Source organism: Pongo abelii, chromosome 1 (assembly GCF_028885655.2).
Source record: "Pongo abelii isolate AG06213 chromosome 1, NHGRI_mPonAbe1-v2.0_pri, whole genome shotgun sequence".
Taxonomy (NCBI): Eukaryota; Metazoa; Chordata; class Mammalia; order Primates; family Hominidae; genus Pongo; species Pongo abelii.
The window spans coordinates 37,275,202-37,518,994 of NC_071985.2; the positions used below are offsets into that span (position 1 = coordinate 37,275,202).

A 243,793-nucleotide genomic window follows, 5' to 3' on the forward strand; every position below is an offset into this window, starting at 1 on the left:
GATCACTTTGTGTAGCCACCATAGCAGCCCTGGATGCCTACATACAAGAATAAACTCTAAAGTGATTAAGCCTGTGTTGAGTCACTATCATGGGGAGCCAAATGCAACATATAATTATATGAGCATGAAGAAAAGGTATGAAGGTTCACATATGAAGTTATTAGCACTGGTTACCTGGGGTGCAGGTGAAGCTGCAAGGAGCAGAAAAAGAGAAAGGAGGGAAGGTAAACAAAAAAGATTACTTAACTAGAATGTTCTTGTAGCAGATTTTGCACAGTAAAAAATATATTTAAAAAAATGTGCCCCTCTTTAAAAACAAAACAGCATTATGATTATACTAGTGCATTTTCTGTTGCTTATAACAGAATACCTGAAACTGGGTAATTTATAAAGAAAAACAGTTTATATCTTACAGTTATGGAGGCTGAGATAGTCAAGGAGCCACATCTGGTGAGGGCCTTCTTGCTTGTGGAGACTGCACAGTCCTAAGGTGGCACAGGGTATCACATTGCAAGGGAGCTTAGCATGCTAAGATGCTAGCTCAGGCCTCTTTTCCTCTTCTTATAAAGCCACCAGTTTCCCTTCCATGATAACACTTTAATCCACTAACCCATTAATCCATTCATCCATGAATAATGGCTCTGCCCTCATGATCCATTCTTCTCTTAAGGCCCAAACCTCTCAGTACTGCCACATTGGGGATAAAGTTTCCAACACATGAAATCTGGGGGACACATTCAAATCATAGCAATTAGATTATGACACTTGTTTATGATTATATATACCCTCTTTCTAGGCCTTCTTTGTCCCTAATTAAAATTGTTCCTCCTTCAGTGCCACTCTCTGACATCTGAATCCCAATGAAGATCAAAGTTCAGACCCTTTTCTCATATGACTGATCAACATAAAAGGGTGCATGAAAGGATAATCACCAAAAAGTGGAAGAATGAGGGTATCTCAGGGTGGTGGGATTTCAGGTGATCATTTCTTTCTCCCTCTTATTTTTATGATTCTTTTCGTTTTTATATTGACCTTATAGTATTTACATAATCAGAAAAAAAAAAAACAAGAAAGCTGTTTTCAATGTGAAATAACAACAACCTAAGGATTGGAGTGAGGCAAGACTGGAGGCAGGGTCAACTACAAGGGCATTTTACTAATCCAGGTAAGAACTGATGATGGGCTGAATGCAGGTAATGACAATGGAGATAGAGAGATGTAAAAACATTTAAAAATAATAAGGTGGTAGAATCAACAGGACACAGTGATTGATTGGGAGAGAGGAAGAAGGCAAGCTTTCTAGCTTAAGTAAGTGGGTGGAGATGTATGCTATTCTCTGACATAGGGAACACAGGAGGAAAAGCAAAGACTGAGTGGAAGACATGAAGCATCTTCAAAATATTGAAGCTCGCTCCCCACTCTGAATACTTTAGGCAGTTATTTCCAGGGATTCCTAGCCACAGCCAGGGCTGAAAAATGCTGGTGAAAACCCCAACATGGGGCTCTCAGGGGAACCCATACTTCAAGTGTGGACTGAGGACCAGGAACTTAAAGGCTAAGAAAACATGGGCAGGGAAAGAAAGGGAAACCAAAGAAAAGCATGTCTTGGAAATGGACAGGGTGGAAGTTTCTGCTGGTGCTCAATAGATATTGACTAGATGACAGAAAGAAGGAAAGTACAAGGGTGTCAAATATTCCTGAGGAGTCGAGAAAGAGAAAGGTTATAACGGGTCCAATGGAGTTAGCCTCGAAGAGGTCACCTATGATCTTTCTGGGATCTGTTTCTGTTGTTGAGTGGTGAGAATTGAGGGCAAAAATCAATGGTTTGACAACTGAATGGAAGAGGACAAGCTATCCTATTGAAAAGTGTGATACTAACTTAGAAATTATATTTACAAAACATAATTTGTGATATTGAAAAATACTTAAAATATAACACTAAGTGAAAAGCAGGATATAAAACATTACCTATACTATATGATTCCAATTCTGGTATAAATTAGAGGCATAAGGAGCAAGGTTAAGATCTCACCCTCTGAAGCCAGAATCTCTGGGATCAAATCCTGACTAGGCCACTGACTGGATGTGCAGCCACGGTAAAGTCCCTCACTGGGTGGTGGTTAGCCTGGCACACAGAAAGCGCTCAGTAAAATGTTAGCTATTAAATGCTGAATGTAGGTATATACACATAGAAACAAAATATCCTCAGGTGGGGCTTGGCGCTCTGGCTCATGCCTGTAATCCCAGCACTTTGGGAGGCTGAGGTGGGTGGATCACAAGGTCAGGAGATTGAGACCATCCTGGCTAATACGGTGAAACCCTGTCTCTACTAAAAATACAAAAAAATTAGCTGGGCATGGTGGCACGCACCTGTAGTCCCAGTTACTCGGGAGACTGAGGCAGGAGAATGGCATGAACCCAGGAGGCAGAGCTTGCAATGAGCCGAGATCACGCCACTGCACTCCAGCCTGGGGGACAGAGCGAGACTCCATCTCAAAAATAAATAAATAAATAAATAGATTATATATATATATATATATATATATATATATATATATATATATATATCTCCTCAGGTGGAGAGATTCCAAAATGAGTGACAGGGTTACAAAGTTGGGGTTGTTTTTTTTTTCTGTACAGTTTTCTTTGTTTTCTAAATATTCTGTAATGAATGTGTACTACTTTTATAAGTAGAGAAAAATGTGAAACAGTATTTAACAAAAAATAAGCTTTTCTGTTAAAGGAAAGAGAAAGAAAAGGCATTTTAGTCTGTTTTGTGCTACTATAACAGGATACCACAGACTGGGTAATTTATAAAGAAAGGAAATTTATTTCTCACAGTTCTAGAGGCTGGGAAGTCCAAAATCAAGATTCTGGCTCCTTTTGGGGGCCTTCTTGCTGCATCCTCACATGGAAAGCAGAAGGGCAAGAGAGAACCAATTTCCTCTCCTAATCCCATTCAAGAGGAGGAGCCCTCACAGCATAATAATCTCTTAAAGGCCATGCCTCTTAATTCTATCACGTTGACAACACCTGATTTTTGGAGGGGACCCATTTAAACCATAGAATTAGGCAATAGCTACAGGGTATAGGATTAATGTTTCAAGTGCTCATGATGAGACTTCCTATTCACAGTTTTTGGGAAAGATCCTGAAAGGAGTCGAGGGTGACAACTGATGTAATGATTTTTTTTTTTTTTTTTTTTTTTTGAGACAGTGTCTCGCTCTGTCGCCCAGGCTGGAGTGCAGTGGTGCGATCTCGTCTCACTGCAAGCTCCACCTCCTGGGTTCACGCCATTCTCCTGCCTCAGCCTCCCGAGTAGCTGGGACTACAGGTGCCCACCACCACGCCCGACTAATTTTTTGTATTTTTAGTAGAGACGAGGTTTCACCGTGTTAGCCAGGGTTGTCTTGATCTCCTGACCTCGTGATCTGTCCGTGTCGCCCTTCCAAAGTGCTGGCATTACAGGCGTGAGCCACTGCACCCGGCCATAATGATGTTTTTGTGAGGAAAAAGGAAAGCATGAATGTGGTGTGGGGAATTAGTCTTTAATAAGACATCTCTTTCTGTGATTGGGGAAGAAAGAATTTGTGAGTAGGTATAAATACAATAATTTGTAGGTGCAGAAACAGGAGGTTGAGGAAGTTCATGACTGATAGTCTTGATGTTCATCACTGAAGCCAGCAAGGCTGTCCGCTGAGAGTGGGGCGTCTGAATATCCACAGAGGGAATAAAGGAGGAAACTGACACACAGCTGCATTGCCAAACAGCACTGAGAGCCTGGTGCTGCCTGGAGACGTGACTCTGCTACGGCCCTGACCTAGGTCACCCCCAGTGCAGCAGATGCAGCCATGGTTCTGTCACACCATTCTCGCGTGCTTGTGGCTTGCTCTAGATCCTTAATTGGGTTGCTTCCCATGGGAATTCCACTCCTTCTCCCTCTCACATACAGAAATCCTACTCAGTCTGCAAGGCTAGCTCAGGTTTGTTTATTCAACTATTCGGATATTAATTCATCCAGTTTCCAGCTGGTATCTCAGAACCCCATGGCTTCTGGGTTCAGGAACTTGCAAAAGCTCCATCTCTGTCTTTTCTCTTTGATACCTGTGCTATCTGATCATGAAAGAGTCATTTCAGGACAGAGGGCTTGCCTTGAAGTCTCATTTCCTGATGATTTTTGATTGGGGGCCAGTATTATATTCAGTCTGTGTGTGAGTGTACATGTGCTTCCTTTACTTCTGCTATTAGGGGTTTAATTTACTGGAGGGGAAGCACCTGTAATCCCTGTTTGGAAAAATGTCTGCTTAATGGCAATTCTCCCGGATGTGACCCACTTGAAAATAAAAGTTCCAGTGGAATCGGGTCTCTCTGTAGCACAGTTCATGTGAAGATATAATCAGGCATTTGGCCAGCTATTTGAAAGTGGCTGTGTCCTCCAGATAGCTTAATCCTAACCATACCTATTCTTCGATTTTATCAAGATCTCCAGCACTTCCACTCCTCCATTTTCTACCAACTCAGTGCCTCTCCTGGCACATTTTTCTTGTACAACCCGCCGGAAACCCATGGCATATTTTCTGGCATTCTCGGTATCCAAGCTCCCTCATCTTCCTGTCACATCTAGTTTACAGATTATCAGCTGTGATTAATCCTGACATTCCTCCTGCTTCTTCACCAAGGCTGCTGGGCCCTTCATCAGGGTCTAGGCTTTGGCTCCAGCATGGCCAGCAGCAATTAGTGAGGGAAGAATTTAGTCCTGATGTCACTGGTGGGAATCAGTGGGGCAGCAGAACCAAGGACTGGCTCCAGAGTGGCCAGAATACTGGTTACATCCAGGAAGATTGAGCAAATACATAAATGTACAGAGGATAACGAAAGCTGATTCTCTCACTGTGAAGGAAGGGAGTTACAAATATGGAAAGGGTCCTGCTGAGGAGCACCAAAGGAAATAAAAGTTAAAATTAAAAAGACAAAAATGGAAAGGGGAAGGCTAAAATAAACCCTGTGATGTTGGATTGGAATTGGAGGCATTGGTGAGGGCTCGTGGTTTTTAATAGATAGTTACAGAAACAGATACAGATGTGCATGTGTACATATATGTGAGTATATACATATGTACATTTCCTAGCTCTGTCCACTGAGAGGACAGGGGCCTAGAAGTAATGAATGATACTGTAGTAGCAATGAGCACACTAGTACCTAGATCCTGCTTTGTGAATATCACTTTAAACAAAAAGAATCAAGTCTCCTTTGAGAAATGGCTGATTTCAGGGGAAGGGCAGAGGAGTATAAAATGAGCCTGGAACCTGCTACCAGAAGTAACAAAGTCCTCAAAGAATGATGGGGGACATATCAAAAAGACACAGGAAGTAACTTAAAGGGATTCTCATTGGCCAAATCTGGGATGATTTGAAGACTAAAAAAATAACAGTAATAGATCATATCATTGAATAAAATAGGAATCCGTGAGTCTATACAATTGAATTTTAACCAAAAGTTAACAATAATTTGTGGAGTTTATAATATATGTAGAAATAATAAAAGGCATTATAGCAATAGAAAAAAGACCAGAAGGGGAATAAATATAAGTATGTTGTTTTGTGTTTCTTAACTTATACATGAAGTGGTATAATCTTACTTCAAGATATGCCTGTGATAAGTGTTGGATGCATATTATAACTTCCAGAGCGACCACTGAAACAAACAAAAACCACATGAACTAGCTCAAGAGTCAATAGAGGAGATAAAATGAAACCCTGAACATTTTCTTCTTGCTTTATACAAAAGAAAGCAGGAAAAGAGGCAAGAGGAACAGAGAACAGATAGGCTAAATTGAAAATAAATAGCATGATAGTGGACATCAACTGCATCAATAATTACATTAAATATAAATGGTCTTAATGCTATAATTAAAAGGCAGAGTGGATAAATAGGATGGTCTAGGAAAGCCTCGCTATGAAGGTGACAATTTAAAAAATACTGTAAGAAGAAGGATCAAGCATGCAGATAATAACTAGAATAAGAGTGTTCTAGACAGGTAAACACATACAAGATCCTGAGGTGGGTGCATTCCTGGTATGACAGAAGAACAATGAGTAGGCCAGTGTGGTAGAGCTAAGTGAGTGAAAAGGAGGTGAGGTCAGCCAGCTAATGGGGTAATAGATTAAACAGGACCTTGAAGGCCATTGTAAGAACTCTGGATTATACTCTGAATGAAATGGGAATCCATTTTTTTATGGTTTTGATCCAATAAATGACATAATCTAATTTGCATTTTTAATCTTTATTGCAATACAAGTTTTTTGAGACGGGGACTTGCTCTGTTGCCCAGGCTGGAGTGCAGTGGCACAATCATATCTCAGTGCAGCCTTGATCTCCTAGGCTCAAGCAATTCTCCCACCTCAGCCCCCTAAGTAGCTGGGACTATAGGCACACACCACCACATCTGGCTAATTTTTTATTTTTTTACTTTTTGTAGAGACAGGGTCTCACTATATTGCCCAGGCTGGCCTCAGACTCCTGGGCTCAAGCGATCCTTCCACCTTGGCTTTCCAAAGTGCTGGGATTATAGGCATGAGCGACCACGCCTGGCCTTGCAATATAATTTGTATATAATAAAATTTGCCAATTTTAAGAGTACCATTTGATGAGTTTTGACAAATGTATGGAGTCATGTAACCACCACCACAATAGCCTTATAGTACATTTCCGTCACCTTACTCTGGATCTTGTGCTGAGAAAGACTGAAAGATGGAAGCAGAGAGATGAGTTGAAAACATTACTGTGGTAAACTCGGTGAGAGATAACCATGGCATTAGACCAGGTGGCAGCAGTGCAGGTGGTAAGAAGTGGTCATAATCTGAATATATTTTGAAAGTAGGAACAACAGGTTTTTCTGAAAGACTGGCTATAAGGTGTAAAATAAGTTGCAAATGACTCCAAGGTTTTTGTCCCAGCATATTGAAAGGGTAGAGTTGCCATTAATTGAAATGGGCAAGACTGTGGGAGGAGCAAGTTTGGTGGGAGGAGCAAGTTTGGTGGCAGAAGACAAGTTTGGGGTATTTTCAGTTTAAAATGTCTAATAGATATTCAAGTGTAGGTAGTTTGAAATACAAATAAAATGTCCAGCTGATTGGAACAATCTAAGCAGGGGAGAGGTGTGAGTTAGAGAGAGATTTGAGAGATAAACTATTTCGGAAATAAACTATAATGTTATCCATCAGGAAAGGATAGCACTGTCAGGGTGTTTGGTGGTGGATACAGACTATTTCAACAAGGGAGCTGATTAGCAGACACTGTCCAGAAGAGAGGCTTCCTGGACTCTCAGTGACTGAAACATTCAGAAATATTCCTAGACTATATATTGGTAAGTTATTATGTCCTCGGAGATTTGTAGGAATATCCCTTAGAACACAAGAAGTTCTGATTCTTGAATAGGCCTTTTCCGCGTTGATTGTTCCACATTTTACACAAGCCCCTTGTGGAAAAGGTGCCCAGTTTATGGTGATAATGATTACAGAGTCATAGAGTTAGAGCTTGGAAGATATCTTAAAGTTTCTCTTGGTCCAACCTCACACCTATGGCATGGCCGATAGATAATTAGAGTCACATCCAATGGAAATGATCTCATATCTCCCAGGCAGACTCTTCTTCTGATGGTCAACTCCTTTAGAAAGTTCTTTCATGTCGGGTGTAGTGGCTCATGTCTGTAATCCCAGCACTTTGGGAGGCTGAGGCGGGTGAATCAACCAAGGCTAGGAGTTCAAGACCAGCCTGGCCAACATGGTGAATCCCTATTGCTACTAAAAAATACAAAAATTAGCTGGGTGTTGTGGAGCATGCCTGTAATCCCAGCTACTTGGGAGGCTGAGGCAGGAGAATTGCTTGAACCTGAAAGGAGGAGGTTGCAGTGAGCTGAGATTGTGCCACTGCACTCCAGCCTGAGTAAAAGAGGACAACTCTGTCTCAAAAGAGAAAAAAAAAAAGTCCTTTCTTGCGTGAAGCACACATATGCCTCACTGTCATTACATTTTTTTCTGCATCTAAGAGACCCCGATGAATGCCTTACTACATTTAGCAAATGAGACTCGAAGTGTAAGAGCTTCAATATGACCATAAGTTTCACCTTCACACGGCCTGTCAAATGGTTTAGGTTTCAAAACTTAAGCCCTTGGCCTTCACTAAACCTTCCCAGTATCTTCTGTCAAGAGGCTTCCTGGACTTTTGAAGAGAAAGTAAACCAAATGGGTGTTTGTTTCTCATCAGTGAAAGCAACGTGCTTGCAGAGGCCAGCTGGTCTATTTTTGTCTGTGGGTGGTGGATGGTTGCCAGGATTGAGCAGAGGTGTTTTCCTGTGGTAAAGACCAGAGATGGGGGTTGGTGGAGATGGTTCTTGACGCAGGAGAAGGAAGATTCGTGAACAGGATTCAGAACCTGGGAGCCTGCTGAGATGGTCCTAGGTCTACCTTCAAGCTCAGACCCCTCATTCGCCACCTCACTTGCATCCTTTTTCAATGTGTGCTCAGGGACTGCTAAGAGACTCATTCCTCCCCTAACAGGCAATAGCTATGAGGCTTTTAGTTGGGCCAGGTCTTGCAGGACACTCATCCTTCTGTATGATGGTCTCATTGCTGGTATCCTGGGTCCAGGTGTCCCCTACTCATCCTCACTAACAGGGCTCTGGCACTGCTTGTTTAGATGCAAATGTCTGGGGTGGGAGGACGTAACCACCTATAGTGGCACAAAATGCCCAGGAGTCAAGTTAATCCTAAGGATTTGGGGACTAACTCAGATGCAAAGCCTGAGAAACACCTTGTCCACAGGCCCAAAGAATGTCTAAGGTTTTAGAGCCATGGATTTGAGACCCAGTAGAGCTGGGACTAAATGAAAGCAGTTTGGGAATAAGCCAATGTAGGGTCCTGGGTTATTTTAGCATCTGCACTTTCTTTAAGGGCCCACGTGTATGTGGGATATTCACAAGTGTGAATTCAGGGTGGTTTTTTTTTAAATCGGGATTTTTAAATATAGATTTTAAAAATATAGACAAAAATATGGATTTCTGGGCCTTGTCCTTAGAAATTCTGATTCAGTGAGTCTGAGGGAGACTCAGACAGCTGTCTTTTGAAAACTTTCCCAGTTTACTCTGATGTGTGTTTGGGAATCATCAGCTTAACGAATTAGAGGTGGGGCAGACACTTGTCTGTCAACATCCAAATTTCCTGTCCTCAGCCTTGGTGTTGCGCTTGCCTTCACGTTTCTTTTGCCTACCTGGATGACTCCCGCGACTTGATTACCTCCCTGCCCAGTCTTAGCAAAAGTGAGCTAATGTGTAAAGAGTGCTTAGCATAGGGCCGGTACTTAGTAATCACTCAATAAAAGAGGGTTGTTATTCTTATTATCTGTGGTTAAAATGATATGACATGCCTGAGCTGTATGACTCATTGGACCAGGCAATAATATCCCCTGAACACAGTGGAATTAGGTCAACCTCCTACCACCACTAATCCTGGCATCTCTCCTCCCCCAGTGAGCTTCCTATTTGGCCCTGTTGGGTTCTCACTTGGTGCCAGTCTGACTTTCTTGGGTGTGCTTTCTATTCTTTTGGCAGGACCCAGAGCAGGTGCAATCCCCTTTGTGTTTGTTTAGAAACTGCTCTTCAGTGGTTAAGAGGAGTTGGGCCTCCCAGTCACAGTGTTTGGTGGTTTGTTTCCATTCCTCCTTTGTGGTTGTGTTTATGACTGTGGTACAACTACTTGGAACTGAAATGTAGTTTCTTTGGAGACAAGGGTATTCTGTAGACACAGTGAAATTTCTTGGACTTGGAGGGTCTCTAGAATGCAATACAGTTATCTCTAACTGGCTCTAGAACTACCCAGAGTGAATAGGATTCTATTGTTACAGCTAGAACTAGGGTGAATGAATGCAGGATTCTTCATTTATTCAGCCAATGTGTGTGAGCACTTCTAATGTGCCAGGCACTACTAATACTGGGAAGAATAAAATAGCCCTGACCATTGCAGCCAAGATTTTCTTTGTTCCCTTTCTAGGCCATCAAGCACAATGCTGCCAGGTTAACCTTCACACACTCACACTCACAGGTGTTAACACTTACTGTATGTTAGGGTAAAAAGTTGGTAGGGGGCCGGGCGCGGTGGCTCACGCCTGTAATCCCAGCACTTTGGGAGGTCGAGGCGGGTGTATCACCTGAGGTTGGGAGTTCGAGACAAGCCTGGCCAACATGGCGAAACCCTGTCTCTACTAAAAATACAAAAAAACAACAAACAAACAAACAAACAAACAACCAAAAACAAGAGGGCACGGTGGCCGGCGCCTGTAATCCCAGCTACTCGGGGGGCTGAGGCAGGAGAATCGCTTGAGCCTGGAAGGCAAAGGTTGCAGTGAGCCAAGATCGCGCCATTGCACTCCAGCCTGGGCAACAAGAATGAAACTCGCCTCAAAAAAAAAAAAAAAGTTGGTAGGGTATAGTCCCTGTCACTCAGAAACACAAAATTATCCTATTTTAAGGCCTGTTTGGAATGAATGAAATATATTTATTCTACCAAGTGCTTGGGAATAGAATAGAGTTATAATAGAAGTGCATGGAGAGTACAGGAGCATGAGAACTAAATCTATTTCAAAGGAGTCATTTGCTGAATACCTACTACACGCCCAGCGATAGAGAAAAACAGCTTCAGCTTCAGAGCTGAGATGTGTGGACTTTTGAGTAAAAGAAACTTGAGTTTGTAAACTGGATCTACACACAGCTGTGTGACCTTGGGCAAGCTATTTATCCTCTCTGAGCCTCACATTTCTTGTCTATGAAGTGGAAGAAATAATATCTACCACAAAGCATTATTGGAAAGGATAAGAGAGACTCTTTTTTAATTAATTAATTCATTTTTTTGAGACGGAGTCTGGCTCTGTCGCCCAGGCTGGAGTGCAGTGGCGCAATCTCGGCTCACTGCAAGCTCCGCCTCCCGGGTTCACGCCATTCTCCTGCCTCAGCCTCCTGTGTAGCTGGGACTACAGGCGCCTGCTGCCCCACCCCGCTAATTTTTTGTATTTTTTAGTAGAGACGGGGTTTCACCGTGTTAGCCAGGATGGTCTCGATCTCCTGACCTCATGATCCGCCCGCCTTGGCCTCCCAAAGTGCTGGGATTACAGGCATGAGCCACCGTGCCCAGCCTTTTTTTTTTTTTTTTTTTAAAGCTTTCAGTCTGGTAGCCTTTTGTTCTCATTTACCACCGTATGTGAGATCGTTTTTTGGTGCCTGACTGTTGCCCTAGATCATGAGCTTCCCAAGAGTGGCGACTGTCCTATTCAGTTTCGTATCTACTGTGACTGTTGCTTGTTGAAGTGACTGTTCCCAGCTCACCTCTGGTTTCAGAGTCTGCCTACCAGAGACCCTCACAGCTGTTGCTCATGCTTGCATGCTGTGGCCCATGAGCCTGTGGCTAAGCTGAGCTGATTCTCACTGCAGAGGACAATATCGGTACTGGGTCATGGTGCAGGAAGCTGCCTCTGGTTAAGTTGCTCCTCTTCTCCTGCAGGTTTCTGATGTCCCCCTTCCATCTCAGCTTCCACTCACACCAGGTTCTTGAACCCACTTGGCCCCAACCCTTCTCTTGGTGCCTATGTGGGCACTGCCTTGTCTGCCTGCTGCTGACTTCCTGCCTGGCCTGATTCACCAAATCCAAGGTCACCTGGCTCCCTGGTAGTCTGATTGACAGCACTGTATGCTCCAGAAGTTTGTGGTCACACAGGAGCCATCCCAACTGGGCTCTAGATCTCTGACCCAATGACCTACTAGTCACCTTGTTATCAGCTTGGCCACCCCAGTTGGACTCTGGTTCCACCTTTACCCACTCAACATACATGCATTGAGTTCTGAAAGTGTACCAGGCCCTGTGATAGGCAACACACAGATGAATGACATGGTTCTTGTCCTGAAAGACACCTGTAACTGTCCCTGTCTTCAGCATTCTCAGGCTAAAAATGATGTTGTTAGAAAAAGAGTCTGCAGTTGGGGAGAGGACTGGTTGCGGGAAAACACCCTTTTCACAGCCACAATGAGGTTTCTTTGCCTGCTTTGATAAGTAGATAGCAGTGTGCCGTCTGGCAGAGAACTAGGGTGGGATTCTTTACCTGACCTGAAAGAAACGCACATACATGAAGCAGGTATAACAGAAGTGAGATATAGGCCAGACGCAGTGGCTCACGCCTATAATGCCGGCACTTTGGGAGGCCAAGGCAGGTGGATCACTTGAGGTCAGGAGTTCGAGACAAGTCTGGCCAACATGGTGAAACCCCGCCTCTACTAAAAATACAAAAGTTAGCCAGGCATGGTGGTGCACACCTGTAATCCCAGCTACTTGGGAGGCTGAGGCAGGAGAATTGCTTGAACCTGGGAGGTGGAGGTCGTAGTGAGCTGAGATCGCTCCACTGCACTTCACCCTGGGCAACAGAGTGAGACTCCATCTTAAAAAAAAGTGAGATATAATTTCTGTCCTCACAGAGCTTGGAGTCTGTGGTAAGCAGAATAATGGCTCCTGGAGACGTACACGTTCTTATCCTCAGATGCTATGACTTTGCTATGCTACATGGCAAGGGAGAATTTAGATTATAAACAGAACTAAGGTTGCTAATTAACTGACTTTGAAATAGGGAGATTGGCTGGGTGTGGTGGCTCATACTTGTAATCACAGCACTTTGGGAGGCTGAGGCGGGAGGATCCCTCGAGGTCAGGAGTTCCATGACCAGCTAGGCAACATAGTGAGACCTTGTTTCTGCAAAATTTTTTTAAAAAATTAACCAGGCATGGTGGCACGTGCCTGTAGTCCCACTTACTTGAGAGGCTGAGATGGGAGGATTGCTTGAGCTCAGGAGGTCAAGGCTTCAGTGAGCCGTAATTGTGCCACAAGCACTCCAGCCTGGGCAATAGAGTGAGACCTTGCCTCAAAAAAAAAAAAAAAAAAAAAAAAATCAGGAGATTATCCTGGATTATCCAGGTGGGCCCAGTGGGATCGAAGGATCCTTAAACATGGAAGTTCAGTGTTAAAATGATGTGATATGAGAAAGACTTGATCAGCCACTGATGGCTTTGAAGATGGCCGGGGAACCTAGGAACAAGGGCAGTCTCTAGAGGCCGGAAAAGGCAAGAAACAGTTTCTCCCCTAGAGCCTCCAGAAGGAATACCTGACACCATGATTTTAGCCCAGTGAGAATCATTTCAGACTTCTGACCTCTAGAACTATAGAACATTAAATGTATACTGTTCTAATCCACTGACTTTGTGGTAACTTCTCATAGCAGCAATAGGAAATAAATACAGTCCAACTGGAAATATGGGAATTAAAGAAGGGATTACAATTCCAAGTGATGTGTGCAGGGACATGAGAAGTAGGGAATGCTGTGGGGATCCCCAGAAGGTCCCTCCCGCAGTAGGCATGGTGGTGGAAGAGTCAGCCAATGCGTTCTGGAGGAAGAGGGCTTGGTACCCTCAGGAGAAGGAAAGGAGCCAGGCAGGAAATCTACTGGAACTGTGTTGAGGAGGGCAATGTCCTGATCCGTCCAAAGAGCTGTGGGAGGACCTGGGCTCTGAGTGAGGCAGGCGTGCAGAGCTATCTGGGTTGGTTCACCTGGGTTGGCTCCTCTGCCTGAAGTTCCTCCCACATGAAGAGGAATTTGGCTAGAGTTCAAAATGTCAACGGTGGATGAATAAATTGGCATAATCATACAATGAAATGCAGTAAATCTTTACAACTTCCCCAGTAGGTTCTTGGAAACCGAGACTTTAGGTGAAACCGATTTTACCATAGGCTAATGGGTATAAACAAGAGTTAAGTTCCTTCGGCATATTTCTGGTTGCAGAAACAGCTTCTAAATAAAGACAAAAACACTTCTAATATGAAATGTTTAAATAAATGTAAGCTACATATATGTACATTTAAGGAAGATTAATAAAATCAAGTAAGATCACTATTTACCTGCTTATTCCAGTTCAGGATCTCTGGTTGCCAGAGCCCATCCTGGCAGCTTGGGGTACAAGGCAGGAACCCACCCTGGCCAGGACACCATCCTATCGCAGGACACACTCACATACACACCCACTCTCACTCAGACCGGGACCAGTGAGGCACACCAATGAGCCTCACGGGTACAGCTTTGGGATGTAGGAGGAAAACCACGCAGACATGGGGGAAACATGCAAATTCCACACAGACAGCAGCCCTAGCAGGGAATCCATTTTATTCTCATCAATGTTATAACGAAACAACAACATTGTTTGAAGATCTGCCGTATTACACTTCAATTAGAAAGTAAATAAAAATATTATTTTGGCCTGGCGTGGTGGCTCATGACTGTAATCTCAGCACTTGGGAGGCCAAGGTGGACGGATCATTTGAGGTCGGGAGTTCGAGACCAGACTGGCCAACATGGGGAAACCCATCTCTACTAAAAATAAAAAAAAATTAGCAGGGCGTGGTGGCGCACGCCTGTGGTCCCAGCTACTTGAGGGGCTGAGGCAGGAGAATCGCCTGAACCCAGGAGGCAAAGGTTGTAGTGAGCCAAGATTTTGCCACTGCACTCCAGCCTGGGCAACAGAGTGAGACTCTATCTCAATAAATAAATAAATAAATAAATAAATAAATAAATAAATAAATAATATTATTTTACAGAAAAATGTAAAAGGCACAAACTCTTTGACCCAGAAATTTTCACTGTTATAATTTGCCTTCCACATGTGCTCTCACAGGGGTTCAAGGGAATGAGGAAGGAGGCTCCCCACTGAATTCTTTGTAATAGTTAAAAACTAAGGGCCGGGCATGGTGGCTCACGCCTGTAATCCCAGCACTTTGGGAGGCCGAGGTGGGTGGATCGCTTGAGCCCAAGAGTTTGAGACCAGCCTGGGCAACCTGGCAAAACCCCGTCTCTACTAAAAATACAAAAATTAGCCGGGCCTAGTGGCAGGCCCCTGTAATCCCAGCTACTCCGGAGGCTGAGGCACGAGAATCACTTGAAACTGGGAGGCAGAGGTTGCAGAGGTCATGCCACTGCACTTCAGCCTGGGAGAGAGCAAGCCTCCATCCAAAAAAAAAAAAAAAAAAAATTAGGAATAACTATTCATAAATAGATGATTTAGTTACAGTTGAGGTATCTGTGATATGCCATTCCATGAAACTTACTAAAAGCAAAAAGGCAGATTCATTTTGCCTGATAAATAGAGTGACTATGAGATTTATCCAAACCAAGATTCTTTTGACAGTGGGAAGGGATTCTACTGATAATTATACTGGGACAAAAACTGTAAACCAGGACTGGCCCAGGCAAACTGGGACATATGATCATACTACTGATAAAGAGTGATCGCCAAAGGAGATTTTTAGTTGAAGAAAGCAAGATGTATAACAGTATGTATAGCATGATTCTGTATGTGTTGTATTGTTTTGTTTTGTTTTTACAGAAAAGATACATTCTTATATATGCATACATACTTTTTATAAAAATGTACAAGGAGCTGCTTACCATGGTCTTATTTGAGGAGGAGAACAATTCTACACTAGGCATTTATATTTATTTTACACTGGGTACTTAAATTACTTTTATTACACTGGGTAATAAAATGTGTATTAGTCAGCTTGGGCTGCCATAACAAGATACAACAGACTGGGTGGCTTAAACAACAGAACAATTTTCTCAGAGTTCTAGAGTTTGGAAGTCTGAGGTTAGGGTGCCAGTATGGTTTTCTGGTGAGGGCTCTCTTCCTGGCTTACAGACAGCCACCTTCTTGCTGTGTCTTCACATGGCAGAGAGAGACAGAGAGAGAGAGAGAGAGAGAGAGACTTCACTCTCTCCCTTCTTCTTATAAGGCCACCAATCCTGTCCAATTAGAACCCCACCCTCTGACTTAATTTAATCTTAATCTCCTCCTAAGAGCCCTATCTCCAAGTGCAGTCACATTGGGAATTAGATCTTCAACGTATGAATTTTGGGGGGACACAATTCAGTCCATAACATTCCCTAGGAAAGCTGATGACATAATTCTAGTCCAAAAGCTGGCATGCTCAAGACTCAAGAAAAGCCAATATTTCAATTCAAGTCCAAAAGCAGGAAAAGACTGATGCTCCAGTTCAAGCAGCCAAACAAGAGGCATTCCCTCTGACTTGCAAGAGGGTCAGCCTTTTTGTTCTATTCAGGTCTTTCATTAATTAAACAAGGCCCACCTGCATGATGGAGGGTAGCCTACTCGACTCAGTGTACTGACTCAAATGTTAATCTCATCCAGAAACACCCTCACAAACAAACCCAGAATAATATTCAACCAAATATCTGGGCATCCCATGGTCCATTCAAGTTGACCCATAAAATTAATCATCACAAAATAGAAATTTGAATAGGTGCAAATATTATTTTCAGGTTTTCTTTTTTTTTTAGACTGAGTCTTGCTCTGTTGCCCAGGCTGGAATGCAGTGCCACAATCTCACCTCACTGCAACCTCCAACTCCTGGGTTCAAGCGATTCTCATGCCTCAGCCTCCTAAGTAGCTGGGATTACAGGTGTGTACCAACTCACCCAGCTAATTTTTGTATTTTTAGTAGAGATGAGCTTTCACCATGTTGCCCAGGCTGGTCTCGAACTCCTGACCTCAAGTGATCCACCCACCTTGGCCTCCCAAATTGCTGGGATTACATGTTTGAGGCACCCTTTCTGGCCACATATATTATTTTCATAATAAAAAAATGCAAATTTAAATAAAGTCATGGAAAGTCAAATACACTTTCATTTAGCAGTGTGCCCCAATCTTTCTCTGTTTCATAGCTTGGCTTCCTTGCCAATCTTTCCCCTCTTAATCCCAGCCTCATCTCCTCACACACCACCCAGTATGAATTGCAGCAGTTGCAACAGGAGGTGATGGGAAAAATATCGTAAATAAATAAACAGCTCAACCTCACAGATGATAAAAATCTCCCCAGGTTTCCAACTGGGACAATTAAAAAAGTAGAGGCTAAAACTTCCAGGGAAAGGTATCTTTAAAGCTACAAACTCTTCACTCAGTTTGTCCATTTTTAGAAAATATTTTTCCTCTATATTCTAAATACTACTGCAGGACAGTAAATTCTTTCTCCCACTCCTTCTTTCCTTCTGCACTGAAAAGAGAGCACATTTTAAAGCTTTTCTCCTTTAGATGAGAAGTTCCTTCCAAGAAGAGAAGGGTTGAATTTTAGGTCATATGTCCACCTACTTCCTGAAAGGAGGTCACTTCCTTAGTCCTTATTATGTCCCTGCCTGAGAGCAAGGGAGAGGGACTGTTTCTTGGCTTGGTGGTTTCATCAAACTGCCTTAGAGGGATCAAATTTGTCTGAAGACCTATTGATGTCCATGGATTTTTTTTTTTTAAACCTTGAAACCTCTCTCAAGGAAAAGGAGGGGATAGAAACACCCAGATCAAAGGACAGAGAGGGTGGAGGTAGTTTGACTATTTCTATTTCCCTGAATAGCTTTTTAATAGGAAGAATCCCTGTCAGACTCATTATGTTTCTGGCGTTTCCCTACTCCTCATGATCACTTAACTTTTCTGGCCTCAAAGAGCTTTCCCTCACAATGAGGGGCAGGAGGTGGAGGGTGGAGGTAATAGCACCAGTAAGTGGCTGAGCTAGGGTTTGACCAAGTCTGTCCTCCTCAAAAGCTTGAGAGATCTCCACACATCTGGCCCATACCAGTTCATTCTCTCTTCTCCTTTTTTTTAACCCCCCTTTTTTAGAGACAGAGTCTGTCCATTGCCCAGGCTGGAGTGCAGTGGTGCGATCATGGCTAACTGCAGCCTAGAGCTCCTGGGCTCAAGCAATCCTCTCATCTCAGCCTCCTGAGTAGCTAAGACTATAGGAGTGTGCTACCACACCCAGGTAATTTTTATTTTTTAGAGACAAGGTCTTGCTATGTTGGCCAGGCTGGTCTTAAACTCCAGCCTCCAGTGATCCTCCTGCCTCGGCCTCCCAAAGTGTTCAGATTACAGGCATGAGCCATTGCACCTTGCCCCCTCTTCTCCTCATGAGAATTCAGTATTCCACCCTTCATGCCTTTCCTCAGCTCCTGTGTGTCCCTGCACCTTCTGCCCTCCACACCCTATTCCCATCCTCCCATCCCAACTCCCTTCCAAATACCATTCATTTTTCAGGGTAAACCAGTTCTATCTCTTATTCTTTCATGAAGATTTTCCTGAGCATTGATGTTATCCTAAAAAGATAGTGGGTTTTAAAAACTACTTTAAAAAATGTGCAAAAGATGTTTATTGTTATCATTCATAATAGTAAAGTCATTGACTAGCTGTAGTTCACACGCAAGCTCCTGGTTGAGCCCAGTGGCAGGGAGCCTCTTGTAGAAGCATTGGATTCTCCAAGCTATTTTTCCAAACTGTGACCTGGAACAGCAGTAGGCAGGGAGCAAACAGCCCGATGGACCCAGTAGCTCTTCACTCGGGGTGAAAGCCAAGCCAGTCATGACTGGCCTGATAGCAGAAGGTACCGGGAGAGAACAGGCTGCAGAACAGGCTGCAGTTTGCACATCAAATCCCAAGCTGTTTTGCCAGAAATACAAAAGAGTCATTTTCTAAGAGGAAGTCAGCTCTTCCCGCCGCTTATCTGGGGCTACCAAAACAACGGTTGGTTGATATATCAGGGCACAGGAGATGGTGTGGTTTCAGAACAGAACCTGGACATTCATCCAGCCTGCTTCTCTAATTAGAGCATTCTGGCCTTTACCACCCAAACCCATGGGTTCCCATTTCCAGCTGTGTTAGTGGAAAGAGAATCAGAGCTTGAGTCAGATCATCATAAAATGTTAATAAATAGAAGAAAATCAACAGGAATATTTGTCAGTCTTCCAAAAAATGAAAATAAGGACAAAGTAGTCTCTTTTTATTTTTAGAATAAACTGAATAAAACAAATGGAATTTATTTAATTTAAAAGATGAGCTCTTAATTTTGATATCATGGTCTTCCTTGTTCTTAATATTAAAATGCCATTTCTTTTGTGCAGTGATGTTGATCATAGATGGTAGCTGATTTTTAAAGCTCTCTCTCTTTTTTTTTTTTTTGGAGATGGAGTCTCGCTCTTAGCTCCCAGGCTGGAGTGCAGTGGTGCGATATTGGCTCACTGCAACCTCCGCCTCCCGGGTCCAAGCGATTCTCCTGCCTCAGCCTTCCGAGTAGCTGGGATTACAGGCACCCGCCACCAGGCCCAGATAATTTTTGTATTTTTGGTAGAGACACGGTTTCACCATGTTGGCCTGGCTGGTGGCAAACTTCTGACCTCAGATGATCCACCCACCTTGGCCTTCCAAAGTGCTGGGATTACAGGCATGAGCCACTGTGCCTGGCCTAAAGCTCTTTGTAAAGAAAGTAATGACTAAACCCCCTCTCTACTAAAAATACAAAAATTAGCCAGGCGTGGTGGCCTGCACCTGTAGTCCCAGCTACTCGGGAGGCTGAGGCAGGAGAATCACTGGAGCCTGGAAGGCGGAGGTTGCAGTGAGCCCAGATGGCGCCACCATACTCCAGCCTGGATGACAGAGTGAGACTCTGTCTCAAAAAAAAAATAAAATAAAATAAAATAATAACTATACTTGAAATCACAAAGTTTGGATACTATAGGTTTAGGTAACTCACTAAAGACCATATACATCTAGTCAGGAACAAAGCTAGATTTGAATTTCTGTTACTAGTTGTGTTCTTCTAAGCCACAGAGATACTAAAGGTATGATTGGGGTAAGTGATTTTATATCCTGAGCTTCACATTTTGCTTCCGTAAAATGAGGGATCATGAAATCTGCCCTGCGTCACCAAGTAATCACGAGGCTAAAATGAGATAATGGAGATGAAAGTGTTACAGTAGGTAGCCAAGCAGACATGAGCAGGCAGGAGAACTGTCCCCCACCCCCACCAGGAAAGTCAGGTGATCATCAGGTGATGGTCAGGCAGGTGTTTAGCTGTCTCTCTCAGATGATAATTGGTCGCAGCCGGCACCAGGGAAGGGCAGTCTCCCAATAGATAGAAATACCTGAAACTGGTGATCAGCAGCTTCCCGATAAGATCTCAGGAGGTGGGTGAGTGGGCTCAAGCATGAGCACTAAGAGGCAAATTGATGGAGTTTTTTTTTTTTTTTCAGAGGGAGTCTTGCTCTGTCACCCAGGCTGGAGTGCAGTGGTGTGATCTGGGCTCACGGCAACCTCCGTCTCCCAGGTTCAAGCAATTCTCCTGCCTCAGCCTCCCAAGTGGCTGGGACTATAGGAACCTGCCACCATGTCCAGCTAATTATTATTATTATTATTATTTTTGAGACAGAGTCTTGCTCTGTTGCCAGGCTAGGGTGCAATGGCTCGATCTCTGCTCACTGCAACCTCCGACTCCCTGGTTCAAGCTATTCTCCTGTCTCAGCCTCCTGAGTAGCTGGGATTACAGGCACACACCACCGCGCCTGGCTAATTTTTGTATTTTTAGTAGAAACGGGTTTCACCATGTTGGCCAGGATGGTCGTGATCCCCTGACCTCATGATCCACCCGCCTCTGCCTCCCAAAGTGCTGGGATTACAGGAGTGAGCCACTGCACCTGGCCTAATTTATTTATTTATTTATTTATTTAAAAAAAATTTTTTTGAGACGGAGTCTCGCTCTGTTGCCCAGGCTGGAGTGCAGTAGTGTGATCTCAGCTCACTGCAAGCTCTGCCTCCCAGGTTTATGCCATTCTCCTGCCTCAGCCTCCCGAGTAGCTGGGACTACAGGCACCTGACACCATGCCTGGCTAATTTTTTGTATTTTTAGTAGAGATGGGGTTTCACCATGTTAGCCAGGAGGGTCTCGATCTCCTGGCCTCATGATCTGCCCGCCTTGGCCTCCCAAAGTGCTGGGATTACATGCGTGAGCCACCGTGCCTGGCCAATTTTTTTTTATTTTTAGTAGAGACGGGGTTTCACCATGTTGGCCAGGCTGGTCTTGAACTCCTGACCTCAGGTGATCCACCTGTCTTGGCCTCCCAAAGTGCTGGGATTACAGGTGTGAGCCACTGCGCCCGGCCTCTGCAACTAGGTGTGTGAGCCACTACACCTAGCCAAAATGGCAAAGTTCAACTGGCATATGACCTTTCTCTGAGAACACTTGATTGGTAAGGGAAGAATGCTCAAGTGAGCATGTGTACAGCTCCAGTAAACACACTACACATGTGGCCCTCCCAAGTGCTAGCAGGCCACTACACATGCAGACAGCCACCCCAAAGGAAGAATCAGGGGACAAGGCCCCCAGAAGCATGCCAAGGTATAAAATCCCAAGTCAAAGGTCAAACCATGCACTTGGATCTCTCAAGTCACCCGCTTGGCCCTCTTCCAAGTGTACTTCCTTTTGTTTCTGCTCTGAAACTTTTTTTTAATTATTTATTTATTTATTTATTTATTTTTGAGATGGAGTCTCACTCCGTCGCCCAGGCTGGAGTACAGTGGCACGATCTCGGCTCAGGGCAAGCACCACCTCCCGGGTTCACACCATTCTCCTGCATATGCCTCTGGAGTAGCTGGGACTACAGGTGCCCACCACCATGCCCAGCTAATTTTTTTGTCTTTTTAGTAGAGACGGGGTTTCACTGTGTTAGCCAGGATGGTCTCTAACTCCTGACCTCGTGATCCACCCGTCTCGGCCTCCCAAAGTGCTGGGATTACAGGCGTGAGCCACTGCGCCCGGCCTCTGCTCTGAAACTTAAACTTTCACTCCTATGCTAAAACTTGCCTCAGTTTCTCCCTCTGTCTTACGCCCGTTGGTGGAACTCTTTCTTCTGAGGAGGCAAGAATTGAGGTTGCTGCAACCTGTACAGATTAGCCATTGCTAACAAAAGGACTTTGAGAAGTAAAGTTTTTACATTGTACAAGAGCTTGGTGTGATTATTATAGGTCAGTCCATCCATTTTTGAGGCTCCCGCTGTGTGCAGATTATTTGTTTTGAAGGTTCTATTAGTTTCCTAGGGATCTCCAAACAAAGTTCCACAAACCAGATGACTTAAAGCACCAGAGACGTATTCTCTCAGAGTTCTGGAGGCTAGAAGGTGTTGGCAGGGCCACACTCCCTTAGAAGACTGTAGCGGATACTTCCCTGCCTTGTCCTAGCTTCTGGTGGCCGCAGGCATGTTATGGCTCTAATCTCTGCCTGTGTCTTCAGGGGTTGCCTTCTCCCTGTGTGTCTACCTGTTTTCTTTTTTTTTTTTGAGACAGAGTCTTGCTCTGTCGCCCAGGCTGGAGTGCAGTGGCACAATCTCGGCTCACTGCAAGCTCCGCCTCCCGGACTCAAGCAATTCTCCTGTCTCAGCCTCCCGAGTTGCTGGGACTACAGGCGCACGCCACCACACCCGGCTAATTTTTTTGTATTTTTAGTAGAGACAGGGTTTCACCATATTGGTCAGGCTGGTCTCGAACTCCTGACCTCAGGTGATCCACCCACCTCGGCCTCCCAAAGAACAGCCCTGCCTGTTCTTTTTATAAGGACACTGGTTGTACTGGATTATGGGGCCCACCCTACCCCAATATGACCTCATCTTAACTTGAATTCATCTGCAATGCCCCTATTCCCAGATAAGGTCACATTCTGAGGTACTAGAGGTTAGGACTTCAACATATCTTTTGTTGGGGGAACACATTTTAACCCATAACAAAGATGAGGTAAATTTTAAGTTGCATTTTAATTAATACCACATGCTCTGACTTTAAGGAAAACAAATTTCTCCCTACCCTTCTAAGAAGAAACACTGTAGGCTGGGTTCGGTGGCTCATGCCTGTAATCCCAGCACTTTGGGAGGCCGAGGTGGGCGGATCACAAGGTCAGGAAATCGAGACCATCCTGGCTAACATGGTGAAACCCCCGCGTCTACTAAAAATACAAAAAATTAGCCAGGCGTGGCAGCACACGCCTGTAGTCCCAGCTACTTGGGAGGCTGAAGCAGGAGAATCGCTTGAACCCAGGAGGTGGAGGTTGCAGTGAGCTGAGATCACACCACTGCACTTCAGCCCGGTGTCAGCGTGAGAACCCGTCTCAAAAAAAAAAAAAAAAACACTGTGAGGCAGAAACAAGGGGAACTGGGGTGGGGCGGGGGTGTGGTGGGGAGTTGAGTTTTAGAGGCAAATTGAAGCAGCTGGTTAATGAACAAACAAACTCCTTGGCTCCTGAGAGACGAAGCTTTTTAGAGCCCGAGTGGCAAATCAGTAGTGACCAAAGCTTGAAAGCAAACTCTAGCAGCACTTACTCCATGGAGAGCTCTCAGCTGGAGGCGGCTCCCCTAGATTAATCTGCACTGCCAGGGAAGGGGAAGGGTGAAGGAACCACAGTTTCTTAAGTCAACACACTTGGGCCTGAAGCAATATTTATTCAGGAGGATCTGAGTTAGGTTCTGCTCTGTCCAGAACTGGGCTGTGCAGTCCCTCCTCGCCAGGCCCTGGGGCCAGTTGAAATGACACCAGCACTCTTCTTTCCTACCTGCAGGCCTCCGCTTCCTTCCCGCAGAGCTGTTGTTTTTTATCCTGACTCAAAGGATAAAGGCAGCTGTGTTCACTTCTCCAAAGTACTGGGCCAAGGGAGGACATGGTCAAAGCAGGGATTCTGAGACCTTGGGGAAAAAAAAAATCCTGTCTCCGGGAAGTTTGTGGACCCTGAAACCTGTTACTTAAGGAAGTCAGGGCTGCATTGTAACTTCTGCTAGCCCTTGGCACTTATGCCTTTTATGAGTCCTTCCTCCATAAGAAAATATTAAATTATATTTTACATAACTGGTATAAAGATGAGTATGATCCAAGCTGGATTCATTATTATCTATCCATTCTTATTACATCTTTTGTATTTTCCTGATTTGAAATCAAAATTAAAACATTTTTATTGGCCCCTAAAATATTCTCCACGCTGTGCCCACTGAGCCTATGGATAGGTCAGCCCTGGAGAGAGGCTATGCTATTTTTAAGCCTGTGGGTGTGGGGTACAGTAGGAGGGGTGTGTGTGTGTGTGAGAGAGAGAGAGATCTGGGAGATGATTTGAAATCAGTCCAGTCTAGGCCAGGTGTAGTGGCTCACACCTACAATCCTAGCACTTTGGGAGGCCGAGGCAGGCGGATCACTTGAGATCAAGAGTTCGCGACCAGCCTGGCCAACATGGTGAAACCCCATCTCCACTAAAAATACAAAAATTAACCGGGTGTGGTGGCAGAAGCCTGTAATCCTGCTACTCAGGAGACTGAGGCAGAAGAATCGCTTGAACCTGGGAGGCGGAGGTTGCAGTGAGATGAGATTGTACCACTGTACTCCAGCCTGGGTGACAGAGTGAGACTCCATGTTAAAAAAAAATAGAATTAAGAAAAAAATAAAATCAGTTCAGTCTAGTTAGAGGGGAGTGATCAAGATGACCTTTTGAGACCCATGTAAGGTGAAGGGTTCAAGGTATCAAGCTGTTTCTCTTCATAGTTAGATGCTCCCATTTCCTCCTATGGACCCAGATGTATGTTCGAATGTAAAGTGCATCTGCCTTGTCAGTGGTTGCCTGTTATCCAACTGCAATATCTGGATACCTTGCTCCACATCAGAACAAAAATGTGGATGGGGTTGTGCAAACAGGGTAATGAATGGGGAGAAAGTTGAGAGGAATTACCTGGACCACTGATCTAAACAGGGGCCCAGGATCTGACATTATTGCATATCAACACAAATTTTTCGTTGCTGGGGTCCCAAAAAACATTTTTTCACTAGGACCAGAACTATTCACCATTTTGAGCACAAAGTATTTCATCTTCCATCTAACCTTGTACTCACCTCCCTTCTCCTCCATCAAGGAAAACTGTGTCAACTCTACTGAGTCTAGGAAGCACTGATCGAGTAATTTTAGACTAACCTAGAGGTTGGCAACTTTTTCTGTAAAGGGCCAGATAGTACATATTTTAGACTTTGCAGGCCTTATGGTCTTTGTTGTAACTACTTAACTCTGCTGTTAGAGTGGACAAGCAGCCATAGACAATATGCAAATAAATGGGCATGGCTATGCTTCAATAAAACTTTCTTTTAAAAAACAGATGGGGCCTGGTGCGGTGGCTCATGCCTGTAATCCCAGCACTTTGGGAGGCTGAGGCTGGCAGATCACGAGGTCAAGAGATTGAGACCATCCTGGCCAACATGGTGAAACCCCGTCTCTACTAAAAATACAAAAATCAGCTAGGCATGGTGGTGGGCACCTGTAGTCCCAGCTACTCAAGATACTGAGGCAGGAGAATCGCTTGAACCTGGGAGGCGGAGGTTGCAGTGAGCCGAGATTGCACCATTGTACTCCAGCCTGGTGACACAGCGAGACTCCGTCTCAAAAACAAAAAACAAACAAAAAAAACAGATGGAGGGGCCAGGCGCGGTGGCTCATGCCTCTAATCCCAGCACTTTGGGAGGCTGAGGAAGGTGGATCACTTGAGGTCAGGAGTTCGAGACCAGTCTGGCCAACATGGTGAAACCCTCTCTCTACTAAAAATACAAAAATTAGCCAGGCGTGGTGGGGGTGTGCACCTGTAATCCCAGCTACTCGGGAGGCTGAGACACAAGAATCACTTGAACCCAGGAGGCAGAGGTTAGAGTGAGCTGAGATCACGCCACTGCACTCCAGCCTGGGTGACAGAGTGTGACTCCATCTAAAAAACAAAAACAAAAACAGATGGAAAGCCAGATTTGGCCTGTGGTTTACTGTTTGCTGAACCCTGAAGTAACCTATCTTTTATTTCCTGACCACATCATTTTCCTTCTTTCCAGAATATTTTTTGAGTGTCTTTTATGTGCCATGCACTATGTTAAGTACATTATGAGGCCTTGTAATATACATTATATATATATACTTTTTTTTTTTTTGAGACAGAGTCTCACTCTGTAGCTTATGCTGGAGTGCAGTGGCACGATCTTGGTTCACTGCAATCTCTACCTCCCGGGTTCAAGTGATTATCCTGCCTCAGCCTCCCGAGTAGCTGGATTACAGGCATGCTCCACCACGCCTGGCTAATTTTTGTATTTTTAGTAGAGACGAGGTTTCACCAGCCAGGCTGGTCTCAAACTCCTGACCTCAGATGATCTACCCGCTTCAGCCTTCCAAAGTGCTGGGATTACAGGCGTGAGCCACTGCACCGGACCAAGACCTTGTAATATTTAAGTTTTCCTGTCCTTTTACTGGTTTCTTCAATAAACTCGATGGCCTTGTTTTCTTCCATATCCAGCCTGAGGCCTAATACAGTGCTGAGCTGAGCATACTCTGGTTTCTTAGGATATTTATTGCTTACATTCTTCTAGTCTCAAAATCAATGGGGAAGGCGTTAGTTAAATTCACTAAAACATACCTATTGGTTTTTGATGTTCAACCACCTTTCCTCTCAGGCCTCTGCTTTCCTCATGGAGCAACCTTCAGCTCTTGCCTGCAAGGCTCATCCTACAGAGCTTTTCTTTCTGTTAACTCTACTTGCCATTTATTTATTTATTTATTTATTTATTTTTTGAGGCAGAGTCTCACTCTGTCACCCAGGCTGGAGTGCAATGGCGTGATCTCGGCTCACTGCAAGCTCTGCCTCCTGGGTTCACGCCATTCTCCTGCCTCAGCCTCCCGAGTAGCTGGGACTACAGGCGCCCGCCACCACGCCCGGCTAATTTTTTGTATTTTTAGTAGAGACGGGGTTTCACCCTGTTAGCCAGGATGGTCTCAATCTCCTGACCTTCTGATCTGCCTGCCTTGGCCTCCCAAAGTGCTGGGATTACAGGCGTGAGCCACTGCATCTGGCCACCATTCATTTATTTAGTCAACAAATATTGATTGAGTGCCTACCAATATACTCTAGACAATGCTAGTAAATGTGAACGTTTCCAAAATAGAAGATGCAATCTCTACCCTAAGTGTTTATAAACTGTGGTCAACACTGATGGCCCCCAATAAAACACATCTTCTGCTAGTCATACCCTTTTGAAGAACTTTCCTACATTGACTTGGGGATTTTTTTTTTTTTTTTTTTTTTTTGAGATGGAGTTTTGCCCTTGTTGTCCAGGCTGGAGTGCAATGGCGCGATCTCAGCTCACTGCAACCTCCACCTTCCTGTTTCAAGCGATTCTCCTGCCTCAGCCTCCCAAGTAGCTGGGATTACAGAAGCCTGCCACCACACCCCGCTGATTTTTGTATTTTTAGTAGAGACTGGGTTTCACCATGTTGGCCAGGCTGGTCTCAAACTCCTGACCTTGTGATCCGTCTGCCTCAGCCTCCCAAAGTGTTGGGATTACAGGCGTGAGCCACCATGCCCGGCCATGACTTGGGGATTTGTTGTGTGACTTCTTTGGCTAATGAGATACTAACAAACATGAAACAAGTAGATAAGTTCTTGCATATGGAGGCTCAACTTCTTGAAATACTCTCTTTTGGAATTCGGCCACCATGTTGTAAAAAAGTCCAGGCTACCCTGCTGGAGACAGAGGCTCATGTAGAGAGGGCCTGGAAGATGAGACCCCACATGGAGAGATGGGACAATCAGCCCCTCCCTGTTCTAACCTCCTCAGCTGAGGTGTCAGACAGGTGAATGAAGCCCTCTGGGATCCTCCCACCACTGCGGAGACTCCAGATGACTGAAGCTGCATGAGAAACATCAAGCCAACCAGCAGAAGAACCACCCAACTGATCCCAGCCTAGTCAGGAGTAAATCAATAGTTGCTACTAAGTTTAGGGGTGGTTTTTCATACAACAGTAGATAATTGATAGACTAATCAGGAAGAGAGGGGACACACACACAGAGAATCCAGCCAAGAAGCCACACAGGCCATAGGTGCTAGATCAAATACATGTACCAGCAATACAGAGCTCAAAGAATAGGGCATCAGAGCAGCGTAGGCTGGAACAAAACCATTGAGGGAGTGCACTGGGCCCTGATTGACAGCTAGGATTTGAATATATGGAAAAGAGCAACCTAAGCAGAAGACAGCTAGGGCAAAGGCTCATTGTCCCTGGATTATGTGCCTTTCAATGGAGATTCTGGGGGCTAAATGAGTCCCTAAGGACTGACTCTAATAATAGATCTTCAGGAACAGTGATGTGAGGAGCCATTTTTGTATGTGGCTGAGGCACCTCCCCATGTCTCTCAGAACACACACGTAGGTAGCAACCTACTCCACTTACTCATAAAGTCAGCCCTGATAAAAATAATCTATTATCATTTTAGAAACCTCCTAGAGCTAAATCCCCAGGACCCTAATAGAGGCTTCTCTTAGGGGAAATAGCCAGGAACAGCTAGTTTTCTACCTTCTATTGTATAAAATTGCCAAAGGCCAGGTCTTAGGGTCCCATTTTTCTCTCTCCTGGTCCATCTTATATATACTTTGGTTTCTTGTTGTTAATCTCCTCTGTGAAGGCTAAATGCTTCTCTAACCCCTGACTTTTTGGTTTCCCAATGGCAACACCATCAACTGAGATGCAGAGCTGGACAATTACCACATTGTATTGTAGTTGACTATCCACTTCTCTTCATCCTTATCAGAGCACAAGATCCTCAAAGGCAAAGATGTCTTATTTCCAACTTTGTGTCTCTAATGCTTACATAGTGGCCAGCACATAGTAAGTGTTCAATAAATGTGCAATTAATGACTGAATTAATGAGGAACCCAGAATATAACCACCATAAAACCAGGCAAATTAGAGTGGAAACATCACCAGGCACAAATATCACTAACATTGATTGGCACAACTTTGTTCCAGATTCTGTGCTAAGCAGTTTATGAACCTTTTGTTTTCTCTCTCTCTCTCTTTTTGTTTGTTTAGCGGAGTTTTAGTTCAGTTTGGAGAGGTTAAATTATTTATCTGCAGAGCTGGAATTCAACTAAGCCCTTCTGTTCCCAAGTTCATGCTAGGTTTTCTTGCCTTCTTGGATATTGAATACTGCCCAATTGCTCCTATGTGAGGGTTTACCAAATAGGGGCGGGAGATAGAGGGGAGATTCACGAGGAAATCTGAGAGAATTTTTGCTTAGGCCTCAAGAAAGAAGTTAACCCTGAGTGCATGCTGAGGAGGATTAGGATGCAGACAGGAGAGGACCTGAGAGTCTTTGCATTGGCACAAAGAGAGAGGCCTTGGCACCCAGCTTCAATGGGAATAACAAGGACAAGTTCTTCCCAGGCTGCTCTTTTCTTTCTCAGGAACGAGTTCATGCTCTCAGCAAGGACTGACAGGCAGGAGAGGGCAGCCAGATCTGCCTATTCATAGGGTGGGGTGTTACCACTTTACCTTATTTCCCCAAAGTTTCATGATTAAGACCTGGAGCTAGGGGTGGGGCAGGGCCTTGGCACTGGGGATGGGGTAGACAAGGCACATTTGGGCTCATGAAGGGCAGGGCGGAGCTGGGCTGACTCAGTGGGGCTGCCTTTGGCAGGCAGAGGCAGATCTGAGGAAAATGTCTAACCGCACATTTGTGCCTGTAACTTTGCAGGCACCATTTGGCAGCTGCAGTGCGCTAAGATCATCTGTGGCTTGGTCTCTGACATCCTAGGCTCAAATTTTAGCATGGCCATTTACTATCTTTGGCTCTGGCAAAATCATTTAACTTTTCCAAGCTCCCATTTCCCCTTTTATAACATGGGACCAAAAAGCTGGGTTGGGGTGACAAATAAGTGGGAAAACACACTGAGTATCAGTTTCCCTCCATCTCCCTGTCCTAACCAGCTCTTACAGCCTTAAAGGGTAGCTTAGTCAGGGCCACATTGTCATTTTCATGGGTCCCTTTTGCCTTCCTGGTTGCTTTCTCCAAAAAAAAAAAAAAAAAAAAAAACCAAAAATAAAAGAAAAACTATATTTTATGACTGCATTAGTATAAAGATGATGATAATCCCAACTGGGTTTATTACCTCATATTAATTATTATGCTCATTTTTCTTCTGATTCCAAAAGAAATTGAAATATTTTCATGGGCCCCTAAAAGTGTCAGGAGCCCTTCGTGCTAAGTTTCCTCTGCCTAATGGACAAATCAGCTTTGGTGTCAGGCCACAAGTTACTCCTGCAGGCTCAGGTCTTTTCTTTCTTCCTACATCTTTGAGTCCCGTTGCAATCCAGGTGGTTCAGGAGAGTGAATTCACAACTGAGGGAGCCTTTTTCCCCTCAGGTCAGTGACTGTGTTGTTTCCCATGGCTGTCTGGCCGTGCTATGTTTCTTTTTCTATCTATGAGTGTTTCTATGGTTGTTTTGGTGCATCTGCATTTCAGGAGGTAGCTGTTTTGGAGTGGAGTAGGGTAGTGTGAATTCCTAGACTATGAAGTCCCTGAAACTTTACCTGTTCATTCAACAAATTCTTTTGCATATCTACGCCAAGCACTGTTACAGGAACTGCAGATATTTTGCAATAAATAAAAAGACAAAGTCCCTGTCCTCACGCACGTTACGTTCTAGTGGAGGCAGATAGATAGTACACGAAAATTGACAGCAGGTGGTAAGTGCTAAAGCAGGGCAAAGGGGAGTAGAGGGTGTGGGTGATAAGATGGGAGTAGAGGGCCAGGTGTGGTGGCTCACGCCTGTAATCCCAGCACTTTGGGAGGCCAAGGCGGGTGGATCACCTGAGGTCAGGAGTTCAAGACCAGCCTGGCCAACATGGTGAAAACCCGTCTCTACTAAAAATACAAAAATTAGCCGGGCCATGCTGGCGCACACCTGTAGTCCCAGCTACTTAGCAGGCTGAGGCACAATAATTGCTTGAACCCGGGAGGTGGAGGTTGCAGTGAGCCGAGATCGTGCCACTCTACTCCAGCCTGGGTGATAGAGCAAGACCCTGTTAAAAAAAAAAAAAAGATGGGAGTAGAATTTGTTATGACTTATGAGATGGTCTGGAAACATCTCTGTGTCAAGGTGATATTTGAGCAAAGTCCCAAAGTAAGTGAGGGATGGAGGCATGTGGCTATCTGGGAGAAAAGCTTTCCAGGCGGAAGGAAAGGCAAGTGCACAGGGTCTGTGGCAGGAGTGTCCTTGGTGCACCTGAGGAGCAGCATGGAGGCCAGAGGCTGGAACTGGGCCGGTGGAAGAGTGGCAGGGGAGGAGGTCAGACAGGTGGCCCAGCGCCAGGACATGGAGGGCTTTGGAGGCTCTTGTAAAGATTTTAGTTTGTAGTCTGAGTGTGATGAGAAGCCACTAAAGGAATTTGTTAGAGAAGTGACATGAACAGACTTAGCTCTTAACAGGATCACTTTGGCTGCTTGCTTGGAATAGATTGGGTGGGGCAAGTGCAGAAGCAAGGAGGCCAGTTGGGAGGCTATAGTGTGTTCCAGGTGAGAGTTCATAGGGATTTGGACCAGAGGGTTAGCAGTGGTGTGCTGAGAGACGGTCAAATTGTGGAGATGAAGTAGAGCCAACAGGATTTGCTGGCAAATTAGATGTGGGGAACCAGAGAAAGAGAAAAGTCAAGGAAGACTGCAAAGTTTCAGACTGGACAGGAAGAATGGAATTGGCATGTACTGAAATGGGTTTAGGTTTAGAGGGAGAGACTTGGCTGTGAATAAGTTAACTTTGAGATGCTTTTTAGACTGAATTGCCTCAATCTAAGGCACTGGGCAAGGCTTCGTAACCCCATATAGACCAGTCTTTGGATGTGGGCTGCCCCCAGTGAGGGGGTGTAGCATTGAGCCAAGGAAGCTCCCTTCAGCTGCCAGCAATTGCCCGGAGAGGGACACAGCTGTGAGCCATCAATAGTCAACACTCTTGGATGCTGAGGAGATGACTGTCTTAGTTCTGAAGCGGGAATTTGGATGTTCTATCACAGAGTCCACTACAAACCACAAACCACTCCTTTCACCGTTCAAATCCATTTGCTTCTTATAATAAATTCACTCCATCTGGGAATAACTTCTCTAGGATTCTGCTTGGTCTATTCATTTCCTTGGGGGACTTGAAGGTTAGCGGGATGAACTAGCCACCCCTCCCTCCGTCCCCTCTGCTGCAGCTAGTCTTAAGGCCACATCAACATTCATCATCTCCCTCTACTACCCATTCTAGAGTCCCCTCACCCTTCGCTAGCACTTCTGCTATTCCAAGTGGCTTACCTTGTGTGTGATATGACCCAGACCTTCATCCCTAAGAAGTCTTAGCTGTGGGTCACCTTGCCCTTCTCCGATCAAGGCTGCACTTCTCCACTTACCTCTATAATTAGGAAAGGAAGTGTCAGGAGATATCTCAGTGGATTACATGAATTTGAAATTCTTCTCTGCCCTCACAGCATAACACAGCCTTATCGCCTTATGATCAGGGTCAATTACGTCAGCCTGTGTGGTCACTCCCTTCCTTGTGTGCTGGTCTCTTGGCATGAGGAGCCTAGTGACCAGGCAGCGGCCATAGCTTAGTTTACTGAAACCACTATACCTCCTCCTGGTGGAAGCATTCTCCCTTTGGAAACTAGGACTTCCAGAGCCACAGAAGCCAAAGCTGCAGAGAAAGGACACACATATTCCTCCAGGAGGTCACTGGAGTGATGTTAAGTGGGTCTACACCATCGTTCCTGGACCTATGTATTCTGCCCACTGGGGACACAGTATCATATCATGGTTGTTGATTTAGGATGATACCCTGGAGGATGACACCTCAACTTTGTGGGATATCAACTCCAGTTTGGCACCTCAGCTGCAACTTTTTAAAATTGTTTTTTAATTTTTAATTTTGTGGATGCATAGTATATATTTATGGGGCACATGAGATATTTTGAAACAAGCATACAATGTGTAATATTCACATCAGGATAAATGGGGTATCTCAGCACCACAGGAAAGGTTTTAAAAAATGGAGTATCTATCACTTTAAGCATTCATCATTTCTTTGTGTTATGAACATTCCAATTGTACTCAGTTAATCTAAAATGTACAACAAATTATTGCTGACTGTAGTAACCTTGTGCTATCAAATACTAGATCTTATTCATTGTATCTAACCATATTTTTGTACCCATTAACAATCATTTCCCTCTCCCCCTCCTGCCACAGCTTTCCCCACTACCTTTCCCAGCTTCTGGTAATCACCCTTCTATTCTCTGTCTCCATGAGTTCAGTTGTTTTAATTTTTAGCTTCCACAAATCAGTGAGAACATGTGAAGTTTGTCTTTCTCTGCCTGGCTTATTTCACTTAACATAATGTCCTCCAGTTCCAACCATGTTGTTGCAAATGACAGGATCTCATTCTTTTTTATGGTCGAATAGTATTCCATTATGCATATGTACCACATTTACTTTAGCCATTCATCTGTTGATGGACACTTAGGTTGATTCCAAATCTTGGCTATTGTGCATAGTGCTGCAATAAACATGGGAGTGCAGATATCTCTTTGATATACTGATTTCCTTTCTATTGGGTGTATACTTAGCAGTGGGATTGCTGGATCATATGGTAGTTCTATTTTTAACTTTTTGAGGAACCTCCAAACTGTTCTCCATAGTGGTTGTACTAATTTACATTGCCACCAACAGTGTACGAGGGTTCCCTTTTCTCCACATCCTTGCCAAAAATTCCTATTGCATCTTTTGGATAAAAGCCATTTTAACCGGGATGAGATGATATCTCCTTGTAGTTTTTATTTGCACTTTTCTGATAATCAATCATGTTGAGCACCTTTTCATATACCTGTTTGCCATTTGTATGTTTCTTTTAAGAAATGTCTATTTAGATCTTTTGCTTATTTTTAATTAGATTATTAGATTTTTCCCTATTGAGTTGTTTGAGCTCCTTATATATTCTTGTTATTAATCCCTTCTCTGATGGGTAGTTTGCAAATATTTTCTCCATTCTGTGAGCTGTCTCTTCACTTTGTTGATTGTTTCCCTTGCCATGCAGAAGTGTTTTTTTTTTAATTTGTTTTTTGTTTTTTAGAGATGGGGGTCTCATTATGTTGACTAGGCTGGTCTTGAACTCCTGACCTCAAGTGATCCTTCCATCTTAGCCTCCCAAAGTGCTGAGATTACAGGCATGAGCCACTACACCAGCCCTGTGCAGAAGTTTTTAATTTGAGGTGATCCCATTTGTCCATTTTTGCTTTGGTTGCCTGTGCTTTTGGAGTATTAAGAAATCTTTGCTCTGACCACTGTCCTGGAGAGTTTCCCTAATGTAGTAGTTTCATAGTTTGAGGTATTAGATTTAAGTCTTTTTTTTTTTTTTTTTTTTTTTTTTTGAGACAGTCTTGCTCTGTCGCCCAGGCTAGAGTGCTGTGGCACAATCTCAGCTCACTGCAACTTCTGCCTTCTAGGTTCAAGCGATTCTACTGCCTCAGCCTCCACAGTAGCTGAGATTACAGGTGCACGCTGCAGCACCCGGCTAATTTTTTTTTTGTATTTTAGTAGAGACGGGGTTTCATCGTGTTGCCCAGGCTGGTCTTGAACTCCTGAGCTCAGGAATTCCGCCCACCTCAGCCTCCCAAAGTGCTGGGATTACAGGCGTGACCCACTGCACCTGGCCAGATTTAAGTCTTTAATCAATTTTGATTTGATTTTTGTATATGGTGAGAGATAGGGATATAGTTTCATCCTGAATATGGATATCCAATTTCCCCAGCACCATTTATTGAAGATATTATCCTTTGCCCCATGTATGTTCTTGGCACCTTTGTCAAAACTGAGTTCACTGTAGATGTATGGATTTATTTCTGGGTTCTTTACTCTGTTCCATTGGTCTGTGTGTCTGGTTTTATGCAAGTACCATGCTGTTTTGGTTATGATAGTTCTATAGTATAAGAAGTTGGGTAATGTGATTCCTCCCACTTTGTTCTTTTTGCTCAGGATGGCTTTGGCTATTCAGGGTCTTTTGTGGTTCCATATAAATTTTAGGATTGCTTTTCCTCTTTCTGTGAAGAATGTCATTGATATTTTGATACAGATATAGAGAGTTCATTAAATCTGTAGATTGCTTTGGGTAGAATGAACATTTTAACAACATTAATTCTTCCAATCCATGAACATGGAATTTCTTTCCTTTTCTTGTGGCCTCTTCAATCTCTTGCATCAATGTCTTATAGTTTGCATTTGTAGGGATCTTTCATTTCTTTGGTTAAGTTTATTCCTAGGTATTTTATTTTATTCATAGCTATTGCAAATTGGATTACTTTCTTGATTTCTTTTCCAGGTTGTTCACTGTTGGCATATAGAAATGCTACTGATTTTTGCAGATTCATTTTGTATCTTGCAACTTTACAGAATTTGTTTATCAGTTCTAATAGTTTTTTTTTTCAGCTGCATCTTTAAGCAACCACTCCATCACTCTATCAGGCCAGTAGCTTTGGGGTATGAGATAGAACTAGTGCATACCATGGTCATGTGCCCACTTCCACACACCTTTTACTGAAAAGTAAGGCCCTTGGTCCAAGCCAAGGTTATACTCAATCTCATGTCAGTGGAGCAAATGTTCTCTGGATACTGGTGTTCGCTGAGGCTCTACTGGTAAGAAAGGCAAATTCAAATTTGGAAGATCAATGTGGAATATGTTGTTTTAAAATTAAACTTTTATTTTTGAGATAATTGTAAATGCACATGTAGTTGTAAGAAATACTACACATACCCTTTATCCAGTTTCCCCCAAAGGTAACAGCTTGCAAAACTGTAGTACAATATCACAACCAGGATATGGGCATTGATACAACTACCCAAACTTATTCAGATTGCTCCAGTTTTACTTGCACTCGTGTGTGTATGTGCATGTGTTTAGTTCTATCAAATTTTATCACATGGTAGGCTTGTATATCCACCACCGCCGTCAAGGTACAGAACAGTTCCCTTCCCACAAGGATCCCTGTGTTTGCCTTTTATAATCACACTCATCTCTCCCTCCCTTTCCCTGTCCCTAACCCTTGACAACCACTAATCTGTTCTCCATTTCTACAATTTTGTCATTTCAAAAATGTTTTAGAAAAGACTTAAAAAATTTTAAGTTCAGGGGTACATATGCAGGCTTGTTATATAGGTAAACTCATGTCACAGAGGTTTATTGCACAGATTATTTTGTCACCCAGATATTAAGCCTAGAACCTGTTAGTTATTTTTCCTGATCCTCTCCTTCTTCTCAGCCTTCACCCTCAGGTAGGCCTCAGTGTCTTTTGTTCCCCTCTTTGTGTCCATGAGTTCTTATCATTTAGCTCTCACTTATCAGTGAGAACACGTGGTATTCGGTTTTCTGTTCCTGCATTCGTTTGCTAAGGATAATGGCTTCCAGCTTCATCCATGTTCCTGCAAATGAAATTATCTCATTCTTTTTTATGGCTACATAGTATTCCATGGTGTATATGTACCACATTTTCTTTATCCAGTCTAGCATTGATGGACATTTGGGTTGATTCCATGTCTTTGCTATTGTGAATAGTGCTGCAATGAACATATGTGTGCATGTGAGAATGCTTTATGTTCCTTTGGGTATATACCAAGTAACGGGATTCCTGGGTTGAATGGTAGTTCTGTTTCTAGCTCCTTGAGGAATCACCACATTGCTTTCCACAATGGTTGAACTAATTTACACTACCATGAACAGTGTATAAGCATTTGTTCCTTTTTCTCTGCTCTCTGCAATCCTGCCAGCATCTGTTATTTTTTTACTCTTTTTTTTTTTTTTGAGATGGAGTTCCACTCTGTTGCCCAGGCTAATGTGCAATGGCGCAATCTTGGCTCATTGCAACCTCCACCTCCTGGGTTCAAGCAATTCTCCTGCCTCAGCTGCTCGAGTAGCTGGGATTACAGGCATGCACCACCACACCTGGCTAATTTTGTATTTTTAGTAGAGACAGGGTTTCTCCATGTTGGTCAGGCTGGTCTCAAACTTCTGACCTCAGGTAATCTGCCCATCTCGGCCTCCCAAAGTGCTGGGATTACAGGTGTGAGCCACTGTGCCTGGCCTATTTTTTAACTTTTTAATAGCCATTCTGAATGGTGTGAGATGGTATTTCATTGTGGTTTTGATTTACATTTTTCTAATAACAAGTGATGTTGAGCTTTTTTTTTTTGTTTGAGACAGAGTCTCGCTCTGTCACCCAGGCTGGAGTGTAGTGGCATGATCTCTGCTCCCTGCAACCTCCGCCTTCTGGGTTCAAGCAATTCTCCTGCCTCAGCCTCCTGGGTAGCTGGGATTATAGGTGCATACCACCATGCCTGGCTAATTTTTGTATCTGTAGTAGAGACAGGGTTTCATCATGTTGGTCAGGCTGGTATTGAACCCCTGACTTTGTGAGCCACCTACCTCGGACTCCCATAATGCTGGGATTATAGGTGTGAGCCACTGCGCCTGGCCCAATGTTGAACTTTTTTAAAAAACATTTTTATGAAATGTTGGAGCCATACAGTACGGAATTGACTCTTTTTATTCAGCGTAATGCCTGAAGATTCATCCAAGTTGTTGCGCTCATCAATAGTTCATTCCTTTTTATTGCTGAGTATCCCATGGTATGAATGTACCAGTTTGTTTAACCAGTCGCCCACTGAAGGACATCTGGGCCGTCTCCAGTTTTTTGGCTGTTATGAATAAAGCTTCTATGAACATTTGTATACAGGTTTTTTTGTGAACATAAGTCTTCATGTCTCTGGGATAAATGCCCAAGAGTACACTTGCTGGGTCATATGGTAATTGCACATTTGGTTTTATTAAAAACTGCCAAACTGTTTTCCAGAGTTTCTGTACCATTTTACATTCGCACCAGCAATGTATGACTGATCCAGTTTCTCCAAATCCCTGCCAGCCTTTGATGTTGTCATTATTTTTTAATTTTGTGTGTAGTGATATGTCATTATTGCTTTAATTTGTATTTATTTAATGACTAGTGATACTGAAATATCTCTCTTCATGTGCTTATTTGCTGTCTACATATTCTCTTCAGCAAAATGTCTGTAGATATCTTTTGCCCATTTTCTAATTCAATTTTTTTTAACTGTTGAGTTTTAAGAGTTCTTTATGCATTTTAGATACCAGTCTTTTGTTGGATATGTGCTTTGCAAATATTTTCTTCCAGTTGTAGCTTGTCTTTTCATCCTTTCCACAGGGTCTTTCACAGAGCAAGTTTTCAGTTTTGATGAGGACAAATTTATCAAATTTTCCTTTTATGGATTATGCTTTTAGCATCAAGTCTAAGAACTCTTTCACTAACTCTTGGCAGAGCCCAAAGATATTCTCCTCTGTTTTTTCTTTTCTTTTTTTTTTTCAGATGGAGTCTTGCTCTGTTGCCCAGGGTGGAGTGCAGTGGCACGATCTCGGCTCACTACAATCTCCACCTCCCTGGTTCAAGTGATTCTCCTACCCCAGCCTCCTGAGTAGCTGGGATTACAGGCATGCACCAAGACACCCAGCTAATTTTTGCATTTTTAAAATAGAGATGGGGTTTCCCCATGTTGATCAGGCTGGTCTTGAACTCCCAACCTCAGGTGATCCACCCGCCTCGGACTCCCAAAGTACAGGGATTACAGGTGGGAGCCACCGTGCCTGGCAGTCTCCTCTGTTTTTTCTAAAAGTTATATAACTTCATATTTTACGTGTATATCTGTGATTCATTTTGAGTTCATGGAATAGGTTTTAATCCCCAGTCAAGGTAAACTGTTACCTCTTATAGAGTGAAGAAGTCCCAATGTAATCAACTTGCCACCAAATGATTGGATTGTCTCCTCAAAGGATGGTGCTGTATTGAGACTGAGTAACAGTTTCTGTTTCTGGCAGGTTGGGCATTTGCAGCAGCAATAGCTAGACCAGTCTTTGAGAGTGGCACTAATGGGGCCCATGACAGAGGCTATCTGACATCAGCTGGCTGAGTCATTCTGCCTGCTTGGCTGATGCTTTCTTGTGGGAATTAACTTGTGGTACAAAGATCTTCACACTTTGTAACTGTGTCTTCACACACACACACACACACACACACACACACACACCTCTCAGACCTCCTTGCCCCTAATCCAATCTTTTACCTTCCAGGACCCTGGCCAATACAGTCAAGCCATTCACCACAACCTATGAATCTTTGTACTTTTTACCTCATGCAACTTCTCTTTCCTCATCAATGAATGACAGATGCATAGGAGCACTGTCTACAGGGAAGACTTCCCCTCACCACTCTCTTTCAGAGCTGCCCTGAAGTGGGCTGAGAGGCAGCACCATTTGTGGCTGGACCCATCTGTGAACCAAGGCTGGTGCTTTTTCCTCCTCTATCAGCTAATCCTAAGGGACCACCCAGGTGGTCACAAGTGCGAGCTGCAGGAGAGGTGGTAGATGACATTGGTGTCTGGAAGCTACACTGCCTTTCCAACCTAGGCTCAAAGTCAACACAGCTTCATTACCATATTCAATTGGTAGAAACAATTATAAATTTTCCCAGATTAAAGGAGGATGGAATTAGACTCCACCTCTTGATGTGGGACTAGCAAGTTTGCAAGATTGGAACTATTGGTCCATCTTTGGGAAATACAATCTGTCACAAGGTCTCTCTACTCTGACTGGTCAGAACTTGAATGATCCAAGCCCTGCATGAGCTCTAAGGATGTTTGGCTTCCATCTCCTCAGTCATTGTTCTTTCCCCAGCAGTTGTTCTTTGGCCTGGCCTTGTGGAGTGTCACCCTATGCATGCATTACTGGTATTCAGCTAGAGATTCAATGTTTTATACGGAGCTCTTTCTCTGTGTAGCTCCCTCCTCGCTGGTATTTTATCTAGCAAATTCTAGCTGATTTGGCTTCCCCATACTCCAGTCTCTGACTCCTCAACTCAGGAAGACCATGAGGCTCTTTCTGAGTTCTCCTTTCCTGTATTGAAATCTGGAAATTACCTCCACAACTGTGGGTTCACCTCATTTGTTCCCTTCCCTGAGTGGTCACAGCCCTGTACTGCCTTTTGTCTATATCTGGAAATAGCTGTTTTGTGTGTTTGATCCAGCTTCTGAGTTGTCTAGCAGGAGAAAGTAACTCCTGTTTCAGTTATTTCTCCATAAGTGGAAGCAGAGTCTGAATATATTGTGAAAATAAAGCCAGTAGGGCTGGGCGCAGTGGCTCATGCCTGTAATCCTAGCACTTTGGGAGGCCAAGGCCTGTGGATCACTTAGGGTCAGGAGTTTGAGACCAGCCTGGTCAACATGGTGAAACCTCGTCTCTACAAAAAATACAAAAATTAGACAGGTGTGGTGGTGCACACCTATAGTCCCAGCAACTCGGGAGGCTGAGGTGGGAGAATTGCTTGAACCCAGGAGGCGGAGGTTGCAGTGAGCCAAGATGGCATCACTGCACTCCAACCTGGGTGACAGAGCGAGAGTCTGTCTGAAAAAATAAATAAATAAATAAATAAAGCCAACAGGATTTGACTATGAGTTGAATGTAGGTTGTAAGAAGAAGAAAGACACTAAGGATGACTTCAAGCTTTTGGCCTGAAACTGGGAGAGAGGCATGGCTATTACCTGAGGTTAGATCACATTTGGGGTTGTGAGGGTGGGTAAAATTAGGAACTCAGTTTTAAACATGTTAAATTTGAGATGCGTGTTAAACATCCCAGTGGAGATGTCAGCTTTGCAGTTGGATATACAGGCCAGGCATTCAGGCTGGAGGCCAGGCTAGAAACATAAAATCGGGAATTGTCTGTGTACAGCTGGTATTTGAGGCTGAGTCTGGATGAGCTCAATAAGAAAGTAAATGTAGAGAAAAAAGATAGAAAAGATAAAGCCAAGCACTGAGCCCTGGGCGCTCTAATATTAAGTTATTTGGAGAGATGAAGAGGAGCTCTTGAGCTGTTTGTGCCGACTCTCCCCACCCATTGTCTCTTACACCCATGATTCTACCCACCCTGTCTGCTCAGTCAGCCTTCTCTTGCCACCTTTCTGGCACTGACTTCTGCTGACCTGCTTTGTTCTGTGGCCATCCAGATCCAGGCCTGACCGATCAGTTCCAGGGCTGGTTCCGGGCCTTGGAAATGGACTCCATCAGGACTGGTTTTCCGCCAAAGTATAGCCTGGGAATAAGGCAAATGGCCTGTGACTTCCAGAGTGAGCAGAGACTTGGCTGGAAGCCCTTGCCAGTCCGTGGTGATGCCTCTCACGTTGACAGCTCCAAAGAACAGGAAAAGGCAGATATATCACTCTAGACAGAGCAAGTAGTTTTTTTTTTTTTTTTTGCCTCAGATTCCGTCCTGGACAATGTTCTGGTGTGGTTGCTTAGTAGTTGCACTCCATGTTATTGACCTCAAAAGATTAAGTGTACATTCCAAACATTCCCAGTTTCCCTATAGTAATTTATTACTGACTGGATAGTAGTAATTAATGTTGGCATTATTCATCCTGTCAAATCATATGTAAAAAGAACCAAATGAGGACGTTTGTTGCAATTCTATTTATAAAGGTAAAAATATTAGAAACTACCTAAATAACCAACAATGGAGGACTAAGTAAATAAGTTATGACAAATCCATAGTATGCACTTAGTAAAATAGTTTTGCAGATATGGGAGATGTTTGTAATATGTTGCAGATTTAAACTTTTTTTTTAAGAGATGGGGTCTTACTGTCACCCAGGCTAGAGTACAGTGGCACAATCATAGCTCACTGCAGCCTCAAACTGGGGCTCAAGTGATCCTACTACCTCAGCCTTCTGAGAAGCTGGGACTACAGGTGTGTGCCACCATGCCTGGCTAATTACAAATATTTCTTTTTGTAGAGACAGGAGGGTCTCACTACGTTGCCCAGTTTGGTCTCAAACATCCGGCCTCAAGTGATCCTCCCACCTAAGCCTCCCCAAGTGCTGGGGTTGGGATTACAGGCGTGAGCCACCACGCTTGGCAGATTTAAACATTTTAATGGAGCAGTACAGTGTGGTGTGCAAGAGCACTTTAGCATAAACAGACTTGAGAATGCCATAACTTGAACTCTAACAATTAATGACTAGGTAGAGAAAATGAACCTGCAAATGAGACTGAGCAAGAGTGGTCAAAGACATGGGAATTAAGCAGGAAGAGTGTTTCATCACAGAAGACAAGGAAAGTTTTTTTTTTCTTTAAATAAGAAAGACCAAATGATCAATCATTCAACAGTGTCAAATGATGAAGAGCCAAGATGAGGCCTGAAAGGTGACCACTGTATGAAACAACACGAATGTCACTGATGACTGTTGCAAGAGCTGTTCCAGTAGAATAATGAGAGCAAAAGTCAGATTGGAGCGGGTTGAGGGTTGAAGGGCGAATGGGAGGTGAGAAATGGAACTAGAGAGTGTAGAACTATTTTGAAGAATTAGAGTGTGTAGAGGCAGAGGATTTTTTTTTTTTTTTAACAGGGATATCAGCTTCTTTAAATAACCATGAGATGGATCCAACAGAGAGGGAATGATAAAATGCACGAGAGAGGAACTGGGTAATTTAGAGAGAAGGTTGATGAAAAGGTGGGAGAAAATGGGATGTAAAACACAAGTGGTGGAGCTGCTCTTGATTAGACAGTCAGAAGAGAAACTCTTCAATTGCAACAGGAGGCAAGATGGAGGGGTGCAGGTGTGGGTGGGTCTAAGCATTTGGTAACACAAGGAAGAACTCAAAGATTATGACATCTGTGGAGAGTGGGGGGTGGGGGAGTGTCAGAGGTATCGGGAGAGTGCAGAAAATTTGAAATAGTTGATTATAGTAGGAATAGTGAGCTATAGTACTACATTTTCAGAGCACAGTAGTCATACTTTCGAGCATCCTTTGGTCCCATGTGGAATTGGTGATTCTGGATTATAGAGAAACCCATCTACCTTATGGTGACTTTCTCTGGTAGTATTTGGTTGCCTTAGGCCAGGCATGGTGGCTCATGCCTGTAATCCCAGCACTTTGGGAGGCCGAGGCAGGTGGATCACTTGAGGTCAGGAGTTCAAGACCAGCCTGGCCAACACGGTGAAACCTCTGTCTCTACTAAAAATACAAAAATCAGCCAGGTGTGGTGGTGCACGCCTGTAATCACAGCTACTTAGCAGGCTGAGTCAAGAGACTTGCTTGAACCTGGGAGGTGGAGGGTGCCGTGAGTTGAGGTTGTGCCACTGCACTCCAGCCTGGATGACAGAGCGAGACTCTGTCTGAAAAAAAAAAAAAGTATTTGGAAGCTGGGTGCGGTGGCTCACGCCTGTAATCCCAGCACTTTGGGAGGCTGAGGCGGGTGGATCACCTGAGGTCGGGAGTTCGAGATCAGCCTGACCAACACGGGGAAACCCTGTCTCTACTAAAAATACAAAAAATTAGCCAGGCATGATGGTGCATGCTTGTAATCCCAGCTACTCGGGTGGCTGAGGCAGGAGAATCGCTTGAACCGGGAGGCAGAGGTTGTGGTGAGCCGAGATCGCGCCATTGCATTCCAGCCTGGGCAACAAGAGTAAAACTATATCTCAAAAAAAAAAAAAAAAAAAAAGTATTTGGTTGCAGGAAAGAAGGAAGAAAATAGTTTCCTTCATCTGAGGGTGGGATTTAGCCAGAGAGGAGAGAGAATTTCCCTGCACTGCTTCAAGGCCTGGGTAGATAGTTGGAGAGAGCCAGCCGCTCAGCTCTTCTGTGGAGGCACAGCCAGAGGAAAGTGGGAGAGGGCGGTTCTCCATCCCCATGAAAGGAGGTTCCCTGCAGTTCACCTTCTAACTTCCTGTCCCTGGGAGAGCCCGCCCTTTGTTAAGCCTGACAGATTCCCCATGTAGAGCTCAGTACCCCCATATGCTGTTTGCTGTTTTTGCAGGCCTGTCAGGAACAATCCTTTTCAGCCTTCAGAAAGGTCTTTTTTCTTGATCCATACTGTGCTTGGGAATGCACGGGAGGGCCAGGGGTGACCCCCTGAGGAAGGTCACTATTAATGTCTAGTGAGGACAAAACAGCCTTCTTTAATGCTCCCAGCTCACATGATACTCCAATACAGCCCATAAGAAGCAACAGGACTTCTCTTTCCTATGGCCCTTGGCTTCTGCGGGAAGCAAAATAGAATGGAGACACTTATTTTCCTCAGCTCTGTATTTTTTACCCAAAGAGACACAGGGCAGCCAATTTTGAATTTGTGAATGTGTGGCCCGGCGCAGTGGCTCATGCCTGTAATCCCAGCACTTTGGGAGGCCGAGGCAGGCGGATCATGAGGTCAGGAGATCGAGACCATCCTGGCTAACACGGTGAAACCCCGTCTCTACTAAAAATACAAAAAAATTAGCCGGGCGTGGTGGTGGGCGCCTGTAGTCCCAGCTACTCGGGAGGCTGAGGCAGGAGAATGGCGTGAACTCGGGAGGTGGAGGTTGCAGTGAGCCGAGATCGCGCCACTGCACTCCAGCCTGGGTGACAGAGCAAGACTCCGTCTCAAAAAAAAAAAAAAGAATCTGTGAATATGCGACATTCCTAACCTGGTCTCTGGGCCACAGCTGGTGCTTGGAAGGGAAAGTCTTGGGGAGGAGGATGGAAGGAGTGGTGGCATCAGGTTCCAGCTCAGCCACAGGCTCCAGCCATGCCTCTACTGCTCGGGAGACAGAGGAGTGAGGGCGAACATGGGAGGGTGGCTCTGCTGGAGGGTGGACACTGTTCTCCAAGCAGGCTGGCCTTGGGGAAGGAGCCAGTCACCCCCACTCCCACCTGGACATACACACCCCAACCAGGGAAAGGCTGCCCTATGCATCCTGCATGCCTCTGTTACCTCTGGCCAGGGGCAACCCCATTTAATAAGAAGTCACTGGCCAACTGACAAGGATGGGGAGGTGACTTGTCATCTCTGGGCCCGTTCCTCATTTACAACCTGAAAGTTGAACAGGGTAATTTTTTTTTTTTTTTTGAGACGGAGTCTCGCTCTGTCGCCCAGGCTTGAGTGCAGTGGCGCGATCTCGGCTCACTGCAAGTTCCACTTCCTGGGGTTCATGCCATTCTCCTGCCTCAGCCTCCCGAGTAGCTGGGACTACAGGCGCCCGCCACCACACCTGGCTGATTTTTTGTATTTTTTTCAATAGAGACGGGGTTTCACCGTGTTGGCCAGGATGATCTTGATCTCTTGACCTCGTGATCCGCACGCCTCGGCCTCCCAAAGTGCTGGGATTACAGGTGTGAGCCACCGCGCCCAGCTGAACAGGGCAATTTCTAAGGTTTCTTTACTTCTGGCTATTAGTTTCTGGTTGGTCTGAAATGACACTGGCTTTAAATTATTTTACAGTCTTTGGATATCAAGGTCTTCACATGATTCGGTTGATAAGCACAAAGTTCTGGCAATGGTCCCAGGGCTGTGGGGAAGAGAATGATTTGGGAGGGCTCTGTCTTGAAGAAAGGCCCTGATTCTATTTTATAGGCCTCAGTTTCCTCAACTGTAAAATGAGACTCTGAAGTCTAGAAGATCTTTGAGATCCAGTTGTGGTTCTCTATGCTGAATCTCTGTCTTCAGGCAATTTGGATTCCCAGTGAATACATATTTCCCGAGCTGTTTGCTTGGTATGTGTGCAGTACTATAGTGAAACACAGTCCCTGTCCTTAAGGAGCTCACAATATATATTTTAAAAAATAATAAGCCACATACATAGGAAAAACGAGTGTAATCCACATCCAAACGAATAATAGAGACACCAGAGGATGGCTGTCTCTGGGCATATTGCAGGCCGGAGGAAAGCAGGCAGAGGCTGTGACTAGAGCTTGCTCACCCCATGACTTCCTGCTAACTCAGCTCTCAGAGGGGCATGGTGGAGCCAGACTGTCTAGGTTCAGTCCTGTCTTCACCGCTTGCAAGCTTTAGGGAAGTTACTCAACCTCTCTAAGCCTCAGTTTCCTGATCTTTAGGATGGGGATAATAAAAGTATTGCCTTGCATCTTTGTTGTAAAGATAAAGTGAAATTATCCATGTAAAGTATTTAGCATAGTGCCTAACACATAGTTGGTGCTCTATAATGATCCCTTCCCACCCTGACCTTCCAGGAAACCCAGCTGTGGGAATGACTCCAGATTAGGGAGGGTTCAATACAGCTGGCCAAGTCCAGTATGACCCTGGCTTAGTGCCAGATCACTCAATTCAAAGTCTAAGTCCATGTCTAGGTAGGACTGGGCATCCTACCTAGAGCATACCATTGTCCTCCTGGCCTACAGGTAATCTCTGCTTTTCCAGGAGAAAAATCTAGGTGCAGATGGAGTCAGGGCAGGATGAGGACTACATGCAAATCAAGGAGTGTCAGGGGCTGGGTGCGGTGGCTCAGGCCTGTAATTGAAGCACTTTGGGAGGTGGATGTATTAGTCAGGGTTCTCTAAAGGGACAGAACTAATGGGATACAGAGATATATAAAGGGGAGTTTATTAACTAACACGATCACAAGGTCCCACAATAGGCTGTCTGCAAGCTAACGAGCAAGGAGAGCTAATCTGAGTCCCAAAGCTGAAGAACTTTGAGACCAATGTTCGAGGGCAGGAAGCATGCAGCATGGGATAAAGATGCAGGCTGGGAGGCTAGGGCAAGTCTAGTCTTCTCATGCTTTTCTTCCTGCTTTATATTCCAGCCATGCTGGCAGCTGATTAGATGGTTCCCACCCAGATTAAGGGTGGATCTGCCTTTCCCAGCCCACTGACCCCAATTTTTTTTTTTTTTTGAGATGGAGTCTCGCTTTGTTGCCCAGGCTGGAGTGCAGTGGCGCGATCTCAGCTCACTGCAAGCTCCGCCTCCCAGGTTCACGCCATTCTCCTGCCTCAGCCTCCCGAGTAGCGGGGACTACAGGCACCTGCCACTACGCCCGGCTAATTTTTTGTATTTTTAGTAGAGACAGGGTTTCACCACTTAAGCCAGGATGGCTTCAATCTTCTGACCTCGTGATCTGCCTGCCTCGGCCTCCCAAAGTGCTGGGATTACAGGCGTGAGCCACCGCACCCGGCCCTGACCCAAACGTTAATCTCCTTTGGCAACACCCTCACAGACACACCCAGGATCAATACTTTGCATCCTTCAATCCAATCAAGTTGACACTCAGTATTACAGTGAAAGTGAGAGGATCACTTGAGGCCAGGAGTTTGAGACTAACTTGGGCAACATAGAGAGCCCCTGAGACCTTGTCTCTGAAAAAAATAAAAAAAAATTAGCTGACCATGGTGCCCTGAGGAACATAGCAAGACCTCACGTCTACCAAAAAAAAAAAAAAAAAAAAAGCTGGGTGCATTGGCATGTGTCTGTAGTATTCTCTTCTCTCTCTCTCTTTTTTTTTTTCTTTGAGACAGAGTTTCACTGTTGCCCAGGCTGGAGTGGTGCAGTGGCACGATCTCGACTCACTGCAACCTACACCTCTCGGGCTCAAGCGATCCTCCTGCCTCGGCATCCCAAGTAGCTAGGATTACAGGTGTGCGTCACCACGCCTGGCTAATTTTTTTTTGTTTTTTTTTGAGACAGAGTCTTACTCTGCGAGTGCAGTGGCATGAACTCGGCTCACTGCAACCTCCACCTCCCAGGTGCAAGCAATTCTCCTGCCTCAGCTTCCTGAGTAGCTGGGATTACAGACATCTACCACTATGCCTGGCTAATTTTTTTATTTTTAATAGAGACAGGGTTTCACCATGTTGGCCAGGCTGGCCTCAAACTCCTGGCCTCAAGTGATCCTCCTACCTCAGCCTCCCAAAGTGCTGGGATTATAGGCATGAGGTGAGCCACTGCGATGGCCTTTTTTGTATTTTTAGTAGAGACGGGGTTTCACCATGTTGGCCAGGATGGTCTCAAACTCCTGATCTCAAGTGAACTTCCCACCTTGGCCTCCCAAAGTGCTGGGATTACAGGTGTGAGCCACTGTGCCTAGCCTGTAGAGCTCCTGTGTGCAAAGTTAGCTCAATTATTAGGGAGTCGCTTGAGCCCAGGAGTTTGAGGCTGCAGTGAGCTATGATTGCACCACCACACCACCATACTACAGCCCGGATGATAGAGCGAGACCCTGTCTCAAAAACAAACAAACAAACAAACAAAAGCAAAGAATGTCAGGGATTGAGGAAAAGAAGCAGCAAGATGATGGGGTACACAGGGTAGAGTCAGAACAGGGCCGGGAGCTTGCTTAGGTACCTAAAACAGTTTTGTCTGGATTTAGTGTGGAATCCTGGCTCCCTTGTTTAATTGTTTAGTTCTAGTATTTACTCAAACTTTTAGAGTTGCCCTATTCCAGAGTCACATGCCCACCAAAGATGAGTCTGAAATTGAAGTGGCCATAGATGGTAGAGGACCTTAAAATTGGCTCCCTCCAACTTGATTTATGACATGAAGAGATCTTGATGCTGTGGCCAATGGGATCCCTGAGTATAGAGAGCATCTGAATTTACATCCATGCAGAATGAGATAAATATATTGCCACAGGAGAAGATGCTGGCACCAAATTGTGTCTGTATGTGTTTGCTTTTGTTAGTAACTTCTTTTTTTTTTGACACAGAGTCTTGCTCTGTTGCCCAGGCTGGAGTGCAGTGGCATGATCTCAGTTCACCGCAATCTCTGCCTCCTGGCTTCAAGCGATTCTCCTGCCTCAGCCTCCCGAGTAGCTGGGGTTACAGGTGCAAGCCACTGCACCCGGCTAATTTTTGTATTTTTTTTTTTTTTTGGTAGAGACAAGGTTTCACCATGTTGGCCAGGCTGATCTTGAACTCCTGACCTCAGGTGATCCATCCGCCTCGGCCTCCCTAAGTGCTGGGATTATAGGCATGAGCCACTGTGCCTGGTCAGTTTTTGTTAGTAATTTCTTAAGGAAGATTTGAGCCTTATGATAAATAGTACCTAACACAGTGCTTGGTGCATAGTGGATGTTAAATGTTTTTTTGATAAATGAATAAATGAACAAGTGTATGATAGACAGTAAATACTGGCTGCCTATCTTGGTTCATATCTTTAAAAATGGAGATATTATAATCATGTGCTTTCTTCCATATATAAAGTTGATATTCCTGATTCACCATTAAAAGAACATTTACTTTGCATATGTGGTGTGACATAGGCTCTAGTCCTGACCCTGCCAGTAATTATCCATGTGACCTCAAGTAAATGACTAATATTCCCTTGCTTCTTTTTTTTTCCTGTTTAATCTGTAAAACGAGGTGGCTGAACTAAGCACATGCTAAACCTCCTTCTAGATCTGAACTTTTGAGATTACTCTGTGGTTCTAAGATAAGAGCTCCTGTGTACAAAGTTAGCTCAACCACATAGGGACCAAAACTACCAACCTTGTTCCATCAGCATTGTGCTTGAGCTTGAATTGGCTTAGAGTAGTTTAAGGCATCTTTAAACAGAGATCTACAAATCCCCCAGGCTCCATCAATGGGCTTTATAGGGTTTACAAACTTGCAGCCCCTCCTCACACTCTTATAAGCAACATTTTGTATATAAGCATCTTGTGAATTTTTCTGGGGTATGTGTCCTTAGATTTCAAAGAGTCTCAAAAATGTGGATAACCTTTAAAGGTTAAGAAATCCTGCTCTGTCACCCAGGCTGGAGTGCAGTGGTGTGATCCTGGCTCACTGCAACCTCTGCCTCCTGGGTTCAAGTGATTCTCCTGCCTCAACCTCCCAAGCAGCTGAGACTACAGGACGTGCCACCATGCTGACTAATTTTTGTATTTTTAGCAGAGATGGGGTTTTGCCATTGTTGGCTAGGCTGGTCTTGAACTCCTGACCTCAAGTGATCTGCCTATCTTGGCCTCCCAAAGTGCTGGGATTACAGGCGTGAACCACTGCACCCAGCCTGTTTCCAACACTATTGCATTTAATCTGATAAATGAGTAAGTCCCAGTTGTAGCCACAGAAAAACTAATGGAATTCAGAACACAGATCTCACCATTTTTATGCTTTAGACATTTTGCCTACAGGGAAGCCTGAAACCTTCTTGATTAATCAACGACAGAGAAAAACATAGAATGCTCTGACTGCAGGACAATTATCTCTGGGCACAATAGAATTCCACCCGGTTGGGCTTATCACAGAAAGGAATCTGTCAGAAAGTTCCCCCAGTGTAGTGATGACCATTACCCGACACAGTGATGTCCAGACTGTCACATAGAAGGGGTCCACACCTGTGGTCATAAGTGGTTTGGGTCTTAGTCTGGCACAAACCAGAGGTCAGCAGGTGGAGGATGGGCCAGCTGACAGAGGCAGAGACTGTGGGGCTCTAATCACTGCTGTGCTATAAAGTTCTTATGACCATTCAGTGCAAACCACTCAATCTCATTGGATTCCAATTCCTTTATTTATTTATTTATTTTGAGACGGAGTTTCGCTCTTGTTGCCCAGGCTGGAGGGCAATGGCGCAATCTTGGCTCACCGCAAACTCCTACTCCCGGTTTTAATCAATTCTCCTGCCTCAGCCACCCGAGTAGCTGGGATTACAGGCATGCGCCACCACGCCCGGCTAATTCTGTATTTTTGGTAGAGACGGGGTTTCTCCATGTTGGTCTCGAACTCCCGACTGCAGATGATCCACCTGCCTCAGCCTCCCAAAGTGTTGGGATTACAGGCGTGAGCCACTGCGTCCGGCCCCAATTCCTTTATTTCATAAGGGTATTTAATATGAGAGAAATTGAATTCCTAAGAAAAAATCCCAAGGAATCAATAGGATATACTTTTAAAGAAAAAAGTGGGTCAGTATATAGGAAATTAAAATATTAATGGTGACTCACCTAGAGCCCAGACTTGGGGGATCTGGATGGGTCTAAGGAAGACTGGAGATTTAAGGGAACCAGATCTACTATCCAAGAGCCATGAGTATCCCCAGGGCTGAGTCTGGTTCTATCTGTTTAGCAGAAATTAACCGAAAGCCTTGTCTCAAAGGTTCTCAGGGCCAGTTAGCTCAAGTTTCCAGAGCACTGTGCTCAAAGGATCACAAGTTTGACCTTTGTGTATATGCGACAACTAATGTCACTCTGTTTTCACATTAGACTGAGCCCTAGCTGTAGCCAGGAGCATCACTGGGGACACATGGAAGACTGGCTGGGAGAGTGTGAGTGGCATCCCTGCCTTTGGAAACCAGCTCAAAGTCCACTCTAGCTCAAACTGCTCACCTTAACATCTCAAGTTTGTATGTGTTCTGCATGTCATCATCATTTTAGGTAATTTTCAAAGAACAAGTGAGCAGCGAAAGAATACAAGGCTCACTCCTAAGGGACTTCAGGCTTAGGCACTAGCCCAGTTGGGATGACCAATGGGATTGACTCCTTCAAGAAGTAAGGACTCCTTTAAGAAGTAAAGACTCAATTCTCCCTGTCTTCGGTGAAGTCACATAACTCGTCTTTCTCACAGGGCCTGCCTCTCTGGGCACCTCAGCCAGTGCCTGCAGGGCTGGTTATCCAAGCTCGCACTGAGAGCTGTCGCTGAGTGTCAGGCACACAGAAACCAGAGGGCTGGGCCTTTGACAGCAGCTCCCAAAATAAGGTGCCAGGCCTTGCTTCTCACTTTCCCCTTGTGCCCTGTGAGCTGCTGGCATTGCCTTTGGAGCCATTACTCAGCAGGCTGAATGTAGCAGAAATAGGATGCTGCACTGACTCAGGAGCCCAGATTCTTTCTCGGGCTGAGTCCTGCAAGCCTGTCTCTTGCACTGCAGTAGAGGGCCCTGGCAGGGCTATGTGGGGACATAACCTGGCCTCTCACTCTCACTTCCTGGCAGGGCAGTAATCCAGGACAGTGTTTTGCTGCTAACTATCCCTGGGATTTTGCAGGTGTCTCTGTGCCCCTGGGCTGTACAGCACCAGCTATCTGGTGAACACCCTTTCCTTACCTCCTCCATTCTTTTCACACACACTCCTTCCCCCTTCTCATTCTAAATGAAAACCTGGCCTGCCACCAGGCCCCACCTCTCTTCCTCGGGGTCAGAACAGGCTGACATTCTCCAACCTCCTGACCCCAGCTTCTCCAGACCCCAGCTTCCCCACCCTTCTTGGGCACATCATCCTGTTTTACTGCAGGCTCAGTCCACTCAACTGTTCGCTGGTGTCCAGCACATTCTCTTGCCCTCCTCAGTGGCTTAACACCTGCCTTGTAGCTTTCATGGCAACTTCCTCTTCTGTCACCTGTTTTTTACTTTTCTGGTATCCTAGCTTCACTATTGTTTTCTAAAACCTACAAATGACATTAAATTCTGCCCGACCTGTCATTCACTGTAACAAATATACTTTGGACATGGGCATCAGAATGGCCCATATCATACCAAATTCTTACAACCTTACTCTGACCACAAACATCTTAGCTTCTTTCTACCTGTCTGCTTCAGGTAATTCTTCCTCACCTGCTCACCCTTCCCAGAATCACTTGCATCCTCCACATCCAGCCTGGATCCCTTGGCCTGCCGTTTCCAGGGTGCCCATGGGTCCCGCATACTTTCACTCTTCCCTGGGTCGCCCCTGCTGACTTCCCACCTTGGGTAATCCCTACCTCAGTTTTCTTTGGCTCTGCTCCCAGATTGCTGAGTGCAGCTGAAAACGTACAAGCTCTCTGTCGTGTTGGAGCCTTCAACAACCCATTCCATTAAGACCATGTGTGTCTGACTGTCTTCCCCACTATTTGCACTTCAAGGTAGGGACTTTAGCACCCCCAGGATAATCATAAAAAGTTAAAATGTAGTACATGACTGACACTTGTCTAGGCACCTTACATATAGTAATTCATTTAATCCTCTGATGACAACAGAGAAAGCACTGTTATCACATTTCCTGTTTTTCAGTGAGGACACTGGGGCTCAGAGAAATGAAGTAACTTGCATAAGGTCACAGGATCAGTAGATAGCAGAGTCAAGATTATGGTATCTGGGTGACACGTTTATACTGTTCTCTTCTTCAGAGCTCCATGGAAAGTTTGCTGACTTTCATCAGAGCTTCTGCTGCAGCTAGCAATCTTTTAAATCATCCCGTTCACTCTTAATTGGACGTATGTATATTTCTTTTTTTTTCTTTTTTGAGAAGTCTTGCTCTGTCGCCCAGGCTGGAGTGCAGTGGGGTGATCTTGGCTCACTGCAACCTCTGCCTCCCAGGTTCAAGTGATTCTCCTGCCTCAGCCTCCTGAGTAGATGGGATTACAGGTGCACGTCACCATGCCCGGCTAATTTTTGTATTTTTAGTAGAGACGGGGGTTTCACCATGTTGGCCAGGCTGGTCTCAAACTCCTGACCTCGTGATCCGCCCGCCTTGGCCTCCCAAAGTGCTGGGATTACAGGCATGAGCCACTGTACCCAGTGGACGTGTGTATATTTCAATTCTGACTCTTTAATACTTCTGGTAAATTTAGACCAGAGATCATTGCTCTCTGGTCCCAGTGGGCATCTAGACTCTCAGGGCATCCTTCTATGCTCTTCTTCCTTGTGTTTGACTGAATTCGCTCCCAGATGAGCTTCCCTCAGGGCCCCATGTGCCACAACCCCAGATACCTCCACTGTTCAGCTGGGCTGTGCTGTCCCAGGTCCCATTCTCTAGGGAAGAGAGAAGACATTATAATTGTCATGATGGTTATTTAAAGTCATTTCCATGTCAACAGGCTTTGGAGGCTGGGACTTAAATCCCCCCTCTGCCACTCACTACCTTCCATGGGCAAATCACTTAAATTCAAAGAGATTTAGTTTCTTTCTCTCTTCTCCTCTCTTTCTTTTTATTTATTTTTTTAAAGGAAGTCTTGCTCTGTTGCCCAGGCTAGAATACAGTGGCACGATCTTGGCTCACTTCAACCTCCGCCTCCCGGGTTCAAGCGATCCTCCTGCCTTAGCCTCCTGAGTACCTGGGATTATAGGCACGTGCCACCACACCTGGCGAATTTTTGTATTTTTAGTAGAGATGGGGTTTCACCATGTAGGCCAGGCTGGTCTCAAACTCCTGACCTCAAGTAATCCACCCCTCGGCCTCCCAAAGTGCTGGGATTACAGGTGTGAGCCACCGTGCCTGGCCTAGATTTAGTTTCTTTATCTGCAAAGTGAGAATAATAATGATACTCTTATTAGGGTTATATTTATTAAAGAGCCTTGCACAAAGCCTGGCTCATATTAGGCACTGTAAATATTAGTTCTTTTTCCTTCTCTTACCCCCACACCCCTCTCCTGTCAATTCATTCTCTGCAGATGACCTTTTAGGGTGAATTCTCTCAATTCCCTTGTATTTCTATCAAAAATTTCTCATTTATAGTACAAGTTTCTTAAAAATGAGTTGGCACTTTTAAGGCAATTGCCTTTATCAGACCCTTTGTCACAGTAATTCCACTTCTAGGACTCTATTATGAAGAAGTAGTTGGAAATGTGTGTATTCTATGTATAATATTCTATAACATAGTTATATCATCTTATATAATCTGTTATATTTAAATATTTACCATTATAAGACTCTATATTCTGTGGTTTGTTTTTTATTCTTTTGAGACAGACTCTCCCTCTGTTGCCCAAGTTGGAGTGCAGTGGTGTGATCTTGGCTCACTGCATCCTCCACCTCCCAGGTTCAAGCAATTCTTGTGGCTCAGCCTCCTGAGTAGCTGGGATTACAGGCATGCGCCACCACGCCTGGCTCATTTTTGTATATATATATATATATTTTTTTTTTAGTAGAGACGGGGTTTTGCCATGTTGGCCAGGCTGGTCTCTAACTCCTGGCCTTAAGTGATCTGCCCATTTTGGCCTCCCAAATTGCTGGGATTACAGGTGTGGGCCACCATGCCTGGCCTATATTCTGTTTTTTTTTTTTTTATTTTTTGAGGTGGAGTCTTGCTGTGTCGCCCAGGCTGGAGTGCAGTGGCACGATCTCAGCGCACTGCAAGCTCCGCCTCCCGGGTTCACGCCATTCTCCTGCCTCAGCCTCCTGAGTAGCTGGGACTACAGGCGCCTGCCACCACGTCCGGCTAATTTTTTTTTGTATTTTTAGTAGAGACGGGGTTTCACCGTGTTAGCCAGGATGGTTTCGATCTCCTGACCTCGTGATCCGCCCGCCTTGGCCTCCCAAAGTGCTGGGATTACAAGCGTGAGCCACCGTGCCCGGCCTAGTCTGTGTTTTTATACATACAAAGATGTTTGTTGTGAAATTCCTTATCCTGGAAAAAATGCAAAGCTTCTTTGTATCTCTGCTCATTATTTCTTCATTTTCTCCTGCTTCTGAGAAATAAGTAACCCCTTTCCTCTCTAGTTGCAACTAAACCTTATTTTGTAAAACAACTTTTAAATTTTATTTATTTATTGTTGAGACAGCATCTCGCTTTGTTACCCAGGCTGGAGTGCAGTGGTACAATCATGGCTCACTGCAGCCCCCAACCTCCTGGGCTCAAGTGATCTTCCCACCTCAGCCTCCCAAGTAGCTAGAACAGCAGGTGTGTACTACCACAGCCAGCTAATTTTTACAATTATTTTTGGTAGAGACGAGGTCTCAACTATGTTGCCCAGGCTGGCCTCAAACTCCTGGGGCCAAGTGATCCTCTTGCTTCGGCCTCCCAAAGTGCTAAGATTATAGGTGTGTGCCACTATGCCTGGCCTGGCTTAAAATCACTTTTTTTCTTTTTTTTTTTTGAGATGGAGTCTTGCTCTGTCGCCCAGGCTGGAGTGCAGTGGCGCAATCTCAGCTCACTGCAACTTCCACCTCCCAAATTTAAGCAATTCTCTGCCTCAGCCTCCCGAGTAGCTGGGATTACAGGCGCGTGCCACCACGCCCAGCTAACTTTTGTATTTTTAGTAGGGATGGGGTTTTATCATGTTGGTCAGGCTGGTCTTGAACTCCTGACCTCGTGATTTGCCTGCCTCAGCCTCCCAAAGTGCTGGGATTACAGGTGTGAGCCACTGCGCCCAGCCAAAATAACTTTTTTAAATTACAGTATTAACATACGCTTCTTGTGGAAAATTTGGAAAATACAGACAAGCAAAAGAAAAAAATCACTTGTAGTTTCTACTATGATTACAGTACATTTCAATGTATGTGTCTATACGTAATTTATACCAAGCTTGTCCAACCCATGACCCGTGGGCCACATGTGGCCCAGGATGGCTTTGAATGTAGACCAACACAAATTTGTAAACTTTCTTAAAACGTTATTATTATTATTTTTTTAAGCTCATCAGCTATTGTTAGTGTTAATGTATTTTATGTGTGGCCCAAGACAATCCTTCTTCCAATGTGGCCCAGGGAAGCCAAAAGATTGGACACCCCTGATTTATACCATTTATGTATTTATTTAGAGACGAAGTCTCGCTCTATTGCCCAGGCTGGAGTGCAGTAGTGCAATCTCTGCTCACTGCAACCTCCACCTCCTGGGTTTAAGTGATTCTCTTGCCTCAGCCTCCCAAGTAGCTGGGATTACAGGTGCCTGCCACCACGCCTGGCTAATTTTTGTATTTTTTTTTAGTAGAGACGAGGTTTCACCATGTTGGTCAGGCTGGTCTTGAACTCCTGACCTCAAGTGATCTGCCCGCCTTAGCCTCCCAAAGTGCTGAAATTACAGGCATGAGCCACCATGCCCAGCCGATTTATACATTTTATAACAAAATTATATATTATACCTATTTTATAACATGTCCTATTTTTTAAAAGTCATTACAGTAGTATAATTTCCAATAGCCATATTTTAATTTATTTAAACATTCCCTAAGAATGTTGGAACTGTGTTATCCAGTGTAGTACCCAATGTAATACCTACATGAAATAGGGGATTTTCTACCCCATCTTAACTCTGATGCCTAAGATCAAAATTCCTCCTCATGACCAAATTGGCTAAGACTGATGGGATCCAAGATGGTACTCACTTGACCTCTGAAGTACCTCTAACTTCATTATAATCTAATTCCCATACTAAATGACACTCCCACAGCACCATGACAGCTGACAATCACCATGACAATGACCAGAAGAAACCATAAAAGGACATAAAGGAAGGCAGCACTCCTTTTTTGAGGAGTTTTCCGCCTGTTCCCAGAAAAGACATGAATATTCCTCCCCTGGCTTTTAATGCCCAAACCTTTCATTAAATATACCCTGTATCGGCCGAGCGCGGTGGCTCACGCCTGTAATCCCAGCACTTTGGGAGGCCGAGGCGGGCGGATCATGAGGTCAGGAGATCGAGACCACCCTGGCTAACGCGGTGAAACCCTGTCTCTACTAAAAATATATATATATATAAAAAAATTAGCTGGGCGTGGTGGTGGGCACCTGTAGTCCCAGCTACTTGGGAGGTTGAGGCAAGAGAATGGCATGAACCTGGGAGGCAGAGCTTGCGGTGAGCTGAGATTGCACCACTGCACTCCAGCCTGGGAGACAGAGTGAGACTCTGTCTCAAAAAAAAAAAAAAAAAAAAAAAAAAAAATATATATATATATATATATATATATATGGCGCCTGTATCTGTGACTTTCCAGCTCTCACAAGCTGATAAATTGTTTTATGAGTCAAACTCCCACTTCTTAAATTCCATGGCCATTGAATAAAGCCTGCACTGCTAGACACTCGCTTTTGGTTTTGTGTATTGGCTTTGTAGCATCAAACAGGGAAAGATCCCATTTTTGGGGCACTGGCTTTGTTGGTAACAGAAACATTTAAGCTGTTGCTATTTTTCCAAGATTATACATAACACTGTGATAACTTCAACTGCATTTTTGGGCAGTTTCTAAATTATTTCTTTGCCCATCTCTGTTCCTGATGCCATCCCTCCCAAGCCTCCATTTCCAGGACCCTGAACTACTGCTTCACCTCTCCCATAGCATGGGCCCTGCCTCTGGCTGGCTCCTTCCCTTCTGCCTACAAACATTACAAACTTGGTGCAGGGTACCTATTCTACCAAACCCTCCTAGATTCTTCTGGCCTTTCCTGGCATCCTCAGCAGCCCCTCTGGCCTCACAGGTGGGGCTCCTCCTCCTGCTTAAGGCAAAGTCCCTTTCCTTCCTGCTTCCCTTGTTAACCCCTCATTGTTATCTGGGTCTTTAAAACCTTCCTTTCTTGCCTGCTTTCTCCTAGCCCATGAACTGATCTAATGTTTCCCATACCCAAGTCCTTTCTTGACCATGACCCCCTCCATACCCTCTCAGTGTCTGTTCTTCTCACTTCTCTTCTCAGCCAAACTCTCTGGAAATGTAAACTGCACTTGCTCTCTCCCATTCCCTGACACTGCCACTTGGCTCCAATCTTACCTTCCAGATTGTCAAATGCAATTGACATTATTTGTGCTTCATCCTGCTTGACTTTACTGTTTTACTCCTTGAAACTCTGTCCTGGACTCTCTCTCCCTAAAATAGCTTCTCAGTCACCTGTCAGCTCTCTCTCTAATCACCCCTAAATGCTGGCCTTTCTCCACACTAATGGTTCCGAAGTGTGGTCCCTAGACCAGCAGCATCAGCACGGCTTGGGAACTTGTTAGAAATGCACATTTTCAGGCCCCAGCACAGACCTCCAGATAAAAACAAAAAACAAAAAACTGGTGGGGTGTTTGCTCAAGTTTGAGAACTGCTGTGCTACAATCTCCCTGGACAATCTTCTCTATAAACTCCACTTTAACTATTCTTTTCACACCTAATACTCCTAAATTCTTCCCACCCCAGACCACTCTCCTGAGTTCTAGTCCTATACATACAACTACCTAAAGGGCATCTCCACTGGCTATCCCACAGGTGTCTACAAGGGAAATAATTTCCTCCCATAATCTAGTCATTTCTACTATTAATATGCCCCATTCCTCCAAAGGACACCATCTACCCACTAACTGGTGCCAGGATCCTGGGACTCATTCCAGGTTCCTCTGTCATATACCCACCTAAGAAGACTTTAGTTTGCCATTTCAGGAGCATCTCTCAAATCAGTAACATTCTCTCATGTGCACCATTATTTTGTTTCAGGCCCACCTTCCTTACTGCATGGATCACTACAATCACCTCCTGATATGGTTTGGCTGTGACCCCACCCAAATGGCATCTTGAATTGTAGCTCCCATAATTCCCACATGTCGTGGCAGAGACCCAGTGGGAAGTAAATGAATCATGGGGGCGGGTCTTTCCCGTGCTGTTCTCGTGATAATTAATAAGTCTCACGAGATCTGATGGTTTTATAAAGGGGAGTTCCCTTGCAATATGCTGTCTTGCCTGCCGCCATGTAAGGCGTGACCTTGCTCCCCGTTTGCCTTCTGCCATGACTGTGAGGCCTCCTCAGTCATGTGGAACTGTGAGTCAATTGAACCTCTTTCCTTTATAAATTACCCAGTCTCGGGTATGTCTTTATTACCAGTGTGAGAACAGACTAATACATCGAACCGGGTTGCCTGCCGAATGTCTGGTTCCTTTACAATCTACCCTTTACATGACTACAGAACCACTTTTCTAAAATAAAAATCCGATTGTGCTTGTCCCCTGCTTGGTCATTCAGTAGTTGTCTAGTGCCTCAAGATAAAGCCCAAACTTAGTATGGTGGCAATGCCAGGCCTTTGTGCCCTACCCCTGCTTGCCTCTACAGTCTCATCTCCTGCTGTTCTTTACATGTTCTCTCTGCTGCAGCCATCAGGGAAACTGGAATAACTTAAGAGTTCCCCAGACAGGACATTCTTTCTCACGTCCTCAAACCTCTGTTCATGCTGTTGTGCTATTTCCTTTGCTAGGATAATTCTTCACTTAAATATCTGGAAAATTTGTTTTTCTCCAGAGTTAAGCTCAGAGTTGGCTTCTGTATGCAAACTTTCTGGGATCCCCAGGCTCATTTTAATGTGCTCCAACAGCCCCCAGATCATGCCTTTAGAGCAGTTATCATTGTGTTCTTGTGTTTGTTTGCCCTGTGAGTCCAGGAGCAAAATGAGGATGGGCCCATGTATTGTCTTTGTTTAATGCAATGCCTGACACATAGCAGATGTTCAGCAAATAGCTGTTTAACAAGAGAAAGACTCCTTCTCTTGTCTTGAAAGGAATTTACATCTACTGCTCATTTCCTAGCCACCTGTATTTTTTTCATTCCCAGCCATCTTTCATATCTATCATCCTACTGAAGTAGCTCTTGAGAAGGACAAAGATGTGCTTAATTTAGCCTTATTTAAGTTATCTTCATCAACCTCTCTGCAGCAGTGAACACCCACTTCTCAGAAACTTCTCTTCCCTGGGCTCCTGAGCTGATGCTATTTGAATTCTCTTTCCTTTTGATCTGCACTTTCACTGGTTGCCTTCTTCATGCATCTTACAACTACTATGCCAAGTACTACAGCAAGCACAGGGGCAGGCAGGTGGTGGTAGGGTATGTGCAGTGATGTGCTGGTAAGCTAGCTCTCCAGAAAAAAATTAAAAAGACCCTGATTTGTACCTTCCATAGTGTAAATACTCTTGCCATGACTGAGTATTTACTACTGAGTATCAGGCTACTAACACTTTAACAGCTCACAAAATCCCTGAATATTTAATAATTGGCTGTCATGAGTATAAGCCAGTTCCAGCACAATACTGGGTATAGAGAGATGCATAAGACCAGTTGGATATCGAGGAGACTAGTCTAGTGGAGGAAATATAGAAATAATTCTAAGACAAATGTGCTAAGCACTGTCAGAGTGTTGAAACCAGACACTATGGGGCTGAGTGGAAGGAAGCTATATTAGGAAAATCTGTGAAGAATTCCTACAGGAAGTGGTGGGGGAATTGAACTGGATCTTTAAAAATGAGGGCTTAAAGGTAGTCATAAGGTGGGAAAACTATTCCAGGCAGAGGAAACATTTTGAATAGCAAAATAGTCAAGTATTCAAAATATTCAAAATACCAGAATAGCAAAGTATTGAGGATAATGGCTAATAGATCAAGAAGACTAGGTGCAAAAACTGTACGATACCAGCATGGATTCTGCCACTATCTAGCTTTGCGACCCTCTGTATCTTTAAAATTTAAATAATTTGATTTCTATGCCCCATTTCTGCACTGATTTGATGGTGGACCTTGAGGAGAGAAAGAAAATACAAGACTGGGGAAGAAGTAGAAAGGAGGAAATGCATATGATGTGGAGCTTTAACAGACCGCCAAATGCTGCAGTGCTGGCAACGCTGCAGGACCTCCCTCTGTTGGCCACCCCTTGCTGTCTTCTGGCTCAGTCCCACCTATGAAAATCCCAAACCCCATGCTTGAGCCACAGCACACTTTGCTGAAGGGACAATTCTTTTCTTTTAAACTGAATGAATATACTGAATCCTGACAGTACATGGAGAGGCAACTTAGTTTATCCTTCTGCTTTGAGGGAACAGAGGATTCTCCTGTTTTCCTTAGAAGTATCAACAAGACCCACAGTCTCACTCCAGTAGCTTATTCCCTTTGAAGAACTGTTAGCAAGTCTATCTAGGCCTTCCCAATGGCCACCTCTTGTCTATCTTCTCTAGAGAACTATCTGATCTTCATTCCTTTTAAAAGAACCCTTTAAAACATCATGAATCATAAAACATATATAGAAAAATGTATAAAACATAAGTGCAAGATATAATTATAGAGCAAACACCCATATAATCACTAACCAGGGCAAGAGACAGAACCTTGCCATAACCTAGGAAGTCCTTCATGTTACTTCCCAAGCACAACCCTCCAGAGGGAACTACTGTTTCATTATAATAATCAAATCATGATTTTGTTTTGCTGTTTACCACCCATGTATATATCTCTCAATACTAGTATTTCCTGTCTTCTGTTAACACTTGATCTGAATGCAATCATACTGTATACATTCCTTTCTTGCTTCTTTTGCTCAACATTCTAACCATTCATTGGCATTGTTGTGTAGCTAGTTCATTCTTTTGCATCTCATTGTTATATACTGTTGTTATGAGTATCTCATAGTTTATCCATTCTACTGTGGACAGACATTTGGATTATTTCCAGTCTTTCGCTAGCATAAACAATGCTGCCACAAACATCTTTATACGTGTCCCAGTGCATGTGAGCTTCTCTTGGGTAGAAGGGTGGAATCGTTGGGTCATAGGGCATGTGTATCTTTATCTTCATTCTCTGCCGTCATATTTGGGGGAAAGCCTTTCTTCACTTTTTCTAATTTTAACTTCTGTGCTTTTGTTCCTGTTTTCCTCTCACTGTGTTCATCAGTCTTCTTCCTGTGCTCCTATAACACTCTCAGTACTGATTCTAGCTTCTAGTCCTGCATATCCCCTTCCTTCTATAGTTAAGAATGGTTTCTTCTCCTAAGGAATAATATTTTTTTCATATATTACTCTAGTAGGAAATGTATTTTGAGAGTTCTTCTCTTTTGAATATACTGACAATGTAAAGCACATATTTGATTGATGGGGAGGGCCAGGGGACAGACACTCTAGGATAGGAATTAAGACTGTGGGCTTTGAGTCAGACCAAATCCACAAGCTGCCACTTGCTACATATCCTTGGGCAAGTTATTTAACTTGTGTTTTAGTTTCCTTATCTGAAAAAAAATGGGGATAATAATTATACCCATTTATAGGGTTACAAGTGGGTATAGGAGTATGCACTAAATGAAACAATCTACAACTTTGATTATAAGAGGTTTACACATTTGGTCTTCAGGCAGGAAGAGGAAAGACAGGCAGCATTGAGAATGCCTTCAGGTTGTGTAGTGAGGATGCCTACTATGAGTTTCTATCTAGTGTTTATACTAAGTCTAAACTCTGTCCACTCCTCCTTGTGGAGTGGCTGGCTAGCGCAGGCATGTGAGATGCTGCCTGTGGCCACAGAATACACAGAGTGAAATGAATTGGCCCATTTAGGAATGAAACCCACAATCCTGGCTTCATGCACTACTCAAATGAGTCCAGTGGCCAAAATCACATAAAAAGGGAGAATATAAATGGGCTTAGAAATGCTGTCAACGTAAACAGGAAGGCAAGAGGACACAACAGGATAACTCAAATTAACAAGCTGCTCTAAACAGCATCCTCTCTTTGTGCAATTTATTGTACAGGAGAGTTGGCTGGAACAGAAACTATTCCTAATCATTATAATTTTCCTTATCCTACAGGCTTTCCGTGTATAACTTCAGACTCTGTCACTTACACTTCTTGGTTTTAGGAGCGTTTTCCAAAGCCAGATACTTAATTACACGTGCAGCACTCCAAGGCCAATACCTCATTATCTAATTAGGGAGTTGGGAAGTGTTTATCATAATCACGCTCAAGATATTAACGTTCATTTTAACTTGTCTTCCTCTTTGTGAAGACATTGATTTTTGGACTCTGAGTCTCTTACTCCCATATAAAACTGTCTAAATCCAAAATGGCTTTTGAGGAAGCAGCATTTCCAACTTGACATTAACGGTTGGGCTGAATGTTGCCTCTTATATAGGCAACAATGTCCACTGGATTTTAATTTCTCAGTTCCTGAATCACTAGTAAGTTATTTCAGTTACATTTAATAAAACCTCCTTATGCTTCTTTTCAAATAATTCTTGGAAAATTGTGTTTGAATATATTGCAGGAGATGGGGGAAATGTGGAAGAGAAATTAACAGTCATCTTGAATGATTATCAAATGACGTGGTATAACAATATTTGCTAACTCCATGTCAACATAGCAAGGTCAGATGGTTTAGTTTTGTTTCAGTAACATATATCATATGGTAATATATTGATAAACAAAGGGTTGATTTGTATAATTACTTTTAGACCTTGACTTCAGAAGTAAGCAAGGTTATCAGGAAAAAAACAACCCAGCTCTTAACATCTTCATTTGAATTGATAACTGGCACAAACCCATGAAGGGGATACAAGGTGGCAGGACTATTTGCAGGAGCAGATAACCAGCTTCTAATAAAAGCATACCACATTCCTTAAGTTCCTGTAAATTGGAAACTAGGGTCCCTAATAGCATCAGTGGCAGCATAAATTCGATGCTTAGATGACAGCTGAAACCCCAATGTTGGATTTATACACCAAAATATCAAGCAAATTTTCAGGGCTGGTATTTTCACACTGATGTGAGAATGACAAGTTTTACTGGCATCAAAAACAGAGTAGCCTGGGGAAGAATCTCATCAAGTGAGAGCAAAGAATCTAGAGTCTTCATTATACTTCAACGAAATGTTTGAATATTCTTTTGTATTCCACTACTAACAGACAGCAACATGGCTTGTTTCGAGCTTTACCTATTTTATTTGTCTGCTCATGAGCAAGAGAGCACAATAGCCTAGCAAGTGAGCAAGAGTTGGCTCTTGGCTCTGAAGACTAGCAGCTGCAGCTTCCTCTCTAAAGGTGATCACATCTTAAACAATGTAGCAGAGCTGGGGGCAGCAGTCAGGAAATGGGAGGGTGGGCTTTGTGTGAGCAAAGGCTTTGGTTTGTTTAAGAGTTCAGGATACAGATTTGAAGATTATGGTCTCTTTGAACAGTGGCTACAGGCCACATATGAAATAATCTCCGTAATTTTCATGTGTACCTGGTAGGACAAAGTCATGAATTTCAAACTTGATTTTTCCCCACAGACCTACTTGCTCCTTTTGAAAAGTGCTGGGACTGGGAGGCCCAGGCAACATTTATGCTTTTGTTGTTGTTTTTTAATTACCAGTTGATTCTGATTTGCGAAGACCTTTGCAGACTGCAGCTGTTAGTGGAAAGGGAACAGGAATGAGCTAAACTTTTATGTCCATGTATCGAATATAGATAATAACCCTTGCCCTCCATACTTAACAGCTAACAGCAACTGTTCAATAAAACATTAGGTATTATGTGCCAGGCACTGTCCTAAGAGCTTTACATGTAATAACCACAAAAATCCTTTTTTTTTTTTAGATGGAGTCACGCTCTGTCATCAGGCTGGAGTGCAGTGGCACAATCTCGGCTCACTGCAACCACTTGACTCCCTGGTTCAAGGGATTCTCCTGCCTCAGCCTCCCGAGTGGCTGGGATTACAGGCATGCACCACCAAGCCCAGCTAATTTTTGTATTTTTAGTAGAGATGGGGTTTCACCATGTTGGCCAGGGTGATCTCAATCGCCTGACCTTGTGATCTGCCCACCTCGGCCTCCCAAAGTGCTGGGATTACAGGCATACACCACTGTGTCCGGGCCCCACATAATTCCATTTTAAGGTAGGAAACTCATTCACAGAAGGGTTAAGTAACTTGTCCACGGACACAGTTAGGGCTTGGATTCAAAGCTAGACAGTGTGGCACTAGGGATCATGTTTTCAACCATTATTTATAACCTTACAAGGAATATAATAAAAACATGTATCCAAAAAGTATTTTACTTTGAGAAGTTAAAAGTTCTAAGCAGCTGCTGAATTAAGTTCCTGGAGGAAAAGTAGGCTTCTAGACAGTACTTGCTACATAATAGTTGATTACAAACAACTTTACTCAAAGGACTTGAAATCTGATCTTTGCTGTTTCTCTCAAATGCTGACTCTGGCCTACTCAAGTATTAAAGCGACTCCTTTGGCAACTGAAAATAAAGAAAGGAACTCTTTGCAGACCAGGTGCCTCACACACAGGGCTTGGCACCCAGGTGATATGTAAATGTTGGCTGACTTAAACGCCTTCCAATCAAAGGCATTTTGAAATGTGCTATTCATATTTCACAAAATGGCTTGAATATAAATTATTCAGAATGTCAAAACAAAGGGGCATGTGGCAAGTTAAGGAAATTAAAGAGAAATGGAGTATAAATGGAATATTAAACCTTTTACATTCAAAATAAAGAACCTGGTTGCATACCCTAAAAATCCTCTTTCCTGGCTTAGCAAGGGATGAACTTTGGGGATCAAGTAAGCCTATTCTTTAATAACATAATATCTCTCATTTGTGATGTATATGCTTGCTGCAGGCATACCAATATAAACAAGCTGCTTAATATGCTCAGGTGATTTCTTTTTTAAAGGCTGAATTTATCTTATATCATTTCTTAACAACCCCTACACTTTTTAGCTTGCACTCAAACACAGCTCAGAAATAAAACAGATTTTGCTACCACTTTAGGGAACAAAATGGTTACCTTATAACAAGCTAGGGTCGTATTCCAGGCATCAAAGCATTAAACTTAACTCAAGTCCAACAGAATGTGTTCAGCCTGCCTATAACTTCCAACCAATATCTAAAGAACTGATGCATAATCCATTTTTTTACCATGATCCCTGAGAATTTTATGAGTAATGGGTTAATTGGTAATGTGGCATGATCCAAACCTAGGGCAGGCAAAGAATTCCCTGTGAAGACCTGTGTGAGAAGCAATGAGATCTACCAACAAGAGCTCAACTGGGCCTACATTTAGCCTTTATGGAATTATGAAGCAGAAACCACTTGTGTTGAATTGCCATAGGGAGGAAATTAACTCAGTTTTTCTAGTACAATGTTTTCACTCAGTCTGTCTTCTGACACACATTTGTAAAATGTTGCCCACACTATCTAGTTGTGGAATTTATTTTTCTCTGTGAGACTACTTGGCCTTTGGTTTAAGAGCAATGTAAAAGGAACTAGGGACTAGGAAAAGCAGAAAACAGACTTAAGAGCAGTAGTGTGTTGGCTACGACAGGTTCTCAAAAAGCATTTGTTGAACCCACACACTACCTATGTTATGAACATGGCCATAGGCTAATTTCAAGATGGGAGTTAAAGCCGTTTTAAGCTGTTAGGGCTGGGGATGGGGATAATGGGCTGACCCTCAACACAAGAGTAGCTACACATGGTCTTGATCCATCATCAGTTAAATATGCAGTCCAGATGAAGAGACATTTGAAGAGACTAATCAGTCATCCTCACAAAATTTAATTAAGGGCCCATGTTGAAACAGCCAAAAGCAAACTCTAATATGGGATCCTAGCAATAGTGCTTGGAATGTATTCGAATAGAAAAGTTTGTGCTGGAAATACTTGTTTAGAAAAAGAACTACATCACTCCACCCTGCTTTATCAAGTAATCCAAGCCATCTTAAATGCTCAAGGTCTGACCCAAGCAAGATGTTTTTTATTAAAAGATCTTTCAGCTTGAAATAGATTATAACTTTGGGAATAAACATTTTAATGAACAAGTAGAAAGGATTCTTGACTACTATAGTTCTTTTGTGTAGACTGCTTCTAGGTAATGCAAAAAGCTCAGAAAAGGACATCAGATAAGGTAAAAGGCTTTATTATTCAGGATCAGCTCAAAGTCTGACACGGACACAGGCAGGGATAATTATCTCATTACAGTTGACCTTTGGCACCCACTTAAAAGTACTAGCTTTCCAAGTGAGACATGTTATACCCAGTAGACTCTCGGTATAATTTCTGACAGCCAAATGTATCCCAATTTCACTCAGTAGTGCTGCCAGGAGATGTGTAGGGATACAAACAAAATCATCTACTTTATCAATCTTTTTCTTTTTCATGGATTTTTTTCCCCCATTGGCTTTCAAAGCAAGTGAGATAAACAGCATTACTGGCAGATATTGGTCGTAAATAATATCTTCCCAAAGCCCAACAGTCAAAAAACAAACACCAAATATAAGCAGATTAAGCAGATTTCCTAAATATTCAGTTAAGGCTATGGTGTGCTTGGTTTTGACCAAAGCAATTCTATGGCTTCCTTTTATTTTTCCCCCTGGATGAAACTATGCTTACTTGATCCATGCAATTTCAGTTGTTATAGCTTTAACTTATGAGATCAAAGGAATTAAAAAGTTGTCAGAATAGATTTTCAAATAATGACAAAAACTGACATAAAGTCTACATAGTCCTCAGGGATATGGATAAAACAAATGAAGTTTCATGACTGGAAGGAGGCTCCCTTCTAAGTACATAGTACATAGAAAGTATGTAAAGCCTCTTTCCATGAGGTTACAAAGGTGAAAAATATAAAACAATGGTTCAAGATCACTGATACATAATTTTTGATTAAGGGGAGGGATGTTTAAGATATTTTGCACATTATTAACTTAGAGTCAGTCTATACACTCTGTATTAAATATCTAGAGAAAATTCTATTACTTTTTGGCTCAGGGCTATCTGTACTAAAAGGCTATTGCTTTTTATGTACGTGAAAAGAAACTCAAGATTTATGTGTCTGGTTCTGGATTTTCAGTTAAGAGCTATATTCTGTTACAAAAATATCAATAAGAAATCATCACTTTTTTCTTAAAATCTGATGACTTATTTTTTTTAAAACATTGCAGCCCCTAAAGAACTGATGACTGCACCTGAATTCAAACCCCAAATTGATTTTATAAAACATCTTCCTCTAGTAAATGGCAAAAACCATAACCTCCTGTAGAAAGTGATGTTGGGTTGGCTGACATAGCAGATTGCTTGGTGAAAACATGGGGACCTGAAATCTCATACGGGAGATATATTTGAGAGAAAAAAGACAAACACAGCTTTCTGTTATTGTTCTCCTAGTTTCTCCAAAGAATTGACATTTATCACTGCATTTAAAATAAAGATGACTTTAACTCGAGATTGCATTTTAACACTGAACTGATATAAATGTACTTATCTGAACATCACATTTTTACACATACTTAAAAAAAACCCCACAAAAGCATAGTGAAAAGACTTATGTATTTCAAATAAAATTATACATGTTGGAGGCAGAACAGAACCAGGGGTCTTCAGCAGAGGATTTCTCAGTCAGCCTTCACAGGCCTCATGCTGCGGCTGGCAGATACTTTCCACTGAGCATAGAAAGTTTCAGGATAACAAGAAACTTGTTTTTTGCCTCCATGAACTGGGATGTCATTATTGTAGAGAAGATGAATAATTTAAAAAGTGAAGACTATTCATTCAAAATGCTAGAGTGACAAATTTACTTTATGAAATTTAAACACAGCATTCATCCTCGGGAAGCTGCATATACATTATGGTAGTAGAACCAGATTAGGTACATTTCAGCATTGAAAAGATTTTGTCTAAAAATGAAAAGGCAGCTTTCTTAAAGACCAGAGTTATAGAGTCACTCTTGTATTTTTCATCTTGTTTTAGAGGACCAAAGCTCAGCTTGTTTTAGTGGACCAAAGCTCAGTAACTCACTCAGATTAGAATCTATAATTCTGTTGAGTGTTCAGGACCACAGAAGTCCTCCTGGGACTTTCTATGGAAGTATGTGCAGATTTTCCTCATGGAGCTGGGAGTGATGGTGACCTAGAAGAAGAAAGTTTAGATTTCAGAGATTTCCTTGAAGTTCAACTGTTACCAAGTTATTACTAAGGCATACCTTAAATTAGGCTGCCAGAAATTTCATTGTTTAGTTAGCCTGCTTTCAGCTCCAAATACTTTCAATGGCAATGTCTCTTTTGGCTGATTTGTACTGACTATAGTAAAAACTTAACAGATGATATGTAGGGAAAGAAGGCATAGACTTCTTATGTGAATAGAAAACATTTACTAGCTAAGTCTCCTAATAAGAAACAAAGAAGTTACAATTACTATCCTTTTTGAAATAAAGTAATAAATCAGCCCCCCCCAATTTATAAACAAGATAGGTATTCAAATGGAAGATGTTACTCTCTTCTGAAGGTTGACATTATCATCATATAAAGGTAAAAAATTTGTAAGAAATGTTAGCTTCAAATAAATTATAAGACCAGCACACTATTTCTACTTTTTAAAGATTTTAAGATTTATGTATCAGTGAAAATAGTTTTTCATTGAAACTACTTTTCTGCTAACACGTAGCTGAGACCAGCTCCCTTGAAAAAAAAATAGAAATTTTGGCTAGGGATAAAGAGCAGTCATAATTTTGAGAGAAGGAAAGATTCCTTATAACTGTCTTTTTTCTCCACTTTCTACAGCAAGGTCTTGATTGCAGTTTGTGTACTAAGTTGTCTTTAAAATCTATCAGTTTATTTTTCTAAAATTATGGGATAGGTCTTCATGAGAGCAGATGGGGGTTATGAACACTTATTAAACTAAAACTGGCCTAAGGTTGGTTATCTAGCTTCTGCCCTTTAAAATGGCAGATGATGCTGATCATGATTCTGGATTCTATTTCAATCATCCCGCCACAAGAGCTACTGTGAAGTACGGTGGAAACTTCCTTAACCCATCTCCCCTTCACATGCAAACAATAGAAGCTTTTTATTCTCTCTGACTGGTGCCCATAGCTCACCCAATGCACTCAGCTACTTCTGCCTCCACCACTGTAATGAATCTTGTTTTTCAAGGTTCACAAACCTATTTCTGCCAGCAATCACTGATGACTGATATTATCTAATTTAAATATTAAGTCAGTCAATGAAATGAGTCCTAAAAAGGTAAGTGACACTACACTGAATGTTAAAAAGAATAGATATAGGTGTCAAAAGTATTACTGTGGTGTGGGAAAATGATTATAAAAGATTGGGGAGAAGTCATAAAAATCTAGAAAGATTCTGCACTCAAATTGTTTTCTAAGTATCTAAGTTTCACTGTATTTTAAATAATCACAAAATGTAATTACAAACTGGAAATCTACTTATGGATGTTGGCAACTTTCCCATGAACAACAGCTTTATCTATAAAAAGAGAACGGCATACTGTCTAACAGGAGAGGGGAGATATTTTTGAATTGATATCCTGGAGCATGATGAAGGCTTTAGTGGAATCAGGCAACAGGGCTGAGGAGTATGGACCCTGACAGGAGGGATTTTAATGGAAGTAGAGTTGCCAGATAAAATACAGCCCATTCAGTTACATTTGAATTTCAGACAAGCAAAAATAGTTTCTTAGCATAAAAAAATTTTAGTAAAAATATGGCCCATGCAAAATTTGTTTTGTATTTATGTGCTGAATTTGGCAGCACTAGGAATAAATAGATTTCTTTCTTAAAAAAAAAAAAAAAAAAAAAAGGCATCCTGACTTCAGACATCCGGGTGCCTGGCCCCTTTTAAGTTAGGAAATGTATCTTCCCACCACTGCTGACTTACCGGGCTTGGTGATGTCTTTCCGCTCTGTCTCCTGGAATTGGGTGTCTGAGATGATGGACTTCGTGGAGATGGATTCTCAGCCTTCCGTTTGGCTGCCATGGCCAACAACCAGTTTTTATTCTCTGGGGAACTATTCTCTTTGCCTACCATTTCAGACCCTTCTCCACAAGGTCTCAAAGGAAGAGGTAGCGTTCCACAGCTTTCTGAAGCATACGGACTGACAGGAGACGGAGGCTCTGAGATACTTGTACCAGCTCCTTCAATTTTGCTTGATTTGGTAGGACCTAGAGAGTCCTTACTAAGGTCTTCCTGGTTACCAGCAAGGCAGCACAGATCCAAATGAAGATTTTCAACTTGGCCATCAAGCTCAGTCACACAGTTACAACTCTTCACACACTTTTGTTTCACACTCTCCAGACAGCTTGAGTCTAGCCTCCTCTTTACTCTATTTCTAGACTCAGAGCAAGCCTCTGCTTGGGATGACTTCTGGCTCACGGGAATAAGGGCTTTTCTTGGAGACATGATCTTGGTCTCGGAAGCAGGTGGAGTGATGGGTGGTGATGAGGAAGGTGTTCGGGTCACCCAGTTTCTAATTGACATCTTGAAAGATGAAGGTGGCTTGGGAGAGACGGAGGAGACAGAGCCTCTTCTATTGATGGGAGACCGGGCCTTGGCAGGAGAGGTTTTAATAGAGAACGTAGGAGTATTTGAAGGAAGAGGGAGGTCTCCAGCACAGCTTGGGGCACAAGCTGCGGATGACGGGGAAGAATTGGATGGATTGCACTTTACCCTGGGGGCTTTGGCAGGAGTACTCTGGCTACTCGTTACTGTTACTGAAAAAGAGGAGAGGATCATGAAAATCAGAAGTGAAAGCCATACAAAGTCCCTAAATTCTCATCAAGTAAAATCATAGTTAACCTAATTATCTAAGGGTCAATTTGCCAGTAAGTAGGTTATATACATCACTTGATTCCAACCACACCCTTTTATCATTTTCCTTTCTCTTTTCCGAATCACCAACCTCCCAGCTATCCCATTATAAAATATATACTTGTAAAAATTGACAATACCAAAAAACATAAAGAGAAAAAATTTAAAGCACTTAGGTAAACCATATTTAGCATACTTTCTATATTTGTGCATGTGATACATACTATACATCTCAACTTTTTTCTTTACAAAAATGAGACCGATATAAGGGGAAAGTGGCAGACAGGAGGCAGGACTAATTTGCCACTCAGACAGACAGAAGAGCATGTGGAGACTCACATAGTGAACTTTGGCTCCAAGAACTATCGCAGGAACATACCAGAAAAAACAAAAGAATTAACAGATCCTTTGAAAGAAGTGGCTTGCTGCTGCAAAATCCACAAGACAGCAGAAAAATTGAGTGCCCAAAGTGTGAGAGGGCTTCTGAAGCTGTGCGCTTGGTCAAAGAGGACAACCATCCCTGATAGAGAAGAACCGGTGTTCAGTCAAGGGTATACGAGTAAATGTGCTCCCCTGCTAGAACCTCCAAACAAGCTCTCAAGGTCCAAAGTGTGAGAGGGTGGCCGGGCGTGGTGGCTCATGCCTGTAATCCCAGCACTATGGGAGGCCGAGGTGGGTGGATCACTTGAGGTCAGGAGTTCAAGACTAGCCTGGCCAACATGGTGAAACCCTGTCTCTACTAAAAATACAAAAATTAGCCAGGCATGGTGGTGTGCACCTGTAGTCCCAGCTACTCAGGAGGCTGAGGCAGAAGAATCGCTTGAACCTGGGAGGTGGAAGTTGCAGTGAGCCAAGATCGCATGCACTGCACTCCAGCCTGACAGCGAGACTCCATTTCAAAACAAACAAACAAACAAAAAACAGTGTGAGAGGGGTAAAGTCCATTTCTGCACACATCCTCACTAGGGAACCTGAAAATCCAGATCATGGGAGAAGGATAACTGAAATGAATTTAGAAGGCCAAACAAAATATAAAAGTAGAAGAAACAGCAGGAAGAGCCCTGTAGGCACTCCTGGTCCCCAGGGAAACCATTTCTGACTATCTCACAGGGATCTTTGGCGAGGGCAGCCAATGGAACTGGGGAAGGACCATAGGGAGAAGGAGACTTTCAGCTGAACTTTGTAATGATTTCAACTGAGCGTGAATTTTCCTGGGCAGAATCTGTAGGGGGTGGGACAAACAGTAAGTGCAGATATGAGCACAGAAGCTGTGGCAGGCAGATGGACAAGGCCTAAAAGCCCTGCTTGCTTTCTTGGCACGGAGGTTTGTAGTCTAGGGCAAGATCTCCACCCTGTGCACTGGAGGCACGGATATAAATTTGGTTTTGTTGGCTGTTGGGGAAGCACGGCAGGAGTGAGACTGGCCTTGCTGGCTGTGGCCTGTCACTGCCGGCTTTCCCCTATTTCCCTGGTGATGTGTATGAAGCAGCAGAGGCAGCCATAATCTCCCTTAGAACATAACTCCATTGGCCTGTTAACCACCACTCCCATCGCCCAGAGGCCACAGCAAGCCCTGCCCAAGGAGTCTGAGCTCAGACACACTATCCCTGCCCCCACCAGATGATCTTTCCCTAACCGCCCTGGTAGCCGTAAGCAAAAGACAAACAAAAGACATAAACTCGTGGGGCCCTGCCCATTGCCTGAGAAACCCGAAAACCTATCCAGGCAACCGCAGGGCAAGCTAATATCCCCCGCTATACTACTGCAGTTGATACTGTCTTGAAAGCGCCACCTCCTGGCTGGAGGCCAAACAATTCAAGCCATTACAGCAATTCAACAGAACAACCCTGCTCCAAGAAAGGAGAAAATAATAGCTAATTCTACTGCCTGTAACATCTTGGCCAACCAGAAGTCCTGAGTCTGTCCATGTAATAACTTCAGTGCTAGTATAACTAGCATTCAAGACAACCAGTACACCAAATAAAACTACAACCAAGTACTCTCACACAGTCCACTTCACTCCCTTCCTACCACCTCCATCAGAGCAGGTGCTGGTATCCGTGGCATACAGACCTGAAGACAGATCACATCACAGGACTCTTAGCAGACACTCTCCAGTACCAGCCTAGAACCCAGTAGCTCTGCTGGGTGGCTCGACCCAGAAGAGCGATAACAATCACTGCAATCCAGCTCTCAGAAAGCCCCACCCCTAGGGAAAGGGGAGAGCACCACACCAAGGGATCACTCTGTGGGACAAAAGAATTTAAACAGCACACATTGAGTCCCAGATCTTTCTTCTGACATAGTCCACCCAAACGAGAAGGAACCAGAAAAACAATTCTGGTAATATGACAAAACAAGGTTCTATAACCACCCCTAAAAGATTACACTAGCTCACCAGCAATGGATCCAAACCAATAATAAATCTTTGAATTGCCAGAAAAGAATTTAGAAGGTCAATTATTAAGCTACTCAAGGAGGCACCAGAGAAAGGTGAAAACCAACTTAAATTTAAAAACAAAACAAAACAGGATGTAGATGAAAAAAATCTCCAGAGAAATAGATATCATAAATAAAAAACGATCATGACTTCTGGAAATGAAAGACACATTTAGAGAAATGCAAAATGCACTGGAAAGTTTTAACAATAGAACCAAACAAGTAGAAGAAAGAATTTCGGAGCTCAAAGACAAGGCTCTTGAATTAACCCAATCCAACAAAGACAAAGGCAAAAGAATAAAAACTTCTCTGGCCTTGCTCGAGATCTAGACATTCAAATACAAGAAGCTCAAAGAACACCCAGGAAATTCATCACAAAAAGATCATCACCTAGGCACCCAGTCATCAAGTTATCTAAAGTCAAGATGAAGGAAAAAATCTTAAGAGCTGGGAGGCAAAAGCATCAGGTAACCTGTAAAGGAAAAACCTATCAGATTAACAGTAGATACCCTACAAGCTAGAAGGGATAAAGGTCTTATCTTTAGCCTTATTAAATAATTATTAGCTGACAAAATAATTATCAGCCAAGAATTTTGTATCCAGTGAAACTAAGCCTCATAAATGAAGAAAAGATGAAAGTCTTTTTCAAACGCTGAGAGAATTTGCCACTACCAAGCCAGCATAGTTTACAAAAACTGCTAAAAGGAGTTCTAAATCTTAGAGCAAAACCTTGAAATACACCAAAACAGAATCTCATCTCATAGTGGGGGACTTCAATACAGTAAGTCAACACAGAAACAATGGACTTATACCCTAGAACAAATGGACTTAACAGGTATTTACAGAACATTCTACTCAAGAACTACAGAATAGACATTCTATTCATCAGAACATTCATGGAACATTCTCCAAGATAGAGACCATATGATAGGCCACAAAACAAGTCTCAATAAATTTAAGAAAATCAAAATTATATCAAGTACTCTCTCAGACCACAGTGGAATAAAATTGGAAATCAACTCCAAAGGGAATTCTTAGAACCATGCAACATTAAATAATCTGCTCCTGAATGATCTTTGGGTCAATAATGAAATCAAAATCAAGCTGGAAATTAAAAACTTCTTTGAACTGAATTAAAAAAGTGACATAACCTAACAAAACCTCTAAGATACAGCAAAAGCAGTGCTAAGAGGAAAGTTCACAGAATTAAGTGCCTACATCAAAAAGTCTGAAAGAGCACAAATTGACAATCTAAGGTCACACCTCAAGAACTAGAGAAACAAGAACAAACCAACCCAAACCCAGGAGGAGGAAAGATATAACAAAGATCAGAGTAGAACTTAATAAAACTGAAACAACAACAACAAAATACAAAAGATAAATGAAACAAAAAGCTGGTTCTTTGAAAAGATAAACAAAATTGATAGCCCATTAGTGAGATTAACCAAGAAAAGAAGAGCGAAGATCCAAATAAGTTCAATTAGAAATGAAACAGGAAATATTAACAACGAATACCACAGAAATACAAAAGATCATTCAAGGATACTATGAACACATTTATGCTCACAAACTAGAAAACCTAGAGGAGATGGATAAATTCCTGGAAACATACAACCCTCCTAGATTAAACCAAGAGGAAACAGGAACTCTGAACAGAACAATAACAAGTACTGAGATTGAAATGGTAATAAAAAAGTTGCCAAGAAGAAAAAGTCCAGGACCAGATGGATTCACTGCTGAATTCTATCAGACATTCAAAGAACTGGTACCAATCTTACTGAAACCATTCCAAAAGAGAAAGAGGGAATCCTCCCTAAATCACCCTATGAAGCCAGTATCACTCTAATACCAAAACCAGGAAAGGACATGACAAAAAAGAAAACTACAGACCAATATCCCTGATGAACATAGATGCAAAAATCCTCAACAAAATAATAGCTAACCAAATCCAACAGTATATCAAAAAGATAATCTACCATGATCAAATGGATTTCAAACCAGGGATGCAGGGATAGTTTAATGTACACAAATCAATACATGTGATACACCATATAAACAGAATTAAAAGCAAAAATCAGGCTGGGTACGGTGGCTCATGCCTGTAATTCCAGCACTTTGGGAGGCCGAGGAGGGCAGATCACTTGAGGTCAGGAGTTTGAGACCAGCCTGGCCAACATGGTGAAACCCCATCTAAAAATACAAAAATTAGCCAGACGTGGTATCTCAGCCACTTGGGAGGCTGAGGCAGGAGAATCCCTTGAACCTGGGTGGTGGAGGTTGCAGTGAGCTGAGATCGTGCCACTGCACCCCAGCCTGGGCAACAAGAGCGAAACTCTGTCTAAGAGAAAAACAAAAACACATGATCACTTCAATAGAAGCAGAAAAAACATTTGACAAAATCCAGCATCCCTTTATGATGAAAACCCTCAGCAAAATCAGCATAGAAGGAACATACTTTAAGGTAATAAAAGCCATCCATGACAAACCCACAGCCAACGTTATACTGAAGGGGGAAAAGTTGAAAGCATTCCCCATGAGAACTGGAAAAAGACAAGGATGCCCACTTTTACCACTTCTATTCAACACAGTAGTGGAAGCCCTAGCCAGCCACAGCCAGTCAAAAAGGAGAAATAAAAGGCATCCAAATTGGTAAAGAGGAAGTCAAACTGTCACTGTTAGCAAATGATATGATTGTATACCTAGAAAACCCTAAAAACTCATCCAAAAAGCTCCTAGATCTGATAAATGAATTCTGTTAGGTTTCAGGATACAAAATCAATGTACATAAATCAGTAGTACTGCTATACTGCAACAGCAAACAAGCTGCGAATCAAATAAAAAACTCAACCCCTTTTACAATAGCTGCAAAACCTAGGAATACACCTAACTAAGGAAGTAAAAGACCTCTACAAGGAAAACTAGGAAACACTGCTGAAAGAAATCAGATGACACAAACAAATGGAAAAACACAACCTACACTCAAGGATGGGTAGAATCAATGCTGTGAAAATAACTATACTGCTAAAAGCAATCTACAAATTCAATGCAATTCCCATCAAAATACCATCATCGTTCTTCACAGAACTAGAAAAAACAATCTGAAAAGTCATATGGAACCAAAAAACAGCCCACATAGCCAAAGCAAGACTAAGCAAAAAGAACAAATCTGGAGGCATCACATTACCTGACTTCAAACTACACTACAAGGCTATAGTCACTCAAACAGCATGGTACTGGTATAAAAATAGGCACATAGACCAACAGAATAGAACAGAGAAACCAGAAATAAAACTAAATACTTACAGACAAATAATCTTCAACAAAGCAAACAAAAACATAAGGTGGGGAAAGGACACCCTATTCAACACACAGAGCTGGGATAACTGGCAAGCCACATGTAGGAGAATGAAACTGGATCCTCATCTCTCACCTTATACAAAAATCAACTCCAGATGGACCAAAGACTTAGTCTAAGACCTGAAACCATAAAAACTCTAGAAGATAACATGGGAAAAACTCTTCTAGACATGGCCTAGGCAAAGAGTTCTTGACCAAGAACCCAAAAGCAAATGCAAGAAAAACAAAGATAAATAGATGGGACTTAATTAAACTAAAAAGCTTCTGCACAGCAAAAGAAATAATCAGCAAAGTAAACAAAGAACCCACAGAGTGGGAGAAAGTCTTCACAATCTATGCAACCGACAAAGGACTATTATCCAGAATCTACGAGGAACTCAAACAAATTGATATGGGAGTGCTGGGAAGGGAAGAGCACGGTCTCCTTAAATGATACGGAATGGGGGAAGGGAAGTGTTGGGTAGAAGAAGGTGTGATCCCTGTCTAGGGCTCCATCCCCACAGACCTAGGTGAGGACAGGCATTTCCTGCCCAAATGTTGCATTTCCCAAGACCACCTTGGCCTGCCACGCCCCGATCCTGTGCCTATAAAATCCCCCAAGACCCTAGCAGGAACACATGGTGGCTGGATGTTGTGAAGAACACATCGGCAGAGAAAGACACAAGTGGCTGGTTGTCGAGCAGACGTTGAGGAGCACGCTGGCAGAAGAGCACACTGACAGGCATCGGCAGGCAGGCAGGCCACGAGGGCATCAACCAGTGGAATGATGCAGAGTTTGGTCGGGGCAGTCGGAGGAGAACTGGGGCCGCCAAGGGCCCAAATCCAGGGGAAAACCATTTCCCTTCTGGCTCCCCCATCTGCAGAGAGCTACTTCTGCTCAGTGGAATCTTGCACTCAAATTCTCAAAGCCCACATGTGATATGATTCTTCCGGTACACCAAAGCAAGAACCCCAGGATACAGAAAGCTCTCTGTCCTTGCAATAAGGCAGGGGTCTAATAGAGCTGGTTAACACAAGCCGCCTATAGACAGCAAAACTAAAAGAGCACAACTGTAACACACGCCCACTGGGGCTTCAGGAGCTGTAAACATTCACCCCCAGACACTGCTGTGGGGTCGGAGCCCCACAGCCTGCCCATCTGTATGCTCCTGTAGAGGTTTGAACAGCGGGGCACTGAAGAAGGGAGCCACACCCTCATCGCACGCCCTTCAAGGGGGACAAGGGAACTTTTCCGGTTTTAAAATCAGCAAGGAAAAAAACAAATAATCCCATCAAAAAGTGGGCTAAGGACATGAATAGACAATTCTCAAAAAAAAGATATACACAGGGCCATCAAACTTATGAAAAAATGCTCAACATCACTAATAATCAGGGAAATGTAAATCAAAACCGCAATGCAATACCACCTTACTCCTGCAAGAATGGCCATAATTGGGGGGGATGTGGTGGAAAGGGAACACTTTTACACTGCTGGTGGGAATGTAAACTAGTACAACCACTATGGAAAACAGTACAGAGAGTCTGTAAAGAACTAAAAGTAGATCTACTATTTGATCCAGCAATCCCACTACTGGGTATCTACCCAGAGGAAAAAAAAGTTATTATATGAAAAAGACACTTGCACATGCATGTTTATAGCAACATAATTTGCAACTGCAAAAATGTGGAACCAGCCCAAATGCCCTTCAATCAACAAGTGGATAAAGAAAACGTGGTGTATATATATATCATGGAATACTACTTAGCCATAAAATGGAATTGAAATAATGGCATTTGTAGGAACCAGGATGGAGGTGGAGACCATTATCTTTTTTTTTTTTTAGATGAAGTCTCGTTCTGTTACCCAGGCTGGAGTGCAGTGGCACGATCTTGGCTTGCTGCAATCTCAACCTCCATCTCCCAGGTTCAAGCAATTCTCCTGCCTCAGCCTCCCAAGTAGCTGGGACTACAGGCATGCATCACCACGCCTAAGTTTTGTATTTTTAGTAGAGAGGGGGCTTCACTATGTTGGCCAGGCTGGTCTTGAATTCCTGACCTCAGGTGATCCACCCGCCTTGGCCTCCCAAAGTGCTAGGATTACAGGCATGAGCCACTGCGCCTGGCCTGGAGACCATTATTCTAAGTGAAGTAGCTCAAGAATGGAACCAAACATCATATGTTCTCACTTATAAGTGGGAGCTAAGCTATGAGGACGCAAAGGCATAAGAATGATACAATGGACTTTGGGGACTCAAGGTGGGAGGGAGGTAAGGGATAAAAGACTACACATTGGTTATAGCGTACACCACTTGGGTGATGGGTGCACCAAAATTTCAGAAATCACCACTAAAGTACCTATCCATGTAATCAAACATCACCGGTTCCCCCAAAACTATTGAAATTTAAAAAAAAAAGGAGAGATCACTATATATATACTATTTCATAATCTTTTATCTCAAGTAAATTTATTTATTTATTTATTTTTTTTTTTTTTTAGAAATCTTTAATTATCTTTTTTTCTGGATACAAGGCCATGGTTGCTCAAGTGCTTCAAGGAATGGTGGATAGGAAAAGGTTCATAGTAAGTTCTTGAACACCTGGGAAATTCCAAGAGTATATGTTAGGAATGCATTTAGTGGCAAAGAGAAGGCAGACTACAGAGGGTTGAACTAGTGGGTATTATTTTCTCCCATATGAAGTCCAAAGGTAGAAGTCCAGACCCAGTGCTGTCAGAGACCTGGGATTTTTCTCCCTTTCTGCTCCATCATTTCCAGAATTTTGTTTTGTTATAACATTTGTCACCTCCTAATTGCAATGTGGCTGCTATACCTCCAAGCATAAATTTCATGTACCAGGTAGAAAGAAGAAAGATGAGTAAATGGGCTTTGGGTACTTCCAACTTAGTCTTTCTTTGTCAGAAAATCAAAAGGTTTTCTGGAAGTTGCCCTAGAAATGAAATGTTTGCTTACATTTCTTTCACTAGAATTGGGTTCCATGGTCATCTTCAGGCAAATCGGTGGGCAAAGGATACAAAATTATTGGCTATAATGTGATGTTTTGATACATGCATACATTGTAGAATGATTAAATCAAGCCAATTAACATCACTTCATATATTTTTGTGGTGAGAACATTTAAAATCTACTCAGCAATTTTCAAGTACATAGTACGTTATTCTACTCTCTGCTCCTATGAGTTCAACTTTTTAAGATTCCACAAGTAAGTGAGATCATGCAGTATTTGTCTTTCTCTGTCTGGCTTATTTCTCCTAGCATAATGTCTTTCAGGTTCATCCCTGTTGTTGTAAATGACATTAACTTTCTTCTTTTTCAAGGTTGAATAGTAGTCCATTGTGTATATACATCATATTGTCTTTATCTGTTGATGAATACTTAGGTGATTCCGTATCTTGGCTATCGCGAACAGTGCTGCAGTGAACATTGGAGTGCAGGTATCGCTTCCACATACTGCTATCATTTTTTTTTGATATATACCCAAAAGTGAAATTGCTGGATCATATGGTAGTTCTATTTTTAATTTTTTGAGAAGCTGCCATTCTGTTTTCCATAATGGCTATACTAATTTACATTCCCACCAGTGTACAAGGGTTCCCTTTTCTCCACATCCTTACCAATACTTGTTACCTTTTGTCATTTTGATAAAAGCTATCCTAACAGGTGTGAGGGGATATCTCATTGTGGTTTTGATTTACATTTCCCTGATGATTGGTGATGTTGAGCAGTTTTTCATATACCTGTTGGACATTTGTATGTCTTCTTTTGAGAAATGTCTATTCAGGCCCTTTGTCCATTTTAAAATTAGGAATAACCTGCTTCTTAATATATTGTGAACATTTCCCACATTAATACAGATTTATCTTATCATTTTTAATAGCTACAATGTATTCTAAGGTATAGGTATTCTACAACATATTTAACGCTGCCATTAGCATTCTTATATAAACTCTTGAGCAATGCTAGGGCAGAAAGGCACTGCACAGGGGCTCTCAAACAGGAACGCACAGATCTAAAACCTGGCACAATCACTTACTATGTGACTTGGGCATAACCCTTTATCTCCTTGGACTCAGATTCTATATCTGTTAAAGGAGATAGTTTTTCTTTTCACAAGAAGCCATTCAATCAATTACTTGTTAAGGTTATCAGGCCTCACATGGCTTCCCACTTTATTTTACAAATGACTACTATTTTCCACAAGGCAAAAAACATTCAGAATCTCAGTGCTTGCTCTCTGTAAATCAAATCAAACTTAATAAATAGGACTTCTCTATGTGTACCTGTCCCTTTGTTTACATACAATGGCAAGTACTTCAGGCAAATTTTTATGAACTTCATGCTTCTTCCCTCTCAGGCCCTACCACAGACAACACTTTCTCAATTTCCTTCTGAGCTTTCTAGATTGATGAAATAGCATTCCTGTCTTCAAATAACAAGGGCATTTATTTATTTCTCAGTCACAAAGCCTTTGAATTGTTAACTATAATTTTTAATTCAGTTTAATTACCTAATTGCATTTATATCCAGCTGAATTTAGGAGGGGCTGATATAAAAATGCAATCTCTCTTTTAGCATAAATAAAGATTGGCAAGTACTCACTTTAGTCAGTTAATTATCCTGTCCTTTTTTTACCCTGTGCTTTTCACTCCTAAAGCAATCTTGCCTTGAGAGAGAAATTCTACAAATTGACTTTTGCCTAAACTTTTCTCATCAACCATATGTTTAGAACCAGCCAAAATGATACTGCTCTTTTAATAAGGATCATTACTGAAAAACCCCATTTTGTCATAAGGTGCCATGAAAAGGACTTAGTAACAGGGACCTATTCATGAAGCCTCTGGTTATGGTTCTCACACTAATGCTCTAGAGCTTGATAACAGCTATTTTTTCAGCAGAAAAGGAAGTTTTCATTTGCTGCACTCTTCGGTGCAGGTCAAGTCACTGCACAGCTGCCACAGTCATCTGTTCCATTTAAGTGGGTCAAAGTGTACATTTAGGGCAGAAAGTCCTAAAATTTTATGAGTCCTATAATATGCCGATTAACAAGGCAGGATTGGGGAAGTAGGAAGAGCTGGGACAGGGACAAACCAGGTATCTAGGTTTCTGAAACTTACATGGCACACACTGGAAGTATTTACTGATAAGGCTGGTATGAAATTGATGTGTTGGAAAGTTGGGGCATTTCCTCTTCCTTCAGGATGTCATGGTGAAAGAGGAAGTGGTCCATGGGGGTCGAAGAAATTTTGTTAGCTTTGAAGGTTAGCAAACGCTGGGTCAAATTTAAGTGTGTGTGTATGTGTTTTTTAAACAGTAACTAGATTATAACAGTATGAAAGTTAATGGTAAAAAAATTCAACCAGTACAGAGGGGAAGAGGGTAGAAACAGGATCCTCTTTTCAACTTTTTCATTTCACTTTTACATTCTTGTGCATTCCACAATTTTCTCTGTGCCTACTTAGCACATACAAAGGTATATATGTATCATACCTTAAAAAACCCCAAAATACAAATGGATTATACTATATATATATATATGTACATGGTCTGCAATTTGCTTTTTTATTTTTACGTCTCTTCATGTAAGTACACATAGATGCACTGCATTATTTTTAACAGGTGCATAGCATGCCATTATATGGGCCTACACATTTAAATATGGCATGCCATTTTCTTTAGTACTTCATCTACTTAAGTGGACCAACTCCTTATTGACCTTAAGCAATATATAAGATTTGATGACATGGTAGCATAGACTGAGTTATTGCCCTAAATGCTTCCTGAAGTCAGTTCCTTCAAAGAATTATATGGAGTCTACTAACAGTTTGCAGCTTCTTTATTTTTTGAGACAGAGTCTTGCCTTGTCGCCCAGGCTGGAGTGCAGTGGCATGATCTTGGCTCACTGCAACCTTCGCCTCCTGGATTCAAACAATTCTCCTGCCTTAGCCTCCTGAGTAGGATTACAGGTGTGTGCCACCACGCCCAGCTAATTTTGTATTTTTAGTAGAGATGGGGTTTTGCTATGTTGGCAAGGCTAGTCCCGAACTCCTGACCTCAGGTGATGCGCCCACCTCGGCCTCCCAAAGTATTGGGATTACAGGCGTGAGCCACCAATGCCCAGCCAGCTTCTTTCTATATGAGAGTTTGCCATCTGGCCTCAGCCTGCCTTTCAGTCTTATCATGTACTGTGCTATTCCAGGATCACGTTACAGGACACTACTAGTTGCTTCCTGAACAAGCTGTGTACTGTCACATTTCTTTGTTCATGTGGTTTTCTTGCCAAGTCAGCTCCTCTTTTGCCAGGCAGAAATTCTTCTCATGTTTCAAGGCTCTGATGACAATGTTAACTCCGTTGTGAAGAATTCACAACTTCTTTCCTCTTCTCCCACAGAGCTCTCCTCTCACCAGGGAAGTAGGTTCTCAGAGCCCCTTGTTTACACAGCTAATGGCTGTATGCTATAGTTTTTGAATCTGCCTCCTAGACTAGACTGTGAGCCTAGAGGGTAGCTAATAATGGTTTACTCATCTTTAGGCTCAGTGCCCCTATAGTGCCTAGTAAGGAATTATTAAACAATGTTTGTTAAGTTTCATTACTGCTGACAAGGATACAGGTGAGGTTCTAGGGATCAGAAAATTGACTCTATAATTATCCTGCTGACTTGTGAGACTGCAGCAAGCAACTGAGACAGAATAGGTAAGGTTTCCTTCTCTTTAGGATAATCAACTTTATCACTCAATAATGCCTAAACCAGAGGTTCTCAATCCTGGCTACATAACAGACCTACTTGGAGCTTTGTAAAAATACAGGTACTTGGCCTCCACCCCAGTCCCATTGAATCAATCACTGGGGATACACGGACTTGAAAAGCTCCCCAAGTAGCTATGATGCATAGCCAAGACTGAGGACTATTGGTTTCAACAGTGCTATGAGATCTCTGGCTAAAACACAGGGAAAGAGCGGTAAGCAATGAAGCAGGTGCCAGCTGGGAAAAGTAGGGCAGGGGAAAAGAGGCTGTGTCTTAGCACTTAAACCCTTCCAATTAATGTATTAACTGGGGGGGTTTACAAACCAGGGCCAGAAGTGAAGATAAGCAGCCCAGGACAGCAATGAAAGGTTGGCGTGGCAATTAGAAGCTTGGGAAAGCAGGCGAACATGAATTTCAAGATGGCAATGTGATTAGAAGCAGCAAATCTGTGGCTGGAAGCTGGCTTAGAGAGTCGAATGGTCAGTGTGCCAGCCTTTGGCACCCATGTCAGGTTGTTGCTTCGTAGTGCTCTTCAGAGTAACCCTAGCATCACCCAGAAATGGAGTAATCTAGGCATAACTCTTACTCCGATCTTAACCTGAACTTTAGCCTTGCTCTGCTAGGTTCCTTTTTTTTTTTTTTTTGAGACAGTTTTGATCTGTCACTCAGGCTGGAGTGCAGTGGCGCGATCTCCACTCACTGCAAGCTCCGCCTTCCAGGTTCACGCCATTCTCCTGCCTCAGCCTCCCAAGTAGCTGGGACTACAGGCGTGTGCCACCACGCCTGGCTAATTTTTTTGTATTTTTAGTAGAGATGGGGTTTCACCATGTTAGCCAGGATGGTCTCGATCTCCCAACCTCGTGATCCACCCACTCGGCCTCCCAAAGTGCTGGGATTACAGGCGTGAGCCACCGCACCTAGCCTGCTCTGTTAGGTTCTAAAGAAGGCAGTGCTGCAGAGTGGTTCTGAGCATGTGTTCTAGAATCAGACTGCAAGGGTTCAGTTATAGACTCTGGTTCTACAACTTCATAGCTATGAGATTTTAAGCAAGTCTAACTTCCTTGACCTTCAGTTTCAGTTGTTTTCATAATTAAATGAGATAATCCAAGTAGGTCCTTAGAACAATTATGCTAGGAGTCAATAATGGCTAAACGTTGTTATTACAACTCACATTTGGTCAATATGTAACTTTTTTGGTGACTTGGCTTCTAATACTAAGAATAATTAATGGCACACTAAAAGTATATAGTTAAAAGCAAGATACTTTTCATCACAAATTTTAAAAAATGGTATAGTCATTAACACAAGAATTCCACCTTTAGCAATCTTATTTTAATGGGAAGGTGGACCCTAAATTCAGGGAGGAAAAAACCTCAAGTTTTAAAATATTGGAAACAAATGTTTAACTACAGTAGAATAGCTAGGTAAATTACGGAACACTTACTCAAGTGTAGTATTTGAAATAGTGTTGCAAAAAAGATAACATAGAAAGTACTTAAGGCTGGGTGCAGTGGCCCATGCCTGTAATCCCAGCACTTTGGGAGACTGAGGTGGGTGGATTGCTTGAGTTGAGCCCAGCCTGGGCAACATGGCGAAACCCCATTTCTACAAAAAATACAAAAATTATCCAGGTGTGGTGGAGCGTGCCTGTAGTCCCAGCTATTGGGAGGCTGAAGTGGTAGGATGGCTTGAGAGAAATCAAATGCGTATTCAGTACAACTATGGTTCTGTTAAAAAGAATCTCTATGTATAACGGAAAAACCTCAAAAAATAACTGGAAATGTTATTTAAAATTATGTCAAAGTGGAGGGAATACTGATGACTTTTCTTTTAAATCAGTATTCTCTAATGGCCTCATATGATTCTTTTATATTTTCTAAAATGAGAGAAAAGTACATATAACGACAGGCAATAGAAAGACATCCAAGTTCATGGACCAGAAGATTTAACATTATTACGACGTCAATACTCCCATAACTGATCTACACAGTCACTGCAATTCCTATCAAAATCCTAGCTGGGTATTTTGCAGACAATGACAAGCTGAACCTAAAATTTGTATAAAAGAGAACCAGAACAGTCAAGACAATCTTGAAATATAAGAAGAAAACAGAAGTAGGATTTCAAAACCTACCACAAAGCTACAGTAATGAAGACAATGCAGAACCATAATAAGGACAGACACATAGATCAATGGAATTGAGAAGTCAGAAATAAACACTCACATTTATGGTCAATTGATTTTTGGCAGATTTTTACCAAGGGTACCATGACAATTCAATGGGCTAAAGAACAGTCTCTTTAACAAGTGATGGTGAGAAAGTTAAATATCCATACGTAAAAAGTTTGAATGCCTAACTCACACCATAACACAAAAATAAACTCAAAACGAATCACAGGCCTAAACTAAAAAACTAGAAGAAAGCATTGGAGTAAATCCTTGTTACCTCAGAATAGGCAATAGTTTCTTTGATTTAACATCAAAAGCATAAGTGACAAAGGAAAAAACAGATAAACTGAACTTCATCAAAATTATAAAGTTACATGTGTCAAGAGACATCATCAAGAAAGTAAAAACACAACCCACAGAATAAATCATTGCAAATCATTACATAATAAGGGACTTATGTCCAGAATATATAAAGAATGCTTACAACTCAACAATAAAAAGACAAATAACCAAATTAAAATTTGGGCAGAAGATCTGCATAGACATTTCACCAAGGAAAATATATAAATGGCCAATAAGCACATGAAAAGATGTTCAGCATCACTGGCCATCAGGAAAATATAAATCAAAACACAATGGGATACTAATTCACACCTGCTAGGATGGGTATAATGAAAAAGATGGACAATAACAAATGTTGACAAGAACATAAAAGAAATTGGAACCCTCATTTTAAGTGTTGAAAATATTCTAGAATTAGATTGTATTAATGACTACATAACTCTAAATATAGTTGGCTCTCTGTATCTTGAGTTCTGTATACTAGGTTCCACAGCCATGCATTCAGTTAACTACAAATTGAAAATATTAAAACAAAAACACAAAAAAAGATGGTTGTGTCTGTACTAAACATGTATAGACTTTTCTTTCCTGTCATTATTCCCTAAATGATATAGCACAACAACTATTAATATAGCATTTATACTGTACCAGGTATTTTAAGTAATCTAGAGATGATAAAAGTATATGGGAAAATGTACATAGGTTATACGCGAATACTATACCATATATAACGAATCTGAGCTTCTGTAGACTTTGGTATCTGTTGGGGGTTCCTGGATCCAATCCCCCATGGACCCTGAGGGACAACTGCATACTAAAAGGAACTGAGCTGTATCTTGATTTACCCAAAATCATAACTCTGTATTAGGAGGATGAGGAGTATGAAGGTTTGATAGTGGTGGGACACAGGAAAGGGAGTTAAATCCTCATGTTACAAAGGAAAGAAGTTAATAAAGCTGAAAACTGTAAAAAATAAATAGAAATGCACAAAACTATTTAGAGGTCTAGACATACATATCAAAGAATCAGCAAAAAGACTTGAAAGAGGTTGCCTCTGGGAAAGGGAAACTATGAGGCAGAGGGTCTGTGGACTGCTATTTATCTTATTCACTCTTGTAGAACTAGCTGACTTATTAAACTGTAATACTAAATTAATGAAAAAAAATTTTTAGGGCCGGGCACGGTGGTGGCTTACACCTGTAATCCCAGCACTTTGGGAGGCCGAGGCAGGTGGATCACCTGAGGTCAGGAGTTTGATACCAGCCTGACCAACATGGTGAAACCCCATCTCTACTAAAAATACAAAAATTAGCTGGGCATGGTGGCGCACGCCTGTAATTCCAGCTACTCAGGAGGCTGAGGCAGGAGAATTGCTTGAATAAGTGAGCCGAGATCATGCCACTGCACTCCAGGCTCGGCAACAGAGTGAGACTTTGTCTCAAAAAAAAAAATTAAAGCAAAGAGCAAAAACAAATAAGGCAGCACCATCAAAGACTACAAAAACCAGACTTAGAGCAAAAGACTCCTCTGAAGTCTAGTTCTGCATCTTATAAGCAACTAAATAAGTCATTAGAAAAATGAACCTGTATATTTTCCCTTTCTCACCTTCAATTCCCCATTAACCTTAGGCCTTGATGGCTGAAGTAAAATGAATCTTTAAGCTTAAAACTCAAGCTTAAAGATAAGAAAGTCTGAAACAGTCACTGAGAGAATATAAGAGTAAATGGACAGGGAAATATGATTGTTGGCCAGTAAGAGTCAACTTGAGGCTAGCAGTAATTAATTGAAAGTGAGCATTCCACATGGTTGTGTGTTTACCATGTAAGTACAAGTATACAGCACATCTATTGATACCCTGAGGATCCACACTGTGGGTGGCTCACTGCTTGAAGATTTTTGCTCTTGGTTCACTGTTACTCTCTTCAACATTATCTGTCAATTTATGGTGATTAAAAAATCCATGTACATGATCTTTCCAATACCTTGGTTTCTCAGTTTCTCAACCTCCTTCTTCTATAATAATCTTGTCCTTTCACTCTCCTAAGCCACTTATTCTTTATCTTATTTTTACCAATACCTGGAAATCTTCCATTATCTTAATTTCAATCATCCCACTCGTCACCACTTATTTTCCCAGCTCCCTTTAGTATTTCAATTCCAACAATCTTTTATCCTCAATCCATTGATAGTACATTCACACTATCCCTTGGCCGCATTACGTCTTTACTTCCCTCCTGATATGGTTTGGCTGTGTCCCCACCTGAATCTCATCTTGAATTCCCATGTGTTGTGGGAGGCACCTGGTGGGAGGTAATTGAATAATGGGGGCAGGTCTTTCCCACACTGTTCTCATGATAGCAAATAAGTCTCATGAGATCTGACAATATTATAAGGGGGAGTTTCCCTGCCCAATCTCTCTCTCTGCCTGCCGCCATCCACGTAAAATGTGACTTTTACTTTTAAGGCAAGGCTCCTCCTTGCCTTCCGCCATAATTGTGAGGCCTCTCCAGTCATGTGGAACTGTAAGTCATTAAACCTCTTTCTTTTGTAAATTGCCAAGTCTTGTGTATGTCTTTATCAGCAGTGTGAAAATGGACTAATACGCCTCCTTACCAAGGTTATATCCTATAGTCACAATCATCCTCTTTGCATCCACCCTCAACTTCCTTCTTCACTTGCATTGCTAAACCACTCCCTGGTTAAATCCAGCTCTCTACCGATAGTATACTTGTACTTACATAGCAAACACACAACCATGTGGAGTGCTCACTTTCAATTAATTATTGCTAGCCTCAAGTTGACTCTTGAAGCCCAACAATCATATTTTCCTGTCCATTTATTCCTCTATTCTCTCAGTGACAATTTCAGACTTTCTTATCTCTTCTAAAATCTCTACTCTCTTTCTCCCTTATCCTCATTCGCAGTTAATAACCCAGATTCATGTTTTAACATCAGAACAGAAGGAAGCTTCTGTAAGTTATGGCCATCTCATCTCTCCACCTCTCTCCCCACCATCTCTCAGTAGCCTACCTGCACCATGCTTATATATTCCACCTTTTCACCAATTACTATGGATCAACTATCCACGTTCCTGGCAAAGGCCTACCCTCCTACTGTGTATCAGATAGTATCCCCTCATGCTTAACATTGCTCCAGCAAATTCCCCTGCATCAATTTCCCCCTCTCTATACGATCCTGCCAATCACTGTGAAATGTTATATTCCTATTTTAAAAAACCCCAGCAAACTTCAACCCTGCTTCTTTCTCCAGCTACCACTTCACTTCTCTTCTTTCCTTTATAACAAAACTCCTTGAAAGAACTGTCTATACTTGTAGTCCCCAAGTCATACACATGAATGACACCAATCAGACCACCATCATACCACCAAAATGACACTCATTAAGGTCACCAAATAACCCCTACAATTGCCTAATCCATTGGTCAGTTTTTAGGCCTCATCTTATTTGGTATGCCAGAAACATCAAATCAAATTCATCCCTCTCTCCTCTTATTTACTTGGCTTCCAGGATGTAACACTCTCCCAGTTTTTCTCTTACTTCTCTGGTTGTAGCTACTCAGTAGGCTTTAATGGTATTTGTCACCTCCTCAACCTCTAAACATCGGGGTACCCCAAGACCCCAGGCCTATTTTTTTCTATCTATAGCTATCTTCACCCTGTGTGATAATGAACCTCACATCTGTAACTTCAACCCTGAACTGCAGAATTAAACATCTAAATGCCTCCCTGATGTGTCCATTTGGGTGTTTAATAATCATATCAAACAACGTGTCCAAATGGAACTCCAGCTGTTCCCTCCCAAACTTGCTCTTCCTGCAGGGATATTTATCTAGGTTAATGACACTCCATCTTTTTAGCTTCTTAAGCAAAATCTCTGAAGTCATCCTTGATAACTCTCCCATACAGCCCCATATCTGATCCCTCAACATATTCTGTTGGCTCTGTCTTGTAAATATATCCAAAATTGAATGACTTGTCATCATAGCTTCTGCTACTACTCTAGTCTAAGTCACCATCATCACTTCCTGGATTATCTCAATGGCTTTTTAAAAGTAGCTTTTTGCTTTTAACCTGACCTCCTTACAATTTATCCTCAACACAGGAGCAAGAATGATCAAGTTAAAAGTCAAATTATGATACTCTTCTGCTCTAAACCTTCTGGTGGACTTTTGTCTATCAAAATAAAAGCCAAAGTCTCACAGAATTTCATTTTCTACTACTATTCCCTCCCTTTCCTTTGCCTGCTGCAGCCCTAGGGGCCAGCCATGATAGCCTCTCTGAGGAAGAGAAAATATGCCAAGCATGCTCCTGCTTTAGGGCCTGTGTACTTTTATCTGCCTGGAATATTCTTCTTTAAAATATCTATGTGGCTTACTACTTCACTTTCTTTACTCAAATGCCATCTTGTCATTGAGGCCCCCCTGGTCACCTAATATAAAATTTTGATAGCATCCTTCACCCTTGCCCTTCTCCCTTTCCTATTTCCTTTATTCCTAAGCCCTTATTGTTATTTGACACAGTATATATTTTACTTTTTTATCTTGCTTATTGCCTCTCACACTAATATGTTAGCTCTATTTACATCTTCAGGATTTTTTATTCTTTTGTTCATTGCTGAATCCCTAGCAACTAAGAACAGGGCCCAGCACATACTGGGTGTTCAAGAAATATTTGTTGAATAAATCCACCACTGTAGTACCTTGTGTAAATGATAAACATAGTAGTGCTTGGGAAATACTAGTCAAAAAGAATGAATGGCAAGAAGATAGTGCTTTTCTTTAAAAACATAGCAAAGCAAGATCAAATCTAGCTTATTACTCTGTACTGTCGGACTAAACTAGTGAAACCATAAAAAACTTGCAAAGTATATGATATCCTTACCTAGGCCAGGTCTTGACTCTTTTTTCTTCTGAGAGGCCCAACCCACCGTGGAAAGTTTATCACCTCCTGGTTTCTCCTCTAAGCCTCTATTCAAGCGCCAGATTTTTAGTGTATTGTCATCAGAACAGGTAGCAATCTAAGAGGGAGTACCAAGAAGGGAATTAAGAAATTTCAATCAAAGATTCAAAATACATTAAAAAATAGGTGTGTCTTAAGGCCTTGTGCCTGGAGAATTATTTTGTCTAATAAACAGGATATAGAAAATAATATCTTAAAGATCATGTACATCCATTTCTTGCTTTCAGGAATCATTCCAGATTTCCAACAAAGCTGACTCTTTAGTTTCTTCTTCATATACGTTCTACTAGTATGGCTTTTGTTACTGGTCATTTCTTATCTAAAGTTCTGGCTCTTTATCATCTTCTATATAAATACAAAATATGTAGTTAAGACACTCTTTTTACTCTTCTGTTAAATGATCAATCAGTATATGTTACCAACATTCAATTTCTACAACTTTCTTCTGAATTCTGCATGTTGTGCCACATTGCTAAAGTAATGGCACCATTTGCAAGATCAGACTTGGCCCATGACTCTAGTAGGCTGTGACAAGTAGAAGGAAACCATTCCTTTTGAGATTCTTTTTCAGATAGGTAAAGGAGCAATCTGGGAAAACAACAAGTTCACTAGGCTGAAAGAAGTTAAAAAATAACCTTTGCCCCTTTAAAAATATCTGACTATTCTCGATCTTGGTCCCAAGCCTTTTATGGCAGAGAAAGTCCAGCTTGAAGAGCTTGTGGCAAATGGCCACTGGTACCAGAGCTGTTCCCCAGGATTTGTTTATATAATTTCTCTATTTCAGTCACTAAAGAGAAAGAAAAAAAGAATACACGTTCTCTTAAGTCTTGGCCCCCAAGAGACTGGCAGCTTTTTCCTTTCCTTACTGGGAGGCCAAAAGAAGATGCACATATTTAACTGTTCAATATGAAATGTTTGGAATCTCACAGTTCCACTATAGTTTATTAACAACAGTTATTTGCAGAGCACCTACTATGTGTCTGGTAGTTTACATTCTTTATCTTATTTAATTCTCACACTCTAAAAGCTTTGTACTCAAATAATCTCATATGCAAAATGGGAATAAAGTTATTTGCCCAAAGTAACCACAATCAAATGGAAGCGCTAGAATTTAAACCCAGCTTTCTCCTATTCCAAATGCCAGACATTAAAAACACAAAAACAACACAAACCATATTTTACTTTCCTAATTCTAGGCTTGGGATGAAATTATTTTTAAGACTTAAAAAAGTAGCCAATAAATTAGTATAGGTAAACAGCCCTGCTATTTCCTTTGAGCACAGGAAATAAGGATAATTAATATATGATGTTTGAGATGCATAGGGGTAAGGATAATATATGACGATTGAAAAAAAGATAACATAATTAACGGAATAATTCGAAAATCATTCAACTTAGTAAGTTCCATGAAGATGCAACACTCCATGTTAAAAGAAGTTACATGGAATCTCAGAGGAAAAAATATCATTAATATGTAATTTTGGGTGATTAAAGTAATGACTTAAAAAAAAAGAAAAGGTCTGCCATGAAGTTGAGCACAGAAATGGTAACAAGAATAAGGAGAAATCCACAGCAATACTGGAAGCTAGCAGGGATGCCACAAATAGACCAGACCATGAGAAGTTTCTGGAAGATAAAAAACAGATGGGAACAATAGGCAACAAAACCTCAAAACGTCATATGTGAAAGGGGAGACCTCCACAGAAATAAGATTACCTGTAGAACCCAGGATAACTCAAAGACCAGAGGCAATGGGGTTTGGGAGAATGACTGGAACTTGAGCTACTATTATATGAAATTCCAATATATACATAGTTTTTAATGTTTCTGGCCTTTCTCCATTTTAGGCTTTTTTTATTTCTTAAAGTGTCACTATAAAAAAATTAAAAGGTGGGCATATTGTCTTCTTTCTGGAGTATCTAAAACATTTCAGACCTACTTACACAGTTTAGCAATAGATAACCTAACATGTTAAGACTTCACAGTAACCATTTTGTTAGCCATATGTGAAAACCCAAATTGGGCTGTCAAGATGCTACCTTTAATATACTACATTGATAATATCTAAAAAGTAAAAAAGACTAGTTCTTACCTTAGATTGTATTTTTATCTTAGATTTTAATAGAAAATTTTAATTAAGTTAACAACTTAATTCTACATTTAGGAAAGAAATAACTCTAGGGAACCAGAAATCTATCCTTATTTCACAGGGCATAATACCATTATGGTATGGGTACAGAAAAGCAGAATATGCCTGAGTAATGTGAATATAGATCCTGGATGGCCTTTAGGTCTTTAAAATCTCAACTTAAACATAAAAAATTTATATCATTCTCAAAACAAACCTTAGAAAAACCTATAAACCTGTGATCTACATTTTAAACCAACTATAGAGATTCATTTACAAACCTTTGTGAAGTCAGACGGACACCAGCACACAGACGTGACCTCTTGAGAATGACCCAGGAGCACAGTAGGAGGTTGCCAGGGTGTGGAGACCTAGTCCAATCAAAAAGAAACAAGTCAGCAAAGCAATATTAGATTTCCCAGATAGAGGCCTTTGAATTCAGAAGTGTGTCTTAGAGAGCTTTAGGATTGTTACCAAAGGCCACTAGACCTGCCTAGCTATAGTTTGGGGAAAAAAAAAAAAAGATTTCCAATGGGCAATGAAATATTTGTTACTGATCTGGGAAAACACAATGAAAACAGTCAAAATAAGTAAATAACATGAGCTTACACACAAGGATAGTTCTTATTTCATATCAGGACAACCTAGCCATATATATTACCTAGCCATATATATTTTGACTAAAATTCAAGACTGGCATTGTCCCTTATTCCTTAGGTGGTAAACTTTCTGGAAGGATGTTATCCATCCTTAAGTAGTCAACTTGACAACTCAGTCCTGTTTTTACACAGCGCAGACATCTTCAGATCCCTAGTCAGCTACTTCTAGGAACACTAAATTAACTGTGAAACGTGAAGATTTCTGAAACATGCTACCAGCTCTCTTGGGACAAGATGATGGTCTTCCTTCCAAAAGAAGACCATCATCTTGTCCCAACAGAGCTGGTCACTAACTTTTACAAAACTCAAAGTTATACTCCTTCATTTTGAGTTGGATAACCTTCATTCTGAAGGGGTATAGACTGTATTTTACATGGCATTTTGGTATCCTTTCTGGAAAAACTTTTTTTTCCTCTAAAACTATATTTCAGTTAATTTTCTGAGAGAAGGTTTGAATTTTCAAGTAAGTGTCACTCATATTTTATTTTAATATGGAAAGAAGGGTCACATTGTACTGTCCTGTACATGTGACTAAGAATCATATTTTTCCATCATCAGATGCCACCAGTTATGTACATTTGACAGCATCATACAGCTGACTCATTCAAGAGATGTCAGTCTCTTTCATAGGCCATGGGAATTAATCAGCACAATAAGGAGTACAAACTCACATAACTATTATTAGCATGTGTTTCAAAACAGCAAGGAGGTTGGGGCTGAGAGAAGTTATTCTCTTTTCATTTTCCTGAGGCTCTGAACCATGGCTCATTTGTATGAAGAAAGTGGAGGTGACTCTGGAATGATTATTTGTGAGAATGACTAAGTAAACTTAATAGATTCCCCAGATTATAGTTAAGAGATCTGACACACTGATTGATAAGGTTATTCAACTCAATCATTAATACTCCTCTCTTGGCTTAAATGGTACATATGCAACAATTCAAAAAGCAAAAGAAGACAAAGAGCAGAGTCTAACTTGTCTTGCTGAGTTAATTAAAATTTATCAGAAAGGAAGCTTTTTCCACATCTACAGGAATCTCACTTACTGTCTACTCCTACAATGGCACAGAGATAATTCATTCTTTCATAAGGTAACATATTTTAGAAAAGACTTTGAAGATCGTCTCTAACTATCCCAGTAGTCACAAAAATTTTCCTTTCCTCCTCCGTTTGGGATGGCCCCAGTCTATTAAGTTTCTCTTCACCCAAGGTCCAAACAGGTCTGGTGCAGCAAATTAGAAGGGAGAGGAAATCCTCAAGTCCTACTGAGCATCCCTGGTAGAAACACATTATTCTCTTCCATTTATTCACCCTGCTTATTGCCTTTAGCTTTTAATTTAATGATATTGGTCCTTTCTCAGTTTCTGTATTATAATACCTAGGAGAACCTAAATGTGTACACCAAGGATTAAAATAAGTTTCAAAAAACCCGCTAAATACCCACCAATAGAATATATGCATATTTTTGCATTTATCTATAGGGTTTCAGAGAAAAAAGAAACAGACCCATTAGAAAAACATTTTGGAATATGATAACAAGGTATCAATGATGACAGTAAAAGTCTAAGCCAGGCACTTTACATAGCATTAAAAGTGGGGGGAAGGTTCCTCAAAAAGTTAAACAATTATATGACCCAGCAATTCTATTCTTAGGAATAGAATTCTGTTCCTACACTCCCAGGAGAATTAAAAACCTATGTTAAACAAGAACTTATACACAAATGTTTATAGCAGCTTTATTCATGTCAAAAAATGGAAACAGCTCAAATGTCCATCAACTGATGAATGAATAAACAAACTGTGGTCTATCCGCACAATGGCATATTATTCAGTCATAAAAAGGAGTAAGTACTGACACATGCTATAACATGGATGAACCTTGATGATATTATGCTAAGTAAAAGACGTCAGACACAAAATGCTGATTTTGTATGATTCCATTTATATGAAATGTCTAGAATAGCAAATCCATAGAGACTGAATGTAGTTTAGCAGGTGTTGGGGAGGAAGAGGGAATTAGAGAGTGACTGTTAAAGGACAAGGGTTTTTTTCTGCTGTGATGATGTTTGGGAATTAGATAGTGGTGATGTTGGGACAACACTGTGATTACAATAGTAACTACTCTATTGTAAACTTTAAAATGACTAAAATGGTGAATTTTATGTTATATGAATTCTATCTGAATAAGGAAAAATGGGAGGAAGGGCGTGTTATGGGTTAAAATGAGAAACTAATGTCTAACATGTTTTTATGAACTTTTATGCTTTGATAGTTTAGGACTATCCTAGGGTATAGTATGACTACTTCAAGAAAGATTCATTTCTTCTAATGAGATTCAGGTGGCTTTTAAATCCTTCATTTTTATTCAAATAAATTTTTATTTATTGTCCCTACATTATTATAAGAACATTATCATAATTACGTAACTTCATTTTTTAAAGCTTCCTTTCCCTTTTAAGTAGGAAGGAGACTATTAAGTCTAAGAGACATTTATATCCATGCATTTTGGAGATGCTCAGACACAGAAGACTGTCCTCTCTTACATATTCTACTTTTTGTAAAATAAAGACTTTAATTCAAGGCACAAAGAATCCCAAAGTTAAATCTCCTAGAACTAAGAAGGTACCTCTAGAAGTAAGTGGCTCTAACCTACAGATGTCATAAAGTTATTTTGTGTACTGAAACATACAAAGAATATCAGCACTTTTCCTCACAAAATCTCTTCTCTGCCCAGTTGGAAACCAAGTCTAATCTTTATTTCTACCATGAGATCATTTACACTTCCTAAAGTGTCAGGCTCAACGTTTCACCAGTCAGTGGTAGAATGACTATGCCAAATCAGTTTATTTATAACCACTTCGATGCTATTCAGTGGCTATATCAGAAACAAACCAGAGAAAAGAGAATGGGGTGGGGGTGGGACAATAGTTAGGAAATTAAAAAGAAAAGGTATAATACTAAATCTTTTTAAGTCTTGGGCCTCAATATCAGTCCGAATATATTATATTTCCCCTTTGCTGGGCAGTAGTGAGGATTAAAAGGCCATTCTCTTCTGTCTTAAGATACAAAACTCCATTCTATTTTGTTTTCTTGTGCCCATGGGCTTTTGGCTTTTTAGCATAGAAAAAATTCCAATACTTAAGAGAATTCTGACTTTTTGAACACGTAGAAGAGCAATCTAACAGCCTGGATACTCAGCTTGAATGGAATTGCTCTTAAAATACCACTCCTTTTTTTAATCATGGAAAAGAGAAACTGAGCCACCTCACTAGGCAAATTCAAATTTAGGAGGTGCAAGCTTGCCAGGATCTCAAATATCAGAGCCTGTACAGCAAGTTATGTGTGGACAGGCAGAAGAACATCACGTCTGAACCACGTCATTCAACACTGACATGTGACCCAGCCTAGGAATTAAAAAACGGTAACCCATGTATGTGGTAGCCACTGATTCGTTGTCTGAAAATGGCTTAGAAACAACGGCCAACTATATTTAGTGTATATCTTTAAAGGCAGGAAGTATTCCCACAACCTTCATTCCCTGAAACAAAATTTTAAAAAGGCCTTTGCGCTAGAGAAGAGGAAGGAACTTAAAGAATTGTCAAGAAAACTTTACACACATACACATAATATATAATTGTATACATAATTATGTATATATAAAATTTAAAAATTTATTAAGAATTTAAAAACTATCAAAAAGCTATACAACACACATGTAATTGTATACATAATTATGTACATATAATTAAAACTTAATTAAGAATAATTTAAAAAGAATGATCAATACATAAGTATTTTTTGAATTATTCTTATATGCTTATTGTGATGTTTGAAAAAAATTTTTTTTTTTTTTAACAAGAAACAAACTTTAAAAGATACAGACCTGTGGTAGGAATAAAATCCTCTAGTTAAGTTGGGAGCCAAAGTGGAGAAGGAAACATAGGCAAGACAGTGAGCAAAGAAGAAAGGAAAAAGGTAGCAAAATAAGCATTAAGACCAAATTTGAAACTGAAAATTTTAAATATAAGACAGAGCATTAGTGCCAGCGACATAACATTTTAAAGTTAAAATCTCAAGTAAGAAGAATATTATAAAGAGGAAACTCCATCTTGTGATGGAGTCAAGTATATACTTTATAGGCATTTAAAAATATAATAAAACAAAGAAATATGCTTGTAGAAAAAGGCAGGCCCAACATAGAAGCATCTTGGATAGAGCAACATCTCCATCCTGTGACTATTTAGGATATTGTTAGTAAAATTTTAATAAAGTAGTGTTGCATTTTCGCAACTCCAGTTATATAGAAATCACTTTTCTTTTGTACTTCCCTCAGGATTGGAAGAAACTAAGCTGAAGAATTATGCTTCATACTAAACAGGTTTTACCCCTGTCCTAAAAAAAATTAGCAATATTACTTTCTAGAGCTTGGCAGGATAAAGAATGATATAACTTTCTAAAGAATGATATAACTTTCTCTTGAGAAGGGATTTGATACTATCAGAACTATGGGATCTATGAAGTTTTAGACGTTATGACTTTAAAACCCAAAATATGTGAACTCTAATCATCCAATTCACTGATGTCAAAGACATTTATGAAGTTACAGGGAAATCTAGAAGATAACTAATTCTTAGTCATGGGTAAACAATGCCTTAATGATCATTCTCTGAATTCCCAGAACATTTCCATAATTAATTATTCCTTCAAGAGACATTTTTCAGTAATAAGCAACTGCTACCTGTTGTGTAACATTTTTATTTTCTCCACTGGACTTCAAATGGACAGCTCTAAATTTCTTAGCTTACAGTAGACACTTTAGAATTACTGTTATTAAAAAAGTTACTTAAAAGATTATTGGCCAGGCATGGTGGCTCACGCCTGTAATCCCAGCACTTTGGGAGGCCGAGTTAGGCGGATCACGAGGTCAGGAGATCAAGACCATCCTGGCTAACATGGTGAAATCCTGTCTCTACTAAAAATACAAAAAAAATTAGCCGGGCATAGTGGCGGGCACCTGTAGTCCCAGTTACTCGGGAGGCTGAGGCAGGAGAATGGCGTGAACCCGGGAGGCAGAGCTTGCAGTGAGCTGAGATTGTGCCACTGCACTCCAGCCTGGGCGACAGAGTGAGACTCCATCTCAAAAAAAAAAAAAAAAAAAAAGATTAGTAAATAATGCTATTAAATATATAAAAATCTGATAAAGCAGCCATATCTACTTTAGTGGCCTGAAGATCAGCTACTTGTAAGGAGAGAATAAAGAATAAATTAATCATAAAAATATTTTTGAGTTTCTGTTTTGTGCAAGGCTCCATGGGTGATTCAAGAACAGGATCCTAGGGATCAAAATACTGTATTCTGAACGAGAGTTTGAAAACATAGGGCAGCAAGTCAGTATAGCATGTTTTCCAGGATGCAGGACAAAGTAGTTAAGTTTCTTACCACCCTCTGAATTCTCAATTTCCTAATAATTTGTGAAACAGAGGATACGAATTGTCAATTTCTGACAAGCTATGGCCCTGCAAGTGTCATACATTCTGTAGCAAAGTAAGGTTTCAGTTATACTAAGAGCCAAGAGCAACCTTTACTAAATATCTGATGCAGGAATAGTATAGCATGTGGTTACATTAAACTTACCTCATATTGGACAGAACAAATATTTGCAAGAATACTTTAGTCTAACACTTGTGGGTGAAGTTTAGCAACTTACCTTCCATATGTAGGCAGCTTCATCACTTGAGCCACTGACTAAAAACTGGTCATCTGGACTAAGGCTGGATTTTACATAAAAGGTAGAGTTCTGGTGTCCATTGAAAATAGCCACTGCCAGAGGAAAAAAACCAAATTACTTGGCTCTTGTTATTTCTAGTGGTCAAATGGATATAGACAGCATATATATTTTAACAAGTTTTATCACTGTATTGCCTATTGAAGCAGATGATCTAGCTTTATCCATCAAATACAAGGGAACTGGACATTGGCAGAAAAATGAAACCCTAGAAGGAAGCTTTATATTAGATCCAATCTCATGAACTCAGTCTGCGTACTTGGTATGAAAATGGTGATATCAAGAGAAAAAAATCTGATGGAAAACATTCCTTAAAAAAAGAATCCAGCCAATGTCCAACTTGCAATAAAATGCCTTTATAAGACCCTCTCTCTCTAGCCCAGGGTAGGATTTTTTCCACTGCATAATATATTCATCTAATTTCCCCTTAGACTTCAGGCCTCTTGAGGATAAATTTTATATCTTACTTTTTCCTCACTAGACTTTATAGTGCTTTGAACAGAGTAGATCCTCAAACATTTGTTCCATGAAAAGGAAAAAAAAAAATCAGTGAAAAGTATCATTTGAGTTCTGGTTAAAACTTACTAATAGCTTATCTGGGATGTGAGAATCATTTTAATCCAGCACTTTAAGTAGGCTGAATGGTGGAAGAGCTAGTGGGGTAAACTATGTTTATATGTACTAGATTAGGCACTAGACTAGGTTTAGCCTTCTCACTCTCAATGGCAAAAGGGCAGGTAACCCAATCTAGCATATGTTCTTGACAGGTTCTTCTATCTTAAGAAGGTCAAAACCTGAGGCCTCTGACATCAGAACACTACTAGGAAATACAAGAGAAAAATCTCAATTATTGGAGAATTTAAGGATACTTTTAGGCAGGAAAAAACAATCACACTCCAGAGAAAAAAGTATTAGTAGGGGACTTAACAGCTTTCCGTAAGTGCTCACAGGAATCTCTTCCATTTTCTAGAATAAAGCTGGAAAAGAACTTTGCATTTATAGCTTTAAAGGAAAAAGCTACGCAGGCATAGCAAATACTCCTCACATCAGACATTTTTACTGTGAAAGTGAGGCAGGATATGCATCAATTTGTATACACCTATTATCACTGCAAAATATACAAGCTCCTTTATTCTGAACATTGTTCTAAAATTGTAATTTTTAATCTTCCTCAACTCTCAACCATGAATGGAAAACTCTAGCCTGAATTTCCCACTACACCTGTAAGTATTTATTGCCCTCTGCTGGTCTAAGAAAGGCTGGTATGATATGCACTGTAAATGTTTAAACCTTGCTAAAAATCCTCCTAAAATGTATGTTGCCTTTAATGAGCTCAATTTAATCTTGCTTTGGTGATCTGGGCTCTTAAAGTACTTCAAAGTCATCCTTATGAACATATAAACACCATAATACAAAGCATGGTAGATCAAGTATCGAATCCAAGATTGATTCAGAAGTTTTGAAAAGGACAAGTAATTACAAGACGTTACACACACACACACACACACACACACACACACACACACGGCTGTCATTCAATTTTTTTTTTTTTTTTTTGAGACAGGATCTTACTCTGTCACTCAGGCTGGAGTGCAGTGGCAAGATCATGGCTCAATGAAGACTCAAACCTCCCAGGCTCAAACAATCCTCCTACCTCAGCCTTCCAAGTAGCAGGACTACAGGTGCGTGCCACCACATCCAGCTAATTTTTTGCATCTTTTTGTCAAGATGGGGTTTCACCATGTTGCCCAGGCTGGTCTCAAACTCCTGGGCTCAAGCGATCTGCCCAGGAGTTTGAGGTTTATAAACCCAGGGCTTGGGTTTATAGGTGTGAGCCACCATGGCCAGCTGTCATTCAATTTTTAAGGAACAAATCGATCTATTAATCTATCTACCTATCTATCCATCTGAGCAAATGAAATTAAATAGAAGCACAGAAAAGGTTTACTAAATTATTAGCGAAGTGTTGGACAGCAGGACACTAAACTCAAGGACCTTTTCAGTGCCACACTGTAGCAAAAATTTTACAGAAAGAGCTCTTGTACATCTGATAATATAATCAGGATTAGGCTTTATCTTTCAAGGAAAGATGTTGAAAAGTCTATTTTATTTGACTAACTAAATTAGCAGTTCTCCAAGCTCAGATTCCATTAAGGAAAATAGCAAAAGAAACACCTCTTCCCTTTTCTAAATACTATTGCTCCTGTTTAGAGAAAACCAGACCCAGTGCAAAGCATCACAAATGCGGACTATGATGCTGCCACCGATACTAAAGTCCTAATAAGATTGCTTGGGGTGATCTTTGGAAACTTCTGTAAGATCTCAGCTAAAATGACAAGTTCTGGGCCGGACATGGTGGCTCACACCTATAATCCCAGCACTTCGGGAGGCTGAGATGGGCGGATCATGAGGTCAGGAGTTTGAGACCAGCCTGACCAAGGTGAAACCCCGCCTTTACTAAAAATACAAAAATTAGCCAGGCCTGGTGGCGGGCGCCTGTAGTCCCAGCTACTTGGGAGGTTGAGGCAGGAGAATAGCGTGAACCCAGGAGGCGGAGGTTGCAGTGAGCTGAGATCGAACCACTGCACTCCAGCCTGGGCAACAGAGTGAAACTCCATCTCAAAAAAAAAAAAATTATATATGTATATATATATATATAAATAAAACAAGTTCTCTACTTGAGATTTCTTGTTTATCAGCACATTTCACTTTAGTGGAAACTGGGTAACTCTGAGGATTTGTTATGGAATTCAAAGTGTTTTTGAAAGATCTATAGATGAGGAATAACCAGGCTAAGATGTTGCTTAAGAAATTGATGTTCTTAAAAATAACGTAACCCAAATAACTCTCTTAAAGCATGCCTGAGGCTGGTGATTTGGAAGAGGGAGGGGAGAGGATTAAAAAAAAGAGGAAAGCATGCTTGAGAAACTTGGGTTTTCTTTTAAAAACTATCATTTATTTATTAGTTTTAGTTTTAAGTATCAGATTCTATTTTTAAAGTTTTGAGGGAAAAAAAAAGGTTAGGCTGGGGAAAACATCTAGAAATAAAAGGGCCTCTAACATTAAGGAGAAGGCTGAGGTAGGCTGAAACTATTTTGGGGGTCTGAAAAATTCAGCCCCCTAATTTTAACCAGCAGCCCCTAAAGAGGACAAAAGCTGAGCAGAAACACTTTATCTACTCCACAGCTTATTAAACCAAAAATTGAGAGAATTCTAAATATAGGCCAAAAGGCATAATTTCAGGAGATACTCTCTGTTAAAATAAAATTAAGTCACCATGTAAAGCACGATTCAGCTTACTTATGAAATCATCACAAGGAATGTACACTTATGAAATTATCACTGGATGTAATCAAAGATGCCAAAGTCCTCATATGGCTTAATAAGTTCAGTTTAGAAGAAAACCCATTAAATTATCATTACCAAAAAAAGCCCATAATGGTTTCCTGGTAAGAGAATTTGAATGACTAATATCTTACCTGGAGAAGTCTTCAACCCAGTCATATTAAACATGTAGATGTTATCATCTGTGCAATTAGCAAATAAAGTAGAGCCAGTGGAATCCAAAATCAGACTTGAATATCCTGGAAAAAGGAAACTTAAGTTAGCATGTCCTGATGATGGTGAGTAGATGTGAGGTTAAAATGTAGAGACAAAAATAGATCATTTCATAAGAATCATCATCAGAAGTCTTTGTCCCCAAAATATACACAAACCAAAAACATTCTTCTGAGTTTTTATCTTTTGAACTTCACATATTAGAATTTTTCATATCAATGTTACTGGAAACTAGCCTTTTTTTTTTTAAACAAAAATTCGTATCTCCCCAAAAGACCTATACAAAGGCTTACCAAGTTTTCGAGTGCTGCTACCTGGGTACAGGAAAGACTTGGATGCTATGGGTTCTTGTCGATAAGCAGTATAATTCTTACGTAAATCCCATACTTTGATTATCCTAAAAACCAAGGCAAATAAATATTTTGTAGACCTTCTTCCAACCCCAAACAACTTCAATTACACTAAATGTGAAATGACTTTTAATCTAACTCCTCTGGCACATTAATTAGGTACAGTAAGGATACTTCATTGGGAAACAAATTAAAGTATCTTATACTGTTGTCTCCAATATCAGGCTTATAATTCTGACAGAACGGAAACAGATGTGATTTGACCCAGTGATGGGTTACTGGAGTTTACTCTAAGGGAACGGAAAAGGAAGATGAAGGCTGAGTGCCAATAGTAATTGTTCCATTGTTTTTAGAAAAAACACTTCCTAAGCCTTTAATATTCTGCATATATCCTTTGATATCATAAGTAGCAAGTTCTGTCCCTGTGGTTATATCTCCATACATAACTCCTTAAATAATCTAAACAAATTGTTCTGTGAAATAAAGTATTTTTTCATTTCATCTATTGAGATAATTGTCTTAATCCTCTACTTCTAGCATGAAGACAACTTGAAAACACAGACCTGATATGAAATGACAGTATTCTTGGAAACAAACAGAGCAACCTTTAGATAATCCTTCATTCCTGCCTGAGAATTTGGTTCAGAGGGTTTTAGTGCCCAGAGGACACAATGGAAATCCTAGTTTGGTAAGCCATCATCTTTTAAATTAAAAATTTTAAGCGAAGGATGCCTTGAGAGATATAATAGGAAGGAAGCTTAAAAAGAAAGAGTCTCCATTTGCAAAGAATTAATATTCTACAATGCAACCAACCAACAAGCATCACAGAACAGACTTATTTGGAAGCCAAGAATTCAGACTAATCATGGATGACAGGTATGTGAAAGTCATTAGACCTTACTATCATCAATCTAGTTAGATTACTCTCAGAAATGTCAATTACATCCCCAGAATCAGATTTCTTCTTTTAGGATATTCTTAAACCTGAAAAAGACAAAACCCAAAGTAACAGAAATTTTACTCTTCAAAATGAGAATTAGTGACTAAATTATATTGCATAAGGCAAGCAAGCTACCCAGCCAGCTCCTTTTCTAAGATAGCAACAGCAGCTACCACTGCTCTTATGTGCTAGACAATGTGCTAAGCGTGACATATCTATTCTTTCATTTAATTATCCAGCAAGAGTCCTTCACCTAGGTATTTTCCAGTGTGATCTATACTTCCTTTTCTCAGTTGGGGTACTTGCTATGTTGACAGCTGAAAGCACACACATTCAATTATAATGAGACTATGTGACTGACTCATCACAGCTCATAAAAAAGATCTTGTCGGAAGAAAAAAGAAATAGACTCTTACCCATCCACAGCTCCTGCTGAGACTAAGGTATTCTCGTCTTGAAAGAGGACCACAGTAACACTTTGTTGGAAATCCTGATAGCACAAGAAAAGAAAAAGAAGAAGATTCTATCTTGGGCATCATAATCTTTACCATCAAGAGAACAAGGTGCTAAAAAACAACTTTTCTCCCCAGACTGGCTTAGATGATGTCTTCTCTAATAATCTCAATCAGGTATATATGCTAACCAAGAGGTAATTTTAGCAAGGATCATTAAGTTTTAGTATACAGTGTTAATATTTCCACTTATACTCAAAAAACAAACTGGTGACTAAAAGATTTTGCTTGTCTGAGCCTACTGCATCTACTTAGACTCAGCCCTACTAATAGGCTGTGTGTATCCTTAGGAAACTTATTTAACTTTCTTGTGCCAGTTTAATCTCTAAAATGTTGCTGTCTACCTAGATTATCATATAGGAGTATCAAAAGAATTATGAATAAAAGATTATTACATGCCCTGAAAAAGAGGCCCAGTGGAGTCGTACCTCCTAACTGCTATTACTTAACAAGTTATCTTGGCTCAGAATCGGATTAAATGTCTGAAATGTTACTCGTTTTAACTTCATATGGCCTCCACTATCTGCTTCCATTCATGCTTGTGTCCTGTTCACAGTGTATAGTTTTAAGTCTTAATGTCTTAGCAGTCATACTTCCCCCAAAATATTAACTTGTACCCTACACACCAGGAATATGAAAAAAAAATTACATTAAAGTGAGAAAAAGAGCAATTTTTTAAAGAAAAAGGATATATTATGGGCATTGTTTGAGCTCTGACTGTAAGTTATTAGAGTGGTACTATGTTCTACCCATGTGTTTCTCAATATATTTAACAGTATTTTGTCAAATGCTTAAAAATAAGCTGGCCGGGCGTGGTGGCTCACATCGGTAATCCCAGCACTTTGGGAGGCTCACGAGGTCAGGAGATCGAGACCATCCTGGCTAACACGGTGAGACACCGTCTCTACTAAAAATACAAAAAATTAGCTGGGCGTGGTGGCGGGCGCCTGTAGTCCCAGCTACTCGGGAGGCTGAGGCAGGAGAATGGCGTGAACCCGGGAGGCAGAGCTTGCAGTGAGCCAAGATCGCGCCACGGCACTCCAGCTTGGGTGACAGTGAGACTGTCTCAAAACAAAAAACATATTTTTCTGTAGTTTGTATTACGAAAACAACAGGTATTCTTTCCCCTTAGAAAACTGCATCACAGTACTTAATATGCTTCTTCAAACTACTCCTCCCCCACTTTTCCTTATGAATTCCACTATACTATAGGGGGGGGTGTGTGTGTGTGTGTGTGTGTGTGTGTGTGTGTGGAGAGAGATTTTTAGGGATGAGTAAGGTGAATTTTTAACATGTGCCTCAGGCAACTCTGATGCACACAGTATTTGAAGTGATGGCTATCTCAATTATGTATGATCATTATACATAGTGTACCCCCCAAAATATGTCCAATTATGTTATCAATTTTTAAAAATGTAGATATTGAAATTTTAAAAAAAATCATCATTTTCTGCTTAATGGCATGAGACATCTTATGTTTAATTCAATCTAATTCTTTAAAACCAAAATAAATTTAAAGATATTTATCAACGAGGCTACATATAATATTTTAATTCCATCAATAATATAGGTAAATGGCATTATAATTCAGAACTAAAAATTAGAATTTGAGAACCACAAATGTAGGTACTGAATAAGCAATAAACCACTGATATCAAATGAGAATCATGAAGATTCTCATTCACTTAATCAATAGCCTCCCATTTATTCTATCCTACAGATAAGATCTGCACGCATGTATACATCTGTAAAATCTTACCACAGAAGGAGCAAGTCCTTTTGAATTCTGTTTCTTCTTGGGTTTTGAAGGGGTTTGCTTGTCTGAAGTATTGTGAGCTCCACTGATTTGATTCACTTGCCTATAAAACCCATCTGAAAGATATTCCAAGGAAATTTAGGTTTCAGGATTCTTACATGCTGAATATAACATGTGTACATAAAACTTCAACATTAAGTAATTTTTCACCAAGTTGGTGAAATTAGAAGCCAGCAGAGCCAGCTGCACTACATCTCCTGTGGTGAGACTATAATGTATAAAAAGGGAGAGATGTTTATAACAGCTTTAATAATTGCCCAAACTTGGAAACAACCAAGATGTCCTTCAGTAGGTGAATGGATAAACTGTGGTTCATCCAGACAATGGAATATTATTCAGCACTGAAAAGAAATGAGCTTGATAGCCATAAAATGACATGGAGGAAATGTGACTGTGGGAAGTAATAAGACCAGTGGTTGCCAGGGCTTAGAGGGAGGTAGGGACGAATAACTGGAGCACAGAGGATTTCTAGAGTAGTGAAACTATTGTGTATGATGCTACAATGGTGGACGCATGCCATTACACATTTGTCAATATCCACAGAATGTGTAATACTAAGAATATATAACACTGATGTAAATTATAAACTCTGAGTGACAACATGTGTTGACATAGGTTAACTGATTATAACAAATGTATCACTCAGGCATAGGATGTTGTCAGTGGGGAAGCCTGTGTGTGGGCAGGGCAGGGGCTATATGGGAACTGTACTTTCTGCTCAGTTTTGCTGTGAACCTAAAACTGCTCTACAAAATAAGGTTTATTAAAATTTTTCTAAATAATTTTATTATTTATTTCAAAATAGCTAGAAGAATGGGAGGCCGAGGCAGGCAGATTGCCTGAGGTCAGGAGTTCCAGACCAGCCTGGCCAACATGGTGAAATCCTGTCTGTACTAAAAATACACAACTAGCCGGGCGTGGTGGCATGCACCTGTAATCCCAGCTACTTGAGAGGCTGAGGTAGGAGAATTACTTGAACTTGGGAGGTGGAGGTTGCAGCGAGATGAGATCACGCCACTGCACTCCAGCCTGGGTGACAGAGTGAGACTCCATCTCCAAAAAAAAAAAAAACAAAAAACAAAAAACAAGAAACAAAAAACTGGAAGAGAAGAATTGTAATATTCCCAACACAAAGAAAAGATAAATGTTTGAGGTGATGGATATCCCAATTACCCTGATTTTATCATTTAATGTTCTATATATGTATCAAGATATCACATATACCCCCCAAAATATGTAGAACTATGTTATCAATTTTTTAAAATGCAGACACAAAAAAAAATTTTAATAAATCAACTAAAAGTGAACAGTGAGATAATCATCATTGTCTGCTTAATGGCATCATGAGATAACCATGAGCTTATGTTTAATTCAATCTAATTCTTTAAAATCAGGCCAGGCCTGGTGACTCACGCCTGTAATTTCAGCACTTTGGGAGGCCAGGGTGGGCAGACCACTTGAGGTCAGGAGTTTGAGACCAGCCTGGCCAACACAGTGAAACTCCATCTCTATTAAAAAAATACAAAAATTAGCTAGGCGTGGTGGCGGGTGCCTGTAATCCCAGCTACTCAGGAGGCTGAGCTACAGGAACTGCTGGAACCCAGTGGGTGGAGAGTGCAGTGAGCCAAGTTCACGCCACTGCACTCCAGCCTGGGTGACAGAGACTCCATCTCAAAAATAATATTAATAATAATAAAAAAATTAAAAAAATTCTTAAAAACCAAAATAAATTTAAAGACATTTACCAGTGAGGCTGCGTATTAATATTTTTAAGTGCATCAATAATGTGGGTAAATGGCATTATAATTCAGAAGACAATATGAGATAAATACATGAGTGTAATACTTGTAACAATGACTAAGATCCTGAGATCTGGAACAGTGAGCAGAAATGGGGAATTATGAGTACATGCCCCCTGGTGGTAAGCAGATGAAATCACTAACTCTTTCACTCAAAATTAAGTACAGGGTAATCCCAAATCTCTTAAAATTAAAATAGATCTAGATAACCTTTTTTGTTGCACCTGGTATCCCAGACCATAATGTTGCCATCTCTTCCACCTGTACAGAATACAGCTGTGGGGAAATAAACAGATTATTAAGAGGTTAACAAAACCAGTCAATGACACATATATTTCAATTTAAATTTCCTAGACTATCTATTATGTGCTAGGTATTGTATCTGGCACTGGAGATCAAACATTTAAAAATATATGGCTCAATAACAAATAGGAAAAAAGATTACGAAGAGCTTGAGATGCTAATTTTGAACCAAAACTTTATAGAATCACCCGTTAATTTTTTAAAACCCATATAAAGTATATAGTACAGTTGTAGTAAGAATAACAATCAAGAGTCAAAATACAGAGTGCTTCTTATTCTAAATGTTAGCTACTATCCCACGTGTTTTATAAAAATTATCTCAACCCTTGCTATCAACCTTATTAAGTAGGTACCAAGAGAGGCACAGAGAGGATAAGTAACTTGTAAAGGTATTCCTGGCAGTATGAATCCAGAGCTTACACTCCAAACCTCTAAACTGTATTGGCTCAGTATAAAAATATGGACCAGATCCGTATGAAGTTTGTAAAACAGGTTGCCTCTGGGATGCAATGAGATTGGAGAAGGCACTATAGGAGAACTTCAATTTATCTGTAATGTTTTATTCTTTAAAATTAAGCCAGAAAAAAACCCTGCTTCCTTTGTGAAAGAGTGAGCACTTAAACTAATCCACTTCCATTAGTTGTAAATGGGATAAAACACAAAAACAGCTACCTGAGGGCTCTGTGGAAACTGAATGAAAACATGCAATTTTTCTTACTGATACATAATATTTTACATATTTATGGGGTATATGTGATATTTTGATGCCTGCATAGAATGTGTTATGATCAAGTCAGGGTATCTGGGGTATCCATCACCTTGAGTATTCATCATTTCTATGTGCTGGGAACATTTTAAGTTCTCTCTTCTAGCTGCTTGAAATATACAATCATTTGTAAGGTGACAATAGTCAGGTATCGAACAATGGAACTTATATCTTCTATCTAACTTTATGCTTGTATCCATCAAGCAACCTTTCTTCATTCCCCCCTCACACCCACTCACTTTCCAGCCTCTGGTTATTTATCATTCTACTCTCTACCTCCATGATACTGTTTTAGCACCCACATATAAGTGGGAACGTGAAATTTATCTTTCGTGCCTGGCTTATTTAACATAATGTTGATGTGAATGACATTTCCTTATGGCCAAATAGTATTCAATTGTGTATATACTACATTTTAAAAACTTCTATTTGTTCGTTAATAGGTTGATTCCATATCTTGGCTATTGTGAATAGTGTTGCAATAATGTGACTGCAGTTATTCCTTTGATACAGTTTTTCTTTGGATCGATACCCAATAGTGAGACTGCTAGATCAATGGTAATTCTATTTGTGTTTTTTTTTTTTTTTTTGAGAAATCTGTTTTCCATAGTGGCTGGACTAATTTACATTTCCACCAACAGTGTACAAGAGTTCTCTTTTCTCCACATCCTTGCCAGCATGTTTTGTTTAATAATAGCCATTCTAACTGGGTTAAGATGATATCTCACTGTGGTTATTAGTCATGTTGAGCAGTTTTTCACTTACTTGTTGGCCATTTGTATGTCTTCTTTCGCGAAATGTCTATTCATGGTCTTTGCCTACTTTTTTTTTTTTTGAGACAGGATCTCACTCTATCACTCAGGCTGGAGTACAGTGGTGTAATCACCGCTCAGGGCTTGGTGATCCTCTCATCTCAGCCCCACCAAGTAGCTGGGACTACAGTAGTACACCACCATGCCCAGTTAATTTTTTTGTATTTCTTTGTAGAGACAGTTTTATCACATTGCCCAGTCTGGGTTTGCCTACTTTTTAATATTTTGTCTTTTCTACTGTTGAGTTGTTCGAGTTCCTTGTATACATTCTACATATTATTCCCTTATCAGATAAATAGTTTGCAAATACTTCCCATTCAAAAGGTTTTGGCATGCAGAAGCTTTTTAGTTTATAGTCTAGTTTATCTATTTGTTCTTGTTGTCTATGCTTTTGAGTTCTTGGCCATAAAATCTTTGCCTAAACCAATATCCTGAAGTGTTTTCCCTATGTTTTCTTCTAGTAGTTTTATTGTTTCAGGTCTTACATTTAAGTCTTTATAATCCATCTTGATTTTTTTTTTTTTTGAGACTGAGTCTCACTGTGTCAACCAGGGTGGAGTGCAGTGGTGCTATCTTGGCTCATTGCAATCTCTGCCTCCTGTGCTCAAGCGATTCTCATGCCTCAGCCTTCCAAGGAACTGGGACTACAGGCACGCCTACCACGTCAAGCTAATTTTTTGTATTTTAGTAGAGGTGGCGTTTTGCCATGTTGCCCAGGCTGGTCTTGAACTCCTGGGCTCAGGCAATCCACCTGCCTTGGCCTCCCAAAGTGCTAGGATTACAGGCATGAGCCACCATGTCCGGCCTATCTTGATTTTCTTTAATATAGTGAGATAGAGGTACAGTTTCATTCTTCTGCATGTGGATACCCAGTTTTCCCAGCACCGTTTATTGTATGTTCTTGGCACCTTTATTGAAAATCAATTGGCTGTAAATATATGGATTTATTTCTGAATTCTCTGTTCTGTTCCATTGGTCTCTGTGTCTGTTTTTATGCCATGCTGTTTTAGTTATTATATTAGCTATATTCTTTTTGCTTAGGATTGCTTTGGCATTTGGGTTCTTTTTGGCTCCACATAAATTTTAAGATTGTTCTTTCTACTTCTGTGAAAAATGATGTTGGTATTTTGATGGGGATTGCACTGAATCTGTAGATTGCTTGGGGTAGTATGGCCATTTTAAAAATAATAATTTTTCCCATCCATGAGCATGAGGTCTCTTTCCATTTGTCTCCTCTTCAATTTCTTTGATCAGTGTTTCATACTTTTCCTTGTAGAGATCTTTCACTTCTGGCTAAATTTATTCCTAGGTGCTTTATTTTTTTGTAGCTATTGTAAATGGGATTGCCTTCCTGATTTCTCTCTCAACTAATTCATTATCGATGTATAGAAATGCTATTTTTTTTGTATGTTGATTTTTTATACTGCAACTTTTAATGAATTTATCAGATCTGAGGTTTGTTTTTTTTTTTATAGAGTCTTTAAGTTTTTCTAGATATAAGATCATAACATCAGCCAAGGAAAATACGACTTCTTTTCCAATTTGGATACTTTTTACTTCTTTCTCTCATCTGATTGCTCTGGGTAGAACTTCCAGTACCATGTTGAATAGGAGTGGTGAAAAGTGTGCGTTCTTGTCTTGTTCCAATTCTCAAGGGAAAGGCTTCCAGCTTTTTTCAATTCAGTGTGGAGTTAACTGTGAGTCTGTCATATATAGCCTTTTTGAGATATGTTCCTTCTATGCCTAGTTGGTTGAGTTTTTTAATTCGGAGGGGATGCTGAATTTTATCAAATTATTTTTCTGTATCTACTAAAATGATCATATGGTTTTTGTCCTTCATTCTGTTGATGTGATGTATGTATCATGTTTATTGATTTGTGTATGTTGAGCTATTCTTGCATTCCTGGGATAAATCCCACTTGATCATGGTGTATTTTTTTTTTTTTTTAATGTGCTGTTGAATTCAGTTTGCTAGTATTCTGTTGAGGATTTTTGCATCTACGTCCATATGTTCTGTAGTTTTTTTGTGTGTGTCCTTGTCCTTGTCTGGTTTTGGTATCAGAATAATGCTGGCCTTGTAGAATGAGTTAGGGAGAATTTCCATCTTTTTCAATTTTTGGAATAGTTTGAGGAGAACTGGTGTTAGTTCTTTAAAAGTTTGGTAGAATTCAGCAGTGAAGCCATCTGGTCCTGAAGTTTTCTTTGTTGGAAGACTTTTTATTATTGCTTTGATCTTGTTACTATTGATTTGATCAGGTTTCCTATTTCTTTCTGATTCAGTCTTGGTAGGTTGTATGTGCCCTGTAATCTATTCATTTCCTCTAGGTTTTCTAGTTAGTGTATAGTTGTACACAATAGTTTCTGATGATCTTTTGTATTTCTGTGTTATCAGTTGTAATGTTTCCTTTTTCATTTCTGATTTTATTTAAGACCATCTTTCTTTTTTTTCTTGGTTATTCTAGCAAGTACTTTATTGATTTTGTTTATCTTTTCCAAAAACCAACGTTTTGTTTTGTTGACCCTTTTTCTTGTTTTTTTAAGTCTCTATTTTATTTAGTTCTGCTCTATTTATTATTTTCCTCTATTAATTTGGGGTTTGGTTTGTTCTTGCTTTTCTAGTTCCTTGAGGTACATTGTTAGATTCTTTTAAAGTCTTTCTACTTTTTTGGTATAGGTGCGTATTGCTATAAATTTTTTCCTCTTAGTACTGCTTTTATTGTATCCCATGGGTTATGGTATGTTGGGTTTCAACTTTCATTTGTTTCAAGAATTGTAAAAATTTCCTTCTTAATTTCTTCCTTGACCCAAGTCATTCATAATCATACTGCCTAATTTCCATGTATTTGTAGTTTCCAAACTTCCTTTTGTTGTTGATTTCTAGTTTTATTCCATTGTGGTCTGAGAAGATTCCTGATATTATTTCAATTTTTAAAAATTTGTTGAGACTTGTTTTGTGTCTTAACATGTGGTCTGTCTTGGAGAATATTCTGTTTGCTGATGAGAAGAATGTGTGTTCTGTAGCCGTTGGATGAAATGTTCTGTAAATATCTGTTAGGTTCATTTGGTCTAATGTGCAGTTTAAATCCAATTTTCTTTCTAGATATCTGTCTAATGCTGAGTGGGGTGGCTGAAGTCCTCAACTGTTATTGCACTGGAGTCTCTCCCTTTAGATCTAATAGTATTGGCTTTATATATCTATGTGCTCCAGTGTTAGGTATATACATGTTTAGAATTGATATATCCTTTGGCTGAACTGATTTATCATCATAGAATAACCTTCGTTTCTTCTTACTGCTTTTGACATAAAGTCTGTTTTATCTGATGTAACTATAGCTATTCTTGCTTGCTTTTGGTTTCCATTTGCATGTAGTATCTTTTTACATTCCTTTATTTTCAGTTTATACGTGTCTTCACAGGTGAGATGCATTTCTTGTAGGCAGCATATAATTAGGTCACATTTGTCTATTTGCTCAGTCTGTACCTTTTAAATGGAAAGTTTAACATGTTTACATTCAATGTTATTGATATGTGAAGGCTTATTCCTAACTTTATTGATTGACTTTTGGTTGTTTTGTATATCCTTTGTTCCTTCCTTTCTTTGGTACTTTTTATCATTGTGGTTTCATGGTATTCTGTAGTGGTAACATTTCAGTCTTTCCTCTTTCTTGTTTGTGTGTTTGCTTACCAGTAGTTTTTATATTTTCTTGTGTTTTCATGACAGTAGATATTGCTCTTCACTTCCCGGTATAAGACTCCTTTTAGTATTTTTTGTATGGCCCATCTACTGGTGATTAATTTCCTCAGCTTTTGCTTGTTTGGGAAAGACTTTATTTCTCTTTTATTTATGAAGGATAATTTTACTGGGTGTAGTATTCTTGGGTGGCAGGTTTTTTTTTTTTTCTTTAAGCAGTTGAATATATCATCTAATTCTCTCCTGAACTATAAGATTTCTGCCGAGAAATCTGCTGTTAGGTCTGATGGGGTTTCTTTTATAGGTGACTAGATGTTTTTTCTCTGCTTTTAGAATTTGCACTTTGTCTTTGACTTTTGAGTTTGACTACAATGTGCCATGGAAAAAAAACCTTTTTGAATTATATCCATGTGGGGATCTTGGAGCCTCCTGTATGTGGATATATAAATCTCTTGCTAGACTTGGGAAGTTTTCACCTATTATTTTGTTAAATAGGCTTTCTAACCCTTTCATTTTATCTTTGCCTTCTGGGACACTGAAAATTCATATATTTGGCCACTTTATAGTGTCCCATATGCCATGAAAGCTTTAGTCATTCATCTTTATTATTTTTTCTCTATTTTTGTCTGACTAGGTTATTTTAAAAGATCTTCAAAACATCTTCAAGTTCTGGGATTCTTCTGCTTGATCTAGTCTATTGTTGAAGCTTTGAAAGGTATTTTATATTTCATTAAATGAATTCTGTAGTTCCAGAATTTATCTCTATTTTATGATACCTATCTCTTTGGTAGATTTCTCATTCATTTCCTTAATTATTTTTCTGTTTCTTTGTATTGTCTTTCAGAATTCTCTTGTCTCTCACTGAGCTTCCTTAGTATCAATATTTTGGATCATTTTTCCAGGATTTTGAGAATTCCTTTTTGATTGGGATTTGTTGCTGAAGAATTACTGTGTTCCTTTGGATGTGTCACATATCCTTGCTTTTTGATTTCTCTGTGTTTTTATGTTGACATTTGTGCACCTGGTGTAACAGTTGCTTTTTCTAATTTTTTGAATTTGGTTTGTAGTGGAGAACATTTTCCTGAAGATGTATCTATGGTGATGGCTGGAAAGGACACTTGGCTTTGGTTCTGGATGCATGCAGTAGCATAGTCTCCATCATTCCTTTTGGCCATAAATAGAGTCATTGGTATCTGGTTTCATTGGTAGATTAGAGTGTGGTTTTTAGTGCAGACTGGTTAAGTTTTGCCAGAAATTGAAATACCAGGTGGGCCAGTCTTCAGGCCCCAGTGGTGGCAGTAGTGGTCTGAGCCTGTGTGTCCTTTGGCCCCAAGGCAGCATACACTGGCACTGGTGTTAATGGATCCAGGCAGGTAGATTCTTGGGCCTTCAGATGGCTTACTCAAGTATTGGAAATGGCAGCAGTGGGCCAGGTGGGTGGGCAAGTTCTTGAGCCCCTGGGCAGGTGTGGAGTGGTGTGGATGATGACAGTAGCAGTGATGAAAAAATCCCCTGGAACCCAAGTGTTCCGTACTAGTGTTGGCGGTGGCTGTGACAGGTTGGGCAGGCCAGTCCCTAGACCTGCAGGTTGCATGTACAGGTTGGTGCCAGCTATGGTAGTAGCAGCAGATTGAGTAGGCCCAACTTTAGACTCTAGGAGGAGTGCTCAGGCACCACTGGTGATGAACTGAACTGGGCAATCCTCAGGCCTCCCACAGGGTGTGCTTGGGTAGTGGCGGGTATGAAGCCAGGCTGGGTGGAATTGCCCTCAGTGATCCTGGTGGTGCATGCAGGTGCTGGCTATGGAAGGCAGGGGTGGGGTGATCTCCAGGCTTCCGGTGGAATGCTCAGGTAAGGGGCAGCAGCAGCTATGCTGCAGTACTGACATGGAGAGTGGGGTTGCTTTCCCTGGGAGTACCCATAGGCAGGCAGTTAAGGGACTGAGTTTTGCTTACACCTCTGCCCTGCAGCAGCCCAGAGTGGTGGTGGTTGCAGGCAGTGGAATTTGTCCTTGGAGAGTATGAAAATGTGTAGCTGCCCCTCCACTCAGGGGAATGAGGTCGCTGTGTGTGGCTCCCAATTCAGCCTGGGTGGCAGGGCAGGACACAGTCTGGTGGGGGCTGGGCTCTGAAAGTCACAGTGTTACAGCTGCTTAGGACTTGAGGGTTTGTAGGACCCAGTATGATATCTCCCTGGAGCAATGCCTTCACGAAGTCTCCACGCAGCTCCCTATGTTAGTCTCAGGGTCCGTGAGCATCAAGGGGTCTCCCATGGCTATTATTAGGGTTCACGGTGGGTATTTGGGCTGCTGGGGGTCTCTCACTTACTCTTTCCCTGCATAGGAAGCCTCTCCAGATTCCTAGCTGATCCCAGCCAAACAGGCTGCTTTACTTTCTCTCCTTCCTCGCTTCTGGAGCTTCTTGTCACTTCTCTGTTGAATCCCAGTGTTCTTAGAGGATCTATTTGAAGTGTGATTATCTATGATCTCACTATCACTATAATATCTCACTATTTTGGTTCCACTCCGTGAAAGAGGTGTGTACCAGATGCATCTAGTCAGCCATGTTGAAACCATTAGTCTAATTCAGCACTTTTTAAGTGTCAGGCACTATTCATTCCTTTTAACAGCTTTGGTTGTACAGACTCTCACTCAGGTTCATTTTTCCCCTCTTTTGTTGGAATTTACTCCACCTAAAATAGAAACTGTTGTTTGGGGATAAAATTTACTCCTCCCTTTAAGTTACCACTTTCCCTTTTTTTTTTTTTTTTTTGAGATGGTGTCTCGCTGTCACCCAGGCTGGAGTGCAGTGGCACGATCTTGGCTCACTGCAACCTCGTCTCTCAGGTTCAAGTGCTTCTCCTGCCTCAGCCTCCCGAGTAGCTGGGATCACATGCATGTGTCACCACACCTGGCTAATTTTTTATATTTTTGGTAGAGACAGGGTTTTACCATCTTGGTCAGGCTGGTCTCGAACTCCTGACCTCAGGTGATTAGCCCACCTTAGCCTTGCAAAGTGCTGGGATTACAGGCATGAGCCACCACGCCTGGCCCACTTTCCTCTTAAACATGCAATTTTTGAAGGAGAGTCAACATCTTTAGCAAATGATTGGTCTGAGATTAAGTTACTGGGTTTTTTTTGTGGTTTTACCTTGAGGACAGCCAAAGTTGCAGCATTAATATAATACCAGGCAGCTAAAATGCAAATTTAAAAATCTGCCATCTTTCAAGCCAGAAGAACCAGGAAAAGGAGACTGGGAGCAACAAGAACAGTTAGAGAGTGAGGGGATGGGGAAAACCTAGAGACAGCTAGAGAAAGGGAACCCATAATTCCGTGTTTAAACTCAGTCCAAGTCTCTGGCTGACCCCTGTACCATATGAGCAAGAGAAACTGAAAGCAGTTTGCAGCTGAGGCTTAAACTAAAGAAAATAATTGAGATAAGATCCACTGCCCTCCTGTAGGTGTGACAGTCTTCAATTTGGATCTAAACAAGTGAATTGCCTGTTAAAAAAGGAACACCAACTCTTTTCTAAGCAATATAACAGAATCTAGAATTCAACATACCACTCGCAATGTCCCGAATATAATCTTAAATTACTTGACTTACAAAGAGCCAGGAAAACGAATTATTCACAAGGGAAAATAAATCAATGGAAGCCAATCCCAAGATAATCCAGATATTGATTTATCAGATAAGGTTGTAAAGGATACATAACCATGTTAAATGAGTTAAAGAAACGTACACTTAGCCTGGGCAACATGGCGAAACCGCATCTCTACAAAAAATACAAAAATTAGTCGGGTGTGGTGGCATGCACCTACAGCCTCAGCTACTTGGGAGGCTGAGGTGGGAGGATCACTTGAGCCTGGGAGGCAGAGGTTGCAGTGAGCAGATTTCGCCACTGCACTCCAAACTGGGTGACAGAGTGAGACCCTGTCTCAAACAACAACAACAACAACAAAAAACAAAAAAAGGAAGAAAAAAATATATACACTTGTATACAATAAAAAGATGATAAATCTCAGCAGGAAACAAACAAACAAATGAAAAGGTCAGGCACTGTGGCTCATGCCTGTAATCCCAGCATTTTGGGAGGCCGGGGTTGACAGATCCCTTGGGCCCAGAAGTTCAAGACCAACCATGGATGAAACCCCATCTCTACAAAAAATACAAAAAGAAATTAGCCAGGCATGGTGGCATGCGCCTATGATCATGGTACTGCCCTCTAACCTGGGCAACAGAGCAAGATCCTGTCTTAAAAAAAAAATAAGAAAATTTTAGAACTGAAAACCAGTATCTGAAATAAAAAAAAGTCACTGGATAGGCCTAAGAACAGACTGGAGAAAATAGAGAAAGTGAACTTCAGGACAAATTAATAGAAATCATTCAATTTGAAGAAGACAGAGAAAAACAGAACTGAACATTAGGCTAAATTAAAGAAGCCAGTCACAGAAGACCACACATTGTATCATTCCATTTGTATGCATGTGTATAATGGGCAAATCTATAGAGACCGAAATTACTATAGTGGTTGTATAGGTTTGGAAGGAATGGGTGAAAGTACTGCTAATGCGTACAAGTTTCTTTTTGGGCTGATGAAAAGATTCTAAATTTAGATTGTGGTGATAGCTGCACAACTTAGTGAATAAACTAAAAACCACTAAACCGTGCACTTTAAATGGATAAATTTTATGGCTTGTTCATTTTATCTTAAGTTTAGGATAATTGAAAAAAAAGAAAACCTCAACGATGCATGGGATAATTTAGAAAAGTCAAATACATGAGTAATTGGAAAAAAAAAACATATATATATATATATATGAGTAATTAAGGTAACAGAACAAGCAGGGAGGAGAGAGAATATGAATAAATTAGGCAGAAAAAAATATTTCTTTCTTTTTTTTTTTTGAGGCAGAGTCTCGCTCTGTTGCCCAGGCTGGAGTGTGGAGTGTGGAGTGCAGTGGTGCGATCTCAGCTAACTGCAACCTCTGCCTCCCAGGTTCAAGCGATTCTCCTGCCTCAACCTCCTGAGTAGCTGGGATTACAGGTACCCACCACAACGCCTGGCTAATTTTTGTATTTTTAGTAAAGATGGGGTTTCATCATGTTGGCCTGGCTGGTCTTGAACTCCTGACCTCAGGTGATCTGCCTGCCTCAGCCTCTCAAAGTGCTTGGATTACAGGCCTGAGCCACCATACCTGGCCCGGAAAAAGTATTTCAAGAAATGATAGAAAAATTCCTATTCAGTAAAAAGGAATTTACAAATACAAAAAGCTCAGCAAGCCTCAAACAGGAAAACTGTGAAGGGAACCATGACTAGACATACCACAGTCAAACTGCTAGAAACCAAAGACAGAAAATCCTGAAAGTAGTCAAGAAAAACAGCATATTATATACAGGGAAATGATTTTAACAACCACAGAGTTCTCAATGAAAGCAGAGATGATAGTGGAACCACTTTAGGCAATGAAAGGAAAAAAAAGCTGTTGACCCAGAATTTCATATCCAACAAAAATGTCCTTCGAGAATGATGATGAAATAAGGACATTTTCAGGTAAAGAAAAACGAAGGTAAATTATTACCATCAGACTCACACTGTAAGAAATGTTAAATGAAGTTGTTCAAGGAAATGATATCAAAGGAGAGGAAAAAGATGGCATTGCCAGGGAGAAATCATGAGTTCAGGGAGGAAATTGTGGGTTCAGTTTTTGATATGTTGAATCTGAAGTACTTGCAGAAAGGTTAAGGCTAGGAATATAGATCTGGGTCAACACAAGTAGGATGAAAAACAAAACAAAACTGGTACAGATGAAACTGTCCAAGAAGGTATAGGTTGAAAGCAAAAAAAGGCTAAACACCAAATCCTGGGCCTTGCTAACACTTCAAGCTAGGTAAAAGCAACTATGAAAGAATAAAGAGAAGGACAGAAGGAGTACCAGAGGGAGTGGGATATCAGAGATTCTAAGCAAAGACTTTTATTGCAATTTTATAAAAGACCAAAAGTGTAACATATTATACAAGCAGAAGAAAAGACCTGAAAAGTTTCATGCTTTCTGATAATTAGATAATTAATAACCTTAGCAAGAGTGATTTCAGGAAGAGGGCTAGATGTGGAAAATAGATTAAACCAAATTAAAGGAGATGGAAAATATGAAACAGTAACAACTAAAAGAGAACACAGGGTTAAGACATTTGGGAAAATAGGCTATAGACATTCTTGAGTCTTTCCTAAGGAGAAACAGCCAATAGAGAGGGAGAACTTGAAGATACAGGGTAGTGGGGATACATGTGTTGGTGGAAGATCTTGGGAAGGATCAAGAATGTTTCTCAATTTTAGCTACACATTGGAATCCCTTGAGGAACTTAAAAAAAAAAATGCCTGGCCCACTTGCAAGAGATTCTCATTTAATTAAAACTTGAGAATGAAGAATGAGAAAGAAGGTGTAAATATAGGTAAGTTTGTAGGAGAGGAAATAGAAATAAATTTATAATCAATTTTAATTATCCACTAAAAGTTCTAATACCTGCCCTTTTGCCACACAAAGCACTTATCTGAGTCCATTTTCTTTGCTTTTAGTTGGTAGATACTTAGGGAAGGCAAATTCCATTAGCATGACTATGTCCAGTTAGGATTATTTGTATCCTACCCACGTAGGGTGGAAGGAACTGGACCAAAGATGTTTTCTACCATACTACCTACAAAAACCCCCACAAAACACTAAGTATTTATATGTCCTCTGTTTGATTATAGATAGATCGATTGATTTAATTAATTTATTTTGAGACTGGGTCTCACTCTATTACCCAGGCTAGAGTACGATGGCACAATCAAAGCTCACTACAGCTGCAAACTCCTGGGCTCAAGCGATCCTCCCACCTCAGCCTCCCAAGTAGCTCGGACTATAGGTGCATACCACTGTACCAAGCTAATTTTTTATTTTCTTAGATATAGGGTCTCACTATGTTACCCAGGCTGGTCTTGAACTCCTGGCCTCAAGCAATCCTTCTCAGCCTCCCAAGTTGCTGGATTATAGGCATGAGCCACCATAATGAGCTCAGATTAAAAAAAAAAAAGTATTCATATTTCACCTCACTTTTATGTCTACAATATTTTTGTGACCTAAATAGACTAGGTATTTACCTCATAAAATTAGAAAATGAAGGCCCAAGGAGGTAAAAATCACTTTGCCCAGGAGGCCAGAATAAAACAAAGGGCTTCCATGTTTAGTTGCAAAGGTTTGCTCTGCAAGAGGGCTTACGGCTGATGGAGTGAGTGGAGCTATTATCTATTCTGTTTTACCAAAACAAACCACAGGGCTTGGGAGTAGTATCTGATCAGACTAATTTACACTACAGCACCTATGAACTACTGAAAATCATGAAAAAAGCCACCTGCTCCAATCTCTAACTCAGTGCCTTTTCTTCTACAGCTCATTGTCATAGGCTGATTCACATGCAGAGTTGTAAAAATTAAGCAAAAGGACCAAAAGATATGTTTTCCACTACTCTTTAGTTAGGTAAATTTTCATTATCTTAAAATTATTTTTACAAACTCTGAACTATGACACAGGAGTGTAGAAAACTAGAACACAAGCATACCTAACTACTTAAATATGTTAATAAAGTTATGCAGAAATAAGAAAAATCATGCCATATTTCCCCTTCAAGGTTCCAGTTTCAACTGCAACCACAGTAGATTAAAACTGACTTTCTTAAAAGTCCAAGCCCGGCTGGGCATGGTGGCTCATGCCTGTAATCTCAGCACTTTGGGAAACCAAGGTGGGCAGATCACTTGAGGTTAGGAGTTCGAGACCAACCTGGCAAAACCCTGTCTCTACTAAAAATACAAAAATTAGCCGGGCGTGGTGGTGCACGCCTGTAATCCCAGTTACTTGGGAGGCTGAGGCATGAGAACTGCTTGAACCCGGGAGGTGGAGGTTGCAGTGAGCCAAGATCACACCACTGCATTCCAGCCTGGGCAAGAGTGAGGCTTTGTCTCAAAAAACAAACAAACAAACAAACAAAAAACCAGTCCAAACCAGCTTAACCTCCTAAATGGCTTAGGTGAATAAATGAAAACATTTGATTTTTAAAATAGAGTACTTTTTTTTTAGTGATAAAGGAGATTATAATGTCTGTCACTATTATTCAGCGATTAAAGTCAGATTACTTCAGAGACTCCTTTGAGAGAAATGTTTCTTGGTCCATTTAAAAAAATTTATTTAGTGAGAAACAAATGGTAAGGAGAAAACAAAACAAAAAAACAGAAATGAAGCGCTTATTCAGACACCACTGATAAGTTTTTCCCTAGCTGCTACAGTACTGTGCTGTTATATAACTCTTAAATCTTCCTTGTCCATTATAACAATATAAACATAGGAAAATCAATTTTAAGTAATAGTTGAAAACATAATAGAAAATTGGGCCATTTGGCTGGGTGTGGTGGCTTACGCCTGTAATCCCAGCACTTTAGGAGGCCGAGGCAGGTGGATCACGAGGTCAGGAGTTCAAGACCAGCCTCGCCAAGATGGTGAAACCCCAGCTCTACTAAAAATACAAAAATTAGCTGGGTGTGGTGGCAGGCTCCTGTAATCCCAGGTACTTGGGAGGCTGAGGCAGAGGACTGCTTGAACCCGGCGGGTGGAGGCTGCAGTGAGCCGAGATCGAGCCTCTGCACTCCAGCCTGGGTAACAGAGACTCCATCTCAAAAAACAAACAAAAAAACAAGTAAAAAACAAAAAACAGGCCATTTAAACCAAATACATGATAAATTTTTAGGTAGAAAATCATGTTGTTTATCAGCCTTACAGCTCATTTAGATTTTACAAGTAGAGTTAAAGTAACTGTTTTACAAATAGAGTTAATGAGTGCCCAGTACAAGGTTTTAACTTCAATGAACAATCAAAGTTGAACAATGGTATTGTAGCTATTTATAAATCTTTACCTTATGTGCAAGATTATAGAAAAACTTATCAAAGACTCTTGACTTTCAGGGACAAGCTAGAGATAATGTCCAGAAGAGTGGGCCTAAAACCAATTTAATTTTATTAAGATTTTCAGTCATACTAGAATCTTAATCACCTGGCTGGGTGCAGTGGGTCACACCTGTAATCCTAGCACTTTGGGAGGCTGAGGCAGGTGGATTGCCCAAGCTCAGGAGTTGTAGACCAGCCTGGCCAACATGGTGAAACCCCGTCTCTACTAAAAATACAAAAAATTAGCTGGGCACAGTGATGCGCACCTGTAGTCCCAGCTACTCCGGAGGCTGACGCAGGAGAATCACTTGAACCCGGGAGGCAGCGGAGGTAGCAGTGAGCCGAGATGGCGCCACTGCACTCCAGCCTGGGAAACAGAACAAAACTGTCTCCAAAAAAAGAATCTTAATCATCTATGTAGGTAAAGTAGTAACTTTGATAGGGGAAACGGTAGAAACAATTATAGGTTCTTATCTCCCCACTGCAAAGAAGGTTAAGGAGATGAAAGAAGATAAGCACAAACCTACCTTTCTCAAACTTAGAAAAGGCAACTGACTTGAGGCTGCATTGATGACCTTTGCATGTTCCAATCAGCTCACCAGCTTTTACGTCCCAAAATTTGGCTGTTTGATCACCTGCTGCTGTAACCTTTCAAAAATAAGGTAAGCACAATTTAATAAAGCAATCCCTTATCAGTATTTACCCAGATCCTAATGAAATAAAGTCACTTACAAGTTTAAGTTCACCAGGAACCCAGGCCAGGTCAAAGACGGCATTCCAGTGAGCCATCCATTCTAAACAAAGAAAATGGTAAATGTGAAATGTCTAAATTGTATTCTGTAGCAGCCATATTAATATAAGTTTAAATGCCTGGAAAGCTGTAGTAGTAAAATGATCAGTAGTCAATCATTAGAGAAATGCAAATCAAAACCACAATGAGATATCATCTCACGCCAGTCAGAATGGCAATTATTTAAAAAGTCAAGAAACAACAGATGCTGCCAAGGCTGCGGAGAGACAGGAACAGTTTTACACTGTTGGTGGGAATGTAAATTAATTCAACCATTGTGGAAGACAGTGTGGCGCTTCCTCAAAGACCTAGAACCAGAAATACCATTTGACCCAGCAATCCCATTACTGGGTATATACCCAAAGGAACATAAATCATTCTATTATAAAGATACATGCATGCATATGTTCACTGCAGCACTATTCACAATAGCAAAGACATGGAATCAACCCAAATGCCCATCAATGATAGACTGGATAAAGAAAATGTGGTACATATACACCATGGAATACAATGCAGCCATAAAAAGGAATGAGATCATGTCCTTTGCAGGGACATGGATGGAGCTGGAAATCATTATCCTCAGCAAACTAACGCACAAACAGAAAACCAAACACCGTATGTTCTCACTCATAAGTGGGAGCTGAATGAGAACACACGGACACAGGGAGGGGAACAACACACACTGGGGCCTCTTGCGGGGGAGCACGGAGAGGGAGAACATCAGGAAAAATAGCTAATGCATGCTAGGCTTAATACCTAGGTGATGGGTTGATATGCGCAGCAAAACCACCATGGCACATGTTTACCTACGTAACAAACCTGCATGTCCTGCACATGTACCCTGAACTTAAAATAAAATAATAAAAATAAAGATGCACACATAAAAAATCAGTGGTCAGCACCCTTTGGCATGAGCAAAGACAATTTGTGGACTCACAGAAATTACACATTCCCTTACTACATGAGAACTGCTACCATCTGATGTCAAATTCCTTTCCATGAGTTCACTAGTAACATATTCTCTAAAATGGAATCTTTCTGAAATATATTCCAGTTCAAAAATCTTCATGATACTGGCTGGGCACAGTGGCTCACACCTGTAATCCCAGCACTTTGGGAGGCTGAGGCAGGCAGATCACTTGAGGCCAGGAGTTAACCAGCCTGGCTAATGTGGTGAAACCCCATCTCTACCAAAAATACAACAACAACAACAAAAAACCAAAAACAAAAAGAACTTCATGATGCTCTCTGAATGGAATGTAAAATACTTTAGTTTGACATTCAACATTTTGCATTCTTTAGTCTTTATCTTGGTTGCAAGCCTCATCTCTCACTGTTCTCGGTATCTTATTCCAAACAAATTGGTCACTTCCTATTTTATTATATCCTAGGCTTTTCTATCTCTAGACCTTTGCTAATGCTTTTCCCTTCACCTGGAGTGCCCCCTTCCATTTCCACTGGTCTAAATACCATCATCCAACTCAAATGACCCATCCTTCATAAATTTTTCTAGCCTTCTTTACTACATGAGAGCTCTCTCTTTGACACCAGTGTGTTTTCTTTCTACTTCTACATCATTTATAGTCTTTGTTTTATTTCAGTTATTTTGACACTTGACTTATGGGTTCCAAATTATCAGCTTCTTAAGGTTAGAACTTTGCTTTAAACATGACAAATGCTTGATTAATATAAGTATTTTAAAGCAACACTTCTCTAACCACATTAAGTGTTAAAGATTCAACTTTTTGAAGAATTGTTTTTAATCCTAAAAAGTATTTTTCTTAACTTAAACAAAGGCATTGTCACAGTTAACAGTTATTGACAGATAGGCAGTCCACCATTCACATCTAATCTGGTCCCTAAAAAGACTTAATCAGAAGTTAATATAATTGGGAATGTGTTATATATACTTCAGATGTTTGTCCTTTCCCAAATCTCATGTTACAATTTAATCCCCAAAGTTGGAAGTGGGACCTAATGGGAGGCATTTGGGTCATGGGGGTGGATCCCTCATGAACAGATTAATGCCCTCCCTAAGAGGTGAAAAGATGAGTGAGTTCTCACTCTACTAGTTCCCTGGAGAGCTGATTGTTAAAAAAGAGCTTGGTACTACGCCCTTCTCTTGCCACGTGACCTCTGTATTCATGGGCTCCTCTTTGCCTTCTGCCAGGAGTGGGGGCAGCCTGAGGCCTTCACCAGATGTCTAATATTCTAGCCAGCAGAATCACGCACCAAGTAAACTTTTTCTTTATAAACTACCCAGTCTCAGTTATTCCTTTATAGCAACACAAGACAGACTAAAACAGAATGTGTTCAAATAATAATATACTTAAGGGTTTGCAAAGTTTTTTAAACGTTAAAACAAAAATTGTAGACCTAGACTTACCTTTGAAGCACTTCTTTCTGAAACTTTGTGATTCTGTGTTATACAATCGAACAAAGCCTTCTTCATTGGCAACTGCTAGTACATGTTCCATATTGGGAGCTAAAGCAGAAATAAAGAATAAAATATATAAAGAGTAACACAAATTTTTTTTTTTTTTTCCAGACGGAGTCTTGCTCTGTCACCCAGGCTGGAGTGCAATGGTGCAATTCGGCTCACTGCAACCTCCACCTCCCGGGTTCAAGTGATTCTCCTGCCTCAGCCTCCCAAGTAGCTGGGATTACAGGCATGCACCACCACGCCCAGCTAATTTTGTATTTTTACTAGAGACGGGGTTTCACCATGTTGGTCAGGCTGCTCTTGAACTCCTGACCTCAAGTGATCCACCCGCCTCAGCCTCCCAAAGTGCTGGGATTACAGGCGTGAGCCACCACGCCTAGCCACAAAAATTTTTAAGCTTACTCAAAACCACCAAAATTTTCTTCAGATAATCTTGTATTTAGAGAAGTGCTAAATCGAGGGTAGTACTTAAAACAAGAGTGGTACTGGCCAATGGCAAACAAAGGCATATGATGATGTAGGCCGCCAGCAGGCTGAGTCTATTAGTTTTTTTAATCATATTTTTATTTACTTATTTTTACCACAATCATGACTATGTAATATTCTATTAGTTTTTGTTTGTTTTTGAGAGACAGTCTCGCTATGTCACCTAGGCAGGAATGCAGTGGCGTGATCTCGGCTCACTGCAACCTCCGCCTCCCAGGTTCAAGCGATTCTCTTGCCTCAGCCTCCCCAGTAGCTGGGACTACAGGCATGCACCACCACGCCCGGCTAATTTTTATAAGGAGTCTATTAGCTTTAAATTTCCTTTTCACAACTTTTTCTTTCCTCTCAAACTATTATGGGTGGAGACAAATACTTCTATTTCTTTCTTCTTTTTTTTTTGGAGATGAAGTCTCACTCTGTCACCCAGGCTGGAATGCAATGGCACGATCTTGGCTCACTGCAACCTCTGCCTCTCAGGTTCAAGTGATTCTCTTGTCTCAGCCTCCCAAGTAGCTGGGATTACAGGGGTGTGCCACCACACCCAGCTGATTTTTTGCAATTTTAGTAGAGACGGGATTTCACCATGTTGGCCAGGCTGGCCTCGAACTCCTGACCTCAAGTGATCCACCTGCCTTCGTCTCCCAAAGTTCTGGGATTACAAGTGTCAGCCACTGTGCCCAGACCTACCTTGGCCTCCTAAAGTGCTGGGATTTCAGGTGTGAGCCACTGAGCCTGGCCGAAGTACTTCTATTTCTGTTCATATATTCCCCAATGAGTCACAGAAAGATACATTCAACCAGATCAAAGGGTATGTATCTACTGGATAAAACAGTTTTCATAGTAGCTGAACCTTTGCAACCCTTTCCTTATATCGACTTTTTAAAAATGGTGCTATAATAGTCTTATGCTTTAGAGGAAACATATAGTTATGCTAATGATGTACAGAGATTAAAAAAAGTCTATTTTATAAATCAGAAGACAACAGTTTTTACAAAAACTCTTAACATCCACCTAATTTACTTTTCTTTGAAAGGGAAATACTCTAGTATATTTTCCCTATAAGTGTGAAACAGATCATTTCTGTCCAAGCCTTGCCTAGATAGTAATTCTCTTACCAGAAGAGAAGGTACATCCAAAAGGAGGAACTGGGACTCCTGTTTCTCCATAAGAAGTGTGTTCATCATTACCACTGCACTGATAACCAGTCAGAAGGGATTGTAGAGGGTATTGTGAAGACCATCCTAAAACAAGACAATTCCTTATAGAATTCCAATAGAGCATCACATTTCAGCATTTTTAACAAATTCAGGGGTAAATATTTGTCCTTAAGAAACTTTAGATATTAACATAGATCCACTTACTATTAATATCTATGGAAGACACCATTTCTGTTATTTCATTAAGGAGTCCTAAGGGAAAAATGAAAGAGCACTTCCAACTTCTGGGGAGGTATAGCTTTGGGCTTACTACCTAAAATGGAGACTCTCACTAGTACATTGAGATTAGAAGAAACAAGAGGCCTCTGCATATTAAAAAAGATCTTCCCCCTTCTCTTACCAAAGAGACAACCACAAAAGCATTCCATTAAAACTGCTCTCCCCTTCAATTAAATTCTTATTCCAGAACATCATACAAAATCCAATGGTCAAAGAGCCAAAGAAAATAATATATGTCAATGCAACTACTATAGCCAGTAACATATTCACCAAATTTACTTCCTTTTTCCTTTAGTGTTGAAATTGTGGGAATCTAAAATGTTAATAGCAACAATTATAATATCTTAAATTTTATTAGAGAAATTGTAAAGTGAAGTGCTATGTACCTACCCCTAGAAAACATTTAGTTAGCCCTGGCTAGTGGTAGTGGGTCAGGGAGTCTTTACAGGAGGTCTTGAAAGATGGGTAAATTTTCACTGAATTTAGAACAGAGAATAAGAGACTCGGGGTGGAAGAAAAGTTTATTCTGCTTGGGTCAGAGATCTAACGTGCACTATGCTCCTACATAGTAAAGACATCTTCAGAGATTTGTTTTTAACATACTTATTTGTGATCAAGACATTTTAAATATACAAAATAAACATTCATTCAACAAGTAATTACTGAAAACCAAATGTTCAACAAGCATTGGAGGAAACACTGAGTTTACAATCTATTGAAAGCATCTTAAATAATTAACAAACTCACATTTTAGGGTACTCTGAATTCCCACTTTTCATCAAAAGTACTATGTGGAGAATACTTCTTAGCCTGACAAATCTACATTTGGATGTTCATAGACATAATCTGAAGGAATCAACAGAAGGGCACCAAAGAAATTTAATCCAAATTTAATTAGCTCTGGGGCCATCATGTCATAATTTCAACATCAGATATCATTGTAAAGGAGCTGTTAAAGACCACTAAAAGAATGCAATAGGCCGGGCGCGGTCTGTCACGCCTGGAATCCCAGCACTTCGGGAGGCCAAGGCAGGCGGACCACGAGGTCAGGAGATCTGAGACCATCCTGGCTAACACGGTGAAACCCCGTCTCTACTAAAAATACAAAAAAAACCCCAAAAAACAAACAAACAAAAATTAGCCAGGCGTGGTGGCAGGCACCTGTAGTCCCAGCTACTCGGAGGCTGAGGCAGGAGAATGGAGTGAACCTGGGAGGCGGAGCATGCCGTGAGCCGAGACCTCGCCACTGCACTCCAGCCTGGGCAACAGAGCGACACTCTGTCCCCATCCCCCCAGCCCCGCAAAAATGCAATAGTTATGTTGAGGTCACAAGTATTAACCTACAGAATAAGTGTGTAAAAACAAAAGCCTCTGTTCAAAGGTTATGTAAATATACACGTTTTGGAATTTTAAAAAAAATCAACTGCAAAATACAAACTCAAAAGGGACTTTTGAACAACTTGGTTGAAATGAAGATGATACACTCCAAAAAATCTACAATTTTTTACAATTAAACAATGACTCTTTAACTCTGCCTCATTGCCTACAATTAACATCCAAATACCAATGAATGGTGAGTGATTGGTCCTTGCCTACCCCTCTACTTATGCAATCCCTGCAATACACACTTCACTGATGAACCCCCCTAAGGTACTTTTGGATCCTTATTGTGTTATGAACATGTAACTGTAATGCTTTCCTCCACAACACATTTGGAAAAAGCTATTATTTCCTCATTGTACAACTTAAGCCCCTGGAGTTACATGCACATATTCCAAGTAGTATACAAGAACATGAGAGTTTTCAGAGACTCAATTTCCAGATACAGTAGTTACCCCTCACCCGTGGTTTCGCTTTTCGTGGTTTCAGTTGCCTATAGTCGATGGTCTGAAACTATTAAACTGAAAATTCCAGAAATAAACAATTCATGTTTTAAATTGTGTGCCATTTTGAGTGGCAAGAAAATTTCACACTGTCCTACCCTGACCTGTCCAGGATATGAATCATCCCTGTGTCCAGAGTATCAGTGCCATATACGTTACCTGCTCTTTAGTCCCTTAGCTGCTTTGTCTGTCACATAGTTGGAAGGTCTGTCACATAGTTGGGAGTAGTAGCCTAATGTTATATCACATGGAAGCTGCTTTGTCTGTCACATAGTTGGAAGGTCTGTCACATAGTTGGGAGTAGTAGCCTAATGTTATATCACAGTGCCTGCCTACATCATTCATCTCACTTCATCTCTTCATGTTGTAGGTATTATATCATCTCACATCATCATGAGAAGGGCAAGTATAGTACAACGAGATATTCCGAGAGGCCACTTTCACATAACTTTTATTATAGAATATCGTTATAATTGTTCTATGTTATTATTAGTTATTGTTAATCTCTTACTGTGCCTAAACTTAATCATAGGTATGTGTCTGTATAGTAAAAAACACAGCATACATAGGGTTGGGTCTTGGAACGTATCCTTCAAGGATAAGGAGGTACTACTGTACTCAACTACGATATACAGTCATATGCCATGTAATGGCATTTTGGCCAAAGACAGACCGCATACACAATGGTGGTCTTACAAGATTATAATGGAGCTTAAAAATTCCTATTGTGTCTTAGTTTTTAACAAAAGGTTTGAAAAGTTAAGAAAAGAAAAACATTTAAAATAAAAAAACTTACAGAATAAGGATATGAAGAAATAAAATATTTTGTACAATTATACAATGTGTGCTTTATGCTACCTGTTACCACAAGGGTCAAAAAGTTAAAAAATTTAAGATGTTTTTAAGTTTAAAAGTTACAGTAAGCTAAGGTTAATTTATTATTGAAGAAAGTATTTTTTAATCAATTTAATGCAGCCTAAGTATAGAGTGTTTATAAAGTCCACAGTAGTATAATGTCCCAGGTCTTCGTGCTGACTGACCACTCACTCACTGATTCACTCACAGCAACCCCCGGTCCTGCAAGCTCCGATTAACAGTAAGCACCCTCCACAGGTGTACCATTTTTTATCTTTTATATCCTATTTTTACTGAACCTTTTCTATGTTTAGATACACAAATACTTACCATTGTGTTACAGTTGCCTACGGTATTCAATACAGTAACATGTTATACAGGTTTATAGCCTAGGAAAAATATATAGCTTAGGTGTGTAGTAGTTACACTATCTAGCTTTGTGTTTATACTCTGTGATGTTTGCACAATGATAAAATTACCTAATGATGCATTTCTCAAAATGTTATCTCCATTTCTAAGCAATTGGATGACTATATACGCATTTCTAAAACTCACCTGTCTGAAAAACCTGATGTCTCTGAGAAGGTTGAGGTACCACTTTTTCCCTTTCCCTTCATCACTTCCTTTCTTCCACTTTATAAAAGAAAGGCATTCCCGTGCCCCAATCTTAAACCTTGCACTGATCCAAAGAATAAAAACTTTTGGGTATCAAATATTTTTAAATAAAAACAAATAAACTGGTAGAACCTTAACTAAGAGATGATTAAATAATGCCTTCAATAAAGGGACCATAAACACCCAAATTCATCTCTTTAAAAAGATGTACTTCCAATAAAATTTTACTTTTGGTTAATAATTATTAAAATTGGTAATCTATATTGTTTTAATCAATCATATAGTACTAATAATTGAATTGAAAATTCAATCCATAAAGAAGTTTTAATACTTGGAGGCTTATGACAGAAAACAGCAATTTAAACACATTTTTTGACACAGAAGGGTATGACAGACTGATCAGTAAAAGAGCTTTTCAAGCATAAAATTAAATTACATTAGGAGAAATTCTGTAGGAGAAATGAAATGGAAATAAATTCAAGAGGAAAAAGCAGCTATATGGAATGTCTAGCAGATAAAGAGGAGTTTGTTCGTATTTTTCTAAAAAATGGATGATGTGATTATCAAATCACTATAGTATTTAAATTATATTAGATACACTTAAAAGAGTGATACAGCATTGTTATTTTTAAAATGTCAATATTCCCAATATGGTCAGAAATTATATTCTTTGCATTTGTTTAAGTTTATAATAAAAACTTTTAGATATCAATTTAAAAACACACAGAAGAGTAATCAGATTTCCATTTTAGAAGGATCATTAGCAGCAATGTGGAGAATAAACTGAAGATAGACAAACTAGGAAGGCCATCTGGGAGACTTCTTACAATCCAGACAAGAAGGCATTAGGGCCCAACCTAGGGAAATAGAATGGTAAAAATAGAACACATCCAGGATACAGTAAAGATGCATAATCATTACACATAAAGAAGAGAGGATGGATTCAAGAGATTTTAACAAAATGTTTTGAATGTGTAACTATGAGGAAGATGAAGAAGTCTTTAATTGACTCAGGTTTCTGGCAGGTTTAAATAATGAGGCCACTCCCTAAAATTGGTAATATTGCAGGTTTGGGGGAAAAGTTGAGTTCAGTTTTGGGTATTTGAGTTTGAGATGCTTGTGGCCAGTTTTGGGTATTTGAGTTTGAGATGCTTGTGGGATTGACCGTCTAATGATAATCAACCCACACAGCTTTTATAGAAATGAATCTCAGGTACAGGAAGTCTTCCAATAACATAATTTTGTACAATGTCATTTCCTCATACTGTTTATGAGGAAAAAATCAATTCCTGTTTGAGGCCATTGGCTGTGTGGAGTTTGTACATGCTCTCCCCATGTTCATAGGGGTTTTCTCCAGGTACTCTGGTTTCCTCCCACATGCCAAAGATGTGTATGTTAGGTTCACTGGTGTGTCTACATGGTCCCAGTAGACAATGAGTGTGTGTGAGTGCTTCCTGTGATGAAATAGTGTCTGGTCTAGAGCTGGTTTCCACCTTGTACCATGAGCTGCCGGGACAGGCTCTGGGCACCCACAGCCCTGAGCTGGAATAAGTGTGTCAGAAAATGAATGAATACAAATAATTGTAAAATAAAAATGGGTAAACCTTACAATAATCATACAAATGAATGACAATAAACGATTTGGTAGGAAAGGGCTCAGTGAGCTGCCATATTTGTGATTGTTTTTGAACTGGATGGTGGTATGAGGTGCTCCTTCCAATTTTCACTTTGCAAACATTTATTCCTTGATTTAGCCCACCGCCACTGTGACCGAGGTCACTCACTGATACACCAAAACTTGGATAATTATCTCACCTGTTTTTATTAATCTTTCTCAAATATATGTACAGCACACAATTATTTCAACATTTAATATTAAAAGTGCTTTGAGTCTTTCTTTAGAAGTTCGGTGGTGTTTGTGTGACCAAAATATGCCACTGGAACTTAATTCTTATTTATATCAAGTAGCCTATGGTAGTTAGTTTAGTTATACATTGTTTTCCCTAAAGTCACAGTTTCCAAGAGCCTATCTAGACATTAAGTGAGGACTTACTATATAAGTAATAGAAGGTTGTATGTACGTAGAAGTGGAAGAAGCCCTGGTTATGGCTGTAATCATCCAAAGGAGTAGGTAGAAGAAGAAAAGGGGTCAAGGATGGAACACCAACATTGAAGAGGAAAGGAGACAATTCTATAGATTTCAGTGGGTAACATATAATAATGAATGAATTTCAGTGACTATTATGTAACAACGAATGAGTACTTTGAATAGGAAAGAGGGAAGGGAAAGGTAAACACATGGAGAATTAGGAGAAAATCTGTCACAAAATAGAGGCTGAACAGCTCCCCCAGGACACACATACAGTAAGGTATGGAGGTATAATAAAACCCAGGTAGTTTAACTTCAAAGACAAAGCTCTTAGCCACTGTGCGTACTGTCACTCTTAAACAGAGGACAAAGAAGTTACTCAAACAAGGTCCCAGGAGAGACAGAAAGAGGATTATTTAAGTATAATTACAAAGATTATCTTAAGAGGGAAATAAATAAGGATGGTATAAAGTTTCAGACTGCTAGCAGGAAGTTGAGGGACTACTTCTCAGTCTCTTTCTCAATATCATTTTCCTAGACTCATCCCTGAATATAAAAATTCCCTTTTCAGGTTCGTTTTCCACATGGTGTCAAGGGGAAAAAGAACCTCTGGCTATAGTCGACCTTCACATGAGTGAGATTTTATTTCTGTCCAAGGTTAGTCTGGGTAGTTAGCTCCCTTATCAGAAACTTACCAAAAAGTTTAAGTTGATGACATCCAAATCTAACCTCAAATCTCTTATTGCCAATGTTTTAGCGTAAGAAAATTAGTTAGATTTCTACATATTAACATGGGAATACGTTCAACTTATACCATTAAAGTGAAAAAACAGGACATTTTGATCCGATTTCTGAAAATAACAGATATTACCTCTAGCGTCGAAAACATCTGGAATAATATACTACAATCTATTAACAGGGGTCATCTCTGGCGGATGTGGTGACAGGCATCTTTTTCACTCTATAATTTAAATTTTTACGACCATGTAGTAAACGGGGAAAAAAAGATTTTGATCCTGTTGGAAGCAGATATCCTGTCTTCTCTGTTTGACTGAGTTCCTTAACAGCGGGTCATATTCACTGGTATATACCTATAGCAAATAGCTGGGCTCACTAAGATTCTACAACAAACGAATTAATTAATCAATGATTACGAGTTTTGACCATCTCAAATAACTGTTGAGAGAAACATATACACACAAATGCATGCATTTTCCCGTTAACGCGCAACGGAGATATAAGCTGTAAGGGGCCTTGGAAGGCAGTTATTTCGACGTCCCTGCCTACGTTACGATTTTAAAAGCCCGATTACGATTACAAGTGTCCCGAGGGGATGAAAGTACAGCCTTCTTCAGTAGTCCCCGCTAACACTAATTTACCCTTGCCATGGGAGAACTCAGAAGCTGAGTTCAGAATTGGAGTCGGCCCTAGTCGGAGGTGGCGTGTGTATCGGGGGAGATGAATTCCGCCAGCTCCGAGCAGCGGTTGGGACCGTTACTCACCATTTCTCAGGACGCCAAGCTGGGGCTGGCGGAGCACCGAATTGAAGAGCATCAGGGCCGGAGGGAAAGGCTCAGCTGAGAGAAAAGTCGTAGAAATGCCTCCAAGTTCAGCAGAAATCGCAGCTTGCGCCTCTCGCAACACAAATCGTTATCGCCTCCAACTCCCGCCACTGTAAGCCCCGGCCGCCAAACTCCGCGCCAAACTGACGTCACGCTCTCTGATTGGCTTCCGAGCGACGTCCGGGCGCCTCAGAGTCATTTCCCCCTTCGGATCCCCGCCTCCTTTTCTCCCAGCCGCGGGAACCTGGAGTCCAAGAGCTCCTTGAGCGCCTGCGCAGGGGGCAGCAGAGGCGCCGACAAACCGCGGGGTGACCAAGGCGCATGCGTAACAGGGCTTGACAGCGCGCGGAAGAAAAACCAGCAAGAAGGCGGTGGGAGAAGATGGCGGTCCTGGGGTAGAGTTTGCAATCTTTCTGACTAGGCTAGTCGAGTAACTATTCGGGTCATGGCGTCAAACTCAACTAAGTCTTTCCTGGCAGATGCCGGCTATGGCGAACAGGAACTGGATGCCAACTCTGCCCTTATGGAATTGGACAAAGGTATTCGAAAGAGCGGGCTGAATGGGTGAAACAGGCGTGGGGGGAAGTGGCGCCACCAGGTGGTGGTAGTTTCGGGAGAAGACGGATAGGCGCATGTGCATATCTTCGCTGGGCGGGGAGCGCCTGTGCTTTTGCTCGGGCGTGGGCTTTGACCCCTTCGGGAGGTTGCGGGAAATTTGCAGGATTGTCTGACTGGCCTTATACCGGCTAAACAAGTAGCGAGCTCTAGTGAGAGGCCCGTTTTGACCACTTGAGGGAGCAGTCCCCCGATTTTCTAAGCAGTGACAGTGGCTAGTTTCTAAGAAACACTACAAAGAAATTGTGAAATTGGTTTTCAGTCTGTTCAGTTGAGACCAGGTCGTCATGAAATGTGCTGAATAGTAATCTTGCACCGACTTGACAGCGATTCGTTTGATTTCCATAGCTCTGTTACCTGCGGGTTACAAGGCAGGCTATAAACCTTGCCAAGACCATACAAAAAGCAAGGGCCCTGCTCATTCTCTGCGGACAAGTTCCAGGAGTTCTGTTTCCGTACAGGGAGCAGCTTGGTGTAGAAGGAGCTTTGGGGTTATACTGAGTTAAATTTCAATGTCGCTAATTTTATGATTAACTTCATCTAGCCTCGGTTTGTTGTCTGCAAAATGGGTACAGTACCATTGAGCCGGCAGAATTGTATTAAGTGACTTAATGGTATGCAAAAGAAGCATTTAGTAAATGCTGAAGAGATATACCTCCCTTCTTAGATATGGATATGGGAGGCAAGGTCGGAAATTTGTCAGTAAAGAACTTGACTAGTTATATGAAACCTTTGTTTCATATTAAGGATTTTTATTGTACAGGAAACATTTTGGCAGCTGGTATACAATTAAATCTTGATTAATCGTAGCCAATATATAATGTTGGAGAACTGGACTAGAACTCAGAAGGATCTCTCTTTAAGTCCCCTTTGAGCCACTTCCCAGTTTTCTGAGTTGGACATGTCTGTTAACTTTTTTGGGACTCTTTTTCTGTTTATTTTTTAAACTGTGAATATTTTTAGTGGGTTAGTCTAAATAAGAGTTTCTCAGGCTCTTAAAAAAGCTTTTACCTTCTTTTGATAAACACAAAAATTTCACAGCCCCCTAATGGGATATTCCTTTGGTTGAGTCTCAATATCTTTAGTGCACCCCCATCAACCAAGAAAATTATGTTGAACTTTTCTTTCTCTTACCAAATCTTTAGGGGTTTTCTCCTCTGAAAAAAAAAACTATAATATTAAATGTGTTTTTCTTTTCTTTTTTTTTTTGGAGACAGAGTGTTGTTCTGTTGCCCAGGCTAGAGTGCAGTGGGCGCCATCTCGGCTCACTGCAACCTCCGCCTCCCGGGTTCAAACGATTCTCCTGCCTCAGCCTCCCGAGTAGCTGAAATTACAGGCGCCTGCCAACACGCCCGGCTAATTTTTGTATTTTTAGTATAGACAGGGTTTCACCATGTTGGCCAGGCTGGTCTCCAACTCCTGACCTCAGGTGATCCATCCGCCTCGGCCTTCCAAAGTGCTGGGATTTACAGGCATGAGCCACCGCGCTCGGCGTTAAATGTGTTTTTCAAACACTTTACTCCTCATTCTGATACATTTCTTTCTTATTCCTCAGTGAAAGTTACCGGTCAGGATAACATCTAATATCCCTACGAGTTCTAAGGACATTTTCTACCATTCTGGTCCAGCTGAGCTTGTCCCATGCTGACAGTAGGATAGTGGTTGTGGAACAGGGATAAAGATGGGGCACTGAAGAAGAGTCTAGAATGTTTTAATTCCTCAAATTTTGCAGTTGTAAGAAAACACAATTTTTCATTTTTAAAGAAGAGTTGAAATGAAAATATTTTATATCTGTAAGAAAGAAATCAGGTGTCAATCTTAGACACAGAGTAAGTGATCATTTTCACTCCTCCCAGCAATACCCGGCGTGAGTATTTTACAGATGAATCTCAGGCTCAGAAAGATGACTTGTTCTTTTTCATCTCATCTATAGTACCTTTTAAAGCTGTTAGGAAATTAAGTTATAGAAATAGCCAGTTTCATGTAGAATATAGTGGAGTATTTTAAATATTGAGTCTTTTCATCTTGTACCTGTTAAAGTATTTCTGTTTTGTAAGCTAAAGGTCAGAAGGCTACAAGTTCCAACTCTTTTTTCGTTCCCAAACTCCAAGGAATACTGTTTCTGAAATATCTCCCCCACCTCATCATACACACTCAGACACATGACTTATTTGATCAGGCTTTGTACTAGGAACATGGCAGTTAATGAAACAAAACAAAACTCCTGCCCCTATAGAGCTTACATTCTAGACAGCAGATGCAGACACTCAGCAAATATAGCAAACGTGACAGGTAGTGATACATACTATAAAGGAAAATGAAGCAATGAAAGGGACTGGAGAAAACTGATTTGGGGCTGGAGTTGATTTCTTATTTTATGAAGGACAGGCAAGAAAGACCTCCTCAATCAAGTGGAAGAACAGCAAGTACAAAGGCCCTGAGGTAGAAGCCTCCTTTGCATGCAGTTATCTGGAGCAAAGTAATAGGCAATGAGTATAGAAAGATAACCAGAGTCAGTCGGGCATGGCGGTTCACACCTGTAATCCCAGCATTTTGGGAGGCCGAGGTGGGCGGATCATGAAGTCAGGAGATCGAGACCATCCTGGCTGACATGGTGAAACCCTGCCTCTACTAAACAAAACACAAAAAATTAGCCGGGCGTGGTGGTGGGCGCCTGTAGTTCCAGCTACTCGGGAGGCTGAGGCAGGAGAATGGCGTGAACCCGGGAGGTGGGGCTTCCAGTGAGCTGAGATCACACCACTGCACTCCAGCCTGGGCAACAGAGCAAGACTCTGTCTCAAAAAAAAAAAGAAAGATAACCAGAGTCCCGTTCAGGTAGGGCCATGCGAGCCATCAAAAGGACTGGCTTTCATCCTGAGTGAGAAAGGAAACCATGGAGGATTTTCAGCAGGTGTGTGACATGATCTGACTTTCCTTTGAAAAGTGTCAGTCTGGCTACTGTGTTGAGAATAGACTGAAGTGGGGAGGGTCAGGGACCCAAGTAGGGAGACCAATGAGAAGGCAACTATAACAATCCAGGGAAAAGAAAATAGTGGCTTAGACTAAGGTGGTAACACTGAAAATGGTGTGAAGTGCTGAGATTCTGGATATACTTTCAAGGTAGAGCCAACAAAATTTGCTAATGGATTAGATGAGGATATAAGAGTAAGTGGTCAAGAAAACTTAGAGGTTTTTGGTATGAGCTACTGGGAGGATGTATGTATTGTTTACTGAAATCAAATCAGTTTGGGTCATGTTAAATTTGAGATGTCTCTTAGACATCCAAATGGAGATGAGTAGGCAGTTAGGCATAAGATGTAACCTTTGAACGCTATTTTAAAGAAATATTTTGTGGCACTGGTGTCCTTAGAAACACACTCGGGAAATGCTGCCATTCATAACCTGTTATATATTTATAACTGTTGTACTTTATTCTGAGCCTTTTGAGCAAGCATTGGCAGTAAGCTGATTGTTTCTGATCTCTATAGGAATAAGTGAATACTATTTTGAAGCTGACTCAATTCCATTACTTTAGGATGTAGTTAGTAACAGGAAAATCATCCTTCATATGATAGCCATTCATTTACTCAACAGATATTTACTGACCACCTGCATTGTCTCAGGCTCTGTACTCAGGCTAGGGGCTATATTGGCAAACAAGACTTTAAGGAGCTTGCATACAAATGTAAGGAGCTTGCATACAAATGTAAGGAGATGGACAATGCTAGATCAAATGTGGCGCCGTTAGTCAGGACAAGAAGTTGGATTTTGTGCAGAGTGCAATGGGAAGGCATTGAAAGTTGTAGGCTGATGGCCATGCTGACTGAGCTTCTGTAAGACTGAGCATACACAAGCAGAGTTAAGTGTCATAATCAAATACATTACAGCTTATGTTTATCTGACACATTTCATGATATAATCATTACTATACATAATTGGCAATATAAAGGATGCATCTCACAAAAATTAGTGTAACTTTTTCACTAATATAATTTCGTAGTCTAAACATTTTTAGATCAGCTGATGGAAGGTTATCCTGATGATTTGGGAAAACTTATGCAAGATCTCCTTCCCCCTGGGAAAAGAGGAGTCTTTTAAATGACATTATTCAGCCTATCTGCCTTCTGCAATGTTGACCTTGGAAAGGATGAGATGAAAGCAATGGGGAAGAGAGTGGTGACTCATTCCCTTTCTTGCAGCTGATGCAATGGGAAGGGAGGAAATATAGAGGATAGATTTGTTACTAGAGGTGCTGGTGAACGTAATGCTGTGTGAAAAAGCTTGATGGTGTGCTTAATGAAAAATTTAGTTATGAAATAGAGAAATGATGTGAACTAGGACAACTGTCTCTACACTAATTTCCCCCTTAGACGCTGTCACCTCACCTGTATTCCAAAATACCTGAATTCTCAGACCATCAAAAAAGATTGTCAAAAAAGACCACGGATTGCTTTTACATTATCGATATGGCTCAGATGTCGTTGGTGTTTCAGTAAACAAATATGAGGCCTTTGGGGAAGTATCTTCATAGGCCCTCCTCAAGAGAAAGGCCTCAGCAGCCAGATTTGTTCCAGGTGACTAATTCCATACCATAACTGATTGATTCAGAATTAGACATGTGATCCACACTGAGTCAAATTCTTTCTCCTGAGAATCTCTGCTGCCAGATCACACTTAGTCTGAGAGTGTTGAGAAGCGGACCTATAAAATCATGTAGAATTAGGCCGGGCGCAGTGGCTTACACCTGTCATCCCAGCACTTTGGGAGGCCGAGGCGGGCGGATCACCTGAGGTCAGGAGTTCGAGACCAGCCTGCCCAAGATGGTGAAATCCCATCTCTACTAAAAATACAAAAATTAGCCGGGGGTGGTGGCAGGCACCTGTAATCCCAGCTACTCAGGAGGCTGAGACAGGAGAGTCACTTGAACCCAGGAGGCAGAGGTTGCAGTGAGCTGAGATCATGCCATTGCACTCCAGCCTGGGCAACAAGAATGAAACTCCATCTCAAAAAAAAAAAAAAAAATCATGTAGAATTGAAGCTAAGGTGAGACTCTGGGCAACTTAATGCAACATAAAAACCAGCAGCCTGGTTGGTAATTCCTTGATGGGCTATGAACTAATCCAAAAATTCAAGTTTTTACTGAAACCCAGACTCATTCTTGTATATAACTAAGATTTACTGTCTTGGAATTTGCAAAGTGGGTTATTAAATATTCCTAGAAGTTGGTATTCATAAACTCAAATTTGTTCAGAATTCTAGATTAGTATTCTCATGTGCATACTGGATGATGTTGCATACATCTTGCCATGTACATTTACAGACATTTTCTGAAATTTGGGGGATGGATGCTGCCTTATTAATGCATCATTAGTTTTCACTGTCATTTTACTTGTTCCTATTTCTGCTTTCTAAATATAAAAATTGGCTTTGCCATCAATTTTTTAAGCTGTGGGTTGTATGCCTGTGTTCATATTTCTACCCGTGTCCCCCAACACACCTTTTATTGATGTGCAGATTTTAAGATATGTTTGTGTTATGGTTCAATTTTGAATCATCGGCATCTCTTAGCTAAAGCAAATGTATGTCACAAATTCTCCTAAATTGTGTTTGTTTGGTAATGCTTTATTTGTGGTGTTCTTTGTAGTGGATGTTAGTTATATTGATGGTTGCTTAATATATTTTGAACACTTTTTTTGTGCTTAAGGAATGTCCCATATCATGAACCTTGTCTTACCAAGGTAGAAATAAAAACTTATTTCCTAGTTTCCCTTGCAAGAGTGCAGGATCTGACTTAGGCTCTGCCAGTCAGACACACCTCCTTCACGCTGTCTGATTTAGAAGTTAGAGATGCAAGAAGGAAGAGTTGAAGTGTCCACTCACAGTTCTGCCATGGCAGCAGCAGTATTTCTAGTGTACAGTAGCAACAACAATGGCTACGATATTCCTAGATGACAGCAGAGCTAATTGTTGCATCTGGTGTTTCCTATCAAAGACAGGGTTCCTCCCTCCAGTTGGTTGGGTAGTGTGGTATTAGGTGTTCCTAGAAATTTAGCCTTAAAAATGTTTAAGCTTTTAATAAACTCATTTTCTGTCTCATAAGCCAGAGTTAGCTTCTGTTGCTTCCAGCTAAGAACTGCTGATAGATGCTACTTGGAGATTTGTGCTGTTTTGAAAACTTGATTAATGTGTATCCCAAACCCCAAGTTTACCATAATTTATGGTATTCCCCTAATTCCCTAGAATTCGTCAACTCAGAATTCCACCATTTAATCACTAATTTAAATGTCTCATTCTTGAATCTTAATTTCTTTCTTTCTAGTTGCTTGCTAGAGATGCATTTTAGCATAGTGCTTAGCACTATAGCCTCTGGAGCCACATTGCCAGAATTTGAATCCCAACTCTGTCATTTGTTAGCATTGTTGTTTCTTACACAAATTGCTTAACTTGTCTGCGCCTGTTTCCTCACCTTTCAAATGGGGAAAATAATGGTACCTAATTTATGTGATTTTTAGTGAGACTTTAATACATGTAAAGTGCTTAAAGTGATTGGCACAGAATAAGCACTTCATGTGTATCATCATTATCATTATGATTAAGTGCTATTTTGGCTAGTCTTTATTTTCATTCAGACCTCGGTATTTTACCTCTATACATTTCTGTACCTGTTTTACTTCTTTGTTCAACTTAGATTTCATGGTCCCTCATTTTATTAACTTCATTTACTTTCTTACCAGTACTTTAAATTCACATCCAAGGTTCCATTCTACTCATGTATCCCCAAAGGCAGTCAAAAATTGATGCAGAAAGTCATATAATGGGGTACATGGCTATCATAAATGGGAGCCAAATCCACACTGACCTTCAACATGGACCTGCAGTACTGTAATGTTTCTGCAGTACTACTGAGAGGTGACAGCGTGCTGGCAGTCCTCACAGCCCTCGCTCGCTCTCGGCGCCTCCTCTGCCTGGGCTTCCACTTTGGCGGCACTTGAGGAGCCCTTCAGCCCACCGCTGCACTGTGGGAGCCCCTTTCTGGGCTGGCCAAGGCCGGAGCTGGCTCCCTCAGCTTGCAGGGAGGTGTGGAGGGAGAGGCGCGAGCGGGAACCGGGGCTGCGCGCGGCGCTTGCGGGCCAGCTGGAGTTCTGGGTGGGCGTGGGCTTGGCGGGCCCCGCACTCGGAGCAGCCGGCCGGCCCTGCCGGCCCTGGGCAATGAGGGACTTAGCACCCGGGCCAGCGGCTGCGGAGGGTGTACTTGGTCCCCCAGCAGTGCCAGCCCACCGGCGCGGCGCTCGATTTCTCACCGGGCCTTAGCTGCCTTCCCGCGGGGCAGGGCTCCAGACCTGCAGCCCGCCATGCCTGAGCTTCCCATCCCCTCCATGGGCTCCTGTGCGGCCGGAGCCTCCCCGACTAGCGTCACCCCCTGCTCCAGGGCGCTCAGTCCCATCGACCACCCAAGGGCTGAGGAGTGCGGGCGCACGGCGCGTGACTGGCAGGCAGCTCCACCTGCAGCCCCCATGCGGGATCCACTGGGTGAAGCCAGCTGGGCTCCTGAGTCTGGTGGGGACGTGGAGAACCTTTATGTCTAGCTCAGGGATTGTAAATACACCAATCGGCACTCTGTATGTAGCTCAAGGTTTGTAAACACACCAATCAGCACCCTGTGTCTAGCTCAGGGTTTGTGAGTGCACCATTCGACACTCTGTATCCAGCTACTCTGGTGGGGCCTTGGAGAACATTTATGTCTAGCTCAGGGTTTGTGAGTGCACCATTCGACACTCTGTATCCAGCTACTCTGGTGGGGCCTTGGAGAACATTTATGTCTAGCTCAGGGTTTGTGAGTGCACCAATGGACACTCTGTATCTAGCTACTCTGGTGGGGCCTTGGAGAACCTCTATGTCTAGCTCAGGGATTGTAAGTACACCAATTGGCACTCTGTATCTAGCTCAAGGTTTGTAAACACACCAATCAGCACCCTGTGTCCAGCTCAGGGTTTGTGAATGCACCAATCGACACTGTGTATCTAGCTGCTCTGGTGGGGCCTTGGAGAACCTTTGTGTCCATACTCTGTATCTAACTAATCTGATGGGGACGTGGAGAACCTTTGTATCTAGCTCAGGGATTGTAAACGCACCAATCAATGCCCTGTCAAAACAGACCACTGGGCTCTACCAATCAGCAGGACGTGGGTGGGGCCAGATAAGAGAATAAAAGCAGGCTGCCCCAGCAAGTAGTGGCAACCCGCTCGGGTCCCCTTTCACAGTGTGGAAGCTTTGTTGTTTGGCCCTTTGCAATAAATCTTGCTGCTGCTCACTCTTTGGGTCCACACTGCTTATATGAGCTGTAACACTCACCGCGAAGGTCTGCAGCTTCACTCCTGAAGCCAGCGAGACCAGGAGCCCACTGGGAGGAACGAACAACTCCAGACGCGCTACCTTAAGAGCTGTAACACTCACCGCGAAGGTCTGCAGCTTCACTCCTGAGCCAGCGAGACCACGAACCCACCAGAAGGAAGAAACTCCGGACACATCTGAACATCAGAAGGAACAAACTCCAGACGCGCCACCTTAAGAGCTGTAACACTCACTGCAAGGGTCCGCGGCTTCATTCTTGAAGTCAGTGAAACCAAGAACCCACCAATTCCGGACACACTACTGTGTTTCTTTGGTCAGACATTTCTACCTTCTTCAGTAAGATTTCAGATCTCTTACTTTTCTAAAACCAGAGATCCTGGGATTTTATGTGAAGTATGATTTGTAAAACTCGACGGGGTTCAAAACCTTTAAAAACATTGTGCCTGTCAGATAAAAGCATTCTGAGGACCAAATTCAGCAGCCTAGTAGTTTTTTAACTCCAGTATAATCAGTGTGGGCAGGCTAGTCAAATAAGTTATAAAGTGGCAGAAGTTAACTTGAGAATCTAGGTGCCGGCTGGGCACAGTGGCTCACGCCTGGAATCCTAGTGGGTTGGGAGTTTGAGATCGGCCTGGCCAACATGGTGAAATCCTGTCTCTACTAAAAATATAAAACTTAGCCAGGTGTGATGGTGCACGCCTATAATCCCAGCTACTCGGGACTCGGCAGGCTGAGTCATAAGAATCACTTGAACCTGGGGGGCGGAGGTTGCAGTGAGCTGAGATTGCGCCACTGCACTTCAGCCTGGGTGACAGAGTGAGACTGTCTCAAAAAAAAAAAAAAAAAAAGGAATCTCAGTGCCAACCTTTTCAAAGCAGTTAAACAGATGCCTGGGACTCTGCCCCATATATTTAGTAGGTTTGGAGTAAAACCCCTAGCATAGATATTTTTCAAAAACTTAACAGATATTGCTGATGCAGAACCAAGCTGAAAACCACTAGCCTGGCAAAAAGCTCTGCACATTTTAAGTGCAAAATAATGTTAGAATAATTAATGCTTTACTACTGCCAAATGAATTTTGAATGAATAAATGATTTTACAGCCTATTTTAGTTCCCCTGGTCTACATGCATGTTGCAACTGAGTTAAGCACAAAAAAGGAAGAGAGTTTTTTGTTTTTTGTTTTTGGTGGAAGAATACAAAATAAAATGTAGGTATAGCAATCACATCCCTCCTTCTTAATCTTATCTCTGGGCTTACAGTAGTATTCTTATGATTAGTGGTCTTATGACCAGGGCATTCTTCCTGTAGTAAGCAATACAAATAAAATGTCTAGCCCCTCTTAGACTAGAACTGGAATGTGCTGAGCTCCTATTTTCCAGTGCTTACAAAATTGGCCTAGAGCAAGCAAGATGAGTACCATACTACCCCAACCCAGGGCTGTTGCTAAATAATAGGCCTTTAAAGCACTTTTTCCTTCTTTTTCACCTTAGCTCCTATCCTTCGGAGCCAGTCTGACTTCTCACTACCTCTTTCCTAAGGAGGGCTCTTACATCAGAAAATACAGAAGAGATTTAATATTATTTAGTTCATTTACCCCATGGCGTTGTTACAGAGGAATGAGAGTCTACTTTATCTCAGAGAAAAAAGTTTGATGATATTAGATAAATCAAAACATTCTCTGGCTTGATTCAAAATAATCTTTGGTACATTTTAAATCAGCATGTTTAAACAAATCAATATGGTCTTTGGTTCTGGTTTTCAAGGGAAGATAAAACATGATTATAGTCTGTGAAGGAGACTGCCGGTACATAGGCTGTTTCCTACTATGCCTTTTTCATCTCAGCCAAGGTTAATTCATTACAAACGGAACTTTACCATCCTTTGTATCTAACTCAGCTACTGACAGTGAGAAGAAAATGAAACAATCCAATTACTTTGGATTTTTTCAACCCCTTTGCCAACACATATACATAAGCACACGTCTCTGTTCCTTCTCTGTTCCTCTCACCTCCATCTTCAGCTATGTCTTTCTTCTTCTCTGCCCTGTGTGTCCCTTGACCCATTTTTCATATCAGGCTTTTAGAAAAGCCTTTAAGGCTACATGAGCCACACTGCCAGCTACTTAGAATTATCCCTTTTGGCGTTGTGTTTGATAGGAAAAGGATTTCTAGAGCTTCAGAGGCAGTTCTTTATGTGTGTAAGAGGGTGAAGGGGAGGAGGGAGCAGATGAAGGAGGGATGTGTTCTATCTCAGTTAGAAATATTAATTAATTTTCCCATAGAAACTTTTATTATAAATGGTTATTAGGTTCCAGAGTACTATGAGTGCTGATAGTCCTATTATTTTCCTATGAGGAAATAATGTTCTAAGTGCTGAATAACTAACATGAGTGCATTACAGAACATCACCCATTAGTAAATGATAGAAATTATCTATGCAGTTTTACTTTGTGGTTGTCTTTTGTATGAAACATTGTGGCAACTAGGAAAAGCCTTCAGATTTCCTTTGTCTTTTTGTTTTTTTTTGGAGACAGGGTCTCTGTCACCCAGGCTGGAGTGCAGTGGCGTGATATTGGCTCACTGCAACCTCCGCCTCCCGAGTTCAAGCAATTCTCATGCCTCAGCCTCCCTAGTAGCTGTGATTACAGGTGCCTGCCGTCACGCTGGGCTAATTTTTGTATTTATTTTTTTTTTTTTAGTAGAGACGGGGTTTTACCATGTTGCCCAGGCTGGTCTTGAACTCCTGGCCTCAGGTGATCTGCCAGCCTCGGCCTCCCAAAGTGCTGGGATTACAGGCATGAGCCACTGTGCCTGGCCTCCTTTTTTTTTTTTTTTTTTTTTTTAAAGAATAATCAAAGGTTACTGGACAGAGATATTCTAAGACACTTATTCCTGTGAGGATATAATCAGCATTTTGTGACTGGTAAAATACTAAACAGAGACATTTGAAATTGATACTATTAAATCCTTACCAAGGTATTCATTCTTAGTGAATTTTTTTTTTTCCTGGTTCAGCTGTGACTCCAGGCAGGATCCAGAGAGGAGTTTTCCAGTCTCTTCTCTGGGTTTTGTAGAGACTTACTTTATCCTTCTGTGTTAGCTTCTTAAAGCACTACATCAACCGTAAAAGGGCACAGGAAAGGGCAAATTCTTAATGAGTTTTTTAGAAAATTCAATGTTAACTCTGTTTTGTTGGTTGGGTTTTTTTTTTTTTAATTTTTAAAAAATCAGATTTAGTGAGGTATAATTTGTATCAGATAAAATTCACCAAAAGTATGCAGTCATGAAACCATGACCATAGTCATGACATAGAATGTTTCCTTTACCCCAAAAACTTTCCTTGTGCCCCTGTGCAGTCAGTTCCCTCTCTCTAGCTCCTGGCTACCGCCAATCTGTTTTTTGTCCCTATAGTTTTGTCTCTTCCAGAATGTCATATAAAATAGAATCATACAGTAAGTAAGTGTAGTCTTTCGGGTCTGACTTCTTTCACTCAGCATAATGATTTTGAGATTGTTTTATGTAGTTAAAATAAGGTATGATTTCACAAATCACGCAGTTTATTACCATACAGAAAGAATTTTCCCTGCCATTTTCACAATGTTTAGAGACGGAAAATAACAAGAACACATCTCACAGGGAACACATTTGATAGACAAAGTCCAGAAACCACATGTGAGTGAATACTAGTTTGGTTTAGAGTCAAATTAGTAAAGTCTAGTTGCGCATTTAGGATGGAAACAGGCCTCTGTGAATGTAAAGTCTAATTGAAGTTTGAGGTGTACCTTTCTATGAGATGTTCTCTGGAGAGATGATCTGACCAACACTGGAGATCCATGATGACAACAAGATTTTCAATGCTAGGAGCCATGTCATCAGGGAGGGAGATTACACTCCATGTTCTTATCACAGCAGAAAATTTCACTCACAATAGCAGACTATGTGTTTGTAATCATTTCAAAGCTGCACAACAGAGATCCACCTTTGTTGTTGTATGCGTCAGTAACTGGTTCCTTTTTCATTGCTGAGTAGTAGTTCATTGTATGGATATACCACAATTTGTTTATTTATTCACTAGTTGATTAACATTTGTGTTTCCAGTTTGGGGCTATTAACGAATAAAGCTGCTGTGAATATTTGCATACAGATCTTTGTGTGGACATATGTTTTCACTTCATTTGGATAAATAGCTAAAAGTAGCATTGCTGTGTATATAGTATGTTTACCTGTATTAAGAAAGACCAAACAAAAAATAAAATGCCTAGGAATACATCTAACCAAGGAGGTGAAAGATCTCTACAAGGAGAACTACAAAACACTACCAAAAGGAATCTTAGGTGACACAAATGGAAAAACATTCCATGCTCATGGATTGGAAGAATCAATATCATTAAAATGGCCAAACTGCCCAAAACAATCTACAGAGTGCTATTACTATCAAACTATCAACATCATTTTTCACAGAATTAGGAAAAAAAAACTCTTCTAAAATTCATATGGAACCAAAAAAGAGCATAAATAGCCAAACCAATCCTAAGCAAAATAACAAAACTGAAGGCATCACATTACCCAATTTCAAACTATTTTGTAAGGCCACAGTAACCAAAACAGCATGGTACTGGTACACATGCAGTCACATAGACAGCAGAATAGAGAACCCAGAGATAAAGCTGCACAACTACAGCCATCTGATCTTCAACAACGTCGATAAAAATAAATAATGGGAAAAGGACTCCCTATGCACTAAATGGTACAGGGATAGCTGGCTAGCCCTATGCAGAAGAATGAAACTGGACCCCTACCTTTCACCATATACAAAAATTAACTCAAGGTGGATTAAATATTCAAATGTAAGACCTCAAACTGAAAGAATCCTAGAAGAAAATCAGCGTTGGGAAAGAATTTGTGACTAAATCCTCAAAAGCAATTGCAACAAAACCAAAAATTGACAAGTGGGACCTAATTAAGCAGAAGAGCATCTGCACAGCAAAAGAAACTATCAACAGTAAACAGCCTACAGAATGGGAGAAAATATTTGCAAACTATGCATGTGACAAAGGTGTAATATCTAGAGTCTGTAAGGAACTTAAACAACTCAACAAGCAAAAACCAAATAACCCTATTAAAAAGTGGGCAAAGGACATGAAAAGGTATTCTCAAAAGAAAACATACAAGCAGTCAACAAACATGAAAAAAATGCTCAGCTTCAGTAATCATCAGAGAAATGTAAATTAAAACCACAGTAAGATACCACCTCACACCAGTCAAAATGGCTATTATTGAAAAGTCAAAAAATAACATGCTGTGAGGCTGTGAAGAAAAGGGAATGCTTATATATACACTGTTGGTGGGAATATAAATTAGTTCAGCCAGTGTAGAAAGCAGTTTGGAGATTTCTCGAAGAACTTAGAACTGCCATTCAACCCAGTAATCCCATTGCTGGGTATATACCCAAAGGAAAATAAATCATTCTGCCCAAAAGACACATGTACTCATATATTTATCCCAGCACTGTTAACAATAGCAAAGTTGTGGAATCAACCTAGTTGCCTGTCAGTCATGGATTGGATAAAGAAAATATGGTACATATACACCATGGAATACTATGCAGCCATAAAAAACAATGAAAACATGTCTTTTGCAGCAACATGGATGCAGCTGGGGGCCATTACCCTAAGGAGATTAATGTAGGAACAGAAAACCAAATACTGTAGGTTCTCACTTAAAAGTGGGAGCTAAGCATTGGGTACACATGGACATAAAGAGAGGAACAGTAGACACTGGGGACTCTTAAAAGTAGGGAGGGAGGGAGGGAGAGGGGAAGCGTTGAAAAACTGCTTATTGGGTACTGTGCTCACTACCCGGGTAATGGGGTCATTCGTACCCCAAACTTCAGCGTCTCACAGTATACCCGTTAGCAAACTTGCACATGTACCCCCTGAATCTAAAATAAAAGAAAAATGAAAAGTAAAGGAAAGAGCCAGAGGGTTGTCAAAAGAGCTGTACAGTTTTACATTCCCACTAACAATGTATGAGAGTTATAGTTACCCCATATCCTCATTAGCACTTGACATTGTTGGTTTTTTTAAAGTTTTTGCCATTCTAGTGAATGTGTAATGGTATCTTACTGGAGTTTTAAATCATCATTTCCCTGATGACACTGTTGAGCATCTGTTCCTGTGCTTATGTTTGCCATCCATATTTCTTCCTCAATGAAATTTCTCTTCAATTCTTGTCCATTTAAAAAGTTGGTTTATATTATGGAGTTACAGCAACTGTGGATGAAGTCCTTTATCACATATGTGTTTTGTAAATGTTTTCTTTCAGCATGTGGTTGTCTTTTCATCTTCTTAACAGTGTCTTTTGAAGAGCAGAAGTTTTAAATTTTGATGGAATTTAACTTACCACTTTTTTATTTTATGGTTTATGCCTTTTGTTTTATCTAAGAATTCTTTGCCTAACCCAAGCTCATAAAAATTGTCTTTATGTCTTCTTCTCCATAGTTTATAATTTTAGCTCTTACACTGAGGTCTGTGGTTCATTTTGAGTTAATTTTTGTGTATGATGCAAGTTAAGTGTGGAGGTTGATTCTTTTTGCTTATGCTTATCTAGTTTTTCCAGAATCACATGTTTCAAAGATTATTGTTTCCACATTGAATTATGTTGGTACCTTTGTTAGATCATTGATTTGAGAACTTTCTTCTTTCTTAATATAAACTTTCAATGTTATAAATGTTCCTTGAAGCACTACTCTAGTTGCATCCCATAGATTGTGCTTTTATTTTCATTCAGTTCAAAATATTTTTCTGATTTCTTCTTTCAGCTGTGGGTTATTTATTTATTTGTTATTTAAAAATTTTTTTTTGAGATGGGGTCTTGCACTGCTGCCCAGGCTGGAGCACAGTGACACAATCACATTTCACTGCAGCTTCAACCTCCCAGGCTCAAGTGATTCGTCCACCTCAGCCTCCTCAGTAGCTGGGTCCGCAGGCACACACCACCACACTTGGATTTTTTTTTTTTAGAGATGAGGTCTTACTGTGTTGTTCAGGCTGGTCATGAACTCCTGAGCTCAAGCAATCCTCCTTTTCCCAGCCTTCCAAAGTGTTGAGATTACAAGCATGAGCCACCTATGGGTTAAACGTGCTTTTTTTTTCTTATTTCTAATTTAATTCCATGTGGTCAGAAAACATACATTATATGATTTCAGTCCTTTTAAATGTGTTGAGGTTTATTTTATGGCTTTGAATATTCTTAACTCTTACCTTTAAAAATTTTTTTTTCATTATTATGTATCTAAAAGTAGCGATTTCCAGATTACTATTTCAATATACCATTTTTACTTTTAAAAGGGTAATGAATTATACTTTACCTGCTTCTTAAGAATGATTATTTCTTTACTATCTAGTAAATTATATTTGCTATTTTTGCTTTGTAGCCACAAATATGCAAACTTTTCTTCCCTCTCTGTGCTTTTTTTTCCCATAGGCCTAAGATCTGGCAAACTTGGTGAACAGTGTGAAGCAGTTGTTCGCTTTCCCAGGCTTTTTCAGAAGTATCCATTCCCTATTCTTATCAATTCTGCATTCCTAAAGTTAGCTGATGTTTTCAGAGTTGGGTAAGTCTTTTGAAATTTTCAATGTTCTAAAGTACTTGGTTCATATTTCTTGTTTTATATTGTGGTCTTTTTCTTTTTGCCTTTTAGGACTTCCACATGGTTAGTTACCATTAGTGGACGCACATGACTGTGTGCAGCACATCAGTGTGAGATTTAATGACATTTAAAGCAAAAATGAAGAGTATAATTTAGACAATACTTATTTCTTTGGAGAACAGAATAAAATTAAGACAACCTTAATATTTTACTGTATACTTCAGGAAAATCTGTGGCTGTGTACAGATTGTTTTTGAGAAGTTTCTGATTTAATTTAATAATTTATTTTATAGCATGAGATGCATGTCTATGAAGTACCTGAAACATGTAAGCACTGAATACATGCCTGTTTGCTTTTTCTCCCCCGACCATTCCATCTTCTGCTGCTTTCTGCCATTCTCCATGCACTCGTGCTCATATGCACACAATACCACACCGGAAGGAGAAAAGAAGTTGTGGAATAAGCCCAAGAGAAGAGAAAGACCGTCTGATTTCCTGGCCTTGGTTATGATATAGTTTGAGGAGATTTAGTTCTGCTGTAGGTCTTCTCCTTGTGTCACTGCCATTTTGGTGTCTTGCAGCAAGACTATAGCATAGCTAACTGCTTATGCTTAGTGTCCACCTAAAGTACAAACTTTAACTCTTTTAGTAGTGAAACAAATAATGTTAAGATTGAAAAATATTTGTGTGTTGCTAAAATTTAATATTATTAGTGTTACTTTGGTTCCTAATTAAATATTACTTTCTAAAGTGACCTAATTTATTTTATTTCTGGTTTTTCTAGAAATAATTTCCTGAGGCTATGTGTTCTTAAAGTTACCCAACAAAGTGAGAAACATTTGGAGAAGATTCTAAATGTGGATGAATTTGTGAAGAGAATTTTTTCTGTGATTCATAGTAATGATCCTGTGGCAAGAGCCATCACCCTCCGGTATACCGTATTATAATAATTCACTATAAGATTATTTGAACTGTAATTATGTACAAAAAAGGCAGTATATTTACATTTTTCATTTTGAATATTAGGAGTTGTTTATGTTTTTTTGACCAAGAGTCAAGGCAAAACTGTGATAACCATCCCAATCTGCAAATGCTTTTTAGTTAACATCTGTGTTAACTGTTTGGGTTATAAATTGTTGCCTAACTTGTGTTTGAAATGCATCTCTATGTAGATAGGTGTTCTGATCAAATAACTTGGTGGATCTCAATATAGCTTAGCCTCAGGGCATTTTGAACTTTGCGTTCCTGCCCTTAATGTTTTCTGTCAGTTTTCTATATTCTTCCTTGATTATGTGATCATTTTTAATGTGATAAATCATATTTGATTTCATTGGAGAACATCAGGTATAACCACTATAATTTCTTTAGCTTTTTCTTTTCTTTCTTGGCATATTTAAAAAAATTTATTTGTTAGAATTTCATTTTGTAAGCCTTATATCCAGCTAGAACCATATTTTCTTCTTAGCTCTGCCATTTATAGTATCATATCTATAACTTTTTATATCTTTTGAAATTCACTTTCCTAAATTATAGGGTTCATTTCTGACCTAGTCTGCCCAGACAGTCTTCTTTTTAACCAGGAAGTTCGGGATGTCACCTCTTCCCTGAGTGTCCTTTTTTCCACTCCGGGAATCAGTTCTTCCTTCTTGTTCAGAATTTAGTGCTTTTGTCATTTCTTTGCTTTTTGAGTGATTAAATTGTGAGTAGTATGTGATATTTTAAAGTCAGTTCATTGATTTTCATCCTTTGAAAGCTATATTCAATATAATTAATTAATTAATTAATTTATTGAGATGGAGTCCTGCTCTGTCGCCCAGGCTGGAGTGCGGTGGCGTGATCTTGGCTCACTGCAACCTCTGCCTCCTGGGTTCAGGCAATTCTCCTGCCTCAGCCTCCCGAGTAGCGGGGATTGTAGGTACCTGCCACCACACTCAGCTATCTTTTTTTACTTTTAGTAGAGACAGCATTTTACCATGTTGGCCAGGCTGGTCTTGAACTCCTGACCTCAGGTGATCTGCCCGCTTTGGCCTCCCATATTGTTGGGATTATAGGCGTGAGCCACTGCACCTGGCCCAGAATTTAAATTTAAGATATTTTTACCCTTTACTTCAGCAAATATACCTATAGGAATTTTTTAAATGAATCATTTTTAAAAGTTGGTGAATATATGTATATAGATGATTATAGTATCATTTTTGTAGATTGAAAAATTGGGGAAAAATCAACATGGGAATAGCTATTTGTGAACTACTGTATAACTTTTAAAGAGTAAAGTGAGTTGTGAGTCTATATATACTGACATAGAAAGATATTGTTTTAAAAAATAGTCACATAGTATCCATTTTATTAACTCATTTTGTCAGTTAATATTAATATGTATGTTTATATAGGCTTAGAAAAAAATCTAGAGGAATATATACTGTTAACAGTGATTATTTTTGGTAGAGTCTTTGGGTTATAGATTACAAAAGGCTTTTCCATTTGACTTTTTTTTGTAATGTTTGAATTGGTTTTCACAAACATGGTTTTTTTTTAATCAAAAGATAATAGAGAAGAATATAATTTAACTGGTGGAATGAATTTCATGAATAATTTAGAGCTAGCCTGAATATTTTGATAAGATTGTAGATTAATATTTGAATGTTAATCATTTTGCATGCTTGCCCTTCTCTAAGTCATGGCAATTGACTCTTGCCTCAATTCTTTTTTTTTAAGCACTGTGGTAATCAATAAAGCCAGCGATCTCTAGAAAGCTTCCAAAAAGAAGGATCACTTTAAAGGAAAAAAAAATTAGATTGAAATCAGATTTTTCTACGGTAACACTTGATGCAATAAGTATTGAAGGAAAATTGAGCTAAGAATTTTATATCTAATCCAGTTTTCATTTAAAGAGTAGTAAAATAAAAAGATTCTCAGGCACACAAGGCCTTAGGAGGTTTGCCATATAGGACCTGTTTTGTAAACATTCTAGAAGGAGGTACTCAAGTAGGAAGAGAAAAATTAAGCCGGAAGCAGTGGGAATAAGTTATTAAATGTGTCGGTATTAGCCTAGTCTAATCTTTTCTGGTATAATAGATTAATAGTCATTTGTTATTTCTTTTGAAAGATGTGTAATTCCAAAACCTTCAAATTAAATATAAATTACATATTTAGTCTATTTTAGTTTCTTGCTACTAACAGTATTACTTATTTTTAACAGTACTAGGAACAGTACTACTTAATCGAGTGTAATTACAGGGAATAATTAGGTGATTACGTGTCACATTGGAAGGTTATTTAGGATGTTGACTTTGAAGAAGGTTGTCATTGTAGGAACATTGTAGGTTTTGTTTACTGCAGTGTTTTGCAGATTTCTAAAATTTATGCCTTTCTGCTGAAAGGATTTTTCAAACTGTCTGTAGTTCATATCGCAAACAATAGATTTTTTCCTTTCTAAATGTATAATTTTATTATAAAGTAGACTGTGTTTTCCAAGCTTTACCTTCTGCACCGTTGTTGATTCTGGTGTGAGCCCCAGGGGCGTCCTCAACCACTGCTTTCTTGATCTCGAGGACATTTGAAAATCATCATACCAATATTTACTGATGTGGGAAAAAAGATTGGGAGCTCTTACTTTTTTTTACTTTGTGTATCTGCTTACCAGCAAAAATGTTGTATTCTTAATGCTTTGCTGAAATGGACTTCTTTATGCAACATTGGAAAATTGATATTTTGATGCTTTAATAATTCAGAAGTTTCCTTCCTGGGCTGTTTGGTACCTGGGATGTACTTCAAGGTGATTGTTAAAAATTTTGCTTTTTAGATAAGCCATTTTAATTTTTCTGACGTATTGAAATATGTAAAAGCGTTTAAATTTTGAGTCATGGATTTCTAAAGTTGTGCTTTATTAACCGGAGTTACATGGAATTACCTACAAACTTTAGTTTTGATAATCTGGCTTTGCCTTGCCTCTTCCTTTTCTGACCTTGACTTTATTGTATGCCCAATCTTCTTGGGTTTCTCTGTTTCTGTAGGATGTTGGGAAGTCTGGCATCAATAATTCCTGAGAGGAAGAATGCTCATCATAGTATTCGTCAGAGTTTAGATTCACATGATAATGTAGAAGTTGAAGCTGCTGTTTTTGCTGCTGCAAACTTCTCTGCACAGTCAAAGTAAGCTTACAAAAGTACATCCCTTTTAGTAATTTGGCTTCCCAAGAAAAGTTTTTGAAGGAAAAACTGATCAACTTATATAAACACTAAGAGATACAGGAAAGTGTAAATGACAAGGTGTGTTTTCCAAGAAGGTTTACCTTATGTTGGGGAAACAAGACTTAAATTCATAAAATAGAAAATGTAAGTACAAATGTTGGCATTAATTGTGTAAATGAAATGAGTTTCCAGAAGGACAAGATCAGCATAGATTCGTTGGAGAAGGCTTCCCTGGGTAGCAGAAGCTTTGTTCACTGAGGAGCTTCTCCCAGAATGTATTTTACATATACATCTCCCAGAATGTATATTACATATACATCTGTAATACTAAATTGCTTACTTATTGTCTTCTAATGTTAATTTGTTTTGCATTAGAGCTGTCCACAGTTTGGCAAAGACAATAACTTGAATTAAAACCAATTTTAACCTATTCAGAATGTCATGTCCTACACTGTTGTTTTACAGAACAGTATTTTTGTTTTGGGCAGGAGGATTAAATGTTGACCATGGTTTTATTACTATGTTTGATTGGCTTCTCTTCTGTAAAAGAAAATACAATATCTCCCTGACTGACAGGAAAAGTAGCATTGCCTTCTGGGGTGCGTTTTGGTAATATGTATGAAAAGCCTTAAACAGGTACATACATCCCTTTGACCCAGGAAATTCACTTCTAGAATTTATCCTAAGATAACAGCAATATGTACTGATAATTATTTGTATGGATGCTAGTTGTAATGTTACTTGTAACAACAAAAGAAATGAGAAGCAACCTAAATTTCTGCCATTGAGCTTAGATAAAGTATGATCATACAATAGAATACGGTAACAACTTAAAACAAATGTTTTTAGGAACATATTTGGAAGCAGGTTACATAATAGGTTATGTAATATAACAGGTTTGTTTAAAAAAAAACCCTAATAGCTTATGTAATATAACAGATTTGTTTAAAAAAAAAAAAGCCCTAATATTTGTATTTATGCAATAGAAAAAAAGACTAGAAGGATATATATCAAAATCTTGTCTCTGAGTGGTAAGATGGTATATAATTTTTATTTTCTTTTTATAAATTTCTCTATATCTCTATATCTTGGCATGAACAAATTCCAGTTTTATAACCAGGTGAATGATAAATTTTTTTTAACATAAAAAAATAATATTTGCATACACTCCTCTTCAGCATTGTTTTTTTTTTTGAAATGGAGTTTTGCTCTTGTCATCCAGGCTGGAGTACAGTGGCGCAATCTCGGTTCACAGCAACCTCCGTCTCCCGGGTTCAAGTGATTCTTCTGCGTCAGCCTCCCAAGTAGCTGGGATTACAGGCGCCTGCCACCATGCCCAGCTAATTTTTGTATTTTTAATAGAGATGGTGTTTCAGCACGTTGGCCAGGCTGGTCTTGAACTCCTGACCTCAGGTGATCCATCTGCCTTGGCCTCCCAAAGTGCTAGAATTACAGGCGTGAGCCACTGTGCCTGGCCCCTTCAGCTATTCTTATCAAACCTTCAGAGTTCCAGGAATTCTTATTGAAAAAGTAGATAATAGAAAGCATATAATTTTTAATTTCACAGATCAAAATTAATAAATAGATGTAGCAGTAATTGATGATCAGATATACCTGAATAAGTACAGTTCCTATTTATGCCTTTGAAAATAAGCATTTTTTTCCTCATTGAGAGTCGTTGGTATTGAGAGGACTTTTAAAAATTTCAGTCACATGTCTCTTAACTATGGGGTTACATTCTGAGAAATGCATTGTTAGGCAATTTCATCGTTGTGCAAACATTGTAGAGGACTTACACAAATCTACATGGTATAACCTACTATACACCTAGGTTATAACCTGTTGCCTCTAGGCTGTAAACATCTATAGCATGTTTCTGTACTGAATACTGTAGGCAGTTGGAACACAGTGGTAAGTATATGTATATCTAAACATAGAAAAGGCGCAGTAAAAATATGGCGTAAAAGATAAAAATGGTATTCCTGTATAGGGCACTTACCATGAATGGAGCTTGCAGGACTGGAATTTGCTCTGGGTGATCAGTGAGTGAGTGGTAAATGAATGTGAAAGCCTAGGACATTACTGTATACTACTGTAGACTTCCTAAACACTGTACACTTAGGCTTCACTAAATTTATTTTTGAAGTTTTTCTTCCTTCAATAATAAATTAACCTTACCTTACTATAACTTTTTAACTTTGTAAAGTCTTAATTTCTTTTAACTTTTTGACTCTTTTATAATAAAACTTAGCTTAAAATACAAACATATAGCTGTATAAACATACGTTCTTTATATCTTTATTCTATAAGCTTTTTTAGTTAAAATTAAGACATAGCTGGGCACAGTGTCTCACGCCTGTAATTCCAGCTACTTGGGAGGCTGAGGCCGGGGTATTGCTTGAGCTCAGGAGTTCAAGACCAGCCTAGGTAACATAGGGGGACCCCTCAAAGAAAAGACACAGAGACACATACATTAACCTAGACCTGCACAGGGTCAGACATCAAGACATCTCTGGCCAATATGAATTTTTCAGCTCTGTTATAATCTCTTGAGGCCGCTGTCAATATGTGGTTTGTTGTTGACCAAAATGTTGTTATGCTGCACATGACTGTACTTTTATTGATTAGGAGTTGTGCCTAGAGAATAATTATCGTCTGATTACCACTGCCAAGGTGTCAGTGCTTCATAGTCTGTCAGATTAAATATGTACTTCCAGTGCTTCCAAAAATAGTTTTCTAAATTTAGTTTCTAAATTTGGATGATAAATTTGTAATTTAGTGATTAAATTTTGTATATGAGAATCACTTTTAGTTCAGTTTTTCTCTTGTGTTCTTATTAGAAGCTAATTTTATTTCACTCTGCATAATTACTGGTTTTGGAAAATGATTAAGACCAAGTAAGAGAAACAGCAAGATTTTTCACTTGTGGAAATGATGATTAAACATCTAAATTGGCAGTTTATGTAGAAACAGTTTTTAATATACCATGCTTCAGTATGATATACTTCTAATTTATTAAAAAATACCAAATGAGTCTCTGTCACCTAGGCTGGAATGCAGTGGCGCAATCATGGCTCACTGCAGCCTCGAACTCCTGGACTCAAGTGATCCTCTCACCTCAGCAATCCCAAATTGCTGGGATTACAGGTGTGAGCTACTGTGGCCAGCTGACAAGATTTATATTTTTGAAATCAGTGTTCATATCTTCTCCCAGAAATAATGACCTGGCTTGAGATCACATATCTCGGTCAGTACTGATGGATTTTTTTTCTAGTATCTGTATTGATCAGTTTTGGATATTAAATCAGAGTAACAAGCCAAACCAAATAAGACCTTTAGAATTTATTTAATCCTGTTCTTCCCCGCCCCCCCAATCTCCTACCATAACCATATTTGTTTTATTCTAAATTGCTAGTCCCTGGGTGGCAAAGCAGGAGTTACAAACTCAGATGCTTTCAGGGGCCAGGTGAACATTGTCAGTGAGAGCAGTGTCCCTTAGTGGCAACTGTGGTGAACTGAAGCACGTCCGCTCCATCTAAAGTGCCCCATGGCACCAGCCTATTGTTAACAGTGCAGGAATGGATGCCCAGTGCTCAGGTTTTTGGCAAAGGAGAGGGGATAATCTGAAAAACCAGATTATTCTATTTGGGCTCACTATATTTAAATGTTGACATTAAGAATTTTTAAAATGTTATTTTAACATTTTTAAAAATTCTAATGGATTTTTAAATTCTAAGTTGTTATAAGAAGTCTTTATATGGTTATTAAAGAAATACTTACTGAATATCCACCATGTTCAGATACTTTACTAAGTTCCAGAAATATAGGAATGAAAAAGGTCAGGCCCTGTTGTTATATAAACACAAAATAATTTCAGATGCTTGTTAGTGTTATGAAAAAATAACACTGTATGGTGATAATGGCCTAAGTGAGCTGCTTTAGAGCAGTGTTGGCATAGCCCATTTGGTTGCTGGAGTTTTTGTTTTAGTTGTGTTTCTTACCACCTCCCCTAACCCGAGCATCTGACCTTGGAATATTAGTTGCAGTTTGGAATATTGTATTTCTTCTGTGCTAACTGTGTTTTATTTCTTTTAAGTCCTTAGAAAATATAAGCATATGTAATTTTTTGGTTTTAAAGTTTTTTCTGTTCTCTGTTCTCTTTTTCCAAAGGGATTTTGCTGTAGGAATCTGTAACAAAATCAGTGAAATGATTCAAGGTATGTATTCTTCATTTAGTATTATGAAGTGACTTAATGAGATTTATAATAGTTGCTAACACTAATTAAGTACTTATTATTTGCTAGTCACCATACATTCAAATAATATTTATTAAGTATCTTTTATTTGCTGAAACTGTTCTAAATGCTGAGGATACAGGAATGAGCAAAACAAAGTCCTTACCCCCATCTAACCTACACTCTAGTCAGGGGTGGGGTGTGTGGGGATAGACAAATGTGCATATGACATTCTGGTGCTATGGTGAAAAAGTGAGAGAAGAAGGATGGAGAGTCTCAAAAGTAAGTTGTTGGTGGGGTGGGAGAAGGGACTTATCTATTTTATATATATTGATCAGAGAAGGGACTTTTTTGTATATATTGATCAGAGACGGTCTCTGATGAGGTGATACTTGAGTGAGACATGAAGGAGAGAAAGGAGTGAGCCATGCAGATATAGTCTTGCATTGCTTAACAATGGGGATCCTGTGTGAGAAATGGGTCCTTAGGCAGTTTTGTTGTTTGAACTTCATACAGTGTACTTACATAAACCTAAATGGTATAGCCTACTATACACTTAGGCTGTATGGTATAGCCTATTGCTCCTAGGCTCTAAGCCTATACAGCATGTACCTGTGCTGAATACCCATAGGCAATTGTAATAAAATGATTTGTATATCTGAGGTAGAAAAGGTAATATATTACACTGGTGTTACAATGACTACAGGGTCTATGAAGTTACTAGGAATTTTTCAGCTCCATTATTATAATCTTATGGGACCACTGTCTGTCATGTGGTCCATCATTCACCAAAGCATACTTATGGGGGGGCATGATTACTTTAGGGAAGACTGCTCTGTGTGAGAGAGGCTAATGTTATTAGGAGCTCTGGAACTCTCTGCTAATGTCCCTCCAGTGTCTTCCAGTTGCATTTAGAATCAAATCCAGATTCCTTACCATAGACTACAGAGCCCTGGTTTTCCAATCTCTTATACCATGAGTCATGTGTATTAACCCTATTTATCCTTATAACAGTCATTATGGGAGCCCAAGAGCTCCCATAGGGTTAATACATGTGTCATACCCCTATTTATCCTAACAGTCATAAAAGGGAACTCTTGGGCTACAGCATTGCATGACTCTAGAGAACACCAGTTTGTTTATATTCTTATAAAGAGCATTCCTTTGAATTGTGCAACGTGGCAGCCTTGGATAGGTAATACTATTATGTTCATTTTACAGGAAAGGAAATGGAGCCACACTAAAGCTGAATGATTGGTTCACAGTAAAAAAGCTGATAACTTACAGTTTGGCTTTGAGGCCCATGCTTTTAACCACTATGCTATTGTGCCTTTCTAAGGCATGAATTGCTTAGTGTAGTTATATTTTGCATGCATTTAAATTGTCCTTCAAATTAAAATTAAAGAGAACTTGCTCACTTGCATAAATAATAAAAATCACTTAAAGACCAAGATACAGTGAATGAGCTTTGTTGTGTTCCCCTTTATTCCTTTGTGTTTTTTCTTCCACCATTAGCAAAAGGGCTTTCCTGCAGAAAGGTATCCTTATGACATTAGAAGGAAGCATCACTTATTCATTGAGCAGGATTTTATCAATTGCCTGCTGCATCAGACAAGATCTCAGCAGGAAACAGGTGGCACATTTGAATTAAGATAACTCAAGGAAGGTGTAATAAAGAAACCATTCACAAAGGCATGGTCAGGGTGTACTATAGGGGATAATGTAGTTCTTGAGCCCGTAATAGCTTTTACCATACCTCTAAGGGTACAGGTTAAAGAGAGGTTACTAGAAAATTGGTATCATGTCAGGAGGGCCACTTTGAGAAACTAACCTCCAGGAGCACGATGTGACCCTGCAGTGAGAGAACCAGGGAATAAATACTCTGACCTCATTCTTCTCAGCAACTCCTGCTGGGCTCTCCATTGGTTAAACCCAAACAAAGGGTAGATAGCAAGGGAGTTGATGAAAGCTACACAGGTGAGCCTTCTAGGATGCTGGAGTATTCTGTGTATCTGATGGCAGTTATATGGGAATATACATATGTAGAAATACATTAGTCTGTACACTTAAGATTCATTACCTTATTGTTCCTTAAATTTTATCTTAAAAAAATCTAAGAGAACAGGAATTAGCAGGAGAGGCAGAGGAAAATACAGGAGTGTGGATGGAGGAAAAGTGGAGGAAAATTGGAACCCAAGATACAGAAATGAAAGAGGAGTTTAAAGAACAGAGAATCCTGACATTTGGTTTTAAGCCACTTGTGTTTCTGCCAAGTAAAATCTCCGAGCCTCCCTAAATCTTTAGTAAAGATGCCTGTAAACACAAAGATCCCTCTGAGTACTGGGTTGAGAGTAAACTTGGAGTGGAGGAAAGGGGGATATAAGAGTGGAGTCTGCCATGGGGAAAGGCCTAAGTAGGGAGAATACTTAGGAGACTTGCAATAATTTAGTCAAGAGATGGTAGTGGAAATGGATCGGCATGGTAACAACGGAGGTAGAACGAGTCAGTTTGGGTTTTATTTTGAAGATAGAACCAATAAGATTTGCTAATACATTTGGAAATGGGATGTGAGAGAATCCTTCTTTCACTAATTAAGAAAGACTCCAGGGTCTAAGGAGCTATAATGATGTCATTTACTGAGACAGGAATATTTTTGGAGGGGCAGTTGCAAGGTGAAGATCAGTTCTCTTTGGGCCTTATTAATAAAAAATGCTTCTGAGACCTCCTAGTGCAGATGACCAGAAGGTAATGAGATACATGCATCTGACATCCGGGGTAGGAGGACGGGTGGGTGGCCGCCTTTCACATTTAGCCGATAATGGAAACCATGGGATTATATCAGCTCACTCAGGGAAAGCACATAGAATGAGAAGAGAATTTATTACCAACCTATGGGAATATCAGAAATTAAAGCGTAGACAGACGAGGAGACTACAAAGGAGATTAAGAAGGAACAGCCAAAGAAAGAGGTCAGAAAACAGTAAGAGTAAAAGAGCCAAAGCCATTAGGAGAGAGTTTCAAAGATAGAATGGTCAGCAGTGTCAAGTGCATTCAGAACCTTAAGGAACAAAGTAATAACATGAGCATGAAGTGACCCTGCAGAGAGGAAAGCAGGGAGTACTCTGATCTCATTCTTTTCCCTCTGGCAAACCCAAGTAGAGGCCATCTAGCAAGGGAGTTTGTTGATGTAGGCAACTGTTGGACGTTGAAGTGCTGTCTTACGTTCATACCCACAATTATTTCACCATGGAAAAACCAGCAATATGCAGACTATAATTAGCTTGTGGCATGTATGTGGTATATTATGACTGAGAAATTTGTGTTCACCATGACCACAAAGCCATGCCATAGAAGAAAAGATTTGTTGGTTTCGCTCCACTGTTGACAGGAAAACGTGGATTAGGGTTAGTCTTCATGGATCCAGTTGTGTATGCAATAAGGAAAGGTATTTACTACACAAAGTTCAGGGGACTTCGAAAGTATTCTATACACAGTTTATTCACATCCTGATTCTGATTTAGTTGTTGAAGGAAATAATTAAAATCGTAAGTATAATCAGACTGTAGCCATCAAGTGTGTGTGTTTGTGTATATATATATGTATGTATATGTCTATGTATAATTTTTTTACTATGATAATGAGAGGAAATAGGCAGCAAATATGACTTTGCTTTCTACTGTGCTTTTTAAAGGCAGTTTTTATTATCAGCATGTAGTTTTATAATCATTTAAAAGTTAATGTCAACATAAATGCTTTGGAAAAAATATTGAATTTATCAATTGGTTCTAGTATAATCTTTAATGTTATAAATATATTAGTATACTGTGTTTTTCAAGTGCAATTTTGCTAATTGAGTCACAGCTTTTAAATCTGGAATATTATTAAGGATGATGACCACAAATATCTTGAGAATTCTTTTTGTGTCTAGGTTTAGCGACACCAGTAGACTTGAAGCTAAAATTGATACCCATTCTACAGCACATGCACCATGATGCAATCTTGGCTTCCAGTGCTCGTCAGCTTTTACAACAGCTGGTCACATCCTATCCGTCCACCAAAATGGTGATTGTGTCTTTGCACACTTTCACTCTGCTTGCAGCTTCATCTTTGGTTGATACACCTAAGCAGGTAATTTCAATTTTCTTTAAACTGCCTATTCTTTAAACTTACATATTAAATATATGATTAGAAATAACAAAGTGGCCCACGAGTCTTGAGGACATTAAGGTTCTTTTCTCTAATAAAGGTCAGATTAATTTGCTTTTGCTTGCTTTTTTATTCTCTCTGTTCACAGTACTGATTGTTGGGAGCCCTTGAGGATAATGAGATGTTATGGGGTACATGGCTGGGTATGAAGTTGGCCGTATAAAAAAAAAAAAGAAAGGATTGAGTATCTGTTAAATGCCAGGGCCTGTGCTAAAACTTTAAAGTTAAATGGTAGTATTTTACAAACATGGAGAAAGAGGCCCAAATGTGGGCACGTAGCTAATGAGTGACAGGGCTCTGATTTGAAGTGAGTCCTGTCCCTTTGTAAGTTTCACTAAACTACACTGCATTTCTAATGATCATTTCAGTTACAGTATTTATGGAGTGACTTATTTCCTTTATAGATTCAGCTTCTGTTGCAGTATTTGAAGAATGATCCCAGGAAGGCAGTAAAGAGACTTGCTATTCAAGATCTGAAATTACTTGCTAATAAAACACCACATACTTGGAGTAGGGAGAATATTCAGGTATGTAGAACTTGTAACATTTTATATAGAAAAAATAATATAACATAATAAAATGTTTTGCATTTTTATATTGTCTTTGTCATCTTCTACGTGGTTGAATATGAAAAACTTCTAAAAGCGTTGTTGATGTTTGTGGCAGTTATTTTATAAGTGGCACAATAAATACATGAAACTTCTATACTTCAATGTTTGTTTTAGTCAGTGAAACTTGCCACTCAGTTGCTTGTTCATTTTCCCATAGCGGCACTAAGGCTAATTGAGAAGCCCAATTACATTGGTTTGGTTTTTTTATTCTTGTATTTTTCAGTCAATGTGGGGAGAAAAATTTAGGGGCTGACTGTTATCTGTAATGGAGGTAGGGCTGGATGGGCAACTTGGGAAGTATATTTCTCTCTTCCTGGAGAGCCGAAGACATTCTTAAGTCTTCTTTTGTAAACAGAAGAGCAGATCTCACTCTTTAGACTTTTAATGTGACATCTTTGACACCATCTGTTACCATCTGTTAGGTTAAATTAATATGTTATGTTTATTTTTTTCTCAAAATAGAATCCTGTTTGTTTACCCATTACCAATAGAGATACACCATTTTGCAAATAATGCTATTTAAAATGGAACGGAAGTTTTTATCTCTTAGCATCATCATGACTCCAGTGGATTAAAAATCTTTGAATTTCAGATTATTAAAACTAAACTGCTGTTTGTTTTTCTGTTTGTTTGTTTGCTGTTTTCTAAACATCTTTTAATTTACTATATTATGATTTGATAGTCACAGATATCCCAAGATAAGGGCAGTTGTTAAATCTGCATTTAATAGATAAGCAGTTAGGGTTCAGAGAGATTTAATATGCTTAAGAGAGCGTCTTAAGAGAAGTAAATTAAGAATTTAATAAAGAGAGCTTCTGTCCTCTGATCCCTAGTCTTACTGCTTTTTCTACTAAATAATGCTATCTTTCCAAGAAGAGAATGTGCCCAGCCACTTTAGTCATTTTAGAGAATTTGTACAAAGAACTAAACCCAGTTATTTAGAAAGATCAGTGAGAAGCACAGTATTATTCCTTCTCATTTTTTTCTTATTGTGAGATAGATCATACATACAGAAAAGTATGTAAAATATATAAATAGTTTAAATACCTTTAAGTGAGAAAAGTATGTAAAATGTATAAATAGTTTAAATACTTTTAAGCGAAAACCCATGCAACTACCATCCAGCTAGAAATAGAACATTACAGGATCACAGAACCCTGCCTCCTTCCCTTGCGTGGTCCTTCCTGGTTGAAACTTTACACCTTCCAAAAGCAAACCACTATTTTGACTTTCATGATAATAATTTCTTTGCTCTTCTTTTATCTTCTTCACATGTCTTCTTAAAGAATACTGTTTAGCTTTGTTTTTGTTTCTTTTGCTCAGCATTACACTGGTGAGACTCATCCATGTCTTTCCCCTTTAATTGTAATGTATCCCATTGTATGAATGTATCACAGTTTATTTGCTCTCGATGGGTTATTTCCAGCATGGGCCTATTGCAAACAGTGCAGAACATTCTTCTGTTTGTCTCCCAGTGCACACATGCAAATTTCTTTAGAGTGTATACCTAGGAATGAAATTTCTGACTTATAGAAAATGCGTATCTTCAGTTTTAACAGATGATGTCAAACTATTTTCCAAAGTCAATGAACTAGTTTACATTCCTGCTATGTATGAGGGCGTCCATTGATCACATCCTTACCAACACATAGAATTATCAGACTTACATTTTTTACCAGTTTAGAAGTTGTACTTTTTATGTGTAGCTCCTTGATTATTAAAGAAATTGAACACCTTTTTAATATGTTTATTGACCATTTGGATTTTCTCTTATGACATGGCTATTCAGGTCTCTTGCCTATTTTTCTGTTGATTTGTAGTTATTTTTTATGTATTTGGAATACTCATACTTTGTTGGTCCTTGACAATTCTATATAAATTTCAGAATCAGCTTGTCAAATTTAACAGTTTGATTGGGATTACACTGAATATAAAGATTAGTTTGTAAGAAATTGGTAACTTTATAATATTGTCTTCCAGTGCATGAACATGTTCTATCTTTCCACTTATTTTAGGTCCCTTTAATGTGTCTCTTGCTCTAGTCTATTTCATCTGATATTAATATCACTACTTTAGTTTTCTTTTACATATGTTGACATGATAGGTTGTTTACCATCTTTTTAGTTTCAATCCTTATATATCTTTATGTTTCACATGTTTCTTATAAACAGCATTTAATTGGAAGGGAGGTTTTTTGGGTTTTTTTGAGACAGAATTTTGCTCTGTCACCCAGGCTGGAGTGCAGTGGTGCAGTCTTGGCTTACTGCAACCTCTGCCTCCAGGATTCAAGCCATCCTCCCACCTCAACTTCCCAAGCAGCTGGGACTACAGGCATGTGCCACCACACCCAGCTAATTTTTGTATTTTTAGTAGAGATCATCATCATGTTGCTCAGGCTGATCCTGAACTCTTGACCTCAAGCAATCCACCCGCCTCAGCCTCCGAAAGTGCTGAGATTACAGGTGTGAGCCACCATGCCTGGCCTAATTGGATTATTTTTAATCCAGCCTGGCAGTCTTTTTCATTTTCAGATGGAACATTTGATTCATCTGATTTACTGTGATTTGTCACACATTTGAGTTTAAATCTACCATTTTATTTTGTGTTTTCTCTCTTTCTCGCCTTGTTCCTTTTCACTCTTTGGAGGAGAGGGGAGTTTCTTTCTGTATTGATTATTTTTGATATCTTACCATTCCATTTGACTTGACTAGTCTGGAAGTATACAGTCTTGTTAAATATTCTTTTAGTTGTTATCCTAGAAATGATAATATAATTCATAGTCATTTTTATCAGTCTAAAGTTAATTCTGCTAAAAGTCCTTTGAACACATTTGAATGCCATTTTCATCACTCTACACTTTTATGTATTATTGTCTTGTCTAATTAAAATACAAGTTAAATAAAATACAATTAAACTATTTTTTCTTATACAGTTTTGTTATCGTTTAGGAAATTCATTGTTCATTTGCACCTTCCACTGTCTTTGCTCTTCTTGCATCTCAGCTATTTCCTAGTTACTTTTCCTTCTGCCTTCGAAAGGTCCTTGAGTGAGAGTCTGTGGTGGTAAACCCTCTCAATATTTGCTTGCCTGAAAATGCTTTCATTTTGTCCTCAATCTTGAAAGATGCTTTCTTGGGATAGAATTCCCAGGGCATTGAGGATACCATTCTGCTGTCTACTGGTTTTCTTTATTGCCACTGAAAAATAGTAATACTCTTTGGAGGGTTTTTTTTTTTTTTTTTTTTTTGCTTTAAAATTGTTCTCTTTGACTTGATTTTCTGTAGTTTCACTATGAAATGTCTAGTTGTGAATTTCTTTTTAAACTGTCTGACTATGTTTGATTTCTTGAATCAGAAGATTGGTGTCTTTCAGCAATTCTGGGAAATTGTTACTTGTAATTTCTTCAGATATTGCCACTGTCTCTTTTTCTCACCTTTTCTTCTGGACCTCCTATTAAATGTATGATAACCCTTCTCCCGTTAATCCCTCATGTTCCTTATCTTGTTTTCTATTTTCTATCTCTTTGTGCTGAGTTCTCGGTAATTTCTTCTTATATATGTTTTAGTTCAATAATTATTTTTTCAGTTTATCTAAAGTCTGCAGATTTGTCTCTGCTCTCTATTTCTATACCCTTTTTCCTTGTATACCTGATTGTTTTTCACTTTGAACTACTCATTATTCTTGGAGAAGTATGTGTGGGAATTCTTTGAGGCTCAGACCAAAAAGTACATTCCTGTAGAGATTTGCATTTGCTTCTGCTAGGCAGAGACGTCAGACAGTGATAAATGCTGCCAAGAAAACTTAGGAAGAAGATTAGTGAATATGGAAGGTGGAGGTTGCAGTTTTAAGTAGGCTGGTTAGGGAAACCCTCACTGTGAATTTGACATTTGTGCAAAGACCTAAAGAAGGGAATGTCAATTTTGTGGGCCCCTGAAGAAAGGGTATTATCAGTAGGAGAAAAGCCAAAAGGCCCTGAAGTGAGAACATTCATGAGTGTGAGGTCAGTGTGACTGTTAATAGGGGAGATTAGTAGGAGGTGATGTTAGGTGATGGTAGGGAAGAATAGGCATTTAGGGCCTTTGAGTCCTTCTTAAGGACTTTAGCTTTTTACTCTACATGAGATAGATTGCCTCTGGAAGATTCTGATTAGAGGACATTATCTGACTTAAGTTCTAAAAGATTATCTCTGGCTTAGCTATATTGAGACTAGGTTGTAGGGGCCCAAAGGCAGAAGCCGGGAGAACATTTAAGAGGCAATTACAAATAATCGAATTAGAAAATATGTGGTTACCTGAACCAAGGTAGTTGGGGTGGTAGTGAGAAGTGGTAATAGTTTGGATATATTTTAAAGGCTAGAGCTGATGGATTTCCTGGCATGGTGTAGAGAAAGAAAGGTGGCTCTAAGCTTTTTACCATCAACAAATGCAATTATCATTTACTTGGAATAGGCAAGACTCTAGGAGACTCATTTCTTGAAGATCAAGAGTTTACTTCTGAGTATATAAACTGTAAAATGTCAGACATCCAGGTGGAGATGTCAAGGACATATGCCTGGAGTTTAGTGGACAGATCCAGCTGAGGTTATAAATATGAGAGTTATCAGTTTATAGATGGTATTTGAAGCCATGAGACTGGATGACTCAACTAGGGAGACAATATGGCTAGAGAAGATTTAGGGAACGATGAACTGAGAAACAACCAGCAAAGGGGCCTGAAAAGGAGTGGCCAGTGATACATAAGTCAGAATAGTATTTTATAGGGAGAAGACCTTGATCTACCATGAGAGCTACTGCAGCCATATTCGCCAAGATAAGGACTGATAGTTCACCTTTGTGTTTGGCAATATGAAGTCATTGATAACCTTAAGAGAGCAATTTTGCTGCAACATTGTGGGTAAAAGACTGACTAGAGTGGATTCTGCAGAAAAACAGGAGGGAGATTTAAGGCAGTGAATGTACGTTGGTCCCTCAGTATCCGCTGGAGATTGGTTCCAGGACCGACCCTTCTCTAGATTACTTATAATACCTAATACAATGTAATCTTAAGTAAATAGTTGTATTATGTTGTTTTTTTATTTGTATTATTCTTTTTTTTTTATTATTTCGAATACTTTCAATCTGGAGTTGGTTGAATCAGTGGATGCAGACCCATGAATATTGAGTACCTACTGTAGAAAACGTTTTAAAAGGAATTCTGGGCCGGGCGTGGTGGCTCAAGCTTGTAATCCCAGCACTTTGGGAAGCCAAGGTGGGTAGAGTTCAAGACCAGGCTGACCAACATGGAGAAACCTCGTCTCCACTAAAAGTACAAAATTAGCTGGGCGTGATGGTGCATGCCTGTAATCCCAGCTACTTTGGGAGGCTGAGGCAGGAGAATCGCTTGAATCTGGGAAGCGGAGGTTGCAGTGAGCCTAGATCGCGCCATTGCATTCCAGCCTGGCAACAGGAGCAAAACTCTGTCTCAAAAAAAAAAAAAAAAAGGAATTCTGCTCTCAAGGGAGCAGAGAAATGATATGGTATTGATAAAGGGTATTCTGTTTGTTTGTTTTTATCCTGGGAGGATTAAACTTTTTTTTTATTGATGGAAATGACCTGGTAGAGGGGAAGAATTGCAACAGCAATGGCCTTGAGTGGATGAGACTGGAAGGGATCCAGTGTAGAAGTAGATAGGCTTTCTCTAGTTCTCATAGAATAGGAATGAAGACCTTAAGAAGCCTAATGTAGGTGAATGAGTAGGTATTATGGTAAAAAGTTATAGAAAATCTCTTGTGATGAATTTTTTTGGGTTTTGTTTTGTTAGATAATTAGGAAACATGGTCATTAGGTATGGTTAAAAATGGAGGAGGCAAAGAGAAAGGTTTTAAGGAAACACAGAAATTCAAATAAACTAGGGAAATAGAGGATTGCCAGGTAAGATATTTGAATAAAGCAATATATAATGTGGTGTCTGGCACATACAAATAAATGCTTTTTTAAGGGTAGCTGTAAGTTATATTAAAGGTAAGTTTATTCTTTAGTTTTTCCTTTTTGAATACTTTGACAGATTGTAGGGTTGGGGTTGTGCTGTCTTAATAAAATGAACTGGGAAGTTTCTCTTTCTATACTCTGGAATGGTTAAGAACTGTAACAGAATTTTCTGTTTCTGAAGGTATAACTTTAAAAGTACCACAAATTTATCTGAATCTAGAACTTTTTCCAGCGGTAGTTGTTTGGAGAACATTTCCAATCACTACATGTTATTGTCCTGTCAGTTTTTTACCTCTTCTGGAATCAGTTTTGGTCATTTGTTTCCCATTTAATTTACTTCTCAAATTCATTAGTATCAGCATAAAGAGTCTTTATAACTTCTAGTATCTTTGATTTAAAAAATTTTTTTATCTTGTACATTTGTGTTTATATCCCTTTTTCCTTTTTCTTCTTTCTTTCTTTCTTTCTTTTTTTCTTTGAGACAGAGTCTCACTGTGTTGCCCAGGCTGGAGTGCAGTGGCACAATCTCGGCCCACTGCAACCTCTGCCTCCGGGGTTCAAGCGATTCTCCTGCCTCAGCCTCTCAAGTAGCTGGGATTACAGGCATGAGCCACCCTGCTTGGCTAATTTTTGTATTTTTAGTAGAGACAGGGTTTCACCCTGTTGGCCAGGCTGGTTTTGAACTCCTGACCTCAGGTGATCCACCCGCCTCGGCCTCCCTAAAGTGCTAGGATTACAGGCACGAGCCACCACGCCCGGCCTATGTATACCCTTTTTCTTGATTAGACTTGCCAGAAGCTTTGCTTTCTTATCTTTTTCAAGTGCTTGGTACATTCATTTTTATTTTTCTTGTTTAATAATGAAAGCAGTTAAGACCATTAATTTGCTTCTTGGTACAGATTGACCGCATTTCGTAAATTATGTCTTGTTCTCATTGCCATTAGTTTGAAATGCATTTTTTAAAAAGCCAGATTTATTGTGGTATAATTTATTTACAGAAACTTTTCTAGGTATGCAGTTGGATGAGTTTTTACAAATGTACAAAACCACCACCACAATTGAGATACAGAACATTTTCATTACCCCCATAAGTTTCTGCAGGTCCCTCTGTAGTCAGTCCTTTCCCCAACCCCTGACAACTACCAGTCTGATTTCTGTTGCTGTGATTTTGCCTTTCCAGGATATAAATAGAATCATATGGTATGTGGCCTTTTGGATATGGCTTCTTTCACTTACCATAATACTTTTAATATTTATCCATGTTATTGCATGTAGCAGTAGTTCATTCCTTTTTATTGCTGAGCAGTATTCAGATATATGGGCATACAACAATTTGTTTGTCTGTTCACAAGTTGACAGACATTTGGATTGTTTCTGGGTTTTTGGCCATTATGAATAAAGCTGCAATCATACACGGTTTTGTGTGACATCTCTTGGGTAAATACCTAGAAATGGAGTTGCTGGGTTGTGTGGTAAACACTTATTCTGTTTAACTTTGTAAGAAACTGCCAAACCGTTTTCCAAAATTGCAATACCATTTTACTTACCCACCAGCCATATATAAGAGTTCTAGTTCTGTATCCTTGCCAGCACTTTGTGTTGTATGGTTTTGTAATAGGTGTGTAGTGGTATCTCATCATGGTTTTGTTTTGCTCTTTCCTAATGGCTAATGATGTTGAGCATCTTACAGGCTTATTTGTCATCTGTATCTTCAGTGAAGTGCCTATTCTAATATTTTATTCTTTTTTTATTAGGTTTTTTGTCTTTTTGTTATTGTTATTTATATATTCTTGATATTAATCCTTTATCAGATGTATGTTTTACAAATATTTCCTCTCAATATGTATCTTTAGTATCTGTCTTTTAAAAAGAAGTTTTAAGTTTTGATAAAATCTATCTAGTTTATTAATGTTTTTTTTCTTTTATAGGTTGTATTTTATCTAAGAAGTCTGCCTAATCCAAAATCACAAAAGTTTTCTCCTAAAAGTTTTATAGTTTAAGTTTTATATATAGCCCTGTGTGATCCATTTTGAGTTGACTTTTGTGTATGGTACAAGGTAGGCATCAAGGTGCTTTGGATAGCCAGTTGTGGCACCATTTTGTGGGGAAAACTTTTCTTTCCCCATTGAATTACTTTAGCATCTTTGTTGAAAATCAGTTGACCATATCTGTATGGATTTATTTCTAAATTCTATTCTGTTCTATTGGTCTGTGCAAATAATACACTGTCTTGATTACCATCGTTTTATGGCAACTCTTGGAATCAGATAGTGTGAGTCCCCTACCCCTTTGTATTTCTTTTTCAGAATTGTCACGCTGGGTGGGATGTGGTGGCTCATGCCTATAATCCCAGCGCTTTTAAGAGGCCAAGGTGAGAGGATCACTTGAGGTGAGGAGTTTAAGAGTAGCCTGGGCAACATAGTGAGACCCTGTCTCTACAAAAAAAAATAATTTTAAAAATCAGCTAGGCGTAGTGGTATATACTTAACAGTCCTAGCTACTTGGGAGACTGAGCTGGCGGGATCGCTTGAGGCCAAGAGTTCAAATTTGGCTGTTCTAGGTCTACTGCCTTTCCATGTAAAATTTAGAATCAGTTTGTAAATTTCTACCAAAAAAAGGCTGCTGGGATTTTTGTTGGTCTTTACATCTAAAGATCAATTTGGGACGAATTGACATCTTAATAGTATTATGGGTTTTTTTGTTTTTTTTTTTTTGAGTTAGAGTTTTGCTCTGTCACCAGGGCTGGAGTACAGTGGCGTGATCTCAGCTTACTGCAGCCTCCATCTCCCAGGTTCAAGCGATTCTCCTGCCTCAGCCTCCCAAGTAGCTGGGATTACAGGTGTGCACCATCACCCCCAGCTAATTTTTGTATTTTTAGTAGAGACGGGGTTTCACCATGTTGACCACGCTGGTCTCAGACTCCTGATCTCAAGTGATCTGCCTGTCTCAGCCTCCGAAAGTGCCGGGATTATAGGTGAGAGCCACTGTGCCTGGCCAATAGTATTGTGTTTTTTTGATCCATGAATATGGTACATCTCTCCCTTTTTTTTTTTTTTTCTGTTTGGAGATAGGTTTCACTCTGTTGCCCAGGCTGGAGTGCAATGGTGTGCAATCATGATTCACTGCAGCCTCAGGTGATCTCCCAACTCAGCCTCCTGAGTAGATGGGACTACAGGTACACGCCACCACACCTGTCTAATTTTTGTATTGGTGGTATTTTGCCACATTGCCCAGGCTGGTTTCAAACTCCTGGTCTCAAATGATTTGCGCACGTCAGCCTCTCAAAGTGCTGGGATTCCAGGCATGAGCCACTGCACCTGGCCTATCTCTCTCTTTTTTTTTTTCAGCTCTTCTTCAGTTTCTCATCAGTGGTATTTTTGTTTTGTTTTGTTTTTTCCATAGGTTTTTGGGGAGCAGGTGGTGTTTGGTTACATGAGTAAGTTCTTTGGTGGTGATTTGTGAGATTTTAGTGTACCCATGACCCAAGCACTATACACTGTACCCAATTTGTAGTCTTTTATCCCTCATCTTATCAGTGGTTTTTATTTTTATTTATTTATTGAGGCAGGGTCTCACTCCAGTGCCCAGGCTGGAGTGCAGTGGTGCGATCACGGCTCTTTGCAGTCTTGACCCCCCAGGCTTAAGCGATCCTCATGCTTCAACCTACCAAGGAGCTGAAACCACAGGTGCACACCAACGCCCAGCCAATTTTTGTATTTTTTTTGTAGAGATGAGATCTCGCTATTTTGTCCAAGCTGGTCTCAAACTCCTGGGCTCAAGGAGTCTGCCTGCCTCGACCTCCCAAAGTGCTGGGGTTATAGGTGTGTACCACTGTGCCAGGCCACATGGATGGTTTTTAGTTCAGCATACAAATCTTGCACATATTTTGTTAGATACATTCCTAAATATTTCATGGTCTTAATGCTACTGTAAATGATTTTTTTTAAATATCCATGAGAGCAATTTTTATTTCTTCTTTGACCATGGCATTAGTTTAATGTTTTCTGCTTTTGAAGTGATTAGTTTTCCATATTTGTTGGTGGAATTTTTGTTGTTGCTTTTTGTTATTCTTAAAGTTTATTTGTGGCCCATTGTAGGATCACTTTTTGTAAACAGTTCAGGGGTTTGAAAAGAAGACTTTTTTTTGTTTGTTTTGCTTTGTTTTTGAGATGGAGTTTTCCTCTGTTGCCCAGGCTGGAGTGCAGTCGTGCTATCTCAATTCACCTCAGCCTCCGCGCCCTGGGTTCAAGTGATTCTCCTGTCTCAGCCTCATGAGTAGCTGGGATTACAGGTGCCCACCACCATGCCTGGCTAATTTTTATATTTTTAGTAGAGATGGGGTTTTGCCGGGGTCACCAGGCTGGTCTTGAACTCCCAATCTCAAGTGATCCACCCACCTCGGCCTTCCAAAGTGCTGGGATTACAGGGGTGAGCCACTGCACCCGGCCAGAAGACATATTTTCTATAAGCTCTGTTGACTCTTATTTTATTGGTGATATTACTTAGGTATACTGTATCTTAAATTAGTTTTTTTCTCTTGTCAGTGTGTGAAATTTTGATAGTCTTTAGTTTCTCACTCCAGTTTATATTTTCCTTAGTTCATTTGGGCTGCTGTAGCAATACCATAACCTGTGTTGCTTATAAGTAACAAAAATTTATTTTGGACATTTCTGGAAGCTGGGAAGTCTAAAATCATGACTCCAGCAGATTCAGTGTCTGGTGAGGGCCCACTTTCTGTCTTCTTGCTTTGGCCCTCACATGGTGGAAGGGGTGACCACACTCCCTTGTGCTTCTTCTGTAAGGGTACTTATCCCATTCATGAGGGCTCCTTCCCTATGGCCTAATCACCTCTCAAAGTCCCGACCTCCTAATTCCATCAACTTGGGGGTTAGGATTTCAGCATAGGAATTTTGGGGGAGACACAAATATTCAGACCACAGCAATATCTAACCATTTCAATTAAAAAATATTAGGGCTGTCTTACTCCATAGAGAGTTTTATCTGCATAAAAGAATCTTGTGTTCTATTTGCAGCCTTGGCCTCATTCATTTTGTTAATATTGCCACTTGCTTGTTTTTCTTTGCATGTATCTTTTAAGTCTTTGCCAATTTTATTATCCGTTTAACCTTTCTCTGTCATCTAGGTATGATCATTATAGTTAGATTTACCTCTTTTGATGCTGAAGTTATTGCTGTCAGGTAAAATAAAGAAAAAACAATTTACCTCTTTTGACTTAATTCGAGTCTTTAAAAATATGTACCATAACTTGTTTACATTTATTGGTATAACAAGTTTTTTACTTATTTCTTCCATCATTATTTTATGCTGTCTGTAATGCTTTCTGTTTCCTTTGTCCCATTGCTTTTATTTGCTATTTTGATCAAGTTTTCTTTGTTCTTGTCTTCCTCTAGTGAGTTAAAGATTTTAACGTGCTAATTAGGCATAATTATTAACATTTAAGAATGAAAATTATGATGGCTGAAATGTTGAAATTTTAAGAGGCCTAATTCTCTTTTCTGCTGCCATTCATCTTCCCCTCACCCCATATCATGTTACAGTAATCTGGAATCTAATTGCCAGTTATCTTTTTTTTTAATACTACGAAGTTTCTTTTTTGTAATAATTTTTAAAAATAATATTTGCATTGAGCTTTACAACCACATTAACAATTAGTTAAATGTAATTGTTTTGTTGATTTCACAGCTTACTATTATTTCTTCATTATACCATATCTTATCTTGAATTTTTATTCTGATTTATGTTTCTTATGGATTTTTGTGTTTTGTTTTGTTTTTCTTATTGAACATACTTTTTTTTTAATGTTTCTTTCTTCCATGAAGAATTTTTTTCCTCTGGGCACAGTGGCTCACGCCTGTAATCCCAGTGCTTGGGGAGGCGGAGGCGGGCGGATCACTTGAGGTCAGGAGTTTGAGACCAGCCTGGCCAACATGGTGAAACCCCATCTCTACTAAAAAAAAAAAACTACAAAAATTAGCCGGGTGTGGTGGTACGCACCTGTAATCCCAGCTACTCAGGAGGCCGAGGCAGGAGAATTGCTGGAACCAGGGACGCAGAGGTTGCAGTGAGCTGAGATTGCGCCATTGCACTCCAGCCTGGGTGACAAAAGCAATACTCCATCTCAAAAAAAAAAAAAGAGAATTTTTTTTCCATTGCGGCTGAATCCTGAGCATGTTGATTTTAATTAAACAGATGTTGTCAATTAATCATTTTTTATAGCCTAGATACATTTTTGACAATACTGAAATACAGCAGGGGAAAACAGTTCTAACGATTTAGCCTTTTCTAAAGTAATAAGGTGTTGATTTTGAATCTGAATTTTACTCACAATTACCAAGAGTGATTGTATAACAGGTTTTTTATTTATTTCTTCCATCATTATTTTACAATTACCAAGAGTAATTGTAGGGCTTCCCTTCTTCCTTCTCTCCTTTTGTCTTTCCTTCTTTTGTTACTTTCTGACTTTCTCTCAGCCACTCTTATCATTGCTGGTTGTTTTTGAGTTTTAGTATTTCAAGTTCACATTGTGTCCATTTCCATTGCTACTTTTTCTGGTTTGTTGGTTAGTATTATAATTTTCAGATGGAATCAGATGATATGTCAGGTTTAAATGACTAGCTTTCATTCTGTATACCTTTAAAAAACTGAAAGAAGGAAGGGCCTAAATCAAGGTCCAAGTATATTATTATTAAGGTAGTCAAAAACAATAGTTTCATAGGAAAAACATTTTTTAGTATGTTTATATTTTTCTTTAGATTTTTTTGATGCCATGCTGGGATAAATAACCATCTTAGCTTGTGTTAATCTCTATTAATAGTTTACAATATCTGATGCTGTAGTCTTTTTTTTTTTTTTGAGTTGGAGTCTCACCCTGTTGCCCAGGCTGAAGTGCAGTGATGCTGTCTCGGCTCACTGCAACCTCTGCCTCCTGGGTTCAAGCGATTCTCCTGCCTCAGTCTCTCAAGTAGCTGAGATTACAGGTGCCTGCCACCACGCCCAGCTAATTTTTGTATTTTTAGTAGAGACAGTTTCATCATGTTGGCCAAGCTGGTCTCAAACTCCTAACCTCAGGTGATCCACCCGCCTTGGCCTCCCAAAGTGCTAGGATTACAGGCGTGAGCTGCTGCACCCGGCCTGTAGTCTTACTGGAAGAGAATATTTGATTTATGCAGCCTCTCTGTTACAGAGCAAAATATTATTTGTCCCAGATAGTCTCAAAGATGTAAATTTTATTTTTAACGTTATCTCTTCTGAGAGCTTCTAATTTGTACCTTACCTGTGACTAGGAGGAGTGACAAGTTCGGCCTGAGAATTAGTTCTTGTAATAATCTTTTTCTTTGCAGTTAGTACAATGGAGACAGAAAGTTTTGAGGTATTATGTCTCTGACAGAATACTTTCAAACGTAACATTTTTCTTTACTTTAAAGATTATAAACTTCTTTTTACTATACTTTTCTGGAACATATCCCTGGTGACCAGTCCTATTCCAGGGTGTAGGAGAAGCCCCTATTTAGGGATTGACCCAGAAAACAATAATTCAGGCCAGAGCCTCTAGTTGAGTAGTGAGTTAAGCCAGTAGAGAAGGAAATTTAGACCAAATAGTTAGTGAAGAAGGCAGTGGTAATGAATGAGACAGAGGACTCCATTTGAAAAGACAGTTTTTCCTTTTTGTTGATATGAAAAATGGTCCTGGTAACAATTTTGTAATAGGTAATGTCCATGAACCAGATTTTATATTGAAATGTGATTGACATACCATTTCTGGGGAACTTCATGATTTGCTCTGTTAAGCTTACTGATTTGGATTAATGAACTTTTAAATCAGTGTTTTTTTATTTTATTATTATTATTTTTAAGACAGAGTCTTACCCTGTTGCCCAAGCTGGAGTGCCGTACCACAATTGTAGCTCATTGCAACCTCAAATTCCTGGGCTCAAGTGATTCTCCCACCTCAGCCTCCCAAGTAGCTAGGACTACAGATGCACCCCACCACACCTAGATAATTTTTAAAAATTTTTTAGTAGAGATGGGACCTTGCTATGTGCCCAGGCTTAAACGAATGTTTATTTACAGAGACTGCTTTAGGTTCCCAATAATGTGCTAGATGACAGAAACAGAATATAACATTGTAAATAATTTTATCACAAGATTTTCTAATATTCAGTTTTTTAAATGGTAAAATTCTTATTTAAAATTATTAATATTATCATTTTATATAAAATGTCTCACCTAGTTTATTATCACAGAAGGCTAAATATCTATTATACATAGAGCAATCTGAGACATAATATGGAATACATATAAATATAGAACATAGTTCCTAACTTCTGGGGCTGTTTGGTTTAAGATATTAGTCCTAATCACAAGCTAATTAACAGTACAAGGCAGGCCAATTTAGGTAACAAAAAGTGAACAAACAGAAATGGCCTAAGTGCTTGAATAAATAAATATAAATTATAGTATTAAATAATAATCACTTTTTAAAAATGCATTCTTTTGAACTTCAAAAACAGCATCTATATCTGCTTTTATTTCCTCATCCCCTGCTCATTCTTTCATACACTTGCATTTTGATCTGTTTTCGTGTCACTTTGCTTAGGCACTTTACATTTGGCACTGTCAACCTGCCCCTTCTCTTGGCCTCTTTGGCACTTAACTGTCCTCACTCATTCATAACACTACCTAACCTTCACCTTCTCTGTATTCTTCACTGCCCTTTTTCTTCCAAGTTGAGTTCATGGCTCTCTGCTTTCTACCATTTATTCTCTGTCATTCTTACGGCCTTTCTTAATGCCAGTTTGCAGGGCCTCCAACAATCTAGTCCTTTTACCTGAGCTTCTACATTGTTCTCTAACATAGTAGCCTGTATGGGTCACAAAGTGCTTTGACTTTTAGTGGCTTTGTAATCTTACAGACAGTAGATGTCACCTCACTTACATTTGATTTTTAATTTTAATTCAGTTTTTTAAATGCCAACACATTCATGTGGTCAAAATTCCAAAACTACAAAAGGATATATAGTGACTGTTTCCCACCTACTGTTCTCTCATCTACATAGCTCCTTTGCCCAGTGGCAACCAGTATCTATTTTCTTGTATATTTTTCTAGAGGTGTTTTTTATGAAAATCAACAGTTCTTTACAAATATTTACCCCATTTTACAGACAAAGAAGCTGAGACTCAAATATTTCAGTAATTGGCTCAGATCACAGAGATGGTAGGTGGCAGAGCCAGAATTCTGATGTGAGTCTTCCAATTAAAAATTTGCTGTATCTTAGATTCCAAATGCCTCGTGAATATTTCTTCTTGGACTTCATATCTCATCCTATTTTCTGTCCTTTTTCTAAAATTGGTTTATCCCCCATAAATTTCAGTCTTAAAAGTTACTAGATTTGAAAGTTTGCAATACTTACTGAATCCTTATTCATTTCTTGATATGTAATCTCTTTTAAAATGTCTGTCATACTCATTCACTATTCTCCATTCCTGCCACCAAGTTCTAGTTCAGGCCATCATGACCAGCTGCCTGGATTACTGCCAGAGGCTGTAGATTGGCATCCTTAGCTCTCAGTTCTCTTTGTTAATTTTATTTTGTTTACCATTTGCCAGAATTATCCTGCCTAACACTTTAGATGCCATTATTCTCTCCTCTGGCTTCTTTTTTTCCTTTTTCATCAGGTTTTAATTACTCTGCCTAACTTTTAAGGCCCTATATCATCTGGCCTAATCCCCCCCATCTTACTTAGCTTCTATCCTTTTGAACATATCTCCTCTTAGGCCAAAATTAAACACCGCATATTCTGGCCTAATTGCCAGAGTATGTGTATGCATTACCTAGACTTTCTTCCCTTCGGTTACCAGAAACATACTGCATCTTTCAGGTCTGTTTCCATTCCTTTCATGATAATTTTTGCTGCTGCTGCTGTTTTTCTTGTTAACTAGATTTTTCTTTCAGTCAAAAAAGTATTCATGTATACGACAAAAAATTTCTAGAGCACAAAAGTATATCGTGAGTGAAATATAAGTCATCTCTTCTCGTAGGTCTCCTCTGCAGAAGTGATCACTGTTAATAGTTTCTTATGTATCCTTCCTAAACCTTTTCATCAATATGGAAACATGCGTATGCCCCATCTTTTTTTCTTTACAAGTGAAAATACACTACGTGCATGTTCTAACTTTTACCTCTTAATATGGGGGAACATCTTATATTAGCAGCTAGATCTACTGCATTGTTTTTTATCAGCTGTGTGCTACTTCCTTTATATACCCAGTTCCCCACTGATGGACATTAGGGTTGTTTCTGATACTTTTACTGTTACTGTTGACATTTCTACATTGAATAGTTTGTAAAAAAATCACCTTTGTGAACATAAATTTTCAGAAAAGAAATTTCTAGGTCTAATGATGGATATTTAAAAATTTTTGAGAGTTAATACCAATGACTCACCAAAGAGATTTACACCATTTTACTCTTCTAACAACAATGTGTGAGAGCACCTATTTCCCTGTATTCTTCAGTGTTATGTATTATCAAACTTTAACCTTGGTCAGTCTGATAGGTAAAAAGTGACACATTTTAATTTAAAATGTTCAAAGTATGAATGAGGTTAGACTATTTAAAAGACATTTGTGTACATTCTTTCTGTGAAATACCAAATTTTTATTGAGTTTTTGCCTATTAGTAAGAACTTTTTTTTTTTTTTTTTTTTGAAACAGAGTCTTGCTCTGTCGCCCTGGCTGGAATGCAGTGGCGCGATCTTGGCTCACTGCAACCTCTGTCTCCTGGGTTCAAGCAATTCTCCTGCCTCAGCCTCCTGAGTACCTAGTACTATAGGTGTGCACCACCACACCTGGCTGATTTTTGTGTTTTTAGTAGAGACAGGGTTTCACCGGGCTGGCCAGGCTGGTCTCGAACTCCTGGCCTCAGGCGATCCTCCTGCCTCGGCCTCCCAAAGTGTTGGGATTACAGGTGTGAGCCACTGTGCCCGGCCAGAACTTTTTATATATTAAGGTTCTTGGTCCCTTATTGATGTTATATGATGTGAATATTTTTTTCTAGGTTTGCCAATTATCTTTTTACTTTGTATTGTTCCATGTTACCTCAGTACTTTTTACAGTTTTGGTTTTTTATTTGCCATTTAAAAAAACCAGGGATATAGTTTTATTTTACCAAATGACTGGTCAATTGTCTTTGTAGTTTTGATTAACTGGTGTCTTTAATTTAAAATGCCATTATCATATATTAAATTCTAGTATATATTTGAATCTATTCCTTGCCAGTTTTTCTGGATGTTTTCTGATTTTTATTTTTCCACGTGATCTTTAAAATCAGATAATCTAAATCATCCTGCAGTTTTGTTGACATTTTTATTGATGGTCATATTAAATTTATTTTAACCCTTTCTGAAATGTTATTTTTAACTTTTTTCCTTAGACTTCAAGTTTTGCTTATTTTCTGAACCTTTGTCTTTGTGAGAGAATGGAAATTAATTTAACAAAACAGTTATTTGACTTGTTATATTACATGCAGTTATATGATACAGAATCATGTGATAAAGGATAAGGCAAGAGTCACTGTACTGTGATTATGTATTCATAGTTCACTGCATTGAAAAAAAAACTAGCGTCTTATTTTTGGTAATACTTCAAACTGCCTGGTCAAGAGTAGAGTAAATGCCAGAAATGGGAGGAAGATAGCTCTATTCACTTAGAAACTAGATAGAATTCCATATTCGCCGTTATTTTTAAAAATTACACATATATGAAATAATATTCATATCTCTCTTAAGCAAAATATGGTGGGGCTTTCAGAATAGTTTTACATTTACAGAAAAATTGAGACGATAGTACACAGGGTTCCCACATTCCCCCACCATTTCCCCTATAATTGACATGTTAAAATAGTATAGTACTTTTGTTATAAATGAACCAATATTGATACGTTGTTATTATTAACCAAAGTTCATTCTTTATTCATAATTTTTTAGTTTTTACCTAGTGTCCTTTTTATGTATCAACATAGTTTACATTTAGTTATCCTGCCTCCTGAGGCTCCCCTAAAGAGTTTCGAAGTTTGACCTAGTGCTTTTTTTGTTTTTTTTTTGAGACAGGGTCTTGCTCTGTCCCCCAGGCTGGAGTGCAGTGGCGTGAACATGGTTTACAGCAGTCTCGACCTCCTGGGCTTGAGCGGTCCTTCTGCCTCAGCCTCCCAAGTAGCTGGGACCACAGGCACATACCACCATACCCAGCTAATTTTTCGAATTTTTGTAGAGACAAGGCCTCACTTTGAGCCCAGGCTGGTCTCAAACTCCTGAGCTAGAGTGATCCTCCCACCTCAGCCTCCCAAACTGGTGGGATTACCAGAATGAGCCACTGCACCTGGCCTCGATTTAAGTTTTTTAAGATGAAAAAAGGTCCTTAATATATAATTTTTCTCAAAGCCAGAAAATGTAAATGGAGTAGACAGTTTAGAAGTATATTGATGTTTTAACTTCTATATTCATCTCTCTTCTGCATTCCAGGCACTTTGTGAGTGTGCCCTCCAGACTCCTTATGACAGCTTAAAACTAGGGATGTTGTCTGTCCTTTCCACACTATCAGGGACCATCGCCATCAAACATTACTTCAGTATAGTTCCAGGTAAGGAAAAGAAGGGAGATACTATATAAATAATGTGCTAACTCCTTTATCCGTATTTATGTTTCAGGTTGTTTCTTCTATAAGACTTTAACATCAGGGAAAAGTTTCAAAAATCTCATACTCCATTACATGCTAGTGATTTATTTGAATATGATTTCTTAACTAATGCCTACGATAACAACATCTCGCATCCTTGATCTTAAGTCAATAATATATTTTTCTAGGTTTGTCCTTTTTTTTTTTTAATTATATGTGGGTGAAAATATTTTTGAGGATGCTTAAAATAGTTGGTTTGCTTTTGTATATCTCTGACTCAAAGTGCCCTTTGAATTTAAGTACATTTCAAAGGTCAAGTAGTAGTGAGTTTTAAGAGCAAATGCCATGTGCTTCCTTTTAGGTGCATATTATTTCTCTGGAAAACAATTAAAATAAAACTTGACTCCAGCCCAATAACATTTTCCTAGTTACCAATTCAAGATGATTAACTCTAAAATGCTTTCATTAATGCCCGGTAAGGAGCTTGCTTACCTAACAGACTTAAAGCTAAACTTTTTTGTCGTTTTGGGTTTTGTTGTTGTTGTTGTTGTTGTTGTTTTGTTTTAAGACAGTCTCACTCTGTTGCCCAGGCTGGAGTGCAGTGGGGGGATCTTGGCTTACTGCAACCCCCACCTCCTAGTTTCAAGCAATTCTCTTGCTTCAGCCTCCCGAGTAGCTGGGACTACAGGTGCCCGCCACCATGGCTGGCTAATTTTTATATTTTTAGTAGAGATGGAGTTTCACCATTCAGCCCAAGCTGGTCTCAAACTCCTGGCCTCAAGTGATCCACCCACCTTGCCCTTTCAAAGTGCTGGGTTTACAAGCATGAGCCACTGTGCCCGGGCTGGTTGTTTTGTTTTAATGCAAGTTTTGCGGAACCTCTATTGCTTCCTTTTGTAGTCAGTTAGTTTGAGTTAAAGAACTGTAATGTACATTTGTTTGTCCCTTTTACAGCCGCATAGTATATGATACTTTCCAGGTGTAGGGAATTCCCTGCCACGTAAGTCTTAATAGGAAGCTAAAAAGACCTGATACTCTATTGTCACACCTCCCTTCCAGCTAGTGTGCTTACATGTGGCTTGGACTCAACTAATCATTTCCATGCCACAGACTGAATTGGGAGCCAGTAACAACAAGGAAGTGGGGATATGAGAGAATGGGGATATGGTGATGTAGCAGTGACAGAGCAACATTTGTTTCCAGAATATACTCTAGCAGTGGGTGTTTGCTATGTCTGGTACCCTGTGACAGAAGTTAAGCTGTGACATGAAATAATCAGTAACAATGGCTGCTGTGTCCTCACTGGACTAATTCCATGCATGGTCTTTTGGGCTGTGGTCTTGGTTGCTCCCTGGCGTTTTTCTTATTTATTTTCTGACCTTGTTTTCCTATTAGTTTTGCAGGCTTTCCAGTGGTTCTCTGAAGTACATTATCAGTTATATATTGCTACATAACAAAATCACCCCAAACTGAGTAGCTTAAAACCATGACCTTTTTATTTGCTCTAATTCTGTCAATCAACCATTCTGACTGTACTCAGCTGGGCAGTCCTGTTGGCCTCACTTGGGGTCACTTGTGTGATTATGGTCATGTATGACCAGGATTGGATGGTCTAAGATGGCCTCATTCACATGCTAGAAATTGAAAGGCTTTCTGCTGAGGCACCTTAGTTTTTATCCATGTGACTCTTGGTGGGCTAACTTGGGTTTGTTTTCAGGATGTTGGTTGGAGCCAAAAGAAAGCAAGCCACCAACACACAAGCACTTGTCAACCTTTTGCTTGCAGCCTGTTTTCCAATGCTTTATTGGCCAAAGCAAGTCACATGGAATTGGAAGATCACATGGTAAAGGAGCATGTCCACAAGGGATGTGAGAAATTATTCACAGCCTTCTTTATAAACAACGTACCATATACCTAGGGTGCTTTCAATTTATTCTTTTTCTGCATAAATCAGCCAGTGTGTTTCTTAGCTTGCAGTTAACATCCTTCACTGACATTGCACTTTGAAAGAGCTGTGATAGACAAAGTCTTAATCATATAATAGATGAGAGCTTTCCCATACAAGTAGCCTTTCAAGTGAGGCATATGCAAAGGAGTTTATAAGTATTGAAATTGAGACTCACAAAGGTTTGACGGTATGTCCAAAGTTCACATATTTGTGAAGTGTCTGAGCCTAGGCCTGAACTCAGTGGTCTGACTCAGAATTCTCTTTTTTGTACCAAACTGACTTACATGCACAATAACTTTCTTTTTCTTTATTTTTTAATTCCAAAAACATGTATTAGCATTATGTTGGGATATAATACTTAAACACTTTTCAAGCTAGGTATTTGTCCTTTTATTGAAGTTTGTTAATTTTGCCTTATATATGGAATTAAGCAAAGGCTTAAATAAATAGACTAGATAATATTTATAAAAAATAAAAGTCAAGGATTTTCCAAAGTTACATTATTTCCACAAATAATGGTAAATCTTTACTTCCGTTGATTAGATTTTTTCGATATAGCCAAAAGTAGTTTAAAAAGCAAACTTAAATTTAGTATGTCTAAATCATCACTAACAAATGGCTCAAATATATAAGATGTTCAATATCAGACATATTTAAGAAAAAGGCACCTTAAAACAACACTTGAAATAATTTTAATCCATCAGATTGGCAAGGATTTAGAAGTTTGATAAACATGGTGTGTCGACAAGGGTGTGGGTAAGCAGGCATTGCTGCTGCGAATATAAATTATTAAACTTGTACATAGATGATTTGGAAATACTTATTAAATTACAGATAACCCAGACTTGCCACTTCTGGGAATTTATCTTATTTACATAGTCACACATTGAGAAATGGCATATATACAAGATTATTCTGAGCACCATTTTATATAATAGCAAAATATTATTTCTTAGTAGAGGATGTAATAGCATTAAAAGGTCCATCAATAGAGGACTCAAATTATGACACATCACTGCAATAAAAATCAATGCAGTTTAAAGAAACTATGGCATGGAGCAGTCTCCATGATACAATATTTAAAGAGAAATAAAACAAGATGGAAAACAGTATGTGAAAGGGAAAAAGAAAGGAATAAATGTGCTTGTAAATTTATAGACTCTGGAATGATACACAAGAAGCTGATAACATTGGGTGGGGGAGGAAAACTTTTCTCTCACTAGCCTTTTACCATTTTCTACTCTTTGTTGTACCTTGTGAGCCTTGTGAATTTATCTTAGAAAATCATTACTAAATAAATAAAAATTAAATTAAAAATAATCTTATTCCTAGAAAACATAGGAAAAGGCTCAAAAATATTAGATTTTAAAAGCAGGATATTGGCCAATATCTACATATCCTGATTATGTGTGAGTTTTTAAATTGTACTGTTGTACATAGGGGGAGAAAGATTTTAAAAGAAATATTTCAGAAAATTAATAGTAAGGTCATGCTGGTTTATGAAATTTTGTATGATTTTTGTATTCTTTGGATTTTTCTGGGTTTTTTTTCTGAGTTTTCTATGGTGAGTGTTGGTAGGAATAAAACAAAGAAAAAACAAGTTATAAAACATGTTTGTAAATTTATAGATGACTCCGCATTGTCCATATCACATGGACAAAAAGAATAGAGGAAATACAATTTCCACAGTTTTGAAAAAATAAAGATATAGTTTCATCTTTCTAGTGTTTTGCCTAACTTAAAAACACTGAAGGGGTCAGGCGTGGTGGCTTACACTTTGGGAGGCTAAGGTGGGAGGATCTTTTGAAATCAGGAGTTTCAGACCAGCCTGAGCAACAAAGCAAGACCCCATCTCTACAAAAAAAATAACAAAATTAGCCAGGTATGGTGTCATGCACCTGTATTCTCAGCTACTTGGAAGCTGAGGTGGGAGGATCGCTGGAATCCTGGAGTTTGAGACTGTAGTGAGCTGTGATCTGTAGTAAGCCATGATCGCACCACTGCACTCCAGCCTGGGCAACAGAGTGAGACTGTCTCAAAAAAACAAAACAAAACAAACAAAAACCCAAAAAACACTGAGGCTCTCTCTTAAACTTGTATTATATTAAACCAGAAATCAACAAAGTGACCATAGGTCCCATGTCACCTCAGATATTCATGGTTTTTGTCTATTGTAATTCTTAATAGTGTCCCTTTCAGCCTCAAAAAATACGGTCACCCTTGGTATGAGAAACAAAGTTGAAGTTAACAAGAATCATGGAAAAATAAGCAGAGGAAAGGAAGACAGGAATGGGAGACTCTTTTAAGTAGTTGAACAAGCCCTAATCTCCTTATTTTCTTGAAGCTTATTCAGTTATAACTGAGGGCTTCTCTACTGTAAATTACAATAGTTACAACATGAACCTTGCGGTCCAGAATTTCAAATGTGAATTTTAAAAATTGCTGCAATCTATAGCATGGAATTTAAGGTATAAAGCAGAAGAGTATAATAACAGAGGCATTAGTACACGACTGATAAGTTTTATGAACTTAATGGCAAGATTCTTAAAATTTTGGGGCTTTGGGCTTTGATTTCATCTGTAAAAATAGGGCGTGTTAAATCAGATGATCCCAAAATTCTTTCCAGCTTTAAAATCATGAATTTTTATGTAAACCTTTTGAGGTATAAATGTATGCCAGCAATCTGAGATGGAAAAAAAAAGCAAATTTAAATTTTTTTCTCTTTTCTCTCCTATCTAGAAAGTATGGTTTTGTCTGACAAGAGGCCTATAATGATACCTGTTTTAATCAGAATTCGTTTGAACTCTTAGGATAGTTGTTTTGGCTTTTGTACTGTTAGTCAATTTTTATTAATATTTTTTAAGATATTATATGTTGATTTTAGATCTTAGTCATTACGAAACTGTTGGCACATACCTATTTTAAGTACCTTAATGGAGAGAAATGCTGATATGTATTGATAGTGGGATTGTGGTAGGAAATTTTGTTGAAGTTTATTGTTAGAGATTTTTCTCAAAAATTAAGAAAATTGAACCTATAAGCTGAACTGCTTTTGAACTATTTGAATTACAATCTCTACTACTTTTCTCTGCTTTTTTAGGAAATGTGAGTTCTTCTCCCAGATCTTCTGATTTAGTCAAATTAGCCCAAGAGTGCTGTTACCATAATAACAGGGGCATTGCAGCTCATGGAGTTAGAGTCCTAACTAATATAACTGTTTCTTGTCAAGAAAAGGGTAAGTTTGATCAGGACTGATATTATATATAAACTTTGGTTTAGACCTTGGACAGAATTCTGTTTGATTTTTTTTTTTTAATCCCTTATTTTTAGCCTGTGTGCCTTGATCTACAAATTGACTCCTTTCAAAGTGTTCTTAGAGCATGTGTTCTTTTTTTTTTTTTTTTTTTTTTTTGGGCTTTATTTTATTTTATTTTTATTTTATTTTTTTTTTTTTAATTTCTGAAGTATTTATTGATCATTCTTGGGTGTTTCTCGGAGAGGGGGATATGGCAGGGTCATAGGATAATAGTGGAGAGAAGGTCAGGAGATAAACACATGAACAAAGGTCTCTGGTTTTCCTAGGCAGAGGACCCTGCGGCCTTCTGCAGTGTTTGTGCCCCTGAGTACTTGAGATTAGGGAGTGGTGATGACTCTTAAAGAGCATGCTGCCTTCAAGCATCTGTTTAACAAAGCACATCTTGCACCACCCTTAATCCATTTAACCCTGAGTTGACACAGCACATGTTTCAGAGAGCAGGGGGCTGGGGGAAAGGCCATACATAGATCAACAGCATCCCAAGGCAGAAGAATTTCTCCTAGTCAGAACAAAATGGAGTCTCCTATGCCCACCCCTTTCTACACAGACACAGCAACAATCTGATCTCTCCTTCCTTTCCCCACACTTCCTCCCCTTCTCTTCAACAAAACCGCCATCGTCCTCATGGCCGGCTCCCGATGGTCGCTGTCTCTTCGGAGCTGTTGGGTACACCTCCCAGACAGGGCAGCCGGGCAGAGGCGCTCCTCACCTCCCAGACAGGGCGGCTGGGCAGAGGCGCCCCTCGCTTCCCAGACGGGGCCGCCCGGGCAGAGGCGCTCCTCTCCTCCCAGACGGGGCGGCCGGGCAGAGGCGCTCCTCACTTCCCCGACGGGGCCGCCCGGGCAGAGGCGCTCCTCGCTTCCCAGACGGGGCCGCCCGGGCAGAGGCGCTCCTCAGTTCCTCCCAGACTGGGTGGCAGCCGGGCAGAGGCGCTCCTCACCTCCCAGACGGGGCGGCCGGGCAGAGGCGCTCCTCCCTTCCCCGACGGGGCGGCCGAGCAGAGGCGCTCCTCACTTCCCAGAGGGGGCGGCCGAGCAGAGGCGCTCCTCACTTCCCAGAGGGGGCGGCCGGGCAGAGGCGCTCCTCACTTCCCAGACGGGGCGGCCGGGCAGAGACGCTCCTCACTTCCTCCCAGATGGGGTGGCGGCCAGGCAGAGGCGCTCCTCACCTTCCAGACAGGGCGGCCGGGCAGAGGCGCTCCTCACCTCCTAGACGGGGCGACCAGGCAGAGGCGCTCCTCACTTCCCAGACGGTGTGGCGGCTGGGCAGAGGTGCTCCTCCCTTCCCAGATGGGGCAGCCAGGCAGAGGCGCTCCTCACTTCCCAGACGGTGTGGCGGCCGGGCAGAGGTGCTCCTCCCTTCCCAGATGGGGCAGCCAGGCAGAGGCGCTCCTCACTTCCCAGACGGTGTGGCGGCCGGGCAGAGGTGCTCCTCCCTTCCCAGATGGGGCAGCCAGGCAGAGGCGCTCCTCACTTCCTCCCAGACGGGGTGGCGGCCAGGCAGAGGCGCTCCTCACTTCCCAGAGGGGGCGGCCGGGCAGAGGTGCTCCTCACTTCCTCCCAGACGGGGTGGCAGCCGGGCAGAGGCACTCCTCACCTCCCAGACGGGGCGGCCGGGCAGAGGTGCTCCTCATCTCCCAGACGGGGCGGCCGGGCAGAGGTGCTCCTCATCTCCCAGACGGGGCAGCCGGGCAGAGGTGCTCCTCACTTCCTCCCAGACGGGGTGACGGCCGGGCAGAGGCACTCCTCACCTCCCAGACGGGGCGGCCGGGCAGAGGCGCTCCTCACCTCCCAGACGGAGAGAGCATGTGTTCTTAAGACTACTTTATCCTTGTGAAAAATAATAAAGAGATGAAGACCTTGGGAGTGGAATTGAAAGGTTTTATGGAGCATTGCCCATTTCCTTCCACTGCTTACCTTTGCATATATGGTGTTGGTGGTTAGAGATTGCTTAGGACTCTACCCCTTTTGTATAAGGTGGTATGTTCACTTATACAAAAACCTAGAAAATTTACTTAGGTTCTCCAGGGACTTAAATAGCAAATAGTTTCACCTAGAGGCAAGTGAATTCACAGACCAATGTGAATTAAATTTTCACAGAATTTACTCTAGGTATATGTGGCATCAAACTGACTTGCACAATCAAGGAGGACATGCAAGGAAAATAATGCACATATTTTGTTGTCTACCTAACATCTTTTGACTTGTGTTCAAGAACAAGAAATGCATTTTGGATATTCCATCTGTTTCAGTGCTGATTTTGATCTTTATTAAGGATTACAAGCTCAGTGGTTCCTCTTATCCCCCCTAGCCTTCAGCACTGCTTGTTCCTAGTACCTGTTTTTTTCTAGCAACCTGACCTTCACTAGCCTTTACTCTGTTTGCCAAGCTCCTGCACTCAGGAAACATTTCTTAAAGTTGAAAGTTGATTCTGATTTGGATAATTAAGCCTGTTTTATATTGGCATCGCAAAGAGTATTTTCTCCCATGTAACATAGAAAACTGCTGTGTGTTCTCAACACTGAAATATATTAACCTAAAGGTAACTAATATATTCAGAACTTTCTAAAACCTTCAGAGAAATTTTAACCGTATGGTAGTGAAAAGATGTTGTAGTGCTGCTATTTCGTGAGACATCTAAGAGGTTCATTCTTTATGGTCAGACTTAAAACATTAATAAGGTTATGTGGAGACCTTATTATTTCCTAAAAGTGGTTCAGCTTTCATTAGAAGCTGAAAACTGTTACATCTTAGGTAAAAATGGACCTGCATAATTTATTTCTGATTAGGGAGATTAACACATACTGCATAGTTTGCTGTTCTTAGTATTTTCCTTAGCTAAGCTGGTGACACTATTTCAGTTTTGCTTTATTTATAGCTTTGTGGCTTTAGCTCTTGATTTAATGTGTGTATTTTTATAAATACTTCAATAAAGTGGTAGAAATAAAGTCTGAAGATAGACTTTACATTCTAGAAGTAATGCCACATGTACTTTTTCAAGGAAGGTTAGGTTCATCCATTTAATAATTCCCTGTATCTTAAACTCCTTAATGTTTTTTCTAAGAGAGTGTGTGTGTATGCATATATATGTGTGTGTGTGTTTGTACACACATCACTTGACCATCATAAAGTTTACTGTTTTTCTTCTAGATCTTTTGGCACTGGAACAAGATGCTGTCTTTGGCCTGGAATCCCTACTGGTACTTTGTAGTCAAGATGATAGTCCAGGTGCTCAGGCCACTTTAAAGGTGAAAACTTTTATTTATTAAGTTGTAATAGATATATATGATGGTCTTAGGCAATAGAAAGCAAAGTTAAGCAGACATAGCTCCTGTACTCTTAGAAGTTTTAATCTAAGTGATTAAATCTAACTGATAAAACCACAAAACAACTGATGAAATGACTGCAGCCAACTCATAAATGTTTATTAATTTAACATAAGCGTTCATTAATTTCCCAATGGTATAAGCCCTAGTTTATAAGCCAAGGGAAGAATATTTTAAGGAATTTTCACCTTCACTTAGTTACAGAAATCATCTTAAAGATATGCAAGATTTTTTAAATGTGAAATGAGGCCAGGCACAGTGGCTCATGCCTATAATCCCAGCATTTTGAGGAGGTCAAGGTGGAAGGATTGCATGAGCCTAGGAGTTCAAGACTAGCCTGGGCAGCATACTGAGACCCCATCTCTAGAAAAATTTTGCTGGACATGATGGGGCATACCTATAGTCCTAGCTACTCATGAGGCTGAAGTGAGAGGATCACTTGAGGCCGAAAGGTTGAGGCTGCAGTGAGCCATGATTGCACCACTGTTCTCTACCCTATGTGAAAGAATGAGACCCTGTCTCAAAAAAAATAAATAAATAAAATGTGAAATGAAACTACTCTTTTTGGAGTGAAACATGAAATATAATTTGTGATGGTGCAAAATTAATAAGGAAAAGCATAGTTAATAGAAGTAAGAAACTGTTAGATAAATGTTGGCATTAGCCTGTCAAAGGTATGGTTTCAAGGAAGTCATGGCTCATTTTAGCATGTTAAGGAAAGTTGTGATATGGTCATAGTAATGAACAATAAAGATAGTAATATCATTAAGTGAAAGCTAATAAGAAGTAGAGAAGGGAAGTAGACAACATGTGTTTGGCAACACATTCTGAAGGGGATCCTCAGAATCCTCTTGGAACCACAGTACATTTAAAACTTTTTTTAAAAGCAAATCTTTTTTCCAACAATTGTGGGTGTCAGTAAAATGCTGGATTCAGCACAGTAGGACATACATAGATGGCCAAGAACGGTTCCTGTAATAGAGGAGCTTCCCATCTAGAATAGGCTACGGATGTTTATATAAGGGACTATAATACCAAGCGGAACACAATACATTCTCTGATATTTCACAAAAAAAGTGCAGTCCTAATGAGAGGTCAGAGTCGGGAGTGATTAACTTTAACCAAGGGTATTAGGGAAGACTTTAAATAAATGTCATATGAGTTGAGTTGTGAAAGATGGAATCGCATTACAGTAATGAGGAAACATTGAGCCCAATGACCACTGTTATAAAAGACTTGAAAGTAAGAATGTACCTGTTGTGGTGGAAGAATGGTGACTGGCCCACTGTGACTGGGTGAAATAATTTGAGATTTGGAAAAGTAGTTCAATCATAGAGGATATCAAATAACATGGTATTATGGCTTTGATTCTATAGGCAATGAGGAGATAATATAATTTTAAAGTAATGGTAACCTTTATCGTAATTATTATTGTTATTTGAATGTCTATTATGTGCCAAACTTTGTTGAAGACTTATATATACATTTCTTTCAGTCCTTCAATAACCCTATAATGAAATGTGTTCTCCTCTTATACGCATCAGAAACTTAAGGCTGAGAGAGAGAAGTACCTTGTTCAAAGCCACCTAGCTAATAAGGGGCAAGCTGAGCTTCAGCACTTGCATTTATCGGACTCTAAAGTTATGTGTGTGCCTAACACCCCACTGATGGCTACATGGCTGCATTATGAAGGATGGATTGAAGGGCCCATCTTTTCAAGAAATTGGAATTAGGAAGAGATTTATGATGTGGTAGAGAGAATGGAAAAGTGCTAACAGTGGATATTGGAGATTTGACAAAAGAATGTGTTAGCTATGTAGAAGTGGGAATATTTCTAGGTTTCTAGTTTTTTGGCTGGATATTAGTGATGCCTTTAACAAGGCCTTGGTAAGAGAAATTCTGTAGCCAAATTGGTTTTTAGATTTCAGTTGAGAAATAAGAGAAAATTGGGAACCTCTTTCCCACTTCAGTGTACTTAGAGTCATCTAAGCCATCTTTTTAAAACTGTGAAACCTCAGTAGCCTCAACACACACACACACATATGTTAATTCAGGAATCTATATTTTTATTTTCATTCTGGGAGATGCTGGCATAGTTTACAAGCCACACTTCAGAAGCAGTTCCTGAAAAGTAATGATAGTACAGTGATGGTGACATTTGGCCTATATTTGCCTCTTCAGCATTATTCCTTATGATTTCCATCTTTCTTAAAAGTATTTTAATAGTCTTAGATTGAAATGAGTGGTTGATGTGCAGTCCTAATTTGTTATTTTAAACGTAGTGCACTTCACAAACCCTAATGTGGGATTCAGTACCTCGTGTTTCTTATGAAGAAAAATGCTATGCCTACAAGAAACCTCACCCTTGATTTTCCCCAGTAGCCTGTACAAAGCTCTTTTCTTTAAAGCTTCATCTGTATCTTCAAAATGTAACTAGTTCATTTTCTTTTTGGCGTGCAGATTGCTCTAAACTGTATGGTGAAGTTGGCCAAGGGCAGGCCCCATCTTAGCCAGTCAGTGGTTGAGACCTTGTTGACTCAGTTGCACAGTGCTCAAGACGCTGCCCGGATTTTGATGTGCCATTGCCTGGCAGCCATTGCCATGCAACTGCCAGTGCTGGGTGATGGGATGCTTGGTGACCTCATGGAGCTGTACAAGGTGATTGGACGATCAGCCACAGACAAGCAACAAGAACTTCTGGTAAAAAGCCCATTTTGAATCTCCTTTGAATGACTAGGATCTGGTCTAGTGGGAATTACTTTTAAGTCAACATTACTGTTTGACTTTACTTGAAAAACAGAACAAACAGTAGGTTAAATTCATTACCTAAGACCAAAGAGTGTGCTGATGTCAAAATAGAATTGGCTCTATGAGCTTTTTACTTTTTTCACTTTTGATTTAGAAAGCCATGTTTTGTTCACCGCTAAAACTGCTTTCTTCCTAAACCCTGTCAAATCAGCTTAGTATAGCCAAAGCCTTCAATCTCATGTTTTTCTTTTATTGCAAAGGACAAAATGAAAATGAAACTTTTATCTTTCTTCTACAGAGTAAATAATGAACTAAACCCTGTTTTGTACTTTAGAAAATAGAAGTTAAAAATCTAATGATAATAATGACCATAAATTAGCCCAAATTTATGTTTTCCATTCCAGGACCTCTTTAGCTGTTTAGGATCCAGTTTAGGCTTCTGTAGACCCTTGGGGTTGGGAAAGGTACATGCTTAGAAAGAAACAGAAGCCGTGGAAGCTATAAAATGTTTAGTTGAAAAGTTCTGCAGGACTGAAAGTAGGCTACATTCTAAATAATTGTAAATTAAATGAAAGTTGTAAGGTCGCCATTCCATATTGTTCTGTTCATCTTAATTTAGAATGTGGGAAAAAATATAATGAAATGACTTATTCAAGCCTGTTTTATATTTAATCCTCCAGAGGGAATTGTGTAAAAGATTGACCCCATCCCATCATTTGCTGCCAGAAAAGGTTACCTTGGTGACCAAATGTATGGATCTTTATATGAATCAGCTTTGAAATATTAAGAGGCAGTTAGCTAAGTTTATTTTTTATTGAAGTGGCATTTTGAACTAAGGGTCCTGATATCTTTTTTGTGAGTACTGCTTTAAGATAGTCTTAAATTATGAAACATAATATTCAAAAAATCTAAGGAATAATACAGTGAAAACTCTTGCATTCATTATCTAGCTTAGGAAAAAGGTATTAACAGTTTAGTTGAAGCCCCCTGTTTACCTTGCTGATAGCATCTCCTCCCTTCTCTCAGGTAACCACTATCCTGAATTTGGTATTTATCATTCTCATGCCTGTTATTCTTTTACTACCAAAGTGTGTATCCCTAAGTAATATGCAGTATTTTGCATATTTTTAATTTTATGTAAACTTTATCATACTACTTGTGATCTTTTGCATTTTGCATATTTTTGCCTATTTTGCTTGTCATCTATGTTGGTAAGTCTGTCTCTAGTTTATCCATTTTATTTATGTATCTCATTGTTTGATTATGTTATATAATTTATTCATATTATGGGTATTGCTTCTACTTATTTGCTGTTATAAAGAGTGCCCTGAGTGAATGGAATAAATTACTTAATGACTTCAAAATAAAAATTTAAATAAATGTCATTGGAAAACAAATTTTGTTCTTTTGCAGTGGGCTCTAATTAGTTTTCCTCCCTTTGGGGTAGGTTATCAATGACACTGAATAAAATTAAATGATTTTCTTGGTTTTCTTCTTGCCCAATGTTAGGTGAGTTTGGCTACTGTGATTTTTGTTGCAAGTCAGAAAGCATTGTCTGTGGAAAGTAAGGCAGTAATTAAGCAGCAGCTTGAAAGTGTCTCCAATGGATGGACTGTATACCGTATTGCCAGACAGGCTTCCAGAATGGTATGTGTTACCCTTCTGAGTGAACTGGGTTGCTGGAAATGTCAGGTCATGTATCTTCAATTGTATGATTATTAGTTGTAGTCAAAACTAAAATAAAGGTGGAAGTACCTTTTAGTCATGGGTTCTGAAGATGAGGAAGGAAAGGACCTGATTTTTAACTTTTATCATAAAAGAATGGCATCTATGTTGTTGGCATTAGTAATGAGGAAGTTAAAATGTGGGCCCTTTCTGGCTGTAGGTTGTTAGTGCCACTTTCATTTTGCTCTGTATTGTTATAACCAAGGCCACCTACCACCCGCTGTTTCTATCTTCCTCTCTCAGTATACCACATCTTTGTTCCTGTCCCCAACCTTGTCATTCTTAAGTAGAAATGGGAAAGCTTTAGTATGCTGTACTCTTGTCAGCCATATGGAAAGCCTAACAAGTTTTATTAATTTTGTTTGAGAGGAAATAGAAACCTTGGTTAGTACAGAAATCCTGGCCAGGTGGGGTGGCTCATGCATGTAATCCCAGTACTTTGTGAGAGGCCAAGGTGGGCAAATCTCTTGAGGCCAGAAGTTTGAGACCAGCCTGGCTGACATAGCAAAAGCCTGTCTCTACTAAAAATAAATTAAAAAAAAAAAATCCTTGGGGATAAGTCCAGAGACCAAAGTTTGAGGAAGCATTACTCTAGGTGATTGAAGTGCATGTTCTTAATTTTATGTTGCTTCTCAAATGGGGGAGAAGCACACACTCTTGGCAGGACAATTCTTCATTATACTGTTCTGTCCCAAGCATTGCAGGACATTGAGTATCCCTGGCCCCAGGCATTAAATGGTATTCACATTTCTCCCTACAACTATGCCTTCTCCCCTGGGGTTTCTCTCACCCACTAAATAGTTCATCTAGAATAACATAAAAAAGTATTTATACTTCCTGTATTTTGGGCTAAAGTTCTAGACTTGGTTTATAGTTAATTCCATTTATTTTCTCTTTCGGAGCTGTTTTAGTAAAGAATTTCAAGCATTATGTTACATAAAAGCAACTCAGCTTATTTTCTCTGAGGAAATATTTAGACAGAGTCTCAGAGAATTACATAATAATGAGGAATGATTGTTCAGACTTATCCAAGGTTTAGGTTTCTCTTTTAGCTGCTGCATCAACTCTTTCAAATGTAAGAATCTCACCATGTGCTCCTTCTATTCTTTTTTCTTTTCTTTTTTTGTTTTTAGGGTAATCATGACATGGCCAAAGAGCTTTATCAGAGTTTGCTGACTCAGGTTGCCTCAGAACACTTCTACTTCTGGCTAAATAGTTTGAAGGAGTTTTCACATGCAGAACAGTGTCTCACTGGGTTGCAAGAGGAAAATTATAGTTCAGCACTTTCTTGCATTGCTGAATCTTTAAAATTCTATCACAAAGGGATTGCTTCTTTAACAGTAAGTCCTCTTAATTCACCTTTGGTGGTGATGATTTGTGTGAGAGTTCTCTCCCTTCTCTTTTTGGATTGTCCTATTTCAGCTAACTTGAGAAACCTGCTGATGTGAAATAGGTCATAGAAATAAACCCTTAACCTTTTCCCCCTTTTAACCTTCTTAGATTGATAAAAGTTTATCACTTTCTTGTTATAAAGAACTGGGTACCACATGTGAAGAGGATTGCTGAATCCATGCAGAATGGGTAAGTGGTGTGTAGCTAGGATCCTCCCTCTACAGACTTACTAGTAAGACTCCAGCCTGTGTGCATCAGTACCACCATCAAACATAAACCCCTGACCTCATCTCATACCTGGCAGCTACTGACTAAGTAACTAGAGTTTCTTGCTTTATAGATAAAGAGAAATTATCAAAGATTCTAGTGTCCCACTTTTTATCTCTCTGTGGTATCCTCCTACTCCACATTAACCATTAGCTAGCTACAATTTCTATTATCTCTGCCAAGAAAATGAAACGGTTGCAAAGAGATCCTTATGTTTCCTTGAAATTAGTTATATTCCTAAGTAGGAACTTATTCCCTAAAATCAGCATTTTTTTGGATTAATGCAAGGGCTTTTTCCCTTTAAAAGTAAAGAAGTTATATAATCAACATTAAACATTTTAAAAATACTGTCACATGACTTTAAAAATTGTATATATTGAGACGGGACCATAAAACTTTTGGTACCTGTTTACGTACATTTATAACATATCTAAAATATTTTGAATGGTGGGCTATCTCAAAAGAAATGTTTCAAAGTAGAAAAAACAGGTGTCACTAAAGAGAATATTCAGACTACTGTGAGGCACATATATTTTGAAGTATTTTTTATATATATATATATTCTGGGAAGAGATTGTTGTTTCCTATATTAGGCTAATAAATGCCTCAGAAAATTAAAAAATATAATTACTGGTTCAGATCAATAGAACTATTTCATTTTCTAGTTTATGTGGAGCAGAAAATTGTTAATTATTTAGTACCATTAAGTGGTAAGAACTTTGAACAGACAGGCTTACAAAACAGTGTGAGGCAGATGGAATTAATTTTATGAAAAATTCTGTTGAATATTTCATACTTGTTTAATGATTTGTGTGGTATGTGTATTTAATGAGGCTTGACAATAATTAAGGATTGAATTCTGATACAGGAAGAAAGCACTTGATTGACAGAGAGGAGACCTTGTCTTAGTCTTGGTTCTGCCATTAACACAGTGTGACTTTGGGTGGGTCATTGGGCCTCAGATATTCTCCTTTTGAAATGGAGTTATTTTATTGAACAGATCATAAACACTTGGTATGTGTCAAACACTGTTTTTAGGGTTAAGAAAAACAGGAAATAATTCTTCACTTGAGTGTAGTCTACAGGGGAAGGTAGTATGATCCTCAGAGTTGTTGGAAACTTCCCACAACTCTGATTGTACTGTATACTCTCAGGGTTTTTTTGAGGACTTTTTTTATTTTTATTTTTTAACCTGTTCATTTGGTAAGTGTGGATTTGACAATTGCTTTCTATCTTTTTAACTGAGTAAATATGAGCATGGGCTGCCACTTTTAACTTACTGATGTGAATGATCCATACCTAAGATTGTACAGCTTTGAGGATCATGCTTTTTATCTGCTTCAGCCACACTAAACAGGAGAAGTTCAAAATTCTTTGTTTATGGAGACCCGATAGCAAAGTTAGGTGTTTAATTTCTTAATACAATGATTAATGATAGAGTTGTCTTATTTCTTAGGAATAAAAATTATAAAAAGTGTTTATATTAGCTTTCTGTGCTGTGTAACAAATTACTACAAGTTTAGTGGCTTAAAACAATACCTATTTGTTATTTCACAGTTTCTGTGGGTCAGAAGTTGAGGCATAGGCCAGGCGTGGGGGCTCATGCCTGTAATCCCAGTACTCTGGGCGACCAAGATGAGAGGATCACTTGAGCCCAGGAGTTTGAGACCAGCCTGTGCAATGTTGGAAAACCCCGTCTCTACAAAAAAAAATTTAAAAATTAGCCGGGCGTGGTGGCATGCGCCTGTGGTCCCAGCTACTCAGGAGGCTGAAGTGGGAGAATCACCTGAGCCTGGGAAGAGGAGGTTGCAGTGAGCTGAGATTGTGCCACTGCACTCCAGCCTGAGACTCTGTCTCAAAAAAAAAAAAAAAAAAAGTAGCAGTAGTAGTCCAGGCATGGCTTAGCGGGGTCCTCTGCTCATGGTATCACAAAATTGCAATCAAGGTGTCTGTGAGGGCCAGTCTCAGATATCTGAGGCTCAAGGAAGCTCAGGGTCCTGTTCTAAGATCATGAATTTGTTGCAGAATGTATTTCCTTGCACCTGAAAAACTTGTGGAAACTGGTTCTTCCAGACCAGCAAGAGAATCTCTCACCCTCTTTTAATGGCCTCAACTGATTAGATCCAGTTCGCTCAGAATGATCTCCCTTTCTACTAATATAAAGTCAATTCATTAGGGACCTAAACTACATCCTCAAAATCTCATCACTTTTGCCATATTCCATTAGTTAGAAGCAAGTTTTGGGTGCTATCCACCTTCAAAAGAAGATGTTGTAGGTTTAGTATTCCTTAATGTAAAATGCTTGGAACCAGGAGTGTTTTGTATTTTGAGGTTTCTTTGGATTTTGGAATATTTGCATTATGCCAGTTGAGCCTCCCTAATTCAAAATTTGAAATGCTCCAATGAACATTTCCTTTGAACATCATGTCAGTTTCAGATTTTGGAGCAATTCAGAATTTGGATCATTTCAGATTTTAGGTTTTCAAACTAGTGATATTCAGCCTGCCCAAGGTGTGGATACCAGGGAACTTGAAACAGAGGAACCAACTTAGCGTTCTTCCTACAATAGTTTTTTTTTAATCATTTAATTTTTGTTATTAAGTATTGAATAGGCATAATATCTACACATGTATTATGTAGGGCATAAAAAAATACAACAAATATCCAAACATCCAGTTAGAAAATAGGACATTACCATTGCCTTTTAAAATTCTTATATGCTTGTGAATAATACCCTGGGTCACATAGCAAGACACTGTCTCCTAAAAAAAAAAAAAAAAAAGTAAAATTCTTATGTGCACCTCCACATTTGTATACTGTTTCCTTTCCACAAAGGTAACAGTACTTTGCATCTTGTGTTTACTGTTCCATTGCCTTTCTTTATAAATTTTTCTTTTTTTTTTTTTGAGACTGAGTTTCACTGTTGTCACCAGGCTGGAGTGCAGTGGCACGATCTTGGCTCACTGCAACCTCCACCTCCCAGGTTCAAGTGATTCTCCTGCCTCACCCTCCCAAGTAGCTGGGATTACAGGTGCTCTCCACCATGCCTGGCTAATTTTTGTATTTTTAGTAGAGACAGGGTTTCACCATGTTCGCCAGACTGGTCTCGAACTCCTGACCTAAGGTGATCCACCCACCTTGGCCTTCCAAAGTGCTGGCATTACAGGCGTGAGCCCAATGCCCGGCCTTTCTTTATAATTTCAACATGCTTTTTTGTAACTCTAAACAAAGTTCTGTTTTATGTTGCTTGTTTTTGAATTTTATGTAAAAAGGAGTCATATTTTTCTTTGACTTGCTTTGATCATCTAAATTATTTCCTAAGAGATTCATCTGTTTTGTTGCAGGAAGCTGTAGGTCAATTTCCCTGCCATATAGTCTTGCATCATAAGAATGTACATCAATTTATTTTCCCACTCTAGTGTTGATAAGCATTTTGATTTTTCCAGTTTCTTGCTGTTACCAACATACTGCTCTGAACATTCTTGTACATATCTTTTGAGGCACTTACTGCAAAGGTTTCTCTAGGACAGTGGTTCTCAACCAGGGATGGTTTTATCCTCCAGGGGATATTTGGCAGTATCTGGAGCCTTTTTTGGTTATCACCACTTGCCCAGTTGTTACTGGTATTTAGTGCAGAGGGAATGCACAGGAGAGCCCTCCTCAACAAAGAATTTATTCAGTTCAGAATGTCAGTAGTACTCAGGTAGAAAAAAACCCTTCTCTAGGGCAGTGCACCTCACTCGGAGCTGTGTATCTGCCCCTTGCTCCAATTTGGAAGTGTGTGTGGATGTTTCTTTTTGTCACAGTGATGGAGAGTTGGGAAGCATTGCTACTGGCAGTAATGGTCAGTGGCTAAATACCTGATCTCCTCAATGCTAAGAATACTCCTGTTCCTGTTCCTGCACTCCTGTTCCTGTTTACTCCTGTTTGCTGTAAGATATACCTGGGAGTGGAATTGCACAGGTTATGTGCATCTTTAAATTGACTAGCTAATACCAGTTTTTCCCCAGTGGCTTTACAAATTTAAAGTCCTCCCAGCAGTGTATAAGAGTTCCTATTGCCATACATTTTTCTCTTTGTCTGGTAGGTTCTAAAGCTTATGATTGACTTTTCCCAGATTACTAATACAATTAGACATTTGTTTCATATGTTTGACCATTTGTGTTTTATTTTCTGTGAAGTTCCTTTTGAAGATTTTTGCTCATTTTCCTACTAGTTTTTATGTCTTTTTCTTACTGGTTTATAAGAGTACTTTATATGTTCTGGATACTAATCTTTTGTTATATGAAATGCAGATATTATCAGATTTGTGGCTTTTTTCCTGCTTTTTATGTTCTGATGAATAGCAGTTTTTAGTTTTAATGTAGTCTGAGATACCCATCTTTTTTTTTATGGTGTGTGTTTTGTTTGTGTTGAGATTTTTCTCTACTCCATGCCCATTCCAGTTACTACCTTCACCTTTCTCCCAAGAAGTAGTGACTATTTTGATTTCTAAAACTATGGCTTAGTTTTGCCTTGTTTTCTAACATTATTTAACACATGCAGTATTATTCCTTTGATTCTAGCTTTTTTTAGCTCAGCACTGTCTGTATGATTCAATTCATGTTTTCTGTTGTATATAGCAATTGTTCATTTATTTTTATTGCTGCAGGGTATTCCATTGGATGACTATTATACAGTCTGTTTAGCATTTCATTGTTGAGGAATATTTGGGCTATTTCCACTTTGGGCTGTTAAGAATAAGTCAGTTATGAACATTCTTATACATGACTTTTGATATAGGTGTACTTTTCTTCTAGGTGGTAGTGCCTCATCATAGGACATGCTTAGGTTCAGCTTTAGTAGGTAACTGCTAACCAATTGCCCTTGTTGGTTTCCAGTTTAACCAGTACTGTGTGCAAATGCCTTTTGGGTTTTGTAGTACTTTCTGAATGTATGGCTTGATGACTGATCAGTTTTGGAATATTTGGCCATTATCTCTCTCCTTTTTTTTTTTTTTTTTTTTTTTTTTGAGACAAGGGTTTCAATCTGTTGCCCAGGCTGGAGTACAGCAGCGTGATCATAGCTCACTACAGCCTCAAACTCTACCACTACACCCGGCTAATTTTTTTTTTTATTTTTGGTAGAGATGGGGGTCTTGCTTTTTTGCCCAGGCTGGTCTTGAACTCCTGACCTCAAGCCAGCCTCCCATCTCATGCTGGGATTACAGGCATGAACCACTGTACCTGGCTGTTACTTCTTTAGATATTGCTTCTGTCCCTTTTTCTTTCATTTAGGACTCCAGTTCCACCTGCATTAATCCTTTTTACCAAGTCTAATATATCTCTTACATTCGCTTCTCCATTTTCCATCTTTTTATCTCTCTGCATTTCCCTCTAGATGTTTTCTCCTGTCCTATGTCCTATGTTCTAGTTCATTAATATTTTCACTGTTTAATCTGCTGTTAAACCCATTCATTACATTCTTAATTTCATTTATTAATATAAGTAGTGGCAAAAATCATACTTTTGCACTAACCTAATATATGTTTTTAGTCCCAGAATTTCCATTTGGTTATTTTATATTTTCCACTTTTCAACTAGGTTTCTCCATCTTGTCATTTAATTTTTAACATGTTAATCATAGTTATTTTAAAGTTCATATCTGATAGCTCTGCTATCTGGATCTGTTGTCGTTTGTGTTTTTTACTTTTCTTCCCCTCTTGGTTTGGGGAGTTTCGTCATTTTTGTATGTTTGGTTATTTTATTTTTTCCCAACATGCCAGCACTGTCTTTCCAGCTCTGTCGCCCAGGCTAGAGTGCAGTGGCGCAATCTTGGCTCACTGCAACCTCCGCCTCCCGGGTTCAAGCGATTCTCCTGCCTCAGCCTCCCTAGTAGCTGGGATTTACAGGTGTGCGCCACCATGCCCTGCTAATTTTTTTGTATCTTTGGTAGAGACAGGGTTTCACCATGTTGGCCAGGCTAGTCTCGAACTGTTGACCTTGTGATCTGCCTGCCTCGGCCTCCCAAAGTGCTGGAATTACAGGTGAGAGCCACCGCTCCCAGCCGCTTGGTTATTTTTTAATTGAATTTTGGACAGTGTGTTTGAAAAATGGTAGGTATTACATTATAAGAGCCATAAATTATTTTTCCTTTCTTTTGACAGGCGCTTAGTGTACAGTTAGATCACCTTAATTCAGCCAAGGATTGAACTGATTCAAAGCTAGGCTTCAGTTCTTGTGAGGGCCAGCATATTTTTGGGTTCTCCTGATTCCTAGGGTGTAGTTCTTTGAGGTTACAGCAGAAAGCCTGAATGAAGTATTTTCCACAGTCCTTTCTAGTTTTATGAGACCGCTGAAAGCTCTGCTCAGCTTTTCAGTAGCAGTTTTCAAATTAGCTTATGTCAGGGCTACCTTTTTGGGTTTCCCTTCTTTTCATGATTTTGGCTGCACAGGTCCTTATAACCTTAGTAGTTCTTCATTGCTTTCACATAGATACTTTTAATATTTTGTTCCATTTTCCCAGTTGGTCTTAGTAGGAGGGCTGGTTTAATCTAGTTTCTCCTAGCTTTACGCTTGGCTTATTCTTTTAAAAACTGACCTTATGCTAAGTGAAATAAGCCAGTCACAGAAGACATATACTGTATGAGTCCACTTATATGATATCTAAAGTAGTCAAATTCATAGAAATAGACAGTAGAATAGTGGTTGCCAGGGGCTTGAGGCAAGGGGAAAGGGGGAGTTTGTTGTTTAATGAGTTAAAGTTTCAGTTCTGCAAGATGAAAAAAGTTCTGGAGACCTCTTTCACAGTAATAGCTTATCAGGTAGCTTTTTTCCAGCTATATTGGTTTCTTTAGCTAGCTCTGTTTAGAAAACAGTATATGTAATACAAATTAGAAATTCAGTGAAATAGTATTAGTTATATGCATGTTTAACACACATTTAACTGTATATGTTTAGCAAAAAAAAAAAAGACTATTTGGATAGTGGAGACAATTCTGCCAGCCGTTCTTCTCAATTAGCTTATACCCCAGAATGAGCATTAGAAAACAATTCTGAGTTTGTTGTTCCTTCATCTGGCTATGTTGAAATAACTGGAAATAACTCATTCCTGAGGAATTTTCAAGGGTAATTTTGATTATACACAATGTTTGCTTTATCTCCTGATGTTAGAACCCAACCTCTGTTTAAGCTTTAGCCCCAGTGGCAAGAAAAGGAAATGAGATCCCTTTATTTCTCGCTGGCATTATTCATACTTCTATGGTCCCAATTTTATTTCTTATACATCTCCCATTGTTATTGAATGATATTACCCTTTAAATAAGAGTCTTTGACCTTTATTACAAATCTGTCTCTTTCTGTGTTCTTTTTGAACACAAGTACTGTATGTAACACTGCTTTCCTTCAGTATAGCGTGGTCTAGGATGGCACAATCAATTTCAAGGTTATCATCAATCAAATATTTCTTGTTAGAGATAAATCCAGTGTAGCAGCAGATCTCCTTTACTACAACATCTTGCTTCTCTTTCAGTTTTGTAATGTGTGTTAGAACAATATTGCCAGTATTTTTTGTCTGTTAAGTTGGTCGGTAGTATTTATGTAACAGTATCACATACACTTACTTGTACCCCTGTCCCTTCTAAAGTTGCTGAGAAACATAAATTTAAAATAGCAAGTAGCAGCATAAGAGGCAGAAGAGGTGAGGGGGTTTATCTTCCTATAACAGTGAATCAGATCTCATGCAAGAAATTAAAAACAATTTAAGTAGTCTCTTTAACGTCCTAATCTGTGCTGTTTCGTGATTACAACAAAATACTTCTGAAGGTCGAAAACCACAGAATTAAATATATTGAATATAGTTATTACCTCTACCTTATATAAAATGTTTCATCAAGGGCCTTTGCAGTTTGAGAGGAATGCTAGAGCAAGCATACATTCTTAAAAAGGATACGCTTTTACACTGTTAGTGGGACTGTAAACTAGTTCAACCATTGTGGAAGACAGTATGGTGATTCCTCAAGGATCTAGAACTAGAAATACCATTTGACCCAGCCATCCCATTACTGGGTATATACACAAAGGATTATAAATCATGCTGCTATAAAGACACATGCACACTTTTTATTGCAGCACTATTCACAATAGCAAAGACTTGGAACCAACCCAAATGTCCATCAGTGTTAGACTGGATTAAGAAAATGTGGCACATATACACCATGGAATACTATGCAGCCATAAAAAATGATGAGTTCATGTCATTTGTAGGGACATGGATGAAGCTGGAAACCATCATTCTGAGCAAACTATCACAAGGACAGAAAACTAAACACCACGTGTTCTCACTCATAGGTGAGAATTGAACAATGAGAACACTTGGACACAGGGTGGGGAACATCACACACTGGGGCCTGTCATGGTGGGGGGAGGGGGGAGGGATAGCATTGGGAGATACACCTACTGTAAATGATGAGTTAATGAGTCCAGCACACCAACATGGCACATGTATACATATGTAACAAACCTGCACATTGTGCACAAGTACCCTAGAACTTATAGTTAAAAAAAAAAAAAGTATACGGAGAGTGGTTTACTAATTTGTAGAGTAAAATGTGAATGCCACCAAATAATAAAACAGATCATTTGATACTTAATAGTAGAGATGGCCATGCTAAGGTCAATATGAGGTAAAATTGGCCAGATAATATTGTAACTGACTTCTAGAACCCCCAAATCATGTCTGGCTCTTTTGCTAAAAGACTAATTAATGTGAGATAGTATCTAAGAAACAGCATCAACGTGTTTTAAGTGGGTCATGTCATAGAGGAAAATTTTCAGTATGCCTCCGTTTATTGTTAAATTAGCACATTTTTAGTATATGCCTTTTGTTAAAACTACATAGTGCTAGGATCTCCACTAGGACAGTTGCCAAATAGTTAAAGGTTTTCTTAGTTCTCTGCCCACCCTGGCTTGCCTTACCATTTACCTTTTCTACCTAGCTAATGCTACCCAAGACTTACCCCTGATACCCCTCCGTCCTCAATGAAACTTATTTGTGTGTTACAACCTCTTCTTCCTTGGTGTCTTCTCTGTGCTTTCTGAAGTGTCTACTCAGAAATTATTTTTAAAATTAATCTGGGCTACAGGAGTTTGAGGCCAGCCTGAGCAACATAGTGAGACCCCGTCTCTACAAAAAAAATTAGCCGGGCACAGCCAGGCGCAATGGCTCTCACCTGTAATCCCAGCACTTTGGGAGGCTGAGGCGGGCGGATCATGAGGTCAGGAGATCGAGACCATCCTGGTTAACACGGTGAAACCCCTTCTCTACTAAAAATACAAAAAATTAGCCAGGCGTGTTGGCAGGCGCCTGTAGTCCCAGCTACTCGGGAGGCTGAGGCAGGAGAATCGCTTGAACCCGGAAGACGGAGCTTGCAGTGAGCCGAGATCGTGCCATTGCACTCCAGCTTGGGCAACAAGAGCGAAACTCTGTCTCAAAAAAAAAAAATTAGCCGGGCATGGTGGTGCACACCCTTAGTCCCAGCTACTCGGGAAACTCAGGTGGGAGGATAATTTGAGCCCAGGAAGTTGAGGCTGCAGTGAGACATGATTGCGCCACTGCACTCCGGCCTGGGTGATAGAATGATACCCTGTCTCAAAAAAAAAAAAAAAAAGAAAAAAAGAAATTTGGGCTACCAGTGGAAGAGGGTAACTGTGAGTCAGTGTCCATTTTTTAAAAACAGTGACTGTCTAGAAACATATTCCTCCTGCCCTTATCTTTCTTTTTCTTTCTGCCCCCAACTTTTCATGGTTCCAGTGATGGGAATTTCAGATTAGGAAGGTAGGAAGGTAATAGGGGATTTTGGGGGATGATAATGTCCTTGAAGCATCCCTTATGTTATTATCTTCTTTTTTTTTTTTTTTTTTTGAGACAGAGTCCTGCTCTGTCGCCCAGGCTGGAGTGCAGTGGCGCGGTCTCCGCTCACTGCAAACTCCGCCTCCCGGGTTCACGCCATTCTCCTGCCTCAGCCTCCCGAGTAGCTGGGACTACAGGCACCCGCCACAACGCCCAGCTAATTTTTTTGTATTTTTAATAGAGACGGGGTTTCACCATGTTAGCCAGGGTGGTCTTGATCTCCTGACCTTGTGATCCGCCTGCCTTGACCTCCCAAAGTGCTGGGATTACAGACGTGAGCCACCGCGCCCGGCCGTGATTATCTTCTTGATGATGTTCTTGACAACCCACATATTATGGGGTCTTTGTGAATGTAGGCAGTAAGGAACCTTCGAATAGTGATTGTACATACAGTTTTTCAGAGCTGGTGTTTAATAACAGTGTTTTTCATTCTAATATTACATTATTCTTTTTATCATTTAGGTCTTTATCTATCAGTGTTTTTAGAGAACTACTGCACTTGACCACAAACTGATAAATACTTGGTACTGCCCCATCTCACTGTTCTGTTTACTTTGTCTTAAATATCTTTTTTTTTTTTCCAGGCAGCTAGTACACCACTGAATCCTTTAAGCTTTCAATGTGAATTTGTAAAACTCAGGATTGACCTTTTACAAGCCTTCTCTCAACTTATCTGTACTTGTAATAGCCTGAAGACAAGCCCACCACCTGCAATTGCCACAACTATTGCCATGACCTTAGGAAATGACCTCCAGAGGTGTGGTCGCATCTCCAATCAGGCATGTCTTAACTTTCAGTGCATTTTTTATTTACACTTTAGAGGTTTTTGAAGTTATAAGATGAAAAGTTGTGAAATATAAAATCAGTGGTTTGACTCAGACATTATCATAAATATTTATTAACTCAACTGTCTGGCTAAAAAATAGGCTGATGTGTTATTAGAATGATAAAGTGATTCGTGGTATCTCAGTGGGTGCTACATATTTCTATAAAGAGAAAGGACGTAGATTTTTTTAAAAACTTGAGAATGTTTATAACTAAATTATTTTAGTGGAACTCGAAGAAGCTAAAATACAAATGTTTTTGTTTCTATATGTCATATGTAATAATCTTGTGAACATGTATAGTTTCATTTGCCATTTTTGTTTTTATTTAACAAAGTTTATGAAAATGAATGGAATGACAATGAAAAGACGGCCGTATTTTTTTTTTGAATTGTTATTGTTTGAAGGTGCTTTTTTATGTTTTGGTTTTTGTGTTGTTTATACAATAATGATAGCATGTTTGTTTGTCATAATTGATTTTTTTTAATAGATGAAACAGTCCATGGAAGAATTTCGAAGCCTTGCTTCTCGATATGGGGATCTTTACCAGGCATCTTTTGATGCTGACTCAGCAACTTTGAGGAATGTTGAACTGTATCCCAAGCTTGCCCTAGTACTTCTTGTTCTTTTTGGAAGTATTATTTTAAATACTGACTACCTCTGATATGCTTACCTACAAAATACATTGTTAAATAACCCTACAAATTTATTATATAGTTTCCCCTTTAAAATATATAAGCAGAATAATCTTACTTTTTAACTTTACCCAGGATTTTAACAAAAAATAGTGACTTGAAGGTGTCTTTTTTATATCCAGAAAGAGCATCCGAAGCAACATCCAAAGCCAGTGTTGCTTACCTGTGCTCACTTGAGCTACAACAGACAACACAACACATTTTCCCACCAAAGAACATGTGTTTCACCTCACCTTTCTTTGTGGCCAACAGTCCTAGTTTTTATCACCTTTATTAATGATCTCTTCAGTAGCATTAGTTGTCACTTCTGGTTTTTTTTTTTTTTTTTTTTTTTGAGATGGAGTCTCACTCTGTTGCCCAGGCTGGAGTGCAGTGGCATGATCTTGGCTCACTGCAACCTCTGCCTCCTGGGTTCAAGCGATTCTCCTGCTTCAGCCTCCCTAGTAGCTGGGATTACAGGCACGTGCCACCACAACCTGGCTAATTTTTATATTTTTAGTAGAGACAGGGTTTCACCATGTTGGCCAGGCTGGTCTCAAACTCCTGGCCTCAAGTGATCTACCTAAAAGTGCTGGGATTATAGGCGAGAGCCACCGTGCCCAGCCGGGTCGTCACTTTTAAACCCTTCCTAAGTTCTCCATATTTTCTTATTAGCAACTTCAAATCACTTTTGAAAGGAAGGAATAGAAATTCTTTTTTTAAGTTGTAGGACTTACCAATCAGTAGTTCTTGGCTTTAGTTTACTGATTGAAACCCAGTGAATGCTATGGGCCCTCTGCCCTACAAAATGCATATATGCAGAGACACCCAAAATGTGCATATAAGTTCAGGGAGTTGCCAGGCCTCTTGAGCCCTAGATTAGAAACCTCTGGGATAAAGGCTCCTTAGACCACTGTGTTTTGTTTTTGTTTTTATTTTTTTTTTAACTTTTATCAGTGAAGCCTTTATTTGCTTGTTTGTCTCAAACTCTTATGAAAAAACCCCTACATCTAAGACAGACAAAAACAGAGTTGCTGTAATTGAATCACGGGGCCTATCACTTGATTTCCTCTTCCCACAGTAGTAGCCTCTGAAGTACCCTTCTTGGAACAGAGTCTGAGGATCACTATTATAGACAATGTATATCCCTTAAAAAGAAAAGGTAGAGCCCCAGACCATTTGAGTTGATAACATTATGATTACCTTCACTAGGCAATCATTAAATCTTGACCCTTTTAGTATTCAGGTAATAGAAACCTATAGTGGGTTTCTTCTCTATTTTCGTATGTAACCTTAACATCAATCCAGACAGCAGCAGAGCTGTTTACTGATATCTCATGCAATAGAAGCCCTGATTTTGGATCCAGAATCAGCAAGGTAATTCTAATATTAATAATAGTTGATGTTATGGAACATTTTCTATACATTGTCTTACCTAATCATCAGAAGACTATTTTGGAGCTAGTATTATGGAAGTAAAAACAAAGCGGAAGAATTCTTCCGGCATTTTTTGCGAGTCACATAACTAGTGACAAAACATAGATTTTCTGACTCTGTTATCTACTTACCTCCTGCCTCCTGTTTTCGAAAAGTTAACATGGAAAGATAACTGGGAAAACATTCTTTGAATATGAGCAATTTCTTCTTGTATATTATAATTATACTATGAAAAATTGAGTTAATTATACAATTAAACTTGAACTTGAGATTTTTTTCCTTTGGCTTCTTAAACCAAAATATCCCTGGTTTTGCTCTTTTAAATTTTTCCCCTCCCCCAATAACTAATTATTCAAAATAGTTGTTTTCATTAAAGAATGATTCCTTTTTCTTCCTATTATAGTATTCTCTTTTGGAATATGCATTTTCTTTCTTTTTTAACTTCTAAGTTCAGTGTTACATGTGCAGGTTTGTTATTTAGGTAAACTCGTGTCACTGGGGTTTGTTGTACAAATGATTTCATTGCCCAGATTTTAAGCTTAGTACCCAATAGTTATTTTTCTGGTCCTCTTTTTCCTCCCACCTTCCACCCTCAGGTAGGCCCCAGTGTGTGGTGTTCCCCTCTATGTTTCCATATGTTATCATTTATCTTCCACTTCTAAGTGAGAACATGTGGTATTTGGTTTTCTGTTCCTGCGTTAGTTTGCTAAGGATAATAGCTTCCAGCTCCATCCATCTTCCTGCCAAGGACATGATCTTCTTTTTTATGGCTGCATAGTATTTCATGATGCATATGTACCACATTTTTTTTATCTGGTCTGCCATTGATGGGCATTTAGGTTAATTCCATGTGTTTGCTATTGTGAGTAGTGCTGCAGTGAACATATGTGTGCATGTGTCTTTATGATAGAATGATTTCTATTCCTTTGGGTATATACACAGTTATGGGATTTCTTGGCTGAATGGTAGTTCTGTTTTTAGCTTTTTGAGGAATCCCCACAGTGTTTTCCACAATGGTTGAACTAATTTACACTCCCACCAACAGTGTATAAGGGTTCCCTTTTCTTTGCAACATCACCAGCATCTGTTATTTTTTGATGATGTAATAATAGCCATTCTGACTGGTGTGTGAGATGGTATCTCATTGTGGTTTTGATTTGCATTTCTCTAATGATCAGTGATGTTGAGGTTTTTTTATATGTTTGTTGGCCATGTGTATGTTTTCTTTTGAAAAGTGTTCATGTCCTTTGCCCACTTTTTAATGGGCTTGTTTTTTTCTTGTAAATAATTCAAGTTCCTTATAGATGCTTGATATTAGACCTTTGTCAGATGCATAGTTAGAAAAATTTTCTCCCATTCTGTAGGTTGGTTGTTTAATCTGTGGATAGTTTCTTTTGTTGTGCAGAAGCTTTTTAGTCTTATTAGATCCCATTTGTCAATTTTTGCTTTTGTTGCAATTGCTTTTGGCATCTTTGTCATGAAATCCTTGCCCATGCCTAGTCCTGAAGGTTGTCTTCCAGGGTTCTGTCATTTTGGGTTTTACATTTAAGTCTTTAATCTATCTTGAGTTGATTTTTGTCTGTGGTGTAAGGAAGGGGCCCAGTTTCCATCTTCTGCATATGACATCGGTTATCCCAGCACCATTTATTGAACAGGAAGTCCTTTCCCTATTGCTTGTTTTTGTCAGCTTTGTCAAAGATCAGATCGTTGTAGGTGTGTGTGGCCTTGTTTCTGGGCTCTCTATTCTATTCCATTGGTCTGTGTGTCTGTTTGTATGCCAGTACCATGCTGTTTGGGTTACTGTAGCCCTGTAGTATAGTTTGAAGTTGGGTAGCCTGATGCCTCCAGCTTTGCTCTTTTTGCTTAGGATTGCCTTGGCTGTTTGGGCTCTTTTTGGTTCCATATGAATTTTAAAATAGTTTCTTCTAATTCTGTGAAGAATGTCGTTGGCAGTTTGATAGGAATAGCATTGAATCTATATGTTGCTTTGGGCAGTATGGCCATTTTAACAATATTGATTTCTCCTATTCATGAGCATGGAATGTTTTTTCGTTTGTTTGTGTTATCTTTGATTTCATTGAGCAGTGTTTTGCTTTCATCTCCCCAGTTAGCTATATTCCTAGGTATTTTATTCTTTTTGTGACAGTCATGAATGGGAATGCATTCCTGATTTGGCTTTCAGCTCGACTGTTGTTGGTATATAGGAATACTAGTGATTTTTTATGTTGATTTTGTATCCTGGATCTTTGCTGAAGTTGTTTATCAGCTTAAGGAGCTTGTGGGCTAAGACTATTGGCTTTCCTAGATATAGTATCATGTCTGCACACAGGGATAGTTGGACTTCCTCTCTTCTTATTTGGACGCCCTTTATTTCTTTCTCTCACCTGATTGCTGTGGCCAGGACTTCCAATACTATGTTGAATAGGAGTGGTGAGAGAGAGCATCCTTGTCTTATGACGGTTTTCAGGGGGAATGCTTCCAGCTTTTGCCCATTTGGTGTGATGTTGGCTGTGGTTTTGACGTAGGTGACTTATTATTTTGAGGTATGTTTCTTCAATTCCTAGTTTAGTCAGAGTTTTTTTTTTAATATAATAAGATATGGAATTTTATCAAAAAGCCTTTTCTGCATTGATTGAGATGATCATGTGGTTTTTGTCTTTAGTTCCATTTATGTGATGAATCACATTTATTGATTTGGATGTGTTGAACCAACCTTGCATCCCAGAAATAAAGCCTCCTTAATGGTGGTGGATAAGCTTTTTGATTTGTTGCTGGGTTCAGTTTGCCAGTATTTTTTGAGGATTTTTGCATCAATGTTCATCAGGGATATTGGCCTGAGGTTTTTGTTGTTGTGTCTCCACCAGGTTTTGGTATCAGGGTGATGCTGGCCTCGTAGATGAGTTAGGGAGGAGTCCCTCCTCCTTAGTTTTTTTGGAAAAGCTTCAGTAGGACTGGTGCCAGCTCTTCTGTGTATACCTGGTAGAGTTTGGCTGGGAATCCATCTTGTCCTGGGCTTTTTTTTGGTTGGTAGGCTGTTTATTACTGATTCAATTTCAGAACTCATTATTCGTCTCATCAGGGATCAGTTTCTTCCTGGTTCAGTCTTGGGAGAGCATGTATGTTCAGGAATTTATCCATTCCTTCTAGATTTTCTAGTTTGTGTCCATAGAGGTGTTCATATTTCTGTGGTGTCAGTGATAATATCTTCTTTGTTGTTTCTAATTGTGTTTACTTAGATCTTCTCTCTTCTTTATTAGTCTAGCCAGCTGTCCATCAAATAGATATTAATTTTTTTCAAAACACCAACTCCTGGATTTGTTGATCTTTTGAATGGTTTTTTGTGTGTCAGTCTCCAGTTCAGCTCTGATTTTGAGTATTTCTTGTCTTCTAGCTTTGGGGTTGATTTGCTCTTCATTCTCTAGTTCTTTTAGTTGTGATGTTACTTTGTAAATTGAGGTCTTTCTAACTTTTTGATGTAGGTGTTTAGTGCTGTACATTTCCTTCTTAACACTAGCTGTGTTCCAGAGATTCTGGTATGTTGTTTCTTTGTTTTCATTAGATTCAAAGAACTTCTTGATTTTTGCCTTAATTTCATTTCTTGCGAAAAAATCCTTCAGGAGCGCGTTGTTTAATTTCCATGCAATCGTATGGTTTTGAGCGATTTTCTTGTTCTTGATTTCTAATTTTATTGTGCTGTGGTCCAAGAAAGTGGTTATTATTTTCATTCTTTTGCATTTGCTGAAGATTGTTTTGTGTCCAATCGTGTGGTTGATTTTAGAGTATGTGCCATGAGATGATGATGAGAACAATGTATATTCTGTTGTTTTTGGGTGGCGAGTTCTGTAGATGTCTATCAGGTCCATTTGATCCAGTGCTGAGATTAGGTCCTGAATATCTTTGTTAATTTTCTGCCTCTATGATCTAATACTGTCATGGAGTGTTGAATTCTCCCACCATTATTGTGTGGGAGTCTAAGTCTCTTTGAAGGTCTATAAGCACTTGCTTTATGAATCTGGGTGCTCCTGTGTTGGGTGCATATATATTTAGGATAGTTAGGTCTTCTTGTTGAATTGAACCTTTTACCATTATGTAATACCCTTATCTTTTTTTTTTTTTTTAATCTTTGTTGATTTAAAGTCTGTTTTGTCTGATTTAGGATTGCAACTGCTGCTTTTTTCTATTTTTCATTTGCTTGGTAGGTTTTTCTCTATCCCTTTATTTTGAGCCTATGGATGTAATTAATTGCATGTGAGATGAGTCTCTTGGCATACCATTGAGTTTTGGTTCTTTATCCACCTTGCCAATCTATGCCTTGTAATCAGGGCATTTAGCCAATTTACACTAAAGGTTAGTATTGATGTATGGATTTGATCCTGTCATCATGATAGCAGCTGGTTATCATGCAGGCTTGTTTGTGTGGTTGCTTTATAGTGTCTCACTGGTCTGTGTACTTAAGTGTGTTTTTGTAGTGACTGGTCTTTCCGTTCTATATTTAGTGCTTCCTTCAGGAGCTCTAATAAGGCAGGTCTGGTGATAACAAATTCCCTCAGCATTTGCTTGTCTGAAAAAGATCGTATTTTTCTGTCACTTATGAAGCTTAGTTTGGCCGGATTTGAATTTCTTGGTTGGAATTTCTTTTCTTTAAGAATGTTGAGGCCGGGCAAGGTGGCTCATACCTGTAATCCTAGCACTTTGGGAGGCCGAGGTGGGAGGATCACTTGAGGTCAAGAGTTTGAGACCAGCCTGGCCAACATGGTAAAACCCCATCTCTACTAAAAATACAGAATTAGCCGGGCATGGTGGCACGTGCCTGTAATCCCAGTTACTCAGGAGGCTGAGGCAGGAGAATCTCTTGAACCCGGGAGGCAGAGGTTGCAGTAAGCCGAGATCGTGCCACTGCACTCCAGTCTGGGCAACAGACCAAGACTCCGTCTCAAAAAAAAAAAAAAAAAAAAAAGAGTTGAATATTGGCCCACAATCTCTTCTGGCTTGTAGGGTTTCTGCTTAAAGGCTTAAAGGTCTGCTGTTAAGTCTGATGGACTTCCCTTTGTAGGTGGCCTGACCTTTCTAGCTGCCTTTTTTTTTTTTTTTTCTTTCATTGCGACCTTGGAGAATCATGATTATATGTCTCGAGAATGACCTTGTGAAGTATCTTACTGGGGTTCTCTGCAGTTCCTGAATTTGAATGTTGGCCTCTTTTTCTAGGTTGGGGAAGTTCTCGTATATGATATCCTGAAATATGTCTTCCAAGTTGCTTCCATTCTCCCTATCTCTTTCAGGACATCAGTGAGTTGTAGATTCGGTTTCTTTACATAATCCCATATTTCTTGGGGGTTTTGTTCATTCCTTTTCATTCTTTTTTCTCTATTTTGTTTTCTTTTTTCTGAGACAGAGTCTCACTGTTGGCCAGGCTGGAGTGCAGTGGTGCGATCTCAGTTCACTGCCACCTCTGCCTCCCAGGTTCAAGTGATTCTCCTGCCTCAGCCTTCTGAATAGCTGGGGTTACAGGCATGCACCACCATACCTGGCTAATTTTATTTTATTTTTAGTAAAAACCGGATTTCAACATGTTGGCCAGGCTTGTCTCAAACTCCTGATTTCAAGTGATCAACCCATCTTAGCCTCCCAAAGTGTTTTTTCTCTATTCTTGTCTTACTCTCTTATTCAGAAAGCCAGTCTTCAAGCTCTGTGATTCTTTCCACAGCTTGGTCTGCTTTGCAATTAATTTTAAGGATTGCATTATGAAATTATTGCAGTGTGTTTTTCTACTCTATCAAGTTGGTTACATTCTGTTTTATACTGGCTATTCTTGTCTGTTGGCTCCTGTATCATTTTATTGTGCTTCTTAGCTTCCTGGGATTGGGTTTTAATGTATTCCTGCTTCTTGATGATCTTCATTCCCATCCATATTCTGATTTCTGTTTCCGTAATTCCAGCCATTTCAGCCCAGTTCAGAACCCTTGCTGGAGAGTTAGTGCAGTCATTCGGAAGAAAAAAGGCATTCTAGCTTTTTGAGTTGTCAAAGTTCTTGCACTGGTTCTTTCTCATCTTTGTGGGCTGATGGTCCTTCAGTCTTTGAAGTTGCTGTCCTTTGCGTGTTTTTTTTTTTTTTTTAAATCCTATTTGATGACCTTGAGGGTTTGATTATGGTATAAGGTGGGTTTAATCAACTGGCATCATTTCCGGAAGATTTTAGGGAGCCAAGGCTCAGCTAACTCCTGGACTACCTGCTCTGGGGGACTGGTATGAGCCTCAACTTTGTTCTCTGGCTCCTTGAGGCTAGGAACTGACTGCGCTGGGTAGGGGGCCAAGGTGCTCCAGGGCCACTGGTACTATACTCCAATGGGTGGTGCCAGCCAAAGCATTTCATTAGGATGATGGCAACAGGATCCATCCTCAGTTGCACATGCCAGCAGCAGCAACAGTAGCATAACGGGATGCACACTTGTCCACTGCGGCAGGATACTAGCAGGTCTGGGATGCTGGCCTTTGTGTGGGCCTTCACAGAAGCAGCAGAGGCAGCGCAGGTAGCTGGTGGGGTGCAGGGGAACCCTGTTGGTGACTGTGCACGCCATGGCACTAGTGGTAGTATAAGCATAGGGGCGTGGCGCTGGCAGACACAGAACTGTGTGTGCCCTCTGTGTAGGTAGAGGTAGCCACTTAGGGCAGGGGAAGGTCCACTGTTCTTCATGCCTAGTTTCACTCCCAGGGCAATGTTGGCACAGGAGCTCCAAATGCAATGGCGGTAATGCGGGGGTAATGGGGGCAGAATGCACTCACACCAGCAGCAGTGGCAGGGCAGGGTGAACGTGCACTTGTGGGGCTGGGGAGGCAAGATCTGCCCATGCACACTCAGGCAAAGCAATGTTGAGGGTGGCCATGGGCCCAGGGAAAGCTGCCAGTATGGGGAGGGAGCAGGTGAGCTGGCACATGTCCACATGCCGGGTCGCTGTGCTGGAGCTCACTACCAGTTAGGCGCAGTCCATGAGCACAGGAGCTATGATGCAGGCCCCCCAGGACACCCAAGGCTGCACTGCAAGCAGGCACAGCCAGGTTGGGGCCCCAGGAGAGGCCAGATGGACTGGCCCCATCTGATCGTCAAGACTGCCCTGTAGACTTGAGGTCTGACAGTTCCCTTAGGGATAAAGTCTCCTATGGGAGCAAGTCAGCAAGTTAAGCCTAGAGGGATGGGTGCCCCTGGCCGTATTCCACTACAGATGCTCACACACCAAACCCTCTGGGCTCTGCATTGGCTAGAATACAGCCCCTAACACTTCTCTAAGCAGCCCTCTGTGCCAACTCAAGTGTCCATAGTGGTCGAGGAATCTCCTCCTGCCAGGATTCCAGAGGCCCATGGCAGTAACTGGTTGTTTTTTTGCCAGTTCAAGTCACTGTTCCCCCAGTGCGATATCCCCATGCAGGGGTCCCTCCCAGCTTCCTCCCCTTCAGCCCAGCTTCTGTGTGTTTCCTCTGTCCACCCTTAATTTCTTCCCTCTAAAGATCTGTTAGGAGAGGACCAGTCATCCTGGTCCCTTGGTGGGACCAGCTGTTCCACCTGGCTGCGTCTAGTCAGCCATCTTGCCCATTTACACTATCTGTAATTTCAATCTAGTAAGGCCTGAGATTCCAATATCAGTTTCCTCAAAGAGAATATAATCAACAAAGCAGTTTAAATTTCTCTACCCAGATTGGAACAGAGGAAGAAAAAAGGCTGAAAAAATGAAGAGTCAAAGCTGGCCTGTGGGGTAATGTCATTTAGACTAATATGCGTGTAACTGGAATCCTAGAAAGAGGGAAAGGGGGAACAGAAAAATATTTAAATGGCTAAAAGTCATTTATATTTAATTAAACATATAAACCCACAGAGCCAAGAAGCTTAATGAACCTCTAGCAGGGAAAACATAAAATTATAGCAAGGCACACATAAAAATCAAATTGCTGGAAACCAATGATAAAGAGAAAAATTTTTTAAAGAGAAAGAAGATATTATTTCGAAGGGAAGAAAATATTATTTAGAAAGGAAGAAAGATCAGAATGTCTACTGATTTCTCATCAGAAATATTACAAGCCAAAAAACAAGTGGAGCAACATCTTTAAAGTCCTGGAAAAAAAAATGTTAACCTATAATTCCATATTCAGGAAAAATACCATTCAATAAATTAAGGTTAAATTAAGATATTTTCAGAACATATCTGATAAATTTTGCCATCAGCAGATCTGTACTACAAGAAATGTTAAAGGAAGTTCTTTAGGCTGAAGAAAAGTTATTTCAGATATAAACTCAGACCTACAAAACTGAGTAAGAAGGATTACAAGTGGTAAATGTTTTTTTTTTTTAATTTTTAAAAAGATAATTGACCATTTATAGCAAAAATGATGTTTAGGAGTTTATAACATATAGAAGTAAAATATATGAAATAAGACAGCAGGGGGATATAGTAGTAAGAATCTTACATTTAGTAGTATATCATTTGACAGTAACTTCTGATAAACTGAGGGTGAATATTTTAAACTCTAGAGCAGCCACCAAGAAATAAAACAAACCAGTAGAGCCATAAAGTGGAATACTAAAATATAAAACTCCAAACTCTCTAGAAGACTACATTGGAAAACCTCTTCATGACCTTGAAATTGGTCATGATTTCTTAGGACACGAACAGCAGTTACCATAAGAGAAAAATTTGCTGAATTGGATTTAAACTTTTAAATCTGCTTTTGTTAAGATGTCATTTAAAAAATGAAAAAGGTTACGGACAGCAAGAAAATATTCTTAAAACATATTCTATCAAAAGACTTTTATTCAGACATTGTTTTATTAAGAACGCTATACAACTCGACAATCCAATTTTTCTTTCTTTTTTTTTGAGACGGACTCTCTCTCTGTCGCCCAGGCTGAAGTACAGTGGCGTGATCTCGGCTCACTGCAACCTCCTTCTCCTGGGTTCAAGCGATTCTCCTGCCTCAGCCTCCTGAGTAGCTGGGATTACAGACATGCGTCACCATGCCCAGCTAATTTTTGTATTTTTAGTGGAGTCGGGGGTTTCACCATATTGGCCAGGCTGGTCTCAAACTCCCGACCTCAGGTGATCCACCCGCCTCGGCCTCCCAAAGTGCTGGGATTATAGGCATGAGCCACCATGCCCTGCTGACAATCCAGTTTTATAAAACTGGTAAGAGTTTTGGACACTTCAAAAAAGAAGATATGTTAATATCCAATAGGCATATGAAAAGATGCTTGACATCAGTAGTCACTAGAGAAATTAAAATCACGATGAGATACTACTCCCACTAGAACAGATAAGATTAAAAAGACCTTCAATATCCAATGTTGGTGAAGATGTGGAGGAGCTTGAATTCATACTAATATGTTGTTGGGAATACAAAATGATACAGCCACTTGGAAAACTGTTTGACAGTGTCATATAAAGTTAAACATAAATTTATCATATGACCACCAATTCTATTCCTACTATTTTACCGAAGAGAAATGAAAACATGTTTCCACACAGATGTATACACAAATGTTCATAGCATCTTTATTCATAATAACAAATCTGGAAAATCCCAAGTGTCTCTCATAGGCTAATGGATAAACAAATTGTAGTATATCCACAAATGAAATACTAAGTAATAAAGATGAATGACCTGTTGATCATTCAGCAGGTCATACAGAAACCATGAGTGCCCTCAGAAACATGCTGTGAAAGAAGCCAATAGAGAAAATCAGTGAAACCAGAAGCCGGTTCTTTGAAAGGATTAATAAAATCGATAAAACTAGTCTGAGCAAGAAAAAAAATAAATCACTAATAGTAGAAATAAAATAGTGGCATCAATACAAATCTTACGGATATTAAAAGCATAATAAGGGAAGAATAACTTTGTGCAAAGAAATTTGCTTAGGCGAATAGGACAAATTTAATTATTCTTCATTGACATAGACAAAAATTTTTTTTAAAAGTTCAGTCCAACAATATATATAAATATAATACATTAAGACTAAATAGGGTTTATCCCAGGAATGCAAGGTCGGGTTAACATTAGAAAATCAATTTAAGTACTTCACCATATTGCAAAATAAGAAAAACTAAAGTGGGAAGACTTAACTACTGGTTTCAAGACTTAATATAAAACTACAGTAATTAAGACAATGTGATGATGGCTTAAAGGTAGGATGGAGAGTCCAGAAATAGATACTCACGTAGTCACTTGATTTTTGTCAAAGATGCCAAGATAATTGTATGGGAAAAGAATAGTCTTTTCAACAGATTGTGCTAGAACAACTAAATATATAAAAGGGAAAAAATAATCTTCCTTACCCCACACCATACACAAAAGAGTATGTATTGTATGGCTCTATTTATATGAACTATTAGGAAACAAATCTTATTTACAGAGATAAAAAGCAAATCTGTGGTTGGTTGCCTACCACCAGAAATGGAATTGTTTTGTTAGCAAGTCTTTTATGTAGTTTAGTTGTCCTTAAAGTCCATCATACAAATGAGCTTCAGTTCTTGTCTTAATAGAACTTAAGATATAGTACAGAGCAGGAAACAGAACTTTGGAGCCCAGCAAATGTGAACATGAATCCCTTACCAGTCACTCCTAGCTCTGTGAATATATATCATCTCAGTGAGCCACGTATGCATAAACTATAGGTAGATAATGATGCCTGTTTCCCAGAGTAGTTGTGAAGAGTAAATGAACTAATATATGTAAAATACCTGGCTGAAATGCCTTGTACATAGTAGGCATTAAAATGATAGTAGGGAATAATAAGAATGGTGTTATGCCCAGCATATTTAAATTACCTACTTTGTATTTTCAAAAGTTTAGTTAGAAATGCCTTTTTTCACTTAGAAATATTTTCAGAAATTTGCAGGGGTTCGAAGCAGTAGAAGAAAAAGGAAGAAATCTAGGTTAAACTTATCCCAGCACGCTGTGTATACAAACTGTCTTCTGAACATGCCTATGCGTTTCATCTCCATGCTTTAGATTCATGCCATTTCTCTAGCTATGAATGTCCTGTACTTTCCATCTCTCCAAAGTTTACCCATCTTATTTACCTACTGATATGTTCAAGACTCTCTTCTTCTGTGACATTCCTCCATGTTCTGACCTGTTACTTATATATCTAACCTGTTATTATATATCTTTATGGACAGTTTGGCGCTTATCTGCTGGCTTTATTGGTAGTCACCTTTTCAGATGTGTTTATGTCTCTTTCGCCTATGGCAGTAACACTGTCATATTTCCTGGCAACCAAAGAGATTAAGAATTACATAACTTGAAGTCAGACCTGGGTTTGAATTCTGGCTTGCCATTTACTAGCTGTATGACTGTAGGCAAACTACTTACCCTCTCCTAGCCTCAATTTTCTCACCTATAAATGGAAATAGCTTCATTATTTTAAAAATTAAATGAAAATATGTTGAAAGTACCGGATACATGTAGGCATTAAATAGCCATGCTATTTTGATGGATTAATGAATATTGACCTTTACTTCAGTTTCCAGGAATATGGATCTACTGGAACAGCCCATGCTGATAGTGAATATGAAAGGAGAATGATGTCTGTATATAATCATGTCTTGGAGGAGGTAGAATCACTCAATCGGAAATATACCCCTGTTTCTTATATGGCAAGTGGCATTTGTTTTATTGAGCTTTTATTGTATGGATGTGGGTTTTTCATACATTTATGGCACTTGCTAACTGTGTGAGTTTAACAAATTAACCTTTCTGTGCCTGTTTCCTTATCCATAAAACAGGGTTAATACCTACCTCACAGCATTGTAGTGGGGAGTGAATGAGATAATCCATGAAAGCACTTAGCACATCTCTAGCTGCTACATAGTTATATTAATATATAAAAATCTGCTCTACCAGAATGCAAATAAAACTTTTTCTTTTTTTAACAATTTAACTGAAGTTGCAATAATTCTCAACCCAGACTACACATTAGAATCACTTTGAGGGCTTTTTAAAGAATACATTAATATACAGGCCTCACCCCTGACCAGCTAACTCTGAATTTCTGGAATTGGGTCCCAGGCATTAGTAGTTTTACACACACTCAGGTGATTCTGTCATGCTGCCATGGTTGGGAGAACCACTGGCCAATTGAAACAGAAAGAACAGGGCTTGTTGGTTGACTGGCAATGAATCATTTCCTACCAGGTGATGACATTAATGCCTTTCAGTACACTCTTCAGCCTTTAACCTGCTGAATCTCTGCTGCCTTTGGCACTTCCTGAGAAGTTCTTAGAGCGCTCACCCTTTATTAAATCTTCTCCCCTGATTTACCAGTCACAGGACAGGCTGACATACTTTCACCCAAATTTTCTCCTCTCTGTCTGACCATTCCCCAGTGTCTCTGCTCAGGTTTTATAACAAAATGCCATAGGCTTGGTATCTTAAACAGCAGACATTTATTTCTCACAGTTCTGGAGGCAGGAAAGTCCAGTATCAAGGTGCCAGCAGATTCGGTTCCTGGTGAGGGCTTTCTTCCTGGCCCTGGTGACGGCTTTCTTCCTGGCCCTGGTGACAGCCACCTTCTCATTATGTCTTCACATGGCAGGGAGAGATCGAGAGCTCTGGTCACTCTTCCTCTTCTTTAAGAACACTCATCCCGGCCGGGTGCAATGGCTCACACCTATAATCTCAGCACTTTGGGAGGGTGAGGCAGGCAGATCACGAGGTCAGGAGTTTGAGACCAGCCTGACTAACATGGTGAAACCCTGTGTCTACTAAAAATGCAAAAATTAGCCGGGCGTGGTGGCGCATGCCTGTAATCCCAGCTACTCAGGAGGCTGAGGCAGGAGAATCGCTTGAACCGGGTGGTGGAAGTTGCAGTGAACTGAGATAGCGCCTCTGCACTCCAGCCTGGGCAACAGAGCGAGGACTCCGTCTCAAAAAAAACACAAAAATCAAAAAAAAAAAAAAACAAACACTCATCCCATCATGGGGGCCCACCTCCAAATGCCATTACCTTGGGGGTTACAGTTCCACATACGAATTTGGGGGAACACAAACATTCAGTCCCCAATTCCCAGCCTTTGAACTTTACCCCTTGGAGAGTTTCTCTTCTGCTTCTGCTCTTCTCATTGTGTACTTTCATGCTTTATCAAGTGTTTTAGAATAAATAGGATGTCATTAAAGAGTTAGGTTAGATCTAAAGATGGGCAGTTCCCTTGACATTGCTTTCCATGTAAAATTGTCAATAGTATTTACTGAATCGAATTGACAGCTGTTTGACAGTGACATTGTTTGCTAAGGGAGAGTGTAAAGACAGTCTTTGAAAGAAATACACACATCTGTGTGAGACAGTGGTTATTTTCATATTCCTGTAAGCTCCATCATAAAAGATGAAATAGATGCTAAACAGAAACTTCATTTTGATGGAATTGAATATAATGGAATGGGAATTTTCTGCCCAGCGGAAGACAGTACAGAGAAAAGGGCCCTAGGCTCATTCAGAACTAGGTTCAAATTCTGGCATTGCTGATCAGCAGCTGTGTGACTTTAGTCACATTGCTTAACATCCTTTTATATGAAGCAGAAAACATACCTGCCTCATAGGATTACTGTGAGGTTTAAATGAAATAATGCTTATTGCCTAGCACAGTGCTGTCATATAAGGAGTGGTTAATAAAAGTTATTTCCCGGTCGGGCACAGTGGCTCATGCCTGTAATCCCAGCACTTTGTGAGGCCAAGGTGGGTGGATCACCTGAGGTCAGGAGTTCTAGACCAGCGTGCCCAACATGGTGAAACCCCATCTGTACTAAAACCACAAAAATTAGCCGGGCGTGATGTCAAGCACCTGTAATCCCAGCTACTTGGGAGGCTCGAGGCAGGAGAATTACTTGAACCCGGGAGGCGGAGATTGCAGTGAGCCGAGATCACGCCATTGCACTCCAGCCTGGGCGACAAGAGTGAAACTTCATCTCAAATAAATAAATAAGTAAGTTATTTCCCTTTTTCTGTATTTCCAAGTTGTATTTTATAGATTTGTTACTGTCTGAGCCTCCAGATTCAGTTCAATAAGTATTTCTGGGATCCTAGGGATAGAAAAATGACAAAGACACAGGGTCTTCCCTCAGGTTGTCCATAGTCTAAGAAAGATTTTATAAACAAACACAATACAGTATATGTGCATTAATAGAATTCTGCACAAGGTAGAGATGTACAAAAAAAGAGAGTAGTTCACATCAAAAGATAGGGAAAATGGATTGGTGGTGCAGTTGAGAGGGAAGATGTATTTGTATATGAGTTTTCCAGACAGGTAAGAAGGGGTTGGGAATCTCAGGCAGAGAACATGTTCAAAAGCAGAGGCATGAAATAGCATGGTGTCTTCTAGGAACAGTTTGTTATTACTTCAATGTAACGTACAGGCTAGGGATTAGAGAGATGAAATCAGAGAGGTAGCCAGCGGCCAGGTGACGGGAGGCTTTGAACACAGTATTAAGAAGTTTGGACTTTGTCCTTAGGCACGGGGGGCTTCTTAGAAATTGTAAATGGGTAGGAGAGAGAAGTGCTTAATATAGATTGTATATTATCATATAGAAGCAAAACAGGAAATGGCTAGCAGGGTGTGAAATTAGAGGAAAGAAGAATGACTACAAGACTTTTTCACTAATCCAAACTAAGGAACAAATTACTAAAATGGCAGTAGGAATGAGAAAAACAGATATATATATGAGAGATATTTAGTGAAAATATTTTCAGGGCTGAGTTTTTTTTTTTTTTTTTTAACTAGACATGAGATGATGGAGGCATGCCTTCCAGGTTTCCAGCTTGAATGGTCAGTTACACAACTGATTGATCCTTTACTGAGAGAATATAGAGAGGTGATAGAAGATGAAGGTTTTACTTTCAAACATGTTGCTGTCTTTAGGCAGTTGGATAGTAAATACGTTGGAGTTGGAAGAAAGATGGGCTGGGATGCATATAAGGTCTTCTGCACACAGAAGTTCTTAAAGTCACGGGAGTGGGGAGAATTGCCTGTGAAAAACATGGATTGAGAAGAGAAGATGACAAGGAGAGCATCAGCATTTAAGGAACACACAAAAGAAGAGGCTCTTCAAAAAGAAGTTGGTGAAAGGAAGAATCAGAAATAAGGGTATGGACTATTAGATGGAATTTCATGGAAGCAAGAGCATTATCAGGTGCCACAGAAATGTCAGAAAATACAAAGACTGAAAAGTATCCATTGGATTGACAAGAGAGCATTAGCCAGGCGCAGTGCCTCACGCCCATAATCCCAGCACTTTGGGAGGCCAAGGCGGGCAGATCACGAGGTCAGGAGTTTGAGATCAGCCTGACCAACGTGGTGAAACCCTGTCTCTACTGAAAATACAAAGTTAGCCGGGCGTGGTGGCGCATGCCTGCAATCCCAGCTACTCAGGAGGCTGATGCAGGAGAATTGCTTGAACCTGGGAGGCCGAGGGTGCAGTGACCTGAGATTGTGCCATCGCACTCCAGCTCATCGCACTCCAGCTTGGGCAACAGAGAGAGACTCCGTCTCAAAAAAAAAAAAAAAAAAAAAAAAAAGCCTTAACGTCTTTCTGCTGGTTTACTGATCATGATATGTAATTTACGTCTCCAGACAGCTTAATAGTGATCTGCTAATATACCTATGGAGGTCAATACCCAAGGGGCTGTTGATCTCAGAGGCACTCCACGCTTTTCCAAGAGGGTATTGCAAAATCTGCACCATTCTTTTAAAAGCAAAATGGTGACTTTCTGCCTGAAAACAACCTGAAGTCCCTTGTGGTCCTCTGAATCCACCCTTCAAAGATGTTTCTCTCCTTAGACACTAGTGTGGCATCAGAGGTCCACCAAAGGTGGATGTCTCTGCAAATACTTTCCAAATTACTTGTTGCAGGAAGCTGATTAATGCTATTTTAACAGTTAAATCTGAAAAAATAGAACCAATGTCTTTAAATCTGTGTTGTGATTATCTCAGGTAACAGACTTGGCATTTGTACTATGAGTCTGTTGGGCACAAAATGTTCAACTGCCCGAACCCAATAAGGAATGGATTTTTCTGGCTTTTAGCCTTAACACCCAACTTTAAAAAAAAAAAAAGTTTACAGCATGAGCAACTAGGTGACACTCTGCTTGAAAGCAGGAGCTTAGAGGGACAGACAGCATACCATATGATGCATGCAGCAGTTTTCAACCTGTGGTGTTGGGTTTCAATCAGGCTGGTGGGAAAAATATTAGAGATAGTTATAGAAATAGACACAAATCTTCTTGGAAGGCTGAGAAGTTTGCCTAACTTCAGTAATAGGAAAGGAGCGCTGCCTCACTGTGGTGCCTTAGGAGGTCACTGAGACGGGAGTAGAGTGAGGAAGGGATAATAGACCAAGCAGGAATGGTTCTGGTTCACCTAAAGTTGAAAGTGTTCTTACAATACTTTCAGTTTTCTTCTATTAAGTTAGCAAATCATTGGTGATATAGAAGAAAATCACTGAAGAGTCAGGCAACCTAGATTCTAGTCCCAGCTTGTTCCATTACCTATTAGTGTGACCTGTGTCATTAGCAAAATTGAAGATTAGATTGGGTAATCTTTAAAATATCTTTGAACGCTTAAATGCTGATTTTATGACCACTTTCATTAAGGCTCAAAATACTCTCGGCAGTGTTTCTGTACCTCTGCAGTCATGCTGGGATTTTCAAAACTCAGTTAAATGTGTGAAGCAGATTTGAGAAATAAGATATTTTATTAGAGTTTCAGGATTCCCCGACTATATAGTCCTCTTTCATCTGAATTCAACTAAGTTTCCACCACTGCTTACTCTGAGGACCAATGGCCATAGAGACAAGCCACCTAATGAAAGAATGAGCCAGCTCAAAGCCAAAGTCCTGCAAAATGCTCGGGCTTCTTTACCATGCTGTTTATCATACTTTGCCATGTGATAGTTACTCTATATTTTAGTATCTAATATAATTGTTTAATAATATACTGATAGTTCTGAGCGCTGTAGAAATGTGGAATTTGCCTATTGCTTGGCCTTCAGGACTGTGGATTTTCCTCATTTCTGTCACTTATTGAATATACTTCACAATAAAGTAAAAATCTGTAATGAATGATTTAGTATGTATGCACAATTCCTGGATATGATGCCTAGTTCTTGATTGGTATGTACGTTTGTAATAATCTATATGGGCATTTGTAGTTTTATACTGAATGTACCACTTGTTGATGAAATTTGAAAATTTATTTTTATTTGATTTAGTTTCTTTTTTTCCTCCAGCATACAGCATGCCTCTGCAATGCCATCATTGCTTTGCTGAAAGTTCCCCTTTCTTTCCAGAGATATTTTTTCCAGAAACTACAGTCTACCAGCATCAAGGTAATACAGGAAGAATACTAAGGTTAATATAGTTTTTAAAACCAGGTGTCTTCTGAAGATTATGTAGGACATAGCTACACTTCAGTGTGTTACCTTTGGTTTATTGGTTTTTTTGTTTTGTTTTATTTTGTTTTTTGAGACAGAGTCTCGCCCTGTCGCCCAGGCTGGAGTACAGGGGTGTGATTTGGCTCACCGCAGCCTCCGGGTTCAAGCGATTCTTCTGCCTCAGCCTCCCAAGGAACTGGGATTACAGGCATCCGCCACCACACGCAGCTGATTTTTTTATTTTTGGTAAAGATGGGGTTTCACCGTGTTGGCTAGGCTGGTCAGGAACTCCTGACCTCAAGTGATCCACCCACCTCTGCCTCCCAAAGTGCTGGGATTACAGGCATGAGCCACCGTGCCTGGCTTGCCTTTGGTTTTGATAAAACCTAGTTGTAAGCCATTTCTCTCCTTTATCAGGTGGTTTGGTGAAAGAAATGGATTTGGGAGTTAAACTCTCCCTTTTTAATTGTCAGTGCCAAATGCTATGAGACAGGCATTTGGGTAACTGGAGCTCTGTTGTTTGTCTCTTACCTCCAGGAATAAATTAGTGATTTATCACAGTAGCTTGCAAGGATCTTGAGCTGAGTCTATTCAGACCCAACTTATAGACCCAACTTAGAATGAATCAGGTCCAGTAAACTGTCACCAGTTCTTCCAAAGTACTTCTGCCTTTCAGTAACATGTTTTGAGGGGCTAACCAGTGAGCAGAATTAGTATTTTGAAATATTTAAGCCCCTCACAATTCAAAAGCTATTTTTGATTCAGAAAATGAAATTGTTGGAAAAGGGAAAAAATTGTCACTTCTAAGAGATCTCCTGGATTATCCCTGTTAGTTAATGTCTTCAGTAAACTTTTACATCCATGCAAATGTTTTGATTACAAATAACAGAGCATTCCATTTCAAAATGACTGGAATAATGAGGAAGATTTGACGATCTAGATAAGAAGTCCTAAAGTAGGATGTCTCCAGGATTGATTAGTTCAGTAGTTCAACAACATTATCAAAAAGACTCAAATTTCTTCCATCTTTTCATTTAGCAAGACTTGAGCTTTCTTTAATTGGTGTGTATTTGGGATTTTTAATACATTTTTGAAGAAAAACTAATGAGAGGTGAAAAATGTAATTTGATTCATTTGTAGATACTGACGTTTTTATAGCACGGTGACTTCGTTGTGTAGATAATCCTGGAACTTTAAGTTCATTTACATTTGAATTTAGTTTATTTAAAATTACCTAAGACCAAAGAGACAGCTCTTAGGTAATGAAAATTTATATAATGCCTTTCCCTACTAGAAGTGGTTCATTGTCAACGAAATGCCTCACCACAAAAATTGGGAGAATAGTGCCTTTGCTTTTCTCTAATTCTCTATTATCCTCAAATAGAACTGAGGTTTGGGATGAAAACCACAGTGATGTTTAGAAGGAGGCACTTTAAAGGTACATCTGTCTTGTCCTGGCACAGTCAGGTCCTGTGGGGGTGGGGGAGTGCACAATCGAATTTGTTAACTTGTAACCAGTGATTAGCACAGACATGTTTGTCGGAAGGAAGCTTGCTCTTAGTTGTTGGCATTTATTTGAATGTTGGCATTCCAGCTTGCTCTGTCACCATCGCCCCGGAACCCTGCAGAGCCCATTGCTGTCCAGAATAACCAGCAGCTGGCGCTAAAGGTAGAGGGAGTGGTTCAGCACGGATCTAAACCAGGACTCTTTCGCAAAATTCAGTCTGTCTGTCTGAATGTTTCTTCCACACTGCAGAGTAAATCTGGACAAGACTACAAGGTAATTTAGAAAAGAGGCAGAATTGTGATACAGGTTTTATATGAGCTCATTGATGGAAGTTTTCCAGTGTTTTTCATGGTTAAATAGATTGCAGTTATACCTCCAAAGGGATCAGATGGACATAAATTAAAAGCCCACATTGGGGCTGGAAGGGGTTGATAAACACTTCTCTTTTCTCTCCCTGAACCAGTTAATAGAGACAAAGCATCCAGGCAAAGATCAAAATATGAGTTTTATTACTGTTGGAGCTGTGGGAAAACCTAACTCCAATGCCTGGCAGCAAGGACTTTCTAACCTTAGACCCCTGAATTGGATTTTTTCACCCAGCCTCAGTCAGTACATATGGGAGCCTGCCCCTATAAAATTTATGGCAGGGCACAGAGGACTCAGGTGCCCAAAGCAGAAGAGAAGGAGCAAGTGCTTACCTTCCCATGTCTGGTTCCTGCCCAGAAACTCACCCATCAGCAAGCCTCACCTCCTCCCTGCTAGGTCAGTAATATTAATCTAACGAAAGGTCTTTCTTACATCGGGGGTCCCTTCAAACGTCAGAAGTTGGAAAATAAGTGTCTCCCTAACCCACCCAGTCCCTCCCCACAAAAAATACACATCTATTTAGTTTTCTCCATTTTCAGTAAATTTTATCATTAAAAAAAGTATATAGCATTTCTATAAAATGATCAGATAAAATCTTTTTTAAAGAGTGTAACCCTAGGGATTTGCTGCCTTGAGAACTCAGGATATAGGTAAGTAATAACCTGAATTAGGCTTACATTGTTAGCCAGAGCTAAGATGCTGAATCTGTGCCCATGAAATGCCAGTGTTCCAAATAAAGAATGTTCCTTGCTTTAGACATTTATTTCCAATTCCTTGGTGGTTTATCCACAGTAAATGGAGCAAGGGACCAAGTCCACAGTTGTAGCAGCGAAGTTACTCAGATGCCCAGATTGGCTGTGTCCAGGTTTATTGTGGCATAGCATGGAAGGCAGGGTATCAGTAAAGGTATAAAAAGAGAGCATTTTATTATCTTTGGTGGTTTTAGGTTAAAAAGCCAAGGGAAGGTCTGGTTCTAAACTATTATTACTTTCTTAAGCCATTACTACTTTCTTAACTATGACAAGTTCCTCTCACTTTGGCACTCTGTCCACTCTGACACGGCTCAGCCTTCATTCTCCTCTTTTCCTCTGTTTTGACGTCTGTGCCATACAGCATGGTACCTTATGTAGCCACTCAATAATTTGTGAATGATGAAAAAATTATTTACTATATTTAGAGTATAACTGTTAAAATTGGGTATCTGCTATCAAGAAGGTTGTAATGAGAATTTACATAATTTATCCCTGTCTGCAATTCTCTCTTCACTTTGAATTTGAAACAGTAGTAACCATGATTCTCTTTGTTACTTGCATATAATTTCTACTGTTAAGAAAATGACATTCAAACCTAGAAGCTATGGTCTTCTGCTTGTTGACTTACCTCTCAAGAGGCATTGATTAAAATCAGGAAGCTGATATAATAAGCCGAGTAATAACATGATTACTTTGCAGTGTTATTCACAGTGAGTTTGCAGCTTAAAATGCAGCCATCTGTTCAGGGTGATCAAGTTCCCTAGGCCTATTTCTGGTCCTTTTAAGGAAGTTCTTTGGTAGGCATATTCTTTAGGGAAGTAAAAACTGTACAAAGGCTAAATGTGAAAAAGTACCTGTACTATAAATAATTATAAGACCTTGAATTGGTTGGTGATGTCAGTTCATTAATGTTACAGGTAAATGTCTCTGGAAAAGTGACATGATAACTGCACCTTGAGACACAAAGCTGCAGGGCAAATTTATATAATTAATTACACCACAGAAACACACACATAAACCTAGAGCAATTTGGTCAAATACACATTAAGATCACCTTTATTTGCATTCTCAGGATAAATCTGTCTCTTGACACGTTTCATCTTGGGTACAGGTAAGAGTACGTCAGCAGGTTTTATTCTGGTCTTTGAAGAACAAAGGCATGAGTGGCTAAATGAATGAGCCTATAAATCTGTGTTTTATAACATATTGTACTTCCAGTCTGAACAAAACAGTGATTATTAAATGAGCAATTTACAAATTGTTCAGTTAATTTGTTAAAGGGGTAAGGAATCACTACATTAAGTAATAAAAATCAGACTAACTGGTGGCGGGGGGGAACCTAACTTAAATTTGCTTAGTGTTTTGTTCTTTTTCAGTCTCTTAGATTTTAAATTCTCTGGAACAGGTGATTTCATCCTATTTCTTCAGAATATCTCTTCACAGTCTAAAGGAAGATAGGGATTTAGAGATGGGGTTGAGTAAGCAAGGAAGAAAGGCCAGCATGTGAAGGGGCTGTCAACGGCTCTGGGAGCTCATTCTACTCAAGGATAGTGAGGAAGCATCGCTTAATAGTTCAGAGTGTAGGCCCTGGAGGTAGCCTGCCTGCGTTCAGATTCCTACTCCGTTCACTAATCATGTGACTTTGGAGAAATTACTTAACCTGTCTGCCTTAGACTCCTCATCGGTGAAGCAAGGATGATAGCAATACCTAATTTTTTATTGTCTGCATGGTCTAAATAAGCTGTTAGAACAGGGTCTAACTCATAGTAAGCACTGAATAAATGTTAGCCATTGTTGTTATTTAACAATTGTTTCATTCCAGATACCCATTGACAACATGACCAATGAGATGGAGCAAAGGGTTGAACCTCATAATGATTACTTCAGTACTCAATTTCTGTTGAACTTTGCTATCCTTGGAACACACAACATTACAGTGGAATCTTCTGTGAAAGATGCCAATGGTATAGTATGGAAGACTGGTCCCAGAACTACCATATTTGTAAAATCCCTGGAAGACCCTTATTCCCAGCAAATTCGCTTACAACAGCAGCAAGCCCAGCAGCCATTACAGCAGCAGCAGCAACGCAATGCCTACACACGGTTTTAACCATGGAATGAATGCACTGCAGACTCTCAAGAGATCAAATTGCCAGAAATAGTTTGCTTTTTCATATGGAATAAGTATGAAAGTTATCGTGTAGTTCATTTATTCATTGATTTTTGTAATGTAATATTCTGGAAACATTTTTTCTTAAAAATTTTGTCTTATAGCTGGGCGTGGTGGCTCACACCTGTAATCCCAGCACTTTGGGAGGCCGAGGTGGGCAGATCACGAGGAGATTGAGACCATCCTGGCTAACACAGTGAAACCCCGTCTCCACTAAAAAATACAAAAAAAATTAGCCAAGCGTGGTGGCGGGCGCCTGTAGTCCCAGCTACTTGGGTGGCTGAGGCAGGAGAATGGCATGAACCTGGGAGGCGGAGCTTGCAGTGAGCCGAGATTGCACCACTGCACTCCAGCCTGGGAGACAGAGCGAGACTCCGTCTCAAAAAAATAAATAAATACATTTTGTCTGAAAAATAATTGGGCTCCTGGCCAGAAAGATTGTTCTTTCTTGTTTTATTATTACTGTTTTTTCTGTTGCCAAGCTTTTTCTTTTTCTTTCAAGAATAGTCACATGTTGAGATCATTGAATTGGTAAATTTGACCACTACTCTTCCAAAATACATCATTTGCTGCCTGACTTAGACTTAGGATTCTGAGTTGTTCTTTGGGAGGTTCTGACCAGTCACTACAAGGTTTATCCATGGTAGCAGAACCTGAGTCCTTCTGTAGATGGACTTGAAAGTGTTCCCTGCAACATCCAGCCTTCTGGATTATGAAAGCCCACAGTCTAGCAGTATTGAAACATCCTGCTGTATTATTTCAACCACATATCTATCTCTTCCTGTGCTAAAGCAATCTTAATTTATTATTTTCATATTTAATTGAAACGAACAGCTAGCAATTTCATAGAAAATTAAAGATTAATTTGTTTTTTCTGATGTGTCTGCAACTGTGTGTAATACAGACATTTCACATTGTTTCCAAAAGTGAAAAACACTCATTTAATATCTTAAATGTTTTGGGGTGGATCTTTTCCTTTGGTTGGTGATTGGTTTGGTTTCTACTTGATGAGTTATGCTAAACTGACTGTTTAGAGAGAGCAGTCTCTTTATTACACAGGCTCAGTTTGTTGGGATGCTCAGGGAACAGAGTTTTCTGGTTAGCCAGAAAACCCCTTTTTTTCCTATTTTAATACTGGTTGAAAACCATGATAAAATAGACTTTCTTAGCACAGTATGCTAGATATAACTTAACTGCTTTTTGATTGGGGATCATTTAGGGCTTCAGGATCACGATTTCTAAACATCTGGGATCATATGGTTGCAGATATTGATGCTATAAGCAATTTGGCCGGATACAGCTCCTAAGGTAAAGCAGGGTACTTTCCCTGGAATTTCCTTTTTAAATAAATATCTGTTTCTTTGCTTGTGTTTTGCCTTTTTCTCTTCAAAGTCAACATTAATTCAAAGGAGAATGGAGCTTAAGTTAAAAAATAAAAAGGATTTTTTTTTTTCTTTCTTGTCATATGGCCTCTGGGACTGAGAAGTGATTTGCAACTTGGGTCTCTCCAAGATTGCTTGCCTTCATGAGCACAACCCATTGTACTGCTAACAGCCAGAACATTCTCATAAAATGTGTACAGATCTACGGTGTCCACTGTGAATGACATCTCTTTAGATGCAGCCCAGTTGTATGAGGTTCACACAACCTGCACAGTCATCTCAGCACCTGGGAACACATGCTTAGGAAAAATTGCCAGAGCAGTGCAGAACCCCTTGTTCTTTTACCAGGTGTGGAAATAGCTGAATCAGAAAGCTTGGGTTTCACTCTTGGCTCTGATGAATTAGCTGTGTGACCAAGCACGTCACTTTACCTCTCTACATCTTAGGGGGTTTTTTGGTCTGTCAAGTGACTGAATTAAACTGGTTTTCTGGATTCCAGCCTAGAGTTGTATTATCAAGTGACTGAAAGACTAAAAACAAACAAAAACATTTCTTAAATTGGAGATCTTTTTATTTGTAATTAAGTGGCTATTTTCAGGGTTAAAGTTTACAATGTGGATTTCAAGCTTCTGGTGCCATTCGGGGTAGATTTCTCCAAAAAAGAGGCAAATCTTGTAAGCCATCAATTCCCTTTGAGAACTTCCCAAATGTTATGTTCTTAAAAGATAGGCTTTTGATAGCTATGTTTATGAACTTTTTAATTTGGTGTATTATGGGCTCCTGGCACAAACTCAGAAAGGAATTTTTTTTTTTTGAGACAGAATCTCGCTGTGTTGCCCAGGCTGGAGTGCAGTGGTGCGATCTCAGCTCACTGCAACCTCCACCCCCCGGATTCCGGTGATTCTCCTGCCTCAGTCTCCCGAGTAGCTGGGATTACAGGCATGTGCCACCACGCCCGGTTAATTTTTATATTTTTTAGTAGAGATGGGTTTCACCATGTTGGCCAGGATGGTCCCAAACTCTGGTGATCTCCCGTCTCGGCCTCCCAAAGTGCTAGGATTACAGGCGTGAGCCACCATGCCTGGCCATGAATTATTAAAATAAAAGTAAGTCCAAGAAGTATAACTGAACTGAACATAACTCTGAAGCAAGAAAGACTTATTTTAGTATGTCCATTAGATCCAGGATTGGAACTCTGATTTTGTTTAGTAAAATATCTACTGAATTTTTGGCATCAACTGTTAAACAGTTATTTGTGGTGGGAGGAAGCTGTTTATAACTTCAACACTACACTAATGAATGAAAAGAAAAATGAGATGCAGAAAAGAAAGATAATGCATACTAATTGTGAAGTAGGCATGTTCCCTAAATTTAGAAATACGAAGGGCACTTGCTGGTTAAAGCTAGGAAGACAGGACTAGTTTTTCTCAGTGCTTCGTCACTTTGCAGTGCAGTAGTGTCTCCTTATCTGCAGTTTTTGCTTTTGACTTTCACTTTGCTTTTCAGTTTCGGTTCCCAGAGGTGAAGATAGAGAGGCCACATTCACATAATTTTTATTACAGTATATTGTTAGAATTGTTCTATTTTATAATAGCTTTTAATCTCTTTGCCTATTTTATAAATTAAACTTTGGCATAGGTGTGTATGTATAGGAAAAAATGTAGTGTATATAGGGTTCGGTACTATCCTCAGTCATGGGCATCCACTGGGGGTCTTGGAACGTATCTCCTACTGATAAGGGGGACTGCTGTGTAGTCCAGTGACTGAGAGCACCAGCCTTTGGAGCCATACTGCCGAGGTTCCAATCTTAACTTTATGACCTTGGACAAGCTACTTAGTCTCTCTATGCCTCAATTTCTTTATTCCTAATAGAGAAACATATTAGTGTTTCATGGGGTAGGTATGAGAATTAAGTGAGTTAGTATAGAATTAATGTATGAAAACACTTAGAACGTGCTTGGCATATGGTAAACAGATATATAAGCATTTGCTTTTATTATTACTACTACTGTCATTATCCTCCTTAGTATTTTTTTTCCACAGTGTTAGATCAGTTCTCACTGAGCATTTTATTACCTTGTCTCTGCTATTAAACACATTTAAGCTATCTTTCGTCATATGTAATTTGAGTACATTGAGTAATAAAATAATGACCTAAACAAAATAGAATTTCTGTCTGCTATAAATCATTTAATTAAAATATGTAAAGGCAGACATACAAAGAAATATATGTAAATACATTCTGCTGATTGCCTTCAATGATGATAGCAATAGAATGTTGACTATTCAGAAATTAATGTATTCCAGCTTAAACTAAGACCTTCAGACATAACCTTTCTAGCGCAAACCAACCAAGATAGCAGGCAATTTGCAACTGGGGAATATGCCATTTCTCATGGAGAAGAACAAACCAATTAGACAAGATCCTCAGACTAGGGTCCCAGAGACATCAGTTTAAATTCTATTTATAAGACTCATCATTAATCCTTAGATAAGTCACTTGATCTTTCTGTGCCAATACCTGCCGACAGAATATTGAGAATAAGATGACCTGGCACTTGTTATGTAGAGTATAGGCACCACTGACCAACAGAACTTTCTGTAATGATGGAGGCGTTCTAAATTTGCACTAACCACTACAGCCACTGGCCACATGTAGCTATTGAGTACTTAAAATATGGCTAGTGTGATTGAGGAACTGAATTAATTTGCTTTTAATTCAGTTAAATTTAATTATTTTATTTATTTATTTATTTATTTAGAGATGGAGTTTCGCTCTTGTTGCCCGGGCTGGAGTGCAATGGTGCGATCTCAGCTCAATGCAACCTCTGCCTCCCAGGTTCAAGTGATTCTCCTGCCTCAGCCTCCCAAGTATCTGGGATTACAGGCATGTGCCACCACACCCGGCTAATTTTGTATTTTTAGTAAAGATGGAGTTTCATCATGTTGGTCAGGCTGGTCTTGAACTCCTGACCTCCAGTGATCCACCCCCATCGGCCTCCCAAAGTGCTAGGATTACAGGCGTGAGCCACCATGCCCGGCCTACTTCAGTTAAATGGCTTCATGTGGCTACTGCCTATGGAGTTGGAAAGTGCAGGGAATGAAAAATGAGAAAATGAGAACTGTTACCTTAAGACCTAGATAACCCTTAAGTGGATTTCTAGATAAGGGGGCCTACATTGGAATTCTTTGACTCACTGAAAGTTCCACACAAAAGAGTTTGTAGATGACAAGGATGGTATTTAGGTTCATGCGTTTGCTTTGCTTCTGGTATTAAAATACTATGTTGAGGCCAGGCGCGGTGGCTCACGCCTGTAATCCCAGCACTTTGGGAGGCCAAGGCTGGCGGATCAGGAGGTCAGGAGATCGAGACCATCCTGGCTAACACAGTGAAACCCTGTCTCTACTAAAAATAGAAAAAATTAGCCAGGCGTGGTGGCGGGTCCCTGTGGTCCCAGCTACTCAGGAGGCTGAGGCAGAAGAATGGTGTGAACCCAGGAGGCGGAGCTTGTAGGGAGCCGAGATTGCGCCACTGCACTCCAACCTGGGCAACAGAGTGAGACTCCGTCTCAAAAAAAAAAAAAAAAAAAAAAATACTATGTTGCTCAATCAACCCTGTTCTTTGTACAATGCCTTGGCCTTAGCCTTTACCACTCACATAGACAGTAACAGTATGATGAGATGTAGTGAGAAGTCCAAAGTCTGGTGAGTTGGCTTAATTTGATTTTATTTTCTTCCTTCAACCATAATAATATGATACCCAGATTTTGTCTTTATGGAAGGATCTGTAAACACAGGCTTACCCATCCCACTTACCAGCAAGGCAAATGCTGCTTCTTGAAAAGCAGGGGTCCGTGGTGGGTCATTATCCTCCTTACCCAAGTTGTCCCCTGGCCTGGCTTTTATCTTCACTATATTGTGGAGACACTTCATTGAGACTCATACTAGATTTTAACTTTTCCATGGCTTCCGTGGTTTTGCCATGTTTTTCGCATAGAATGTGTCTGCTGTGTTGCCACCCACTTTGGAGCCCTGAGCCTTCTCATCAGCACTGTTGCTCCCAGAGACGTGTCTCCATTTCCCCCTTTTCCAGAACCGTTTTTTCCTTTGGGCATCATCTTTGAAATTTGCTGTTCTAAAAATATTTTGTTGTTGTTTCCAGATAATTTTTAACTAAAATTAATAAAGATGGGGTAATGCCAAATGAATTATAACAATCAGGAAAATGAGCATCTCAAATACCCAGACAGGATGTTTTGAAGAAAATTACATGGTATGCAGAGAGGAAATACTCTGTAACTCAACTTTCTTTGGTTTTCTTGGTGATTTCATTTGAGGGTTTCGATGAATTTATCTGTGGTGATGAGTTAAAAATGTTTAAAGGATTAGGACAAATAAAAGGGAACTAAATTACACTAAGGAATTATGAGAAGATACCAGTGTCTACCCTCTCCTGTTTCCCAAGACCATGGAAGGTGAAAATAGGCTGAGCTGCCTGGAGTTTCCCTCCATCCCCCACTGGAAGCAGTGGAGCTAATGATGCTTTCTATTTATGTCATCTTGCCCTGATGGCATGAAAGAGTAGTGAGATGAGTAAAGTGATGATGAATTGTTAACACTTGCTTCTGCCTTGCTTTGCCTTCATATCCCACCCACCAGCAAAAGCGGACATCTTGTGATTAGGAGGGTCACAGGAGAAGCAGAAGAGAAGACTACTGTGGAAATGCAAATGGAGGAGAGGGACTCTCCCTGTGAGAGCACAACACGTTGCCAGGCCTGAGCTGGCCGTGGGAGAGTCAAAAGGAAACTGACAGGGAGAACCCCCAAGCAACTTGGAGTCTCACTGGACAGAATAAGGCCTATTTTTAGAAAATGTGTCGAGGGCTTAAAAAAAGTGACAAAACACAAAAGAGTGCCATTTCTGAAATTCATGATAGTGTCCCCTTGTATGTAGCAGTCAGGAGAGGATCTTAAGTAATTTAAAAACTGGCCATCGTTTGGCATTTTCTTCTTTTGCAGCATTTAGAATGCATGTGTCCCTTCTCAGCCTCCTCTTGATGTAATTCAAACAATTGAGCACCTACTACTTGTTTTCCAGAGAGGGACAAAAGAGCATTTCGAAAAAAAAAAGATATGCCCCTAAAGTGTAAAGGAAATATTTAACTTCAAGGAGACAGGAGTTTACATTTAAAAAGTTAAATACTGTCTCCTTATAGAAACTGCTGCTGCCTCTGGCCAGGCTACTGGATGATTTGAACCCCTCTGTGTCACATTTCAAGGTATTGGAGCATTAGGGAGAAATAAGTATAATCAGAATCCCTTCAGCAACATCACAGCTATCCTACTCAATGGTTACCATGTCCCTTGGGATGCTCAAAAGCATATTAGCCTGGCTAGAATTGTTCTCTCTGAGAGTGAGCACATCTGGAATCTCTCCTTGAGGGCCGTGACACAGGAGACGGCCTGAGAATCTGTCCTAAGCACTAATTCCCTCTGCCCCCCACTCCCAAGTGGCTGACCAGGAGTAGCTGATGAAAAGAAAGCACTCCTGAGCACTGACGGTAACTCAGCTGACATCACAAGGCACTGCAGCTCAGTCAGCAACATTTGTCAGAGAAGGAATTCGAACACAGATTTCCCGGATGTATGCTAAAGGCATGGCCAGCAAGGGCATAAACCATTTTGAGAAGGTATTCTTTGATTCATGCACGAGATGTCTGTCAAACACACACAGCATAGCAGGTGCTGGGAATACAGTGGTGGCCAAGCTCCTGGGATTCACGGCCATGCCACCCCTTCTTTCCTGCAGAGACCATGGGAGGGAGGGTGATGAGAAACACATTCTGACCCTGACTATTCAGAGTGAGCCTGAGCTTCCTCACGTGGCCGATCATGTTCTCCAGTGAAAGGAGAAAGGAATGGGTTTGGACAGGACTCCCCAGGGCAGAGCCACTGCAGTTCCGTGTGCAGCCCTTCAGACAGGCTCACTCACCCTGTGTCTCCTTTGGTATTTAACCATCCTCACAACCCACTAAGTTATTCTTACATCCAACCTAAACCACTCATTGCAATCTTTTAATTTTTACTTTTTAAAAATGAGGGGTCTGTCACCCAGGCTGAAGCGCAATGGCGCAATCATAGCTCACTGCGGTCTCAACCTGAGTTCAAGTGATCCTCCCACTTCAGCCTCTCACTGCAATCTTAAGCCTGCTTCAATTCTCTGCGCTTGGGGAAGATGGGAAACTCCCACAAAGCTTTGGTCAGAGGGAAATAACTCCTGTCAGAATTCAGTCTCCCCTGACACCAACTATTCCACATAGAAAAACCCATCTGTCTTTCCAGACCCTACAGAAACACCCTGGCCCTGATTTGTCTAACCAAGCACGATCCTTCGTATTTCTCTGTGACCAGTATTGTGTACACTCAGCTTCCTGACCCTGGGGTTGGCTGCAATGTGGATAAATGGTGGCTAATGTTATCAGGTCCTGTTAATGGGAACAAACAGCTTTCTCCACTGTCCCACACCCTATATCAGCCACCTGGCTATTCTCCGAGTCTCTGTTTCTTCTCATCACATCTCTCTGAGCCTTGGCTTCTTCATCTGTGAAAGGGGGCTCATAGTTACCCTGTTGAAGAGTTGTGAAGATTAAATGTGATAACACGCACAAAGCCTGGTGCTTGGCGGGTGCCCAACAGATATTGGTTGCCTTCCTCCTCAGTGGTGGATTGGCCAGCCTGGCCCAGTGGCCCAGAGAGCAGCGGGGACAAGAACTTCAGCCCTACAAAACAGTGACGTTTCAGGTCATCTCTGCCTTAAAGAAGGATGATGTTCCAGGTCTCATTTGAGGACCTAGAAGGGACTAAAAGCTCCTAGACTCAAGAGGAATGTATCCTTTTCTGTTGGGAGGAGGGTATTTGCATCTCTCAGCCTTCCCTGTCAGCACAAACCTTGATCCCTGGGGGATGGGAGTGCCAGGAAGATATGGGAGAAGTATCACCAGTGCAGTGAGCTGACCCAGACATCCTGTCATTCTTTCTGAGACTTACTTGGTCAACTGCAAAATAAATGGGCTTATATCCAAAGTTAGTTCGCACCATCAAATCTACTGGACATAAGCCCCATGGTTCAATAGGTGCTTCGTACCTAACTGATCAGAACTCTTTCCCTACTAACAAGGTTTTGGAGAGTTTGCCACCCCCAAAAACGGAGCAAGAAGCAAGGCGGCTTACTTCATGTAGGAAGTTTATGTTGAGTATAAGGAAGAACTTAGCGAACTCTAGAAACAATTACATACTGAAAGAAGGAAGCATTCAGGCTTCATGGGTGCTTCTGAAGGGCCTTAAGACAAGAAGCCTGTTCAATCACAGGGGTGCATTTGCCAAGAGCCTCTCTGGAGGCAGAGGAATGGACTCTATGACCTCTTGGCCCTATTTTATCAGCAAGATCTCATGGAGGCCACAGTTGCAGACTTCCCAGCAGGAGGGCTTTGCCTGGGAGATGGGGTGTGGCCCAGCTCCCCACCAAACACATGCCTTCGAGACTAAGGGCTCAGGCAGTGCAGCCGCAGATATAAATAACCTTCGCGTGACTCTTTCTGTCCTTAGAGCGGATGCCTCCAGCCATTGCCCAGAATGGGATGGAGAGAACAGGAGAAGGGTGCACAGAGAAGTGGTGGGGGTGGAGTGGGGGTGGAGTTGGGGAGGGCTGGGGTTGACAGCTGAGAAGAGAGTGACGGTGAAGAGGCTGTGTTTTCTCTCACCTCCTAAGTGTGTGCGTCTGCATGTTTCTGTGAGATAGGTATTCATGCAGGGAGAGGAGCTGTCCTACTTTTGGGGAACGGAGTGCTGTTCTTCACAACGTGCTTTCTTGCTGTTCCCACTACCATCATCCTAGTTCACAACCTCATTATGTCTTCCTGGAATATTGCTTTCACTTCCTAATTTCCTTGCTGCTAGTTTCAGTCTCCTCTGAGTGAACCTTTCTTACCATTGCTTCCCAATTCCTTCTTTTTTTTTTTTTAATCTAGACAGTCTTACTCTGTCGCCCAGGCTGGAGTGCAGTGGCATGATCACAGCTTACTGCAGCCCTGACTTCCTGGGTTCAAGGGATCCCCCACCTCAGCTTCCTGGGTAGCTGGGATTACAGGCGCGTGCCACCACGTCAGGCTAATTTTTTGTATTTTTTTGTAGAGGTGGGGTTTCACCACGTTGCCCAGGCTGGTCTTAAACTTTTGGGCTCAAGCAATCCACCCACCTTGGCCT

General features: G+C 40.1%; 2 protein-coding genes, 1 non-coding gene and 1 pseudogene across 4 annotated transcripts; 1 reads left to right on the plus strand and 3 right to left on the minus strand.

The window, feature by feature from the left end:
* Positions 1-66,910: 66,910 nt before the first annotated feature.
* On the minus strand, positions 66,911-136,230 carry DTL (denticleless E3 ubiquitin protein ligase homolog). The gene is made up of 15 exons (XM_024247764.3): positions 135,830-136,230; positions 128,565-128,690; positions 126,907-127,005; positions 124,460-124,521; positions 124,255-124,375; positions 109,391-109,456; positions 107,325-107,437; positions 105,470-105,543; positions 104,057-104,160; positions 103,685-103,789; positions 100,128-100,240; positions 94,043-94,132; positions 91,556-91,691; positions 70,678-71,510; positions 66,911-68,914 (listed from the first exon to the last, which is right to left on the minus strand). Exons 1-15 carry the CDS (start codon positions 135,879-135,881, stop codon positions 68,816-68,818), a joined length of 2,193 nt encoding a protein of 730 aa, XP_024103532.1. The 5' UTR covers positions 135,882-136,230; the 3' UTR covers positions 66,911-68,815.
* On the plus strand, positions 136,191-235,513 carry INTS7 (integrator complex subunit 7). Of its 2 annotated transcripts, XM_024247761.3 has the most exons (21): positions 136,191-136,284; positions 136,369-136,428; positions 152,343-152,472; positions 153,293-153,439; positions 156,522-156,659; positions 160,869-160,915; positions 164,862-165,061; positions 165,544-165,666; positions 184,254-184,371; positions 189,456-189,590; positions 192,821-192,918; positions 195,457-195,696; positions 197,254-197,391; positions 198,603-198,809; positions 209,601-209,795; positions 210,331-210,434; positions 211,823-211,891; positions 223,458-223,590; positions 229,211-229,309; positions 230,949-231,134; positions 233,802-235,513. In XM_024247761.3, the coding sequence occupies exons 2-21, from the start codon at positions 136,413-136,415 to the stop codon at positions 234,087-234,089; spliced, it is 2,811 nt and encodes a 936-aa protein (XP_024103529.1). In that variant the 5' UTR covers positions 136,191-136,284; positions 136,369-136,412; the 3' UTR covers positions 234,090-235,513. The 2 variants fall into 2 exon arrangements, with proteins under 2 accessions (XP_024103529.1, XP_002809534.4); XM_002809488.6 differs by having other exon boundaries at positions 136,230-136,428.
* LOC112131425 (small nucleolar RNA SNORA26) lies at positions 147,871-147,992 on the minus strand. Its single transcript, XR_002913500.1, has one exon. It is a non-coding gene; the product is annotated as a small nucleolar RNA SNORA26 (small nucleolar RNA).
* A 3,744-nt stretch (positions 235,514-239,257) lies between the features above and the next one.
* Positions 239,258-239,793, minus strand: LOC112130230 (peptidyl-prolyl cis-trans isomerase NIMA-interacting 4-like; annotated as a pseudogene).
* Positions 239,794-243,793: the final 4,000 nt, after the last annotated feature.

What these genes read in the sequence shown, in the direction of transcription:
- INTS7 (XM_002809488.6), top strand. Translation starts at nt 136,335, where the DNA reads ATGGCGTCAAACTCAACTAAGTCTTTCCTGGCAGATGCCGGCTATGGC. An exon ending in GCTGATGTTTTCAGAGTTGG is followed by an intron (nt 152,473 to 153,292) that starts GTAAGTCTTTTG and finishes TGGTTTTTCTAG; the next exon opens with AAATAATTTCCTGAGGCTAT. An exon ending in TTGGATCCAGAATCAGCAAG is followed by an intron (nt 211,892 to 223,457) that starts GTAATTCTAATA and finishes CCTTTACTTCAG; the next exon opens with TTTCCAGGAATATGGATCTA.
- DTL (XM_024247764.3), bottom strand. Translation starts at nt 135,881, where the DNA reads ATGCTCTTCAATTCGGTGCTCCGCCAGCCCCAGCTTGGCGTCCTGAGA. An exon ending in TCAGCAGGAGCTGTGGATGG is followed by an intron (nt 104,161 to 105,469) that starts GTAAGAGTCTAT and finishes CTTGGTTTTTAG; the next exon opens with GATAATCAAAGTATGGGATT. An exon ending in TGGGTTGAAGACTTCTCCAG is followed by an intron (nt 100,241 to 103,684) that starts GTAAGATATTAG and finishes TTCCTCTGGCAG; the next exon opens with TGGCTATTTTCAATGGACAC.